Source organism: Homo sapiens, chromosome 2 (assembly GCF_000001405.40).
Source record: "Homo sapiens chromosome 2, GRCh38.p14 Primary Assembly".
Taxonomy (NCBI): Eukaryota; Metazoa; Chordata; class Mammalia; order Primates; family Hominidae; genus Homo; species Homo sapiens.
Window position 1 is genome coordinate 216377849 of NC_000002.12, and position 206994 is coordinate 216584842.

Consider the following 206994-nt stretch of genomic DNA (forward strand, 5'->3'; position numbering starts at 1 on the left):
GGATCCTTCCCCAGTTGAGCCTTGAGATGACTACAGTATTGGCTGACACCTTGATTGCAGCCTTATGAAAGCCCTGAGCCAGGGGTCCCAGAAAAGCTGTGCCTGAATTCCTAACTGTCAGAAACTATTAGATAGATGTGGTTGTCTTAAGCCCTCTATATGTGATCACAGCTGCCACCTCCAAAACACGTACACAGAGATAATTGCCTGTCAACAAGAGTCCGCTTCCCTGCATAAAAACATTTTGGACAGATATCAATCTGCAAGCCTTGGAAGAGATAAAGTTTTCAGAATCCCTCATTGAGCTTCGGAACACAGTGTAGATATCAAGTGACCATGGCATGTGGTGGGATGGGAACTAGAGACTTATTTACTTGGTGTAGACCAAGTCTCTAATGACTAAGAACTCAAGAATGAAATGTTCCAAACATGGAAGGGGAATCCCAGAACCATCTTCTGTTTCCTTTTCTGAAATTTAGACTCCATGGGGCAAGTATTCTAGAGGGGATCCATTTTGATCCCATGTGCCTAGATCAGTGACGGGACATAGCAGGCGCTCAGTAAAAATGTGTTGAATGGGTTGTGTCCATCATCACTGTAGTCAGCATAATTCTAAGCCTAGTTCTCTTTGACTTATAGATCATAAGAATCCAGAGCAATATTGCAGCCTCATCTTCACCAATATCCCCAGCCTCTTATCCAAGCCTTTCACTAAACCATTGACAAGGGGGTAATTTGAAATGGATTTTAATTTCCTCTCCTATTTCTGCTCCTGACCTATGTTACTCTGCTCCATACTTCTCAAGGAGTTTCTGGTGAGCTGAGAGGAGCACACTACGTTGTGGGGTAATTTGTTACACAGCAATTGATAACCCATAAATAAGGGCACTTAGAACACCAACCATTATGCCCATACTTCCTGTATCTCAAGGTATGCTACCCTAACCTCAGACAGAGTTTGATCATTCATAAGGCATTGAAAGTATAAATGTGAGAGCTCATGGGGGTGGGGAGGGGGAAGTATTTTGATATGCTTAATTGGTGAGCATGAATTCATGCCCTAAGATTATCTTAAGGATCACCTGTGGTGCTCATTAAAGGGGCAGATTCCTTGGTAGACTCTCGCCTCCAGAGATTCCAATTTAGTACAGTGTAGGATTTAGGTTATGCACTTTGGATTAGTTCCTTGGGCAATTCTGAGACAGGTGATCCTTGAGCTCCCTTGTGAAGAACACTGACTTAAAAGGTAAAGCCCAGAGCCAGGACCCCACCCTTCAAAGTTATCAGCTACTGTGAGAGCAGAGCTAGCCACTGCCTGCCATGAGTTAATATTACTCTGTAGACATGAGTGAGTAAAGAGCAATTTCTGGATCAATGTCAAAAAGAAGCAACATAGTGAAACAGAAAAGATGCTGAACAGAGATTTGATCATTTGGCACTGGAGCCCTAGACCCTCCCAGTGATAGGTGTACAGTAGGGAGCAAGACAGATCATGTCCACGCCCTCACAAAGTTAGCCTAGTGTGAAAGACAGAAAAGTAAGCAAATGAAATAAGTTAATTTCCTGTGTTGATAAGTGCTATAAGTAGACTAAACACAGTAATGTGATAGAGAATGACCCACTAGAATGTGTGTTGATGAGAGGAAAATAGATGGTAAGGGCTGCGATGGCTTTCCTGAATTTAGACCTCAAAGAGAAGGAACTAATGATGTGAAGATCTGAGGCTGTTTTCAATCAGAGAAGTCAGCAAGCACAGAGCCTGAGGTGAGACTGATGTGGCACATTAGGGGAACAGAAAAAAAGGCCAGTTGGAGGCAAGGCAACGAGAGGCGGGGTAATGGAAGATGAAATGAGAGAGGAGGGCAGGAATCATGTTATGTAGGCTCCTGTAACAATGGGAAAAGAGATTGCATTTAATTCTAACTGAGCTGGAAAGCCACTGAAAGATTTTAAGTAATGGATTTTTATTTTGTAAAACATCCCTTTGGTTGCTGAGTAGGGAGTGGACTGGAAGTAGGCAAGAGTGGAAACAGCTTGGCCACTAATCAGCTGTATGACTCCAGAGATTGAGTACACTTGGGGCCTCAGTTTCCCAATCAGTAAAATGTTTGCTTGGCACCAAGGGAGCAGTATGGTTCCTTCTAGCTTCACTATTCCATGAATACACCGTGGTAGCCTGAATTTGAGCCAAGCTCTTATATGTGAGTGGAAAATAAGTCTCTGGTTTCCATCTCACTGCATGGCATGGTCACTTGATATCAGCTCAGCACTTCCTCTTCTTCTCCAAGGCTCCTGACTAGTGCCTGAAACCACACAGATGGCCTCCTTGCCTGTCGCATCCCAGCCCAGAGCCATCTGCCGGGGTTTCCAGTCTGGGGATGCTCCTGGGGGGAAATAACTGGCCAGCCTGCTCTGTAGCATCACCGGCCCTGCTACCCACCCCCAGCACCACCCTGCTGCCTACCGCCAGCCTGTGCAGGCTTCTTGGAGCTCTTTTTCTGGGAAGGCAAATGGCATTATTAAATATTCAATATGCCTGCAAAGAGGCAGTGGACATGATAGACGGAACCTGCTTTTCAATTGTGCTGAGAGGGCAGCTGCCTACTCAGAGTGAGGCTGGGACAAAGGAGGTGTGGTCTCAGCCCATGCTTCCCGGGGCTTCTCTGATGTGTCCACCCTACATGTGGTCCCAGACATGAGGGCTTTTACCCTTCATGGGGACAAGTCCCTCCACAGACCATTCCTCATTGGTGACATATCATCTTGTTCAAGTGACATGTGACAATATATGGAATTATAGGTGTCTGAGATGTATGTGTGTACATATATAGTTCTAAACAGAAATGTAATCTGTATTTACCTCAAATTCCCCCAGCTCATATGTGTACAGTGATACCCACATTCTGCAAATGTTAGCCATGTACACGTAACCCATTTTAACACAGGGCCCACTTAAAACAATGTGGCTTTAAAAACAGCCTGTTTTAAATGGCTGCCCAATGGGCACATGTAGCTTGATAGTCAGACAAATAGAAATATTGATTTTTAGATACAGACATAACAACAATAAAACCTTTAATTTATACACGTCCTTCTCCTGGGGAATCTGCAGGATGTGTCACTTCTCCCCTATGTGGAGAGTCTAAAAGTTTATCTCTGCATGAGATGTGAAGCAGAATTAATATAAACACAGAGAAAGTCCTATGACATTCTAGTTAATGCTACCTATGCACCACATGCACCCTAAGTATCTGAATTCACACACCATCCAAAATATAAATTATAACAAGAATTTGTATGTAATACCATACACATGCATGCTATGTGACTATGTCCTAAGTAACATTACCTGGAGATTAAAAAAACCTTTGTAAGTGCATTTTCATTTCTGCCTTTTCAGATTAGGTATAGTTATTGATATAGAACACTATTACATGATTAGATAATTGGGTAAAAATCCATTAAGTGATTCACTTAAGATTCGTGCAATTTGCTATATATAGGTAAATACCTCAATATTAAAAAGTGAGAAAAAACAAAGTTGCCTCTTGAAATCCAGGATGCTGTCTCATAACCTGGGGCCAGGGTAATAAAGAGTATAGGCATACCTCGTTTTATTACATGTCACTGTATTGCACTTCACAGATCTTGCATTTCTTACAAATTGAAGGTCTGTGGCAACCCTACATGGAGCAAGTCTATCGGTGACATTTTCACAATAACCTGTGCTCATTTCATGTCTCTATGTCCCATTCTGGTAATTCTCACAATACTTCAAACTTTTTCATTATTATTATATCTGTTATGGGGATCTGTAATGAGTGGTCTTAGATGTTACTATAGTAATTGTTTTGAGGTGTCATAAGCCATGCCCATATAAAACAATACATTTAATTGATAAATATTGTGTATGTCTTGATTGCTCCACTGACCGGCCATTCCCACATCTCTTTCCTGCTTCTCAGGCCTTCCTATTCCCTGAGACCAAACCATACTGTAATTAGGTCAATTAATAACACTACAATGACCTCTAAGGGTGCAAGTGAAAAGCAGAGTTGCATGTCTCTTATGTTAAATTGGAAACTAGAAATGATTATGCTTAGTGAGGAAGCCATTTTGCAAGTAGAGATAGGCCAAAAGCTAGACCTCTTGAGCCAAACAGCAAAGTTATGAATACAGAGAAAAAGTTCTTGAAGGAATTTAAAAGTACTACAGTGAACACATGAATGATAAGAAAGCAAAACTGCCTCATTGCTGATATGGAGAAAGTTTTAGTGGTCTGAATGGAAGGTCAAACCAGACACAACAGTCTTTTAAGCCAAAGACTAATCCAGAGCAAGGACCTAACTCTCTTCAATTCTATGAAGGCTGAGAGAGGTGAGGAAGCTGCACAAGAAAAGCTGGAAGCTAGCAAAGGTTGGTTCATGATCCTGTCTTCATAACATGAAAATACAAGGCGAAGCAGCAAGTGCTCGTGGAGAAGGGGCAGCAAGTTACCCAGAAGATCTAGCTAAGACAATAAATGAAGGTGGCCACACTAAATAACACATTTTCAGTGTAGACAAAACAGACTTATATTGGAAGAAGATACTATCTAGGACTTTCACAGCTAGAGAAGTAATTGCCCAGCTTTGATGCTTTAAAGGACAGGCTGACTGTCTTGTCAGAAGCTAATGCAGCTGATGACTTTAAGTTGAGACTAATACTCATTGACCATTCCAAAAATCCTGGGGCCCGTAAGAATTATGCTAAATCTACTCTGCCTGTGCACTATAAATGTAACAACAAAGCCTGGATGACAAGACATTTGTTTATAGCAAGGTTTACTGAATATTTGATGTATATATATACACACACACAAATATACATATATATGTGTGTATATGTATACATATATGTGTGTATACATATATGTGTGTATATGTATACATATATGTGTATGTGTGTATACATTTGTGTACATATGTATACATATATGTGTACATATGTATGCATATATGTGTACATATGTATGCATATATGTGTACATATGTATGCATATATGTGTACATATGTATACATATGTGTATATGTATACATATGTGTATATGTATACATATGTGTGTACATATGTATACACAGGTGTGTATGTATACATATGTGTGTACATATGTATACATATGTGTGTATGTATACATATATGTATACATTATTTGTCATTGTCTTAGATACACACACATACATACATATATACATATGCATACATATATTTGTACATGTATATATACATATACATATATACATATACATATATGTACATATATATGTATATGTATATATACACATACACACACACACATATATATATATATTTTTTGAGAAAGAGTCTTACTCTGTTGCCCAGGCTGGAGTGCAGTGGTGTGATCTCAGCTCACTGCAACCTCCGCCTCCTGGGGTCAAGTGATTCTCCTGCCTCAGCCTCCTGAGTAGCTGGGACTACAGGAGCCTACCATCACACCTGGCTAATTTTTTTTTTAAGTAGAGATGGGGTTTCACCATGTTGCCAGCCTAGTCTTGAACTCCTGACCTCAGGTGATCTGCCCACCTTGGCCTCCCAAAGTGCTGGATTACAGGCATGAGTCACCATACCTGGCTGGTTTACTGAATATTTTAAGCTCACTGTTGAGAACTACTGCAAAGAAAAAAAAGATTCCTTTCAAAATATTACTGCTCATTAACAATGCACCTGGCCACCCAAGAGCTCTGATAGAGATGCACCAGAAGATTAATGCTGTTTTCCTGCCCTGTTAACCCAACGTCCACTCCATAGCCCATGGATCAAGGAGTCATTTTAACTTTCCTGTCTTGTTGTTTAAGAAATACATTTTGTAAGGCTATAGCAGCCATACATAGTGATTCTTCTGATGGATCTGGGTAAAGTACCTTGAAAACCTTCTGGAAAAGATTCATCATTCTAGATGTCATTCAGCACATTTGTGTTTCATGGGAGGAGGTCAAAATATCAACTTTAAACATGAGTTTGGAAGAAGTTGATTTCAACCCTCATGGATGACTTTAAGGGGTTCAAGACTTCAGGGGAGGAGGTCACTGCAGATGTGGTGGAAATAGCAAGATAATCATAATTAGAAATTACAGCCTAAAGATGCTGCTGAGTTGCTGTAATTTTATGATAAAACTTAAATGAATGAGGAGTTGCTTCTTATGGATGAGCAAAGAAAGTAATTTCTTGAGATGGAATCTACTCCTGGTGAAGATGCTGTGAACATTGTTGAAATGACAACAAAGGATTTAGAGCATTCCATACACTTAGTTGATCAAGCAGCTGCAGGGCTTAAGAGGAGTGACTCCGTTTTGAAAGAAGTTCTACTGTGGGTGATATGCTATCAAACAGCATCACATGCTACAGAGAAATCTTTCTTAAAAGAGCCAGTTGGGCCAGGAACGGTGGCTTGTGCCTGTAATCCCAGCACTTTGGGAGGCCAAGGCAGGCAAATCCCTTGAGGTCAGGAGTTTGAGACCAGCCTGGCCAACATGGTAAAACGCCGTCTCTACTAAAAATATAAAAATTAGCCAGGCATGGTGGTGGGCATCTGCAATCCCAGCTACTCTGGAGGCTGAGGCAGGAGAATCAACCTGGGAGGCAGAGGCTGCAGTGAACTGATATCATGCCACCACACTTCAGCCTGGCAACAGAGCAAAACTCTGTCTCAAAAAACAAACAAACACAAAAGAGTCAATCAATGCAGCCAACTTCTTTATTGTCTTATTTTAATAAATAACCACATGCCAGGTGCGTGACTCATGCCTGTAATCCCAGCACTTTGGGAGGCTGAGGATTGCTTGAGCCCAGGAGTTCAAGACCAGCCTGGGCAACATAGCAAGATCCTGTCTCTACAAATAATTTTTAAAAACTAGCCAGGTGTGGTGGCACGTGCCTGGTGTCCCAGCTACTTGAAAGGCTGCAGTGAGCTGTGATTGCACCTCTGCACTACAACCTAGGTGTGACAGAGTAAGACCCTGTCTCAAGGAAAAAAAAAACAAAAACAAAACCCACTGCCACTCCAACCTTCAACAACCACCAGCCTGATCCACCAGCCACTGTCAACATAGAGACAAGGCCCTCCACCGGCAATAAGATTATGACTAGCTGAAGGCTCAGATGATCACTTGCATTTCTGGCAATAAAGTATTTTTTAATTAAGATGTGTACATTGTTTTTTAGACACAATGTTATTGCACACTTAATAGACTACAAGATAATGTAAACATAACTTCTATTACATTGGGAAAACAAAAGTGTGTGTAACCTGCTTTGTTGCAATATTCATTTTACTATGGTGGCCTAAAACTGAATCCGCAACATCTCAGAGGGATGCTGGAACTTACTACATGGGGCACTTCTCAGAACTCTGTTAGTTCAGATAAGGTGGAGCATTGAGTCTGGATTCTGATAATTCATGGTCATGTCACCTTGGCCACTTTACTCCTTGTGCTTGCTTCCTCATCCACAAACAAAACAGATCAAACCTCATAGAGCTGCAGAAAAATCAAATGAAAAAAATTAACGTAAAGCACTTTGCATGGTGTCTGGCACATAGTAACTCTCAGCAACAGTGGGCTCTTTCCAAGATGATCATGACCACCCCTTACTCCTCACACTGACAGAGCCAGAAGACACTCAATGCATAGCACTATTTATGGGACACAACCTCTGCCCTGAAGAATCTGTGAAAGCAAAAAAGGATTACACATAATCAGAGACCTAATGATTCTTAATGTCCTGGTTGTCCAACTCCATCCACAACAGTTGATCTCCCAATTCCTTGATGAGTCATCATGTTTTCTAACTTCCTCAGCAAACAGCACAACCTTGTTCCATCACCAGCTTCCCCATCTTAACACGTTGCCACACCTCTGCTTGCCTTTCCTAACCTAGAGACTCTACCTCCCCGTCCTGTCCTTCCCAGCAATTCCCCTTCTTATACACCCCTGCAGTTATGTACCCCAGAAAAATTAGCCCAATCAGTGTTATCTTGTAATTCATTTACGTGGGGTACGAGAGCATGAGTGAGCAGAGTGTGTATGCATGTGCACGCGTGTGTGTGTGTGTGTGTAATAGATGCCAGATGCATCCCTCAGTGCAAGTCTCCTGACCTCTCAGAGCCTTGGTTTCCTCATCTAGAAAATGAGGCTATTCACTTCCACATTGAAGGGTTGTTGTGAGGATGGAATGAAAACACACATATCAAGTAAGTGCCTAGCACAATGCCTGGCATTAACACTACTGAAGATAAACATGTTCATGCTAAATAAGAAGGAGCTTGCTGCAAATTCCTTACTTAGGAGAAGATTTGCAGTTCTATTGGGCAGGATAACTCCTTATTAGCTAAAATTAAATCCCCATACCTCCTTGAGAATTACCTCTCTGAGCATTTTCACTCTGAGTTCGTCCCAGCTAGAGCTGGCAGGATTTGTGCAATGTACATATACTTGTGAAATTCAAGCACACTGTCTCTTGCTGACAGACTATAATGACTGTAATAAACAGGGAAACCTCTGTTCTAATAAACAAGTAATTACAGTTGACAATAAATGTGTAAACATGATGCTAATTAGCAAATTGTCTCATAGCTGCTTCCAGCTTGGGGACACGTGTACACATGCCCTGAAATATGGATAAGATGGGTCACCATTCTATGTTCTCATCCATAGGTATATAAAGATGTGGGCAATAAGTACCACCTTCTTTGTCAAATCTTTTTTTTTTCCTTTCTATAGAAAGTATTATCTTTTTCACTCCAGAAAAAGAGGTCATTTTAGCATCTTGGTTTCCTATGTAATCCCTTTAAACTCAGGTTTTCTAGTAACCTTGGGGGACTGTGATTTATTATACAAAGTGCCTTTAGATCCATGAACACTGGCCTCATTACCTGGGTTCTTTCCAAACTTAGATACGAAGACACGGCCTGTCGATCCTTGGGATTTGAGAGCAGTAGGTGATGAAGGGCTGAAAGGAGGAGGTGGTTAAGATTAATAAACAGTGTTAAACCAGCAAATTGTCTTTATTGAACCAAAAAAAGAGATAAACCACACAGGGAGACAATGACCCGAATGGAGTTTCCGTCCTGCTTTCCGGCAAAGGGGCTGTTGCTTGAAGCTTCTCTTCTAAAGCAGACAGAATTTCCACTTCTACTTCCCTAGAGATGGGCTGCAAGTTATTTTCAGTAAGAAGCAGCCACAATTAATTCCCTGGCCAAGAGCAAAAATCCTGGAGGCCTTATGTATAAACATTTTTCTAAAGATTCCTCTCTTTTATTTTCTTTAATTTTTTTATTGACATGGGGAGTAAAGGAAAGACAAGCATGATTTTTTGCTAATCCCTTTTCTAACATTTTTATTCCTTCAATAATAGTCCTCATGAGTATCACTTTCTTTTCTTTTGTCCCCTTTCACTCATCCTTCCAAAACCATAACCTTCAAGAAATTTCCATGGATTAAGAGGTAGGGAGAAGAAGTATTATCCAGTGGTTAAAGACACTGACTTTTGATTTGATCCTGGCTCCTTCACTGTTTCAGTCGGATAGGTTAGGTTACGCTGCAGTAACAAGCAGCACCAAATTTTCAGTTTCTGAACACAATAAAAGCTTATTTTACCTTTATACCAAGTCAGTGCAGGTCCAGGTGACTCTGTAGGGCAACCACCTTCATGCAGTGGGTCAGCAATCCACATCTCTTCAATCTTTTGGCACCTCCATTTCAACAAATGCCTCCATGACTGCTGGAGCAGAGGAATAAAGCATTAAAGCCCACATGAGAGCTCTTACATGTGTCAGCCTAGAAGCACCTTATCACTCAAAGTCACAACACATTGGCAAAACTAGTCACAAGACCCTACCCAATTGCCAAGAAAGATGGAAAACAAAGTTTTCCATGTATCTAGGAAGAGGAAGAGAATTGAAAATATTGGTGACCACTGGTATTAGCTACCACAGCCACTTACCAGCTGTTTGATCTTGGGCAAGACTTAATTCTCTGAGCCTCAGTTCCCTCAACTGTAAAATGTGAAAAACAAGAGTATCTAACATATAAGTTGTTGTGAAGATTAAATGAAGTAAAGCATCTTAAGTGTTTACCATAGAGTCTGGCACATAATGTGTTCAAGAAATGGGAGGCACCTTCATCAAATGTATCATGGTTAGTATACTTTTTACTTGCTTAGAAAATAGGGAGAAGAGGTTGGCAGAGATTGGAAGGAGAGAGAGAGAATAACCTGCAAATCCATCATTTTAACTACTAGGCTTCTCAAGAAGGCTAGGTCCTAAAAACAGGTATGAGTAGATGTTCTTTAGGCTCACAGAGCACTGGGTGTGATCAAAGCATGTGGTACCCGGGCACAACAGTCTCGCACGAGAGGCTCTTGTGCCTCCCACCTGCCTGTTAGTCAGGATCCTTATAGGAACCAGACAACACACTCAGACTTTCTAATGAAGGTACTATTTACAGATGTATAGGTAGAATTAAGAAAACCAACACTGACTCATCTAGGAAGGTACCATCAGTAATGTAATGTCACCTTTAGACCTAAAGGAGCAAAGGGAGGAAGTGGTGTTATGGGGAACCACCCAACAGAAGCACTAGTCAAAGCTGGATGTAGCGACTGCCAGAACTGTGACAAGTAGGGGAGGAAACAAGAGGAACAAATATCCCAATCTCTCATTCCTCCTCCCTTTCATCCCCTGATAATGCCACCCATTGACCAAACCCAACTGAAAGCCACAAGACAGGGAAGCCTGGGTTTCTGGGTCATAGAAATGGCCCCCAGCCCAGAGAAGTCACCTGGGGTTGGGGACAAACAGTATACCTGTGCTCCAACTCTCCCTCTCTCTGCACTCTTCTTAGCTGCTGCCTCCTCCTCTCCTTCTTCCTTCTCTGCTCCTCCCACTTTCACTTTGCTAGGTTGACTGAGCATCTCCTCAGGTGAAAAGTACTTCCTGGATGGTGATAATTAAAGTCAGTACTTCTATCTACCATGCGGAGTGAGAAATCCATGGAGTCAGCCCAGAGAGTTCCTGGACAGTCCCATTAGCATGCTGTTGCTGCTGATGCTGCTGCTATCCAAGTCAAAGCACATGCACAATTTTTGCCCACAGTTTCTCAGTAAGAGGACTGGGGTAGTGGACATCTGGGGTTTTGTTTGTTTGTTTGTGTTTGTTTGTTTGTTTGTTTATTGGTGCTCATCATATATTTATCTTATCTTGATGACATTCTTGCTTCTCTCTAGGGTATCATCCTTTCCTCCCCAAGTCTCAGCTCATGTGTTTCAGGTAGAGTTGACTTGAGCCTGGCTCAGAGGTGGAACATGTGACCTAGGCTTAATCCAATAATTGCGTCCCATTTTCCTATACACAGAAATTGTTTCAGGGGTGGATATGTGATGCAGTCAGAGCCAATAAAATGTAGTGAAATTTTGCTAGAAATTCTGGAACAAAGACTTTTCCTAGAGCAGACACTGCAGAAGACATTATGGCTGGTTGACTTTCCACCAGCCATTCCACCCTAGGTGATCGTCTAAGCCAGGATTCTCAACATTACACTATTGACACTTTGGACAAGAGAATTTTTTGTTGTAGAAGAATTGTCTTGTGCAATCTGGAATGTTTAGCAGCATTTCTGTCATCTACCTACTAGACTGCGGGAGCACCCCACCCCACCCCACTCAGTGACAACCCAAAATGACTCCAGACTTTGTCAAATGGCCCCAATGGGGCAACATCTCCCCTGATTGAGAACCACTAGTCTAAGCTAACTGTGAACATTTTATCCTACTTATCAGTGGCTGGGTGAGGAATGGGCATGTGATGCAATTCTGTCCCATAAGATGTAAAAAGCCTTCTACGAGATTCTGGGAAACATTTCCTTTTTCTGACAAAAGAGCAGAAGGGAGAGGTAGTTTCACTTCTTTTTCTGCACATTGCAGTGTCTGAATATGACACTTAAAAATTTAACAGCCATTGTGTAACCATGAGGGAAGCCATCCTGAGAGAATTGACACTGAAAATGAAGGGGTGGGAAAAACCTGGCATCTCAGCTACATTGTTGAGGTGCTTAATCAACCATTCTGGATCTCACCACATCTTTATATTTCTTGTGCACAGAGAAAAATTTCTTGGCCGGGCGCAGTGGCTCACGCCTGTAATCCCAGCACTTTGGGAGGCTGAGGCGGGTGGATCACGAGGTCAGGAGATCGAGACCATCCTGGCTAACACAGTGAAACCCCGTCTCTACTAAAAATACAAAAAAATTAGCCGGGAGTGGTGGCAGGCGCCTGGAGTCCCACCTACTCTGGAGGCTGAGGCAGGAGAATTGTGTGAACCCGGGAGGCGGAGCTTGCAGTGAGCCGAGATCGCGCCACTGGACTCCAGCCTGGGCAACAAAGCGAGACTCTGTCTCAAAAAAAAAAAAAAAAAAAAAAATTGCTTTATCATCTAAGCTACTTTGGGGTCAGATTTTCTCCTGTTTGCAGCTCAAATTATCCTAACTGACATAGACTTCAATAAGGACATATGTGGCCCTGGGAGTTACTGGAAGTTCTCTCTCTTTTTTTTTTTTTCTTTTTGAGAAGGAGTCTTGCTCTGCAGCCCAGGCTGGAGTGCAGTGGCACCATCTTGGCTCAATGCAACCTCCACCTCCTGTGTCTCGGTTCAAGCAATTCTCCTGCCTCAGCCTCCCGAGTAGCTGGGATTACAGGCTCGTGCCACCAGACCCAGCTAATTTTTGTATTTTTAGTAGAGATGGGTTTCACCACGTTGGCCAGGCTGGTCTTGAACTCCTGACCTGGTGATCTGCCCACCTCAGCCTCCCAAAGTGCTGGGATTACAGGCATGAGCCACCGTGCCCGGCCTGGAAGTTTTCTTCTAATCATGAAGAAAGGCCCTATCTAAGACTCGAGGATGCAGAGCTGAGGACAGGGAAGAAGTGGATCTTAGTGACAAATGGTTTAGATTTATGAGACAATACGTTTTCTTTGCTTGGCTTTAGTCCATTAGGGTTGGGGTTTCTGTTGCTTGCAACAGAGTGATTTGACTGATACAGATGGAATAGGAATAGAGTTTCCAGTACCCAAAAGTCACCCCAGTGAGACAACAGATATAAGTATTTTCAAATTAATCTGAACCCAACAAATAAATCTAATCTATACCAGCAAATAAAGTAGAATGAAGCACTACCCAGCCCCCTCCCACCCCATACCTTTCCCAAATATAACAAAATACTTCTCCTTAAAATATTAATAAAATTAAGGAAAGTATAGGCCTCAAGTTTGGACACTTGTCACAATTTCAAATGCCACCGAATCATTGCAGATACTGCCTGGATGCTTCATACAGATATTTGGTCATAAGAATCATATTAAATCCGTAAAAAGGAAGCGTTAAAAGGAAATAGATACAACCTATCTAGCCTTCTCATTTTACAGAGGAGGAAATGGAGGCCTAGAGAAGGAAATAATCACTAAGGTCACTCAGTTACTGAGAGGCAGAGTCAGGACCAGAAGCCACATCTCCTCACTATTCTACCCCAGCTCATTTTCCCTCACCAACTCTATCTGATAGTAGGTCCCATTTTCTGAAATGATCCATGTAGAGATTGAGGATTTGGCCTGAAGTGCTAGAAGTCACTATCCCTGCAACCCAATCTCAGTCGGTGGCACCTATGAGAAAACATGCTTTCAAATCTCTCTTGGCCGGATATGGTGACTCACACCCATAATCCCAGCACTTTGGAAGGCAGAGGAGGGCAGATCACCCGAGGCCAGGAGTTTAAGACCAGCCTGGCCAACATGGCAAAACCCCGTTCTACTAAAAATACAAAAATTAGGCTGGGCATGGTGGTACACGCCTGTAGTCCCAGCTACACAGGAGGCTGGGGCACAAAAATCGCTTGAGCCCAGGAGGCAGAGGCTGCAGTGAGCCAGGAGTGGAAATCGCGCCGCTGCACTCCAGCCTGGGCAACAGAGTGAGACACTGTCTCAAAATTAATTAATTAATTAATTAAAATAAAATAAAATCTTCTTCTTGGAGCAGTTGTATCAGCAGCCCTGGGAGGCCTTGGGATAGGTGGGACTGCCACCCTCCTCTGGGACAGATGGCCAGTCTAGCAAGGCTGGTCTGGCAGCCTGCTGTCCTTCAAGCTGAGTGGAGCCAGCTGGGTGCTGGGGTCAGCGGGGAGGAGAAGGATGGAACATCCAGAGAATGGCAGGGTGGGAGAATGGGCCCTCCCAGTGGCAGGAGGCATAGACTCTTCTGTGCCACCAAAAATACCATCCAAATTTAAAGCTGACAACACAGGTGGAGTGGGCGGGCCACTGTGATTTGACGGGTTCTCAGAGGCTCTGCCTGCCTAAAAATATCTCCTCTACCCACCTGCCTGGGACACCGTCCCTTCTTATCAAGCCTGAAATTCCTACCATTAGAGTTGCTAAGGGTTTAGATGACAAAGAACGGGGCATGTTTCCCAGCAGGTCACCATTAAAGCAGGCTTCCTGGGAGTGGAAGGGAGGCCCTTGAGTCTGCTCCTTTTAGCACAAAGAGCTAATACGGCCAGAAGCTCAGAGGAGGCAGGAGTGGCCTACTTTACAATTTTGCCTCCTACTGAGATGCCAGTCACTTAATTCATTCATGCCCATATGACCAGGGCCCTGAAGAAATTAGGAAGCAGGCTGTAAAGAAAATAAGACAATGGGCCCACAAGTAAAGCATCATATTCTGCTTCTCCTTTGCAGTTCCATTTAGGTTTTGCATTTTCTCCTCACGGGAATCTGGGTCCAAGTTGGAGAACTTTTTTATGTGCTCGGGGCAGCCAGGCATTAGGGTGCACCCAAAGCCCCACAGGACCCCCCAGAGTTTGTTGTTCTCCCTAAGTTCTTCCCCACTTCTTCTCATCACCACTTCCCCTTGGCTAATCCCAGGAAAAAATTAAAAATCCAAGTGTGGGCTGGGCGCAATGGCTAACTCCTTTAATCTCAGCACTTTGGGAGGCCAAGGTGGGCGGGTTGCTTGAGCCCAGGAGTTCCAGACAAGCCTGGACAGCATGGCGAAACCCTGTTCCTACAAAAAGTACAAAAATTAGCTGGCTGTGGTGGAGCACGCTTGTAGTCCCAGCTACTAAGGAGGCTAGGGTGGGAGGATCGCTTGAGCCAGGGAGGTCAAGGCTGCTGTGAGCTGAGATCGCACCGCCGCACTCCAGCCTAGGCAAAAGAGTGAGACCCCTTCTCAAAGGAAAAAAAAAATCTAAATGTGTCAGGTCATGGCGTGCTATTGAGAAGTAGAGGAATGAAAGGGTGGGAGGCAGGGTGGGCAGTAGGGGAGATTCACACCCCTGTTGATTGGTTTTGCCCATTCCATTCTGACATGTGTGAGCCTCAGCTCTGCTGTCAGAGGCTGAGGCAAGGGAGGGGGACTGACAGGACAGGTCAGAGGGGACCATGGCTGACAGAAAGGGCCTGGTGGTGGCAGAGTGATTAATGATCCTGGGCTTGGAGAACTGACGATGGCCAGAGGAGGGGAAGATAGTGTTGATCCGTGCTGGAGGTTGTGCTGGGAATTTATAAGCTCTGGTGTGAAGAGGAAGCTGTCTGAATACTTAAGAAGATGCTTGGTGTAGGCCTTGTTGGTTGGAATTAGGGTGGGTACCTTGACTTAGGTCACATCATTCATTGCTTCATCAATAAGGTGCACAGGAATAAGACTAGCAAACCCAAGTGAAAAAATTCATTAATGTCAGGCCATTCTGTGGTTGTCTTATCTAGGCCAGACACACCCTGGTGGAGGAACGGGGAGGGCTTGCCCTTGAAGCTAATGGATGCTCTCATTGTCCATCATCCTGGCAAGAATTTGATTTGACGCTGGCTATAAGGATATAAAGAGGAGAGACAGAGAGTGGAAAGAAAAAAAAGTGTTCGTTTTCCCCAGAGCAGGGTATGTCTTTATCTGGCGTCCCAAGAGAGGAGTGGGATATTCCCAGTGAGTGCATTTTGGGGCAGAAGGAAGGCTACCCTTTGCCAAATGTAGGCAGCCCAGGAGCCAAACAAGGAAACAGATCCTAGGGAAGAACCTGATATCGGGCAAGAGTTTTGGTAATTTTCAGTTTTTATATTTCCTTCCATTAATCTCCGACTTACAGAAAAGTCTCTTTAAGATTTGCAGCCTGGTCTCAGTGATGCTGTAGAGGCTGAGGGAAGAGTCTGGTACCCATTTGGGACCAAAGAGCAGAGCAGTGGGCAGTGTCCCCTCCCTTGAGACCAGGGAAGTCAAATCAGTGGTAGTAGCAGGGCAATCATATCCAGTCGAAACACGGTGAAGGTCAGTGAAGGAGGCAGTGGCTCAGAGATAAGGCAAGAGTAATCATCTCCTGGATTTCTTTCTGGACACATGCAAGGCAGCACTCTGGGAAACTCTCAGAAACAGTTTGGGGGTCTCTGAGGACTGGGGCTTCAGCTCAGCCACTGGCATTTGAGGGGTTTTATCTTAGACATCAAACATGTCCTGCAAGACCCAGCATTGTGTTGGGCTCTAAGGATACAGGGATGAATTCAATATGACCTTCCCACTTAAGTGACTTTACCCTGTCTCTCCAGGTGCCTGGAACCACAGGACCCTCTATAAGAAAAGGCACCCTGAGTCCTGGCTAAACAGGACCACTCATTTTCCTGTACATTGCCCATATTGCCAGGCCAATGGCTCAGGTTTAGGGACCACAGGTTTTTAAGATCTCAAAGAGAGGTTTGAGATTATCTGGCCCAAGTCTCCATTTTGGCAGATGTTGAGACATATATATAATACAATCTGTTGGGGAAAAGGGCATCTAGACCTGTCCTTTTTGCAAGTTGATATCAGAGCATCACCCTCACTCAGAAGCAGAGAAAAGGAGGTGAGTCCTGCAGCCATTGTAAGTTGGGGAGCGTTTGTGTTTCAGTGTGACCATCACGGGGTCTATGCTGAAGCCCTAACCCCCAATTCCAGAGAATGTGACTTCATTTGGAAATAAGGTCTTTGTGGATGATTAAGTTAAGAAGAGGTCATTAGGGTGCACCATAATCCAATATGACTAGTGTCCTTATAAAAAGGGGAAATTTTGAAACAAAGAGATAGACACAGGGGGAATGTCATGTGAAGATGAAGGCAGAGATCACATGATGCAGAGGAAGGCAGGAAGTGCTAATGATTTGCAGCAAACCACCAGAAGCTTGACAAGAGGCATGGAGCAGATGCTTCCTCACAGCCCTCAGAAGGAACCAACCCGCCAACCCCTTGATCTCAGATTTCTGGCCTCCAGAACCGCGAGACAGCAGATTTCCATGGCTTGAGCCGCCCGGTTTGTAGTACTTCATTATGGCAGCTCCAGCAAACAAATACAGATTTATGACCTCGTCTACCCGACGAGGATGCCTGGCCCAAGCTGGCATACTAAGAGTTTTCCTGGAACTTGGGAACTGGGACAAAGAGGGACTAAGCCAGCAAGACCGAAAAGCATGGCAGTCCCAGGACAGCCATGAAAACCATATGTGAATTAATGAGTGAGCAGATTGGAGCAGGTAAGGAGAGGAAGCAGAGATGCCATGGGAGGGAGGTCCTAAGGCCCCACAAGCCAGAGAGAGCAGCACGGTGGTTGGAGTTTTGGTTCTCTTAACCCCCAGAGGTGCCTTGTGCCTTGTCCATTTCCCTAGAGTCCTCTGCAGCCTTTAATTTGTCTGGGTTAGCCAGAGTGGATTTCCATTCCTTGCAAATCTAAGGGCATGAATGAGAGCAGCCAAGAAGAATATGTAGAAAAATGTTAGTATTGGATATTTCCAGATGGTGGTTCTTATTTCATTCCCAAGGGTTATCAAAGTTTCTAATTTTCCTACAGAGAACCCCTATAATGTGTTTAATATCTTAAGCTAACTAGATTAATTCATTTATTCATTCACTTGGCAAATAATTATTGGCGCTTCCTTCATGCAAAGCATTGTTTTGGACCCTAAGGACGTCACGTACAAAATGCACTTAAATCCTTGCCTCCTGGAGCTGATGATAAAGAAGATGGACAAGTAAAACATATGGAATGTGAAATGGTGATAAGAGTGATGGAGAAAATAAAACAGGAGAGGAGGTTGGAATTGCCAGGTAAGGAGAAAGATTTTCATTTTAAATATGTTGACCAGGGAAGGCATCACTGAGAAAGGGAGATTTAAACCAAGTGTTGAAGGAGGCGAGGGGAACGAGCCACTTAAGTATCTGGGAGAAGGGTGGTTTGGGCAGAGAGGCCCACAGATACAAAGTGTGTGAGGCAGATGTATGCCAGGCAAGTTCCAAGAAAAGCAGGTGACCAGGGTATCTGAAGCAGAATGAGAGAGAGGGAAAGGACCAGAAGATAAGGTCAAAGATGTAGTTGGGGGAGGAAAAACCAAAAGAAGTTGAAAAGAAAACAAAAGAAAAAAATAAAGATGTAGCTGGGAAAGGCCAGGTGTGGTGGCTCATGCCTGTAATCCCAGTACTTTGGGAGCCCAAGGTGGGTGGATCACCTGAGATCAGGAGTTCAAGACCAACCCAGGCAACATGGAGAAACCCCATCTCTACTAAAAATACAAAAATTAGCCAGGCATGATGGTGTGCATCTATAGTCCCATTTACTTGGGAGGCTGAGGCAGGAGAATCGCTTGAACCCAGGAGGCAGAGGTTGCAGTGAACGGAGATTACGTCACTACTCCAGCCAGGGCGGCAAAGTAAGACTTGGTCTTAAAAAAAAAAAAAAAAAATGTAGCTGGGAGAAGAAAGTGGGAAGGCCACCCACAGTTTGTGAGGAGTTTGATTTGATTTTTGGGCTAAGTATCTATTGGAATATAACAAAACTTAAAACACAGTGGCTTAAAACAACAGCAAACATTGATTCCCTCACAGTTTCAGTGGCTCAGGGACACTCATGAGATTGTAATCAAGATGGTCGCCACATACTGTATTCATCTAAAGCCTCTTAACCAGGGCTGGAGGACCCTCTTCCAAGGTGGCTCACATACTCACAAGGCTGGCAAGTGGGTGCTGGCTGCTGGCAGGACGCTGTGTTCCTCAACACATGGCTGTCTCCATGGGGTCTTCATGACATGGGGAATAGCTTCCTCCCTAGTGAGTGATCCAAGAGACAAAGCAGAAGCCTCCATTTTTTATGACTCCACACATAATATTTCATAGTATTTTATTGCTTGCACAGGTCAGCCTTATTCCGTGTGGGAGGGGACTAAACAAGAATCTGAATACCAAGCAGCAAACAATACTGGGGGCCCTTTTGGAAACTGGCTATCACAGCTATTCTATTTAAATGAGAATTTCCAATATATCAAAAGACAGACGATTTGCCAAGTTCAACTGCATCCCCCTTTGTAGTGTTTATCTAAAAAAACAAACAAATTCAGGAACATAACAATTCTCTAATTTTGACTTCCAAAGGACCTAGTCTTAAGTAATCCATCTTTTATCTGTAAATCATCTCCTGAAATATTATTTGCCTCCAGAATGAAATAATCTTGCTAAAATTATTTGGTAATAAACAGCAAGCACCAACTTTAGCTGTCTTGGACACAAATGAAGGGAATCTGGGGGAAAGATTCTGTGGTGTCTCACAGAAACCTTGGAAGGACCAGATTACTAAGCCTCAACAAGGACAGGGAACAGGGTGGTTTTGGAGACTTCGGTTCCTGCAGGACAAGGCTCTTCTCTAGGAGTTGCCACCACTGTGACTCAGCTCCCACACCCCAGGCCCTCTCTTTTCAGAATGGCCAGATTCCTGTGCAATCTGATGGGCTTCAATTAGGTCAGGGGTGCTCCAGCCCCACATAGACTCATCACCTACAGACAGGGGAGTAAGGGACACAAACTCCACTACTAAGGTCCCCTTGAGTATTGTATTAAAGAAGTTCCACAAGATGAGTGAGTCTTTGGGAGCTGAGTAGCCACCCCAAGATATACTTTCTATAAAATGCAAAGATATATTGTACTCACATGGTCACTACTGAAATTTTATTGTGAGCCTGATTTTTTGATATGAGTATATGCATGTTTGAATGTGTTTTTATGTAAAACCATTTCATTATTGCTATGATTTGAATGTGTCCCCCAAAGTTGGTGTTTTGGAAACTTACTCACCAAGGCAAAAGTGTTGGGAGGCACGGCCTAATAAGAGGTGATTAGATCAGGAGGCTCTGCCCTCAAGAATGGATTAAAATCATTATTGCAGAAGTGGTTAGTTGTCTCCAGGGTGGGATAGTTATAAAAGCAATCCAGCCCCCTCTTGCTGTCTTGCTCTGGAGAGGTTTCTCACCATGTGATGCCCTCTGCCAGGTTACGACACAGCAAGAAGGCCCTCGCCAGATGCATCTCCTCCATGTTGGACTTCCCAGCCTCCAGATCCCTGAGCCAGATAAATTTCTATGGTTTACAAATTACCTAGTCTGTGGTAGTCTGTTACAGCAATACAAATGGACTAAGACAATTATCATATCTAACAAAACAAAAATTCTTTCAAATCATCATGTATCCATTCAAATTCAAAATTTCTTGATTGTGTCGAAGTAAGGTTTTTTTAAACATTAATTTAGTTTGATTCACATTTCAATTTTTAGTCTAGCACAGGATCACCCACGAGGGAGCATTTTGAAAAAGTGTGGAGTGTTTTTGGTTGCCCCAATGATGGGTAAGGGGCTTACTTCTGGCAAGTAGAGGCTGGGACCCCAGGCAGCTCAATCTTTTACTATCTGTGAGACAATCTCACCATCTCATATATACTTACCCTATGCTCCACACAATTTTCAAATGTTCTACTAGATATTTACAGAGTTGTTTATAACTTGCTTATAACTATCTGAGCTTTAAAAAGTAACAATTTTATATGTAAACAGAGAGACTTTTTAAAAATGATTTTTAATATGCACTAACTGTATGCTAAGAATGAAACTACTCTGTAAATTAAGGGAAGATTAGAGTTTGTGTTGTTAATTTCTTTACCAGATTTGCTCACTCTTTTGGAAAATCACATCATTGACTGCCACACCACTCATGGTAATTGAGTCTCCAATATGCCTGTATTAGTTTTCATTCATAGCTGTCATAACTGTGGTGTTTTGCTTTTAGGAAATAGTGCCTGTCTTATCATGTATCCCGCATAGTCCTCTCTGAGTTGTTGGCTATTGAAATACACCCCTATGTGTGATTCCTTAGCTTCTTCCTACTCTAAGTGTTGCTCAGTCCTTCTCATCATGCCTGAACCAGATACTGTGGTCTCCAGCTGTCTTTCTCTTAGAATAATGTCCCAGCATTTAGGTTTGGTTGGGGACGGGAGCAAGGGGTGGGCATGAATTTCCTGAGCTTCCCTGGCATTTGCAGGGAGACAGCAAGGGAATACCTCTGTGGGTCACAACAGAGGGAGAGCCAGCTGAGCTTGCAGGATGGAAACATTTAGTAGGCTCCCTCCAGCCATCACTGTCTCCACTACTGCTGACGCCACCATCCATAACAAAGCTTCCAATTTGCAGGCTTCAGATTCAGCTTCTGTTTCCTGAGTGCCTCCACTATACCAGCCATTGGGCCAGGCATCCAGAAGCCCTAAGGTAGACCTCATCATCCCTGTTCTACAGGAGAGGAAAACCAAGACTTGGCTACTACAGTATACAAAGGGTGTGGAAAAGTCCTCCTAGAACCCTTACCCTGCTTCCAGGAGGAGCTGGACAGTTCTTTCCAAGTCCAGGCAGAAAGAAGTCTCCTCTTTTTCCATTCTCTTTGTTACTTTATATGTCTGTGCAGGCTTGGTTGAGGAAGAAGGGGGGCCAGAAGGAAGTCTGGCCAGATGGCAGGGTAATAAATGACTCTGACTTAATAATTTGTTGCTCTCCTCTTAATTAAAAGGCTTTTCCCTAAATGATTTGCTGATCACACAAACAGCACACACTAGTTGGGCGAGGACTGGGGGCCCAGGGAAATCTAGACTGAGAGGAGAAGGCATTGGAATAAAGAGGTGGCAGATGGCAGAAGAAGCCCACCCTCCATGTCCCAGGGTGGGCCCAGCTTCAGGAGCTCCCTCCTCCTCAGGTCTGAAACAATTCAATCCAATGATAGAGCTTTGGGGGACTGGTTCTTCTTTCAGGCCTCAGCTTTTCTGGAAGCTGACTTTGCCAGGGGGCTTTTTAATTTCTGGGATGAAGATATAAGCTTTATTTTATCTAACACGTGGCTTTGCATTCAGTTTCCTCAAAGCCCCATGTGGCCTTGGGGGGTGATCAGGTAGCCTTTGGACCATTTTGCATATAAACTGTCACTTATACACTTGATCAACTGGGGTGGTGGTCATAGAGGGGGACAGGGCACCCATTGTTCCAAGCAGCGTCCTGTCAATATCTGCAGTTGCAAGCAAATGACACTAGATAGTGTCAATGGATAAGCTCTCTATTGCATCTTTACAACTGCAATTTATAAGTTCCTGGGATTAAAATCTGCTTTCCAGCAATTATCACACAGAGGTATATTTTCAAAGCCTCACATGTAATTAGAACATGTTATTGATAAAGTGCTAGCTAAAGATTTAGACTTTGAGTCTGTTCATGAGGGATCAGTTTTGTTAATATTGATAATGTTTTCCCCCTTTAATGCAGTTAGGAGTTAGATTGAGATGCCAAATTCAATCAAAATGCACATCTTATCCCCCGCCAAGGGACTTCTGGCTCTCTTTTACTTGTTCAGACTTGTAGAAAGGACCCCAGAGATCGTGTCATATAGGAAAACATCCTGCCAATCTATAACTCTATGTTAAAGAATAAACTCTTTTACACATTATTTTGGTTAACTAGATTTTTCTCAGCATTTGTGCTTCCATCAGATTGGATCATCCTTGCCATAACCACCATCTTCCTATTATTGCTGGATTCCAAATTTCTACTTAGCCAGTTCAGACACCACTTCATCCGCTTAACCTTCCTGATTCTGTATTCCCTGTGTCTCCATCATCAGAGCTCCTCACTAAACCCCCAAGGCCATTTATCTGTGATTGATTGATTGATTTCTTTTTAGAGACGGAGTCTCACTATGTTTCCCAGGCTAGAGCACAGTGTCTATTCACAGGCATAATCATAGCCCACTAAGGCCTTGAATTCCTGGGCTCAAGCAACCCTCTTGACTCAGCCTCCTAAGCAGCTGGGACTACAGGCACACACCACTGCACTGATCTTATCCACAATTCTTTTTTTATTATATTTTCCACACAGGTATTCTCTCTTCTCCTAGTCTTTAAGTTCCTTGAGACAAACTTTCTTTTTAGTGTTTGTATTTCATCTGTTGGCAACAGTATCTTGCACACAAATCATAAAGACCAAGTTGAAGAGGCTTCTTACTTTGTTTCATCAGTCTGCTAATATGTTATCAATATCACACTAGTTTTATTATTGTAGCTTTGTAGTATATTTTAAACATTAATAGAATAATAACTTACATTTATTGATTACTTAATGTATTCCAGGCAATGAGCTAAGTGCTTTACATGATCTCAGGTAATCCTAACAGGAAGTCTATGGGATAGGTACAATTATTTCCATATTACAGATGGAAAAAACAAAATTTAAAGAGATGAATTTACTCCAAGACAAATGCAAAAAGTGCAGAACAGTGTATATAGCACACTGCCATCTGTATGAAAGGGAAGATAAATAAATGTTTTTACTTAAATGTGCATAGAATATATCCAGAAAAATATGCAAGAAATTGATTATGTAATTGAAATATAATAATTATATCCATGATTATTATAAGTCAATTAAAAATAAACAATTTTTTAAAAAAAGAAATGGATGACATTGGCTGCCTGCTGGGAAGGGAATGGGATGCGGGAGTTAAGAATGGAAGAAGAGCAGAATCAAGTTTTGGGTGTGCTGAAGCTCATACAATTTGGGGGGAGCACTTTTACCAAAAAAATACAAAATTAGATACAGAGCCTTAGAAGGGATATATGCCAATGAGGATCTCTGATGCCATAGGTTACTTTTTAAATCTGCCCTCAGCAGAAAGGAGACATTCCACTATATATACTTTTGTATATATTAAATATATGGAGCTTTAATCATGTAAATGCATTGTCTATTCAAAAAGATACAGTTTTTAAAAAATTTATATTTTTTGTTTTGCCAGGCACAGTGGCTCATGCCTATAATCCCAGCACTTTAGGAGGCTGAGGCCGGCAGATAACTTGAAGTCAGCAGTTCAAGACCAGCTTGGCCAACATGGTGAAAGCTTGTCTCTACTAAAAACACAAAAAATAGCTGGGCATGGTGGCACATGCCTTAAGCCCAGCTACTCAGGAAGCTGAGGCAGGAGAATCGCTTGAACCCGGGGGGCAGAGGTTGCAGTGAGCCAAGATCATGCCATTGCACTCCAGCCTGGGTGACACAGTAAGACTCTGTCTCAAAAATAATAATAATAATATTTTTAAAAGCCAGTTCTCCAACTGACTGCATAAAGCAGGACTTTTACATTTTTCAAAAAGTAAATAACTAAGTTTTCATTTTTTCCAGAAGCAGAGGTGTCTGTGCCTATAGCAAGCTGGAGGGGGTGCGGAGGAGGAATTCCAGAGTTGCCTGTTTTACGGAGGCAGGGTAGAGGGACGTGGGGATTTACCTTCGTAATTCAGAGTAGAGATTTGTGTCAAATGTAAAAGGCATATACTGTCGTAACATGGAAAAATGAAAAAAATTAAAAATAAAAGGCATATACTGCACATGTATACATGTAGGGATAAGAAAAAGAGACCCTGCTTTTTCAGAAACGTACAAGAGAAAATTAAGGTAAAAACTCAAATAATATTGCACTGATTGTTAAAAGGGAGCTAATTTCCTGGAAACCAGTGCTGAGGACCAAGGATGTGAGCAGACGGGATGCTAATGCTCTTTCCCAAATGGCTCTGATGGCCCGTGGTTTTCTATTATTGCATCTAGGAGTAGCAGGTCCCTTACTGTAAAGTATCTAGAAATCAGTCAGGCTCTTAACCACTCAATTAGGGTAATTTATCCTTGCGATGAATGGGACCGTTCCTTCTCCCTGATTTAGTCTGGGCTGTGCCTCCATCGAATGCAGATATAAATAGGTCTGTTTGGGGCAGAAAGCCAGCCTTGTATCCTCCCCACCCTGAGGTCTGAACCCGCAGCTTGTAGCCTGGCTCTGTGCAAGGGGCTGATTGTAAGTCCTCCAAGTCAACAGGAACACAAAATAGCTAGCAGCCCCTCCATTTATCTTTCCCCCATGGACAGAACAAATTTGCAGAGAATTTGGACAGAATTTGCAGATAATTTGGAGCAAACATTAAAAAGAATAATCTGACAATAAGAAATGTGAAATGCTGGAGAAAGGGAAGGAAGGAATTGCCTTTTGCCCAGATCCACAGGAATCCCACACTTTGGATGGTTATTTTGGTGCCATCTTAGTTACAGTAGAGACAGGATGCAGGCCTCAAAGCCTTCCTTTCCCCTACTCAGGAAATTCCTTAAGAACTGATTGGCCTTTTGTTTGTGTGTGTGCTATTTTATTTCAGTCAGGGGTAGACCCCTCTTTCTTTTTCTATTGAAGACCACTCAGCTAGAAAAGAGGAAGGCAATTGGTGGCCATATAAGAAAACATCAAATCAGCGTGAGGAAAGGCTAGAGGAGGGAAATATGAAATGTTTCACTTGTACCCTTTGAGAACTGAAAACCAGGAGCAATTTAACACATACGGCAAACTGGGCGAAATAAGCTTTAGCTCCATGCTATGGGCAGCTGGATGTGGGGTTAGAGGAGCACAGAAAAAAAAAAAAAGAGAGAGAGAGAGAGAAAGAGAAAGATAAAAAGTAAATAGATATAATTTACTATAATAAAATGAAAAAGAATGACACAAAGAGACAAAGCATACACATGTAGAATTAAGGAGTAGGCCAGGTGCGGTGGCTCATGCCTATAATCCTAGCACTTTCAGCGGCCGAGGCGGGTGGATCACCTGAGGTCAGGAGTTTGAGACCAGCCTGGCCAACATGGTGGAACCCTGTCTCTACTAAAAATACAAAAATTAGCCGGGCGTGGTGGCGAGTGCCTGTAATCCCAGCTACTTGGGAGGCTGAGGCAGGAGAATCGTTTGAACCCAGGAGGCAGAGGTTGCAGTGAGCCGAGATTGTACCACTGGACTCCAGCCTGGGCGACAGAGAGAGACTCCCTCTCAAAAAAATAAATAAATAAAAAAAATTAAGGAGTACAGAGGGGCAGGTGAGACAGAGGGACAGAGGGACACAGGCAGCCTATCTATTCGCCCCCTTGTGGTCCTCAGGGACATTGCAGACAGCCAATTCTAATCCAACCTTAACATTTAACATCTGTAGACAAAAATGCACTTTGAACACTTAGGCAATTTCCAGTGTGGTGGATACAATTATATATATTAAGAGTAGACTACTGATCAAAGGCTTATGGTGCTCCACTTGCTGGAGCTACAGAGTGGCCTGCTGGATGAGTAGAAGAAACTAGGATGCCTGAGATCAAGTTTGGGCTCCAGCGTTCTCTATATCCTTGCACAAGCTACTTGGCTTCCCTTTGCCTTCATTCTCCCTTAATAATCATGAAAGAACATAATTTTTCCAATCTATGTCTCTGTAAAGAAGCTACCTCATATGCAGGAAGAAATGGTCCATAAGAAAGCTCAGCCCAATGTGATGGCTCACACCTGAAATCTCAGCAATTTGAGAGGCCAAGGCAGGAGGATCACTTGAGCTCAGGAGTTCAAGACCAGCCTGGGCAACATAGTGAGACCCCATCTCTACAAAAAATAATTTTAAAAGTTAGTCGGGCTTGGTGGCGTGTGCCTGTAATTTCAGATACTCAACAGGCTGACGTGAGAGGATCCCTTGAGCTGAGAAGTTCAAGGTTGCAGTGAGCTACGATCATGTCACTGCATTCCAGCCTGGGGTGATAGAGCAAGACCGTGTCTCAAAAAAATAAAAAAGAAAAAGAAAGTTTAGTGTATGACCTTGAATTTCTTTTTCTTTTCTTTTCTTTCTTTTTTTTGGGGGGGTTGGGGGGAATCTCACTCTGTCACCCAGGCTGGAGTGCAGTGGCACGATCTCGGCTCACTGCAACCTCTACTTCCCAAGTTCAAGCGATCTTCCTGCCTCCGCCTCCTGAGTAGCTGGGATTACAGGCATGCGCCACCACACCCAGTTAATTTTATTTGTATTTTTAGTAGAGATAGGGTTTCACCATGTTGGCCAGGCTGGTCTCAAACTCCTGACCTCAAGTGATCTGCCCGCCTCACCTCCTAAAGTGCTGGGATTACAGGCGTGAGCCACCACGTCTAGCCGAACTTGAATTTCTAAGCCAACTTCATGTCTATTGTGGCCAACAGGGGGTGAGCAGTAGAGCCCTGCACGTGCATGTGCATCACTTTATGTGCCACATCACTTTATGTGCATGTGCTAGACTCAGACATTCAGGCTTTGTGAGATAGAGAGATGGTGCTGGAGCTACCTCCAAATAGCTTTCTGACCTGTCCATCCAGTTCCATCACCATCATCTCTTCCCTAGACTCCTGCAACGGCTTCCTAAGAGGTCCTCCTATCCCCACTCTGCCCTTCTGTGGGGCTTTCTGCACACAACAGCAAGTAGCTTCCTGAGACACACAAGTTACTCCACTCTGGTTTGCATCTCATTAGGGGCCTCCTGCTGCTCTCAGAACAAATTCCCAATGTCTTTGCGTGGTACTGAAGAACCTGGACGTTATCTGTCCTATTTCTCTCCCCAGCCCCATCTTGTGTCCTTTTCATCCTCTCGCACCTCCTCCAGCCAAGCCGGCCTCACTTCCACTTCTCAAACATGCCCAGCTCAGCTCTTCCTTGCCTGGGCTCGATGTTGCTTGCCCCTACAGCTCATTCAGAACCCGCTTCCCTCTGAGCTCCGCATGGCTGCCTCCTCTCCTCCTTCAGGTCTCCCCTGGGGACACCTTTCCTGACCACTCTGAAATAGTTCCCTCTTAAGTGTCCTCTTGGGCTCTCTGTTTAGGTCCCTCACAGCACTTATCATTTAGCTGATTTGTTTCTTTTTGTTTCTTTTGTGTGGGGGGGATCTGCCTCCCTAACTAAACTGTAAGCTTTATTTAAAAAGGGTGACATCAGTAATGCAGCCCTGGTGCTTCTGCACACCGTGCAGCCCATAGTAGGTCCTTGAATTTTTGTTAAGTGAATATAAGAATCAATGGATGAAGGCCGGGCGTGGTGGCTCACACGTGTAATCCCTTTGGGGGATCACTTTGGGAGGCTGAGCGGGTAGATTGCTTAAGGCCAGGAGTTCGAGACAAGCCTGGGCAATATGGCAAAAGCCTGTCTCTACTAAAAATACAAAAAGTAGCCGGGCATACTGGTGCACAACTGTAGTCCTAGCTACTTGGGAGGCTGAGGTGGGAGGATCATATGAGCCAGGGAGGTAGAGTTTGCAGTGAGACAAGGTTGCACCACTGCACTCCAAACTGAGTGACAGACTCAGACCCTGTCTAAAAAGAAAAGAAAAGAAAAGAAAAAGAATGAATGGTTGAAAAAAGAATGAATGGATGAATATGAACAAAGTGGAATTTGCAATATTGAAGAAACAGAAAAAAGTAAAATTTCCTAAGTCTAAAAACACTGGAGCAGGGTGTCTAGGTGGGTGCTTTTAGCAAAGGACAGACAAAGCCATCCCAGCAGAAAATGTGCCAGGTTTGAGAGAGAGGCTTGTGAACTAATCACAGCCACCAAGACCAGTTAGAGAAATTAAGACACTAGGAGAACCCTCATACCAAGCCATGGAATGCGTGGTGTAAAGAAATTACACGAAGATTCTGTCTTCATAAGACATTTAGAGTCGAGGGAGAAGGAGGGCTAGAGGAAGGCAGACAAGAGGAGGAAGAAAAACGGAACTGTCAGACTCCAAGCAATTAAGTCCATCAGAACGGAACAACCGTTAAGGAAGGTGAATTTCTTGGCTTATAAACCTTTACATTACTCCTCTGTGCTTTGGATATGCAAATGTCTTTGCCAACTGGCAGCATCTGAGAGGGAATAGCTTCCTTTTCCACCCAAAGCATTGCATCTGCTCCTGAATCTCATCACAGCACTCTAGGTGTAATTAACCTGAGCGATGACATGCCCTAGGGGTGGCTGTCAAAAAAGCTCTCCCCAAAGGGCTGTCAAGTGCTCTCTAGGGAATCCTTGCTGAGGGAAGAGGGAAGCCCTGTACTTACATCACTATCAGGTAAGCTCCACAGAGAGGGACTTGAAACTACTTTAGGTGCCCAGACATACACTGTCAGGCAAGGGCAAGCATGCAATCACTATCTGTATATTTAATTAGCATCTAGAAAGAGCCCTACTAGGGGACTGAGGTGCCTCATTCCAGCCTGGCCTGTGCCAGGTCTATGACATCAGGCATAGCTAACTTCTCTATGCTTCCATTTCTTTAGTTCTAAAGAGAGATTAATGCTCTCTAAGGTCCTTTCTAAATCTCACTTTATGGGTTAAGGAAAGAAAATGAGACAGATTCTCTTGAAATGTATTCGTAGCGCTGCTATTAAACTTTGAGGACCCTAGAGTACACAAGGTGGATAATTAAGAGTTATAGACTGGAAAGAATATGTCTTAGATGCAACTCTTGTCCTCAAGGGACCATAAATCCAAGATAACCTAGAGATGATGTTGTGGAATCCTAAGGGACTTTGGTTGAACCTGAGAATGACAAATTCACATAATTTGGATCCTTTTGTAAATGTTGCCTTTTGCACCTGTATTTTACAGTAAATTTTCAGCTTATTGAGAGTTCAGCATATTTCAGGGGAGGATGAAAAGAAGGAAGGAAAATGGAGGGAGGGATGATAAAACTCCTTTGACTTGAGAGTTAGAAGTCAGGGTTCTTGGCCAGGCACAGTGGCTCACTCCTGTAATCCTAGCAGTTTGGGAGGCTGAGGCAGGTGGATAACTTGAGCCCAGGAGTTCAAGACCAGCCTGTCCAACATGGTGACACCCCATCTCTACTAAAAATACAAAATTTAGCTGGGCATGGTGGTTTGCATCTAGAATCCCAGCTACTCAGGAGGCTGAGGCAGGAGAATTGCTTGAATCCAGGAGGCAGAGGTTGCAGTGAACCAAGATCGCGCCACTGCACTCCAGCCTGGGTGACAGAGCGAGACTCCGTCTCAAAAAAAAAAAAAAAAAAAAAAGAAGTCAGGGTTCTTTGGATGCAAGCAACAAAGACTGACTTTGGTTAATTAGAGTCTCCCCACTCCAAAAATAAAAATAAAGAGTTCACTGGAAGGCTAAGGGCAGTTCACAGAATAGCAAAATCAAAATCAAGGCTCAGGAATAACAGGGTCAGGGTGACTCTCGAAGCTGGGTGACAGGAACTAAGGAACAGGCTCCATTCAAAGCCACTGCTGGGCTATATCGGTTCAGTTGTCTTTTTCTCATTGTATCATATCCTTGCAGATTAAGTTCCCAGAAGGAGGGGGTCTGGTGTTTTCCCTCGTATCTTGCATCCACTGACTTCCCCGAGGATGAGGCCCCCTGATTAACACTCTTCCAAGTCTGCATGAATTGGGGAGGGATGATTACTCCAGAGAGATGGGAAATCAATTTCTTCCACCTGAGGAAGTAGCTTTGGCAAAATCGAAGTATTCTTCTGGGGAAGCAGCAAGACTGCCACTTGGCCGGGGCACCCCGCTGGGGGCTGGCAATGCTCTGCTTGCAGTGGGTCCTGGAGCCAGGCTCCTTTCCTGGGAGAAAGGGGTGTGTTTTTACAACACACAAAGGTGCTGCTATGGACTGAACTGTGTCCTCCCGAGATTCACATATTGAAGGCCTAACCCCTACTGTGACCATATTTGGAGACAAGACCTGCAAGGAGGGAATGACGGTTCAGTGAGGTCCTAAGGGCAAGACTCTGATATGACAGGATCAGCGTCCTAAGAAGGGACACAAGAGGGGGCTGTGCTCTCTCCCTCTCCACTGCATAAGGACATAGAGAGGAAGAGGGTCCTCACCAGAAATCAATGGCTGGCACCTCGATCTTGGACTTTGCAGCCTCCTGAATTGTGAGAAGATAAATTTCTGTTGTTTAAGCCACCCGGTCTATAGTGGTGTTTTTTTTTTTTTGTTTTTTTTTTTGTAGCCTGAGCAGACTAACACAGGTGCCATATGGACTGGCAGCCGATCTGGCCTCTATTCCCTCACCTATGAAACCAGATGGTCTCTAAAGCTCCTTCTAGCTTTAAAATGCAATGTGTCAATATATCCATGAATCATCTATCAATGCATATTTGCTTGCTGCTCAACTAAGTCCTGAGCTACAAATAATAGGAGGCTGTCGAGTAAAATACAGTATGCCCAGTTACATTTGAATTTCAGATATGTTTAAATCCATTTTTAGTGTAAGTATGTCCCACACAATATTTGGGACAAATATTTGAGACATTTGTTAAATCTGGCTGTTCTAGTTATTTGTCTTCTGTTCTCCAAATACTGTAACCTTTTGGAGGGAGAAAAACTGGACCTTACTCATCTTTGGATTCCCTTATGGTGGTGTCTGCCAGCTTTTTGGATTTCACTGACTAAACATTATTGGATTAAGTTTTGGAAGAAAAAACAAATTTTTATTTTGCCCAATAAAGGTATTTATAATAATCATCACTTTACTAAAGAAAAACCAGTTAAACTTTAAAACCTATTAAATAGACTCTCAGGATTTTATAATTAATTGTAAAAATTTAGTTTTACAACATATTCATTACATTATCCTTTTGTTTGCTTGTTTCTGAGGCAACCAGGTGATGCTCTGAACCATTTTGGCACTGCTCAGGTGACCAGTGTTTGGGAGCTTCAGCTGTGCTGTGTTTGGTTGAAGGTCTTATATGACTTCTGGACATTTTTGCTTATCTGCTAGGAAGCTCAAAGTCAAATTGCAGCTTGACCGCTACAGCTGTCTTCTCCTCTCCTTTCACTCCTTGTTTCCTGTGTTTTCTTCCAGGCCTTTAAACTTTTTTTACTAAATGAAGTTTCATTATAATCTACCTTAAGAACTGGTGAAATACAGTTTTTTAAAAAGCCTTGCATACAGTAAGACCTCAGTAAACGATGCTACTGACAAAGCAAAGATGCAACTATTGAGTGGGGTCTAATTAGTTTACTTTCTGAAGATGATTATTCCCCCCAAATGCATTTTTTTTTGTTGTTGAGATGGAGTTTCACTCTTGTTGCCCAGGCTGAAGTGCAATGGCATGATCTCAGCTCACTGCAACCTCCGCCTCCAGGGTTCAAGCGATTCTCCTGCCTCAGCTTCCTGAGTAGCTGGAATTACAGGCATGCACCACCACGCCCAGCTACTTTTTGTATTAGATGGGGTTTTGTAGAGATGAGGTTTCACCATATTGGCTAGGCTAGTCTCGAACTCCTGACCTCAGGTGATCTGCCTGCTTTGGCCTCCCAAAGTGCTGGGATTATAGACATGAGCCACCACACCCGGCCTCAAAGGCATATTTTAATTTCCTATTCTTAGAATTTTAGAATGTTAGAGCTAGAAAGGTAATCACATCTTCTAACTCAATTCCAGACTTACTGAATTGGAATTTCTGGGGTAAGATCTGTGAATCTATAAGAATTCTAGTATCTAACATGAGGATCCACTGGTCCACAGGCCCTCTTAGCATATGTCAAAGCAGGGTATCATTTTACAGGTGAGACGACTGAGGCCCAGGAAAGCGAAGTGATGGTCATATGAATCGGTGACAGACATGAGTCAAGTGCACGGCACCCAGCTTTCTTAGTAAATTAACTGACTGTTGGGAGACAGGAAGGGCAGGGACAGGTGTTCATTAACTAGTTTCTGTTCACACTATACAGTAGGAAATGAGCGCTAGGTATAGAGAAACGGACGATATAAGAGATTTACCTCAAATAATAACAACATCCCTCTCTTACCTGTTCTGGGATTTCACAGTTCACTAAGCACTTCCCCTCATAATACCTTGCTTTGATTCTAATAACAAGATTTACCAAGGTGGTATTGTTTTCTACATTTACTTTACAGATGAGAAAATGGAGGCACAATCACTGGGTATGTCAGGTCAATAAAAGGGGTAGAGCTGAGATTTGAATACTTTCTACTACTAAACCTCACACAGATCCCCTAAGACAGGCAATGTCTTTGTCATTTAAGACAAATGGGCTGGGCGCAGTGGCTCACACCTGTAATCCCAGCACTTTGGGAGGCTGAGGCAGGTGGATCACTTGAGGTCAGGAGTTTGAGACCAGCCTGGCCAACATGGTAAAACTCTGTCTCTACTAAAATTACTAAAATCAGCCAGGCATGGCGGCATGCACCCATAATCCCAGCTATTTGGGAGGCTGAGGCAGGAGAATCATTTGAACCCAGGAGTCAGAGGCTGAAGTGAGCCAAGATTACACCACCACACTCAGTCTAGGCAACAGAGTGAGACTCTGTCTCAAAAAAAAAAAAAAAAAAAAAAAAAAAAAAAAAAAGGAAGGAAGGAAGAAGGGAGATTATTTATTGTTTCAAAAGTCACACAAATTCTACATTATTATTTTAGAAAATTCAAATCATTCTGAAAAATAGAGATTAAAAAGCTGAAAAGTGTATTTCATGCCACTCTGCTCCTGAACAGTTTGGTGACTTTTTAAGTTTCCTTCCCAGACCTTTATGAGTTTACATACATGTACAGGTAAGGATGAAAAAAAAAAAAATCAAACTACACACATTGCTGTGCTTCCTTTTTCTTAGCATGTCTGGTCCATTTTTTCAAATCCTTTAGTAGACTTGTTTGTTTTTAAATGAGCCATGTTTGAAAATAGAACAATAGCAACATTCATATGCACACTGATAGAGAAATGTTATATTTATCACCAATGGTGCTCAGGATGGCTCAGGATGTTGGTGCTCAGGATGGGGTAAAGTGACTCTTTAAGTCTCATGACTAATCTTCTCTCAAGAGGAGGGGCTATGGAATCAGAATCACAAGCTAGCTTAATAAAGCCTTGAGAAATATTATCAAATAGCTGTCTTAGTTTCCCCCTCTGTAAAAGGGGGACAAGAATGTGTTCCATAGGTTGTAGTGCGGTTAAATGAGGTAACTCATATTTATGCTAAACACAATGACTGATGACTACAATGATGACGATGATGGCAGCCGGGCGCAGCGGGTGGGGCTTAAATGGCAAGTATAGCAATACCAGGAATGGATGCCCCGGGGAGATACTTTTTATTAAGAGCTGCCAAGTTAGTATGGCTGTCTGGGATGTCCTCTGGAGACAGCCGACTCCGGGTTTGGAAACCTCAACGTCCTAGGCTTTCAGGACCTAGTGTTTGGCTAAACCTCTGGAGAACTACAACTTCCAGGGTGCACCACTTTCGCCCCGCCCATGACGTTGCAGCTCCCGTTTCTCGCCAGGCTCCCGGCCCGAACTACAAATCCCAGAAGACACTGCAGCCCCGCTCGCGTTCTCGTCTCATCATTCTTACTTTTGGAAGCGAAACTGCGGCCGCGTTGCCTGCTGGGAAATGTAGTTCAGCGGTGGCCTAGCCCTTCAGGCCTGGCCGCTACAATAAGGCTGGCGAACTCGCAGCGCTTGAATACCCGTGGCCTAACCGTCCACTCGGAAGACCGGTCCCGCTCGGGAGGCTCTGCAGTCGCGCCTGGGGTCAGGGCCGGGGGCGAATGTGGCTCGCGTTCTAGGCCTCCCTGGGTGAGAAAGTGGTAGACTGGCAGGAAGGCGGCGGAGGCGGACGAGACCAATGCCAGCCTGGAGGAGGAAGTGGGCCAATGGGAAGGGTGAATCCAAGTGGAGATCGTAGGGGTGGGAGTGGGGCGTGGCGCCCGCTTACCTTGAGGCTGGGTGAGGCTCGCCCCGAAATGCGGGGCGTGGGGGGCGGGGGGCAGAGGTCCCTGCCTAGAGGGGAAGAGGGGCGTCCATGTGGCGGAATGGATTTATGGTTTGGGGCTGATCAGTGGGTCTTATGGCCGAGTCTCTCTGGTTAGTGGAGACAGCTTACCAGGCCTGGGATCTGGGGAGTTTGGAGGTGCAGGAGATCCCTGGTTGGAAACTTAGGCAGGAGTGTGTTACCCAGAGAGACTGAGGGCTTCTGCTGTGCACCTCCAAAACCTTTTCCTAACCTCTTCACCCCTTCCTAACTGCTAATGGTTGGAGAAGGTGGAAGTTCTCTGGGGATAGATACTTCGTGGTGGGGGAGGGGGGAGGGGGGTTGGGTTCTGGCCAAAGGGAGCCCCAGCAGGGAAGGAAGGCTTTGAACCCTATAGCTGCCCAGAGGCCTAAGCAATGCTACTGGAGTACCCCTACATCATCATTGTAACCGTTACACAGCATTACATTAGATGCAGCCTATTTAGTCTGAACCAAGCCAGACAAATTGGTGTGTCCTGCCCGCTGCTTCTAAAATATTGTAAACATGTCTCAGCTCATAGGAAAATAAATGTTCCGGGTAAATTCATGGAAAAAAATAATCAGGGTGCAATATGGAATGTTTACAATGATCCTACTTTATAATAAATTCTTATATCTCCTAAATATGTGCCATTTTGTTATGGATGAAAAAAAATCCGAACTATATACTCTAAATTATTAATTTCAACTGTGGTTATTGATGGCTGGTAAGATTACAGAGTAATTTTATTCTTTTTTGTTTACATCTTTATGTAGCATCTTAATTTGCACAGTGAACACATAATTTTTTTTTTTCTGCTCCTTATTTTCCCAGGAGAGTCAGTCAGTTGCTCCGTGTGTTGTGTTGGAAGTCAGGTCCTAAGGCCAGCTGCTCTGGCTTGCACTGAGCCACAGGCAGACTGATTTGCCAGGAATGATAAAAAGGGGTGAATGTGAGGGGAGAATTCAGTGTGCAGGCTATGGGAGGCTAATGCTTTTTTCCTTCTTCTAGGTTGGAAAAAGACTATGTTAGCAAGTGTCACGCCATGGTATGTGGTTGGTTGGTCTATTTCAGTCTAATCTATTATGCTTTCTGGTTAAAAATGTCACCTTTCTCATTATCTGATGGATTTACGTTGCAATGCATAACTTTCTTAGGTTCTGATAACTCACCTTGGCTGGGCCATGTGAGTTATCAGAAGAGTTACTCACCATTTTGGCAGTGCTTCGAACCATTGAGTTACCATGTGAGTTACCATGTGAGAAGGAGAGAAATATTGCCTCTGAAATGCCTTTTTAGCTTTGGATTTGCTTTTTGCTTTTTTTTTTTTCTTTGAGAGTTTTGTTCTTGTTGCCCAGGCTGGAGTGCGGTGGCACGATCTTGGCTTACTGCAACCTCTGCCTCCCAGGTTCAAGCAATTCTCCTGCCTCAGCCTCCCAAGTAGCTGGGATTACAGGCGTGCACCACCACGCCTGGCTAATTTTGTATTTTTAGTAGAGATGGGGTTTCACCATGTTGGCCAGGCTGGTCTCAAACTCCTGACCTCAAGTGATCCACCTGCCTCAGCTTCCCAAAGTGCTGGGATTACACCCGACCTGCTTTTTGCTTTTTGATCAGGGTCTTTATTTCAGCATATGCTGCCTACTATTTCAGTGTGTGTGCAATTATAAAAGAAACTTTAATACATCCTTTAGTTGTGCTCATTATGCATTTTCTGGGACAAAAGCTTGTTAAAATCATGGTTGGAGTATGACAATTAATACATGTAATGTTCATTTCATTCTTCTTACTTTCTTCCACAGCTTTTGCCAACTTTCCAATTAAAGGTTGACATTCCTGCATAAGCATTTCTCTGTGAAAATGTCCTTGCCTCTTACAGAGGAGCAGAGGAAAAAGATTGAAGAGAATCGACAAAAGGCTCTGGCCCGCAGAGCTGAGAAGTTATTGGCAGAACAGCATCAGAGGACTAGCTCGGGCACCTCCATTGCTGGCAACCCATTCCAGGCCAAGCAAGGCCCATCCCAAAATTTCCCAAGGGAGTCTTGTAAGCCAGTGAGCCATGGTGTCATTTTCAAGCAACAGAATCTCAGTAGCTCATCTAATGCTGACCAAAGACCTCATGATTCCCACAGTTTTCAGGCAAAGGGAATATGGAAAAAGCCAGAAGAAATGCCCACAGCCTGCCCAGGCCACAGTCCACGTAGTCAAATGGCTCTCACTGGAATCTCTCCTCCCTTGGCACAAAGTCCTCCAGAGGTCCCTAAACAACAGCTCTTGAGTTATGAGTTAGGTCAAGGTCATGCTCAGGCTTCACCTGAGATCAGGTTCACACCCTTTGCTAACCCAACTCATAAGCCTCTGGCCAAACCAAAGAGTTCCCAAGAGACACCAGCTCATTCCTCTGGACAGCCTCCCAGGGATGCTAAGTTAGAGGCCAAGACAGCAAAAGCCTCCCCTTCGGGGCAGAACATTTCTTACATCCATTCTAGCTCAGAGAGTGTAACGCCCAGGACAGAAGGAAGACTCCAGCAGAAGTCAGGGTCCTCAGTCCAAAAAGGAGTGAACTCTCAGAAGGGAAAGTGCGTAAGGAACGGCGATCGTTTCCAGGTGTTGATTGGGTACAATGCGGAACTCATTGCAGTGTTTAAGACCCTGCCCAGCAAGAATTATGGTAATGTCTTCATTTTTCAGCTGTTTTTTTTTTTTTTTCTTATTTTTGGAGTCTCTTTTAATCTAACAGTTTCTCATAAATATTAAGAGAGTGCATTGGCACATGCTGTCCATCCAGTTGTTAAAAATTTTTCAATTTTAGCTTGTTTCCCTTCATAATAGTCATTCCCTTAAACAGCTGCCAAACTTGATGGTTGTCACGTGGCCATCTGGAGAACAGTTGAATGTTACTGAGAAGACGCTTCCTCTGCCAGGTGCTTTATATGCATTGTAGCACTTAAGCTGAACAGCAGTTTTTTTGAAATAAGTAGATGTTATTTTAGTTTTTAAGGTGATGGAACTGGCCCAGCAAGATTAAGTGACAGGCCCAGTTTCATTGGTCTGGAAAGGCAGCGTCAGGATGTGACTAGCTCAATTACAGGCCAGAGCCATTACTCCTCATACTGCTTTGCCTGACCACACTACGACCTGGAGAACTTGGATTCTAGTCCTAACTCTGCCCTCAGTCCTCTTAGGTGAAGTTCATAACTTCCCAGGGCCTGAGTTGGATTCCACTACATGGAATAAAAGAATTATCTATATTTACTATTTGTCCTCTACAGAGATTTTTATAGATCAGTGGGGGCTTGCTGGTCAGCTGTTTTGAACTTGGCGTCCTTCATTCATTCATTTAGAAGACAAGCTTGTGTTGAGTGCCTAAGTACAAATTGTCAACAGTCATCAGTCCTCTGTTTTGTTTCAGATCCTGACACCAAGACGTGGAACTTCAGCATGAATGACTATAGTGCCCTGAGTAAGTAGACACATGGTTGTCTCATGGAGGGTGGCACTGGTGCTGAAAATCTTTAGAGTATCACATGTAGTCCAGCTTATGGAGTGCATGGCTTTACAGGTGGTGAAAGCTTTCAGGGCACCCCCCCCAACACTCCTTCCCACTCTGTCTAGCCTAATGAGGCAGCTCTGTGGGTGAAGGCCGTTAGTAGTATTAACAAAAGCTAGCATTAAATGATGCTTGCTTTGCATTAGGCTATTCTAAGCCCCTTATGCTAACTTTTATTCCTTATAATGACTTTTTTACAGATGGGGAAACTGAGGCCCAGGGACGATGAGTCAGTAACACAGGGTCACATAGCCAATAAGTTGTACAACTGGGATTCAAACCCTGACAGTCTGACTTCAGACTACACGTTCCCACCAGACTATGCTGGCCCCAGCAGTGACAGGCAGCTCAGGCAGCCTGCCAGCCCCTGCTCCCAGGAAGGTAACAGTTCAGCAAACAGCACAGATCCTCAGAGTACTCTCTGTGCAGCTAACTACTCAAAAATGCAAGGAGGGGGCATTGGCCAGGCAAGTTCCAGCTAATGCAGTGTCTGGTCATAGTCAGCACCTGGTTACGTCCCTCTGTCTTCTGAGAAAACTGTCATACACTAAAGTTTTTGTCACTTGATCCTGGTACATGGAGCTTGCACACCTGTGTCAAAGCGTCAGCCCTGTGTGTTTTCATCTTCCATTTATTTTACTCTTCTCCCCCAGCTGCCATTTCTACACCGTCTCTTCCTCCCCCTAGCTTAAGAAAGGAAAAGATAAGGATGTATGCTTAGGTCACTTTGCAGATTTGGGGTATGAGGTAGGATTATCTGGAGGCACCAGTACAGTTTCTGGGAAAGGTGGTTTGGGCCAGTGATGGGACAGCTCCCTGCAGAATTTCCTGGTTTTCTCCTTGGCCTCCAATTCTTGAAATGTGTACATTAGGCGATATCTTTCTTTGGTAGCTGCTAGTGTTGTTAGTTTGCGAGGGCTGCCGTGACAAAGTACCACTGACTGGGTGGCTTAAACAATACAAATTTATTTTTTACAGTCCTGGAGGCTGGAAGCCTGAGATTGGTAGGGTTGGTTTCTTCAGAGGCCTCTCTCCATGCCCTGCAGGTGGCTGTCTTCTCTCTGTGTCCTTGTTTGGATTTTCCTTTGTGTGTGCAAATCCCTAGGGTCTCTCCCTTTTCTTAGAAGAACACCAGTCATTGGATTATCGCCCACCTTGGTGACCTCATTTAACTTATTAACCTCTTTAAAGGCCCTATCTCCATATACAATCACATTCTGAGGTCCTGGGCTGTGTGTTTAACATGAATTTTGGAGGGACACAATTCAACCCATAACGCTGCTGCTGCTAGCTCCGTCTAGTGAGGGCTCATTTTTTAATCGATTTATTTGGTGTTGGAACGGGGAGACCCAAGGCTCTGGATAAAGATTGCAGATTTTGACACCTGGTATTCTCATTGCTGGTGATCTTAAACCAGTGGTTTCCCCTGTTGCGGTTGTTTTGTCTTTTTACTCTTGTTCTGACCACGGTGCATGGTGACTTAGATGACTTCTGCTTTTGCAGATTCATTTAGGTTTTTTGTGTGATATCGTTACTTTTTTTTTGAGACAGAGTCTCACTCTGTCGCCCAGGCTGGAGTGCAGTGGTGCGATCTTGGCTCCCTGCAACCTCTGGCTTCCGGGTTCAAGTGATTCTCCTGCCTCAGCCTCCTGAGTAGCTGGGATTTCAGGCGTGTACCATGCCTGGCTAATTTTTATATTTTTAGTAGAGATGGGGCTTCCTCCATGTTGGCCAGGCTGGTCTTGAACCCCTGACCTCAGGTGATCTACCTGCCTCAGCCTCTAAAACTGTTGGGATTATAGATGTGAGACACTGTGCCCGACTATCATTGCTTTGTGTAATGCTCCACATGTTTTGAAAACCATGTTTATTGGATACAAAATTCTCCATATATACTTCTCAATGAAGCTCATAGAAGAGAAAAAAAATTCTCCATATAGCTTTCAGATGAATTTTTCTAATTGTTTGGCTCCTCTGCATCTTTACCAATGTGTTACACACTTGAGCTTTTGCCTGCTGAGATAAACCTTGAAATTCCTTGCCATAATTATGGATTTGTGAATTTCTCCTTGTATTTCTAAGTTTCAGATAGGTTCATGATTGTGTCTCATGATTGGCTTTTTATTGGTATAACATATAAAATTGTCTCTGTGTCAGTCTTTCTGTCATTTTGCTTTAGGTATATCTCTGGATTTGGCTTCATTAACCCTACCACATACTCACTGTAGAACATATTTTGACGTGTGAAGAAGAAAAACCATCCCCCGTAATCTCCCCACTCAACTAACCATTATTAACATTTTGGTTTCATTCCCTCCAGCCTTTTTTCTATGCGTTAAAATATAAAGTTTTATATATGCATATAATTTGTATTTTGCCCTTTTAATTTAATACTCCAGCATAAAGCATATTTACTTTACTGAATGTTAACAGTTAATTCTAAGTGATGAAAATGTGTCCATTATCATAATGGGCCATTTTGACCTTCAAGAAATGGTTTCGTGTTGTTGAACTACTTTTGTCTTTTCCAGAATTTTTAATACAAAATAAATTTTGATAGCTGTATAACATTCTGTCTTATGAATGTGTCATACATTGCTTAAATTGTTGTTGTTTATTTTTTCCTGCTTGATTTTAATTGGCTGCCAGTTTTTCCAGTTTTAAAGCTGTAGAGGAACACCTTCGTACCTAAGTTTTTGTCTGTATTTTCAACTGGTAGTTGGGATAGATTCCCAGAAGTTGAATCATTATTCTTAGAGCTCTTGCTATAATTGCCAAATTGTTTTCCAGCAGGTTTTATTCCCAACTAGCAATATGGATATCTAATTGTTTCTCATCCTGCAAGTTTGAGAAGTAAAAAAGTATCTTATTTTTCTGATTATTTGTGAAGGTGAACATTTCTTCAAATGTTTCTTAGTCTTTTTCCTCCTGTTTTGAATTGGCTACACTACCCTCTTCTTTTGTGGTCTTAGTACTTTTTTAAAGCATGGGTTCTTTTTATATTTCTTTACTCAGGGTTTTTTTCCTTTCACTCCAGTGTGTGTCTGTTGACAGCTTAGTGTTACACAGCTGAATTTGTTCATTATAAAATGCATCTGTAGTAGATGAAATAATGTTCAGAACTGTGTGTTTGTGACCTGGTGATCCTGGTCCTCACTCCTTTGTTCTCTGAGCAGTAGACAGAGTAGCGACCTAGGAGTGGGCTTAACTGGGTGATTTGTGGTGTGCTGACTTCAGTGGCTTCTCCGACACCGTGCCAGAAATTATCTAATAAGTTTATTCATCCTGGCGAGCTTCCTCTTCCCCTTGTTAATTTCTGAATTTTAAATGTTTTGATGTGAAAAATGTAGGGAGGCCAGGTATGGTGCCTGATGCCTGTAATACCAGCACTTCGGGAGGCTAAGGTGCGTAGATGGTTTGAGCTTAGGGATTTGATACCAGCCTGGGCAACATAGCGAAACCCTGACTCTACAAAAAATACGAAAACTAACCGCATGTGGTGGTGCACGCCTGTAGTCCCAGCTACTGGGGAGTCTGAGGTGGAGGATAACTTGAGCCAGGGAGGTTGAGGCTGCAGTGAGCCATGATCACGGCACTGCACTCCAGCCTAGGTGACAGAGCAAGACCCCGTCTCAAAAAAAAAAAAAAAAAAAGAAAAAAAAAAAAGAAAAACTTACGGAGATGGAAAGTTACATTCAGCAAATATTGAAATTCCCAAAGCCCCAACTAAAAAACACTTTCAAGTCTTCCTAATCTAACAGTGCCTTTTCTTGCCTTCCTGCCAAACCTAGTGCCTCTTGACCATGTCCCTTCCCCACTTTCTCCCTCTTCCCTTGCCTGTATTTCAAAGCCACATCATAGTCCCCTGCTTTATCACTTCTGTTCGATTCTTCTTCTTTGGCAGTGAAAGCAGCCCAGAGCCTCCCCACGGTCAACCTGCAGCCTCTGGAATGGGCCTATGGCAGCAGCGAGTCACCCTCCACCAGCAGTGAGGGACAGGCCGGCCTTCCATCAGCTCCATCCCTTTCATTTGTCAAAGGGCGATGCATGCTCATCTCCAGGGCCTACTTCGAGGCAGACATCAGTTATTCACAGGACCTTATTGCGCTTTTTAAACAGATGGATTCCAGAAGATATGGCAAGTAATTGGTCTTTGTCTGATTCCCAGAATGTGTAGTGGTCTGTGATCTCAACATAGGGTGTTTTTCTCTACCTCGAATATTCAAAAATTACTTTCTTGGGAAAGACTTCCTGTTCTGCTCCTCTTCCTATAGAAAGATGACACGTTAATTGTTCCAGATAGTAAACATACAGTGGTGGCTGTTTTGTCATAAGGCCTCCCAAAGAGAAGACCTCATAATATCCCCCTGGTCAATATCTTCTTGGTAGAAGCAGGTAAATTCCTGCTTCAGCCATTTAAAACCCATCTGTTTTTATTTTGGCCTTTGCAGAGCAGAAAAACAGGTGGTTGCCATAAAAATAAATGCTTTTCCATATGCAAACTTAGTAGTTTTCAAACTTGAGCCTGCAGGGAACTGCCTGCAGGGGTTGTTAAAACGCAGCTAGCTGGGCCCCACTACTGGAGTTTCTGATTCTGGAACTTGAGCATGGAGCCAAACTTTTGCGTTTCTCACAAGTTCCCTGAGCTGGTGCTGCTGCTGGTGATGGTGCCACAGTTTGAAAATGCTGGTGGTTCTGCTCTCGGCCTGCCCATCAGCATCACAGGGCCACTTCAAAAGCACCGATGCCTGGTTCTTACCCAGAGATGTTTATTTTGTCGGAGGTGGGGCTTGGACATTGTCGGGGTGTTTTTTGTTTGTTTTGGTTTTTTTAATCTTCCGATAAGCCTAATTATAAGCCAGTCTTGAAATCTACTGGCCACAACAGAATAGTTTTGCTGTATTTTATTTTATTTATTTTTGAGATGAAGTTTCACTCTGTTGCCCAGGCTGGAGTGCAGTGGCGCAATCTTGGCTCACCGCAACCTCTGCCTCCCGGGTTCAAGTGATTTTCCTGCCTCAGCCTCCCGAGTAGCAGGGACTACAGGCACCTGCCACCACACTGGGCTAATTTTTGTATTTTTAGTAGAAGTAAGGTTTCATCATGTTGGCCAGGCTTGTCTCGAACTTCTTCGCCCACCTTGGCCTCCCAAAATGCTGGGATTAATTACAGGCATGAGCCACCGTGCCTGGCCGTTTTGCTTTAGTTTTTCATGAGGTTCTTCATAAGCTCCCCCTTCAGAATAGGGGAGAAGCAGCTATAGATTCTGGACTCCTGGGTGTCATTCTCAGCTTGGGCCACATTGTTTTTTAAAAACGATGTAGTTTTTATGGATCAGTGTTTCCCCATTCTTGAATTGGTTTAATCTTGTTCTTAATCAAGTAGAACTCAAATACTTAAAACCTCATGCCTTTGAGACCTCACATTCAAGCATTGTCCTGGAAGAAGCCTCTAGAATTGCTTGCTTAACAAGAGCTTTCATCAGGGTTTGGGTTCCGGAGGAGGCTGATGCTGGTTGCTACGTCATCATCCTTAGATGGATGCAGTTTGGACTGATGAGGGCAGACGGGTGAGCAGGGCACAGGGGAGTTGTGCGAGGCCCAGGCAGGTCGTGAGATGAGCTGCTCCACGACAGTCTAGATCCTTTGCCTTTCCTGCCCCCTCAGGTGTTTGGCTTCAGCTTGGGGTGGCCCTTAAAAGGCAACTACGGGCCGGGTGTTGTGGCCTGTAATCCCAGCAGTTTGGGAGGCCAAGGTGGGTGGATCACCTGAGGTCACAGGAGTTCGAGACCAGCCTGGCCAACATGGTGAAACCCTGTCTACTAAAAATACAAAAACTAGCCAGGCGTGGTGGTGCCATCCTGTAATCCCAACTACTCAGGAGGCTGAGGCAGGAGAATCCCTTGAGCCTGGGATGCAGAGGTTGCAGTGAGCCTAGATCGCACCACTGCACTCCAGCCTGGGTGACAATCTCAAAAATAAAAAAGGCAAATACAGTGATATGTGTCTATCACCAGCCTGTGAGATCACACTCCTGACATGGTCTGCATTCTGGGAGTGGGTACCATGAAGGTATGGATACTGATCCTGCTCACACCCAGGTGTCCAAAAACCGTGATTGGTTCCTTTGCCTTAGCTGTTGTTCACATCTTTTCCTGTTTGCTGCTGTGCCACTGTGAGAATCAAGTTGTCAGAAAGGGCCTTCCCCTTCTAGTTCTGCATTTACGATTAGTCTGTCTGCTTTGTTCCTTCCATCAGGTTGTACCTGGACGACCTCGCTTTTTCCTGAAACTGACTCTGTGTCCATGATGCCTTTTTCTGACCACCTTGCTTTTGAAGGAATCATACAGTGAAGAATGAACTTTTGCTGCCCAGATAGCATTTACTGAGACCAAGCTTTCTTGATTTTTCAAAAGATAGATTAGTAGAGAAATTCCTCTATTTAAAGAATCAGCCACCATTGGGTAGAAAGATGCTCACCTTTCTTAGTTGATATTGTGTGTAATTTATACTACACGATGCTGATTAGCAGATGATGTAATAATCCCACTAACAATAATTCATAATAACTGGCTTTGGGGTGCTCATTGTTTTCCAGTCATACTTTTATAAGCATTTTCCTTTAATTTCATGTAAACAGTAACCTGTGAGGTAGGGGTTGTAATATCTTTATTTTTCAGATGTGGAAACTGAGGGAGAGGTGTTACAGTGACTTGCCCAAGGTGACATAGCTAGCAAGAGGCAGAGCCAAAATTGAAACTTTGGCAGTTTGACCACTGACCACATGCAACTTGTTTCCCATGTGTAAAATGGAGTTAACAACAGCCCACCTTACAGACTTGGGAGGGGCAGATGAGAGGGTGCCACTGAGTGTTGGCACAGTGCCGGGCTGAATGCGAATGCTGCATAGGTGTGAGCTACAGTTACCATCCCTGTCACTCAGGGCATTTCTGACCTGCTAGACCCTCCCCAGCCATGTATCCTGTGGCACCTTTTATCACAACCCTTACAACCCAGTGTTGTCAGCATCTCTGCCTCTTTTTCCTCCCAGTATACTGGGGAAGCCTCCAGGGAAAGTACTCTCCTAATTTCTGTATCCGCAGTGCTAGGTACAGGACCAGCTGCCACATTGTCTAAGCTGAATGGAAGTTTATGAAACCAAGGAATAAATGAGTAAGTGTGATCACGTAGCAGAAGGGCAGGGTGTCCTATTTGCTTATTTATTTCTTGTCATTGCAGATGTCAAGACCAGGAAGTGGAGCTTTCTCTTGGAAGAGCACAGTAAACTAAGTGAGAAGCCTTCCTTACTTGTTTTATATCATGCTATTGTTAAGCTTTAATAATTCACCTTAAATTTGATGTATTTTTGAAGAATCTTCTCCTCCCTTTGCTGTGGTGGGATGCTTGAGTACAGGGTAAGTAAAGGTGAGGATGCAGCCTTGTCCACATCCACTGAGATGGTGGCTTTATGACAGCCCAGACAAATGCCGGGCCTCTTCTATCATAAGGGTGAGGTGGCAGTAGTGAAATTTCCCAGGCCTGTGAAATCTTCCTGCTGTCATAGAAGTGCTAGAAGCATGGGTACATAGACTTTAGGAATCAGAAGTGAGCTAGGATTGCTTAGCTTAGGTGGAAGTGACCATAGATTACTTCTAAGAATAGGCTCTCAGTGTACTTCTAGAACTGGATGGGATGATCAAGAAAGATAGGAGAGTATCACTGGGAATGGACTTCATAATAGAGTTCTGTTTGGGGCAGAAGTCAAGGCCAGGGACTTAGGCATTTTAACAAGCACTTTACAGACTGACCAAGGAAAAGGGATATGTGTACAGATAGCATAAGTGCAAGAAGAGGAAGCCATTTTGGGTTTATCATTTTTCTTCTCTGTGTTTTGCTTAGATGGGGCAATAAATTCTAATATGCCTGGAAAAAGGAAATATGGTCATATCTCAGACTGTACCAGAATACCAGTCCCTTATCTATCTGGCTGTAACAATTCTGCATTGGGTTTGCAGCTAGCATGGCTTATGTTCCTCTGCTTTTCTCCTAATCCTGATGGCCTGTTGGGCCTCCCAAACCAAGGAAGGAGTCATTTGTGGGTACCAATCAGGCCAGGACAGACACGAGCCAACCCTGGGAGCTCTGAGTCATTGGCCATCTTCCCTGGCAGGCTAGGGCTTCAATGTGAGGGAAAAACTGGGTTCCTTCCTTTTGTCTCCTTCTTATGTGACTTACTATGTGACATTGGGTAAATAATTAAACATTCTGGGTCCCATTGTCCCTTTAGTAAAAAAAGCGGTGGTCTTTAATCTCTATCTGCTCTCCTGACATAGGAATTAAATATAAAGGAAGAGCCTTTGGTTCCTTGAGCAAAACTTGCTGTGAACTACATGATTACGTTTGAATATGAGATGGTAACTTAATAAATGCTGGCTGAAGCAGAAAGAATGGCTCACGGTGATCTTGAGACTCTCTGGCTGCTACTATTTGGAACTTGTGATTTAGAGGGAATTATTTGGCAAAATCTGAATTTTTTTTTCTTTTTGAGGCAGGGTCTCGCTGTCACCCAGGCTGGAGTGCAGTGGCATGATCTCAGCTCACTGCAACCTCTGCCTCCCAGGCTCAAGCGATTGTCCTGTTTCAGCCTCCCAAGTAGCTGTACACAGAATCCTTTTGGTGCCACTTTGCCAGCTGGGCTTGCCACTGGGCTTGCTTTGCCCACTCGACCTGGCAGGCTGCGCTCGGCTCACGCTACCAGTCCAGATTCCACACCCACTGAGGGCGAGCTAGGCATGGAGCAGCAGAGGGTTTGTGAGCAAGTGAGTGTAGAGTCTGGCCACAGCACATAGCCAGGTGCGCCAGCTGCTGCAGCAGAGCGGGCAGCTCCAGACTGTGGCACAGGCACCAGCTCTGTATGAGGCTGCAGCTGGACTAGGCATACCACAAGCAGCTTCTGCCTTGGGCACCAGCGGCTGGATGATGGGAATGTGCTGGTGCCTGAAAACTTGAAGACACCAGCAACCATGGAGCCCTAAGGGGGTGTTACAGCATGTTACAGCTCTGGCCGAGGGAGTCCCAAGGTCTGGGCTCCCAGAAAGGTTGCCACTCTTCACTCCTGTGGTTCGGCAGACAGGAGCATGTCACTGCCTGCAGCTTGGCGAGCAGACCAAGAATGTGTTATAGCCCTTTTCTCACCTGCCATTCAGCGGGTCCCAGATTCTTGTCCTGCGTCCAAGAAGAATGAGGTTACATGAACAACTGGAGAGTGAGCAAGGCAGAGAAGGGTTTTATTGAGCAACAGAACAGCTCTTAGTGGAGAGGGGACCCAAAGTGGGTAGTCCCAACATGTGGCTGAGTCCAGGGTTTTTATGGGCTCAGAATGGGGGTGTGTGTGCTGATTGGTCCATAGGCAGGCCTGGAAAAAGCACCATTCGATTGGCTAAAAGGCATTGAGGAAGTTCTTATTCTGGGTTGTGGACTCCACCTGGAACTGACAGCCTGGTTTTCAGGTTTCAGTCTGTCTTTGGCTTAAAGGTTGGGTTTCACTGTGGACCCACCCCTGTCTGCCTAGGAAGTTGTCTGCCTCCTGCTGTTATCAGCTGGAATTATAGGCGCATATCCCCATGGCCGGCTAATTTTTGTATTTTTAGTAGAGATGGGGTTTTGCCATGTTGGCCAGGCTGGTCTTGAACTCCTGGCCTCAAGTGATCCTCCCACCTTGGCCTCCCAAAGTGCTGGGATTACAGGCGTGAGCCACCGTGCCCAGCCACAAAAGCTGAATTTTTTAAGAAAAATAGAAGTGAGTTCTTTCCTTCTCGCTTTTGTCTTTCAACCAGGAAACACACACATGTTAGCTATAAAGTCTTTGACTTTTATGGAATGACAAAAAGCAGGACATTTACAGCATTAGTAGATAAATGTAGTGTTGAAAAACCATGACTTGTGACTCACATAGCATTGTAGAGTGGTTCCTGATCTTTTGCAGACAACAGACTCCTTGAAATATCTGATGAAAAGAATGGATTCTTCACCCAGAAAAAAATGCACATAATGGCCACAAATAAGATTTTGCACTTGATAAAGATGATTCCATAGATCCTGAGTGAAGATTCTAGATTTAGAGTTTTTACCTGCTATCTCATCATGACAGTGTCTCACGGAAGATAAGACTGAGAAAAGGTTGGGCCCAGAGAAGGGAAACAGTGGCTTTCCTTACTGGGAGCATTGCAAGGTTACAGTAAAGTCAGTGACAGAAATAAGAGTAAAATTGCCATCTGCCTTTGTAAAATGACCCATTATGGAATTTAGAAGCCAGCTAAACTAAGAAGCTGGGAGTGGAAGCAGTGAGAATAGAGCCCAGTTCCAATTTAGTTCTGATTTCTCCGCCAGTACTGTGAACCTGGGGAATGCGCACCTCCTTCCTCACCCCATGCTGTCCTTCCTCATGAGTGAAATTAGATCGATGACCCTGAGTTAGTGAACGTGTGCATAGGAAACTGATGAAGAAATGACAATAAGACCTGAGTACGTGAATGCTCATTGGTGAAGCAGTGGGAGTTATTTTCTTTAGTAAGGAGAATCTAAGCTTTCCTCCTCTCTCTTTTCTAAGTGACTCAGGCCTTTTGCCCCCAGTGAAATTGGCATAAGTCCTTTTGTTTTCCCCTTGCTGTCAGTCCAGAAGGGTTCTCAACAATCTTGTCTTGTTAGCTGCTATTTGAAAACATTAGCATCTCTGCTATGTGGCTAGTAGCATTCTGGCAAAGAGCTATTTTACAGAAATGACTTCTAGATGACTCACGAAGCCGACAACACGTCTGTCATCTCCTAGTACCAGGGAAAGGACAGTAGAGACAGTCGTTGTCAGGGAATGGTGTCTTTCTCAGGAACACTGAGATGGCTGAACTAGCAGCATAGGATTTTGGAGACAGTAGTTGGTAGGAGACAGAGTAGATGTTGGTTTTATTCCTCTTAAATGGCCGAAGGAACATAACGCTTACAAAGCCCTGCCTTTTCTACCAGCCAGTTCATCAGCCCTTTCTTAGCTTTCATCAGGTATTTGAGTTCTGAAGATCACTAGAATTAAAATGAAAATGGTTTCTGAAAGCACAAGGAGTGCTCAGCCTCCTGAAGTGTGTAGAAATCAACATACTCAGATTTAATTTGGAGGTATAAAATGTATTTCTGCATCAATATGGACAGTCTGTTTTGTATTAATGCCATCAACCTTCCCTAATTTCTTCTCATGGTGATTATTTTTGTGGAAACTATTTCCAGAAATAACTGGTACTTATATTTAGTGGAGGAGAGAAATGGACTTAAATATATTGAAAATACAAAGCAATTGGAGGTAGCAGTAGATGGCTCAGCCCTGCACGTTCACATCAGTATTTACAGTGGTAACCAATTGATGGTTGTGGCAAAAGACTTTTGGAATCACTTGTGAGGGTATTCAGAAAACATATGATCACACATGTTTTATGTACGTGTATGAAATAGAGAACCAGCCTTAGGATTTCAAATAATATTGGATAGAAGTAAAATAATACCCAGTTTCTCTTTGTAGTTTCCTTTACTGGATACCGGAGGACGATTAGCCTTTTGGTGGGTTACTCTGACTCCCAGAGTGCCCTTGAAAAGGTAAAGGATAAAGAGCAATTGATGATCTGTAAATAATGGCTACTCTTCTAATTAGATTTTTCAAAGGAAAATTATAAAAGGGAAGAACATCCTGAAAGTGATAGCCTGCAGGACAGCAGGCTATGGTTAGTGATTTAACTGTAGTTCCACTGCCAGAGGTCTCTAGGTCTGTCATTTTTTCTCTGCATTTTTAATTTGTAATTCAGCCTCCTTCTCCCAAGAATTATGTGTTTTATTTATCTCTCCGGTTTATTCTTTTTCTGTTTCTCTATTGAATAAAGGGGTTTTTTCCCCTCTTTTTTGAAGTTTAAAATCAGGTGAGACTACATTCTTTCAAAAAGCAAGGTCAGTGCAATTCATTTGCTTTCATTTCCATGTAGATCCCAAGTAATTTATTTTTCCCATTTGGGTTAATGGTCCTGACTAGAAGAGATTTCTCCACCCATTATATAGGGACCTAGGACCAGCATCACTGGAAGGAAATATATATATCCCAAAGCTCCTCTTTCTCCAAATCTTTTGGGCATGAACACTCCAGCTCATATGCTTCTGTTCTTCTTTTCAGTTGCAAAGGTGCGCTGCCTCCCACAAGTTCAGCTGGACCCTCTGCCCACGACTCTCACCCTGGCGTTTGCTTCTCAGCTCAAGAAGACATCTCTCAGTCTCACGCCAGATGTCCCAGAGGCAGACCTTTCTGAAGTGGACCCCAAGCTCGTGTCTAATCTGATGCCCTTTCAGAGAGCTGGAGTCAAGTAGGTTCTTGATCTTCCTCTCTCTTCCTCTGTTGCTCAAATTTCATTACTCACCACAGACTGCATTCAGATGCTTCCTGTTTTATGAACTTTTATTTACCATGGATAGATGAAAATTTAGAAGAGTCTAGGCATTAAACAGCCAGGTGTGCTGTTACCAAAGCTTTATTGTAACCATTGATTTCAAATTCCATGGGTTAATCAAGACTCTGAATTGCAGCTATGCAGAAACCCAATTCAAATTAGCTTAAGGAAAGAGATTTCTCAGTGCCTGTAAGAGAAAATCCAGCATCTCTAAAGATCTCATCAGGCTGCTCTCCTCTCTCAGATCTGCTTTCTGTTTGTTTGCTCTGTTCCCAAGCAGGTGTTACTCAAGTGTGGCAGCTCGGGCCGCCAGGGGCTTCCAGCTTGCATTCTCAGCTTAGCAACACACAGAAGCACCATTTTTCTAATGGGGCTAACACTGCAATGGCTTAAGTCTGGTACCAATGTTGGAGCCAGTCTTTGTGGCCTTGGAGGCTTGAGGTCTTGTTGATTAGACTTGGTGATAGGCCTGTCCCTAGAACCAGAGGGTAAGGCCTGCCCACCTAAATTACTGGGATTGAAAGTGGGAGGTGGCAGTTCTCCAAAAGAAAGTCAAGGTGCTCTTATTAGAGGAAGAAAAAAGATAAACCTACATCCTGATCTTTCCTTTTTTTCCAGAGTTTCTTGGGAGAAGCAAAATGCCGTATTTGAACTAGCCTTCTCTTAAAAATATGGGAGTTCAAGGAGAAGAAAGAGGAAGTCTTGATAGTCTGTCTAGAAATAAGAAGCTGTTATTAGACAGTGTAGTTGAACATAGAGCCCTGTGCAAGGGAAGGAACCTAAATTAACAATGGCACTGACAAACCACAACAGCCTGCCTGCTCGAAGCCTGATTGTGGTATTTTGGTGAAAGCTTGGCTACCGTCTCTGGCAGGATTTGGGTCTCGGTGTGCCGTTTGGGCACAGTGCACTTTATTATGTTACCTGGCCCCAGCCCTTCCCCCTAATTCTTTTCTTCATTTCCTTCCATCTCTCTTACATAGCACACTCTGCAAAACCTCCTCTGGCATTGCCATTCCAATGCTCCAGCTGGTGAGATGTCCTTTGGGCCTTGTTTTAACCAGGCTCAGGGTGGTTTTTTCCTTTCATCTTTCTTTCTCTGGGCCTCTTTATTAAAGCTGCAGTAGAGGTTGCCCAGCCCCACCCCCTGGGCAGCCCCTGCCTTCAGCATCCAAGTTCTTCGTGGCACTGTTAGCCATCCTTGGGCCCACGTGTTGGGTGCTGGTTTTACCAGTTACCCCATTACCCCTGAGAGAGGCTCTGTGTGTGAGGCGCCCCAGGGCAGATCTGTTTCTCTCTCTGTGGCTCTAAAGTACTTGTAATCTTTCTTCAGAATTTTCTAAATAAACTCAGATTTTAACTTTCATAGTCTGAAGAGGTGGGGGTTTGGCATTGGGGGAGGAGGGCTGTCAATTCTATGTTTTGTTTTGTTTTCTTTAATGCAAGAACTACAATTGAACACACCCATTAATTTATAAAGCAAAATCTCTTAGAAATATCAGCATCTTCTAATATCCAAGTCACCCTCTTCAGCAGGTGAATGAATTGAGGCTTAGAAAGGCAGTCAGTTGCCTAAAGTTATTCAGCAGTCAGAAGTGGAGTTGGGGCTTAAATCTGTGTTTTCTGATTGATTAATTTCTGAGTATGACATTTTTTTCTATTGTATTCAACTGCCCTGTGGAGGATGACATTTACTTATGTTATTGTTCCTCTGTTATCCAGGCTTTTTCTGTCTTTGTTGTCATTTTTTGGCCACTTTGTTCCTTAGTTGGGCTCCCTCTAGGCAGGGGAAAAAGGAGAGAATGTGAAATTCAGGGGGTCCATTCTGCTCTAAGGATGCGGATAGACCAAACTTCTGGAAATTATAGATGGTAAAGCTGAGAAGGCTGAAACAAAAGACGCTCAAAGGGCGTGGGGCTCTCCATGGATTCCGTTGCTTAGGTACTGCCTGTCCTCGCTGGCCACCAATTTTGTAAATCAGAAAGTGAGGTAAAAAATACATCTTTTCACACCTGCCCTCCCCCCATCTGTCTGTGTTGTGGGTTGATCCCAGAAATGGTCCAGAAGATTTCATAGAGGTGGGTGTACAGGGAGGAGGCTGCGCCTGTTCTGGAGAGGTGAGGCAGCCCACTGCTCGGCTCCGTTCCTCCCCAGTGGAGGGTGAGGCCGCCAAAGCTGGGCTTTGGGAAGGGCTGCCCCCTCTCCTAGGCAGGCCCCCGCCCAGGCTGCAGGGAGAACAGAAGGGTGCCACGCCATGATGCCTGTTGTCCCCACACTCTACTGGCTTCGGGCTGCCTGGGGATTTGCTGCCCAGTTTTCCATCTTTGGAAACGGTGTTTCCAGGCAATTCAGAAAGGGCAAGTGCAGCCTAGACTTCTTGTCCGCCCTGCTAGCTGCTGATTAGAAGAGGTGACATTCTCTGTTTTCACTGTGTGAGAAGGAAAGAGAAAGAACTATCCCAGCGGCTTATTATCAGGATTCTGAGCAAATGATCTATTTTTCAGAGATTAGATGAAAGAAGACTAGTATTTGGCACAGAGGACCAGACATCTGGCACTTGGGATCCTTTTAGCTTTTCACTGTTTCATCATGCGACACGAGCAAGTCATTTTTACTGTTTGTGTTTTGATTCTTTTTCTTTTTGTGGAATAGTAGTTATGATAGAAGCACTTCCTTAGCACTTATGATGTTGCCAACCACTGTTTTCAGTATTAGCTTTATTAACCCTCCCACAGCTCCATGAGATAGGTACTGTTATTACTCCCTTCTTACTGCTGAGGGGGCTGAGGCATAGGGAGGTTAAATCATGTGCATGAAGGTGTACAGCTGCTGAGTGATGGAATTGGGACTCCAACCCCAGCCAATCTGGCTCTGAAATAGTGGAATACACCTTTATTCATGAACTATTAGCAAGGGATGCTGCACTTAAGGGCTTTAGGGTCCTGGAGGCTGCCATAGTGAAAAACTCAGTGCTGAGGTTGGTGCTTCCTGTTGGACAAGCACCCTTCCTCCCATCCTTTTCTCGCCTCTGTCCTCATTAGCAGCATCTTCTGTCTTTGCCAGCCCCTTTCTCTGCCTTTATGCATACTGAGTACTCTCTGATCTTCAGAAAGCCTTCTTTTCACCCTACCAGCTCTTCTTTCCTTCCTTCCTTTCTTTTTTTCTTTTTTTTCAGATGGAGTTTCGCTTTTGTTGCCCAGGCTGGAGTGCAATGGTGTGATCTCGGTTCATTGCAACCTCTGCCTCCCGGGTTCAAGCGATTCTCCTGCCTCAGCCTCCCAAGTAGCTGGGACTACGGGCATGTGCCTGTAGAGATGGGGTTTCACCATGTTGGTCAGGCTGGTGTCAAACTCCTGACCTCAGGTGATCCGCCCCACTCAGCCTCTCAAAGTGCTGGGATTACAGGCATGAGCCACCGCGCCCGACCCTTTCCTTCCTTTCAAGGCAGACTCTGGAGTGAGTAAGCATGCCCTCCTCAGTGCTAGTCCTGGACTCCCACCACCCTCCTCCATGTACGTCCCCTGTGCCCTGCCTACAGTGGGCCGAGGCAACTCCTCTCACTGGAAACTTCCTTCTTTGGCCTCCACGACCTAATCATCTTCCAGATCTTCTCCCTTTTGACCACATTCCACATTTTTCCTTTTTGGGCTTTCTCTCTCTCTCTCTCTCTTTTTTATTCTGCTCCCTATTTGGCCTATGTACCTTTCCTTCTGGGGAGCAAGTCTGGTGGTGGGCTGGGCCCGGGCTGGCCAGTGAAGTGGCCTTCACCCAGCAGTGCTGACCCACCGGACATGAGGGCAGATGAACTCATGCCCCGGGAAATGTGCCATCCTCACCTTGTCTGCCTTCAGTTTTGCCATAGCCAAAGGAGGCCGCCTGCTGCTCGCTGACGACATGGGCCTGGGGAAGACCATCCAAGCCATCTGCATCGCAGCCTTTTACCGGAAGGAGTGGCCGCTCCTGGTGGTGGTGCCATCCTCCGTGCGCTTCACCTGGGAGCAGGTTAATGGTCTTCAAATTGCAGTTTTCACAGAGAAGGTTTTCTTCAGTGTTAGAGTCATAAAATAATGGTTTGCAGACAGGGCCTAGGGATCTTTAAGGATCCTGTCTCAAGTAAAGGCAAAGGCAGGAAGAGAGATGAGATGCCACCTGAGGGCAGGCTGGGGGTTTTCTGGATTAGAATCAGGTTACACCTTGAGGGAAGAAAGCCAAGGAGAAACCGGCTTAGAGACTTGTGTTCATCTGTCAGCAGGCACTTCTGGGACCTCTGTGCCCTGCTAATAATACTTTTCATCTGTACCACACTTAATTTTTTTTTATTTTTCTTTTTTATTGTTTTTTAAAATTTTTATTTATTTTGAAACTGGATTATGAGACTGGCTAGTTTTTGTACTTTTTGTAAAGATGAGGTTTTGCCATGTTGCCCAGGCTGGTCCCAAACTCCTGGGTTCAAGTGATCCACCTGTCTTGGCCTCCCAAAGTGCTGGGATTACAGGAGCCACTGTGCCCGGCCCACACTTAATTTTTAAAATATTTTTACCTCCTGTATTTTCCTCAATCCCATGACAGTCCTGTGCAGTAGGTACAATAGATAGTAACCCCATTTATAGATGAGAAAATGGAATCTCAGAGGTTAAGCTCCATGCTTCCTCTTAATGAGGAGCCCTGGCGGATCTTGATGTGGCATCTTCTGACTTCCCAACTCAGGGGTTTTGCACTCTGTAGAGGGGGGAGTGAGTGGGATGTTCACTGTCTGCCAGGTAGCTTTATGGATCCAGAGCCTGACAAGAAAACTGTATCACTCACCCTTGAGCTTTTTTTGCTGTAAATCCAGGAATCAGAGTGCTTTTGTGAAATGAATAAAAAGCCCATGAACAAACTCAGTGAAGAAGGAAGACCTGGTCCATCGTCCACAGCTTTTTCTAGCTTTATGCCACTGACGTCAGCCTGGGACTTCTTCCTGAGGCCTCCATGAGCCATTCATGCAGAAGAGGCAGCTCCTCCTACTGCCGGTCAGTCCAAGGCCCAGATGTGCTATTCTGACCGAAGAGATGGCAAAAAAAAAAAACACTAAAAAATGTGCACCTTGTTTTTTTTCTGTCCTGGTGATCTGAGTTCTTTTTTTTTTTAATTTTAATTTTTTATTTTATTTTTTAATGAGACAGGGTCTCATTATGTTGCCCAGGCTGGTCTTGAACTCCTGAGGTCAAGTGATCCTTCTGCCTTGGCCTCCCAAGTCTTGTGAATTCTGCCAGTGCCTGTAGAAAGTAATCTTCAGAACATATTTTGTGTGCGTTAGGTTCCCACAGCACCCTCAGAAATTCTAGGAAGAGTCAGCCAGACGGTGACCAGCCTGAGGTTAGAGAAAAGGCCAGCCCTCCCTGTATTGAACAGTGTCACCCCATGTGAGGCAGGTGAGCACCCAGATGCCTGGGTGGGTTTGGCTAGAGATGCTCAGATTGCCAGAGAGAGAAGGTAGATTTGTAGAAATATCGACATAAGTAGTCTCGTCATCATCAATAAATGTTTATGATTTGCCTTCAGTGTACCAGGCTCTGCTACATCGTTCATAAAATTCCTCTTAAAAAGAGTCGCATTCTTTCCCTGCAGAAACTTACCATCTAGTTAGAGATCACAGAAATGAAACCCAGACACTGTGAAGTGACTGTTGACAAAGGCAGGGAGATAGCGAGGCATGGTGGTTCAGGCCTGTAGTCTCAGCAACTTGGGAAGCTGTGGCAGGAGGATTGCTTGAGGCCAGTACTTCAAGACCAGTCTGAACAACATACTGAGACCCATCTCTTTGAAAAAAAAAAAGAAAGAAAGAAATTAGCCAAGTATGGTGGTGTGCACCTGTAGTCCCAGCAACTTGGGAGGCTGAGGCGGGAGGATCACTTGAGCCTAGGAGTTTGAGGCTGCAGTAAGCTGTGATGGTGCCACTGTACTCCAGCCTGGGCAACAAAGTGAGACCAACACAACTCTCTATTTTTTTTTTTTTTTTTTTTCTGAGACCCGAGGTTTCTCTCTTGTTGCCCAGGCCGGAGTGCAATGGCGCGATCTCGTCTCACCACAACCTCCACTTCCCGGGTTCAAGCGATTCTCCTGCCTCAGCCTTCCGAGTAGCTGGGATTACAGGCATGCACCACCATGCCCAGCTAATTTTGTATTTTTAGTAGAGATGGGATTTCTCCGTGTTGGTCAGCCTGGTCTCAAACTCCCGATCTCAGGTGATCCGCCCTCCTCAGCCTCCCAAAGTGCTGGGATTACAGGTGTGAGCGACCGCACCCGTCTCCCCCAACTCTTAAAAAAACAAAAAAGGGAGTGTCCTGTTAGTGGCAAGTGAAGGGGCACAGGTAGGTGAGAGGAAGGTAGAGGTGATGGCTGTTGATGGGCATGAGACTGCTGCTGTCACAACCAACAGCTGCTGTGCTGGGTGGTCATTGTAGCTTTGTTCCCTCCTGTCATCCACAGGCCTTCCTTCGGTGGCTGCCATCTCTGAGCCCAGATTGCATCAACGTCGTGGTGACTGGGAAGGACCGCCTGACAGCTGGCCTGATCAACATTGTCAGCTTTGACCTTCTTAGCAAGTTGGAAAAACAGCTAAAAACCCCTTTTAAAGTTGTCATCATTGTAAGAAACTTGGCAAAGTCTTTAAGTACTTTATCTCTCTGGAAACTTTCTTTGTAAAAGCTCTGAGAACTTTCATGTCTGTAATCTCCTTGAGCCCCATTTAGTTTCTAGAAGAATAGAAATCACTGTCTTTATTTTGTGGGGAACTGGAAATTCATTCCCCTCAAATAGCCATTCTCAACTCTGGCTACGTACTAGAATCTCTTAGGGAGCTTTTTTTGAAATTGTGATTTAATTAGTCTTTGCTGGGGATTTCTAGCTCATCTCTTTCCCAGCGTGACTCATGGATGGAGGCCAGCATGTGGACCCCAGGCCACCTGGGGGCTCTGGGTACTACAACCTGGACGGCAAGGGGGTGTGCCTACATCTGGTGCCATCTTACTCAAACAATTGAGTTTTCTTCCAGCCAATGTGAAGATACACCCCCACCCCACAAAAGCACTTTTTACTCTAACTGTTTTTTGGAGGTTTTTCTGTGTTGTTTTTTTTGAGACAGAGTTTCACTCTTGTCACCCAGGCTGGAGTGCAGTGGCGTGATCTCGGCTCACTGCAACCTCTGCCTCCCGGGTTCAAGCAATTCTCTTGCCTCAGCTCCCCAAGTAGCTGGGATTACAGGCACTTGCCACCACGCCCAGCTAAGTTTTGTATTTTTAGTAGAGACGGGGTTTCACCATGTTGGCCAAGCTAGTCTCGAACTCCTGACCTCAGGTGATCCACCCACCTTGGCCTCCCAAAGTGCTGGGATTACAGGCATGAGCCACCTTGCCCGGCCTCTAATTGTTTTTTAAAGAAGGTCTGACTGGACCTGCTTCCAGATTTGACAACATATCTTTCAATTGCAGGCTTTCCTACTTTTAACTCCTCACATACTTCCTAAGGAAAGTCTAGACAGACTTGGTACCCAGCCATCTCTGTCAGTACTGAGTATATTTACATAACTCACACAAATATTGTGGGAGCTTAGAGAAAGGAAGGAGAAGATACCGTTACTGACCTCAGGGGATCTATTATTCTGTTTTGGACATGAGAACCACACTGTGTTCTTAGCATAAGCAAACTTGAGTGTTGATAGTTTTGCAAAGTGATATAGGTAATGAGTCTTTGGGGGAGTCATTTTTGGTTCGGCACAAATTCAAGTGTGGCTTTGAAAAGATGTCAGCATACATGTGAAATGAAAACATTCCAAGAAGTTTCCCAGGATGATGGGGATGGCTCTACAGTGTGTGGGAAGAATAATGCTTTCAATTCTTGAGTGTTGCCTTGTGTTAGGTACTGACATATAATCATCTATTTTCCCAGTGGCCCCTGAGTAGGCTTTATCTTTTATCCTTGTGAATTATCCATTTCACAGCTGATGAAACTGGCAGTGAGAGTGGGTACATAAATTTGCCCATAGGCACAAAGCTAGCAAGTTGGAGGTTATTGAATAAAGCTGGGTTGCGTCTGCCTTCAGAATTCATGTTCTTCTCTTTCTGGCCCATCACTTAACCTGCTGTATGATTTTTGGCAAGCCACTTACCACCATTGTTGGTTTGTTCTTCAGTTAAGTAAGAGCTCTGTCCTCTTTCTTTCAGAGAAATGTTGTAAGAAAGAATAGAGTGATGGCTCTGAAGTGTCACACTTTTCAGAAGAGGCTTCAGTTTAAACCATTCTTTGAGATTTGTTCCAGTATTGGCACATTTTTACCCATTGGTTGAAAGGGCCCATTCTCTTCCATATCCTCTGTACTTTCTGTGTTTTTTCTCCATAAATACATTTTACTTGACTGTAATGAGGTCTCATGATCAGAAAGGCATATGACCGTAACACTCCAGCTTTCTGGACAGGATACTTTCTTGATATTTTGAGGGTTATTTCACACTCCCCTCTGCTGTGCTTTTGTGGCCCTTTTTGCTCATGATAGCTGAAATGGAATAGGGGATTTCTTATAGATCATCTTTAAGGACAGCGTTGGGATCTCACTGGTATCCCAGCTATAGGAAGGCTGATACCATTGAGTGCTTACTGAGTAACAGGGCTGTGCTAAGGACTTCACATGTGTTAGCTCATTTCAGACTCACAGCAACCTAATACATAAGGAATTATGATACCCATTTTACAGACAGCAAAACTGGCATTACAGAGAGGTGGTTGCTCAGAGTCACACAGCAAGGAATTTGACTCTGTACCAAACTAGAAAATTTCCACTTAAATACTCATGTATTAGTTACTCATTTGGCTTTAGAAAATATGATCAACTCTATATTTGCTTATGCAACAAAAAGAAAAAAAGAATAAAGAAAAACAAACTATATATATATATATGTATGTATTTGCTTATGCACAGATACAGAGTGGTTAATCAGACTTCATGTTCTAAACATAGCAGTTCCTTGAGAATAGGAATCATATCGTCTTCTTTCCGTCTCTCAGTTTCCCCAGCACTTTGTTTACACTCGCCTCAGTGACAGTACTGATAATACAGCCTGATCGGTTGTCAGTGTGTCTGGCATCCTTCCTGCACCCTGAGCCCCTGAGGGCAGGGGCTGGACACCCCAGAGCTTTGCACCAGTGCAGGGCCCATTATGGGGCACTTGGTCTAGTGCTCCACAGGTGGGAGGTGCCTCTTACAAAGCAGCAAACCACCTTCTAGTGGTTTCTTTGAGCAGCCTCTGAGGTGGGCGGAGCAGGGATTCATGAATCCCACTTTATAGATGGAAAATTGTCCCCAGAGAGCTGAAGCAACTTGCTCAGAATGCAGTAGAGAAGCTGCCACCAGACCCCTGGGTCCTGACCTAGGCCCAGTGAGCCATCTCCTTGAATGAGAAAGTGCTAAGGGAGCATCCACCTTGCACTTGCCATGCCAGGGTCAAGCCTAAAGTGACCCATATTTCTGTCCACTCAGGATTGGATCTTGTACACTTATGTGGCTACTTCTTTTCAGGATGAATCTCACTTCCTCAAAAACAGTAGGACTGCCCGCTGTCGAGCAGCTATGCCGGTCCTAAAGGTGAGTACTTCTGAGAACTGAGCCCACTGAGCATTGGCATCCCATAATATTTTGCTCAGGCTTGCATGTCGTCCTAGTCCAGCAGGGGTTGCAAGTATAGACCTGTGGGCCATGGTCATGACTTGGCATTGACTTAGGGCATCTGTCTCTCTCCTTAGGGCTGTGGTACCAATTTCATCTTTCTTCCTAACATCCTGCTAAGGAACTAGTAGGCAGTACTAGTAGTCAGTAGTGCTGCCTTTGTCTCTCGAAGGTCAAGACTGTTGAGGCTGGGTGGGCATTGGACTCCAGAATCCTCCTCTGGCTTCCTACTTAGATAAGAGAGAGCCTCTAGCAGCTTGTCCACTAATTAGCTTAGAAAAAACTGCCTGTCTTCTAAGTCACTTGTAGTGGCAAAGCTGCCTAGATGCTGGAAATCAGGGAAGACGAGTTGTATTAATGAAAGTAATGGCAAAAAAACGCAATTACTTTTGCATCAACCTAATACAAACAGAACTGAGCAAGGGCTGGCGGGGTCAGCGAGATACACTGGCAAAGCTAAGATGGGCCTTAAAAGCTGATACTGTTTTCTGTGGCTACCCTGAGCCTCTTTGGTTGACAGAAGGGGCAGCCATCCCCCTTCCTCCCTGTGGTGGCCTAAACTCATTTCTGAGTGCTTTGGCGGGTGTGAGTTCTGGCTTCACAGCAAGCAGGCGTGGGTATGTGATGCAGATTCTAGTCTTTAAGCATGTTCTGATGTGCAATATAGGCTCTGTATTTCATCTGTCTCTCTCTTCTGTGTTTGGTTTCTTAGTCCCCCATCCCAACAGAGGGTAGTCCTCCAAATTTCCTTCCATTATGGGGGGGGGGGATGATTTTTTTCCTATTATTGTAAGAGGGAAGGAGAAGTACAATTAGAAAAGTAGCCTTTTCTCTTGTAACAAGTTAGAAGTTTCTCACAGATTACTTTGGAGGTATCCACTTTGGTTTGTGTAGACTGAGCAAACCAAAGTGTGTGTTTTTCTTGTGCTCAAAGCAACCTTTGTGTTGTACCAGCATTTTAAAACTATGGCTTTTATTGATTAAAAGAAGCTTTAACTTTTACCTAAACTAGGGAAAACAAATACGCTGAATGTTAATGAAGCTTAGCATTTGAACATTAATCTTAACATTTCCTCACAAAACACACGTAAGTGTCCACTCATTTCAAGTTTTCATGTGTTTAGGAATAACGGAATATGATACATCTTCCAAGGCAGGGTCATGTCATGTGCCAAACCAAAGAATAAAAGTCTTTTACTGCAAAAGCTTGGTTTTGCTGGGGTGGTGGCTCACGCCTGTAATCCCAGCACTTTGGGAGGCCGAGGCATGTGGGTCACTTGAGACCAGGAGTTTGAGACCAGTCTGAGCAACATGACGAAATCCCGTCTGTACTAAAAATACAAAAATGAGCCAGGCATGGTGGTGCACACCAAGCTGAGGCAGGAGAATCGCTTGAACCTGGGAGGCAGAGATTGCAGTGAGCCGAGATTGTGCCACTGCACTCCAGCCTGGGTGACAGAGTGAGACTCTGTCTCAAAAAAAGAAAAAAAAAAAAAAAGCTTGATTCTCTGCCAGTATTACCTATAAATATTTATATGTCAATAGCCATTGATGGACACATTTAAATAAAATGTTTTTCCTAGGTTGATGACCCTTCTTTTGGGAGGCCTTAATATGCTTTCCATAGGAAAACAATAGGGTTAGGTATTTTGGTTTCAGTATTTCAGCCATAACTAAATTAAATCTTTACTCCTGATTGTTTAGACAAAAGAAAATGCACAATAGATAGATTCTATCATTAAAGATACAATGTGAAAGCTTCTAGCAACCACTTGTTAATGTAGTCATTGCCTGGCTGGGCAAGCTGAGCCAGATAGTGGTTTCTGAAATGTGTGCCTCTCAGCCAGACCTTTGGAAGCAGCATATACCTCTTTAATATCTTGAGTGTGTTTCAAAGTGACATGTTTAAAAGAAATCTCTAAACTGCTAACTAATATGTACTACTCTGCATTTGCTGTAGAACTTGGATGAATTAATATTTTAAAATAAGCCTCATGAACATGGCCTGTGTTTATGAAGGTGTCTTGGGGCCACGCTCTTCCGCAACGTTGACTTCATATAATGCTGGACTGTGGCAGGATTGGGCTGAAGGAGTGGGATGGAGCATTCTGTGCTATTCTGTTAACCGAACCTTTCATCTCTGTCTTATTGTATTTTCGTCTAGATTGGAGTCTCTCAACCATGGTACTGTTGACATTTTGGGCTGGATGACTCTGTTGTTGGGGGGCTGTTGTGTGCATTTTAGGATGTTTAGCAGCATCCGTGGCCTCTACCCACTAGATGCCAGCAGTTCCTCCCCAGTCATGACAACCAAAATTGTCTCCAGATGCCACCGAATGTCCTCTGAGGGAGGACAAATCACTCTCTACTCACCTTGCCCTTCTCCAACCCCATGGAGAACCACCAATCTAAATAAGGAAATGAATCTAAATGTTTTTGGAATAATAAGATAGTTGGGAAAAAGTAAAGTATGTCTTTGAAAAGCCATATAAGGACCTAATTTAATACCACTTGATTGTTCCTCTAATATGAACATCTCTTAGAACTATATTCTGATAATTAATATTACAAGCATATTTTCAGCAAATAGGCATAATGAGGTATTTAGATTAAATCATACAGTTCGTTGGATAGCAGGGCCAGATCGTGTCCAGAAAAATGTGGATTTTGTAAATAGCAATAGCAGTCAGCAGAGAGAAGGTGTGTTAGATTGTAAGAAATTGGTGTCACTGTCCCCTGGGAAACGTGACATTTTTCTTCCCCCACAGCACTATTGGCTGGGGCTACTAATCCTAAATGAGGTAAATCTATTTTTATATATAAATATATGAAAGTAGACCAGATAGAAGCTAAAAAGAACAAAGTTAAAATTACCTTTAATCCCTCCAACAGAAAAAGCCACTGTTAACAGCTTATTTTTCCAGCATGTCAATTATTGAGCAAGATCATCATTTTTCAATAACTATGGAGCATTTACATAGTGGAGACACATCCCATAATTTAATCCTCAGTATCAGACATGCGGTTGTTTTCCATTTTTGCTATTATAAATAATTCTGCAAGTGAACATCATCTATATGTACCTTGCATATTTATCCTATTAGGACAAATTCCTACAATCAGAATTGCCAGGTCAGTTTTCATTTGACCTTTTTAGGGGAGGCCTCTGAAGTCCAGTCTGGCCAGGCATAACAATCTTCACTCCCATTCAGTCTTCAATCAGAGGCTTTTTTTTCCCACATGACTCCGCCCTCAGGATTACTGGCACTCTTTTAAACAGTGAGGTGTGTGTTTGGGGTTTTTTGGTTTAGTTTAGTTGTCTTTTGTCTACACTGGCTTTTATTGTTAAACTAGTGTAATAACAAAATTAAAAATTTTTCAAAGGGAAAGGCCCCTAGAGTCCTACCATTCTTTCCTAAGAAGCAGCTGTTTCTCTTTTTCTGTAAGTAGAGAGTACTTTTTATATCTCTGTTGATTGGCTGGATGAGATAGTGGCTAAAAGGTATAAGGTTTTTTTCTTTTTCCTTTGTTATTAAAGTAGTTTAAATAGATGATAAATTCAAATGGGGCCGGGCGCAGTGGCTCATGCCTGTAATCCTAACACTTTGGGAGGCCTGAAGCAGGAGGATCACCCGAGGTCAGGAGTTTGAGACCAGCCTGGCCAAAATGGCGAAACCCCATCTCTACTAAAAATACAAAAATTAGCCAGGCATGGTGGCACACACCTGTAATCCCAGCTACTTGGGAGGCTGAGGTGGGAGAATCACTTGAACCTGAGAGGCGGAGGTTGCCCTGAGCGGAGATCGCACCACTGCACTCCAGCCTGAGCAACACAGCTAGACTCTGTCTCAAAAAAAAAAAAAAAAAAAAATTCAAACAATACAAAAGGATGGACAGTGAAAAATAAGTCTTTCAACCCCTCTAGGTTCCCTAGTCCCCAGTCTCTTTCCTCAAAGGCAGCTATAGTTACCAGTTTTCAGGTTTACTTCCATAAAATAACCTGCACCTATGGAAGTACGAGTGTGTGTGTTTCCTTTCTGCCTCCTTAGAGTGTTTTACAACCATTGTTTTACACTTGCCTTTATCCCCTTAATAATGTATCTTGAAAATCATTCCATGTTGTTCCAAATGACTTCTACCGCATTCTTGCAAATAGCATTCTATTGGATAAATTTATCATAATATGTATTATCTGTTCTCTTTTGATGGATTTGTAACCAAATTGCAGCTATTACATGCAACACTGCAATGACCATTTTTTCATATGTTAGAGAAGTGGGGAGTAGAAAATGCAATCCCTGTGTGTCTGAGATGGCTTTTTGCCTATCAGGCCAGAGGGGAGAGCAGTGTCAGCTGGCAGATTCTGTTTTCTTCCCTAGTGTGATGAGGCTATAGAAGTCCCCTGAGGTCCGGCCATTCTCATTTATTTCCTCACTTTCATTACATAATCAGACTTAAAAAGGAAATTATTAGAGTTTGAAACCTATAGTAAAATGGATTGTCTTTTCCAGAGTAAAAAAATCTACCTTAGGCCGGGCGCAGTGGCTCATGTCTGTAATCCTACCACTTTGGGAAGCTGAGGTGGGCAGATCACTTGAGGTCAAGAGTTGCAGACTGGCTGGCCAACATGGTGAAACCCACCTCTACAAAATTAACTGGGATTGGTGGTCTGCGCCTATAATCCCAGCTATATGGGAGACTGAGGGAGGAGGGTCACTTAAACCTGGGAGGTGGAGGTTGCAGTGAGCCGAGATCATGTCACTGCACTCCAACCTGGGTGACAGAGTGACACTCTGTCTCAAAAAAAAAAAAAAAAAAAAGCTTGGAATGGCATAGCTTTAATCAGCTATAATTATACCATTTGATATATTCTCATTATAATATTTTGGTATTTTTGGTCCAATATACATGCAGTCACTGTCTTCATTCTGTCTGTTCTTACCCAAGAACTGCCTTATATGTGGCATGATAATTTCATTTATGTTACAGCAGCAATGCTCACTTAGCTTGAAGGCATTATGGTTATCATAGCAAATCAGTTTAGTTAAGGTTAGTACTATTCAGATTTGTGACTGGAACTTTGTTTTTTTTGGAACATAGGCTAGAACCTAGAGGGAACCATTTATGTGAAATAAGCTGACCTAACCAGAGATTCAGAGGCCATGTATAAAGTATCACTGAGTGGTAGGTGGCCTTCTGCCAATACTTAGGGCAGCCTCTGGTCAGCAGTGGCCATAATTATGCTGCTTTCTTGGTTTGTCCTGGTTTGTTTTGGGGGGCACCACTCAGGAGCAGAGTAAAGAATACACCCGTGGTCTCCCTCCCCGACTCCAAGCACTGGCTTTCTTCTGAATGTCAAGCTTTTCTTTTTGCCCTTAGGCTTTCGATTTAACTACAGGTGTCTCTTTTGTAGCTCCTTGTATAGTGACTGTGATCCCACATTTATTCTTGATCTGTGTACTTTTGGTCACTTGTCCTCAAGCTATGCTTGCCACTATCCTTATTTCTGAAGATTGTATCATGACCTCTGAACTAATTAAAACACAGCTTCAATGTCCCTGCCACATCAGGGTTACTGAGTATGGAGACTTTCCAGCGGTGTGGACTTGACCTTCTCTTTGATATTACCTGCCTTCTTCATGTCTTATTTCTAAATTGAATATATGGTATTGTATAAATTTATTTAGAGTACCATTAGGAATAATTCTGGGTATAAGACTGGACTGAGCTTTGGAGAACATGATTTTTTTCCTAGTCTAGGGTTTTGGCAAAATATGTTACAGCCCATCAGAATAATTCAGTAAAGCAAGTTACTGGCTCAATTGGAAAAAAAAAAGAGATCACATAAAGTGATGAAGAATTTCTGGACTGCTTCTTATATAAACTTAAGACTTCAGCTCTTTTTTCTACAGTAGAACATTCTCTTGGCTCTTAATTTTATTTTTTATTTAATTTTATTTTTTTGAGACAGAGTTTCACTCTTGTCACCCAGGCTGGAGTGCAATGGTATGATCATGATCTCAGCTCACTGCAACCTCTGCCTCCCCTGTTCAAGTGATTCCCTGCGTCAGCCTCCTGAGTAGTGGGATTACAGGTGTGCAGCACTGCACCTGGCTAATTTTGTATTTTTAGTAGAGGCAGGGTTTCACCATGTTGGCCAGGTTGGTCTCGAACTCCTGACCTCAGGTGATCCGCCTGCCTCAGCCTCCCAAAATGCTGAGATTGCAGGCGTGAGCCATCATGCCCGGTCAACTCTTAATTTTAAAACTATGTATAGATTATCCACTTTCAATTACGACATTGAATTCTCTGTGGCGAATTATGTATACACGAACTCAGCCTATTCTGCAGGGTTTTCCCACCCCCAACCCACGAAGAAACTAAGCCTATCTTTGAGGGTCATCTGATCCCAACAGTGTCTGCACATGTGAATCATGTTATCTTTCTAACACCACACAGAAAGTATTTTTTTACATTGTTCTATCTTCGATTTCTTGGGTGTTGCTTTTCTCCCTTAGGTGGGGGAGTTCACTGTAAACTGTTCAATTTGGTGTTGATTTATGTAGTTTTATAGATTTCTGTTTTCCTAGATTTGGAAGTTTTCAGAAGTGGAGGGTGACATATGACACCTTTGCAGCTGGGCATGTGTTAAAAGCCCTTGTGGGTGATCGTGATGACATACACACATGTTGGGGCTGAGCTGGGAGCAGGCCAAATCACCCCATTACAGACGAGATGCCATTCTGGTTTCTTTTTCAAAGCTGGACTTTTTCTTTTTTTGTAATGCTGCCTCTGCCTTTTTGATGCCCACAAACACCCATTGGCAACGCTCCCATCACTCTCTAGTCTAGGGAGTGTATGGGAGAAGCGATTTAATACTAACTACATCCTATAAGTATCTGACAGAAGACCCTGGAGTTAATTTCCATCATCTGATTCATGAACTGTTTTTGCCCTGGCTCCATCCCCAGGCCAGCACAGTGACATGAAGAATAGGTTTGGGGTGATGGGGAGATTTTCTCTTTTTGATAAAACTTTTCATTTTCCCCTTTTTCATTGAAATGATCTTAAAGCCAAGGCAAGCGATGCTACCAACGTCAGCTCATTGTTATTTTAATGAGTCTGCATTAAACCGTGCAGGAAGTTAGAAGGCCTAGGTAATTGAACTGTGGAAAATTATAGCTGGAGACATTCATAGCTCTCCCATCATAATGGAATTAGATATTGGCGATTGCTGTGAGGGCACAAATGCGTTTAGATAATTGTGTATATTGTATATTTATAAAGAATGATTTTTCTTTTCACTGTTGCACCTTTATTTATTTATTTTTATGAGGCAGTGTATCCATCTGTAAACCTAATTTATTCTCCTAGGTGATTTATTACATGCAATTGCCTTGTATTACTGTCATTAACTCAAGGTTACAGTGGTTAACAAGCTGTTTCTAGACAACTGAGCTCCATGGTAGGGTCCGTTCCCAGAGCTGAAGTGAATTTTACGTCCAGTAATTTGTAGTGATTCTGTGTTCTAATACAGTAGGAAGAGTCTCTTTTTTTTTTTCTCACCCTCTTTCCCATCTTAATAATAGGAGGTGGGATCTTTGGGTCTGATGCCCATGGGTCAGGTTGGTGTCTGGGTAGTGAGGAACTTGGAATCTGTCATTGCTGTTGACCAACTATTTTTTCCCATCTTGCCCATGCTAAGCAGGCTGCTGCACATCTGGGCTGAGTTTAGGGAAAATGGAACCAGGTATCACCTATTAAGGTTCTTATTGTTAATAACTGCAAAATGAGCCTGAGTCAGGATCTGTAGGCTTGAAGCATTGTGAAGCTGAGTTAGTAAAGGCCTTATTTTCCTTTAAAGAAAGTCACATGGAGACATATACATTGGCAACCCCTGACACTTCCTCTTGGGAATGGGAGAGGGCTGATTGTAATTGTCATTATCTGAGTTCAACTTGCATGTCACAGATCCACTCTGGAGGAAGTTCAGACCTGCCACTGTCTTCTCCCACTTCCTGTCCAATGCTGGATTCTTTGAGTTTACTCTGTGTTCTCCAGGATACTAATTAGCTTCCTTGTGAATTTTTTGCAGCATACGGTGAACATTTATTGGTTACTTGGCGTCAGGCATATGCTACAGAAAATAAAGGTGAATACAGCCCAGTCCTTGATCTCAAGAGGCTTGCAGTCTAACAAGGGAGACAGAAAAGTTATAATTCAATGTAATATGTTAAGTACTAGGATAGAGCTCAGCAGAGGGCAGGCAGGGAGGATTTAAAGAAAAGGAGATGCCATCTAACTGCTTGCATTGGCAATGCCATTAGGTTCTCGCGACACGCACGCGGTCTTTTTCTGGGGGCATCCAGCTCCTCCCTCACTGGGGCATTTTGAACATTTCCTGTGTGCTCCTCCCTGTGTTCAGAGCACCTTTGGCTGTTTGTCTTTTAGGTTGCCAAGAGGGTGATCCTGTTGTCGGGCACACCAGCCATGTCCCGGCCCGCAGAGCTCTACACGCAGATCATCGCAGTCAAGCCAACTTTCTTCCCCCAGTTTCATGCCTTTGGACTTCGCTACTGTGATGCCAAACGGGTATGTATTATCTCTTCCCTCCCAGCCCACCCATTTCTCACCCTGATTTTGACACTTATCTTTCTCTTCCTTCTCTCTGGCCATGATATGGTCAGAAGAGCACTGGCCAGGGGAATGGATTTTAGTCTTTCTGTTTCTTACTATGGCCTTGGAATGACCTCAGGGGTAAGATGAAAATGGTCATCTTACCCTTTAAATCTAGTTTTAATGGTTATGGTTATCCGAAGTCATCGTTTTCCAGTAAGGGGACTAGTGGCTGATGTGTAGGTATGTGGAGCTCTGAGAGCCGGCTTCCCTCTTGCCCAGGGTCACAGCTCTGCATGAGGCACAGTGCTGGAGCTATAAAAGGAAAGTCCTTGTCAAGTGCTGGCCCTAGAGAAGATGCTGGCACTGAGGTGAGCTAGGAGTGAGGCTGAGGCCCCAGGCAGAGGGAAGAAGTAGGTGAGGGGGTAAGGGCTTCCTCCTGGCATGGGAGGAATATGAAGTAAAGGTGGGAAATTCCTCCCTGTGCAAAAAAAAAAGAAAAAAAAAGATAAAGGTAGATTGAGGAGCCTGATCCCAAACTGCCTTGGGTGGGCTCTGTGAGTGCAGTGCCAATGGCGCAGGCACCTCAGGACCTACAGTCGGCACTCCAGAAATGCTCTCCCAAAATGGCAGGGAAGCCCTGTAAACACCAATGCATTGCCATGGAACCCTTGTTTTTAAAACCACATTAATTCAGACCTTAGGGATTCTTGTTTTGTGATCAAGTCACAAAGGTACTGGCACTTTGGAGAAATAGCTGCAACTTACCCTACAAGCCATCTATGAGGGAAAAGCCTTGCTGTGCAAGTACATGATATAAATAAGAGTGTCTGCCTTATTTTTTAAATTTTTAAAAGAAGAAAAAAAGTTTTCAAGTACTTTAAAAATATCCACTTACATTCAAACGAAGTACTTATAATGGAAATTGTAGTCCTTAGCATAGTTAATTGCAAACCATTTTTAGCTGGTTATTGAGGCAGGAAATTTCCCAATTATTAAATGTATTTAAAAGCCGTACACTTCTTTAATCATATATTTAGTTCATTTTCCCTGTAGATCAATCCAGATTAGACTGATGCTATATAGTTTTCATGGTCCCTCAAAACTCTTCATGTATGATTTGGATTTCTGTCCTATTCGCAAACAGTCCACTTTCTAAAAAGGATCTTCTCTTTCTTGACTATATGGGCCCATGGCATAATAATGTTCAGCTAGTGATGAAAGGGGCTAAAGATAAAATTGATTGCCTTTCTTCCCCAAACTGTCCCTTCCTATGTTCCCCATCTTAGGCCAGCATCTCAGTAGTTTCTCCTGCCAGAAACTAAGGCATTATCTTTGAATTCTCCTTTTCCTGCCTTCTTGATACACCTCCCCAATACAACAAAGAATGCCTTCCTCATCTTCACATCTTTCTTTCCACCTAACCCAGTGCCTGATATGTGGTAATTTTTCAATTAAAGCTTGTTGGATTGTGACTATCCCAAGGTCAAGTTTAAAATTTTTGCCGCATGCAGCGGTACACACATGTAGTCCCAGCTACTCTGCAGGCTGAGGCACGAGAATCGCTTCAACCCAGGAGGCAGAGGTTGTAGTGAGCCAAGGTCATGCCACTGCACTCCAGCCTGGGCGACAGAGTAAGACTCTGTCTCAAAAAAAAAAAAGAAAAAAGTAACAAATTACTTGGTATTTTGGTGTTACTAAGTTTTAACCTACAAGGTTAAGAGCTAACAATATTAGAACATAGGAGCATGCTATCTGTCTTAGTCTGTTTTCTGTTGCTGTAACTAAATACCACAGACTAAGTAACTTACAAAGAATAGAGGTTTATTTAGCTCATGGTTCTGGAGACTGGGAAGTTCAAGAGCATGGCACTGGCATCTAGTGAGGGCCTTCTTGCTCTTCATAACATGGCAGAAGGCATCATATGGAGAAGAGGGCAAGAGCATATGTGTCAGCTCAGGTCTCTGGTCCTTTTCTTATAAAGCTACCAGTCCCAACATGGGGGACCCACCATGATGACCTTATCTACCTCCCAAAGGCCCCACCTTCAATCAACATAATGAATTTGGGGATTACTTTTCTAATGTGTGAAATTTGGGGGACACATTTAAGCCATAGCAATATCCAAATTAATTATGATATCCACTTGTTCTCAGCATGGTTTTTATTTAATACAATCCATAAGCCAGGGCTGCCTTTTTTTTTTCTTTTTCTTTTTCTTTTTCTTTTTGCCAGCTTCATGCATTAAGAAACCACTGAAAAGAGAACCTCATGCTGAGCTCATTTGCAAACCACTAACTATCTGAAGGCATTTGCTGAGAACTTCCAGTTGATTTCAGAGTATTTTTTAAAAAGAAGAAACAGCTTTACAACATTTTATTCCTCCACCTTTGACCATCTCTTCCTTCTCTCAATTTAGCAAAGGTTTATGAGACACCTATTCTGTCTCCACTATTATGCTAGGCTCTCTAGCCCTCTATAATGGGAAAACCTAGCCCCTACCCTCAGGTAGCTAGCTCATCAGCCAGGAGGGGAGATGAGCTCCTTAAAAGACAAAGTAGCAGGCACACTGGCTCCCTGATTTTCTACTAGACTGTAGAAATCAGTTCCATTTCCAGTAAGATTGTTGGTGAGGGATAGGGTTTTTAATGGTAATGGCTTCTTTTTTTTTTTGAGACAGAGTCTTGCTCTGTTGCCCAGGTTGGAGTGCAGTGACACCATCTCGGCTCACTGCAACCTCTGCCTCCCAGGTTCAAGCAATTGTCCTGCCTCAGCCTCCCTAGTAGCTGGGATTACAGGTGCATGCTACCACGCCGGCTAATTTTTGTATGTTTAGTAGAGATAGGGTTTTGTCATGCTGGCAAAACTCCTGACCTCAACTGGTCTCTAACTCCTGACCTCAAGTGATCCTCCTGCCTCCGCCTCCCAAAGTGCTGGGATTACAGGCGTGAGCCACTGCGTCTGGCCAGTAATGGCTTCTCTAGCTGTGTGATGGGGAATGAACATTTGAGATCACTGCCTCCCGTGAGCTCCTCAACGAGGGAGCCATGTTTATGAAGGACTGCCTAGGCCCTTAGCCAGACTGCCAGAAGCCTATGTGGTGGGCTCCTCCTGCCAACCCCAGCTGCCATCTACAACAACACTGCAGTTACTTTTATTATATTGTACTTGTTTGTGCTGGTGTAATCCATACTGCAGAACAACAGTTTTTAAAATCCCTGTAAGTCTCATCAAATAAAGATGTTACTGACATTATTTTATTACATTGTGCAACAGACTCTGTAGGATAAGCCATAGGGAAGATTTAGTATTTAGTGTACAGGAATAGTCTGACAAGCCAAGTTTTTTGTTTGTTTTTTAATAAAATGGACACCCAATTGCTTGACTTCTGGCATTTGCTGCTGGAAAAGAAAGCTCACTGCCAAATTGTAGAATGCCATGATAGGTGTTTTTTATTCATCTCATTCCTGACTTTTTTCTCTCTTTTCCTTTCCATTTCTCATTTGTTTTATTGGGGGTTTATTTGTCCCTGTAAGTCACTTGAAGTTTTCTGAGCTAAGCCAGGGGTGGTTGTGAGAAGAGGGACCTCCCGGGATCCCAAGTCCCTGTTGGACTGGGCCTGAAAGGAGCCTCATGGGGCTGTCGCTGTCTTGTTCTCTGCAGATGCCTTGGGGGTGGGACTACTCAGGTTCCTCCAACCTGGGAGAGCTGAAGCTCCTGCTGGAGGAAGCAGTCATGCTGCGGCGCCTCAAGTCCGACGTCCTTTCCCAGCTGCCTGCCAAGCAGCGCAAGATAGTGGTGATTGCCCCAGGACGGATCAATGCCAGGACCAGAGCTGCCCTGGATGCTGCAGCCAAGGAAATGACCACCAAGGACAAAACTGTGAGTCCAGGGCTGGAGACAGATTTGGAAGCAGACATGTCTAGGTGTTCCTTTCCATGAGAGGCCCTTGAAAATGACCTGGCATTCTCTCAGCTTTCCTTTCTGTAACCTTTTCCCTCTTCCCTAGGCAAGAACAGCAAGTCCATTTCATTCCTCAGCCTACCTAGTCAGTTTTGAAAAATCTCATATTAAGTTGTGGTTTTATACTTGTATAGATCGCTGTTGATGGATGGCCATAAAGATAAGCACAGGCAACAGCAGGGTGGTGATCAATATTCCGAATCCCTCAAAGAATGTGGAAATTATGTCTACTATATTTTGAGAATGCATCAGTCTAGTAACAGTTGTTAGAAAATTAGTCCTAACATGTTTGATACATATGTTAATCCTTTAACCATACTGTGTCATTTGTGTTAGTCAAAATAACAAGCCGACATTCTTATAACAAAATAGAGTTTTCAAATCCTCCTAACCTTTTAAATCCCTATTACAGGCATTTATGGTTGGCAGGAAGTTGGCATCCCCCTTTTTACAGAGAGGGAAACTGAGGCTCACAGAGATTGCAGTTTGCCCAGGGTCTCTTAGCTGCTCCACCACAGAGCTGAGGCTAGAACCAAGCCTCTTGCCCCTATATTTTAGGACTGTTTTCACTATGATGGTTTTATCTTTTCAAACACTTTTATTTCTGTCTTTAGTGTCATACTGTGCTAAGTGCTATAATCTACACCAGCTCTGTTTCTGTCCTCTTAGATAAAACCTTGTAATTCCCATTACTAAGAAAATAACAGTCATTGATATTTTTCAACATCATGAAGCATTATCTGGGCTTGATATTACCCTGTATAAAGATATTTAGATGTAGATCTCAGCCTTCTGGGAGGTTACAAAATAAATAAGAATGACAAGAGACAGAATGCATGTTTTTCATGTTATTTTACCATGTGATGAGCAAGATTCATTGATAACTTTTAAGAAATGACAGGATAGAGGATGCACTGGCAAATTTTCAAGCTGTATTGAATTTATGCTGTATTACATATAATAATCTGGATGGTCTGGAGTAAGTGAGCAGGCATCATCTCTTTATTGTGGAGTTTTCAAACTTAAACAACATCGATGTAGACATATAGACCAGTGTTCTCAGATTATATTTCAGTGGAATCATGAGTAAAACCAGGAAGCTTTGTCACTAAAATCAATCTTGGTGGTCTTTTGTTTATTTTTAGAGATAAAAATGCAATGAGTAGATTATTTTTTCTCAATTTGAAGTTTTTTCTTATAACTTTTTCTTAATAACTTTCGTCTACTGGTGAACTCTACCAGACAAGAAAACCAGTGAACTGGTATAGCAAATATAATATTAATGGAAAAATTCAGACATGCAATATTTTTAGATGCAAAGAGCTGAATATTTATAAAATGTTATTTTTTTTGCCAGCAAAGTTGTTCCTTGTGTGTGTGAGATGGAAGTAAGTCTGTTAGTGTTTCGTGAGATTCCCCAGAGAACACCCTCACCAATACCTGGTTCACCTCCTGAACCAGTTTGAGAACAGCCAAGGTAGACACCTGAAAAAGCAATTAGTGGGCATTTGAATTAAGGAGGAAAAGCACATTAACTTGTTGAAACACAACTGTGAATTGTGTAGTATGGCCAAAAAGAAAAAAAGAAAAGCAGTAGAAATTTTGTGCTTAGTGCAACAAGATCTGAAAGCATTTTGTAAACTTCTGCCAACTTGTATAGTTCTTCAAGTAAAGGGAGTGGCTCTTTTCAAAGATGATTTCAGATGTCACCTGAGAGTTTGATTTCTGAGCTTGTTGGTGATGCTATGAAATTAACTAGGAGGTACTATGGAATTTAGGAATGTTGGGTGTTTTATAACTTTAGGTAGCTATACAAATCCAGTATTTTTGAGGATATTTTTATATTTTCTTGCTTAGAAACGGAGCCACAACTCCCTTTTGGTTGTGGAAAAGTACATAAGGATAGTGCCAGTTGCCCAGAATCCTGCCTACTGGGTGATTATCCTCTTTGCTTTGTAAACACCACAGTGTTAACTCCATTTTGCAGATGATGAAAATGAAGCCTAAATTGCAGTGTCATTCTTCAAGAATCCAGCTGAGAAAGAGCCCGGAGCTCTTCTCAGTCCAGCACCTGAGAGTTGCTGTCTGCTTCCTTGGAGTCTTAGGAAAGTTAAACGTTTATCCCTGAAAGATAGAGATTGAGTTGGTACAGATTACCATCAGTGTGATGGCTGAAGCCAGACACTAAATTCTTTCAGATAATAATTCCTTAAGAACTTGATGCCTTTTTGTGTCTTAATAGAAATCAATTTTTATAATGGAAAATCCAAGTAGAAAACAGATTTGTGTGTTTGTGCTTTGGGCCATCAGAACCTTTGGATTTCTAAAGCCATTGATTTAGTGCATTTCTAAACCATGGATCTGATCAGGATCATTGCTCTAACTTAATTCAGGAAGGGAGCCAGCATCAGCTGGAGGCTGGACTAGATGACCATAGGCATGTCTTCCAGACCCTGGCCAGCTATGAAATCCTGAGTTGGAAGGGTTAAAATGGGGACTTATTTTTTTTATGGTTTTAGTTGAATAAGGAGGCCCTGTGGATCTATAGAAAGTCCCCTCTCTCCACTGCCACCAGTTTTTTAAGTTACTTTTTAGTCCCAAGTTTCCTTGCAATTTTGCAAATCATGGTGACTCCAGCCAAGCACTGCTGACCTGCCTGTCAAGAATTGATTCTTTGTTCCTTCACACCTTTCCATCTGGAAGAATACATTTCTTAAAAAGCTTTATATCACAGGAGCCAAGGTGAAGGAGCCAATTTATAGAATGTAATGTATAATCAAAGACTTTTCTCATTTTTTCAGCTGAAATAATGGATATCGCTTCACAGGCAAAGGAAAGCTGACTGTAATCATCTTTTGTCTAAAGCCATTTTTTCATCCTCAAGACCAGTAACAGAGAAATGGAACAAGTCCATACAGATTTCCTGGTAACAATATCAGTTCACCCTTGCCATTTGACAATCCACTCAAATTTCCAATGTAGAAAAATTTAAAAACTCCATTGGATCTAATTTAATTAAGGTCTAGTCAGGAACAAAGAATGCAGGTTATTTAAAATTTCCTGGCCAGTAGCTGGCAAAAGAAGTAAGATCATTAATAGAGAGTATTAGGTCTGCACAGTTTGGGGGAGTTTTTTTAAAGCTGAAACTATTGATTTCTCCCACATTAAAATAGATATCTATTGTATAAAATCTGAAAAATAAAGAAAAATACTTACAATCAGTAACATTTATTGAATACTTGCTCTGTGCTGGGCATGGTGCTTTACGTGTATTGCGTCATTAAATTCTCACCATCAGCCCAGATATTTGAGCCTCAGAGCCTGCACTTTTAAGTGCTACAAATTCTGGTTCTACCGTTTAGTAGCAGTGTGACAAGTATACTCATTTGACTTTTTTTGCCTCAGTTTCCTAATCTGCACAGTGGTAAAGTAGTGCCTCCCTCATAGCAATGCTGATTATTAAATGAGTTAATGCATATTTAGTTCTTAGAACACTGCTTGGCCCGTAATAAGTGGTATATGAGAGTTAGTTGTTATTTTTATTACTATACTATAAAAAAGAATCATCTTGGGGCGGTTCCAAGATGGCCGAATAGGAACAGCTCCAGTCTACAGCTCCCAGCGTGAGCGACACAGAAGATGGGTGATTTCTGCACTTCCAACTGAGGTACTGGGTTCATCTCACTGGGGCTTGTTGGACAGTGTTTGCAGGACAGTGGGTGCAGCACACCGAGCGTGAGCGGAAGCAGGGCGAGGCATCGCCTCACCCAGGAAGCGCAAGGGGTCAGGGAATTCCTTTTGCTAGCCAAGCAAAGCTGTGACAGATGGCACCTGGAAAATCGGGTCACTCCCACCCTAATACTGCGCTTTTCCAATGGTCTTAGCAAACTGCACACCAGGAGATTGTATCCCGTGCCTGGCTCGCATGGTCCCACGCCCACGGAGGCTCGCTCATTGCTAGCACAGCAGTCTGAGATCGAACTGCAAGGCAGCAGCGAGGCTGGGGGAGGGGTGCCCGCCATTGCTGAGGCTTGAGTAGGTAAACAAAGCAGCTGGGAAGCTCGAACTGGGTGGAGCCCACCGCAGCTCAAGGAGGCCTGCCTGCCTCTGTAGACTCCACCTCTGGAGGCAGGGCATAGCCAAACAAAAGGCAGCAGAAACCTCTGCAGACTTAAATGTCCCTGTCTGACAGCTTTGAAGAGAGTAGTGGTTCTTCCAGCATGGAGTTTGAGATCTGAGAACGGATAGACTGCCTCCTCAAGTGGGTCCCTGACCCCTGAGTTGCCTAACTGGGACACACCCCTGAGTAGGGGCAGACTGACACCTCACACGGCCAGGTACCCCTCTGAAATGAAACTTCCAGAAGAACGATCAGGCAGCAACATCTGCTCTTCAGCAATATTCGTTGTTCTGCAGCCTCCGCTGCTGATACCGAGCCAAACAGGGTCTGGAGTGGTCCTCCAGCAAACTCCAACAGACCTGCAGCTGAGAGTCCTGACTGTTAGAAGGAAAACTAACAAACAGAAAGGACGTGCACACCAAAACCCCATCTGTACGTCACCATCATCAAAGAGCAAAGGTAGATAAAACCACAAAGATGGGGAAAAAACAGAGCAGAAAAACTGAAAATTCTAAAAATCAGAGTGCCTCTCCTCCTCCAAAGGAATGCAGCTCCTCACCAGCAATGGAACAAAGCTGGACGGAGAATGACTTTGACGAGTTGAGAGAAGAAGGCTTCAGATGATCAGATTTCTCTGAGCTAAAGGAGGAAGTTTGAACCCATCGCAAAGAAGTTAAAAACCTTGAAAAAAGATTAGACGAATGGCTAACTAGAATAACCAATGCAGAGAAGTCCTTAAAGGACCTGATGGAGCTTAAAACCATGGCACGAGAACTACGTGACGAATGCATAAGCTTCAGTAGCCGATTTGATCAACTGGAAGAAAGGGTATCAGTGATTGAAGATCAAATGAATGAAATGAAGCAAGAAGAGAAGTTTAGAGAAAAAAGAATAAAAAGAACAAAGCCTCCAAGAAATATGGGACTATGTGAAAAGACCAAATCTACATCTGATTGGTGTACCTGAAAGTGACGGGGAGAATGGAACCAAGTTGGAAAACACTCTGCAGGATATTATCCAGGAGAACTTCCCCAACCTAGCAAGGCAGGCCAACATTCAAATTCAGTAAATACAGAGAACGCCACAAAGATACTCCTTGAGAAGAGCAACTCCAAGACACATAATTGTCAGATTCACCAAAGTTGAAATGAAGGAAAAAATGTTAAAGGCAGCCAGAGAGAAAGGTTGGGTTACCCACAAAGGGAAGCCCATCAGACTAACAGTTGATCTCTCGGCAGAAACTCTACAAGCCAGAAGAGAGTGGGGGCCAATATTCAACATTCTTAAGAAAAGAATTTTCAACCCAGAATTTCATATCCAGCCAAACTAAGCTTCATAAGTGAAGGAGAAATAAAATCCTTTACAGACAAGCAAATGCTGAGAGATTTTGTCACCACCAGGCCTGCCCTACAAGGGCTCCTGAAGGAAGCACTAAACATGGAAAGGAACAACCAGTATCAGCCACTGCAAAAACATGCCAAATTGTAAAGACCATCAATGCTAGGAAGAAACTGCATCAACTAACGAGCAAAATAACCAGCTAACATCATAATGACAGGATCAAATTCACACATAACAATATTAACCTTAAATGTAGATGGGCTAAATGCTCCAATTGAAAGACACAGACTGGCAAATTGGATAGAGAGTCAAGACCCATCAGTGTGCTATATTCAGGAAACCCATCTCATGTGCAGAGACACATAGGCTCAAAATAAAGGGATGGAGGAAGATCTACCAAGCAAATAGAAAACAAAAAAAGGCAGGGGTTGCAATCCTAGTCTCTAATAAAACAGACTTTAAACCAACAAAGATCAAAAGAGACAAGGCCGTTACATAATGGTAAAGGGATCAATTCAACAAGAAGAGCTAACTATCCTAAATATATATGCACCCAATACAGGAGCACCCAGAGTCATAAAGCAAGTCCTTAGAGACCTACAAAGAGACTTAGACTCCCACACAATAATAATGGGAGACTTTAACACCCCACTGTCAACATTAGACAGATCAACGAGACAGAAAGTTAACAAGGATATCCTGGAATTGAGCTCAGCTCTGCACCAAGCGGACCTAATAGACATCTACAGAACTCTCCACCCCAAATCAACAGAATATACATTCTTCTCAGCACCACACCGTACTTATTCCAAAATTGACCACATAGTTGGAAGTAAAGCACTCCTCAGCAAATGTAGAAGAACAAATTATAACAAACTGTCTCTCAGACCACAGTGCAATCAAACTAGAACTCAGGATTAAGAAACTCACTCAAAACTGCTCAACTACATGGAAACTGAACAACCTGCTCCTGAATGACTACTGGGTACATAACGAAATGAAGGCAGAAATAAAGGTGTTCCTTGAAACCAATGAGAACAAAGACAGAACATACCAGAATCTCTGGGACACATTTAAAGCAGTGTGTAGAGGGAAATTTATAGCACTAAATGCCCACAAGAGAAAGCAGGAAAGATCTAAAATTGACACCCTAACATCACAATTAAAAGAACTAGAGAAGCAAGAGCAAACATTCAAAAGACAGCAGAAGGCAAGAAATAACTAAGATCAAAGAAGAACTGAAGGAGATAGAGACACAAAAAACCCTTCAAAAAATCAATGAATCCAGGAGCTGGTTTTTTGAAAAGATCAACAAAATTGATAGACCACTAGCAAGATTAATAAAGGAGAAAAGAGAGAAGAATCAAATAGATGCAACAAAAAATGATAAAGGGGTATCACCACTGATCCCACAGAAATACAAACTACCATCAGAGATATTATAAACACCTCTACGCAAGTAAACTAGAAAATCTAGAAGAAATGGATAAATTCCTTGACACATACACTCTCCCAAGACTAAACCAGGAAGAAGTTGAATCTCTGAATAGACCAATAACAGGCTCTGAAATTGAGGCAATAATTAATAGCTTACCAACCAAAAAAAATCCAGGACCAGACGGATTCACAGCCTAATTCTACCAGAGGTACAAGGAGGAACTGGTACCATTCCTTCTGAAACTATTCCAATCAATAGAAAAAGAGGGAATCCTCCCTAACTCATTTTGTGAGGCCAGCATCATACTGATACCAAAGCCTGGCAGAGACACAACAAAAAAAGAATTTTAGACCAATATCCCTGATGAACATCAATGCAAAAATCCTCAATAAAATACTGGCAAACCGAATCCAGCAACACATCAAAAAGCTTATCCACCATAATCAAGTGGGCTTCATCCCTGGGATGCAAGGCTGGTTCAACATACGCAAATCAATAAACATAATCCAGCATATAAACAGAACCAAAGACAAAAACCACATGATTATCTCAATAGATGCAGAAAAGGCCTTTAACAAAATTTAACAGCCCTTCATGCTAAAAACTCTCAATAAATTAGGTATTGATAGGACATATCTCAAAATAATAAGAGCTATTTATGACAAACCCACAGCCAATATCATACTGAATTGGCAAAAACTGGAAGCATTCCCTTTGAAAACTGGCACAAGACAGGGATGCCCTCTCTCACCACTCCTATTCAGCATAGTGTTGGAAGTTCTGGCCAGGGCAATCAGGCAGGAGAAAGAAATAAAGGGTATTCAATTAGGAAAAGAGGAAGTCAAATTGTCCCTGTTTGCAGATGACATGATTGTATATCTAGAAAGCCCCATCGTCTCAGCCCCAAATCTCCTTAAGCTGATAAGCAACTTCAGCAAAGTCTCAGGATACAAAATCAATGTGCAAAAATCACAAGCATTCTTATACACCAATAACAGACAAACAGAGAGCCAAATCTTGAGTGAACTCCCATTCACAATTGCTTCAAAGAGAATAAAATACCTAGGAATCCAACTTACAAGGGATGTGAAGGACCTCTTCAAGGAGAACTAAAAACCACTGGCTCAACGAAATAAAAGAGGATACAGACAAATGGAAGAACATTCCATACTCCTGAATAGGAGGAATCGATATCATGAAAATGGCCATACTGCCCAGGGTAATTTATAGATTCAATGCCGTCCCCATCAAGCTACCAATGACTTTCTTCACAGAATTGGAAAAAATTACTTTAAAGTTCATATGGAACCAAAAAAGAGCCCACATTGCCAAGTCAATCCTAAGCCAAAAGAACAAAGCTGGAGTCATCACACTACCTGACTTCAAACTATACTACAAGGCTACAGTAACCAAAACAGCATGGTACTGGTACCAAAACAGAGATCTAGACCAATGGAACAGAACAGAGCCCTCAGAAACAATACCACACATCTACAACTATCTGATCCTTGACAAACCTGACAAAAACAAGAAATGGGGAAAGGATTCCCTATTTAACAAATGGTGCTGGGAAAACTGGCTAGCCATATGTAGAAAGCTGAAACTGGATCCCTTCCTTACACCTTATACAAAAATTAATTCAAGATGGATTAAAGACTTAAATGTTAGACCTAAAACCATAAAAACCCTAGAAGAAAACCTAGGCAATACCATTCAGGACATAGGCATGGGCAAGGACTTCATGTCTAAAACACCAAAAGCAATGGCAACAAAAGCCAAAATTGACAAATGGGATCTAATTAAACTAAAGAGCTTCTGCACAGCAAAAGAAACTACCATCAGAGTGAACAGGAAACCTACAGAATGGGAGAAAAGTTTTGCAATCTACTCATCTGACAAAGGGCTAATATCCAGAATCTACAAAGAACTCAAACAAATTTGCAAGAAAAAAACGAACAACCCCATCAACAAGCGGGCAAAGGATATGAACAGACACTTCTCAAAAGAAGACATTTATTCAGCCAACAGACACATGAAAAAATGCTCATCATCACTGGCCATCAGAGAAATGCAAATCAAAACCACAATGAGATACCATCTCACACCAGTTAGAATGGCGATCATTAAAAAGTCAGGAAACAACAGGTGCTAGAGAGGATGTGGAGAAATAGGAGCACTTTTACACTGTTGATGGGACTGTAAACTAGTTCAACCACTGTGGAAGTCAGTGTGGCGATTCCTCAGGGATGTAGAACTAGAAATACCATTTGACCCAGCCATCCCATTACTGGGTATATACCCAAAGGATTATAAATCATGCTGCTGTAAAGACACATGCATATGTATGTTTATTGCAGCACTATTCACAATAGCAAACACTTGGAACCAACCCAAATGTCCAACAATGATAGACTGGATTAAGAAAATGTGGCACATATACACCATGGAATACTATGCAGCTATGAGAAATGATGAGTTCATGTCCTTTGTAGGGACATGGATGAAGCTGGAAACCACCATTCTCAGCAAACTATCGCAAGGACAAAAAACCAAACACTGCATGTTCTCACTCATAGGTGGGAATTGAACAATGAGAACACTTGGACACAGGAAGGGGAACATCACACACCAGGGCCTGTTGTGGGGTGGGGGGAGGGGGGAGGGATAGCATTAGGAGATATACCTAATGTAAATGATGAGTTAATGGGTGCAGCACACCAACATGGCACATGTATACATATGTAACAAACCTGCACGTTGTGCACATGTACCCTAGAACTTAAAGTGTAATAAAAAAATATATTTAAAAAAAGAATCATCCTTACATTTGATATTTGAATGGACAAATGAACTGTATGTAATATTTTTGGGTCAACTGGGGGAATTTTGAACATAGTCTCAGTAGTAGATGAGATAAAATGTACTGAAAGAGAAAGTTACTAAAAAAACAAAACCAGATTAAGGAATGGTATGTACAATAAAATTTTATATTGATGTAAAACTAGAAAGAGGTGTGTGTGTGTGTGTGTGTGTGTGTGTGTGTGTGTATGTGTGTGTGTATGTGTATAAAGACCTGGAAAGGTAAACATTAAGGTAATGAGCATTGGTGGACACTGATGGTAATTAAATTGATTTAATTAAATTCAAAAATTTCCTATAGTGCACATGTGCTGCTTCTGTAACTATACTTTTTAAAAGTACAAACAAGATAATAAAAAGTTAACCAATTTAAAAAAAAAGAATCATCTTTTATACAACCATAATTTTGGCATATATAATTTGAGTATTTTTCTATAATTATGTGTGTATATGTTGCTTTAAGATATATTTTTATGTATCTGCATATAAATATATATAAAATATTATATATGCAATAAGCAATATGTGTATTTTAAAAGCAGAACTGGGATCATACAAACACGTCAAGTGGGAAGGAAAACAGGTTACTGTCTTATGAAGACTTTTCCATGTTGTTAAATATTCTCTTAAAACATAATATTTAGCCAGGTGTGCTGGCTCACTCCTGTAATCCCAACATTTTGGGAGGCCAAGGCAGGAGGATCACTTGAGCCCAGGAGATTGATACCAGCCTGGACAACATGGCAAAACCCTGTCTCTACAAAAAATCCAAAAAAATTAGCTGGGCGTGGTAGTGTGTACCTGTAGTCCCAGCTACTTGGGTAGGAGGCTGAGGTGGGAAGATCACCTGAGTCTGGGAGTTTGGGGCTGAGGTGAGCTGTGATTGTGCCACTGCATTCCAGTGTGACAGACAGAGACCTTGTCTCAAAAAAAAAAAAAACAAACCATAATATTTAAAGACTGCATAGTGTTTTCTCACACGGCTATAATTTTGCTAATCGTTTTGTTGGGCCTTTAAGTTACTTTCAATTGCTCACTATTCTGAGTAATACTGTACTGAAAAAGTAGCTTACATAGAAATTTGTGCACATGCAATTTTATAATGAGAATTAGTTTTAAGGAGTAAGTTGCTGGATGGTAGGGTTTTGGCATATTTAAAGGGGGTTGGTACGTTTTGCTGCATCATCCCCAAAAGGGCTAGCCCAGTGTACCATCCCACCAGTCAAGTATAATAAAAGTGTTTGTTTCTTCATACTCTCATCAACTCTAGGTGCTAAATGTTAGAGCAAGATTCCTGAAAGTGCTTCTCAGCAGTTTTCCATCTGTTTGTTTTGCCCTCTTTCTTTCTTATTAGGGAGTATGGCATGAGTGAGTGTAGGTGGGAGGGGTAGGCTCTCTCTGAAGGACACGAGTAAAACTGAAGATGGGGGCCAACTGGGGTGCAGTCTGATGGAGGCACACATGCTGCGAGTGAGGTCATCACATGTAAGCCTGCCCTGCCCCTTTGGCTACTAGAAACTGCATTGGGTTGGAGGGCCTAGCCTGCTCCTGGGGACCGTTAGACGTCCATGAATGGATTTCATGAAGTCTGAGCTCACTAGCCACAGGTGAAAAGTTGTGTATGTTTCCAGAGCGTGATACAAAATAGGAGGGTAGGTGGCTGCCACTGCCAAGACACATGTAGGATATGAAAGGGATTTACAGTCTAATCAGTGACCCCACAGCTTCCTGGGTTCCTCAGCATCTTTCTTTTTTCCCGTAAAGTCCTGGAGGAAAGATACCATTCAAAGCTAAGAAGCTGGCCAGATGCAGTGGCTCATGCCTGTAATCCCAGCACTGTAGGAGGCCAAGATGGGAGGATTACTTGAGCCTAAGAGTTTGAGACGGACCTGGACAACATAGTGAGATCCTGTCTCTACAAAAAATAAAAAAAAAAAAAAAGCTGGTGTGGTGGTGCATACCTTTAGTCCCAGTTACTTGGGAGGCTGAGGTGGGAGGATTGCTTGAGCCCAAGACGCTGAGGCTGCAGTGAGCCATGATCGAGTCCAGCCTGGGTGACAGAGCATGACCCTGTCTCAAAAACAAAAACAACCCCAAAGCCAAGAAGCTGTTTTAACCAGACAGCTTTTTCCTCCATCCATGGTTATTAGTTTTAGGTACAGTCTGGCTGTGGTTGCTTTCCTGAGTTATCAAGATCTCAAGAATGACAGGTTCAAGGCTATAGATGTTATTGCTGTTGAATCACGTCTTTGTTCCCTGGGGAAGCTGTCCTGTCAGTCACAGATCTTACAGAGGCCAGGCACAAGAAGGGGGGTGCACCTGTACTATGCTTGCTGGTGAAAGGAGATGGCCACCTGTCTTGGTCCTTTTGTGCTGTAACAAAATACTTTAGACTGAGCCATCTATAAACAGAAATGTATTGCTCATGGTTTTAGGGGCTGGGAAGTTCAAGATCAAGTGGCCAGCAGATTCAGTGTCTAGTGAGGGCCCAGTTTCTGTTTCAAAGAGGGCGGAAGGAACAAAGAGGCTCTCTGTCCTTATGATCTAAGCATCTCCCAGATGCCCCACTTCCCACCACCACTGCACTGGAAATTAAGTTTCAGATTATGAATTTTGGGGGGACACTCTTACCAATGATGGTAAGAGTATGATCTCTGGGAGGCCAGAGCGATAGTAAATGTTATCTCACATTATTATGAAATGATTTGAGCATCTCCTGTGTTAGCATTCTTTATTAGGAGTCACTTAAATGTAAACCATAAAGAAAACACCGTTTCTTCTTCTGGGAAGTTAATTACCTTATGTGGGAGGTATACCAAGAACACCTGAATAATGGTTTTAAAATGATACTAAAATGGGCCAGGTGCGGTGACTCATGCCTGTAATCCCAGCACTTTGGGAGGCTGAGGTGGGTGGAACACCGGAGGTCAGAAGTTCGAGACCAGCCTGGCCAACATGGTGAAACCCTGTCTCTACTAAAAATACAAAATTAGCTGGACGTGGTGGCACATGCCTGTAAGTCCCAGCTACTCGGAGGCTGAGACGGGAGAATCGCTTGAACCTGGGAGGCAGAGGCTGCAGTGAGCCGAGATCGCGCCACTGCACTCCAGCCTGGGCGAGACAGAGCGAGACTTTGTCTCAAAAAAATAAAAAATAAGATAAAATAAAATGATAGTAAAATAGACTAGTCAGGGTCCATTGGAATTGATTCAGTAAATCTTGGACAGAGGTAAGCTCTGTAAGTCAGGTATAGTCACAGCTTGGCAGAAGAAAAGAGGGAAGCAAAAAGCAAGTTGGGGAAATGTCACATGTAAGTTGTCACCAGGCTGTAGTAAATAGGTATGCTTAGCCAAGGCCACATTTCAGTGGTTCACATGGGTCTGGTGTGTATGGTGAAGCCCTACCTGAAATGCGTCTCCAAAGAGCTTTTGTGTTCCTTGCCTCTTGGATTCTTGCAATGGTTCTTGGACAATGGCAGAGTAGCTCTAATGCCGTCTCTGAGGACAAAACCCGACCCAGGCAGTTCTTCTGACTTGGCCAAAGTGAAAGGGGAATCATTGTCAGCACCAGGGTCTCCTGACTCTGGTGACGGGTGGTTGAGATTTGTAAAGCGCATAGGAGCAATAATTAGATCCACTCATCCCAGAGTTCTCAGACTGGGGCACTTAACATTCTTAACTTATCTTTCAACAGAAACAGCAGCAGAAAGATGCCCTCATTCTCTTCTTCAACAGAACAGCTGAAGCTAAAATCCCATCTGTCATGTAAGTGGTCACTAAGTGTCGACCTCTCTCTCTCTCATCTTCAAAAAAAAAAAAAACAACTTATTACTTTATTCTGCCTGAATGATTTTACTGCGTCTAAGAAATGACCAGAGATTATTAAATGTGCCTTTTGTTGAGGAAGGAAAAAATAAAACAGATGATCAGAGAGTAGAATTATAGCTGCCTTGAAAATAAAGTTTAGGGGCCAGGCTCAATGCCTGTAATCCCAGCACTTTGGGAGGCCAAGGTGGGAGGATTGCTTGAGTCCAGGAGTTTGAGACCAGCCTGGACAACATAGTGAGACCCCATTTATACAAAAAATGAACAGAATTAGCTGGGCATGGTGGCATGCACCTGTGGTCCCAACTACTCAGGAGGCTGAGGAGGGAGGATTGCTTGGGAGGGAGGACGGTCGAGGCTGCAGTGAGCTAAGGTGGTGCCACTGCACTCCAGCCTAAGCAAGAGACTAAAACCCTGTCTCAAGGGAAAAATGAAAAAAGTAAAAGTTTAGGGCACCCTGCTGTTAATTACACACAAGGCATAAGTTGGCCGGTAACTGGAGCGACTACTAGGATGTACCTGGGTCTCTAAGAGATCCTGTCTTGAGCCAAGTAGGCTGGAGCTGCTGCTCGTTAAAAGGAGGGTGGGGTTGTCCCCAGCACCAAAGGGGAGAGTTTTTCTAGGAGGACTGTGATCATTTGCCTTTAGGGAAAAAAAAATTAGAAGGAAAAGCTGCCTTATGGGGATACTTGGGTCTTCCCCAAGGTCAGGAATTGTCATCCATTACTTACCTAAATAAAAAGACAAATGTCAAAGTTTGTTCAAAAGATATGGGCATATGGCCGTTGTCACGCCTAGTTCTATTTCCACCTTATAAATTAAAGCTAAAGTAATAATTTCTATTCTTACAATTATTCATGACAAAATCTCAATTGTATGCCTTTCTTAAAGAAAAACCCACTCCTATTTAAATATCACTGGGGTAGAAACCTGGCAATTCTAATGATGTGCAGTTTGCCTGATTTTTTTTTTTGTTTAACATTCATGTGATGCTCTGGCAGGATAATGGTCCAACTGATGAAATTACAATGAGAATGGATTCCGTAGGGCTGAGTGGTGCCAGACTGGCTGTGGGGACTGAGATCTGGGGATAAATTAAGAAATATATCTGCCCCATCCTCGTACTTGGCCCACCTACCTCTCCACACCCTCCACTGTGGCAAGAGAGCTCCCCACACCACTCGATCTGCAATGCCCCCTGGAAAGACTGCCCAGTGCTGGCCTCCTCCCCTTCACCTCCTGGGCACTGCCCTTTTCATTTATGACCCTGCTAATGAACTCCAGATGTGGTTTTTATGGCCTGGAAACTTTTCTCCCAGAAACACATCTGAGTTGCCCCCGCTGACCCATTTCTCATGTGCTGTGGAATAACAGATGGCAAGGGTGTGCGTTTCTCCCTTGCTCCCTCAGCTCAGGACCTGCAAAATTCAGAGTCCACCAGGTGCCTCTCTCTTCAGATACTGTGCCCAGAGCCACCCATTTCCCTTAGAAATTTTAAGTCTTTCTACCACCTCATAAATAAACTTTGGTCATACCTTATACATACTTTCTCAAATTTCTATTATACAATAAATTGTATAGTGCTTTGTAGTTTCCAAACATTTTTTACACCTGTGAACTCATTTCACATTTACAGCATCTTTGTGAGATCATGTAAGTCACACTGGCTCCATTTTTAAAAATGCAAACACTGAGTAAATCTATGACTCTCTGGACCTCAGAGTCACACAGCTAGTAAGTGGAAATTAGATTGTATGTCTTCAAAACCCCAATTTCCTCAGCTAGTTGTTTTTCTTTTCTTTTTTTGCTGTTGTTTGTTTTTTCATTTTAATGGGCATCTTTTAATATAAAAGCCAAGGTTATTGTGGTAGGCAGATATTTCCAGCCTAGGAACTTGTAGAAGGTTATAGAACAACAAAGCTGTGTATGAGATATAGAGGGGAAAGACGCATTAGGAAAATTGGGGCCTGTGGTTTTTATGAGCTCACCAAGTGGATTTTGTGGCCTTGTGACTTTTTGATGCTGTAGCCGTAAACTTTTTTGCTTATATCATGGCAAATTTTATGTCTCTCAAAATAATTAAAGTAAATTCTATTAGTATCAACAATTCACAAATTGAACTCAAATCTGGTGCCCTGGTCAGTCATAGTGTTGTTTGAAATGACTCTTGGATGTTTACAGGGCAGTCCACGTACCTTTCCCTCACCTGAGACATATCCTTCTTTAAGGAAGGCAGAGTCTGTTCCCTGTCCAGACGCACCCATGGCTGGCAATGGCCTCAGCAAAGGAGCTCACTTGCCTGTACTGGGCTTACCTCTTCTTTGGGATTGTGATCCCTCTTCAGGGAGCTACCAGGGGAGGGGGCACCTAGCCAGGGTCTGTTAACCTGGTGACTTCCCACCCCACTGCTCCCTGAGGGTAGCCACCTTAAGGCCAAGCGAAAGATAAGAGGTGGGAAGCTTGCCGGGTGCGGTGGCTCACGCCTGTAATCTCAGCACTTTGGGAGGCCAAGGTGGGCAAATCACTTGAGGTCAGGAGTTTGAGACCAGCCTGGCCAACATGGTGAAACCCCATCCCTACTAAAAATACAAAAATTAGCTGGGCGTTGTGGTACACACCTGTAATCCCAGCTACTCAGGAGGCTGAGGCAAGAGAATTGCTTGAACCCAGGAGGTGGAGGTTGCAGTGAGCTGAGATTTCAGCACTGCACTCCAGCCTGGGCGACAGAGCGAAACTCAGTCTCAAAAAAAAAAAAAAAAAAAAAAGGGTGGGAAGCTAAGAAAAAACACAGTGGCTGGAAGAGAGATGTAAATTAAGGGAGGCCAAACAAATGAGAACCTTCTCTCCATAGTCCTCTGCCTTGGAAGAGAATTAACTGACTTAACTACTGGCCCTGTCATTTGAGGTCTAAAGTGGGAGGAGCTGGAGATCCTTCTTGGAATGTCTCTTTAGTATTATGTATGTCTCAATATTTAGCTTCTAGAAATTTGTGTACTGTCATTAATTCCTTAGTCCCCTCCCTAAATGCTTTCAGATCTACAGAGGACACTCTAATTTGTATTTAAAACACATTATAATGATAGTCGGAGGTAAAGTGAAAACTGTTGATCATCTTCTATGATCCCAGATAATAAGAATGTTTCAGTAACATACCAGAGACACATAAAACATAAGGAGTATATGTTTAATCTGTTTTGTTGTCATTGTCAAATGCAGTGAATATATCTTGGACCTACTGGAAAGTGGAAGAGAGAAGTTTTTAGTATTTGCACACCATAAGGTGGTCCTGGACGCAATTACGCAAGAGCTTGAGAGAAAGGTGAGCTCCCTTTGAAATTCACCATGGGCTACTTTTGCCATGTCCCAAGTTGTTCTAAGCAGGCTTAGGTCAGATCCAAGCAAAGTGAGACCGATGGCTTCCGGAAGCATTGCTGAAGACTTTCTGAAGAAGAGTTCTTGCTTGTAGAACCACAGTGGGGTCAAAATGTTTCCCCAGCCATGTCATTTTAACTTCCTCCATGCTCCAAATAGATATCCCAGGAGTCTTGCTTTAGGAACATCTCCCAGGGGCTGTTCCATTATTCTGCATAAATAATTACAAAGTTGGCAAGAGAGGAGATAGCAAAATTGTCCTTTTGTATGGAGACAAGTATTTATGTGAATGTTTTCCTCTTTTCCTTCCTTTCATTCCTCCTCAGCACTGTCAAAGCACTTTTATTAATTCCACATGGCAGTGTGCAGACATTAGTAGAGAGTTTTATGGCTCTCCTGAAATTGAACGAAAGGGATCTAGAAGGATTTCCAAGGATGTTTATGAAAACTGAACACATTTCATCCCCTTTTCATTTTTGGTTAAATTTAAGGCTGTAAATTGCTCTTTGTCTTCCCTCATCGTTTATATTTATATAACATTTGAATGTACTTTAAGAGTACAGAGAAATATACAGCAAATACCCATGTATCTCCCACCCAGATTTAATAAATGAATTTATTTCAAGGTTTTTTTATTTTGAGGCAGAGTCTTGCTGTGTTGCCCATGCTGGAGTGCAGTGGCAGGATCTCAGCTCACTGTAGCCTCCGCTTCTCAGGTTCAAGTGATTCTCGTGCCTCAGCCTTCCAAGTAGCTGGGACTACACCACCTCACCTGGCTAATTTTTGTATTTTTAGTAGAGACGGGGTTTCACCATGTTGCCCAGGCTGGTCTTGAACTCCTGGCCTCAAGTGATCCACCTACCTCGGCCTCCCAGAGTGCTTGGATTACAGGCATGAGCCACCACACCCAGCCTGAAGGTTTATTTTTTTAATAATAAAATACTTAGGTCCCCTCAGTATTCTAACTTTATTCCCCTTCCATCTCTCCAGCAATAACATCACTATTACGAAGGCAATGGGTATCCTTGCCCTCCATGTTGTCATACTATATTCTAGGAGTACGTATCCATAAGCAATTTATCGTCTCCTTTTTGCTTATTTTTAAAAATTTAAAATAAATGACAGCACGGTGTAATTATCCTGCAACTTACTTTTTTCTCAGCATTGTTTTAGAGATTTCTTTTTTTTTTTTTTTTTTTTTTGAAACAGTCTTGCTCTGTCCCCCAGGCTGGAGTGCAGTAGCACGACCTTGGCTCACTGCAAGCTCCACCTCCCGGGTTCAAGCTATTCTCCTGTCTCAGCCTCCCGAGAAGCTGGGACTACAGGTGCCCGCCACCATGCCTGGCTAATTTTTTTGTATTTTTAGTAGAGACAGGGTTTCACCGTGTGTTAGCCAGGATGGTCTCGATCTCCTGACCTCATGATCCGCCCGCCTCGGCCTCCCAATGGAGATTTCTTTATACTGCATTACACGTATAGTTCATTCACTGTAACTGTGGAATTGTATCTCATTGGATAGCTATACTGCAGTTTATCCATTCTCCTGCTGATGGTTGCTATCGTGTGAATATTATAGTAGGTGTATGTTTGTATCTATGCATTTCTTTATGGCTTGTGTATGTGCTTTGTGTAGGGGAGGCATATTCAGGCATGCTCTTGCATGGTTATTAAATAGGTTCATCTTCATACTAAATGTTGTCAAATTGCTCTCCAAGGTGGTCATTCACATTTATAATCTCACTAACAACATATAAGGGTTCCTGCTGTTCTGTGTGCCCATTAACACTGGTATTATCCAACTTTTTAATTTTACCAATCCAGAGAAATGAAATATCATCTCATTCTTGCTCTAATTTGCATTTCCCTGACTACCAGTAAAATGTGTATCATTTTATTTATTTATTTATTTATGGCCATTTTAGCTGTCTCCTGTGAATATTCTGTTTGTATCCTTTGCCTGTTTTTCTGTTGGATTGTTTTTTTCTTACTGATTTAGGAAAATTCTTTATAAATTCTGGATATTAATGTTTTATCAGTTATCTTTTTATCTTTTAAATTTATTTTGTTGGGGAGGGGGGTCTCGCTCCGTTGCCCGGGCTGGAGTGCAGTGGCTTCATCTTAGCTCACTATAGCCTCCGCCTCCTGGGTTCAAGAGATTCTCATGCCTCAGCCTCCTGAATAGCTGGGATTACTGGTGCACACCACCACGCCCAGCTAATTTTTTTGCATTTTTTTAGTAGAGACGGGGTTCCACCATGTTGGCCAGGTTAGTCTCAAACTCTAGGCCTCAAGTGATCCACCTGCTTCAGCCTCTCAAAATGCTGGGATTACAGATGTGAGCCACCAGGCCCAGCTGGTTTAATTGAATTCTAATAAAAACTCCAACTAGATCTTTTTTTTTTTTTTGAAGCAGAGTCTCACTGTATCTCCCACACTGGAGTTCAGTGGCACGAATGCTGCTCACTGAAGCCTAAACCTCCTAGGCTCAAGTGATCCTCCTGCCTGAGCCTTCCCAGTAGCTGGGACCTCAGGAATGTACCACCACGCCTTGCAAATTTTTAAATTTTTCTGTAGAGACAGGGTCTTGCCATGTTGCCCAGGCTTGTCTAGAACTGGGCTCAAGCAATTCTTTTGCCTCAGCCTACCAAAGTGCTGGGATTACAGGCATTAGCCACCGCACCCAGCCTCCAGTTGGATTTTTTAAAGGGAACTTTATACTGTTACTCCCAAGAACATCTCAAAAAAAAAAAAAAAAAAAAAAAAAAAAGCAGGAGCGATATCTAAACAACTATGAAAAAGAAGAGCAATGTTGGAAGACTTGTCCCTTCAGACATTAAATATTAAAATCTGTTATAAAATACCAATAATTAAAATTCAGCCATGCTGGCCCCAGAGAGATGGCCAGATGGTGGAATAGAATACATGGCCCTTTACCATAAATGGAAAGCAAATACATGATCAAGGAATTGTCACAAATCCGTTTTCAATTTCTTCAACAAAGTTTGGGTAATTGCCTAAATAATTGGGGGGTGGGAGGGTAGATGAAACTTTAACTCACTGTTTACTATATTAAATTGCAGGTGAATCAAAGATCCTTGAAACCATAAAGTATTAGAAGAAAATACCAATGAACAATAGCTGATCACTGGGTGGAGAATGACTTTCTAAGCATAAAAACCAAGAAATTACAAAGGAAAAATTGATTTGAATTACCTAAACACATGTATTTTTTCTGTGACACATACACAGTGATTAAATTTTTTTTTTTTTTTTTGAGGTGGAGTTTTTGCTCTGTCGCTCAGGCTGGAGTGCAATGGTGCAATCTCAGCTGACTGCAACCTTCGCCTCCTGGCTTCAAGCATTTCTGCCTCAGCCTCCCAAGTAGCTGGGAATACAGGTGCCTGCTACCATGCCCAGCTAATGTTTGTATTTTTATTAGAGACAAGCTTTCACTGTGTTGGCCAGGCTGGTCTCAAACTCTTGGCCTCTGGTGATCCACCCACCTTGGCCTCCCAAAGTGCTAAGATTACAGGCGTGAGCCACCATGCCCAGCCCACAGTGGCTATGATTCTCTTGTACATTTGTACATTTTTGGAGGGCAGTTTGACAGTAAATTAAGGCGTGCACTCAATTTTTCAAATTTTACTTCTAGGAATTTATCCTAAGGAAATCATCAGACTAGTCAGATTTATAAATGAGAATATTAGTCATGCTGTTTATAATATTCAATAATTAAAAATCTAAGTTTTTATCAACAGATATACTATTAAATAAATTATAGTCCATTCAGCCATAAAATATAATGTTGATCAGTGGTTCCTAACTTTGGAGATCATTGAACCCTATAAGAACCTGAAGAAACTCCAAAATTGAAGGTCTTGGTATCTGGTTAGTATATATTGCTATCGGAAGATGTCCATACTATGGACAAAAAGCTGTTGTATGTATAATAATTTTTAAAAATTGTCATGTTGTCCAGGCGCAGTGGCTCACGCCTGTAATCCCAGCACTTTGGGAGACTGAGGCAGGCAGATCACCCGAGGTTAGGAATTCTAGATCAGCCTGGACAACATGGCGGAACCCCATCTCTACTAAGAATACAAAAATTAGCTGGGCATAGTGGTGCATGCCTGTAATCCCAGCTAGTCAGGAGGCTGAGACACGAGAATTGCTTGAACCTGGGAAGCAGCGGCTGCAGTGAGCCGAGATCCTGCCACTGTACTGCAGCCTGGGTGAGAGACAAGACTCTATCTCAAAAATAAGATAAATAAAATAAAATAAATAAAATAGTCATCCATAGAAAAAAGCCTGATTAATATATACCAGTACATTAATGATGATTATCTCTAAGTAGTCATCATTATCTTTTTAGTTTTTCTGTATTTTTGCAATGAGTGTGTATTATTTTTATAATAAGAAAAATTACATTTTTAAAAATAAAGGAGAATTTAGAAAACAACAGAAAAGTAATAGAAGGAAATAAGCTAGGGAAACTATTAGCCACCTCTGTGACATACAAATAATGGTTTTTACATGTAAAGGTATTTCCTAACTCCCAGTAGGAAAAAAAAAAAGGGGGCAACCTGTATAAATAGATAGTTCATCAAAGAAATGACACCAGTAGCCAATTAAAAGATAACGAAAACACCCAATTTCACTAGTAATCAAGTTAGTGAAAAATAAAATTTTTTTTTTTACCCCATCAAGTCAGTAGAGGTTTTAAAAATGTGCGGTGCTCACTGTTGATGAAAGTGTACGAAGATGGACATGCTAATACATTAGTTATTGGAAAGCAATTTGGCAATAATATCAGGAGCCTTAAATTAAGTTTTTTCTTTTTGCTATCGTACTTTGGTTTGTAGTCCAATCTAAGAAAATCACCAAAAATTGGCATCCTCTTAAAAACTTTCCATTTTAATAGCATTCTTGAGGTATAATTGACATGCAGTAAACTGCACATAATGTGTACAATTAATGAGAATCAAGATAGGAAACATATCTGCCACCCGCTGCCCCCACCCCCAGAGTTTTCCTTTGTAATCACGCCCTCCTGCCCCTTCCCTCACCCTCCCATCCTCAAGCAACCTCTGGTCTACGGTCTGTCACTAAGGATTAGTTTGCGGATTTTTAGAATTTTATATAAATATGGAATATAATGGAATATAAATGTGGAGAAAAGGACATTCAGGATGTACTTTTTTTTTTTGAGATTTATCCATGTTGTTGTGTGTCTCGTTCCTTTTTAGTGTTCACTCCTTGGTTTTCCTTTTTTTTTTTTTTCTTTTTTGGTTATCTAGACCTGCAGATGTTCACTCCCTTTTAGTGCTAAATAACATCCCATTGTACATCATCTGTTCACTTGTTGATGGACATTTACCAACATATCCTTTTAGGAAAAATTTGAGACCCCTAAATCTGCAGAAATAGAAGGGTTAAATTATGCTGTTGCTGCATAATGACAAAGGGCCATTAAAAATGATATTTTAGAACACTTAACAATACAGTTTTACTTATAATGTGTTTTATTGGGGGAAAACAGGATATAAAACTTTTTATTTAAAAGATATATATACCATACACATCAAAAAAAGAGACAGGAAAAAGTAGATTGGTTAGATTACTAAATGTTTTTATTTTCCTTATCATGTTTATCACTAGCAAGAATAAATAAATGCCATTTAAAAGAAAATAACTAAACTAAACATGCAGTTACCATACAACACAACAATTGACTTTTGAGCATTTTTCTTTGGGAAATGAAAACTTAGGTTAACAGAAAAACTTGTACACACATGTTCATAGCAGCTTTATTTGTAGTAGCCCCAAACTGGAATCAACTCAGATGTCCTTCAACAGATGGATGGTGAAACTATGGTATATCCATACTGTGGGCTATTTCTCAACAATAAAAAGAAGAAAATTATTGATACAGGTAACAACTTGGATGAATCTCCAGAGAGTGCTGAATGCAAAGGCCCATTCCAAAAGGTTATATGCTGTGCAATTTATATAACATTTGTATAGCATTCTTTTTTTTTTTTTTTTTTTTTTTTTTTTTGAGACAGAGTCTCGCTCTGTCACCCAGGCAGGAGTGCAGTGGTGCCATCTTGGCTCACTGCAACCTCTGCCTCCCGGATTCAAGTGATTCTCCTGCCTTGGCCTCCTGAGTAGCTGGGATTACAGGCGCACACCAGCACATCTGGCTAATTTTTGTATTTTTAGTAGAGGCGGGGTTCCGCCATGTTGGCCAGGCTGGTCTCAAACTCCTGACCTCAGGTGATCTACCTGCCTTGGCCTCCCAGAGTGTTGGGATTACAGGCATGAGCCACTGTGCCTGGCCTATAGTGCATTCTTGAAAAAAAAAAAAAAAATTGGCCAGGTGCAGTGGCTCACGCCTGTAATCCCAGCACTTTGGGAGGCCGAGGCAGGCGGATCACCTGAGATCAGGAGTTTGAGACCAGCCTGGCCAACATAGTGGAACCACGCCTCTACTAAAAATACAGAAATTAGCCAGATGTGGTGGTGTGCGCCTGTAATCCCACCTAGTTGGGAGGCTGAGGCAGGAGAATCACTTGAACCCCAGGGGGCGGAGGTTGCCGTGAGCCAAGATCGTGCCACTGCACTCCAGCCTGAGTGACAAGAGTGAAACTTCATCTTAAAAAAGAAAAAGAAAAAAAATGTTTTTAGAAATTCAGGTCAGATTAGTGGCTATCAGGAGCTAAGGACCGTGGAAAGAGGAGGGAGGTAAAAGGATCCTTGCAATGTTGGAGTTGTTGAGTATCTTAACATTGGAGGTGAATATATGAAAACCTACACAGGTGATAAAATTGTGTAGAACACACACATACAGTAAAACAAGAAATCTGAAGATCAGTGGATTGTATAGAAGTCAGCATCCTGGCTGTGGTATTATACTATAGTTTTTATAGAATGTTACCACTGCAGGAAACTGGGCAAAGGCCTAAGAGGGATCTCTATTATTTCTTACAATGGCACCTGAGTATAAGCAGTCATCTCAATACCAATGTCAATTTGAAAAGAAAAGCTCTGAAGGCAGGGGCCTCTGCTGAGCTGGAACCTGGTTCTGTGCTGGAGCTGTGGCTGGGTGTGGTTTGCTGAGAAGCCCCCGGGGCTGTTGCCCACCTTGCTTCTGCCCCTTGTTCCTGCAGCACGTGCAGCACATCCGCATCGATGGCTCCACCTCATCAGCTGAGCGGGAGGACCTGTGCCAGCAGTTCCAACTGTCGGAGAGGCATGCTGTGGCCGTGCTGTCCATCACCGCTGCCAATATGGGCCTCACCTTCTCCTCGGCTGACCTGGTGGTGTTTGCTGAGCTGTTTTGGAACCCAGGGGTAAGAGACGCAGAAGACTCAGATACTCCCCAGGCATGCTCATGGCTGTGGGCAGGAAGCAGTGAGTGTCGGTCGGGGAAAGTGTGGTTTCCCTTTTATCCATTCATTATACTTCCCACAAGTCAGTTTTCACTTCCTTTAAGCACTTCTATGTTGATTGACTAGTCTCTTTTTTTCTTTTTTTGAGACAGAGTCTCTTATCACCCAGGCTGGAGTGCAGTGGCATGATCTTGGCTCACTGCAACCTCCGCCTCCTGGGTTCAAGCGATTCCCCTGCCTCAGCCTCCCGAGTAGCTAGGATTACAGGTGTGAGCCACCACGCCAGGCGATTGGCTGTTTTCTAGATTTTCACAGCAACCTGTAGGATTATCGACTCCATTTTATCAACGGGAAGGTTGAAGTCTTCCAGGGCTAGAAGGAATCTTGACTTCATGTCTCATAGGAGGAAGTTAGGGCACCGAGAGCTCAAGGGGTGAGGCAGGACTGCACTGCCATAACTGAAGAGGGCACTTGGTGGCACCAGGTTGCAGCCCAGGCCTCACGTTCCAGCCTGTGCCCCCTTTAGTAGCCATCATTGTGAGCTGCTTTAACAATGGACCTCACACAGAGTGACAGCAGTGAGGGTTTCCTGGACACCACCACTGGCCTCACCTGACCAACTGAGGACAGAGATAAGACATTTGTTTGAACTCTTAAATTTTTCTGGTAATCTCCAGAAAAGTTATATCCCCTTTAATATTTATATAATATTTAATAATATTGTGGTTTTTATTGGCTACACATAAGAGACTACATTAATAATGGGTAGACCTTGAGGGTGTAGCCATTTTATACAAGAAATAATGCTCATGATGTTAGGTGGTTTTTTTTTTCTTTTGCTTTTTTGAGACAGGGTCTTGCTCTGTCACCCAGGCTGGACTGCAGGGACTTACTGGCTCACTGCAGCCTTGATTTCCCGAGCTCAGGTGATCCTCCCACCTCAGCCTCCTGAGTAGCAGGGGACTACAGGTGCACGCCTCCATGCCTAATTTTTGTATTTTTTGTAGAGATGGGGTTTCACCATGTTGCTCAAGCTGTTCTGGAACTCCTGGGCTCAAGCAATCTGCCTGCCTCAGCCTCCCAAAGTGCTGGGATTACAGGCGTGAGCCACCACATCCAGCCCTTAAGTATTTATTATAAGGCTTACCACTATATTAAACCACCACCCTATGCCCAAATCATGGATAGCCTCTCCCTTGTGTGTGATGTTTTTATTTATTTAGAAGATAACTTTTTATTTCATACAGTGAAGAAATGGAAGTGTGCAGGCCTCCATCACCAGCCCCTCCCCATGCAGCCTGATGGCAGAGCCTGTGCCTCTTCATTTGCAGCACCTAGCTCAGTGCCCAGCACTGAACAGCCACCTGCAGATCTTCTGCTTCAGATTCCAGTTCCCCAGCCAGGGCTGTTTTGGGTTCTCTCTTTTGTTAAAGTGGCAGGTCATTTGTAGGTCTGAGATGGTAAAGTGCAGGTTATTTCTAGGTCTGAGACAGTGAAGTGCTTTGAGGAGGGAGGGTTGTGGTGGGACTGGAAATGGGGTGGAGAGGAACCATACCTGCTATGGTGGATGGAACTGCTTCAGGCCTTTACCTGCCTGTCTCAATTCCTGGACACACAGGTGCTGATCCAGGCTGAGGACCGCGTGCACCGCATTGGACAGACCAGCTCCGTGGGCATTCACTACCTCGTGGCAAAGGGCACAGCTGATGACTACCTTTGGTATGGCTTGGTTGGGTGGCCTGGCAGTTGGAGTCGAGCAAGGGTGGAAACTGATGATATGTTTACTTTGCTCCCAAAGTGCTTCTGCTTTTGCTAAGTAAGGTCTTTAAGGATCTATAGAAAATTGACTAGTGATGCCCTCCTGCTTTCATCATGACCATATTTGGCCTCCCTCACTAGCGTTCACTGGTGGCTTGCAGGGTGCATGCTGAATCTTATAGCAATAAGGGGTTGTGGCTCCTTTTGCTGCTGGTCTGAGGCAGGGAGAAGTGCTGATTATGACAAAATATAGATGGAATTTAGTTTGTAAAACACCCTGTTCCCAGCTGTGAAGGCATTTGTTAGGACAGGGTGACAGTCTTTTACCTTTTATGATGTGCATTTATCTGGTGGGCACATCTTACATTGCTGCTGCTGGACCACAGGGAGAAAGTGGCTTACCCTGGACTGTGTAGTGTACTTCGTTAGCAGAGCTGGAGTAAGATTTTCAACCCTAGGGTTTTCTGTCTGTTACCTAAGTGAAAAATCTCAAAAAGCTTCTTCCCCTTATCTCCCCCTTCCTGATACAAAATTTCTTGATTATCTCATTTGTTTCCACTGCTTGTCTCTGTTTCCAGCCTTATGACTAAGGAGTCTTCCCTTTGCAATGTGTGTGGGTCACTCCTACTTCCCCCTTTTTAGTGGATTTGTTAATTGGGCAGCTCATAATACCACCAGATTCAAAATTGTGTTGAAATGAGGCAGCATTTATTTCCTACACATCTTCCATTAGAAAGAATATTGAACCTGATGATATTCTTAGCCCTAAATTGGAGTTTTTACAAATGAGAGGGGGCAAATTTTTCAAGATGGGTGTTTGCACCTTGAGAGATGCAGAGATGTGAAACCGTAAACAAGCCGTTGTCCCATAAGAACAAGGAGGGTGGCCTCATTTTCATTAGTCTGGTGGTTCTGTGCAGGTTGTATTCACTGCAGCTCATTTCTCCCCAACAGGCCCCTGATTCAAGAGAAGATTAAAGTTCTGGCAGAAGCCGGGCTTTCTGAGACCAATTTTTCAGAAATGACAGAATCCACTGATTACCTCTACAAGGTAATGCCAGCACATGGCTCTTCACCCCTGGAGCAGAGGGAGGCATTAAGCTGTCTGCCAAGTCTTTGGGTCCTGAGTAGGAGGATGTGAATCACTCCTAGGGACCTCCCCCAGCCTAGAGCTGAAAACAATGGCCTGCAGTCATTCTCAGTTGAACCATGCATGCATCGCTTTATGGGGAAATGATGGCATTAGCTCCTACAGCTGCTGACATTCCCGCACAGGCTCTGAATGCTGCCTCTTCCAGCAGGCCATTAGAAACTGACAAAACTCCCCATGGCAAATGTTGAATTGTTTCAAAAAGTACACAGCAACACCACACATAGGGCTGCCACAGGAATGCATCCCCAGCACAGAATGGGGAGTGTTTAAAATAGGGTACTGGCTTCATAGAATATATTTTCCCTTCTGTCATTTTATTTATTCTCAGTGTCTCCCCACTTGATAGAGGGGTAAACTGAGACATGGCAGTATAGTAGGTTTGCACAAAGTCACAGGGCATGTGAAGCCAGCCCAAGGAAGAAGGCTTCCTGACTTGGCCCAGCATTCCTCCTTTGAGCTCAGCCCTTGTTGTAAAGGAGTATAAGAGGCATCCCTCCATGACCAGGCAGGCCTTGTCAAAGGTGCTGAGGGGGAAGGCTGTTGCCTCTGAACAGGACAGCCCTGGGCCCATCATGCCTGCCTGGTTTCAGTGCTGCAGCCCAGTGGCTGCCACAGACTCTTCCTCCCCCATTTCAGTGAAACACAGTGGAGTGAGCAAGAGACCCAGAGCCTTCCAAAAGCTTGTTTTCCTTCCCCAGCTTGGATTGTTGGCCAGAAGGTGAAAACCAGGAGTATGCCCTCCTCGAGCACAGCTCATGGTTGAATTGTTTCTGCCAGGAGAGTTTGAACCAGGTCTGAGCCTCATGCAGAAAGGGGCCTTACGGTAGCTTATCAGGAAAGTGAAGCACCTCCTCCTTCCTGTGAAATCACCATCAGAATATTGAGTTAGGCCACACATGGTGGTGCACACCTGTAGTCCCAGCTACTCCAGAGGAAAAGGTGAGGATCACTTGAGCCTAGGAGGTCAAGGCTGTAGTTAGCCATGATGGTCACTGTACTCTAAACTGGGCAACAGAGCAAGAGCCTGCCTCAAAAAAAAAAAAAGAGAAAGAAAAAAGTTTAAATAAATAAGAAGTTGAGTTAAATCTTATCGTTGACACCAAGACTTAAGACTCTGTGGATCTGCTCATTCACTTACATTTATTTAGCAAATAAATTCTTTCTTTGCAAGGATTTATTTGCTAAATATTGGGATAAATAAGACTCAGATCATATTTTTAAATGCAGACTGCAAATTATCCTTTCAGACATATATAGTTAATAAGCCAATTTTAAAACAACCTTATTTTTAAGCTTTTTAAAGAACTCTCCAGTTCAGCTGAATGGTAAATGGTAACAGAGCCTAGGTTATTACAAGCCTTTTGAAAAGAAATAGTCTGAGCAGGCATAGTGGCTCAAGCCTCTAATCCCACACTGAGGCGGACAGATGACTTGAGCCCAGGAGTTTGAGACCAGCCTGGGCAACATGGTGAAACCCCCATCTCTACAAAAAATACAAAAATTAGCCAGGCATGATGGCACATGCCTGTATTCCCAGCTACTCAGGAGACTGAGGCAGGAGGATTCCCTGAACCTGGGAGGCAGAGGTTGCAGTGGGCCAAGATCACACCACTGCATTTCAGCCTAGGCAACAGAGACAGACCTTGTCTCAAAAAAGAAAAAAAAGAAAGCCTATTTTTAAAGGATTCTCACTTGAACTCATTTATTCCTCCTTGCCTTTCTCTTACTCTAAATTGGTTAAGCATTTCTACCTAAAATATAAGTACAAGGTAATATAAATGAGTTTTATCAATATTTTGATCAATAACTATATCAATTTATTTTTTAATTAAGATGGGGCTGAAAATTTTATCAACTACTAGAAAAAGAAAATGTTGCTTCCAATATAGGAGACAAAAGCAGAAGAGGTTATATCTCACTGAGATAGCCTTCCTTCTGAGAGGGGAAATGAAATATTAATCTGATCTTGGAACTCGCTTCCAATTAATTATGCATGCCCCGAGTCAGCATACAGTGTTGCCATCATCATAATCAAATGCACATTAGCAGCTTTTTCTACTTGGAATAGGCTGCCTTGCAGGGTGGCGTTTCCTTGACATTGCAGTCATTCAGAAAGAGGCTGATGAGGGCATCCTGGAGGAGGACATGTGGGTTATTTGGGGGTCAGCCTTGATGATCTTTCATATCATTTCCCTCTCTGCAAGGCTGGGATCCTGAAAGGCTAGGAGATTTCGGGTGCAGGTTAATTGAATAATCTGGAGTTCTTACATGACAGGCTGTCATGATCAATTTTCAAGGAACTCTACTTCACCAATGTGGAGGGATTTGGTTAAGGAATAGTGAGGAACAGTGGCCAGGTACGTTGAGACCTAATTCTATAAAGGCCTGAAAAGCCAGGGGAGCAACTGTAGACTTGATGAGGTAGGGACAGCGGAGCCCAAAGACATGACCAAAAAAATCTTTAAAGGAGAGCCTGGGGGTAAAAATCAGCTGGCAAAGATCTGTAGGCTGTTTGAAATGGGAAGAAGCCTGAGGCAGGAAGCGCAGTTGAGCTGTTGCAAATCCATGCAGTACCAAGTGATGTGGCCCAAGTAAAGATGGTGCCTGAAGGAGAGAGGAGGGAACTAATGGGGGGAACAAACTTGCATAAGCCGAGGACTCTGTTTGCCTGGATGATTTCCACCTGGGAGACTACGAGAATGCAGGTAGACTATAAAAACTAGACTTATGGGAAGAGAAGCTGCTTTGAGAATATAGGAGATGAGAGATCATTTGATTTTTTATATTTATTTATTTATTTATTTATTTAGAGACAGGGTCTCACTCTGTCACCCAGGCTGGAGTACAGTGGCACTATGCTGGCTCACTGCAACCTCCGCCTCCCAGGCTCAAGTGATTCCCCCCATCTCAGCCTCCCGAGTAGCTGGAACTACAGGCGCATGCTGCCAACACCCGGCCAATTTTCTGTATTTTTGATAGAGATGGGGTTTTGCCATGTTGCCCAGGCTGGTCTCTAATTCCTGAGCTTAGATGATCCCCCCGCCTCGGCCTCCCAAAGTGCTGGGATTACAGGCGTGAGCCCTTGCAGCAGCCTTATTTTTATGTATTTATTTTTTTTTTGAGACAGAGTCTCACTCTGTCACCCAGGCTGGAGTGCAGTGGCGTGATGATGGCTCACTGCAACCTCTGCCTTGTGGGTTCAAGCGATTCTTGTGCCTCAGCCTCCCAAATAGCTGGGACTACAGGCACGCACCACCATGTCTGGCTAATTTTTTGTATTTTTAGTAGAGATGGGGTTTCACCACGTTGGCCAGGCTGGTCTCGAACTCCTGACCTCAGGCGATCCATCCGCCTCGGCCTCCTAAAGTGCTGGGATTACAGGTGAGAGCCACTGAGCCCAGCCAAAAGATCATTTGATTTTAAACCAGTTTAGTTTTATGAAACTGTGGGATGTCAGTGGAGATATGGAAAATATACCTCTAAATTGAAAAATGGTCAAAGTTGGAAATTTAGATGTAGGAAAAATCGGCAGAGGGGTGATAGTGATCGTGTGTTGTGGTTGTATCCACTGGGCATGGTTTTAACACTACACCATTGTCATCAATGTATAGATGCAGTTGGTGGGTATTTTGATTATTTGTAATTTAAGGTAATCAGAATAGGTACACATATCTACTTATGAATATGTTAAATGTGTGTATGTTTTTTCAACTACTTTGAAAATTAGGTATAAGCCATGGCTGAACACAGAGATTTGGAAGTTGGGGGGCTGGGCACATGGTGGCTCACACCTGTAATCCCAACATTTTGGGTAGCTGAGGTGGGCAGATCATTTGAGCTCAGGAGTTCGAGACCAGCCTGGGCAACATTTAGTGAGATCCCATCTCTTAAAAAATTATAAAAATAAAAATAAATTTAAAAATAGAGATTTAGAAGTTGAATTATACCTTAACTGACCCTTAGTAGAGAAAGGCTTTGGAGGAAGTGAGATCTTGGGTGCTATTTCAGTATTGAAATAATGATTTGGAAAGTTCAAAGGGAGAAAACATTTCCAATGTAAATTATAGCGTGAGAGCAGCTTCTTTGTTGCACTCACAACCATTTCTTTTTCCTAACTCAATGAGCACAGAGAGGGTAAGATGTCAGACACTAAAACAGTGAGGCTGCTTTAGTGATGGTTTGCTGAGATGATGCACACTTGCCATCGTGTAGCTCCCTGACACCATGAAATGTGTGGTCTCTCATCTTTATATTCTCTCATCAGCCCTAGTGGAGGAGAGTCAGTGTTGGAGCCTGGGCTCTTCCTTTTATCTTTTGTTTTCTTTCTCTGATGAAGGACCCAAAGCAGCAGAAGATCTACGACCTATTCCAGAAGTCCTTTGAGAAAGAAGGAAGTGATATGGAGCTCCTGGAAGCAGCAGAGTCCTTTGACCCAGGAAGTGCTTCAGGAACATCTGGAAGTAGTTCCCAGAACATGGGAGACACCCTGGATGAAAGCTCATTGACAGCCAGTCCACAGAAGAAAAGGAGATTTGAATTTTTTGATAACTGGGACAGCTTTACGTCTCCCCTGTAAAAGGGGCAAAAAGAAAAAAATAAAAAGCATTTTAAAATCATGGAATTGAAATAAAATAATGTATTTTGTTTTAAAACTTTTTGAGCTTCTCTTGCCATTGCAGCAGTGCCTATGCCTGTGTCCAGGCTCAGCAGGAGACCAGGCCGAGCATCAGCTTTCCATTCCTGTGTCATTACGTGTGGGCTTGCTTGGGGTCTTAACCTCCGCTCTTCTGGCTTAGGGATGGACACAGCGAGTTGTAGTAGTGGGTAATTCATGTTCTCTAAAGAATGAGGTCCTTCCTACACAGTCCCCATAATCTAGAATTTTAAAATTTAGTGACTCAACAAATATTTATAGGGCACCTAATTTGTGCAGGCACTGTCCTAGGTGTTGGTAGTCATTCATCCAACAAAAGACAAAAGCGTGAGCCTTTGCCGAACTTACGCAGCGGGAGAGGCAATGGTTGTAGGTTCTCTTTTCCAATATAACTCTTCATGGACACTGAAATTTGAATTTTATTAATGTTCACGTATCACAAATTATTTTTTTTCTGCCATTTAAAAATGTGAAAACCATTCCTTGTTTACCAGCTGTACAGAAACAGACAGTGGGCTGGAAGTTGTCCACTGCCCATAGTTTGCCAATCCCTGGTTTAGAGCAGCGTGTTCCATTAGCAATGTAATGCAAGCTGCATATGTGATTGTAACTTTTCTAATAGAACATTTAGACTTAAGATTAATAATATAGGGAGGCTGAGGTGGGAGGATCACCCGAGGTCGGGAGTTCAGGACCAGCCTGACCAACATGGAAAAACCCCGTTTCTACTAAAATTACAAAATTAGTCTGGTATGGTGGTGCATGCCTGTAATCCCAGCTACTTGGGAGGCTGAGGCAGGAGAATCACTTGAACCCGGGAGGTGGAGGTTGTGGTGAGCCCAGATTGCGACATTGCACTCCAGCCAAGAGCGAAACTCCGTCTCAAAAAAAAAAAAGAAAAGATTAATAATGCATTTAACCCAATATATTAAATATATTATTTCAATTTACAAACAATATTTAAAAATTATTAATGGGAAATTTTAGATTCTTGGACTGGGCACAGTGGCTCATGCCTGTAATCCCAGCACTTTGAGAGGCCAAGGTGAGTGGATCACTTGAGGTAAGGAGTTCGAGAGCAGCCTGACCAACATGGAGAAACCCCATTTCTACTAAAAATACAAAAATTAGCCAGGTGTGGTGGCACATGCCTATAATCCCAGTTACTCAGGAGGCTGAGGCATAAGAATCACTTGAACCTAGGAGGCGGAGGTTGCAGTGAGCCAAGATCGTGCCACTGCAATCCAGCCTGGGCAACAGAGGAAGATTGTCTCAAAAAAACAGAAAAGAAATTTTACATTCTCTTTTCTGAACTAAGTCTGAAACAATGTATTTGATACAGGCAGCATCTCAATTTGGACTAGCCACAGGTTTCACCTGCTCAGTAGCCATATGAGACTGGTGGCTCCTGTATTGGGCAGCTCTGGTTTAGAGAGTGATGAGGGAGTAGGATGTCATGTGGGGAAGAGCAATAGTTGATCATGTTGAGGAGAGGGACAGAATGATGCAGGGCTGATAGGCCACAGTAAGGAATCTGGGTTTAATTCTGAGTATGAATGGGAGCCACCAAATGGCTTTGAGCAGACATATGAGGCGATCTGATTGTATATAAATGAAAATATTTTTTAAACTTATATGTATCTTTTAAACAGAGACACAGCATCTCATTATGTTGCCCAGACTGGTCTCAAATTCCTGGCCTCAAGTGATCCTACTGCCTTGGCCTCCCAAAGTGCTGGGACTACAGGTGTGAGCCACTGCACCTGGCCCTTTTTTATTTTTTAAAAATATAATCAGGCCCAACATAGCAACACCCTGTCTCTATTTAATAAAATAAAATAAAAAATATTTCACGCCAATGCATGTGCAGAAAATAGAGCAAGAAAAGTGGGCAGGGGTAACGCTTAGGTAGGAAGCTATGGAGCTACTGCGATTATCCGTGGGGTTGGTGCTGGGGTGTGGCTGAGTATGGGTCGAACCATGGAGGAGATGAGAAGTGGTTGGGTTCTGGACGTATTCTGAAGGGAGCGATGGAAGGATATGTGTAGATAGATTGACCAAGGGGCATTTGTGGAAGAGAGGCTGGGACTTTGGTTTTGGCCTGAGCAAAGTGGTAAGAGAAGAAAGAGTGGGAAGGGGACACTGGGGAGCCAGGTAAAATCAAGGGTTTGGTTATGGACTTGTTGAATTTGAAATGGCTGGGAGATAATCTAGCAAACTTGGAGACACCCCACCCAGATCCCCTTCAAGGAGGGACTTGCTCAGCTGTGGGGAGTGAAGTTGGTAGATGGCTTCCACCTGGCCACAACTGGCCTGCAGAAAGCCACTTTGTCTGAGGTCACACCCTTCTTAAGGCAGCTTGCATCCATGACTGAGCAAGTCGGGGCACAAAGGCTGGGCCACTTTGGCCTGATGCGGGGCACCTCTGATGAAATACTTAACATTGTGTTACAAGTGCCTGCATATTCAGTACAGTAACATGCTATACAGGTTTGTAGCCTAGGAGCAATAGGCTAGGCCATATAGCCCAGGAACTATGTCCTGGGCAGTATTCGCTGCAGAGCTCCCTGCTCCCTTCCCCCTGCTCCCTGCTGGATTGTCTAAGGTTCCCACAGGCCTATATCACAGTTCACCTCTTCCCCCTGCCAAATAGGCCTCCAGCCCCTTCCTTTCACAGGTGTTAATCCCTAATAGATTATCTTGTGCCCCAAACTCTGTCTTGGTGTCTGTTTCTGGGAAACCCACACAATCTAACAAGATCCAAGTGGAGATGTTCTGCAGGCAGTTAGATGTGTGAGTCTTCACACTGTGGAAACGTCAGAGAAAGAGCTGTGGATTCTGCCCTAGCATGAGCTGAATGAGGTCACTGAACGGGTAAGAGTGGCTTCTGAAGAAAAGCAGTTCTGACTGACCCCCACAAATTGCAACATAGAGACAACGATTGGGCAGGGAAGTAAATGAGGAAGAAAATCAGAATGGGTGCCCAGGAATGGGAGTTTTTGGGGTTTCTTGTTTGTTTGCTTTTTGAGACAGAGTCTCACTCTGTTGCACAGGCTGGAGTGCAGTGGCACGATCTCGGCTCATGGCATCCTCCGCCTCCAGGCGATTCTTCTGCCTCAGCCTCCAGAGTAGCTGGGATTACAGGTGTCTGCCACCACCCTCAGCTAATTTTGTATTTTTAGTAGAGATGGGGTTTCACCATGTTGGCCAGGCTAGTCTCGAACTCCTGACCTCAAGTGATTCACCCGCCTCAGCCTCCCAATCTACTGGGATTACAGGCGTGAGCCCCGGTGCCCAGCCAGGAATGGGAGTTTTTTAAAGTATTTTACCAAGGAAGGAGCTGCTGCTCTGACTGGTCTTACAGAAAGACAGTGAGCCAGATGTACGTTAGAGTTTAGAGTTAGCGCAATTTTCACAACAGCAATGAAAGATGCCTAATTTGTCTGACGTCATGGTGTGTGGATTTGTTAGACTTAAATTGTTTTCACTATTCAGTACTTACTAGGTGCCAGGCACTGGACTAAGTGCTTTACATAAATTGTCACACTTAATGCAATCTTGGAGGAAGGTAGTGATATTTTGATTGTGCAGGTGGAGAAACTGAGCCAAGAAATGTTACAAATTGCTCAAGTCCAGCTAAGAAGTGGCAGAGCAGAACCAGCAACCAGGCCACCCCACCCCTAGAGCCCACCCATAGGTGTGCTGTTCCCCAGCAGGAGACCCAGTGGTGCCCTGGTGGTCTGTTAGCTGAGTTTGGTGCATGACTCCCTTCCTGAAGGGCTTGGCCCTGGCTGGAAGTCTGTCTCTGCGGTCCACCAGCTGGCTCTCTGCAACAGAGAACAGGAAGACACTGGAATGCACCACTTTCTTATCCTTTTTAGTTCCCTTTCCTGAGTTTCTCAACAACTCCAGTTGACAGAGTAGATCTTTTGAGGACACCTAACCCCCCTCACTGTTGTTCAGGGTGGGGTCGGGGGAGGCTTCCTGACGCTTCAGCACAGCTGGGACTGGGGTATCCATGTCCTGCGTAAGGAAGGCTCTGGCCTCAGGAAATGAGTGAAGATGATCACCTTGTTTCATGGCGTGTGGCTGCTGTGCTTCCAATTGGTCACTGTGTCAAGCTGCCGGCTGCTCCTTGGGCCAGATCTCTCCCAGAAGGCCCGGTCTAAGCATCTAAGTGGCATCAGTTGCTTCTCCCAGCTTGCTGAGGAGGACTGTGGGTTAACCGTTGAGTCTGCTTTCCACTGCCTTATCCTGCCATGAGGAGCTCTGCTGTGGCCCCAGATCTCCATAAATAACTAGGCCTTTGGTCTCCTCGTTACCTGCTGAAATGAAAATCCAGGCCCAAAGGCCGGGAGAGAATGTCTTGTCTTGGCTTTCCTTTGGGCCACCTGAATTTTCTTAAATCTTCTCACTCCTAGCTGTCTGTTTTAATTTTGTTAGATATACCACTTTGACATTTGACTATTATAACGGTGACTTGTATCTTGTCAGAAACTTCCAGAGGACAAATGTTGGCTCTATCTAAATTTTATTATGATTTTGTCCAAATCAGGTACTCAGTTTTCTAAGAGCAAAAAACAGAGCAGCGGCTGCAGTTTTGTCTAGTAAGCTATACTACACCCCCTTGTGAGTGGTTGCTCTGAAAAGCCAATTATAGTCATTCACCACATAACAACTTTTGGTCAACAATGGGCTGCATGTGCCATGGTGGTCCCTTAAGATTATAATGGAGCTGGAAAATTCCTATTGCCTAGTGTCTGTCATAGCCATTGTAATGCTGTAGCACAATGCATTACCTCTCCTATGTTTAGATATGTTTAGATACAAAAACACTTACCATTGTGTTACAAGTGCCTACATATTCAGTACAGTAACATGCTATACAGGTTTGTAGCCTAGGAGCAATAGGCTAGACCATATAGCCCAGGTGTTTACTGGATGCTACTATCTAGGTTAGTGTAAGTACACTCTGTGAGGTTCGTGCAATGAAAAAATTGCCTAACGACAAATTTCTCAGAATGTATCCTGGTTATTAAGTGATGCTTGACTGTACATCACCTCATGGCTATTGCCCTTGGAGGTTTATAACTGGCAATGGACCCAGAGATCAATGCAGGTATGGAGAAGCACGAAGTCATTCACGTCGTGTGTGGCGTGATGGGAGGTGATCCAATGGGGACAGACCCTGTATGAAAAGAAATGCTAAAATTGTACATAAATTTTGCCCACATGTTGTTTGCATGGATTTTTGCAGTCTTAGGGGTCTTGTCAATCGAAACAACACAGTCACTTCATTAGGGAAAAATCTTTGGAATAAGTCAAGGCCCAGGAAGCAGAAAGGATTTTGGATCACAGGCAGATCTTGAGAGAACTTCAGGAAGGAATATTTCTTCCTCACCTGCCCCAGTGCCCATCCAAAGCCTCTGCTCTGTGTATCTGAATCACATGACTTGAGAAACATGAAGGAGCCCTCACCCGGGCCCTGTGGACATCTCCCAAGATGCTTCCACCTGTCTGCTATTCACTCAGCCCCCACCAGAGTTTTGGTGCAGCTTTTCTGTGGGCTCTATGGACTTGGATCTCTTAGGATCTCATTCTCTATTTCCATTAACAGTTTCTCCTCTAGGAAGGTGGTTAGGATACAATGGGTATATGGGGTGTAATACAATGGTTATGCTTTGAAAATAAAAGTGAATGTACAGGTGATTTTAGAGACATTCATACCCAGTGTTGCTATGGAGAATCACTGATCATCATTAAATTACTAAATTCCTGTCGTATTCACCCCAGGACCTGCAGCACAGAATGGCCCTCATGATACTGCAAGAAGTCAGGTTAGTGGCTGCCAATGGGAGGCCTTGCTCTCGTTCCTTGCAATTTGGTGCTCTTATTTATTTATTTATTTGAGGCAGAATCTCACTCTGTCACCCAGGCTGGAGTGCAGTGGGGCAATCTTGGCTCAGTGCAATCTCCACCCCCTGGGTTCAAGGAATTCTCCTGCCTCAGCCTCCCGAGTAGCTGGGATTACAGGCACCCGCCACCACGTCTGGCTAATTTTTGTATTTTTGGTAGAGATGGGGTTTCACCATGTTGGCCAGGGTGGTTTTGAAGTCCTAACCCTAGGTGATCCACCCACCTCGGCCTCCCAAAGTGCTGGGATTACAGGCGTGAGCCACCACACCCCGCCTGGTGCTCATATTTAAAACCATTATTTGTCTGTAGTCTTAGTAAATATGGCCTCCATCTGAGGCCTCTAGTTGAACCTCAGTTTTAGCTGTTCTGGAGAAAAACGAACTCTCTCTTTGAGATGTCCCTGAGGTCCTCCAAAGCAAATTTTATTTATACCATGTAGCCTATTTTAAGTTAGACCATCCCATATGTACTCTGAAATTTGTTAAGAGTCACCTAACCAGTTCTGTATAATTCAGCAAAAGACACTTGGACTTATTTATATAGAGAGTGAATACCACTGGGTTTAAAGTGGTATTAATATTTCCACACTAACTCCTTTTCCTCCTTCATTTCACAGCACAGTCCAGACCCCCAGAACTGTGTTTTCTGGAAGCGTCAACTGAAATGAAGAAAATCTAGGCCCATCTCCTCCCACTCTTGTCCCTGCCATCAATTGTACCCTTACAGGATTTTACTAGAAGTCCCCTCTGGCCCATGGAGCTGGTCTCTGCCTTCCCTCACCAGGGTCACTAAGTGGTATCTTGTTTCCTGAGTGATCCTGGTTGATTTCTGCCTCTAGGGCTGGCATCAAGGAAACCTCTAAGAGGCAGCAAAGAATCCTGTTAGTCTTGATCCACTTGTGCTTGAATTAATCATGTCTTTTTCCTTCTTGGCTTCAGAGGAGCCTTTTTCTAGATCAGTGGGAGAGCTGAGAAATTGAGCAGGAGGTGTCATCCCCACACCACTGGCTCTGAGGTGTTGTCTTGTCTGTTCGTTCTCGTCTGTTAGAACCTCAACGCTTTTTGAAGTTCTATCCTCTTTTTTGCAAAGGGGAGAGAATGAAGTCCAACCTTATATTTACTCCATCCTCCCACTTCTCACCAAGTTCAGAATTATCAACATAAAAAGTGGCTCGGAAGTTTAAAGAGGGTTAATTGGAGAAGTCTCTTCTACCTGTGTTTTGTTTTGGTTTTGTGTTTTCCTGTGCAGTCTCAGTGAAGGAAATGAATTCCTGACCATAGCAGAAAGCATTAAGAAGCCTGTGAGTCACAGTCTTTTGGGCATTATGACAATCAACAGTTATCTGATTTTGCAAGATCCTCTGCACACATTTCTCTCCCACCCCCTATTCAACAGATTTTGAGGCTCTTTTTCTCTTTTTTAACTCCTTTTTTTGGGGGCAAAATATAATATACAGAACAGTTCATAAAACAATTTAGTTTAACAAAATATTTTAAAATACACATCCATGTAACCATGACCCCAAGGTTATGAAAATAGTATGTTGTGAGGCCGGGTGTGGTGGCTCACGCCTGTAATCCCAGCACTTTGGGAGGCCGAGGCAAGTGGATCACCTGAGGTCGGGAGTTCGAGACCAACCTGACCAACACGGTGAAACCCCATCTCCACTAAAAAAAAAAAAAAATACAAAAATTAGCTGGGTGTGGTGGTGCATGCCTATAGTCCCAGCTACTTGGGAGGCTGAGGCAGAAGAATCACTTGAACCCGGGAGGCAGAGGTTGCAGTGAGCCGAGATCGTGCCACTGCACTCTAGCCTGGGCGACAGGGCGAGACTGCCTGGGCAACAGAGCAAGACTCCGTCTCAAAAAAAAAAAAAAGAAAGAAAGAAAGAAAAAAAGAAAAAGAAAATAGTATGTTGCAGAAGCTTTTGTGTTTTGCCGTTAATGTTTAGATCTACAATCCACCTGCAGTTTATTTTTGTATATGGGGTGAGGTAAGGCCAAGGTTAATTTTTTCCATATGAATATGCAGTTAGCTCGGCACCACTTATGGAAAAGACGGTCCTTCCACCTACTGCTCTGCAGTGCCTTCTTTCCAATATTATGAACTGGATGTAAAAATACATCTAAGGCTGGGCGCAGTGGCTCACGCCTGTAATCCCAGCACTTTGGGAGGCCAAGGCGGCAGATGAACTGAGGTCAGGAGTTTGAGACCAGCCTGGCCAACATGGTGAAAACCCATCTCTACTAAACATGCAAAAAAATTAGCTGGGCATGGTGACGGGCGCCTGTAATCCCAGCTACTCAGGAGGCTGAGGCAGGAGAATTGCTTGAACCCGGGAGGCGGAGGTTGCAGTGAGCCGAGATCGTGACACTGTACTCCAACCTGGGCAACAGACAGAGACTCTGTCTAAAAAAAAAAATTCATCTAGAAAAGTATAAGCTCAAAAATAAGAGTCCTGCATTCTCCTCCCTCCCTCCCTCAGCCCTACCTCCTAGAAGTAATAACTAAATAATTTGAGATAAAGCCATTTGTAATTTATCTCTATGCATACAAATATATGTAAAATACACATAGAATCTGTTTTTACAAAAACTGTATCAAATTCTTCATACTGAAAATGACTCACTTCACATGATGTACTTGGCCATTGTTTCATATTGATCTACCCATTAAATTATGATTTATTTATTTATTTATTTATTTATTGAGACAGAGTCTGTCTCTGTCGCCCAGGCTTGAGTGCAATGGTGCGATCTCAGCTCATTGCAACCTCCGCCTCCTGCTACTCGTTAAATTAAGCTTAACCCAGTGCTGCCTTGTTACATATTTTAAAGTCCGCCTAAAGGTTTCTCTGTGCAGAGTGAACTATAACCTAACTAGATTGGTAAACAGACTGGGACCCACTCTTGTAACAAGTAGCCAAGTCTCAGGCAATTACCGCAGCCATATGTCAGCCAATCACAGGTGGCCAACCGTTCACACTGTGTTCAAATAAGGCAAATATGCAACCAATCCAGCTCTTTCTGTCCTCACTTCCCTTTTCTGTATGTTACTTTCTTTGTTCTGTCCATAAATGTGAACCAACCATGTGGCAACCCTGGAGCTGCTCCGGACCTCTTCTGGTTGTGGGGGCTGTCCAATTCACAAATCATTCTTTGCTTAATTAAACTCTGTTAAATTTAATTTGTTGAAAGTTTTCCTTTTAACATACCTTATCCCACTTAAGAGTTGCCAAGTAACTACTCCAGTCTTTATGTGTGCACTTCCTGTGTAAATGCTCTGTGACGGGTCCATTAATAACTAGAACGAGTTTAAATGGAATTTGAGGGGAGAAGGAGGAAAGGAAAGAGGGGTTGCCTGAGTCAATTTCCCACACTCTTATTCTTTCGGGGCATCCAGGACTGCCTTGGAGGGCCTCACCTTTCCTGCTGGGTCAGCTCTTGCCTGTGGCTCTGGCCTCACGGGACTCTCAACAATGCTGTGCAGGCCCCACTCTTGTCTGTGGCCCCCAGGGGCTTTGTGGAGAGCAGGCTCTCTTGAGGCATGAAGTGAAGGAACCACGCCCCAATAAACCCTTTCTGTCTCCAGCACAAGATGAATTTGGAATGATGCTTGCACCTCAGATTTCTTTCAAGAATAAAATGTTCCATATGCCCCAAGAGAACTGGTTAACAGCTACAAGAACTCCTCTCTGGAGGTGACTTTTAACTTATTTATTTTTCTAAAGGCAAAGAGTGAATGTTGAGGGCTCCTTAAGAGCAGAGGTGAGCCAGCAGTGATTTTTACTGAGTCTTTTATGGGGACACATTATAGTTAACATTCTCCACACCGGATGGTACTCTAATAGGGATGGAAATTTATGAGCCCACAGAAAAGACAAATTGAGACTTTAGGAGAGGGCCGATTCTCTGAAGTCACTCAGAGCTGATTTCATGAGTGCTATTTGTACATCCTCAAGCTTGCTATTTAAAGATAATTGTTCAGTTTTGACAAAATTGCTCTGAACATGAACAATTTCCTCCTATTATGGAGTGTCTCATTTTCAGCCGCTTACTGCATTCCTACTCATGCATTCCCTCTTCTCTTGCTCTCTCTCTCAGACCCCCCTGAAGGCCAGAGACGTAGGAGGCTCTGCAGCGGAGGGCGTGGGGGAGGCAGCACATTTGCTAAATGATGATCTGAATTAGGCTCTAGTGCCAGCCCAGGATGGCTCACCTCAGCTCTGCCTGGACTGCCCCAGCATGAAGCTGACTCACCCACTCCCCAGCTCAATTGAGCACCATCCTGTGTGGCCAAGAGGCACAGTCTGAAAAGGGAGGATCATGGTGAGCATTTGTTTAAGACTCCTTCCACTAGTCTCCTTTGTTTGTATCAACATGGATATATTTTTGTTTTAATTTATAGTTTTCTGGAGGCAGGCATTGCTTGGGTGGAGAGCTTTCCAGATAACATCCCTGAAATGCAGTGCATTTCCCTTCTGAGGGAAGAGGGACTTGTTCCCTTGGCCCCTTGCCATCTTCCACCCTAACCTATGGGGGCAGAGGGTGCATGAGGCCTGTGGTGGAAGAGAAACATCTTGGGCACATCTCACTCCCTTTGTGGGCCTCAAGCGGCATCAGTTACCATGACTGTAGTGGTTTCATTGTGTCCAAGCTAAAGAAATTAAGGAGAAAAGAGATGGGCATATTTTTAAGGGAAAGAAGAAGGCAGATCTTCTGTACTTCCTTGAGTATGGCAGAAGAGGAGAGAGGATTGAAAAGGCAGAAAGAGATGTTGAAATCAGGTAGCAGCAGCAGCAGCAGCAGCATCTCAACAAACATACTGGCCACTATTTTAAAATGTTCACTAGACACTTCATGGAAGTTATTTTATCTTCCTGAGACCCTTTATTGTACAGTATACTCATTTTGCAGCTGCGGAAAGAGACTTAGAGACTTGAATCATGTGATACAGTGGAGCGAACACACGTTTATGTGTCACTTAATGGCTATGTGACCTTGGGCAAGTCATTTGACCCCCCGGGCCTCAGTTTCCAGTTTGGGCTACATTATCTCTAAAGCCTTTTTCAGTTCTGACATAACTGGACTGACTTTACAAAGCAGAGAAACCCAAACACATGAAACGCTTCATATACCCATCACCATTATACCATGCAAGGTAACAATCCCCCATTCAACAGACATTACTGCTGACACGTCAGGCTCTTGTATAGGTCCTGGGATGCAGAGGTGAACAACACAAGCCCTGTCCTCATGGAATTGACTTGTGGTGACCTCCTTGGGTGGTGGTGGTGGTTGTTTTAAAATAGACTTTATTTTGTAGAACAGTTTTATAGTTATATAAAAAAATTGAGGAGAGAGTATTTTTGTATACCCTTACCCAATTTTCTCTATTGTTAACTTTTTTTTTTTTTTTTTTTTTTTTGAGATGAAGTCTTGCTCTGTCGCCCAGGCTGGAGTGCAGTGGCACGATCTCAACTCACTCCACCTCCACCTCCCAGGTTCAAGCAATTCTCCTGCCTCAGCCTCCCGAGTAGCTGGGATTATAGGCATGTGCCACCATGCCTGGCTAATTTTTTGTATTTTTAGTAGAGATAGGGTTTCACTGTGTTAGCCAGGATGGTCTCAATCTCCTGACCTCGAGATCTGCCTGCCTCAGCTTCTCAAAGTGCTGGGATTACAGGCGTGACCCACCGCGCCCGGCAACATCTTAACATTAGTATGGTAAATTGGTTACAATTCATAAAGCAAGATTAATACATTATTATGACCTAAAGTCTGTAGTTTATTCGGATCTTCCTAGTTTTTAACGTATTGTCTTTTTTTTGTTCTAAGATTTCATGTTACATTTAGTCATCATGTCACCTTACGCTCCTCTTGGCTGTGACAGTTACTCAGGCTTTCCTGGTTTGACAGTTTTAAGGAGCCCTGGTCAGGTATATTGAAGGATGTCCCTCTTTTGGAATTTGTCTATTGTTCTCATGATTAGACTGAGGTTATGGGTTTTGGGAGAAAGATCACAGAGGCAAAGTGCCATTTTCATTCCACATCAAGGGGACATAGTAACAAGATTATCACTGTTGATGTTGACCTTCATCACCTTGGCTGAGGTCGTGTTGGCTATAAAGTTACTCTTTTTTCCCCTTTCTATACTGTGCTCTTTGGAAGGAAGTCATTCTGTGCAGCCCACACTTAGGGAGTGGGGAGTTATGCTCACCCTCCTTGAGAGCAGAATATCCACATAAATTATTTGAAATTCTTCTTGGCCGGGTGCAGTGGCTCACACCTGTAATCCCAGCACTTTGGGAGGTCGAGGAGGGTGGATCACGAGGTCAGGAGTTCAAGACCAGCCTGGCCGTTATGGTGAAGCCCCGTCTCTACTAAAAATACAAAAATTAGCTGGGTGTGGTGGTGCATGCCTGTAGTCCCAGCTGCTCAGCAGGCTGAGGCAGGAGACTTGCTTGAACCCAGGAGGCAGAGGTTGCAGTGCGCCCAGATCATACCACTGCACTCCAGCCTGGGCGACAGAGCAAGACTCGGTCTCAAAAAAAGAAAAAATAAATTCTTCTGCAAAAGAGAGTTGCCTCTTGTCTTTCATTTATTTAGTCTATCATTTATTTATATCCACATGGACCCATGGATATTTATTTTACACTTGGGTTAAATCAATACTACCTTATTTATTGCTCAAAATTTTCTAGCTTTGGCCATTCGGAGTTCTTTCAGTTGACTCCTGTGTCTCTCTGACATATCCCCATCAGTGTAGGGTTTTCTGAACATTTCCTTACTTTCTGGCACAAGATACTGCAGGCTCGCCTTGTATATTTCCTGCTGCAGTCCTAGAATGAGTCACTTCTCTAAGGGGCCCTGGTTCCTTTTATTAAAGAATGATATTATAAACCAAGATCTGGGGTCTGGGCATGGTGGCTCATGCCTGAAATGCCAGCACTCTGGAAGACTGAGGCTGGAGGATTGCTTGAACCCAGGAGTTCCAGACCAGCCTGGGCAACATGGCAAGACTGTCTCTACAAAAATAAAAAAATTATTTGGGCACTACTCAGGAGACTGTGGTGAAAGGACTGCTTGAGCCTGGGGAGGTCAAGGCTATAGTGAGCTGTGATCACACCACTGCACACCAGCCTGGGGAACAGAGCAAGACCCTGTCTCAAAACAAAACAAAACAAATAAAAACAAACCCTGAGATCTGGGGCAGTAGGTATACTCGTCGTTACTGGAGATGTTTGGGGTTTTTTTTTTAATGGTAGTTTTTTTAGATTATAAAAGAAACACATGCTCATTATAAAAGATAATTAGAAAATGCAAAAAATGTATGCAAAAATCAATTTGACTATTCCCACTATCCACTACTTTTTGCTTTTTCTCCTCCTTGAATTTACACAGCCAGAGCTGGAATAACAGATTGGGGAGGATAAAGAGACAACTACCTTTATTCCACAAAATTGTGCAAGATGTGCTGACATAAAGCACATGGTGGGTCACTGCCCCAGTGGCACTCAAAGTCTGGAAGCTCTTCCTGGAATCATAGGAGGGAAGAACTGGACAGGACCTTGAAGACCACCTGGTCCAGCTCCTTGTAAATAAAGATGGTGGCTGCTGGGAGGTGGGGAGGTGGTTCTCCATGTGGGGACTGTGGCTTACCTAAAGTCAAACCACAAGGTAGTTACAGATCCTGGCCCAGACTGAGTGCCAGGGACCTGATTTTAATTCAACTATGTTTTCTGATGTGCTTTTTCAGTGCACTAAATATTATGATTTGGCGTAGTACAAGCTAGCAATTAGGAGAACTAACTTTGGGATCAGACAGACCAGATTTGAGTTCTAATTGCTGTGTGACATTGAGCAAGTTTCTTAACTTCCCTGAGATGAGTTTCTTTTTTCTTTCTTTTTTTGTTTTTGTTTTGAGAAAGGATCTCACTCTGTTGTCCAGGTTGGAGTGAAATGGTGTGATCATAGCTCACTGTAACCTCTGAACTCCTGGGCTCAAGCAATCCTCACGTTTCAGCCTTTTGAGCAGCTAGAACCACAGATGTGTGTCACCATACCTGGCCTATTATTTTTTTGTGTGTGTGGAGATGGGGTCTCGCTATATTGTCCAGGCTGCCTAGAACTCCTGGTCTCAAAGAATCTTTTCCAAGAGAGACTCTGTCTCAAAAAAAAAAAAAAAAAAAAAAAAAAAAGAAAAAGAAAAAAGAAAGAAAAGTATATAATAACTTGTCAGAGGTCCCACAGCTGGTAAATAGCAGAGTTCTGTTTTGAACCCATACTGAATCCAGAGCCTCTAAGTTCCTAATCATTACATGAGACTTCCTCTCTTTTTCTTAGTAATGAAGATAATAATCATTCCTATCATAAAGGATAATGGAAAATTAAATGAGAACATCCACATAAAATACTCAGTGCCTACCATGTGTTACCCTCCAACAATTGTAACCATATGAAGTACATAGCTGTTTGCAAGTTGCTTTGATTTGATTTGATTCATATATATTTTTTGAGACAGAGTCTCACTCTGTTGTCCAGGCTGGACTGCAGTGGCGTGATGACAGCTTACTGCAGCCTCAACCTCCCAGGCTCAAATGATCTTCCCACCTCAGCCCAGGTATGCAAGTTGACTTTAATACAATTGTGAGGAAAAGTGAACAGGTGCAAAATTATTTGAGACAGTTAATATTAAGCTTTGGGAACGGAAGCTACTTGTTACCGGACTTCTGATTGGAATCAGGGCCACACAATGCCTTTCAGCTCCCATGGTCTTTCTTGGCCCTCTAATCATGGATTCTCTCTTACACTCTTATTCCAGTAGTTTTCTGAGCTTCTTATTCTCTGGATTAGCCATCCCCTGAAAAAAGGCAACCAAACTTCCTAGTGTGTGTGTTCTACGTGAAGAAAGAAGATCATGTGTCTAGTTCCAGAACACACCCTCCCCACCCCCGGCCTCAACCAGAAATCCAATTCTTCCCTGCTGACCCCTTTGAGAGACCTGGAGGGACAGAGAATTGACGGTGGGTAAAGGGTAAGATGTTGGAGTTTAAGGGTTCAGGCCTGGACCAGGAAGCTGTCTTAACAGCCTAGTGTGGGGCCATGGAAGTGAGTTCTGAAATGAAGTGGAAGGCAGGCCATCCGCACTGAGATGCAGCAGCTGGAACACAAAACTCCAAGGTGACTGTTAACTTTTCCCCAGCCTTCCAATCTCAGACTTTCCTCAGGAAACACCAGGCTCTTCTGAATTAGTCGCGAGCAGAACCATCGTCCTTTCCTTCAGAACTCTGACCAGTTTGAAACTGTCTAACTTCTTAATGTGGCTATATGATCGTTTGCAGCTGGCCTGCAACTTGTTCTGGGAATGGAACCTTGGATTTTAGTCACCACTGTCGCTAGCATCCTGCACAGTCAGCCACTTTTAGAGAGCATAATGCAGAGGGGGAAATAAATGAGATTTGGAATAGAGACGGGGTTTCACCCTGCTGGCCAGGCTGGTCTCGAACTCCTGACCCACCCCGCCTCCCAAAGTGTTAGAATCACAAGCGTGAGCCACCGCGCCCGGCCCCACAAATGTAAGATTTATGCACTTCTCCAAGCCAAGTGCTGTGCATCGAATGGAGGAACTCGTACCTTTGCAGGATTTTGTGATATATGTGAAATAATCCGGACATGCTTCTGCTATGGTTGTTTGTCGCCATAGTTTGCGAATCTGGGTAAACCTGGATGAGAGAGACGCCTTACAATTGCAAACATTTCTCAGGAGGCCGCCTGAAAACGCCCAAACCATAGAGCTCAGTTCCTAGCTAGGCCTCTACCAGCCACTTCCGCTCGTCCGCCTAATACCGCGCCTGCGCACCGCGTCTCTTCCTTTCTGGGCTCGGACCTAGGTCGCGGCGACATGGTGAGTGTGGGTCTCTGTGCGGCCTAGAACTCTATCTGCCTGCATCTGTCCTTGTTTTCTTCTCCCGCACCCATCTCCTCTCCTGCCTTACCCCGTGTTCTCTCCTGTCTCCATGCCTTTGCAGGAGACACCATTGTCGGAAGCTCCCCAAGGCGGAGGGGCGGGGGCGCCTTGGCTGGGCCTGGCGCGCTCCAGCCGGGTTAACGCCGGGCCTTCGGAGCGCGCGGCCAGCCCTGGGCACTGGTTTCGTTGGGTTGAATTTAGGGAAAACTAGGTCATATGTAATTCACATGTCGGTCACACGTCAGTGAGGTGGAGGAACGGTGTGTGGAGGCTCCAGGGCCTGCCTGGGTTCCAGGTCTATCACTGGTTTCTCCCTTCACTCTAAACAGGCCAAACGTACCAAGAAAGTCGGGATCGTCGGTAAATACGGGACCCGCTATGGGGCCTCCCTCCGGAAAATGGTGAAGAAAATTGAAATCAGCCAGCACGCCAAGTACACTTGCTCTTTCTGTGGCAAAGTAAGTAAGGCAAAGTCTCTGGTGAGAGGAGAGGGAGGGCAGGTTTCTTACCCAAGTGAGGCCTGACTTCAAGGTATTTTATAAGCCGTGTGCTGGTGGGCAGTTGGAATTACTCATACCGTTGATTATGAGTTTTAAGATAAAAGTGTTGATGGTAACTTCAGATTTTGTGAGACGTTTTTCATTTAAAGAAAACCGCTTAAACGTTAATGGGTAAAATAATCATTTGACAGAGTGCCCCCAGCCTAAGCCAAACCTGCTTTGTGGGAAATGATTCCATCAGTTTTGTCTACTGATGTTTCTGCACCAACTCCCAAGATGTCTGTGCATCTAATACCATTCTACTTGTTCTGCGAGGGATTTTTGTTTGATAAAGGTTTGAACGTTTATGTGCAAAATACTGCATTACAGCAATCCCTGTTTTGTTTTTGAGGGAGAAAGGGAGGCTTTCACATCCCTGACAATAAGGTGAATCCAAATTTAGACTTCTGGATGCTTGTAAGAGAAAATACTTACTTGGTTCATAGTGAAAATTGGTTCTCTTTTATAGACCAAGATGAAGAGACGAGCTGTGGGGATCTGGCACTGTGGTTCCTGCATGAAGACAGTGGCTGGCGGTGCCTGGACGTACAAGTGAGTCTAGTTCCTTGTGGTATTTGGAAGTGTGTGGACCACATAGGCCCAAATTCCAGGTTGCTGCTGGATGGGCTAGTTTTAACACTTTCTCAGGACTGAGAGAATAAGGATGCCTTTGTATTTTCAGGATTCTTCCGTGGTGGTTTATTTTCAGTTATTGAAAGAGTAAACACAAAACTACCAAAATAGAAGTCGGAAATCTAATTCACAGACTACTTTAGAATTTGATGGTCACTGGGCACATTGTTGTGAACATTGTCATGATACTGTGCAGGTCCATTAGTGGGGCTGAATCTACTGAACGTTGATTTGCACTGCAAGTTTTGATAAAAATAGGTGAAGGGGTCAGTTAGTTCAAAACTGTATTTGGAACTTGAGGCCATCAGGACCACCACAGTTTCGTCTTTCTGAACAGTATTAGACTGCTGCAGGTTTGTGAATCTGCAACTCAGTATCACCTGACAGGGCGATACTACAAACACTATACTACAAACTAGCATCTAGACCTGTGTTGTCCAATACACTAAGCACATATATGGCTAGTGTAATTAAAGAATTGGATTTTAAAGTTTCAGTCAATTTAAACTTAAACCGAAGCAGTGGAAAATGTTGAAATATATATATATTCCTTGTGGGGGTTTTTATTAGGGCAGAATGGAAAATGGGAACTAGAGTGCTTTCTTGGTTCTGATAGGAAAGTGAATTATTTATATACTTACAATACAGGATGGTGATTTTCAGGTATAGTTCCTGAATTTTATGGTAAAACTTTTGTAGTCATTTCAATAGCTGTCTTTCCCAAAGGCACTTTAGTGTCCGCTCTTATTTCCTTAATCATTGTTCTCACTGTATCATCTTGTAATTTATTCATTTCTTGTAATCTGTCCATTCCCTTTTAATAAGTTTAGGTCAGCCTCTTAGAACCATTTCTTTTTCATGGGATGGGGTAGGGGGAGTTAAAGCTTGCTTGTCCACAACTGAGTTACTTATAAAAAAAAAAGCAACTCTGGTTGAGAAATCAGATGCATGAGATTGTATGTCTAATTCTGCAAGATCCTGAAGGCATGGCTCTTAAAGGATGCCATCATGTAGTTTAGAAGCCACTAATTTCCGAGGAGTAATCTAATGTTGGTTAGATCTTTGGATTGACTGCAGCAAAGTATTGGTAGAGCAGTCTATCTCAGTATAATTCTTTCTAGGAAAATTTGGGAAGCGACTTTAACACAAAAACGAGGCAGATTTACTTATTTGCCATTTTCTATGTTAACATGCTTAATTATGTTGGAAACTGAATCTTTCTTTCCAGTACCACTTCCGCTGTCACGGTAAAGTCCGCCATCAGAAGACTGAAGGAGTTGAAAGACCAGTAGACGCTCCTCTACTCTTTGAGACATCACTGGCCTATAATAAATGGGTTAATTTATGTAACAAAATTGCCTTGGCTTGTTAACTTTATTAGACATTCTGATGTTTGCATTGTGTAAATACTGTTGTATTGGAAAAGCATGCCAAGATGGATTATTGTAATTCAGTGTCTTTTTTAGTAGTCAAATGGTAAAATGCAGCATAAGAATATAAGTCTTCCAAGTTAGATATGAGTGTTAGCTTTTTATAAGTCTGCTCCTGCCAGTTTGACTTTGAGATACATTGGAGCCAACTGTAAACTTTAGTTTTTAAATTACAGTTAGTTTTTTTGTTTGTTTTTGAGGCGGAGTCTCTGTTACCCAGGCTGGAGTGCAGTATACCAGTCTTGGCCCACTTCAACCTCCACTTCTTAGGTTCAAGCGATTCTCCTGCCTCAGCCTCCTGAGTAGCTGGGATTACAGGCACGCACCACCATACCTGGCTAATTTTTGTATTTTGAGTAGAGATGGAGTTTTCACCACATTGGCCAGGCTGTTCTTGAACTGACCTCAAGCGATCCACCTGCCTTGGCCTTCCAGAGTGCTGGGATTACAGGTGTGAGCCACCACGCCCAGCCTTGCATTTAATATTTTTATAATGTGTCTAGGCTGGGTGCGGTGACTCACGCCTGAAATCCCAGCACTTTGGGTGGCTGAGGCAGGTGGATTACTTGAGGCCAGGAGATTGAGACCAGTGTGGCCAACATAGCAAAAACCCGTCTCGACGAAAAATACAAAAAATAGCTTGGTATGGTGGCACATGCCTGTAATCCCAGCTACTTTGGAGGCTCAGGCACAAGAATCACTTGAACCTACGAGGCGGAGGTTGCAGTGGGCCAGGATCGTGCCACTGCACTTTATTTAGCCAGGACAACACTCTGTCTCCAAAAAAAAGTTTCTGAAGGTAAAAGATATACTAAAGGATATACATATACTGCCTCTTCTATGATGTTTCATTTGACCTACACCATCAGCATCTTCAGGAAACAGTATGAAACTAATTTCACATTAAATGTTGCAAACGTCTGCAATTCTCCAGTTTTTAGTTTGCACGTAAGGATTCGTAGGATTGATTTCAGATTGACAGATGGTTGTAGTAACAAAAAAATGAATTGCCTTGGAGAATTCGAGTTATTTTAGGCCTGCCTTTGACACTTTTATGCACTTAATTCACTGCCAATTTAGTCTAACTCCTCAACCATCTGTGGTATGGACTTCTCAGTCCTCCTAATTGGTATGTCTTTTATCTATCCCAGAGTCAGTAGTCCTTTAAGGATGCAAATTTAATTCGATAAGAATGTGGATTTACTTCATCTTTAGGACAGAGTAAAAACCTTTATTTCACTTGGTCTGACCCCTATCTTCTATAACTTGTTTTTTTGCTCATTACTGGCCTTTGCACGGATGTCTCCCTTCACCTGTACCTCCTGCATTGCCTCTGGCAGAAACATCGCTACCCCAGGAGAATACTTCACTGGGTCAGGCATTTGCTAGATCCATAGCAGTAACTCATCTGTGGATCTCATTTGTGTCACAAAATGGTACTCCTACTGATTTTGTAATGTGAAGCAAGTACTGTGGGTCAGTAGGGGTAGGACCAGGAGTGACAAGTCAGGATTTTCAGGCTTCATAGGAATGACACAGCTCTCCAGGTGAATCTCCTGGAGAATTCTCCATAGGATCTCCAGGTGAGTGACCAGGATTTCATGTAAGCATAGGGAATTGAATGAGCATTAGATGGTCTAATGCTGCGGTTAAGAACACCAACTTAGCCAAACTGCCTAGATAGTTGGGTGACTTGGGTTAAGTGACTTAACCTCTCTGCTTCAGTTTCCTGTATAATTCTTGGTAGTAGAATGGAGTATATGCTGGGTGTTTGGATTATTAATTTGGAGTCTTACAAAGCTGCTATGTTACATGATTAGGCATGGAAAACTTCGGTTTTTATAATCAGTGAAGTACTGCTTTTTGTTTGTTTTCTGAGAGAGTGTCTGTCACCCAGGCTGAAGTGCAGTGGCATGATCTCAGTTCACTGCAGCCTCTACCTCCCGGGTTCAAGCAGTTCTCGTGCCTCAGCCTCCGAAGTAGCTGGGATTACAGGCTTATGCCACAAAGCTCAGCTAGTTTTTGTATTTTTTATTTTTAGTAGAGATGGGCTTTCGCCATGTTGACCAGGCTGGTCTCAAACTCCCAGGCTCAACTGATAACGTCTGCCTTGGCCTCCCAAAGTGCTGGGATTCTGTAAGCCACCTCACCCAGCCATGTATTGCTTTTTTATGACAGTTAAAAGAGGAAAGGGCGGGGGACAGTTTACAGACCAGTGAAAGTGCTGAGATAAATATTTTTATACCTAAGGAAATAGTGATTTTCCCAAGATGATAGGGAGGCAGGTGATGTAGATAGGGCTGAAGATTAGATTTCTGGCTCCTATCTGTGATTTTCTGCTGTACCAGTCTGCCTTCTATTTTATGGGCTCAGTATTCCTTACCTGCCTCTTCCCATGCTAAAGATGGCCCACCTTCGTTTTGTTATTTAAGCAACTTCATCCCCTGGCTTGTTTTCACAGTGGTTTTCTGAGCCTTTGACTCTAAGTCATCTAATTGAACATTGTGTTGTGATATAAAAAGTAAGTTAGGCTTGTGTTTTTCACCAGGCCATTTCATTGTATCCTAACTAGGCGGGTGGCTGTGATAAATGTACAGATTAGCCAATACAGAATCACGTCTAATTCCAAGTTTTCTTTTGGGTATGAAGTTGAGACATGGGGAAGCTTGAGCTTTGTTTTGTCAGCAACAGGTGAGGTGGAGAACTGGGACTGAAGGGGTTTGGGGAGGATCTGTTTAAGATTGGAAAAAATACATCAACTTGGGAATGTAAGCAACTAGAACCAAGCAATCTGTACAACGTTTTTACTGTTGGCTGTCTTCCTCTGGGAAACTAAAAGCCATTTTGTTGATAGCACTTCAGGTCAGAATTCATCAACAGGGAATGGAAACATTGTTTATATGCTTTGGGGTACATCAAGATAAGTTGAGGGTCAAGTTAATGTCATGCCACAATCAACCCTGTATGTCAGGGCCCTTGAGAGCAGAGTAGTGTCGGGAGAGTGGGTGGTATGGTTGACACAAAGACCCACAGGTATTTTTATGGGTTCACTTAATGAAGCAGGGGCTTAGTTGAGGGTAGAGACTGTTCATTAAACCAGCCTTTGTTGACCACTCCCTGCAGTATGGACAGGACATGATCACCATCCTTAAGTCCCACTATAGCAGGGGGGAAACAGTATGCTTAATTAAGCTTAATTATAAACTCTTTGAGTTAGAAAACTGGTGAAAGTGTTATTTCCTCCTGAAGTAATTATGTATATATACATGCCAATTCCAATCAGAATGCTAATTTTTCTTTTTAACCCCAGAGCTGTGCAAAATGTTTCTCAAATTTATTCAGGAACATAAACAACAGTTGGAAAGGACAAGAACTGTCTCCAGCATAATGGTTAAGAATGTGGAGGCTGAGGCAGGACAATGGTATGAGCTGAGACTGCACTGCAGCCTGGGCGACAGAGCAAGACTCCGTCTTAACCAAAAAAAAAAAAAATAATAATAATGTGGATTCTAGAGTCAAGCAGGAGTTATTTGGTTGTTCTGCTATACTAGTTGTGTGACCTTGGAGGAATTATTTAATCCTCTCCTGAACTTCAATCTTTTTTTTTTTTCCCCCGAGATAGAGTCTTGCTCTGTCGCCAGGCTGGAGTGCAGTGTCATGATCTTGGGCTCACTGCAACTTCTGCCTCCTGAATTCAAGCGATTCTCCTTCCTCAGCCTCCCAAGTAGCTGGGATTACAGGTGTATGCCACCACGCCCGGCTAATTTTTAGTAGAGATGGGGTTTCTCTGGCCATGTTGGCCAGTCTGGTCTTGAACCCCTGGCTTCAGGTGATCCACCCGCTTCGGCCTCCCAAAGTGTGGGGATTACAGGCATGAGCCACCGTGCCGCCTAATCTTTTCATCTGTAAGATGGATATAGTAGTTTTCCTCTCAAACAGAACAAATTAGTTAAATTTGGATCTAGAACACTTATAGGTTCAGGAACTGTAGATCTTGGAAAGACGAATAACACTTTGGACATAATGCTGTTTTTCAAAGATGGGGTGGTGGGTGGGTGTTGGTGGGTGTTAGAGGGTGCTATCAGGCCAAAGGAGAAGGAATCAGGAGGGAAACTGCCTATGGCAAAAGCATGAGTTACGATGTCAGGGGAAGGGAGACAACAGGGTTCAGGCCAAGGAAGCCTTTCTGTTTTTGGCCCAAGGAGCGTCAATAAGATCTTTGAAAATACTTTGAAGTCATTTTGTGTGTGTGTATGTGCATACACACCTGATTTGTTTTATTTTTTATTTTTATTTTTTGAGTTAGGGTCTGGCTCTGTCGTCCAGGCTAGAGTGCAGTGGTGTGGTCTCAGCTCACTGCAACCTCTGCCTCCCAGGCTCAAGCCGTCCTCCCACCTCATCCTCCCCAGTAGCTGGGACTACAGGTGTGCACCACCTCGCTTGGCTACCTTTTGTATTTTTCATAGAGACATGGTTTCACCATGTTACCCATGCTGGTCTCAGACTCCTGAGCTCAAGCAATCCACCTGCCACAGCCTCCCATAGTACTGAGATTACTGGCATGAGCCACCGTGCCCAGAATATGAAACACTTTTGAGGTTCAAATCTCTTTGGAATCTTAGGATATTCCTTGTAAGAGGAAGGCTTATTTTCCTCTTTTCCATAGGATCTGCCTTTCCTGTTTATATTGTCTATGGGAAATTGTTGTATGGGCCTGTTTGTCATGGGTTAAATTGTAGCACATTTGTGCTAAGGATCAAATAATACCCTATTTTCTCAGGGGCTTCTCTTAAGTATTTTAGTGTAATTTTTGATTACTTAGTCTCTGGCTTACTTCAGGCTGTAGAGAAAATGAGATGTATTGGCTGCATTTGCACAGGAACCATAAAAGGATTGTTCCAAGCACTATGGGAAAAGGATGGTGTCATTTGCTTAGAGGGCATTGACTGGAGATAGAAAAAGCCATTCTGAAAAAACGGAAACCACAAGAACTGAGGACAGGTTTAATTCCTGGTGGCTGAGAGCTGGTTCCTGTAGCTTCTCTGTTCTGCTTTCCCATTGAGTTGGCTGCACCCAGTCTTTCCAGATACAGAAGGTTGGGACCTGCAGTGACTGGGAGAATGCTGTAAGCAGCAAGATGCCAACATCACTTCCATCTTAGGCCCATTTACAAGAGCATTAGAAGAGCGAGTTTCTACCTCTGTGCCTCATGGTTCCTTCCAGGCAATAATCAGTGAAAAAAGTAGGAGACTGACCACATGGATCTACAGCTACATGGTTTATTGTCTACACCCACTAGACCAGAGTAAGCTGAAGTTTGGGGCATGCAAGTAAAAGGGAAACACTTTTTTTTTTTTTTTTTTTTTTTTTGAGATGGAGTCTCACTCTTGCCCAGGCTGGAGTGCAGTGGTGTGATCTTAGCTCGTTATAACCTCTGCCTCCTGGGTTCAAGTGATCCTCCTCAGCCTCCTGAGTAGCTGGGATTACAAGCATGTGGCACCACGCCCAGCTAAGTTTTGTGCAGAGACTGGGTTTCACCATCTTGGCCAGGCTGGTCTCGAACGCCTGACATAAAGCGAGTGGCCTCACAGGGTGTTAAGATTACAGGCATGAGCCACCACAGCCAGCCAATACTTTTATACACAACCGTATTGGTCCATTCTTGAATTGCTATAAAGAAATACCTGAGACTGGATAATTTATAAAGAGATTTAATTGCTTACAGTTCCACAGACTACACAGGATCATGGCTGGGGAGGCCTCAGGGAGCTTTTACTGTGGTAGGCAAAGCCAGAGCAGGAATTCACATGGCTGGAGCCTAGAGCAGGGGGAAGAGTAGGGACGGGGGAGTGGGTAGGAGGGGGTACCACACACTAAAAACAACCAGATCTTGTGAGAACTGCCACAAGAACAGCACTAGTGGGGTGGTGCTAAACCATGAGAAACTGTCCCCATGATCCATTTACCTTCCACCAGGCCCAACCTCCAACATTGGAGATTTCAATTGAACATCAGATTTGAGTGGGGACACAGATCCAAACCATATCAACAACTAAAGTTTCTTTTTATGATATTATTTTTGGCATACCCGAACTCCCAGACTCCCCAGCTATTTTCCTGGTTGGGTAATATATCAGTCAGTGTCGTAGCAGGGAACAGATGACACATTCAAATTACAAAAATACAAGGTATTTATAAAGACATTTACAAAAGTGTGTGCAGGATGTTGGAAAAACCATAGGAGATAGTAGAGTGGCCTGAAAGGGAGGAGAGTGAGTAGTTACTGGAAATTGTTAAGGAAAGTCCGGTGGAAAGGGTGACCTTAGAGTGATTCAACCAATGAAATACGGCCATGCAGAGAGTGACCCAAGGGGATGAATATCCCAGCCTCATTCTCCTTATCTGCTACTGTTCTCCAGTGACCAAGCCCAACCAGTAGGCAAAAGAACCCATTCACATAGTACATAGAGGTCAGCCTCCTGGAGCAGAGATCAAGATAGAGAAGAGAGGAGGATGGCACCAGAGAGACATGTGAAAAATGTCAAGCCTGCCCTCTGTTAGGACTCTACATTCTATTAAGATCAGAGGTTGATCTGTTGAAGATTTTAAACTTCAATAGGTTGTCATTGTGCAGTCCTTGTGGGTAGGGACTAGGTTTAGTTCTTTATGTCCTCTTGTATTAGCTACTGCTAAATCCAAACCACCTCAGAACTCAAGAACTGAAAATAATAAGCATTAATATTACTCAAAAGTCATTCTGATAATCTGGGTCATTCTGGGCTTGGCTTGCTCTTGCATCTGTGGTCAGCTGTTAGGTCAGTGGGGAACTGATTGGTCTAGCATGGCCTCACTCATATTTGGCTGATGGGTGGCATTTGGAGCAGTAAGTGTGCCTGGGTCATGTGTCTGTCAGCAGCTATCCTGGGTTGGCTCACAGGGCAGTGGCAGGGTAATTGAAGCTCACACATCATTACTTGTGCAGTATAGTACAAAGAAGTCAGTCTCAAGGCGAATCCAGATTTAAGGAGTAAGAAGATATACTCTATTTCTTGATGCAACAAGCTACAAATTACAAAGCATGTAGATACAGAATTATGGCCATTTTTGCAATCTACTCCCCATAATAGAGTCTGGGATAAAATGGGTCCTCTGTTATTTTATGATTTAATAAATGACAGTACTAGAAAGGAGATTTTAAATGTCCTGAAAAGGTCTGACCATTTTGTGGTCCCCATATCCTATTACAATTTACTTTTTTGGTGATTAATTTAGATGGGCTCTCACTCACCCAGGTTGGAGTGCAGCGGCATGATCTGGGCTCACAGCAACCTCTGCCTCCTAGGCTCGAGCGATCCTCCCACCTCAGCCTCCTGAGTAACTGAGACTATAGGCAGGTGCCACCATGCCCAGCTAATTTTTTTGTATTTTTTGTAGGGATGGGGTCTTGCCAGGTTGCCCAGGCTGATCTTGAACTCCTGGGCTCAAGTGATACACCTACCTTGGCCTCCTAAAGTACTGAGATTACAGGCATGAGCCACTGCCCCCAGCCTACTTATTTTTAAGTATTTGTAAAACTTTTATTATAATGTCTTAGGCATTCAGAGGAAGCACAATTGCTGGTACTACTGAAAGGGGTATGTTGAGCCATCTGTGTCATATTCCAACTTTTGTCTTGGCTCATTTCAATTTTATGGTCACAAGAATGTAAACTACTGTCTCTCCTCATTTTGCCTGTTACCTGGTAAATGTTTAGTGACTTGTTCATGTTCTCCGTTTAGTAACATCATACATCCTATTTCTGTTAGCTAGTCTTGATACTTTTCTGATGATCAGATTACCTACTCCTTTTGATACATGAAGTTTTGCGTATCCTTGGGCCAATCAACTCTCCATATTTTGCAGAATTGTGAGGATAGTCATTACCAGTCTCTGATTGAGAAGCAGCTTACAAAGGTATCGCATCTTGGTATGGTAGCTAATTGGGAATTTGGGTTGATTAGTGAAGGGATGAATGCTTTTTTGGTTCCACATGTGATACTTAGGGGCATCTTTGGAATTGCATGTAAGGAAAGAGGGGCATGTAGAATGCATTAGAGATTCCATCATAATCATGTCTGGGCGTGGTGGCTCACACCTGTAATCCCAGCACTTTGGGAGGCCAAGGCGGGTGGATCACCTGAGGTCAGGAGTTTGTGACCAGCCTGACCAACATGGTGAAATCCTGTCTCTACTAAAAAATTACAATATTTACCCGGGCGTGGTGGCACGTGCCTGTAATCCCAGCTGCTCAGGAGGCTGAGGCAGGAGGTGGAGGTTTCAGTGAGCTGAGATCGCTTCATTGCACTGCAGCCTGGGCGACGGAGTGAGACTCTGTCTTAAAAAAAAATAAAAACTACTGTCATCTACAGCCTTTGGTACTCTTGTTTCTCATAACTGAACACTCTCAATATGCTCAGTTGATTGGACCCGGGATGGACAACTGATAGAGTAAATGGAACCAATCAATTATCTTTAGAGAATTTGGATCAAATGACACAGCAGCTGAGTTAAACTAAGGCAGAGCATTAAGCTTTGGGAAAAGCTCATGACTCCTGCTGCCAGGATCACAACACTGCCCCAATTCCCAGCCAGAGTGTTTGGTTGCATGCAATAAAGACTGACTGCAGGTAACTAAAGCAGAAAAAGTATTTATTGGAGGGTAATAGAGTGCTTCACAGGATTGAAAAAAACCTAAAGAATCAGGTTTATAAGGGGAATAAAATAGGACGTTCTCACAGATATCAAAGGGAGGAGTGAAAGAAGAATCCCCAGTAGGGAGCTGAGCTTCTGGTCTGTTTTATGTCTTGACACTATTCAGAAGTCAAAAACCTGAACAGAAGAGTCCAGTGGCCTAGTTGGGGGCCATACTTCTGGCCCTTGGCACCTTAGTTGGCGGTCCCACCAAGACTACAGATAACATAGGAGAGATAAATCTCTAATAGGAAATTAGAGATTATCCATAATTTTAGGAGGGCAAATGTTCTTCACATCAAGCTTGAATTACCATTTAGGTTGTATTTGTACTACTTACTCTTTTATAAACCATCTAATTATAAGGTAATGCCCCTTGGATTTTGTCCCTCAACTGATGGAAGAACACTACAACAGAGCCACAAGTATACAAGTTGGGGGGCAAAGTCCCCCCAACTCTTCCCCATGGGGACCTGAGACCACTCACTGTGGTCAGAGTAGGAGCTTTTGGAGGTCAGATGGCAGATGATGTCTTGGATTGAATATCTCACAGTGGATAATGTGGAATGGTGGCTCCATCCTTTGTTTTTTACCCTATTTCCAGAATGGTGAAACTCCTTTATTTGACCCATGGCCCATGGAGGGAGGGCTGTTAGGGTTGGAAAATCAAGTGCAAACCTCTAGGGTTGCCTCTCCTACACACAGTAAAACAAAAGGAATCCCTGGGTGAATCACAGATAAATGGCTTATCCAAACATCTGAAATTTTCATGAATAATGATCTTATGATCATAACTAACCTCAGCTATGATTCTGGGTATAAATCTATATTGGAGGAAATCAACATATCTTCTGGCCATGACATACTGCTCCTATTAACCTAACAAATGTATTTTTTCCTTTCATCCCTATCTGCAAAGTAGTCAAAACTAGTTTATCTTCACTTGCAGGGACAGCAGTATACTTTCACTGTTTTACTTCAGGGCTATCAACTCATATACTCATATACAACTCATATGTTATTGATGTTAACGTAATGGTGTTACTGTTATTTTTAAATGAATTGGTAAACAAATGTTTTTTTTTAAAATTCCCAGTATTAATTCCTTTTTGTGTTTTTGAGACAGAGTTTCACTCTGTGCCCAGGCTGGAGTGCAATGGTGCGATCTCGGCTCTGCAACCTCTGCCTCCTGGGTTCAAGCAATTCTATTGCCTCGGCTTCCTGAGTAGCTGGGATTACAGGCATGCACCACCATGCCCGACTAATTTTTTTGTATTTTTAGTAGAGACAGGGTTTCACCATGTGGACCAGGCTGGTCTCAAACTCCTGACCTCAGGTGATCTGCCTGCCTCAGCCTCCCAAAGTGCTGGGATTACAGGCATGAGCCACTGTGCCCGGCATCATATACTATTATAATATAATCCAGAAAGATCTTGATCATTTTGGTGTCTTAGGGAAGATACTGATCCATTACACTGATGACGTAACAAGTGGACCTAAAGAGATCAGGAAGTGTTGAGAATGATATACCCAGTACGATATGAATATGGTGTTTAGGTTATCTTGGGGATTTCCTACCTGAAGTGATAGACAAGTTGCTGCACTGTAGACTATTCCCAACTAAGAGACATAATCTTTACTGGGTCCGTTTGGATTGAGGGGGATGGTTGCAAAGTAAGTCACATTGAGTGTGCTTCTCTGTCCCATTTACTGAGTAACCTGTAAGACTTGAGTGGAGTCTGTCAGAGTTTTCAGTAGAGCCTGGAGAAAAAACAGACTTGGCAGCAGATCCAAGTTGTAGTCCCAAGTTGTTCTGGCACTTGGTCTGTATGACCTAGCAAATCTAAGTAGATTCGAGGTGTTAGTGGCAGATAGAGATGTCCTATGATGCTGCAAAAGAAAAATTGTAGTGCACTAGGGATTTGAAATTAATGACCTCTTCTGCTGACATCTGTTATCTATTTAAAAATTAGGTCTGGTTTGCTACTAGACCCTGGTAGAATACCTGAGCATGGAACATCACGTTTCTTTGCAACTGAATCTGTTTATTATAAACTTGATGTTATCTGATCTATAAAATTATAAAATTAGATGTGTGCAACAGCATTCCATTCCAAAATGGAAATGGTTTATACAAAATTGTACCAGAGAATATCCAGAAAATACAAGTATGCTGTTTTAAGCATGAAGCTTAGATTCCCATGGACTCTTAGATTCCCATGGAATATATTTAGGTGTATTCTCCTACTGCCTCACTGTTTCTCCTGGAATCAGTTGTCTTCTTGGGGAGTTTGTTATGTCAGCTAATGGAAGAGGGAAAAGTGCATCATGGATAGAACTACATCCTGTACTGGCATCAGCTGAAAGCGGACAGAGGTAGAGGGAGGACAGTGGTAAAGGGAAGTCCTCCCAGTGGGCAGAACTTAAGATAGTATCCCCTTTGCATGCAAGAAGAGATGGTCTGAAGTAGAGACTTATATTGATTGATGAGCAGGCAGAAAAGGGTGGTGTCTCCAGATACTCACATTACCTTGAAATGGCTAATGGGTTCGTACAAGCTGGCCAGAGATTTGGAAGGAACAAGAATGGAAGGCTGGATACTTCTTCAAGGTTGAACACAAGGATGTTTCAAGCATAGATATGTGGATAGAACTGCAACAAAAGAGGCCTATGCTGAGCAGCTAATGTGACACTATTCCCTAAGTGTACATTAGATGTCTCCCATCATGCAAAGGGCAGCAGTTTGTCATCCCAGGGATAGACATGTATTATGGGTATGGAGTTGTCTCTTGCCTACAGTGTATCTGCCAGCATTACCATTCATGGGCTTGCAGAATGCCTTATCCATCAGTGTGATATCCCATACCATATAGAGTTTAAGGTACTGTCCTACAAGATGTAGTTTATACCTTAAATCTATCAGTATATAGTGCTACCTCTTCCATAGCCAGAATGGATAGGTCAAGAAATCAAGTGATGGAGGTGGAACTTACTACATTGAAAATTCTGCCAGTTAACCCACTGAAAGCATTTTTATTTCCCCCGCTTTTGACCTGCTTTTGAGTTTGGTGACTTTGGAGGTCCTAGTTCCTAAGGAAGTAATGTTTCTCTCAGGGAATTCAACCTTGGTTCCATTTAAATTGAAATCTTGAGTCAGTTCTCTGATCACTTTGAGCTCATTCTACTGCTGAACCAGCAGGCAGAAAAGGTGGTCTCTCCAGATTATCACCTTTACCATCCAATAATTTCAGCTCTGTGCTTCAGATACCTTGCCATATCAAAAGAAAATATCCAGAAAGAAGCACCAAAAAAGGAAAAGAACAAATACGTGTACAAGACATAGGAGCTAGTTAAGAGTTCTTTTCTTTTTAGAGACAGTCTCCTCTGTTGCCCAGGCAAGAGTACAGTGACACAATCATAGCTCAATGCAGCCTGGGACTCCTGGGCTCAAGTGGTCTTCTGGCCTCAGCCCCCCGAGTAGCTAGGCCAGAAGCTACTGTGTGTTATGCCCGGCTTATTGTTATTATTATTAGTAGTAATAGTAGTAGAGATTGGATCTTGCCATGTTGCCCGGGCTGGTTTCTTGCTATATTGCCCAGGCTGGTTTCAAATTCCTGGCCTAAAGCGATCCTCCTCAGCCTCCCAAAGTGCCGGGATTACAGGTGTGAGCCACCATGCCTGGCCTCAGTTATAGTATATAATTGGAGTCCCACAGGAGAAAGGAGAGATGATAATGGCTTTTTTTCCCCCAAAACCAATGAAAGATACCAAGCCACAGTTTAAAGTATCCCTGTAAACTTACACAAAATAAAAATTTAAAAGTTACACCTAAGAATGTCATAGTATTACTGAATCCCAGAGAAAAAGAGCATAATAAAAGCAGCTAGTAGCAAAAAAGGTGTAACACTAACAGTTAACTTCTTAACAACCATAGAATCTAGAAGAAAATAGAGTTATACTTTGAAAGTGCTTCAAGTTCTGTACTCAGCAATTATAACATCAGAATATGAAGGTGAAACAAAGACAGTTACCTCTGCCACCACCACCAATAAAATACTGACGGAATTGATCACTAGCACACCCACACATCACACAGAAGGCAAATAATCCATGGATGAGACTTGAAGGAAGGAGTGGCAGTCAACAAACGGGAACTATGTCAGTAAATACAAGTGAATTTAGACCACATGAATAGTAGCAGCAACAACTTTGGGGAGTGAAACGAAAATGTATTACAGCAGCATATAAATTGGGAAAGGGTAAATAGTGTTAAAATATTCGAAGGTTCTTGCATTGTTCTGGAAGAAGTCAAACTACAAAGTTAGTATATGTTGCAATCTCTGATAATCATGAAAAGAATAGAAAGTAATATATAACAATACAATGGAAATAGAATTGAAAAACAGAGGAGAGAGAAAAAGAATTTGTAAGACAAGTAGTACCTAGTAAGGTAGATTTAAACGTACCTGTGCACACATGTATATACATACACACACACACATATATATATAGGCACATTTATATATATTTATATCTAAATTTATACATTTGTAATATATATAATATAGTACATATTACATGTGTATTACAATATTACATATTGTATGTAACATATGCCTGTGTACACATGTATATATACACACGTATATAATATACATATTATATATATAAATGTGCCAGTAATAACTTTGCATACAAATAGACTAAGTGTGTCAATTAAAGATATAGTCAAATTGGATTACATACCCAAAGTATAAGGATTAAAGAAAAACCTAAAGCACAAGGAATCAGATATAAAAATAAAATATAAGGAAACAGACTCACCAAAGTTATAAAGATACCGAAAGAGTGAAAGTAAAAGGATGGAAAAAGATATAACAGGCATTTAAGAAATAATGATCCATGAAATGAAAGCTGTGTTAATATCTGACAATGTGGACTTAAAGGCAAAAAAGCATTACTAGAGACAAAGAAGGACATATATATTGTTAAACATATGGAAAACGTGCATGATTTTTCAGCAATTCTGGGGCATTGATATGAAACACTAGATAAGTAGGTGGCAATGGCTCTGAAAATATTCTTGAGGTGCAAATTGAACAATTAATTGAAGAACTTAGAGAAACACTGACTAGAGAAAATCAAGGGGCTGGCTATGGTGGCTCACACCTGTAATCCCAGCACTTTGAGAGGCGGAGGTGGGCAGATTGCTTGAGCCCAGGAGTTCAAAACCAGCTTGGGCAACATGGCGAAACCCTGTCTGTACAAAAAATAGAAAAATTAACCAGGTGTGCTGGCATGCGCCTGTGGTCCCAGCTACTTGGGAGGCTGAGGTGGGAGAATGGCTTGAGCCCATGAGGCAAAGGTTGGAGTGAGCTGAGCCGAGATTGCACCACTGCACTCCAGCCTGGGCGACAGAGCCAGATCCTATCTGAAAAAAAAAAAAAAAAAAAAAAAAAAAAAAAAAAAAGCAATGGCAATGAACAAGACGACCCAGCAAGTTGGAATCATCATAAGCTGGAAAACGTGAATTTGTTAATTTCTAAATAATAGAAATCTCTATCAAGCAAAACTTAAAATGTTAAGAAATGTTTCAGCACTCAAGAGGTAGCAGTAATAGATGCTAACCATCTTTTTTTTTTTTTTTTGAGATGGAGTCTTGCTCTGTCGCCCAGGCTGGAGTGCAGTGGCATGATCTCGGCTCACTATAATGTTTGCCTCCCGGGTTCAAGTGATTCTCCTGTCTCAGCCTCTCAGTTACAGGAGATTACAGGCGTGCACCACTATACCCAGCTAATTTTTTTTTGTTGTTGTATTTTTAGTAGAGATGAGGTTTCATCATGTTGGTCAGGCTGGTCTTGAACTCCTGACCTCAAGTGATCCATCTGCCTTGGCCTCCCAAAGTGCTGGTATTACAGGCATGAGCCACCACGCCTGTCCAATGCTCATCTTTTTTTAAAAAAATAGACTTTTCACACTGTACAAGAACCAACACCTTTGTGATTTGTTTTCTGTTCCTGAAGCCTGCCTGTTCCATTTTGTTTCCTGAGCTGGCATTAAACATTGATGTATTCCTTAAAATGTCTCTTCTGTTTTTGAAACAGGGCTTTGCTCTGTTGCCCAGGCTGGAGTGCAGTGGCATGATCACGGCTTATTGCAGTCTCAAACTCCTGGTCTCAAGTGATCCTCCTGCCTTGGCTTTCTGAGTAACTGGGACTACAGGCATGCACCAACATACCTGGCTAATTTTTTTATTTTTAGTAGAGACAAAGTCTCACTATGATTCCCAAGCTGGTCTCAAACTCCTGAGCTTAAGCGATCCTCCTGCCTCAGCCTTCCAAAGTGCTGGGATTACAGACATGAGCTACCGTGCCTGGCTATTCATAACAATGTCAAGAGGGAAATACAATCGTTACTGTTGCATGTATATCACCATATTCACTATTTGTTTTGTGTACTGACGTAGGTGTCACAGTATAGTCAATAGGTCCTCTAGTTTTTGAAGATTTACATAGTGCACTTTAGCCTTGGAACTTAGTTCATTTTCATACATTTTTGGGGAACCTAATCTGTAAACCAAGAAAGTACTTATCTGCAGATACTCATTCCTTCAACAAAGTGGAGAAATTTGTCAACATGTATTGGCTGTAAGCATCATATATAACACTAGGGGGTGATAGAACATAGCCAGAGGAAGGAAAATAGCCTGGCAAGAATTAAATGTAAGGTTTGGAAGATCCATCTTGAGGGCATATATAAAATGGATACGAGCCTGTGTAAAATTACAGTTTAGTAAATACCAAGTTCTTTTTAAATTAACATAATATGACCAAGCTTTTAAAAAAAGACCAAAAGGAGTTAATAAGTATAGGTCTTCTGGGACAAACCACCCACAAATACATAATGAAGATGAACTTGGGTATATTTTCTATGATCTGCTCATTAGAAAAGTTGAATTTAGTGTTTTTATTTTGTTGATTATATTAAAAATTATCAGATACAAAAGCAAAACTTCAGTGATAATATATCATTAAAGTATATTTCATTGACTAAGACTTTATCAGGTGTTTCTTAAATTACAGTGTTTAGGTCTCTGGCCTCATTTTCAGGGTCTTCAAGAATTTTTTTCCTTTAAAAAGGAAAACTGGCATAGGAGGACAGTATTAAATACACCATCGTAAACACTGGACTTTGTAGTTGAGTAGACCAATGAAGACATGAACTGACGAGGGAAGCTAAGTGAGAGCCCAGACCCTGGCAAGTGGGTCAAAAGGTTACACTGATGGAGGGAGACACCCTGACAGCACTGCCACAGGGCAGAGCCAATGGGATGCTCAGTGGAAGCATAACTTGGAAACTTGGAGGGGAGCCAGGAGGAGAGGCATTCCTTTCTGTCAAGTGGGCACTCTTAAGGTGCATGCCTCACCTTCACACCTTCACACATGAAATGATGTAATTTGTTAAGGGTGAAGACCAATATTATAGGGGTGATTGGCTCTTCTCTTTCCTGATGTTCTTCTGAAAGTCTTTTGCACACTTCTCCCCAAAATAACTATTCTTTCAACTCAAGGCTGTTCTGCTTATATGCTTCTCTTCTTTGGTCTCTAAGTCATGATTAGCATTGGGAGGGCTTTATCAGGAATACCTAACACATGCACCTTGCTGTGAGCCAGGCTGCATTCCAAGGACTTGAACTATATAAACTCATTTAATCCTCATGACAGCTCTGCCCTGGGTATTGTGGGACCGTATTTTACAAAGCTCTTAATGACTTGACCCCTGCTTGCCTTGCCAGCTGCATCTATTGTCAGGTCCTGTTTCCACTCTAAGCACCAGCAGTACTGAACTTCTTTGAGTTACTTGAACAAACCATGCCTGAATACTGTAGCTAGTATTTATCGTACTCTTTCTGTTGGCAAGTGTGTCTCCCCCTGCACTGTCTCCCCTTCTCTTTTCCTCAAACTCATGGATTAATATTATTGTTTCCCCCATTTTACAGATGAGGAAAAGAAGCTTAGATAAGTTAAATGTCATGTCTAGATTATACACTTCAGAGAGGGATAATAATGTGGGGAAAGGATGAGCTTTGGACCTAGAAGTTATGTTATCCAACTTCAGCTCTGCCATTTACTCGCTTAAACCTCAGAGAGGACAGGTGTGGTGGCTCACGCCTGTAATCCCAGCAATTTGGGAGGCTGAGGCAGGGGGATCACAAGGTCAGGAGTTCGAGACCAGCCTGATCAACATGGTGAAACCCCGTCTCTACTAAAAATACAAAAATTAGCTGGGCGTGGTGGTGCGTGCCTGTAATCCCAGCTACTCAGGAAGCTGAGGCAGGAGAATCGCTTGAACCCGGGAGGCAGAGTTTGCAGTGAGCCGATACCACGCCATTGCACTCCAGCCTGGACAACAGAGCAAGACTCTGTCTCAAAAACAAACAAAAAACCTCAGAGAGTATAAGAAACAGATGCAGAGTGGCATATTGCGACAGATTTTGGTGATTGGGAGGGCCAACCCAGGCATGAGACAAAGGGATAAAATTAAGGGAAGAACAACAGAATGGAAAGGAAAGAATGTTTTCTCTTTTGTCTTTTACTTTATTTATTTATTTATTTATTTATTTATTTATTTATTTATTTATTTATTTTTTGAGACAGAGCCTTGCTCTGTTTCCCAGGCTGGAGTGAAGCGGTGTGATCATGGCTCACCACAGCCTCAACTTCCTGGGCTCAAACGATCCTCCTGCCTCAGCCCTCCTGAGTAGCTGAGACAATAGGCATATACCACCACACTCGGCTGTTTTATAATTTTTTATTTTTTAGTAGAGACAAGGTCTTACTCTTTCCCAGTCTGGTCTCGAATTCCTGATCTCAGGTGATCCTCCACCTTGGTCCCTGAAAGTGTTGGGATTATGGGCATGAGCCACTTTGCCCAGCCTGGAAAGAATGTTTTTGAAAGATGATGTTAATAAAGAACAAACAGGATTCCACTGATTAAATTAGGACATGTGCACATTCTGTGCCCCAAACAGGAGTATGAGTGTGTCACTTTCTATATAGGAAAATGAGTGCAGAGAATGGACAGCAGAGGGAGCCCTTGATGAGTTTTGACCATCAAGGTAAGAAGACGGAGGGAGTGACATTTTCCCTGGTGCTCTCAGACCATGAGCTTATTTCTCCCCACTCTATCTTTACTTCTTTACAATAATGGTTGTATATTATTTCCTAACAGAAGTGGCCATGATGTGCTAGCAATTATGCCTGTCCTCACAATTCTCTGTGAGCGTGCTGCTCTATTCCTTCCTCTTCACAATATGAAGAAAGTAAGGCTCAGAGAACTGCCCCAAGTTGAGTTACACAACTGGTACATAATTGAGTCAGGATTCCAATTCTTAGGGCTCTGGGATTCTAAGTGAATCCTCATGCCAAAGTCACTGTTCTGTGCCCTCACATCTATGGTCGTTTTCCCCCCTCTGCAAATGCAAAGGGGGTTAGAAAGACACTCTCAGAGTAACATAGTAGGTTCATTTTAGCAGGGACATTTCAGAAACACAATGTATTAACTCAAGGGAGGTACCCCACACCCAGCAGGCTTGTGGGAAAAGAAATGTGGAGGCTGGTGGCAATGGCAGTATCCAGGATGTGGATATGGGGGCTTTAAAATACCCCCATAATTTCCATTTACCACCACCCCTACCTGGTCTCTTATAAAAAACTGACATTATCTGAATTTTATGTCAAAAGCTTTGCAAATACAGCTTCAAAACCCTTCCTGGCTGCCACCTCCCAACCTTCCCTAAGCTCCACTGTGGCTGGCCTTTCCTGGCAGCACTCAGCCTCCCTCTGGTGAGTGATGGTGGGTTGGGCCAGGCTGTATGTGCTTAGAGACCCTCAAATTGAAGGAGCTCCAATTCCACATCCATAGTTGCCACAAAATAAAGACTCCTGTCTTCTCTCCTTTTTCTGGGACCCCCACTGCGTAGCTCGGCATGGGTCCAAGTCTTCAGGGGGGGCTCAGCAAAGACTTGGTGACAGGCTGATTGATGGATTCTCGCCTTGCCTGCCCTCTCGCCCACTCCTGCAGGCTCTGGCCCTGGTCCACTGTCCAGCTGCCTAAGGGGTCTGCTTTTCTTTGTTGAGTCAGCACCAATGAGTCAGGGCCAAAATCAGCTGCAGGGAGTGGGGAGTACTGCAGGAAATTGTGGGGTTGGAGTAAGAATTTAGTGGCCCTAAAGGAAGGTATAGCCAGGAGCATCTGAAGGGATGGCACTGGGGGAGGTGGTCAGAGGAGGACCCTCTCTGACCTGCTGATGTTGTTGACCATTGGCTCTTGATGGAGCACTTTCCTGTAGTAAAACACAAGAGCTTACTCAAGTCATTGCCTAGGGCCCTAAAAAAAACCCCAGTCTTGTGTCTTTTGTGCTTCAACTCTACTCTTCTAGAGATGCCAAAATGGAACCAAATCTCCATGAACTCTGCTAATGGAAGACGAGGAAAAGGCAGGTAAGTGAAATTCTCAGATACATCCCAACAGCAGTTCAACACTGTCCTTTTGCTGGAGCTGCTGAGTTTTCATCCTCAGTGGCTGATGGCATCGGCTGCCCTCCTTCTGTATTTGCTCATCCACAGGTTGTACACACTAGTAGTGTGGACAGGAGGAGAGTTGGATATTGCTGGAAGGTAGGTAAAGCTGGGCTCATGATGTGGCTCTATACTCAGATTTGCAGGCCATGGTCCCAGGGAATTTTGTTCATTTTATCCTACTAAGCCTCACAACAGGAGCCCGTCAGCCCCCTAAGACAGGAGCAAGGAACAATAATGGTCCCAGGAATGGAAGTCCTACGCCTTTTATAGAACAGCATTGGTGGAACACACCCAGGCTTCCCATATCCTGTGCCCAGGTAGACCACGCAACAAAGACCATGCAGCCAACAGACCCTCATGCGTCCTTCCATATTATTGCCCTTCTTTTGGTAGACAGAGGCCCAAAATATTTTCAAGGGGACATTCTCATTCTCCTTGGCCCTCTCTTGATGATCTATCTCTTGGGAATGAAGCTCAAGAGTCCAACTTAGCCAGGCACAGTAGCTCATACCTGTAGTCCCAGCTACTTGAGAGGCTGAGGAAGGAGTTGTCTTCACCCCTCAAGAATAGGGCAGTGGTGAAAACAGGTCTTGGTTTAAAAATTGAAGACTAGAGCAATCGTTACCACATGGTGATATCACAGATTCTTGGTGTATCCCAGACAGATGAGGTCTTAGAGATGACCTGGTGCAACACGGAGATTAAGAGGCTGGGCTCTGGTGTCAGGCCATTTGTATTCTATCAGTAATTATTCTTAGTATCTAAGTACTCTTAGTACCCACTGGGTAAGTTTCCTAACCTCTCGAGGCCTCTGTTTCCTGGTCTATAAAATGAGGATAATAATAATACCAACCTCATAGGTTGTTATAAGGATAAAATGAGATAATTTTTCTAAAATGCTTAGCCAGACACATGATAAGCAATCAATTTATGTTTGATATTTTTTATCACTATGTTATCGTCTTCACTTCATAGACATTGAAACTAAGGCCCTAAGAGGTAATGTTTCTTAAAGTCACAAAGGCAAACTAATTGTATATGAACATTTCCACTGATTGGAAATAAGGGGACATAAGCCAGGAAAGGCCAGGTTATGTTTCAGTAATAACTCCCAAATGTCCACTTCCTGCCTACATTCCATGTCCACTGTGGGTCAGCTGTAGGCTCTACTAGGTCCTATTACTGTCCTTGTTTCAGGACCAAGGTAGATGAAGTACACGGCCAGCCCTTTGGAAGTGACTCAGATCACTTCTGCCTACATTTCATGAACAAAGCAAGCCACATAGCTTATGGGAGTTCAACAGTATGGGTAAGCATAATCTTCTTACAGGGAGGTAAACAGATATTGGTGAAGAATAATATAATTTATGACCATCTGCTATCTAAGCAAAGATGATCTTAGTATGAGCTATCCCCTGGCATTAACCAATTGAAACACCTGCCCCAAGATGTCAAAATTGGTATGCGAAACTAGAAGACCCTTCTGCAGCATTAACAGGAACATCTATTGATGCCCACTCCTTGAAAAAATTTCTCAAAATCCCCAAACCATGGACAAAATAAAAACTTCCACTTACTGAATATTAATCACACTGTCATGTGGCTCACCCTAGGATGTCCTTATACCAGAACATCACAGAGGGTTCACCTCCCCTCTCACCTCTTAAAGTGTTTCCAACCTATCTCATCCTATTTCATTCCCTTTTGCATTTCATTCCATTAACATCTGATGGTTTGGTGCTAATTACTGGTCTAGATGGTAGAAACACAAGAGAAGGGGGCACTTATCTTTAAGGAAGGAGGAAAACTTCCCTCCAGTGGGGGGAGACTAATAGTAAAGTCAATACATAGAATATATTGTAAGTGCTGGTATGGGCTGAAGGCTGTGGAACCACAAAGGAGAGTCACTTAATCTAGCCTGGGAATGTCAGAAAAGTTTGGCAGGGGAAAGCTGAGGTTGCTGGAATTTCATTCTTAAGAAGGTGTGAGAATTATGCAACTGGTCATCATCATGATGATGTTGGAGACGAACATTTACATCTTTGTAGAAGCAAGTATTTAGGGTTCCTAGTATTTCTTATTTATTATCGAGCATCTTTTCTGAGTGTTGGGCATTGGCAATGTGCTAGGCAGTTAAATGACACAGTCCATGCCTTTTGGGACTTAAGTAAGCAGAGGGTCTCAAAGAATAGGTCTTTCTTGAAGACCAGAATAAGTCTTAAAGAAAAGGTGAATCTCCCAGGGAGCTTGTTCATAATGCAGACTTGTGGGTTCTACCCTAGATTTTCTGGATGTGGAACCCAGAAATTGACATTTCAAACAAGTGCCTGTGATACTTTGATCATACTTGAAGTTTGAAGGTTACTGCTCAAAAGACAGCCATAATATTGATGCATGTAGAGAGGGCCCAGGGAAAAATGGGTTGAGCTTATTGAACAAAGAAATACATTGGAGTAAAAAATATTTGTGTTACCTGTGAATCAGAGGCCAATGCCCTTTGAAGTGTGGTGTAAAGGTTAGAGAACTTGGCATTTCTTTTGCAAGGCTGCTGTTGACTTCAGTTCAGGACCATCTCTTCAAAACTGCTTTCTTGTGCTAACATGTTTCTTTTTTTTTTTTTTTAATTATGTTGCCTTTTATCTCTTCCAATAAAACAATTTTATGGCAGAATCTGGTACCCACTTTGTGTACAACAGCCAATTAGAGGTAAAGGTGATTAATGAATAAATAAAGGACTAATGACATCTCTCTGTTGGCTTACAGTTTACACATAACTTAGATTGGTCTCCATCTTTTTTTTTTTTAAGAGGGTCTCCCTCTGTTGCTCAGGCTGGAGGGCAGTGGCACAATCATAGCTCACTGCATCCTCAAACTCCTGAGCTTAAGCAATCCTTCTACTCAGCCTCATGAGTAGCTAGGACTACTGATGCATAACATCATGCCTGGCTAGTATTTTAAATTTTTGTAGAGATGGGATCTTGCTATGTTGCCCAGGCTGGTCTTGAACTCTTGGCCTCAAGGAATCCTTCTGCCTTGGTCTCCCAAAATGCTGGGACTATAGTTGTGAGGCACAGCACCCAGCCTGTCTCATTTGATTTACCAATACCATGGGGATAGATGTTCTTATTAGCTTCATTTTTCAGTTGAGGAAACTGGATTTGGAGAGGATAGGCAACCTACCCAAGGTCACGTAAGGTGACTGATAGACTAGCCATGCTGAGATGGGCTTTGTTGAGAACTGTCTTTGGGACTATTCCATCATCTCTAATAACTCTGAATGAGCAATTGGCCTCATTTATACCCAGACTGCCTCTGGCAGAGAATTCACTCCTACGAAAAAGCTCCATGAATCCCACACCTATCACTTCATCCCCCGCCCTTGGATTCTGGCATCCCTTAACACTGTGGTGGTCCAGATGAGTGTGAGGGAGAGAATGCAGAAAAGACCAAACGAAGGGTCAGAAGATGGAGGCCTCCTCTCACTCCCTAAACCCAGCAGGCTGTCTATAGCCCATGAGATGAACTTTAGGAAAACCAAAAAGAAGTTTCTTGTGGTTTGCAGTCCTCTTCATCTCCTCTCAACTGTCCTTCACCTCTGGCCCCTTGCCTAACTTTTAGCTTGGTGTTCTTTCTGTCCCAATGGGACTGTGAACTCTCTCAAAGTGAAAAAATTAGGGAGCTTATGTGTTACACGGGCATATTTTTGCTTTGAACACAAGGCCAATTTTGGGAGCTGTATAACCCTAAGGAACAGATGATTAGGAGGAGAGTCTTGGCTGGGAAGGAATCTCTCTGTTGTCTGTCATTAGGGAGTGTCTTAGTCCATTCAGGCTGCCATAACAAAATATCATAAACTAGGTGCTCATAAACAACAGAAATGTATTTCTTACAGCTCTGGAGGCTGGGAAGTTCAAGAACAAGGCAGATTTGATGCCTAGTGAGGGCCTGTTTTCTGGCTCATAGATGGTGCCTTCTAGCTATGTTCTCACATGATGGAAATGGTCAGCTAGCTCTCTAGGGCCTCTTTTTCTCTTTTTTTTTTTTTTTGGTTTTTTGAGATGGAGTCTCACTCTGTTGCCAGGCTGGAGTGCAATGGCACGATCTTGGCTCACTGCAACCTTCATCTCTTGGATTCAAGCGATTCTCTTGCCTCAGCCTCCTGAGTAGCCGGGACTACAGGCATGCGCCACTCACGCCCAGCTAATTTTTGTATTTTTAGTAGAGACGGGGGTTTCACTATGTTGGCCAGGATGGTCTCGATCTCTTGACCTCGTGATCCGCCCACCTCGGCCTCCCAAAGTGTTGGGATTACAGGCATGAGCCACTGTGCCTGGCTCTAGGGCCTCTTATAAGGGCACTAACTCCATTAATGATGGCTCCATTCTCATGACCTAATTCCCCTCCCGAAGTCCCTACCTCCAAATACCATCACCTTGCAGTTTAGGATTTCAACACAGAAATTTTGCAGGGCCACAAACATTCTGACCATAGCAGGGAGAATTCCAGAGAACTATTTTCAGACCTCTGGTGAAAGGAGGAAAAAAACCAAAGACCCTAGAGAGTCTCCTTCCTTTTCTTTGTTACGTACTTTCTGTGTTAGTTCTTTGTTGTGGTACCAGCAATAGAAGATGGCTTTGGCTTTAGAAAGCTGGGCTAGCATCCCAGCTCCACCAAACACGTGCAGTGACCTTGACAAGTCTCTTTACCCCTGTTAGGCCCATTTGTTCCCCCATTTGTTGAGTGGCTATAGAAAGGCCCACCCTGTCCACCTCTGAGGGTGTCTATGATACTCAAAGGAGAAGCTGTGCAGGGGTGAATTAGTGCAAGCTGCACAGCATGGAAGATTCCTGGGGGACTTGTGCAGAGTCAGAATGGAGGTGTGCAGCCCCTGAGGACAGGTCTTTATGAGTGACAGCCCTGAGTCCAATGGAGGATTTTCACTGGATCATCCTGCCATGAACATGAGCAAGGGTCACCAGCTAAGCTGTCATAGCCGTCAGAAGCTAATAAGGCAGTAGAGGGGACCAGTTCAGAGGGTGGGCTTGAGCCAGACTACCTCGGTCTTCTTGACTCTGGCTCTCCCTAGCTATGTGACTCTGGGAAGACATTTAACTTCTCCAAACCTCAGTTTCCCCGTTTGTAAAATGGAGATAATAACTATCTATCTCAAGAAATTTCTCTGAAAATTAAATAAGACAAGAGTGGAGTGCTTAGCAAAATACGTGACACAAGAAAGAAGTCCATGAGTGTTAGCTGCTGTTTTTGTTACTATATTTGACTGCATGGACTAAGCTGAGGTCAGTGCTTTTCTGGGTGGTCACAGGGCCTGTGCTGGCGGGGCCTGAAAGGCACAGGCTAGGCACTGAGCAAGTGGAAGAATTAATTAAGTTGATAAACCGATGGAATCAATGAATAATGCATTGACACTTGTACATACCATAGACAGGCAAATGCATGTCTGATTGGATTGTTCTGTTTCTGTGTGCTCTCTGTGATGTAGGGGTAGGGCCAGTCACACAAGAGTCCATGTGCTGCCATGTCCTGTAAAACAGACAGAATTAGACCCTGTTTTGCCTCACAGTCCTCTCTCGGGTCCCTCAAGGGAAAGAGGAGTGACTCTGACTGTAAAGCTTTTCATACTGGCCATGTGGCCACTTCCAGTCCTGGAAGTGTATGTATATTCTCAGCACCAAACCCCTACTCCAATGTGCTCCTCCTCCCCCACCTTAATCTTAAATGAAAATGAGGCTGCAGGAAAGCTGCTGTGCTGTTTTATTGAAAACAGGTCCAGTTGGCAACAGCTTGCAGTTCCTGGGCTCAAGTGATGCTCCCCGCTCAGCCTCCAGAGTAGCTGGGACTACAGGTGTGCACCACCATACCTGGCTACTTTTAAAATTTTTTTGTAGAGAAGTGGTCTCACTATGTTACCATGCTGATCTTAAACTCCTAGACTCAAGCAATCCTTCTGCCTTGGCCTCCCAAAGGGCCACTACTCCTGGTCCATGCAAATATTCTTATCTCCAGCTCCCACCTTTCTTTACACAAAAGTTTTGCAGGTTAAATAGATATGGACCTACTTGTTTTACTTAACCATATACCTTGGAGATATTTCCATAGTATTCCATACAGAGCATGTTCATTCTTGGTTTTTACTAGCTACATAGAATTTTTTTCCTTTTGTTTCTTTGTTTTGTCCTCCCTCCCTCCCTCCATCCCTTGCTCCCTCCCTCTCTCTCTTTCTTTCCTCTTGCCCCTTTCCTTTCCTTTCTTTTCTTTTCCTTTCCTTTCCTTTCCTTTCCTTTCCTTTCCTTTCCTCTCCTCTCCTTTCCTTTCCTTTCCTCTCTCTCTCTCTCTCTCTCTCTTTTTCTCTCTTTCTTTCCTCCTCACTTGGTCACCCAGGGTACAGTGCCATGGTGTGATCACAGCTCACTGCACTGCAGCCTCTACCTCCTACACTCAAGCCATCCTCCCACCTCAGCCCGGCCCCCGAGGAGCTGGGACTATAGGATAGGTATGCGCCACCACACCTGGCTAATTTTTTCTCTTTTTTTTAGAGACAGGGTTTCACCACATTGCCCAGGCTGGTCTTGAACTCCTGGGTTCAAGCAAACCAATCCGCCTGCCTCAGCCTCCCAAAGTGCTGGTATTACAGGTGTAGCCACTGTACTCGGCCACAGTTTTCATTGTATGCATCTACCAGAATTTATTTAAACCAGACATTCTATTAATGAATATTTAGGTTTGTTCCTATTATTTTGTTGCACAGTGGGCAGATCTTATGTAAATGTATTCCTAAAGGCTGAGGAAGCTGACAGACCAAAGAGGCTGATAAATCCAGTGTCTCACATTTAATAGGGATTTATGAACAGAAACCATCATCTCAGCAGGAGATAGTAGATCCTGGGCCATTACCCCCCAGACCCAGGGCTTCTATACCCTAGAGAAGGAATGTGTAGGATAATTGAAGTTGGCCCCTTAGGGAAAGGCAAGAATGCTATGTGAATCTGCCTAAGGGCAGGATTTATGGTCAAGGTTGTTTTGATCTAAGTGCAGAATTTATGGTAAGTACATGCTCTTACACAAGGAACAGTAGATAAAATAGAAATCTTAGAGGTATTCCCGGAACTGGGATTAATCAGAAGTCAACATGGTGGATTAGCATGTAAGATGGAGTTGCTTTAACCTGCACATCTTTGCTATTACAAATAGTGCTATTATATATATATAAAATATGATTTATATATGATATATATATAAAAGTGTGAATAATCTTGCTGTTTTCTTTTATGATTTAATTTTTCAGTCTATAAGATTGAACATATGTCATTTTGTTTATACATGTGTTATAGATTGAGTATTTGTGTTCCCCCATCAAATACGCTGAAGCCTTAACTCCCAGTATGACTCTATTGGGAGATAGGGCCCGTGAGGAGGTAATAAAGGTTAAATGAGGGCATAATGGTGAGGCCCTGACCCATTAGGCCTGGTACCCTTATAAGAAAAGCAAGAGACATCAGAGATCTTTCTCTGCCATGTGAGGACACAGTGAGAAAGTGGCTGTCTGTAAGCCAGGAAGACATCCTTTACCAGGAACCAAATCAGCCAGCACCTTCATCTTGAACTTCCTGGCATCCAGAACTATAAGGAATAAATTTATGTTGTTTAAGTCACCCAGTCTTTGGTATTTTGTTATGGCAGCCTGAGCTTACTAGTACAGTAAGCATATCTGAAGGCTAAAATTGCCAGAAATAGAAACATGTAATCACTAGGTCAAGAGGTGAGTGCATTTACAAATTTGATAGGTGTTGCCGAATTACTGAATGAAAGGGATACCCACTTTAATTCCCTTCAGCAGTATACAGTAGTGCATGTTTACCCACAGCTTCACCATCAAGTTGTTTTCAAACTTAGTTTTTTCCCCTAAACTGAAAGGTGAAAGTGATTATTTTATATTCTTAACCTAGTTTATTTACCAAGGAAATAACTCTATTACTATTGTAAATTGAATGCTAGCATATTTTCACATATAGAATGTAACTGTCAGAATAAAAACAAAAAATACTATTAAATTTGTGCTGAATGTTGTTGCCTATAGAAAGGTCTGAGTCTGAGATGTGTTCTTTCTTGTTAAAAAGAGAAATCAGGAAGTTTAAAGGGATGTTAATGACAGGTTGAAACTGAGGCTTCTTGTTGATGTAATCCAACAGTGGAAATCAGTCTGACTGTGGTCCCACACTCTCTTACCTTCTGCCATCCCGCCCAATCTGCTGTTGTGTAGCTGAGGCTATGTTGTGTTAGATAAGCCAAGGGAGCCATCAGCTAGGTGGTTCTACATGCATAACTGCAAAACCAGCCCAATCTGGTTCAACTTTGTGTTATAAAATGGTTACATTTCAGTTACCTCCATGTTGCAGGTAACCTAAGCAAACCCAAATGGACCAAATGCAACGCTGATGGAATCTAAGTGCTCAGACCAAGGAACGGGGACTGAAATAACAGTGGACACCACATGGCATGATCCAATCAGATTGAGCCCTGGAAAGATCATCCCATGGCAAGATCCAGTTAGATTACACTTCCTGGCATCACCTCATTGCAAGATCCAAGATCATGCCTCATTACCTTCTGCCTGTAAAACCTGCCCCAGCCCCCAGCTCCAGGAGACAGATTTGAGCCAGGCTCCTGTCTTTCTCTGCAGCCTTGCAATAAACTTTTCTTTCTACAAAAACCCAGTGCTTTGGTGTTTGGATTTTTTTTTTTTTTTTTAAATACAGGGTCTTGCTCTGTAACCTAGGCAGTGGCACGATCACGGCTCACTGTAGTCTTGAACTCTGGGGCTCAAGCAATCCTCCTGCCTCAGCCTCCCAAGTAGCTGGGACTACAGGTGCATGCCACTGGGCCTGGCTAATTTTAAAAAATTCTTTTGGGAAGACAGAGTCTCACTATGTTGCCCAGGCTGGTCTTGAACTCCACCTTGGTCAGTTCTCTCACCTTGGCCTGCCAAAGTGCTGGGATTACAGGCGTGAGCTACCACGCCCAGCCATGTTTGGCTTTTCATTGCATGCAGTCAAACAGACCCAGTTCAGTTTGGTAACACACATAGCTGTCTGGATGGGCACAAGGAAGGCTTGATCCTGCTTACAGGCTCACTGGGTAAAAGTGAGCAGGTCCCTGAGGCTCACCACATGTTGGCCTTGTCCCAGTAAGGAGAAAAGTGCCTGCCTCTTGCACTTTCCCAGGGAGGAAGGTTCTGGAGCAGGAGTTTTACCCTAGTTTCTGACCAAGTGCCTGCTAATGGTAGTTTCCTAAGTCACATTTTTTAGACTTTTTAAAATTTAGTAGACTTTATTTTTTAGAATAGTTTTAGATTTAAGGAAAATTTGAGCAGATAGCACAGAGAGTTCCCATGTGCCCTCCATATATACATAATGTTCTGTATTATTAACATTTTACATTTGTGTGCTCTATTTGTTATAATCAATGAACCAATATTGATACATTATTATGTACTAAAGTCGATAGTTTCTACCTGATGTCTATTTCTATTTGAGGATCTCATCCAGGGTACCACAGTACATTGACTTGTGGTGCCTCCTCAGATTCCTCTTGGCTGTGACAGTTTCTCAGACTTTTCTTGGTTTTAATGATCTTGACAGTTTTGAGTAGCACTGGCTGGGTATTTTGTAGGAAGCCCCTTTATGGGAATTAGTCTGATGTTTTGTTTCATGATTAGCCTGGGGTTTTGGGTTTTTGGGAAGAGGACCTCAGGTAAAGTGCCATTCTAATGACATCATATCAAAGGCACATGTTACCAACATGATTTATCACTTTTACGTTGACCTTGATCACCTGGTTCAGCAGTGTTTATCTGGTTTCTCCACTGTTAAGGTACTCTTTCCCCACTTTCCTACTCTTTAGAAGGAAGTCACTCTGCCCAGCCCACATGTAAGGAATGGAGAGTTATGTTCCCTCTTCTGGAGGGTACAATATCTACATCAATTATTTAGGATTCTCCTATAGGATTTTTTTTTCTCTTTCCATTTATTCAGTTACTTATATCAGTATGGATATTTATTTTACATTATTTTTGGGTTACAAATCAACACTACTTCATTTTATTGCTTAATTTTTTCCAGCTTTGTTCATTGGTAGCTCTTTCAGTTGGCTCCTGCATCCCTTTGACATATCCCCATTATGGTACGATTTTTTTTTTTTTGAGGCAGAGTCTCGCTCTGTCGCCCAGGCTGGAGTGCAGTGGCTCGATCTTGGCTCACTGCAAGCTCCGCCTCCTGGGTTCATGCCATTCTCCTGCCTCAGCCTCCGGAATAGCTGGGACTACAGGCGCCTGCCACCACGCCTGGCTAATTTTTTGTGTTTTTAGTAGAGAAGGGGTTTCACCGTGTTAGCCAGGATGGTCTCGATCTCCTGACATCATGATCCGCCCGCCTCGGTCTCCCAAAGTGTTGGGATTATAGGCGTGAGCCACAGCGCCCGGCCCATTTTGTTTTGTTTTTTAAGACAGCATACATCTGTTGCCCAGGCTGAAATGCAGTGGCACAATCATAGCTCACTGCAACCTCAAACTCCTGTGCTCAAGTGAACCCTCCTTCCTCAGCCTCCTGAGTAGCTGGGACTACAGGCATGCACCACCGCACCTGGCTAATTAAAAAAAAATTGGGGGCCGGGCATGGTGGCTTATGCCTGTAATCCCAGCACTTTGGGAGGCCAAAGAAGATGGATCGCTTGAGACCAGGAATTTGAGACCAGCCTGGGCAACATGACAAAACCTTGTCTCTACCCAAAATACAAAAAAATTAGCCGGGCGTGGTGGCACATCCCTATAGTACCAGCTACTTGGGAGGCTGAGGTGGGAAGATTGCTTGAGCTTAGGAGGCAGATGTTGCAGTGAGCTGAGATTGAGTCACTGCCCTCCAGCCTGGGTAACAGAGTGAGACCCTGTCTCAAAAACAAAAACAAAGAAAAGAAAAAGAAAAAAGAAAATTGCAGGGGGAGAATTATACATAATTTAGTGTGGTCTTGCTATGTTGCCCAGCAGATCTTGAACTCCTGGGCTCAAGTGGTCTTCCCACCTTGGCCTCCCAAAGTGCTGGGATTACAGGCATGTGCCACCGTGCCCAGCTGTATTGTAGGTTTTTTAAAAAATTCGTTGTTGATCACTTCTTTATTTTCTGGTATTTCAAGATATTCCAAACTCATTTTGTATATTTCTTGCTACAGTCCTACTAGAATCAGACATTTCTTCAAAGAACGCTAGTTCTTTTTATATTGGACAGTGTTACTAGAAACCAAGATCTGGATGCTAAGTGTACTTATAGCTACTGGGATGTTAAGTCACATTTTTAATTTGCTGAAAGCATTTAAGATTGCCTATATTTCTAGTCTCTCCTTAATTCCCTGATAATTCCTATTAAAACTAACTGGTCGCCTCACAGTTTCCCCAAAAGCCTTTGGGGTTTTACTCTTTTTGTTTGTTTGTTTTTTAAGATTTGTCCTCACTTTGTTTAAATCCTTCCTGTCCTTCAAGCTTTAGGCCTCCTTCTGCCACCACCTCCCACCCTACCACCCAGTTTCCTTTTTGACATTGCTGCCTCTTATCTCCTGCTTCAGGAGGCTCCAGCAATGCAAATGCAACAGAAGCCTGATTTATTCTTGGAAACAGTTCCATGAAAACCAAGCAGGAAGGAATTTAGAAAGGAATATAGCAGCTATATAATATCTTTTGCCTCTATTTTTTTAAAATTTAGTTTTGTGGTTTGAACCCAGATAGCCAGACTATCAGTTTTATTAGGGCTTTTTTTTTTTTTTTTTTTTTTGTCTTTCCAAGATTCAGATGGAAGCACCTGGATTGAGTTTTGTGACTCACGGCCAGAGCTGAACTTTGAATCCTGTGCCCAAGCACTGTATTTGTGAAGCAGCAGGAACAGAGAGAAGCAGTGAAGGTGGGCGATGCTTTGAGATCACTTTGTCCAGACTATCTAGTTTTACAGATGTGGAAACTAAGACCCAGGGAAGGGAAGAAATCATACCCAGAGACATATAACTCATATAACTCATTAAAGGAAGAGTTGGGTCTAGAAGAATTTTTTTTTTTTAACTATAGGATCGGCCAGGCTGTGTCTAGAATCTCTTTATTGGTGTTCCAGTGTGCTTTCTGCTGCGGTGTAAGGACTTAAGATTGTTTTCCCTAAGAAATTTGTCTTAAAATCCCCATCCTGTAACCCCGAGGCACCCAATGACATCCTGGTAGAGGGAGCAGCCCAGTTTTTCAAAGATGCATGCATTTTGGACCAGTGAGACCTGAATTGAAAGCCTAGCTCCATCCCTTAACAGCCATCTGATCTCCAGGCAATCTCTCAGATTCTCAGTTTTCTTATCTGTAAAATGGGCATAAGGATGCCTGGGCCACAGGTGTGTTTTATGGCTTAAGCAAAAGCATGGTTATGAAGGCACCTGGAGCATACCAAGCACATAACTGGTGCTCAGCATTTCTTCAAGGATCATTCTGTGGCTTCCCATGTGTATACCTGGTATCCTGAAACAAATAGAAACCTCCTGGGTTACTTTTACTTCCTTTGTGTCTCTACAAAACTGGACACACAACAGGTGTTCAAAAGCCCTTGCTGGATGAAGGAATGCCACAAAGCTCACCCCATAGGGAGACAATGGAGGGGCAAAAGGTGTTTGTGCAGTGTGAAGGAGAAGGAAAACAGGTGAGTGAGGCAGATGGGCGATGGAACAGCTGGGCCAAGCGCTCATTCTACATTCAGACTGAGTACTCTTCAGGGAGAGGGATTGCCTGAGGCTTCCCAGGGAGAGATATGCTGAGCCAGGCCTCTGCCCAGTGGTCAGGGTGGAGACTGGATAAAGAATCAGGGAGCCTGAAGCCCCTGTGCTTTCATCATTTCCAGCCTCCTGCCCCTGCTTGGGGCCTGGGCACGTTCACAGCTGAACAAGATGCGGCAGGAAACCCTGAATCAAGGGGGTGAAGGCATTAATGAAGCTGAGCTGACTTCTGGCTCTAAATTCCTTTCCCTTTGCTTCCAGGCTTGCTGTGGCCTGTTGTCTCTGCCCGGCAGAGTCTGGTGGCTGCTCTCATTTCACATCATATTGCGAGCTGGATGAAAGCAAGAACCAAGGCGGCTCAGCACGCATAAAGGCAAGTCAGAATCTGGAGACCAAGATTTATTGCTGCAGAGATGGGTGCCCTTTTTGTAGCATGACTTTTATGGAAAGGGCAGTTTTCTTTGCATTAAGTTTGTCTGTAAGAGTCAGTATGACCTAGAGCAGGGGCTAGCAAACTTTTTCTGAAAAAATTAGATAGGGAATATAGGCTTTAAGGGGCATGCAGTGTCTCCTGCAAATATTTCAACACTTCTGTTATAGCAGCCAATGTATAGTTGGCAGGACTATACATTATATAATGTATAGATGAACAGATGTGGCTGTGTTCCAGTAGAACTTTATTTATGGACACTAAAATTTAAATTCCATATAACTTTCATGTGTCACAAAATATTAATCTTTTCATTTTTTTCAACTATTTAGAAGTGTAAAAACCCACCTTGGCTTGATGGCCATACCAAAACAAGCCCTAGGTCAGATGGCAGAAGGCGGTCTGCAGACCTGTTCAGGGTACAGCATGGCCTTGGGAGTCAGACAGGCTTGGATTCAAACCCGGCCTCAGCTCTATGCTTGCTCTCCAACCTTGTTGGGTGACTTAATCTCTCTGAATCTATCCATATATAGGGACAATTTCCTATCCATATATAGGGATAATAACGTCTACCTTAGAGGTTGTTAGTGGGCAATAAGTGAAGTTACAAAGAACCTAACATGGACCATTTGAAGTCCTTGATAGGAGGATGTTATTATTATTGCTTCTCTCAACCTCATCCTTAAGAACACTAGTAATGAGAGCTGAAAGCAATATTCTACTCTGCACATCTACCCAGAACCTCTGAAGTCTATTTATAAAGGCAGTCATCATAGGCTTTTTACAAAAACTATAACGCCCTGCTTTTTGCCACAATTAACTCATCTTTTTTGTTCCAATTCACTTCAACTTAACACATGCTCACAAAGCACAACTTTGCACAAGGCTCAGAGTGCAGCAGGATTGGAAAGTTGAACTTGACACAGTTCCTGCCAAAAGATAGGTATCTCTCTAGAAGGGGACATAAGATACAAATCCAAACAACCATAAATCAAAAAAGCATGTGGAATAAGACCTCCAAGAGTGGCAATCATGTCTCCCATTTACTAAGTACCAGGCACTGTACTAAATGCTTTCTTTATATATGTTGATCTTATTATATAACCTCATGAGGAGGGGACTGTTATTATTCCCATTTGATAAGTGGGAGAATGGAGACAGGGAGATCATGAAGGTCCTTGCCAAAGGTCACACTTAAGTGAGCAGAGAACAGAGAATCAGAACAGAGATCCAGACCTGGCTGATGCAGGAGCCAGAACTTTCCCCACTGGCTTCAAGTGCCCCTGGAGCTCAGGAAGTCCATCCTGGCTCTGACGGCTGGGAAAGAGTCACAGAGGGGGCTTTCGAGCTGTCCCTGAAGCCTGGGGAGGTTTACTCCAGGCATGGATGGGAGTAGGGATGGGAGGATTCAGTCCCAGAACAGCGTGAGCAAATATGCTGCAGTGGGAATGTGGAATGCTCTCAGGCGTGTTGGGGGAACAGCAAGCAGCGTGGGAGTGTAGGGTGCATTCCGTACCAGTGTCCTTTCCCTCCGTGGACCTCCGGATGCCTCAGGGAGGGGCGGGGGAGAGGCAAAAGGTCTGATGACTTCACCAGACTTACATAAACAGGAACTTCCTTGCAACAAAGTATGACCTTCTCATTTTAAAACAATTTGCCAGGCAGTGTATTCCACTCTTCAATCTTGCTTTTCTGTCCATAACTCCTCCCCCAACTTCCGGATTCTGCTTTCCTAGTGTGAAGGAGATGCCAAATTATGTCATAAAAACAGTGCTGGGCATAGAAGTGGCACGCGTCTGAACAGGCACTGTGTGACCCTAGGCTGGTCACTTTCCCTCTCTTGCCTCAGTTCCTGCAAACATAAAATTAGGAGTTAGGTGATAACCTGAGTGCTTTCCAGTGATAACCTTCCAAATTATGGCATACTAAGCCTGTCTCAGTAAGGGAAGCAGCCTTCACCTCTAGCTTGGAGTAGGTGATGCCACTTTGTAGCAACATTAAACAACTGCAGTTCCTGGACTTGATGGGGGCTGGGATTAGAATTTCGAGCCTTTAACTTGTCAATGTGCTGCTTAGATAACTTGCTCCTTACTGGAGTTCATGGGAATCCATGTTCTTTGCCCATCCATCCACCAACACATCAACTTTTAATTAATTCATTTATTTATCTACACCTAGTCCCTGGAGCCAGACTGCCTGAGTTTGAATCCTGGCTCTACTAGCTCTGTGACCATGGTTAAGTTACAGAACCTCTCTGTGCCTTAGTTTCTTCTTCTGTAAGACAGGGATAACAGTAGAATCTGCCTTACAGGGTTGTGAGGATTAAATTGGTTCATGTGTGCACACACACACACATAAATAAAATATCAAGTGCTTAAAACCACTCATGGCATGTAGTAAGCATGATATAAGTGTGTACTATTATTGTTATGTTTGAAGCATGTTTTAAGTAATAGTGTGTGCTGGATGCTCTGTTAGCATCTTTTTCTATGAAACATAGCACTCTTCCCTACTGCCTTACAAGGTAGGTGTTATGAGCCTGCTTTTCGTATGAAGAAATGAAGGATTGAAGAGTTGACATGCCTTTTCTGAGATGTGCCATGGACTAGGCTGCAGAGGACAACCAGACACATCAGCAGGGCCCAGGAGGGAGAGGCTGGAAAGAGCGGGCAGATCACTGCCTGCCCCTGTCACCTAATAGCCAGCTCACATGGCTTCCCTGCTCTGCTATCTGGTTCTTGCTGCAACCCAGACTCCTGCTGATGTCTTGTCTTGAACTGTGTAACCTGTCAACACATGAGAATCATTTGCAGCGACTGGGGAGTGACGTGATTCAGGAGCAGGGGAGGGGAGCTCGTGGAGAACAGAAAACTGCTGCTCCATTTTGGAGCTGCCTTTCAGCCTGGCCAAATGGGAAACTTCCTGCTTAGAAACAGTCAGGACATTAATACTCAGATGAGTGAAGACACACATGTCTCCACTAACATCCCAGGCGGATCAGACTGATTATGCCGCACTGTAGTGCAATTTCCTCTTGGTTTTTATTTCTTTGGCTCAACATTGTGCAGATGGTAAGCTCTGCTCACTGAAAATATGGAAATGATAAAATAGAAATATGAGACATTTGGATATCACTTGAGCTGAAACTTGACACTGCAGGTCTGATTGAAAATCCAGCAGGCCTCTTTCAAGACCCTTTACTGTGGCTCCTCGTTTGCTTCAGGAGGCCCCTGACAAACTTGCCCAGTTCTCCCTAAATCCTGCTATTGTTAGCTCTGGCCTGGGCCACCTGCTTTCTCCTCACCAGAGATATTCGGCCAGATGATCCTTACCATTAAAGTCCCAGGATGTGTGTGCATGAGCACACACACACACACACACACACCACATATGCACCACACACATGCGTGCACATAAGTGCACACACCACACATCACATATGTGCACACATACCACACACATGCACCACACGTGTGCACATATGCACATGCCACACCTGTACATGCACACACTGCACGCACACACATGCATACACATAAGCATATACCACATGCATACCATACATCACACACCACACACCATATACATGCATGCACATACAAAATTACATGCATCACACACCACACACATGCATGCACACATACCACACATACATACATCATACCTGCATGTATGCACACACACACACACCACACATACATCCCCACACACAAACACACATGCCTTTTAGGTGCTACCCAGGACTCCCCTTCTAGCTTTAAACTCTTCATGGAGAACTTTCTGCTGTCCACTGAACCTTTAGAGTTTCTCTTTCTTTTCTTTCTTTTTTTTTTTTGAGACTGAGTCTTGCTCTGCCACCCAGGCTGGAGCACAGTGGTGTTATCTTGGCTCACTGCAACCTCCGCCTCCCAGGTTCAAGCGATTCTTCTGCCTTAGCCTCCTGAGTAGCTGGGATTACAGGTGAGTGCCACCACGCCTGGCTAATTTTTGTGTATTTAGTAGAGATGGGTTTTCACCATGTTGGCCAGGCTGGTCTCGAACTCCTGACCTCAGGTGATCCACCCACCTCTGCCCCCCAAAGTGCTGGGATTACAAGCATGAGCCACCGCACCCAGCCACTGGAGTTTCTCTTTCATACTTTCCATGGGACAAAGCACCTTCCTCTGTCCTTTGAGCTCTATCTCCTTCCTCCTCCAGAGCCCAGTTTCCAGAGCACCTCCTCCAGAAAGTCCTCCTTATTTTCCCCATCTTTGGTCAGGCTTCTATTTGCCCTAGTGGCCTGTACCTGTTTTAAAGTCTGCTGTCAACACAGAGATGCAACTTTTTTAAAGTTTCAGGATGCCTTTCTCGTTCTCTAGGCCCTGCTGCACTGGAGCCCGGAGCCGTCACTCCTCTATACTTCTGGTGATTTCCGCATTGATTGCAGATTCCAAGGCAACTTGGGTCTCTGCAGTATCATTGGGGGCCGATTGGAATTCTTGAAACCCTCTTCCCCACCCCACTCTCTGACTAGACCAATTTTAGTTTAATCAAACCTCAAGACTATATTTTCACCTGTTCCCTTTAATAATTAACTTGCTTCGAGGAATCCAAGAGAACCCAGACACAGTGACTGCTGACCTAGTTACTGACCCATCCTAATGACGCCTCTCCCAGAGGTTCATCCTCCGGGCTCTGGCCCATTTCGTGTGAGAAAGTGAACTCCTATTGGGCACTGGTTTTGCTTCTGAAGCCAGGTGGAAATATTGGCCTACCCCCTTGACCCTACTTCTCATAGTGGTTTGGTGGTTAAAGGTCTATAGAGTAGAAAGATTATGCTGGCTTTGCTTTGTTTTAGGTTTTGTGTTTTAATCTCTTTAAACCCCAGTTTTTAATCCTATTGCTTTCAAGTCCTGATCTTGTCAAGGAAGACACCATCAATTGCACTGTTGTTGTACAACTCCAAACCTTCTGGGGCTTATCACTCTCAGAGCTGAGCTGAGGATGCTAAGGGGTCCTCAGGTGTCCTACAGCTGAGGGCAAGGCAAAGGCGTGCAGGCAGTCAGCTCCCCTGCATGGGTGCCATGCGGTCCCTGCAGCCTTGTTTCTCCTAGTTTCTCTAAGGTACTCCTGGGTCATTGCTCTCTCGATTTATTTGGGAGGGCTGCCATAATAAAGCACCATGGACTGGGGGCTGAACAACAGAAATTTATTTTCTCACAGTTCTGGAGGCTGGAAGTCCGAGATCAAGGTGTCAGCAGGGTTGGTTTCTTCTGAGGCCTCCCTCCCTGCCTTATAGATGGCTGTCTTCTCCCTGTGTCTTCACATGGTCTTTTCCTCTATACATGTCTGTGTCCAAATTCCCTCTTCTTTCAAGGACACCAGTCATAGTGGGTTAAAAGCCACCCTGATGATGTCATTTTAACTTAATCACCTCTTTAAAGACCCTATCTCTAAATACATTCACATTCTGAAGTGTTGGAGGTTAGAACTTCAACATAAGAATTTTTGGGGGAAAACACAGTTCAGCCCATAACATTTTCTGCTTTTTAAATACACACTGCCTGGTTTTAGGGCACCCTGAACCTTAATATAGCCTTCCTAGGGGATATTTCCTCTTCAGTAACATGTGAGCAAGAATACTGATCTCTTCCGATTGTTATGAAGGTTAAGTGCATGTGAAGTTTAATATAGCCTGGCTCATAAGTGCTTAGTAAATGTTAGAACCACTTAAGTAAATAAAAATGGTGATGATAATGATGGTGATGATGATGAAAATGAGCACCATTATTATTTGCAGATGTCTTAGTCATAACGAATTTCTTTTAATAGCACCTGATGATCATTTTGCTTGTGTCACTTTCATTTTACTTCTTTCTTTCCAAAAGAGGCTTGAGTGCGGCTGCCCAGCTCCCCAAGACTCAAGCCAAAGCTACTCTCTGTGCCTGCTGTGAGGATTTGAAAGCACTGTGGCAGGAGAGGCCCTGGGCCTGCCCACCACTCCCATCTCCTCTTGGTAACCAGGAAGCCCTGGGGCTCGCTTAGTCACAACTCACTCAGGCATCGTTTTTGACCTTGACACCTTCCCCTGCATTGTGCCAGGTGTCTGGGGCACTGCCAGCTCTCCCAGCCTGCCAAGCTGATTCTCTTCCTTCACTCAAATGACTGGGGAAACCTCATCTCCCCTCCAGCAGGGAGTCTCCCGGGACTGATCACAGGAAAGGTGCTGTGGGCACATAGCTATGTCACCCTCTCGCTATACACATCCGTGCTCGGCATGCACTCCAGGCACCTTCTGATAAAGGCATTCTGCCCAGTAATTTCCTTGCACACACAAGCATCCATGTGTCCATCTAGTTTAACATTTTTAAAAAATCTTCAATTATAAGGCTGAGTCTAATTTCATTCTCCATACATTACATGTACATAAACATGCCCAATGGAGAGGCTGGATCATTACCAAGTTTACCAAGCAGTCACACTTGTGCACTTTCTCTCCCTCCTTCATCCTGTTTCATGCTTCTGTGCCTTTGCATCTGCATTTCTCTGGAAGCACCTCTTCTGCCTTGTCCCTGTGTGAATGCCTGTCCTAAGGCCTAGATCAAGGCTCTAGGAGATGCGTCATGGACCCCAGGCACAGCCAGGACCCTCTGCTTTGATGGCTCCCTTGTGCCTTCGGTGGCATCTTGTCTGTGCTTACCATACTGTACTGTGATTGTCCATTTGTATAGCTTTCTCAGCTGGCCTGGGAGCTCCTCAAGGGCAGGGATGATTCATTCAACTTTGCATCCCCAGTGCCTAGCACAGTGCCTGGCTATAGGTGAGTGAAGCCAGAGAGGAGGGCTCTGGGATCCAGCCATGCTGGGCAGTGCCTTTCATGGCATTTTCTGTTTGGCCTCACCTCTTCCTTTGTCCTGTTTTTAGCCTAATTCCTTTCAAGGCTCTGGCATGGGACTCTGAGCTCATTTTCATGATTGCTTTAAATATTGGGGCTGTTGGCATGCCAACACGGGGACCCACGCTAAGGAGGGAGAGGAATTCTCCAGCTCTCTGGGTCCTGCCGAGACACAAGGAATGTGCCAGAGGCAGGGGAGGTTTTGAGAAAGTGCCAGTGTAGGTCGAACTAAACTGCTTTTTTACCTGGCTTAGGGAGCTAGGAATTTGGGTAGAAGACAAGAAAGTGAGAGGACACAGACGCCTTGGGGGAATACGATGGGGGCAGGGAGGGATGGCATTCCCAGAAGTCCAGGAGGACCCCCAGATGAAAGAGAAAGGGCAGCAGCAGGACAGACGTGGAGATGCAGTGTCTATGCCTGAAAATGACCAGGAGTCCCCTGGAGTAAATGCCTGGACATGAACAGTTCCAGGAGCCACTTCTGCAAAGCAGATAGACAGGAGGAGACTCTGGAAGTCTTGTCATGGAAGAACTAGGACACCACAAACATGAGCTTGTTAGTATAGGGAGGGGCCTCAGAAACCACCTTATGCAGCCTTACCACTTTATAGACAAGAAAGCGGAATCTTAGAGGTGACCAAGACCACACAGCTCATGGTGATAGCACCAGGACTGGAACCCAGGTCTCCTGTTCTCTTTCCAAGGCTCTCAGCCCCTCAAGGGCTGGAGAGGAGCTAGAATTAGGCCAATTTCATAACACCCAACAGGTGTTATAAATGTAATAGATTGCCTAACTTCTGCTTGGTGTTCTTGCTCTATGTCAGGCATAACGTTAAGTAGTTTACATGGTTTATCTTATCTCAGAGTAGCCTTATGAAGTAGACATCCTTATCTCCACCTTAATGATGGGGAAACCGAGGTTCAGAGGCTAAATGATTTGCCTTGGATCAACCAGCCACTGAGCAATGAGGCCCAGATTCTAATTCAGAGACTCATTCTGGAGCTCAAGCTTTTAACAATGATTTTCTGAAACCTGTCTTACCTGGCCTTTACAGATCTCAAGAGTCTAGGTCAAAAGATAGATGGCCTTGGCCAGGCACGGTGGCTCACGCCTGTTACCCAGCACTTTGGGAGGCCAAGGCAGGTGGATCACCTGAGGTCAGGAGTTCAAGATCAGCCTGGCAAACATGGTGAAACCCTGTCTCTACCAAAAATACAAAAATGAGCCAGGTGTGGTGTCATACGCCTGTAATCCCAGCTGCTCAGGAGGCTGAGGCAGGAAAATCGCTTGAACCTGGGAGGCGGAGGTTGCAGTGAGCTGATATCATGCCACTGCACTCCAGCCTGGGCAAGAGAGTGAGACTCTATCTTAAAAAAAAAAAAAGATAGATAGATAAATGGCCTTGAATTTCTAGATAAAAATGCAACATCCCAGCTCTCCTGACAGTGAGACTTGAGGCAGGTAGGTGTGGGCATCTCAAGGAAGTGAGGCATTTTTCTTCCCTGAAAATTCTTCAGTCCAAAAGAGGCCTGTGGTTACGGGGTGTGGTTACGGGGTGGACAGAGGACCTGTGGTGGGGCTGCTAACCCAAGAGTAGGCTTTGAGATGCGGCAGCCCAAAAGAGCAGTCCAGAGGAAGGAGATGAAGATTCTTGACTCACTTTGCTGGTTGGCTGCTGGCTTTAGAGTTCACTTGCCTAAAAGTGGATTCCTAAAGGAGGAAAGCAGCCCTTAAAATCCATAGCATCTTCCATTTGACAGCAACTTCCAGCTTGCAAGGTGCTACCTCGTCTTCTCATTGGATTCTTACAATATGAAGGCAAAGTTATCATTCTCACTTTAGATGAAAACACTGACTCAGAGAAGTTAAGTGACTTGCTCAAAGTCACCCAGCTGGCTAGCAGCAGGGCCAAGGCCGGAACCTAGGTCTCTTGAGTCCTACATGGAAATCCTTTATCTTGACACAACTGTCCATGGACAAAGGAACCAGTAGAGGTGCTGCTAGAAGTTGCCTTGTTGTCTCCGGGGATGTGACCCCATCACAACTCTAGGCTTGCCCTGACTGGACTATACAAAACTCTATTTACTTCGGCACTCATTTTAAGAAAGGCCACATGACACAGTTCTATCTGATAAGGTAGGAATGGGGTCTGCTGAAGAGCCTATGGGAAAGCCTCTCTCGCTCCTAAAGAGAGCCACAGGAAAAGGCAGTCTCTACTTCTCTGATTGTTGTGCCTAGAACATGAGGACTGGGACTGCTGTCGCCAACTTGCCACTTGGAAGAAGCCAGCACACGGAAGAGGGATGCACAAGGAGATGAGCGTCCAGGTCTCTGACGGCATCACCCAGCCAACACTGAGGCCCCAGCTGCCCAGGCTGCACGGGCCAGGCAGCATGCTCAGACTTCCGACATGGCGCGGTATGGAAAATAAAAGGGTCAGACAATCTCAAGTCTCCTCCTTAAGAGTTAAGACAATATCCTCAGAGGGTCCTCAGTGGACTCCCCTCATGGCTTTCTGGCCAGCTCTGGATCCCATGGCTACTCCAAACCAGGCAATAGCGAAGAGCATGGGAGTGCCATTATTGTTTTACCCCAGTCAGGGTGAAAACAGCAAGTGCTCTGTAAACACAACTGTTATTATGTGACAGGCACTGTTCTAAGTGCTTTACATGTATTATCTCGCTTAACAACCTTAACGCTCTAAGAGTACTGCTAATATCCTCATTTTATACATGAGAAAATTGAAGCACAGTTTTTGTTTGTTTGAGATGGAGCCTCACTCTGTCACCCAGGCTGGAGTGCAGTGGCGTGATCTCGGCTCACTGCGACCACTTCCTCCTGGGTTCAAGTGATTCTTTTTTTTTTTTTTTTTTTTTGGAGACGGAGTCTCACTCTGTGTCTCGGGCTGGAGCGCAGGGGCGCAATCTCGGCTCACTGCATGCTCCGCCTCCCAGGTTCACGCCATTCTCCTGCCTTAGCCTCCTGAGTAGTTGGGACCACAGGCACCCGCCACCACGCCCGGCTAATTTTTCTTTCTTTTTTTTTTGTATTTTTAGTAGAGACGGGATTTCACCACGCTAGCCAGGATGGTCTCCATCTCCTGACCTCGTGATCCGCCCATCTCGGCCTCCCAAAGTGCTGGAATTACAGGCGTGAGCCACCGCGCCTGGCCTCAAGTGATTCTTGTGCCTCAGCTTCCTGAGTAGTTGCAATTACAGGAGTGCACCACCACACCTGGCTAATTTTTCTATTTTTAGTAGGGACGGAGTTTTACCACATTGCCCAGGCTGGTCTTGAACTGCAGAGCTTAAGTGATCCACCTACCTTGGCCTCCCAAAGTGCTGGGATTACAGGTGTGAGCCATTGTGCCCAGCCGTTTGCTTGCTTTTTTAGAGAGACAAGGTCTCACTCTGTCACCCAGGCTGGAGTGCAGTGGTGCGATCATAGCTCACTGCAGCCTTGATCTCTCCAGCTCAAGCAATCCTCTCACCTCAGCCTCCAGAGTAGCTGGGACTACAGGTGTGCACCGCTACACCTGACTAATTAAAAAAATTTTTTTAGCACAGATGAGGTTTCACTATGTTGCCCAGGCTGGTCTTGAACTCCTGAGCTCAAGTGACCTTCCTGCCTTGGCCTCCCAAAGTGCTGGGATGCACAGAGTTTAAATAATTTGCTCAGGGACCACACAGCTAGGAAGCGGCAGAACTAAGTTTTGAACTCAGGCTCCAGCACCCAAGCCCTTAAGTACTCACTAGAGCTAAGAATGAGGTCAGTCTCCCAGAAGCACGAGACTATGTAGACTTGAACAAAAAGAGGAGTGGGAGATTTGAGCAAAACTGAACTTCCGTTAGGAAAGAGGAAGGGGAAAATAAATGCTGTTGAGCAGCAGTGTTTGCTGTAGCCTCGCCCTTCAGCTCTTCTGTGTGTAGATTTTCTGTGATGCGAGCTAACAAATATCCCTATGGTTGAGGCCAATTTGAGTGTTTCTCAAACTATTATTTGTAGCCCAACTGTCCTAAGTACAACTGGTTATTGTAAGTGGGAGTGGCCAGAAAAACCTTCTGGGAGGAGAATTATTTGGAGAATAGATAGGATTTAGAGCGAATGGACATTACAGGCTAAGAGAAATACAGGTCAGGTCCAGAAGATAGGGCTGGAAATATAGAATGGGGTCAGGTCTTTGAAGTTCTTGATGCCAGAGGGAGGAGTATGGGCTTTGTTCAGGTGATGAGGTCTGCAGAGGAGCCTTGAGTAGGGAAGTGGTGGGGCATTTATAGAGATCCATCTTCAAGCCCATCAAAGGAAGGAGTGTGCCAGGGAGAGCTGGTTGGCAAGAGGACTTACCTTATGATAAAAGTGTGAATAAGGGCGACAGTATTAGAAATGGAAAGGAAGAGACAGTCCAGGAGATACTGAGAAAAAATAACATGTTGGATCTGATGACTGCTTAGATGTCAGAGAGTGGCATCCAAGGTGACTTTGAAGTTTCAAGCTTTGGTAATAGAAATACGGAAACTGGGAGCTTGCCTGTGAAGGTGGAGGGGAGGGAACCAGATGTGGTAGATTTGGTGTTGGATTTGGAGATTTGAAACCATGGGACAGTCACATGGAATTAATTAGTAATTGGAGACTAGGGTTGCAACACTTGTGACGAATGAGAACTGGAGGTGTCAGGAAGCTGAGGGGATGGCTGGAGTAGATAAGACCTCTGAGAAATGGGATGTAGACAAAGGAGAGAAGACCGCTGCGGTCTGGACCTCAGGAAACATCCAGCATCTTGAGGTCTCAGGAAAGGGGAGGCAATGAAGTGGAGGGAAGATCAGAGATGTAAAAGGGGAACTCAGAAGGCAGGGGAAGAAAACTAGGGAGTCGAGAATTTCAAGAAAAAGGGATCAATAGTGCTAAATCCTACCACTACAGAGAAGTCCAGGTTGCTTACGGTAAATGTTTTGGGTATTTTAAAAGAAGAGGTTTAGAAGACTGTGAACAACCCGATGTGTTTATAGATTGCTTACGGGAATGTAAATTGGCCTAATCCAGTTGGGCAATATGTTTCAAAGGCCTTAAAATATGCAAATTTGCTGACCCAGAAATTATTCAAGGAATATAATCCAAAGATATCATAATTAAAGTTTACTGAGTACTTTCTCAACCATACACAGCGTTAAAAGTGGCATTGTTTTAAGCACTTATATTTATTAACATATTTAATCCCTAAGACAACCCTATAAAGTAAGTATTAATAGATACTTTTTACTATGAAGAAAATGAGGCATGTGGAGACCAAGTCATGTGAGCAAGGTCTAACAAGGAACAAGTTATGACACTGGGATTGAGATTGGGAAGAACAGCTGCAAGACCCTTGTTCTTAACCCCCAGCTAGCCTGCTTCTTGAAATGATTAGAAATTAACACAACGGTCACCCTGAGCGTGTTCATCATAGTGTGATAATAACAGGAAACAATCTAAATGCTTAACAGCTGGAGATGGGCTAAATAAAATGACTTCCAAATGAGGGCATGCTATATAGATGTTAACAATCACATTGTAAAAGAACATGCAATGACATGGGAAAAAGTTGATGATACATTTTTAAGTGGGAAAAGCTGTTTTCCATATTTGGAAAAGCCCACATATGAAAAAAAAGAGAGATTTGTTATTATTCATACGTGCATTCTGCACCGGACTGTCTGCACCCCCGCCAGGTACCCCCTCCCACTCTCACCCTGCCCAGCACTGGAGCCCATCCTCATACCCCAGTCAATTCAGGGCAGTTGTCCCTATGTCTCTGGATTGAAGTGCTGCATATTTTAACAAAGAAAAGATAACTAGGCTGCAGGGTGGAATTCTATGCCCAAAGCGTCATTGTGTTTCTCCTCAAGTCATTCCAGGAGTACTTTCTGGATAAGACCGATTCTTAGGGAGTGTTGACTATTGGAAACAGTTGGGTAAAGCTCATAGGAAGAATATTCCGGATACTTGCTGCCACTTAAGAGTAGGTATGGCGGAGAGGATGGGTCCCCCAAATGTGTGGGATTCTGGAAAGTGCCTGCAGGGAGGTTGTCCTGCTCCTTGGACATGGAAGGTAGGCCAGCACCCCTGCCCCCTGGGGTCACCAGTTTTACATTGCTAGCAGTTAAGCCCCAGGATGATTCAGAAGCCCCACTGAGATCTTCTTGGCTTTCTGTCCTGTGCTTCACCCCAGCTCTCTATCCATGTTCAGGCAAAGCCCAGAGCTGACTGCTTAGAAAAATATTTAATTGAGATTCCTCCTACAGTGCCTATTTCTGTCTCGATAAGGCCTTGGCATGCCATGGGTGGCTAAATATATTGGCTGTTTCCTCTCCAATGCCAACCTAGTTTTTTAAATGTTCCCAAGTGTGTCTGCCCAGCTTTCCCCTGAGAGAGAATTTACAGCATTAGCCCTCTGTGACCTAGAAGAAAAAACAAAACAAAACATAGAAGATGTTAACTTACTTACAGAAGAGAAACCAGGAAATTATACATTTGTGCAGAAGTGTCTTCATTCATGCATTCATTCATTCATTCATTCAGGTCTCTCAAACTCCTCCTGAGTTACTGGCACTGTGCTTAAACATGGGCCACATAGATTGATGGAATTAGACATGATCCCTGTCCTCAAGGTGTTCATAGTCTAGATCTACCTGCAGTACTAAGTGTTAAGTATGGAAGATGCACAAAACAGAGCTGCGAGAAGGGTCTGCAGTGGCCTAGAGGAGGATACTCAGGGAATATTTTCCTAAATAGCAGCATCTCTACCTGTTCTAGTACTTAGGAATTGAGAGAATGGGGAAAGCTAAATAAAGAAATAGCAAGAATATAAAGGCAGATGCCATTTATGAGCATGTTACGTTAGTTTGGGGGCAACAGCTTGGGCATTTTTCCTAGTAGAATTCTTCTGTTGGATGTGATATATGATTCTAAAGTCTTAAGTGCAATTAGTTTTTCTTCTGTATGCTTTTTTTTAAAAATAAAATTTACTAGTGCAGACAAGTGTTTCATAAACATTTTTAGAGTCATAGAACTCTTTTTGCAAACAAAACATCCCAATATTTAAGACCAATAACATCAGAGATGCTGTGGTTGAGGCAGGGGTGGGAGATGCGGAACCAGTTCTGGCCTCCTCCAATCTCTGACCAAGACACCCCAGTGGGATTCCAGGGCTCACTGAGACTGCAGTTGAAACCTACATGTTGAGATGGTGCTTCACACTTCCCAGGCTTTAAGCTAGCACCTCAGTGATCTCTCTTCACCTCCCTTTGGGCCTGTGACTGTTTCCTGCCTCCAGGAGGAGTCTGCAGTTGCTGCTTGATAGCTCTGATGGAGGCTTGTAGCAGGTGGTCTTGGAATGCTTGGGATCACCAAGCCTTGGGAGTAGTCAAGTCGTGGTTCCTTTGATGGAAAAAAGTGGGCTATCATCTGAAAGCAGGAGTGTTGGCAGCCAAGAGGATGAGCACAGTCCGGTGGCACATTACAAATGACTCTGGCCCCATTACTCATTAGGTCCCCCTGGAAGATGTTCTAGGGTGAACAGTCCTCATTTTCCCATCTCCATGGCTGGATAACCTCTCAGTTCATAGATCCCTGCAGACACTTCCTTTCAACATGCCAAGGCCTTTAACATCTCAAATGGGCTTTACTCTTTTCAATGTCAAGTAAGGCAAAGCAGCGAATGGTCTTTCCATTTTATAGGTGGGGAAACTGAGGCCTAGTGTAGTTGGCTCTTTCACAAAAGAATACCGAGACTCACTGTTCAGACTGTGATTGTTCTCTCACACTTTCTCATACTCCTGAGAAGTTCTTTCTGTTCTCCAGCTTTTATCCATTTCATTGATGTAAACCATTTCCTCTGTGTTTGTTTCTTCAAATTGTCCAGAAAAATGTGAAGTTGGACTTCTTTCCCTTCTTAACATTGCATAGAAGGCAGTGGAAGGCAGGGGGTCTGAATGAATGACCCACAGGAGTTGTGGTGGATTACCATCTCTGTTAAAAACAATTCTGCTTTGGTAATCTTGGCAGACGGCTGAACAGTGGACATGATGTTCTTAGAGGGAGGGTGATTTCAGTCCTGGGGGTTCTGTAATTCCCCATATCTTAACATAGGGGTTGGACACAAGGCTTTCCTTTGGGTCTGGGCTCAGCCTTTTCTAGCAGCTTTGCCACTGGTCTGGAACCTTTTAGGGCATTCCAAACCCCCACACCTCTCCCCCCGCCATGGGGCTGGCCTGCAGTCAAGCATCTTCACACTCTGCCGCTTCCATCTGGAACTCCCTTTCTCGATTCCTGATGTTGGCTGCCTCGGGGCCTGCTTGCTATTCTGGTGCCCAGAAGCCAACACAACTTTGCCAGCCAAAGCCATGCTGAACTGCATCAGCAGAGAAGGGTGGGCTTCCTTGGAGTCAGAATGCATGCGCAGGAGGACCCATCCATGGTACCTATGACGATTTATCAAAGAGTTCCTTAAAGAAAGTGAAGAGACGAATCACAGAAGATATTTGGAATATACATAATCCAAGAACAGTATTCTTAAGAGCATCTAAAGAATATCTCCAAGTTACCTTTGGGCCCAATAATTTTAATATTCTCTAAGGTATTGACTCCATCTAAGACATGAGACTTTGCCTGGTTTGGAGTCAGATCCTTTCTAGAAACTCTTATTCTCCTTCAAAAAAGGTGGGAGAACCTGAACACAACATTCGGGAACCACTAACTGATGGCTTCAGGAATCCAACTAACACTCAGGAAACACAGGGGTCGAACACACCTCTGGCTTCCTCGGGACAGCTTGCATAATCTCCTCCTTCCAGGCACACCTAGCTATGAATTCAGCTGAGTTTTTAAGAAACATGAATCTGGAATACAGTGAGAGGAGTGGGTATAATGGAATAGAAGGGGAAGCAGGCCCTCCCGCTAAGGGGTACACACTCTCCAGAGGACACACACACGCAGCGCTCTTGTTCAGGCATCTCACATAAACTTGTCCAAAATGGACCAAATGGCTCTTTCTTCTTCAGGCAACTCCCTTTTCTAACTTCTGGGCCTCCAGTGTTGTTGGCATATTTTGCTTGCTTTCCTGACGCAAACCAAGAGGCATCTGTGATTCCTCTCCCCTTTTATCCGCTGCATCTGAGCAGTGGGTGGACTCCACCACCCTCCCTCTTTTGTGGATGCCCCTCCCACTGGCTCCTCCTTCTCCCACTGGTTGCCTCTTGTCTGGGGAGCGGGGAGGCCTTTAGCATTCCATTCCATAAAGCTCTGATCTTACGGTGTCAAAGCTGACAATGAATACCATTTCAAATGAAATCATGGCCACCTGCCTCTGCCTGGCTTTCCAGTGTCCCCACGCCATGACGCTGGCCCTTCCCTGTCACATCATCCCCACCTTTTAGGGTCAGTCTTTTCTGATCTTCCTATGCTCCCACAAGCATGGGAATCTATTTCTCCCTCCACACCTGAGCCTGAAGTGCCAGCCTCCCCACCCTTCACGGCCATCTCTGTGCAGCCTTCCTGATAGGCTTCCCAGAAGCCCTGCTGATAGGGGCTATCTCCTTTATGCCCTGACTGTTTCCGTGTTGACTATTTCCAACCTAGCACCAATTCTGCAGTTTATTATATACTGCTAAATGTTATCTTTCCACAGGTTGTGATCTTTTTGATGGTAAGGGTCTGGTAATGCCTGTTTGCAGCCTCTCTTAACTGCACACAATGCAAGGATGTGCGTATGGGAGAAATTAACATTTGTTGAGAGCTTTAAGACTTTATCTCATTGAATTCTTTCAACCCTAAGAGTTGGATATTTTTTGTCTCTATTTTATAGATGAGGAAACTGAAGCTTGGAGAAATAGTTTTGCATACACAGCCACTAAGTCGCTGAGTTAGGATTTGAAAGTAGGGCTGCTTATGGTGAAGCATCTTTCACTATTCCATGCCTCTATTCCAAAGTGGGGTGTAGGCTGCTCATAAATTGCATTGAATCAGAAAAAAAATTAGACACACAAAGCTGATATATGTTTAATATCATTGCTAGCACTGAACTCATACATGTTTTTTTATATCACAACCTGAAAGCTTAAATCTCAGACCGATCTACTCTAACACTCTTTTTTCTTTTTTAAAGAAGCTAAGAGCAAGTTTTAAGATTGATGTCTCTTTGAAAATGTCTTATTTATTTTTCTGCAAGCGTGGTTCATCTAAAAATTTTGCTTGGTAGGAAGAGGCCTAGGGGTGTGTGTGTTGTCTTTGAACTGGGTGACCAGGGAGGAGGTTGTGATAGCTGGTAATATGTCTCTTTCAAGGCTGGTGCTGCAGCAGAAAATGTTCCTGCCCATACATAGGATTAGATTGTAATCAAAGGAACAGGGTCATGAAACAAACTTTTGAAATGGAACTCAGATGTTGTAAATACATATACCTTGGCCAGGCTCCCAGACGTGAGAACCTCCCCCATGATCCCAAAGAAAAATATTCCATTGTATTAGATTACATTAGACGAGAGAGAAATAGAACACTCAAGCATGGATGAGGAGAATATATAAAGGAAAAAGGAAATAAAGAGGAATAGGCCAGGCACCGTGGCTCACACCTATAATCCCAGCACTTTGGGAGGCCGAGGTGGGAGAATCACATGAGCCCAGAAGTTCAAGACCAGCCTGGGCAACATGGTAAACCCCATCTCTACCAAAAATACAAAAAATTAGCCAGGCGTGGTGTGCAAAAACATAGCACTTAAGTTTCACAGGGGCAGGGCTTTTGTTTGTTTTTCTCTTTATTGCAAGTGTCTATAACAGTCCTAGATACATAGTTGGTATTCTATAAATATTTGTTAAAAGATTGTAAACCAGGAACATTGGGAGGGTGAATTCTGCTTGCTGGTGGAGAAGGGTGAGGGACACAGGTCCTTGCTGCCTGCAGGGGCATGTTCGGGCCAGTCTGAGTAGTCTGTGGTTCCAGCAACTCGGGAAGCTGAGATGGAAGGATCACTTAAGCTTGGGAGGCGGAGGTTGCAGTGAGTTGAGATTGTGCCACTGCACTCCAGCCTGTGGGACACAATGAGACCCCACCTCAAAAAATAAAATAAAATAAAGAAAAATAGAGGAAGACTGGTAAAAGGTTTCCTCTAGTAAGTGGTTGGAAAATAATGGTTGGATACATCTTGAATCATCAGAACTGGAAGGGAAAGTGACTTTTGTCTTAAGCACTAACTCTCGCCCGAATCTTTTTTCATACCCTAGTGAGGTGAATACACAGCCTGGTGGTTTGGGATTTCAGCTGAATTAAAGCCGCTTGGCCTGTGCTTTCTGCTTACCATGGTGGAACTTGCTGACTAATAGTCCAAGTCCTGGACTCCTCCTGGCTGGTGCCTATGTACTCTGGCTGATTCCTTGGTCCTTCCACTGCAGGAGGAAGAGAGACGATGTCGTTGACTAATCTCATCTCAGTCACTTCTGGTTCCCTGACTGTGATTCCCAAGAGTCCTTAGTCTAGAAAACAAAGGTTTCTAGGCCACTAACCATGGAATTGACACAGAGCTCTCTGCAGTTCTAAAGATGGCACCATACGGCCAGATGCGGTGGCTGACACCTGTAATCCCAGCACTTTGGGAGGCCGAGGTGGGTGGATCACCTGAGGTCAGGAGTTCGAGACCAGCCTGGCCAACATAATGAAACCCCATCTCTACTAAAAATACAAACAATTAGCCGGGTGTGGTGGTGCACGCCTGTAATCCCAGCTACTCGGGAGGCCGAGGCAGGAGAATTGCTTGAACCTGGTAGGTGGAGGTTGCAGTGAGCTGAGATCACACCATTGCACTCTAGCCTGGGTGACAAGAGCAAAACTCCATCCAAAAAAAAAAAAAAAAAAAAGGGGGCACCATGCTTGCTGTGCTTTGGCTCAGCCCATCTGTGTCTCTTCATGTGACTTCGCAGTTGATCTTCCTTTGGTTCCAAGAAAGAGGGAACTCGAAGCCTGGGAATCTAGGTCTGTCTAGCAGTCCTGTTTCTCTCTGTTCTGGCCTCAGGATATCTCATGGGTACACAAACCATAGCCCTTTTGGGGCTTGGGAAGAGGGGCAGGTGGGGGATCGGGACATGGGTAAGAGTGAGTCTTTGTGATCTGCCTTTGTTAAGGCTGATGGCCAAAAGGGCAGACACTTGTCGCAGTTTTCTCCTGGGCTCAGACAGTGGGTCAATGTGCCCCATACAGTGACTGCTTAGATAAAAGTGCCTCAGGACCCTGAAAGAAAGCCTGTCTCCAGGAGGCTACAGTGAAAACAGAACAGGCTGTGTAGTCACACATTCCTGGGTTCAAATTCCAAGTTAGTCACTCAGTATTGTGATCTGGTAGTTCCTCTGAGCCTATATATTCCTTCCTAGGGTGGTTTTAGCAATTGAATAAGAGAGGTGCCTGATGTATACTCAGCACTTAAACAAATGCTAGTTCTATCTTCCTGGTTTTAGGTTCCATGCAGTGCAGAGAGCAGGAGCCCCTGGTTCATTTCCTACTTCTCTTCCCTTGCTCACTTGTTCCAGTCTCAAATACAAATGCGCTCCCACTAGGGCGCTGAGTCTTGATGTGCCCTTGGCTGGGATCTTACTGCCACGGTGTCTCCTCGGGTTCCTTTACCCCACTCAGGCCTCTGCGTAGACATCACCGCCTCAGAGACTCTCCCAGACCAGTGTGTCCAGGGCGGCCTCCCTGTCTTCCATCCTCTCCCCACTCTGTTTTTCTTGAGAGAATTTATTACCCCTGACATCATATTGCCTCTTCCATTAGCACATCAGTTTCACAGAGGCAGGGATTTTGTTTGTTTGTTTTTCTCTTTTTTCCAAGTGTCTATAACAGTCTTAGGTACGTAGTTGGTATTCAATAAACATTTGTTAAAAGATCATACACCAGGAACACTGGGAGGGTGAATTCTGTTTGCTGGTGGAAAAGGATGAGGGGCACAGGTCCCTGCTGCCTGCAGGGACATGTTTTGGCCATTCGGCCCCAAGCAGAATTTCAGCCTTCACTTGTGCCTTTGCCTGGGCACCCTGATGCTTGTCCATCTGTTTGGGGTGACCCTGGAAAGGCGTGCTCTATGGCTGTAGGAGAACCCTAATGCTCCAGGCTCTCCTGCCCAGATCCCTGGATTCAGGGGCCATCTGGTCTCAAAACTCAAATGCTATAGCAAAACCCCCACACTGGGCTGTGCTTTTTATCCTGGGCTTGGGGCATAGTGGGTGGTATGGGGCACAGGACACCGTGACTTCCCGGATCATCCTTTTTACTTAATGGTAATTCACTTGAAGCATCATTGTTACAGAAAATCAACCTCGAATATATCACACCATAGAAAGCATGGTTCCCATCCTTTACAGAAGGTGACACTGAGGACTTTGGAGAAGTTTCACCTTTGGTGGGGTGGGTGAGAGGTGTTGAGCTCTGGAACAGGACCCAGTGTACCTTGGCTTCACAGATCTGCCCTGCTGAGCTGTGGCTTCTTTGCAGGAAATGTTTAGATGCCCTATTAGGGTTTTGTGGGTGGAGGTGTTGGACTGGAAACATTTTCTCATCAAATATGAGCTCCCCTGTGTGTAAGAGCCTCGCTCACAGTAGAAGCTCCATGGCTAGTAGGGAAAGAATGCACCCTAGGAGATGGGCTGGTGGAGGGAACACCTGACTTCGAGTTGGGAGAACTGGGTTCTAGTCCCATCTTTTCTGAGACAGCCACTTCCCTGCGCTGAGCCTCCTACCCCTCCATGGCTGGACTCCATCTGTGAGGTCCCCTCTCAGGAGTTTATGGGCCTTAAAGTCCCAGGAGAAGACCAGTCCTGGCAGAGCTGCACACTGGCCAGACAAAGCATGACTAGCTCCCACCTCTGCTTCATCAGTCCCATGGAGAGAAAGTGGCAAATTCTCTTGCCAGAAACACCTGAGTGCTCCCTGACATCATTTGGCGTTTATAGCTGGCTCTGAGGAGTGGCAGGATGTTCCATTTGCTCACAAAGGCCCTGGGGACCTGTGGGAACTGGAGGTTGTTCAGGGTTGTTAAGGACAGAACAGGTGGAAGGAGAAGAGCCCAGAGGCTGAAGGGAGCCATGCTGTGGGGGCTGGCCAGGTGGGCCAGAGAGGAACTGGGCTTCTCCTCCCAGTCCCTGCCATAGCAGGCAGTTTTATATGGATGTGGTGCGATGTTGCTCACGCCTCAAACTTCTCATCCCATCTGTCCTTCCTGAGCACCACAATGTTGTAAACGGTTTGGGCTGGAGCAGCCCCCCAAGAATTGATCTTGTGTGTCCCCCTCTGTGGCAGTTTTAAAATGTGGCCCCCAAATTCTTTGACCCTCCTTCCATCAAGAATTGGGATCTGTCTTCCCTTGCCCAGAATCTGGCCTTGTGACTACTTGACAAATGAATGCAGTGCTGTGCCAACTTCTGGGCCCAGGCCTTCAGACGCTGGCAGCTCTCACTTCCTGTCTCTTGGGACACTTACTCTTGGAACCCAGCCACTGTGCCCACAAGAAGCCAAAGCAGCCCTTGGGGAGGAGAGGCCCACGTGGAAAGGAGCCCACGGCCCTGGCTGTGCTCCCAGCTGATTAGCACCAGTGTGCCAGGCCTGGGGGCCGCTGTCCTGGGCACCCCCAGTCACGTCGTCCCATCTGACAGCACATGGAGCAGAGGTGAGCTGCCCCACCAAGCCCTCCCCAGGCTGCAGATGCAAGAATGACCACTGCCCCATAAGCCACCATGTCTCAGGGTGGTTTGTTATTTGCAATAGAAAACGGGCCCACCTGGCTCTGGCGAGCAAGCCCTTCAGCCTCCAGATGGTTGCATATATTTTTCTTAAAATAGCACCTATCCCAGCCATCCTGTAGACTCTTCTTTCTTTGGCAAAAGACTCTCAGCCCATCTCTCTAAATGAAGATGGTGATTAGCAGGAATTTTATTCCTAGAAGCCCACTCGCCACTTTTCTCATTTCATTTCTCCTCACAATCCTCTCCTCCTATTTTCGTGTATTTTCTCTTCCAATGGACACCTTCATCTCAGCCTCAGCTCCTGCAACCCCACCAAGGGACTTCACTGCGTGTCTTAGTGGAATCTCAGAGTGCGCATGTGCATGTGTGTGCGTGTGCATAGGTGTGTACAGGGCATAGTGTTGCAAACATTGCAGCTGGTAGTCAAGCAGCTGAAGGTTTCAATTGCTGACATTTTTTTTGTGGGTCAGTTGGAGACTAATCATTCCTCTTTTAAGATATTTTAAAACTAAAATCCACTTTTTCGTGTTATATAATTTTGTGTTTTTCAAATTTTCTACAATGGACATGAATTGCTTTTGTAATGAGGAAAATAAAACTCACTTCCAATGCCAACAGTGACAGTTGACCAGAACTCACATCCTGGCAAATTTCTTTCCAGGCTTTTGTCTATACTCAGACATCTGTTGGGTGTTTGAGATCATCCCATAAATACAGTTCTGGGTCTTGACTTTTCACTGTGCTATGTATTTCAAGAATCTCTCTCAACAAATACTTTCTCAAACCTGATTTTTAATGGCTTTACAGTGCCCTGTCATACGTAGTGTTCTTTATAATGTTCTACCATAAATAAATAATTCTTTTAATTCATTTAGCAAAATGTATGTGACATTTAGATTGTGATATATGTGTGTGTGTATATATATATTCACACACGTGTTAGTGTGCATATATATGTATGTGTGTCACAGCTTTGTATATAAACTTCTAAATCTTTGAACCTTGAAATTCTTGAATGTTTTCACCTTGATTCCTAGAAGTCAAAGTTCCAGGTTAAACCCTACGAACTTCTGGGAGGTTCTTGATATACAGTACAAGATGGTAGAAGCCATCCCTTCTGAAATATCTACCTGGCTGCAGGAACCATCTCCTTATTGCCTGGGTATCTCTCGCCCTTTTATTCCTAGGAAAGGGCCAAGGGTTGGGAAGTTCAAGGGAAGATAAAACCAGGTGAAGATACGGGAGAAAGTATGTAGATGGAAGAAAAAAACTCCTAAACTTAGTTTATAACCTTTGAATGGCTCAGGAGACAGTTTTTGTTTCCTAACCTAATAAGATGAAGGAAGAGAACCAGCAATAGTCACATGGGTAGATGCCTTCCATATATGACTTCACTCAACAGGGCCCCTGAGTTATTATTATCCCTGTTCTATTGACAAGGAAACTTTGGGCTCTGAGAGGTTAAATAACCTGCCCAGGGTCTGATAGCTGGGAAGGATGGAGCCTGGGTGTGGACCCAGGACTGTCTGGCTTCAGAGCCAGCAAAACACACTCCGGCCTGGCCCTGCATTTCCACTGCAGTGTAGGGGAAAGTGAGTGGGCCCTGTCTCGCCCTTATTCTTTCTGCCTCCCTGTTTGCTCTTTCTCCATTTGAATAGGAGGGATGACATGAAGACAAGGAGCCCTTTCCCAGCTGTCACACAATGTGGGACATCATACCCCAGAAGTTATTGAACCTTTCTTTCTCTGCAAATGTCTGAATCTGAGTGAAGCCTCCTACATCCCTCAACCCTGCTTGGATGACCTTTGGCAACCCTGCTGGGCAGAGGATTCGAGGGTTGCCGGGGAGTCCTCTGTGCTGCTCTGACCTGCATTCTTCCAGCACGTGTTGTCTAGGGCCATAAGCTCCCAGCCTGTGTGACGAGGGGAGGGAGTGCGGCAGATCAAGCAGTATTAATAATGTGGCCACTGGATGCTAGGCCTGTCCTCAGAGTCTATGACAGGAGTAGTGCGCAGAGGGCAGCCGAGGGCAGAGGGATGTGCATGCCACTCTGAACCCTGTGTTTAAACCCTAGCATGCCACAGGAGGATTGCTCCTTAATCAGAGCTTTGTCCAAACCCTCACTCTCCTAGCCACTAAATTGCATCTCTTACCCCATCAGATTTCCTTTGCAAAATTTGTCCTCTGGGGAGCCACCCCAGATGGACCCCATGTGGCTCTATTTAGATGTCTCATTCCGTTTGGGGAGCTTCATCTGGAGGTGACATTCAAGCTATTTAAAAACAGTAAGAATGAATCTAGTCCTAGACCAGTCTTAACAGACAGCTCTGAAGGCAGGAGCTGGCTCCCAGAGGCCCTCTGCTGGGGCAAGTGTTAACCCTTTCATTGCTGGACTCAGGGAGGTCTGAACATGCCAGGAGAGAAGGGCAGTAGTGGGGCTCATGGTAGTGGCTGTTTCCCAAGGGACACAGAAGTTTTTCAATATTTTAATAATTGGTATGGCTGTACCAGTGCATACAGATTTGGCTGAGGGAAAAAAATGGAGACTTGCCCATGGTTTCTTAGGGTCATTCCAAGTGTGTCTTTCCTGACCCCTCTGTAGACGTGGCAACAGGTCCTTCTTCCTCTGCATGTCCATTACAGAGCCTAATATCGGTTTCTGGATTCAGGTAACTTCCACGTTCTAGCTCATCAGGGATGAGCCTCATGTGACCCAAAGCCCGTTCCCAATTCCACAAATGAGGGGTCCTCCATCTTCAGTTCCCCCCATGGCAATACGTACCTCCTGATGTTTCTCTTGTAGCAGGCAGCCAATCAAAGGTGGCTGAAAAAAAATGATTGGCTTTTTGTATGGGTTAAATTTGCATAAAATTCCATTAGAGAATTGCCATTCTCATAGACAGTGTGGTCAACAACACAGTTTCTTTCTCCAGTGGTTTGACCATTCTTCTCCTTGACAGTGGCAAGACACTGGCCTGATAGACCAGGAGCTACTCCACCACCAGCAGCTACAAGGCCTTGGGTGAGAATTTCCCTCTCTGAGCTTTGCTTTCCTTCTCTGTAAAACAAGGTCTTGAAAGAGCCAATCCCTCAACCCCTGTTCAGTTTCTGAAATGATTTAATCCAGTGGTTCCCTTCCATTGCTGCAGTGATGTTAAGAAAGTTGGCTGGAGAGCCAGGTAGGCTGGCTTCCAATGCTAGTTCAGCCACTCTCTAGCTTTGGGCATAATAATAGGATTCTAGTGAAGGTTAAATAAGTTCACACAGGTAAAGTGTTTAGAACACTTGGCCCTTAGTAAACCCTCAATGAATATTACCTATTGTTGCTGCCTCTGGTTATCCGTAGGTTTTGTGAAGGCTGGAATCTTACCTGTATTAAGTGATACCATATTCTAATCCTTAGTTGAGTAGCCCATGAGCAGGCTCCCATCAGGGTCTCTATCCTGTATTAGAAGGAACAGAACTGACGTGCACTGAGGTTTCGCTCTGGGTCAGACCTTGTACCAGACACTGAACATGTACCATCTCACCGAATCCTCCTAACAATGGCAAAAGCCAACACCTATTCTTCTCTTGTTCTACTCCTACGGAAAGGGATGGAGGCTCACTAAGATGAAAGCCACATGGCTAATAATTAGTGGATTACGGATTCAGACTAAGGTCTTTGGGGCCCCAAAGCCTATGCCAGGGTGAACAAAATGAATTCCTCTGGAATGACAATTCATTATCAGCCCAGGCTCTTCCCAGGATAGAAAGCTGATACCTGCATTTGTTGAAGGAAGCCATCCTGTGGGTCAGCGCGGGGAGCATTTCCCCTGAAGCCTTCTCCCTCTTCTTTCAAGGCAGGCTTAAGGATCCAAACAACTAAGGAAGATGAAAGAACCTTGTTGATGAAGTCCTCTATCCTGGGAAGAAGAAGTTTCAAAAATAAAATAAAAAATGAAGAATGGGGTGGCGGGGGGCCATTGCTGGGGGAGAGAACAATCCTTGACAAATATCTTCTGTTAATAAATTCCATTTTGCCTTTAAAATATTTGCCAACTATCTAAGCAGGAAAAAATTTTCACATACCAGGTCAAACCATTGCTGAAATGCCTCTGTAGTCTGCCTGCCCACAGCCCCTGTTTCCATAATCTCCCAGGAGGCAGCCTCTTGTGGACTCCCGTGGTCTTCCCCCAGGAAGACTGACCTTTTGCATGAAGGGGATTCAGGGGGATTTAGGCAAGCTCTCCTCCTAGGCCCAGGAGAAGGTGTTCTAGTGGCCCTGCAGGTCTTTCTGTGTACCCATCTTCCTCTTCCTTTCCCCTTCCCCTCCCCTCTCTTCCCCATCCCCTTCCCCTCCCCTCTCTTCCCCATCCCCTTCCCCTCCCCTCTCTTCCCCATCACCTTCCCCTCCCCTCTCTTCCCCATCCCTTTCGCCTCCCTTCCCATTCCCCTTCCCCTTCCTTCTCCCTTCCCCCTCCCCTCCCCCTCCCCTCTCCTCCCTCTGTCCTCCCCCTCCCCTCCCCTCCCCTCCCCCTCCCTCCCCCTCCCCTCTCCTCCCTTCTCTCCATCTCACTGAACCAGGGGGTAGGAAACTTTTCTCATCTCTCTTCTGCTTCCCTCCCACGTTCATCCACCTCTTCTCAGTCAAGAATAACTCTTTCCTTCTCTCAAACTTGCTTGGTTTTGTTGGCTTGGGAGAAAAGAGTTTCTCCAACCCTTAGTTTTCCTGCACTTCCAGCCCTCTGCCTTCATGGATGAATAAATTCAACACATTTTCTGCAGCGGCTACTGGGGCAGCTTCCATTTTGAAAAAGTGTATCAGGCCTCAATATTAGATTTGGAGACAATTCCAGTTTGTCCCAAGGACTTGTTCATTTTGTTTTATTGAATTTGCTTAGGGATATGACCTTTTAAAGGTCCTGTGGGTAGATTTATGCCAAAACATACACCATTCAGGGACTCATGAAACCATCTGGGGAATATCTGGATGAAAAAGAAAGGCATTTGTTAACATTGTTCTGCCAAGGTGGAGAGCAAATGGAGATCTAGTTAAAACTAAAATACGGCCAGAGAGTTGATTATCTTTTCCCCTAGATGGACCATCGTTCTATCTCCAGCTCAACTTTTCCCTTCCTGGAATAGAGAGAGGCTGACTTCCACTACATGGTCATCCAGCCCACCCAGGAGAGTGCATCCAGTAAGGCTGCTTGTTTCAGAAAGAAGCACACTTGCTCTCCTATGCCTGGACCCTGGGCCAGAGTTACTCTTATTTTTCCCCCGGTGTACTTTGGAGACATTTTGAGAGCCTGATTATTTTTTAATTTCTTTTAACTTTTCTTTTTTTCTTTTTTCTAATAGAAACAGGATTTTGCTATGTTGCCTGGGCTGGTCTCCAACTCCTAGGCTCAAGCGAAACTCCCTCCTCTGTCTCACAAAGTGCTGGAATTCTAGGCATGAGCCACCGGGCCTGGACTAAGCCTGATGATTTCTTATTCTATGAGGTCATATAATGGGAGCCTTTGGGTGAGCAAGACTTCTCTGGGGTCAGAATACCCAGAGCCCAGCCCCTATTCAAGTTAACCCTTCTTTCCTTTTTCTCTTCCTTCAACAACTGTTTTGTTGTTGTTGTTGTTGTTGTTGTTTTTGAGACGGAGTCTCACTCTGTCGCCCAGGCTGGAGTGCAGTGGTGTGATCTCGGCTCACTGCAACCTCTGCCTCCTGGTTAAAGCGATTCTCCTGCCTCAGCCTCCCGAGTAGCTGGGACTACAGGAGCATGCCACCATGCCTGGCTAATTTTTTGTGTTTTTAGTAGAGATGGGGTTTCACCGTGTTAGCCAGGATGGTCTCAATCTCCTGACCTTGTGATCTGCCCACCTCGGCCTCCTAAAGTGCTGGGATTACAGGCGTGAGCCACTGCACCTGGCCTCAGCAACTGTTTTTGATGCTATGTTCCCTGCATGGTGCTAGATGCCAAGGATGCAATGATAAATAAGAAAGTTAGATTCTTGCCTCAATGGAACATGCTGTCTGGTGAAAGAGGTAGAAGCAAAGCACCAAGTTGGTGTAGTGTGGCAAGTGCAGCAAGAGCCATCTGAAAACTTTCTGATATCACGTTTTGTCCTTTGCCATTAAAAGCTTCATTTTGCCCGGTGTGGTGGCTCACGCCTGTAATCCCAGCACTTTGGGAGGCCGAGGCGGGCGGATCACAAGGTTAGGAGATGGAGACCATCCTGGATAACATGGTGAAACCCCATCTCTACTAAAAATACAAAAAATTAGCTGGGCATGGTGGCAGGCGCCTGTAGTCCCAGCGACTCGGGAGGCTGAGGCAGGAGAACGGCATGAACCCGGGAGGTAGAGCTTGCAGTAAGCCGAGATGGCGCCACTGCACTCCAGCCTGGGCGACAGAGTAAGACTCCGTCTCAAAAAAAAAAAAAAAAAAAAAAAGCTTCATTTTAGACTGGGCGCGTGGTGGCTTACGCCTGTAGTCCCAGCATTTTGGGAGGCTGAGGAGGGCGGATCGCCTGAGATCAGGAGTTCGAGACCAGCATGGAGAAACCCTGTCTCTACCAAAAATACAAAATTAGCCAGGCATGGTGGCACATGCCTGTAATCCCACCTACTTGGGAGGCTGAGGCAGGAGACTCCCTTGAACCCTGGAGGTGGAGGTTGCAGTGAGCCGAGATGGTGCCATTGCACTCCAGCCTGGGCAACAATAGTGAAACTCTGTCTCAAAAGAAAAAGAAGAAGAAGAAAAAAAAGACTTCAATTCTGACACTTTCATTGGAATTGGAATGGGGCTGGGAGTGGGAACCGGGGCCATCTTGCTGCCCCCAGGGAGAACAGGTCTGAGGTGGAGCCAAGCAGAGTGAGCAGAACTGAGATGAGCAGAGAAAAGCAGGGCCTGGTGAAAGAATGTCGCCGCATCATGCCTCCACTCCATTCCTAAAGTTTTCTGTTTACACGCAAGCCAGTATGTTCCCTCTTGTCTTGGATAAATGCATGTAAACAAACAAATGGGTGAACACAAGTATTCATGGACACAACCCAGGCACCTGCTAAGCAGGCCACCTCGTGTCTGGTGTCCTGGTGTCCTAAGAAGCACCAGCTTCCTTAATCCCCTTGGAGACCCTGTGAGGGCGGGAGGTAACGTGATGGTTAACTGCTGAGAATTCTTAGCCTGCCTACAACGGCCCTGAATCAACAACACAAGAGGCTTCCAGACTAGTGAAAACTTAGACATATAGTGGAGTGTGAGCCAAAGGTAAAAGAAAAGGAGACAAAGAGGCTGCAGAGAGAGACAGGCAGGAATGAGACGGTGTGAGGGAGGTGGGAGGTGGGTGCTGTTTCTAGATTCCTGTGCAGGAAAACTCTGCTGGAAGGCCTGCGATTACATGGCACTCAAGCATGTGGGTTGCTGCTGGAACTGGGTGCCCCACATCACGTAGGCCCTGTGAGCATTAAAATAACAATCTCCATCGTGTGGCACCTGCAGAGAAACATCAAAGGGGTTGAAGCTGTTCAGGCACGAGAAGGTGAGGCCTCACTGCGAGCCTGAAGCTGTTCCCTGAATGATGACCTGGCAAGTGAGTGTGAATGCCTGTCTTCCAGCCTAAACCGTCAGGACGGGGCCCAAGTCCTACTCATCTCAGTAACCTTCAGAGGATCTGGCACATAGAAAGAGCTGGAATCAAACGTGTTTCATAAATAACAAACTGGAAGAGTGGGTAAACTTGGGACCCAGGAGCTGGTTCAAACCCTGGTTTGAAGAAGCGAGGTGGATCCTTGGAGAGATATCGGCCTGCTGGACTGTCCCTTCCACTGAGTAGTGTTGGCAGGGAATAGGGGTTGGCTTCCCTGTCATAGGGTCCTCTTGCCATGCTTCACTGTGCTGCAGGGATGGAGACACACCTGCAAGTTAAAGGGCCATGTTTGGAAAGGAAAGATTGTTAGGAGCCTAGTAGCATCAGAGGCCCAGCTTCCCTGACTTCAAGGACCAACAACGATGAACTCTGTCTTGGAGCTGCTGGGCCCTTTTCATCGCTGTCCAGACTACAACACTTCCAGATGATTCTCACATTACAGCTTCTCAATGTCTGCCCTCGCCCTAACCTCGCTCCCCCGCCTACCCACCCCCCACCCAGTTAGCTACTGGATAGCAATTCCAGTGTCTCAGTGGGATTCAGCGGGGTAAGAAGGAATGCATTGCTATCCCATAACTCGAACCTTCTCTTGGCAAAAAGGAAATTCCATCTGCTCCCAAAAGAGTGGGAGAAAAATGACTGCTGGAATAGCAGAGTTGGAAGATTTAAAGGCTTCTTGGGATAAAGACTGAGGTTCTAGCCCTCACCACATCATTGATTAGTAGGGGGCTCTTGAGCAGTTCAAATCAATTTATTCATTCACATCATTGGTTAGTTGGGGGCTCTTAAGCAGTTCAAATAATTTATTCATTCATTCAACAAGCATTGAGTGATTACTGCATGTCAGGCCCCATGCTATGTATCAAGGATGTAAAGCTAGCCAAAGAGCATTTTCTACCTTCACAGACTATATGGGGAGATAGACAGCAGTCAAGACCATTACTTACAGCATAGTGCAGTTAATGGCAGTATGGTAATGTAATTAGTAGTAGTGGTATGATGGGAGGAACCCAGGATCCATGGAACCCCAGCAGAAGGCCACATTCATGGGCTTGCTCCCTCATCTGTGCATAAGAGCGTGTGGTGCCACATCATGAAAGGAAGGTAGGGAGGCTTTGGTGTGCCTGTTGTGGTCCCAGGTTGGGCTCCAAAGCAAACACTGAGCGGTGAGTGGTTCTCCAACCCCACTGCACATTCTAATTAGAGCCTGGTGGAGAGCTTATTTTAAAAGGTAGATTCCTGGACCTGACTTCAGGAATTTAGATTTATTAGGTTCGGGGTAATCTGCATTTTAAAGAAGTGCCTTGGGCTGATTCTGATGCAGATGGTCCATAGACCACACTTTGATAAGCACTGTCTGTAAAGTCCCTGACAACTCGAGGGTACTCCAATTTCTTCAGCTGTAAAGTCATTTTCTTTGAGTTAGCAGAAGGAGCATTCATGATGGAGCCTGGATTTTGGCTTCTTCCCCAAATTGCAGGCTTCAACTTTTTCTCTGTGTTACCAGCCAAAATAATTGTCAGGCTGTCAGTTTGACAGAAAGCCCACCTATTCATGCAGTTATTCTTGATTCAGATGTTTGGGGAGAAATAGAGTGAAACTACAATATGGAGTCTAAATTGTTTCCTGTTAGAAAAACACCTAAATATCCTAATAGTTAGGAGCAAATGCTTGTTCCTCGGTGCTGCAAAGAAATAGCACTTGAACATAAATTTAATTTTCTCAGTAAGGCAATTCTTTACTTCTATAGAAGGGTGCAACTCACAGATGGAGTAATGGTGAGAGCACACCTGCATGGGGAGGGGAAGGGGTTCTTATTCCTGATGCAGGTAGCCTGTACTGCTGCGTCGTTCCCCTATCGGCTAGGGTTGGACCATACAGTCTAAACTAATTCCTGTTGGCTGGTTTTTTTTTTGTGGTTTTGTTTGTTTGTTTGTTTGTTTGTTTGTTTGTTTTTGAGACGGAGTCTCGCTCTGTCGCCCAGGCTGGAGTGCAGTGGCGCGATCTCAGCTCACTGCAACCTCTGCCTCCTGGGTTCACGCCATTCTCCTGTCTCAGCCTCCCTAGTAGCTGGGACTACAGGCCACCATGCCCAGCTAATTTTTTGTTATTTTTTAGTAGAGAGAGTAGGAGTACGAGCCGGAGTGGCAGGGTAAGTAGTATGGCGGGAAGAGTGTTTAAAGAACAGGTGACTCAGGATGGCTCAGGTCAAAGCAGGTGACTGCGGGAACAGATGTGAACTACTAATTAGAACTGGTGAGAAAGTTGTTTACTGAAACTAGAGGCAAGGGGGCGAAGAGAACCAGAAAGTTAAACTTAAAAATGGAGAATCAAAGAATAAGAGAGCTGAACATACTGACATATTAATTCTTTGAAGAAAAACTTGGAGTTCACTATATCTAACATAATTAAGGCAGTAAAAAGTATGAGTTAAGAGCATGGGCTCTGAGGTCATTTGGCCTAAGCTTCCAATCTGAGCTTATTCCCTTAACAGCCTTAAGACCTTGGGCAGTTACTTTACCTATCTATGCCTCAATTTCCTTATATGAAAACAGGACTGATAGTAATGGCACTTACCTCAAGGGGTGCAACACGAGTTAAATGGCTTAAGGCATACAATAAGAACTTAGCATGGCGCCTGGTGCTTATAAACAAGAAATACTACCCGTTATTAACAAAGCTGAGTGCACAAAAATTCCCAGGAGCTAGAAATAAAGAGAGAACTGAAAACTAGAAAAGCGAGCACATTGGCTGTCTCTTACAGTTACCACAGATGAGAGTGGTATTGGTATTCGAGCTGGTCTTATTTGCACAGAGGCTTAGGCTTTAATACTGTTCAGGGACAGGAAACAAATTCTTGAGCCTGTGGGAGGTGGCGTGTTGGCACTGAGATGTCAACCTAAAGCCAGGACCCTGGAAGGACAACGTCCTTTTAAAAATTGCATAAAAAAGTCAATCTCTAGCAGAAAGAAATGAGACGAAAGTATGTTTATCTTGAACTGAGCTTTAGCTCAGGAGGGGGAAATGTCTCCCTTAAGAATTCAGAACCACTGGCATGAGCCTTTCATGGGTTTGGGGTTTAAATAAATAGTTCCTGCACAACCTAGAAACCCCTGGGCTAAGAAATAACATAAAATTTGGTATGGGCCAATTATACTCTGTTAGAAGCAAGCAGTTTGATTACACTGGTTTCTCCAGATTAAAGTCCTGCTGAAGATGAGCTCACAATCTGAAATCATACAACACTGAAGGAAAAAACATAAGCAAAAGTCTGCAGACCCGGCTGGGCGCGGTGGCTCACGCCTGTAATCCCAGCACTTTGGGAGGCCGAGGCGGGCGGATCACGAGGCCAGGAGATCGAGACCATACTGGCTAACATGGTGAAACTCCGTCTCTACCAAAAATACAAAAGAAGAAATTAGCCAGGCGTGGTGGTGGGCGCCTGTAGTCCCAGCTACTCGGGAGGCTGAGGCAGGAGGATGGCGTGAATCCGGGAGGCGGAGTTTGCAGTGAGCTGAGATCGCGCCACTGCACTCCAGCCTGGGCGACAGAGCGAGACTCCGTCTCAAAAACAAAACAAAACAAAACAAAACAGAAAACAAAAAAGTCTGCAGACGCAACAAACAACAGGATTAGACTTTCAAGAGCCGTAGATTACACAACCATCAGAGGAGATAATTAAGTATGTTAAAATGATGAATAATATAAAATAAAGCTTGAAAAACGTAAATGAATAAAATCAGGCAGGCTTTAAAAGTAAAACAAATACTACCATTTCTTGGAAATAAGAAAAATATTCATTAAACTTTAAAACTCAATGAACAGATTAAATAGTAGATTAGGCATAGTTGAGAAACAATTAGAAAACTTGGAGCTAAATGTGGGAAAGTATCTGGATGGAGACCGGAGATGAAAACTCTGAAAGAGATATTAGGAGACATGGAGAATAAAATGAGAAAGTCTAACAGATATTCAAGAGGACTTCCAGGAGAGAAAACTGAGAGAATGGGGTGAGGCAATGTTTGAAGTGAAGGTGGCTGAGAACCGATGAAAGATAAGAACATTTAGATTCAGGCTGGGTGTGGTGGCTCATGTCTGTAATCGCAGCACTATGGGTGGCTATGGTGGGAGGATCGCTTGAGTCTAGGAGCTCCAGACTGCCTGGGCAACAAAAAGAGACCCCATCTTTAAAAAAATTTTAAAAATTAGCTAGGCATGGTGGAGTGTGCCTGTAGTCCTAGCTACTTGGGATGCTGAGGTAGGAGGATCGCTTGAGCTCAGGAGCTGAGGTTGCAGTGAGCTATGATCATGCCACTGCACTCCAGCCTGTGTGATACAGCAAGACTCTGTCTCAAAAAAAAAAAAAAAATTTAGATTCAGGAGTCACAATGATGAACCCCAAAATAGATAAATAAAACCAAATGCTCTTTTAGATATACACTTTATAAAGATACACACTCTATATATTTTATAAAAGAAGCCAGAGAGAAAAGACTGAGCTCTACTACAGTGGAGCATGCCAAGGGAGAAGCCATGGAGATCACATGAATGGGAGTGTTCCCAGGATCTGTGACCTAGGTGTGGGGCCTGCATAATGAGAAACCTGTGGCCGATTGAATGCGACACAGGTAGGGGCTCAGGCAGAGGCTGAGATCAAGGATGACTTTAAAAGCAGATGGAGGATTTGGACTTGGTACAGAAAACTTCAAGGACCTCTTGCATTGTTACAAGGATCCAATGAGACAAGATAAATAGGCTTGTTAACTAAAAAGCAATTTTCAAAGGATGATTTCGCAGTGACTATGGTGTGGAAATGAAGCTATTCTGAGACTCTTTGTTTTCAACTTCAAACTGCTATTTTTTGTGTGTTTTGTTTGTTCTTTCCTTTCTTAACCTCTCTTTAATAGCACAGAGAGGTTTTGCAACAATCTGAGGTGTTTGAGAAAAGTGTTAAATTAGTTTGTGCAAATGCTTGCTATTTCACTGCAGATTAACCAGGCTGTGTGCAATGTGGACATATATTCTGGAAATGGCATAAATTATCCCACTTCGTTTGCCTTCTCTGTTGCTTGGTGAGACTGACCCTACTTGGAAAAACTTCAGATTGGGCCAAACAAGGGTATTCTTTGGGCTGAAAGAATGTCCCTGAAAACTCTGATTTTATATACAGGTTGGTATTTTTATGTATTCTCCATTTTCCTGAGCTGTTGTTGACAAATGGAAAGTTGAAAAACATTTGCCCAAGAAGTCCCAATAAAGCGTCATACACAGCCTGCCAAGAAATGTGAGTGAATTAGCAAAGGCTGGCCCAGGGAAATGAGGAGATGGGCTGGGTACCACCCAATTCACCCCACCGCCCACCAAGAAGCTATGATCTCACTGGCCTGTGACATGAGGACACATCTGGCTCAGGGAGATTCAGAGAGAGCTTGTTCTTGCAATACATTTTTTATTGAGTGATGACGATGTGGCAGTCACTGTACTCAGTGCACTGGGGACACTACAGTAATCCTACTCTCTGGAGCTTAGAATCTAGTGCAAGATGCAGATAAGTAATTATGATACAGCTCTGAAAGTATTATGTAATGGCACTTATAAACATAGCAATGGGGAGAAGTAATATCTGAGGCTTGTGAAGAATAAAGTAAGAGTTGCTGAGAAAAGGATATTCAAAGAAGTGTACATTGTTCAATTTTTATGGAGCACGAAAATGAGAGTGAACCATGAGAAATGTTGCTGGAAAGTCAGGCAGGAGCCAGACCAGAAGGAATCCTGTAAGCCATGCAGAATAAGCCTTGATCTCGAGGACTTTGGGGGCATTGAAAAGTTTTACACAGGAAAGTAACCTGATTAGATTTTCTTTTTAGAAAACTCACTCTGGCTGTTGTCTGGGGATTCCATTAGAGGAGAGAAACAGGAGGCAGGGAAATCCATCATATGGCTTTTGCAGCAGTTGCAGGCAGAACAAGGTGACAGGGGTGAAGTGGAAAGTGGGAAAATTAAAGAGGTGCTTCCGCAGGGGAATTGGTAGGAGTTGGTGATTGAATGTGGACTTTGAGAGAGAGTGAGGACTCAGGATCATGTTCAGGGTCCTGGTTTGACCATTAGGCAGATGATAGGAAGAAGTTCTCTCCTATGTCAAGAGAGAGTTGTAACCTGCAGTGGAGCAGAACAGATAAAGTTTAAGGAAACTTAGGGCCAGCTTCACAGCTTTTCAACCTGTGCTGTCTAATGGGGACTGCATTCAGAAGGGCCCAGTGCATGCTTTGCTGGCCATCTTGAAATCTGTAATACATTTATCTTTGAATGTGTGTTTTGTAAGTGAAGAGTGGTAGAACAATGGGGCATGGTCATGAGCAGAGGAGGCGTTTGCGATGTGTGTGTCCTCCATTCCTTGCTGCCCCATTCAGATAGAGCATTTGGGATGCCTCGTGAACACCCAATTCCAGTGGACATACCACGCATGGTGGCTCAGAGAGACTCAAGCAGGTATAAGATAAGCATGGTCTAGAAGCTGATGGCTTTGAGTCTCACTGAACAGAGAGATTTCCTACTCCTGTTCCCTATTAGCGTGACTATGACTGAGTAAGTGGGTGCTGACTGTGCCGCAAGGCTGTGCTTTCCATTCAAATAAGAGCTTGTTTCAAATGCAGAAAGAAGGCAATGGTGATCTTCTTAAGAACAGAACGACCAAGGAAGCTTCCTTACTCCTGTTACTTCCCTGTGTCAGCCAACCACTTTTGCTGAAACTGATGATATAGAAGGAAAGAAAAACACAGGGCAATGTGTAGTTTCTTGTCCTCTGAGTCCTTCCTTACTTCTCATTAAATTGAAGGTAGAATTTGAAATAAAATATGGAATTTTAAGAAACAGAAAAAATAAATGGAAAGTAGAGAACATTGGTAGAATGCACACTTAAGTCTGTGCAGTGTTTCTACTTTTCTGGCAAGAATGAAATACCTATGCATGTATAAGCTACAAAATACAAATTGTGTAATTTCAGTGATTCTTTTTTTTTTTTTTTTTTTTTTTTTTTCAGAGACAGAGTCTTGCTTTGTTGTCCAGGCTGGAGTGCAGTGGTGCAGTCATAGTTCACTGAAACCTTGAACTCCTGGGCTCAAGTGAACCTTCTGTCTTAGCCTCCCAAGTAGCTAGGACTATATCTGCATGCCACCATCACCTCCAGCTATTTTTTTTTGAGGTGGGTAGAGATGGGGTCTTGCTATGTTGCCCAGGCTGGTCTCGAATTCCTGTACTCAAGCAATTCTCCTGCCTTGGCCCCCAAAGTGCTAGGATCATAGCACAGTACCCAGCCTTGAGTTAATGTTCTTATGTTTGTATTTCACAATATAAACAGCAAAATTCATGCTAATAATTTAGTTTTAATTTTTCTTTACTTAGAAGGCCACTTAATGACATTTTTAGCAAATAAAAACACTATGACAGGCCTGGTGTGGTGGCTCATGCCAGTAATCCCAGCACTTTGGGAGGCCGAGGCAGGTGGATCACTTGAGGCCAGGATTTCAAAACAAACCTAGGAAACATGGTGAAATGCTATCTCTACTGAAAATACGAAAATTAGCCAGGTGTGGTGATGCACATCTATAATCCCAGCTACTCAAGAGGCTGAGGCACAAGAATCGCTGAGCCCAGGAGGCAGAGGTTGCAGTGAGCCGAGATCACGGCACTGCACTGTCGCCTGGGCAACAGAGCAAGACTCTGTTTTAAGACAGACAGATAGACAAACAAACAAACAAACCCACTATGACAGTGAGAATGCAAAATGGTACAACTACTTTGGAAGACAGTTTGGCAGTTTCTTACAAAGCTAAACATAGTCTTAACACATGATCCAGCAATCACACTCCTAAGTATTTACCTAAATTAGTAGAAAACTTATGTCCACACAAACATGTGCTATAAACATGAATGTTTATAGCAGGTTTATTCATCATTGCCAGAATTTAGAAGTAACCAAGATGACCTTCAGCATCTATTTGTGAATGAATAAACAAACTGTGGTATATCCATACAATGGAATATTATTCAGCGATAAAAAGTGAGCTATCAAAACAGTGAAAATATAGGGAGGAAACTTACATGCATATTGCTTAGTGAAAGAAGCCAATCTGAAATCTGTATGATTCCAATTTGATGACATTCTGCAAAAGGCAAAACCATAGAGTAAGTTATAAGATCAGTGGTTTCCAGGAGCCTGGGAGTAGAGGAAGGAGAGAGAAATGGATAGGTGGAGCATGGGAGGTTTGTAGGGCAGTGAAATCATTCTGTAAAATGATGGGCACATGACATTATGTGTTTGTCAAAACCTGTACAATGTACACCACAAAGAGTGAACCCTGACTCAGCGGACAAGGAACTCTGTATTTTCTGCTCAATGCCAAATGGTACAGCCACTTTGGAAGACAGTGCAAACAATGTAAATTGTGAACTTTGTTAAAAATAGTGTGTCAATATTGGCTCACTCATGGTAACGAATGTACCACACCAGTGCAAAAAAGGAGGGAGGTATATGGGAGCTCTCTGTATTATCTGCTCAATTTTTCTGTAAAAAATAGTCTATTAATTTTTTTAAAAAAGGGAAAAGGAATCTTTGTCCCATAGTGTATTGACTTTTGGGAGTGACTAAGAGGCTGATGGTGGTGAAAGTGACAGCCATTCTAGAAAGTCCTCAGAATGACTCATGGGGCTTTTTCCTGGGCTTTAGCCCCCTTCTTTGTCAACAGGGAGTGGAGTTTCAAGGCCTCAGTTGCACGCTGGCTTCTCCTTTGGGCACTGCCTAAACTTCAGGTGGTCTTTGTCAGAACTGGTGCTCAGGTGTGCTTTGTAACAAGCAAGGGCTCAGCCCCTCCTCTCTCCCCTACCTTGCCCCATTTCAGAATTTAGGAATCATGATTTCCTTCCATATCTATAAGAGATGGGGACTGACGTTTTTCCCTGGACAATAAATAATTGTCAGCATTTTCACAAAGGAGACTTTAGTACCGTCTCTGCCACTCACTGGGTGACTTTGACCAAGTTGCTTCGGCTCTCTGGGACTCATTTGACCTATGTGTAAGTGTAAGTGATGTGGAGGGAGATAAATTGGGTGATTTTCCAAGAAAAGAACCTTAATATGTAAAAAGATATAGGTGGGACTGCTCTGGTTGAAGGCAGAGAAAGTAGAGAGAGAGGCAGCCTGGAGTTCCGACCCACCACTCACCTGTCCTCTTGACCCACTGATGCCCTTGAGCTCCAGAATTTCTAGAACCCCAGGGTAGCATGGAGCACAGTTTGAGAACTCCTGATCCACCCACCTCATTTTATAAACAGAAGGGCAAAGGACTTGCTCAAGGTTGTACGAGGAGATAGTGCTCAGGATGGAATTAAGACCCAGGTTTCTGGACATCTAGTTCCGTGCTCTTTCCCCTCACTGTTTTGCCCCAGTCCTGTTGCGGCCACTTTTTGTTTATTGAGTAGGAAACACCCTCCCAAGCCCAAACATGAGCTCTGCCCTCTGGGAATGGAAACAGCAGCCCACACACAAATCGTTGCCACTGCCCATGTACCCACCCAGGGTGCCAGCAATACAATCCTGACTCTTACAGATAATGTGCGTTTATAACCCGCTATGAGATTCCTCAGGTTCCTAGGCCTCTGAGATCATTCTGTCAGGGATTTGGATGAACCATTGGCTTAGAGTTTTAAGCAGCTTTAGCAATTGTCCTCTGTGCCCACATAGCACTTAGTTATGCACAGTCCTGTATTCTTATAGCCTCATCCTTTTGGAGTATTGGTCTTAACTCTTCAACTGGATGCTCTACTCTGTAAGAACACAGTTCCCCTACGCCTAATTTTGTGTTCTGTACACAGTGGGTGCTTAGTTAAAAGTGCTCAATCATGCTTCTTTTCAAGGTCATTCCACCCATTCCTGCTCATAAAATGGGTAGGGGAGCCACATCAAAGCGAGTTCCAGAGGCAGGCCAGCTTTTGACCTATCAGAAAGGGCAGTGCACCACCTCGCCCAGCATGGAAAAAGTGAGAAGGAACTAGGCTGGCGGCCAATGAGGGTGTACTACAAATAGCCGCTACAAGTTTGGAACATTTCCTGTGCTGAACCCTGCAGATGTGTGATCTCCGGGAATGCTAAAAACAAACTTGGATGGACTTATTCCTACTCATGGTACAGATGAGGGAACTGAGATGTAGAGAAGGGAAGTAACTTGGAAAAGGCTTTAGAACTATGATTAGAACCCAGGTCTAGCTGATGCCAAAGCGCAAGTTAATAATCTCCATATCAGGATGACCAAGGGCACTATAATTGGGTTTTTAAAAGTCCTAGGGTCACATAAAGAGCTTGCATATCACATTTTTTGATAGCCCTCTGCCCAGTCTTTAACCTTCAGCCCACCTTGCTTTCTCTCCCCCTCCTGCAGCCTCCTAAAGAGTTTAGGACACTGGGCTGGGTGCGGTGGCTCACGCCTACAATCCCAGCACTTTGGGAGGCCGAGGCGGGCGGATCATCTGAGGTCGGGAGTTCGAGACCTGACCAACATGGAGAAACCTCATCTCTACTAAAAATACAAAATTAGCTGGGCGTGGTGATGCATCCCTGTAATCCCAGCTACTCAGGAGGTTGAGGCAGGAGAATCACTTGAACCCGGAGGCAGGGGTTGCAGTGAGCCAAGATCATGCCTTTGCACTCCAGCCTGGGCAACAAGAGCAAAACTCTGTCTCAAAAAAAAAAAAAAAATTTAGGACAACGAATGAAAGGGCTAGAGAATGTAGAGCCAGTGAGTTTATAAACCAGGCATGTCAACATGGCTCAGAGACCTCCAGGGGTGGGGAAAGAGGGTGCTGGATGAGACATGAACACAGGCAGAGATAGGGTAATGAATACAGAAAATCTGTAGAGTTTATCCCTGGGGGCCTGTAAATCTGGAACACTGTGGTCTAACTGAGCAATCCTGCTAATGCAGGCATGATGAGTAAAAGCTTCTCTCAAAGCTGGGGACTCTGAGAGTGTAGCAGGATGGTTACTCAGGCATCTCGGAGTAGGACAGACCTGGATTTCATTCTCAGATCCAGATCTGTCACTTATTAGCTGAGGGGCTTGGGGCAAATTACTTAAGCCTTTAAACTTTACTTTGCCATCTGTATTAGGAAATAATACCAACCTCAGAAGGTTGCAAATATTAAGTGAGATTCTTATTGGGTGCTTAGCATTATATCTGGTGTATTGTAAGCATTCAAGAAATAGTTGCTATTATTGTGATTATTATTAATGTTATTCAGGTTCAGTTTCTTATCAAGTAGGTATATATTTTTTTGATGGCCAAAGGGTTTGATAGCTCCTGTTAGGGACCCAAGTCAGCCCTTACACTCAGACTCCAGTGCAACAATTAACTCTTGCTCTCTGACCCACAGCCTCTGCAGTGTTTGTGTATCTGGAAGTTTACCTGGTGGAAAGAAAACTGTGTAGCTTCCGTCCAAAGATAGATAGGGTGGTAGCTCGGAAGAAAAATTACGCAGATCCCAGAACCTCTAACTTTCTTGAAAACTATTGAAACTTCCAGAATACCCAAAATCATGAAACCAGTTTTAAAGTTCTTGCTAGTCTGCAGGCAACCACAGACTCAAAATATTTGGGCTAGACTCTTCTATGGAAACAGAAATCATCTGGCCTAATCTCTTCTTTTGACAGATCAAAGCACCAAGTCCTGGAGAAAGGGTGAAATTTTGACTAGACCTACAGATTATTAGAATTGCAAGGCAGCGAACAGCACCACAAAGGACTGAGAATGAGACTCAGCCAAAAGTTTCTGTGGATCTGGTGGCCTCCAATCCACACGATTTCCTGACAACTCCAGTGCACGATGGTTGTTCCCACTGCTGGGTGACTAGTGTGGCAGGCTTCTGCTGTGTTGCCCCATTGCTCTTATGACTGATTGGCTTGTAGCCTGCTGAACCCAGGGGATAGTGAGTTCTTTGAGGGTAGGGGACACTTTAGCAATTAGAATCCTAAAATCACAAACATGTTTTAGCTGGAAGGAACCTTAGAAACGCCATTCTCCCATCCCTTTATTCTACAAATGGGAAGACATAGGCTCACATAGGGAAGGATCACATTTATGGTCACCAGTTTCATGGTGGCAGAGCCAACTCCAGAGCCTCGAATCCTCTGACCACTTCACCAAGCTGTGTAGTTGCACTGCACACTCAGTAGAGCCTCAATATGCTGATGACTCATCCATTTTTACCCCTAGATCTGTCCTCTACTCCTCTACCCAGAATTTCTGACTTGCAAATCCTACTTCCTATTCAACATCTCAACTTGGATGAGTAACAAACATCCCCACATGTCCAAAATGGGGCTCAGAGAAGATTGGGCATGTGTGAGTGTGCATGTGTGGTGTCAGGAGGTGGGAATAAGCACTCATCACACATTAGGTTCTTGTTGGCTAGAAACACTGTCTAGCTAATACCAGTGGTGCTAATAGATTACATAGGGCAAAAGAAGGGTTGTGTGCTCTCTGTAGCAAATGCCAAAGAGTAGCGTTATCATACTGGGGAAGTTTCAGAGCCAGCCCTTCCTCTTGCCCACACATATAGCTGGCATACACTGGCATAAGGAGGAACACACTGGGATGTCAACAGAGTCACACACACACACACACACACACACACACACACACACACACACTCAATGTTGAAAACTGTTGTAACTCTTGTATTATTGGTAGATTGAAACTACCGTGTTCAATTCCACATAATATTAAAAAACTACTTTAATCTGAAACTTTATTAGACCAGCTGTTATCTGTTATCACCTGTTCACTCCTGAAAACTTTTTTTTTTTTTTTGAGACAGAGTCTCACTCTGTCGCCCAGGCTGGAGTGCAGTGGTGCAATCTTGGCTCACTGCAACCTCCACCGCCTGGGTTCAAGCGATTCTCCTGCCTCAGCCTCCCGAGTAGCTGGGACTACAGGTGCATGCCACCACGCCCGGCTAATTTTTGTATTTTTAGTAGAGACGGGGTTTCACCGTGTTAGCCAGGATGGTCTGGAACTCCTGACCTCGTGATCCGCCCGCCTCAGCCTCCCAGAGTGCTGGGATTAAAGGCATGAGCTACCGCGCCCAGCCGAGAAAAAATTTTATTATAGCTTCTATAGTGCTATTTCTTACAATTCTGATTTTCTTTTTTCAGGATCTACCCTGTTTGAATTGCCTTTATGACAAAAACTGCAAAATGCAGCCCCAAGGGAGAGAATAATATAACTCATTATATAAGATCGATCAGAGATTAAATGAATACCTACCAAATACCAATGTCTTCATTGATGCTAAGCTTCTCCCTCTTGCAAAGATAATCAACAAATTCAATTGCTTCCTAAGTTGATGGCGGTGGAACAGTGCGAGCCCTCCAATTTGCTGTGGCAGGAAATAATACATCTGGTGTCCTCAACCACCACTCTGATTTGTTCAGATGACAACTCAACAGGAAGGGCCTCTCAAGGTGCAGTCCTTTCATCTTTAAGACGAGAGATTGTGTTTCTCCTAAGATAATCTTGCTTTTTCTGATTTCCACAGTAGAATGTTTTATGTGCTGTGGAAAAAGAATAATACAATCAGGAACATATCAAGGTCATATCAAGACATACCAAGGTCATCCACACAGGCCTTCTTACTTTCAGTGGACTGGAGATAGACTGTCAGTAGATGAACTCCTCAGACAGTCTTCATGGACTCTATTCTGTTTCCTTTTGTGGGTCCTTAGGAAATAGAGAGTGCTAGAATAACTACATTCTAAACGTCATAGAATAGAGATTAGGGATAAAACAGAGAAGGAAAAGAAGGGAAGCAGAAAAAGACCAAGATACAGTTGATATCTTAGCAACAGGCAGATCACACATGTCACTATTCAGTATCTACAATTTTCTTTCCTTCCTTTCTTTTTCTTTCTTTCTCTTTCTTTCTTTCCTTCCTTCCTTTTTTTCTTTTTCTTTCTTTCTTTCTTTCTTTCTCTTTCTTTCTTTCTTTCTCTCTCTTTCTCTCTTTCTCTCTCTCTTTCTTTCCTTCTTTCTTTCTTTCTTTCTTTTTTCTTTCTTTCCTTCCTTCCTTCTTTCTCTCTCTCTCTCTCTCTCTCTCTCTTTCTTTCTTTCTTTCTTTCTTTCTTTCTTTCTTTCTTTCTTTCTGACACAGTCTTACTTTATTGCTCGGGCTGGAGTGAAGTGGCACGACTATGGCTTACTGCAGCCTCAACCTCTGGGCTCAAGTGCACTCAAATGATATTTCCACTTCACCCTCCCAAATAGCTGGACTGCAGGAGTGACTCACCATGCCTGGTCATTTTCTTTTGTTGACCATGCGGTCAAGACAGGCATCCTCCTTCTTGAAGACGTCTTCCTTAGCAGCCTGGACAAACTGAAATTTTTCCTGAGATGAAAGTTCTGTTTTTCTCAGGAGACACACCCCAACACACACACACTAGAGGCTGAAGGTGACTTTGCTCATGCCTTTATTGCATCCCCACAGGTCCCAGCCCCAAGGATGGAAGAGAGCAAATGAATGTAGACATTTTCCCTTGGATAGAAAAAAAAGAGAGAAAAAAGGCTGAAAGTTTGTTCTAGTTTGAGAGAAAAAGAGTTAACAGTAGGGAAAAGGAGGGGGTTTTGCTGGGGTGTGGTGAACATGCAGAAGGTTGTTTATAAGGTGTTTCTTAAAAGCGATCTTTCAACAAGCTGCTCATCTATCTATTGCTGCGTAACAAGCCACTGCAAAACTTAGTGGCATCAAACAAGCACGATTTATTAGTTTTTCCAGTTCTGTGGGTTTACCGAGCAGGTCTTCTGTTGGCCTCATGGGGCTCCCTGTCCAGCTGCATGCAGCAGGCAGGTTTGTGCAGCCGGCTGGGCCTCTGTCTCCTTTATCCTGAAAGAGGCTAGACCTTGCCTCTAAACATGGCAATGACAGTGTCCCAAGAGAGTGAAAGTAACATCTACAATGCAAGATCCCTTAAAGATCAGCTCAGAGATTCACACTGGGACATTTCCGCCATATTCTATTGATCAAAGCCAGTCACAAGGGCAACCCATGTCCAAGGGATGGAAAAATGGATTCCATCTCTCAGTACATCTATAAACTGACAGAGTGAAGAGAGGAGGGCACAGGGGAAGCATGACTCATCAGTGGTCATTATCATAACAACATATCACATGAAGCAGTTGTCAGATATTAGAATGTTGGAACCAAAAGGGACCAACCAGGACAGGAACCCAGGACTCTTGACTTCCAGTCCAAGCCTCTTCCCACTAAGCCAGTTATTCCAAGCAATACTTAGCTCTCTCTCAACTGCCAGGAGATTCAAGCACATCATGCTGCTAGATGTGGCTTCCAGCACCAGCTCAGTCAAATGTGGAGAACCACCTTCTGCCCTAAGCAAGCCTGGCTTCTTCCCACCCTTCCCCTTGCTTCCCACACCATTTTTATACATTCCATAGACTCAAAACATTCTCCGTAAATTTTAACAAGTTGATGAGGAATTTCTACAGTGAAACTCTTTTTCCTTTTGCAGCAGAATGGAATAACAGCAAACAACATTGGAGGAGGACTTGTCTGGGAGAGCAGCCATTTTAAAGAAGAGCACATTAAGTCACAAACAGTCGCAGCTGATCTACTTTGCAGCATCGCCATACATGCCTAACTAAATATTGAAATCCCGGGAAAAACTCACTGTGCATCATGTTCCAGAAACTAGCTTTGCAAACAGTCTTTTCAGATGTGTACATTTTGTGTATTTGAGGCATATAATATATATATTTTCCTCCATGTTCACCCAACCTTTACTCCTATACTTAATTCAGCTGCACTGCCATAAAAGCATTTCTATAAAGTACTTAATTTCAGGTGAGGCAGGGCAAAGAGAAGCCCCCAGGCCCAGGCTCTCCCTCTAGGAGAGTAGTTTTCTACTGGGGATGGTTTTGTCTCCCCACCCCCACCCCACATCTTTGGGGACATTTGTCAATGTCTGCAGCACCTTTTATTGTCATGGAGGAGAGGTACTACAGGCATCCAGTGGGTAGAGGTCAGTGATGCTGCCAAACATCCTACAATGCATGGGACAGCCCCCAAAATGAAGAATGATCTAGCCCAAAATGTCACTAGTGCCACTGTTGAGAAACTTGCTCTAGGAGCTTGTAATTATGACATCGGGGCTGGAATATTTTATGTTCAATGAAAATGTTGCAGATTTCTATTTAAATCGTCATTTGGGCTGGGTGCAGGGGCTCACGCCTGGAATCCCAACATTTTGGGAGGCTGGGGCGGGTGGATTCCCTGAGCTTAGGGGTCTGAGATCAGCCTTGGCAATATGGCGAAACCTCATTTCTACAAAAAATACAAAAATTATCCAGGCGTGGTGGTACATGCCTGTGGTCCCAGCTACTCAGGAGGCTGAGGTTGGAGGACAGCTTGAGTCCAGGAGGTTGATGTTGCAGTGAGCTGAGATTGTGCCACTGCACTCCAGCCTGAGCAACAGAGCGAGATCCTGTCTAAAAACACATTCCATTCAAGTGTGTTTTAAACTATAGAGAAGAAAAGGGACATGGGAGCACATTTTTGGCAGGGGTTAAGTCGTGAAATACACAGTTTAGAGAAGAGATTATTTTCCATAGCGATGAGGCATTCATCACAAAGGAGGGACAGCTGACTATGTTAAAATATAATTGCCAGGTAAATATTTTCTTGACTACAAAGTGATGTTATAGGGTATTACTCAGAGAAGGAGGCGTTCCAATTAGTCGCTAATTTTTCTTCATTTTTCCAGTTCTGATCTGGAGACAGATGCAGCTGTCACTGATGTAGAGCCAAGGTTTTCAGGACCTTTCCTCGTCACTAATAGGAAACTACCCTCTTCCCCCAAAGGGCCGAGACTGGCAGGTACAGTGAGCCCAGACAAGATTGGAACTTGTCAATTTCTCATGTATGTAGTTCTGAAATCAAAACCTCTCTCCCAGAAGTCTCTCAGTGATGGAAAGCCTGGCCAGGTGGTGGGTAGATAGTCTTCTTGTGTTGCATGAGCAAAGGGACTCAGGCTCAGGGAATTTACATAACTTGCCTAAAAACACACAACTGGTAAGAATTGGAACCAGGCTCTGAAGTCCCATCTTCTCTCTTCTAGATTGGATTGCTTTCTTATTGACTTGGTACGTTGAAAAGGGCACTTGATTGGGAAACAAAAATAGCATCAAGTTTTCTTTTCTTTTCTCCCTTCCCTTCCCTTTCCTTTCCTTCCCTTCCCTTCTCCTTCCCTTTTCTTTCCTTCCCTCCTTCCTTCCTTCCTTCCTTCCTTCCTCCCTTCCTTCCTCCTGCCCTTCCTTCCTCCCACATTGACTATATCAGCCCTTAGTTTATTCTGGAGAAGTAAAAAATAGTTTGTTACATTTTTTTCCCAGATTCTAGTTATTATACTAACTTTACATTCTTTTAAAAATGTTTTTAACATCAAGTTCTCTGTGGCTTTAACATCTCTAGACCTAAGTCTAGAGATGTTAAAGGAGGACCTAAGTCCTCTTCTGTAAATTGGGATAGCAATAATGTCTGGCGTGTCCACAGCCCCTCACAATTTCCATAATCTCACTGGATCTAGACTTCTCTCACTAGGCTCCTAAGAATTCTAGTCTCTTCCATTCACAAGGAGCTATGAGGCCATTGGTGAGTGGATGGAGGGTGAGGGTGTGCAGGTGCTGCTGCTCAACTCAGACTCTCCCTGCCCCAGAGTAGAAGAGGCAGAGAACAAAGAGGGTGTGGTGTGGGTATGGGCCATGCATGACGGTGGATAGATCGGGACTGTCATGGTAGCAATAGCAGCAGAGTCAAGCTAAAGAGAAGCTGGACAGAGCAAAGCGCTGAAGAACATTTTCTTGACTTTCCTTTGGTCTATGCAAAGTGCCATTTACTCATTCATCCATCCGTCCATCCATTAAGCCTTCACTGAGTCCAAACTGTGCTCCAAGCACACAGTGAAGAGTTAAAGTTAACTAAGATAAGGTGGATCCCTCCCCTCCTAAGGTGTCAGAGTGGGTAAGGGTGTAGGTTTGGGTATCAAAAACCTGAGTTTGTCTTCCAGGTCTGTCACTTCTTTGGGTAAACTCTTTAACCTCTGTGTGACTCAATTTCCCTATGTGTAAAATTGGAATAATAGCAGTCCATATTAAAGGGATGCTCAGAGGAAGGTAAAGCACTTAGCATAAGGCATGGCACAGAATCAGTATTCCATAAGTGTCAGCTATTGTGTTACTATTAAGTGATGAGGCAGATATGTCAATAATTCACTGTTAGCTGACCTGGAGCCCTGGTAGATGGAGCCCATTGAAGGAAGCTGGAACATTCAGGCAGGAAACAGGCACGAAAAAAGAAAGGAGAGAAGATGACCCAAAATGCCACCATGGCATGTGTGTCTTGCTTTTATTTTTTATTTTTATTTTTTGGCTTCTACTTGGGCAGAAAAATAAACATATAGAAAAATCCCCATGAGAGGAGAATTCAGATGCCACGAAAATGTAGAGGGTACTCACACAAAGCCAAGCAGGTCTACCTGTGACCTCCCTCTATCTTTCAAAGAAGCCTGTGAGGTAGGTACTATCTACCACCTGTACTAGCTTCCTGGGGCTGCTGCAACAAATACCACAAACTGGGGGGCTTCAAACAACAGAGATATATTTTCTTGCAGTTCTAAAGCCCAGAGGTCTGAAATCAGTATTGCTGGGCTGAAATCAAGGTGTTGGCAGGTGTATCTGTTTGTTAAGGTTGCTATAACAAAGAAACACAGACTGGGCAGCTTAAAAGACAGAAATTTACTTTCTCACAGTTCCTGAGGCTGGAAGTCCAAGATCAAGGTGTTGGCAGGACTTTTCTCCTGAGGCTTGTCTCCTGGACTTGCAGGGGGCTCTTGCTCACTTCTTTGTCCTCACATGGTCTTTCCTCTGTGTATACACATCCCTGCTGTCTCTTCCTTTTCTTTCTTTCTTTTTTTTTTTTTTTTTTTTTTCTTGAGATGGAATCTTGCTCTGTCACCCAGGCTGGAGTGCAGTGGTGCTATCTCGGCTCACTGCAACCTCAGCCTCCTGGGTTCAAGCGATTCTCCTGCCTCAGCCTCCAGTCTCTTCCTCTTTTTATAAGGACATCAGTCCTATTGTATCAGGACCCCACCCTAGCAGCCTCATTTTAACTCACACACCTCTTTAAAGACCTTATCTCCAAATATACCTACATTCTGAGGCACTGGGGGTTGGGACTTCAACATATTACTTTCGGGGTGGTGACACAATTCAGCACATAACAGCAGGACCATGTTCCCTTGGGAGGCCCTGAGGGAAAATCAGTCCTGCTTCTTCCATACTCTGGTGACTGCTGGCATTCTTTGACTTGTGGCCACATCACTCCAATCTCTGTCTCAAGGGCCACTTTGACTCCCTCTTCTGTCTGTGTAATCTCATTCTACCTCCCTCTTACAAGGACATTTGTGATGGCATTTGGGGTTCACCAGGATAATCTTTTTATCTCAAGATCCTTAACTTAGTTATATCCGTAGAGACCTTTTTTCCAAATAAGGTAACATTTGCATGCTCCAGAAATTTGGATTTGGATATCCTTTGGGGGGGCCATTTTTCAGCCCCCCAAAACTGAGGCTCTGCAGGATGAAACAACCCACCCAATGTTATGGAGAGAACAGAGGCAGAGGCAGGTTTCCGAACACAGGGGACAGAGCTCAGTCCACGGTTCCTTCCAGTCCATGTATTAATAGCTGCACACCTTTGAAAGCAGGATGAGAGACATACTCTGCTAAGAAGGACGCCCTCACCCAGAGTTTTTCCTGCAGAGAGGAGGAGCACAGAAGCTCAGCAGAGACCGTGGGACCAGAGAATCATATTTGTGGTCAAGCAAGTTCCTAGAAGCAAGGAATGTGACGTGAGCTTCAGATCCAGAGAAACGTAATTTATCTTGGAGAATGACTCAGGTGCAAAGGGCCAAAGCTGCTGGAAGAGCACTGGGATGGTGACTCTGGGCAGGCCGCAGCTGAGTCGATGTTTACTCTCTTCAGAAATGAAGCAGTGGGCAGGGAAAAACTCACTGTGTCTCAAGCACAGAGACACTGGGAGGTAACCAGGCTCGATGAAGGTGGCCGCCTGCACAGTGGTTTGGACCCTGGTGTATATGTGTGTGTGTGTGTGTTTGTGTGTCGGGGAGGGAGGGGACAGGGCCAGGGCCAGGGATGCCGACAGGTGCTTTTCTGTTTGAGAAACATGCTTGCTACAAGCACAAGGAGCAGGTAGGATCACCAACCCACTGTAGTTTGCCGGGGACTTTCCCTGTGTAAGCACTGAAAATTCTATGTCCCAGGAAACCCCTTTTTCCTTGACAAACAGACACAGCTGGTCACTGTAGCTCCAGTACTCATTTGAATATAATGAATGCCTCAAGTCTATTTCACATGGCAAGGCCATGGCCATGGCTCTGTCGCCAAGCTGAATGGGAAGGAAAGGCAATTTGTCTTTGCAAATTGCCCCAAAACAAGCAATATAAAAAATGATGCAGCTGGGCGTGGTGGCTCACGTCTGTAATCCCAGCACTTTTGGGAGGCTGAGGCTGGCAGATCACTTTAGCTCAAGAGTTTGAGACCAGCTAGGCCAACATGGTGAAATCCCACATCTATTAAAAACACAAAAAATTAGCCCGGCATGTGCTTGTAATCCCAGCTAGCTGGGGGACTGAGGCAGGAGAATTGCTTGAATCCGGGGGGTGAAGTTTGCAGTGAGCTGAGATTGTGCCACTGCACTCCAGCCTGGCCAACAGTGAGATTCTGTCTCAAAAAAAAAAAAGACGCATTCATTATGTATGAGCTTGGCTGCCCTAACAGAGACTGCAAGTAACAGTGGCTTAGATGTAGTAGAAGGTCATTGTTCTTCCACTTAACAGCCGGGGCTTACACAAGTCAGAGTCAGCGTGGCAGCTCCATGAACAGGGTTCCCTCTGTCTGGTTGCTGAACCTTCTCTAGGGTGCTGCCCTGGTGCGCATGACCTACCACCTTCATGCTCCTCACCGTCCTCCGCCCTCTCAGCTCTCCCTCTCCACGTAAAGAGTTCCCTGTGTTACAGTTCCCCTGTGTAAGTGTCTAGAGAGCTTTCTGCTTTCCTAATTGGATGCTGACTGATACAACCTGTGACTTCAAAATGATAAGAGGTACAGAGAGAACATGGGCAGAGGAATGCCACAGACATACCCGTGGCAGACATATCTCAAGAAGTGAGACCAGAGAGAGGAGAAAGGGCATTGATGGCTTGATCTGAGACGGGAGGAACATCTTCTGGTTGTTGTTCATGAGCAGGTAGTTTGAGCTGCATGGAGCTGTAGAGTGGAGCTTGGGTGGAAGCTGATTCATGGGCTCCTGAGTGGAGGCTCCACAGATGGGAGTGGACTCGGGCAGCAGTCAGGGCT

General features: G+C 43.9%; 2 protein-coding genes and 7 long non-coding RNA genes across 14 annotated transcripts, besides 16 other annotated features; 6 read left to right on the forward strand and 3 right to left on the reverse strand.

The window, feature by feature from the left end:
• Nucleotides 1–7273: 7273 nt before the first annotated feature.
• Nucleotides 7274–34652, reverse strand: SMARCAL1-AS1 (SMARCAL1 antisense RNA 1). Its single transcript, XR_001739881.1, has 5 exons — nt 34577–34652; nt 19056–19154; nt 9655–9775; nt 8931–9007; nt 7274–7536 (listed from the first exon to the last, which is right to left on the reverse strand). It is a non-coding gene; the product is annotated as an SMARCAL1 antisense RNA 1 (long non-coding RNA).
• Nucleotides 14084–14613: an enhancer, noted in NCBI's record as "H3K27ac-H3K4me1 hESC enhancer chr2:217256655-217257184 (GRCh37/hg19 assembly coordinates)". NCBI's record gives its function as "activates a minimal SCP1, AML or CMV promoter by ChIP-STARR-seq in primed H9 embryonic stem cells {active_cell/tissue: H9 hESC(primed)}" and the evidence as "EXISTENCE:reporter gene assay evidence [ECO:0000049][PMID:30033119]".
• LOC107985984 (uncharacterized) lies at nt 17237–21900 on the forward strand. Of its 2 annotated transcripts, none has more exons than XR_001739879.2 (3): nt 17237–17590; nt 18002–18161; nt 20370–21900. It is a non-coding gene; the product is annotated as an uncharacterized LOC107985984 (long non-coding RNA). The 2 variants fall into 2 exon arrangements; XR_001739880.2 differs by having other exon boundaries at nt 21560–21900.
• Nucleotides 34398–34692: an enhancer, noted in NCBI's record as "tiled region #13820; HepG2 Activating DNase unmatched - State 1:Tss, and K562 Activating DNase unmatched - State 1:Tss". NCBI's record gives its function as "activates a minimal TATA promoter and a strong SV40 promoter by Sharpr-MPRA in HepG2 and K562 cells {active_cell/tissue: HepG2 | K562}" and the evidence as "EXISTENCE:reporter gene assay evidence [ECO:0000049][PMID:27701403]".
• Nucleotides 34398–34745: a biological region, named in NCBI's record as "Sharpr-MPRA regulatory region 13820".
• Nucleotides 34436–34525: an enhancer, noted in NCBI's record as "active region_17094". NCBI's record gives its function as "activates an Ori minimal core promoter by ATAC-STARR-seq in GM12878 lymphoblastoid cells {active_cell/tissue: GM12878}" and the evidence as "EXISTENCE:reporter gene assay evidence [ECO:0000049][PMID:35858748]".
• Nucleotides 34636–105205, forward strand: SMARCAL1 (SNF2 related chromatin remodeling annealing helicase 1). 2 transcript variants are annotated; one of them, NM_014140.4, is made up of 18 exons: nt 34636–34800; nt 36008–36044; nt 36799–37667; nt 38409–38459; nt 42451–42684; nt 45785–45835; nt 50748–50934; nt 54870–55020; nt 57490–57648; nt 60572–60637; nt 69170–69310; nt 72998–73216; nt 86749–86819; nt 90096–90198; nt 97421–97603; nt 99261–99361; nt 100355–100451; nt 104890–105205. In NM_014140.4, the coding sequence occupies exons 3-18, from the start codon at nt 36857–36859 to the stop codon at nt 105127–105129; spliced, it is 2865 nt and encodes a 954-aa protein (NP_054859.2). In that variant the 5' UTR covers nt 34636–34800; nt 36008–36044; nt 36799–36856; the 3' UTR covers nt 105130–105205. The 2 variants fall into 2 exon arrangements, with proteins under 2 accessions (NP_054859.2, NP_001120679.1); NM_001127207.2 differs by lacking the exon at nt 34636–34800 and adding an exon at nt 34917–34950.
• Nucleotides 34656–34745: an enhancer, noted in NCBI's record as "active region_17095". NCBI's record gives its function as "activates an Ori minimal core promoter by ATAC-STARR-seq in GM12878 lymphoblastoid cells {active_cell/tissue: GM12878}" and the evidence as "EXISTENCE:reporter gene assay evidence [ECO:0000049][PMID:35858748]".
• Nucleotides 39906–39965: an enhancer, noted in NCBI's record as "active region_17096". NCBI's record gives its function as "activates an Ori minimal core promoter by ATAC-STARR-seq in GM12878 lymphoblastoid cells {active_cell/tissue: GM12878}" and the evidence as "EXISTENCE:reporter gene assay evidence [ECO:0000049][PMID:35858748]".
• Nucleotides 96985–97485: an enhancer, noted in NCBI's record as "H3K4me1 hESC enhancer chr2:217339556-217340056 (GRCh37/hg19 assembly coordinates)". NCBI's record gives its function as "activates a minimal SCP1, AML or CMV promoter by ChIP-STARR-seq in primed H9 embryonic stem cells {active_cell/tissue: H9 hESC(primed)}" and the evidence as "EXISTENCE:reporter gene assay evidence [ECO:0000049][PMID:30033119]".
• Nucleotides 96985–97572: a biological region, named in NCBI's record as "H3K4me1 hESC enhancer GRCh37_chr2:217339556-217340056".
• Nucleotides 97403–97572: an enhancer, noted in NCBI's record as "active region_17097". NCBI's record gives its function as "activates an Ori minimal core promoter by ATAC-STARR-seq in GM12878 lymphoblastoid cells {active_cell/tissue: GM12878}" and the evidence as "EXISTENCE:reporter gene assay evidence [ECO:0000049][PMID:35858748]".
• Nucleotides 105609–120904, reverse strand: RPL37A-DT (RPL37A divergent transcript). 2 transcript variants are annotated; one of them, NR_183316.1, is made up of 4 exons: nt 120759–120904; nt 110269–110395; nt 109278–109529; nt 105609–106088 (listed from the first exon to the last, which is right to left on the reverse strand). It is a non-coding gene; the product is annotated as an RPL37A divergent transcript (long non-coding RNA). The 2 variants fall into 2 exon arrangements; NR_183317.1 differs by having other exon boundaries at nt 109278–109532.
• Nucleotides 114719–114778: an enhancer, noted in NCBI's record as "active region_17098". NCBI's record gives its function as "activates an Ori minimal core promoter by ATAC-STARR-seq in GM12878 lymphoblastoid cells {active_cell/tissue: GM12878}" and the evidence as "EXISTENCE:reporter gene assay evidence [ECO:0000049][PMID:35858748]".
• Nucleotides 118241–118310: a silencer, noted in NCBI's record as "silent region_12305". NCBI's record gives its function as "represses an Ori minimal core promoter by ATAC-STARR-seq in GM12878 lymphoblastoid cells {active_cell/tissue: GM12878}" and the evidence as "EXISTENCE:reporter gene assay evidence [ECO:0000049][PMID:35858748]".
• Nucleotides 120413–120502: an enhancer, noted in NCBI's record as "active region_17099". NCBI's record gives its function as "activates an Ori minimal core promoter by ATAC-STARR-seq in GM12878 lymphoblastoid cells {active_cell/tissue: GM12878}" and the evidence as "EXISTENCE:reporter gene assay evidence [ECO:0000049][PMID:35858748]".
• Nucleotides 120683–121072: an enhancer, noted in NCBI's record as "active region_17100". NCBI's record gives its function as "activates an Ori minimal core promoter by ATAC-STARR-seq in GM12878 lymphoblastoid cells {active_cell/tissue: GM12878}" and the evidence as "EXISTENCE:reporter gene assay evidence [ECO:0000049][PMID:35858748]".
• On the forward strand, nt 120996–126238 carry RPL37A (ribosomal protein L37a). The gene is made up of 4 exons (NM_000998.5): nt 120996–121029; nt 121422–121550; nt 122101–122183; nt 123493–126238. The coding sequence occupies exons 1-4, from the start codon at nt 121027–121029 to the stop codon at nt 123554–123556; spliced, it is 279 nt and encodes a 92-aa protein (NP_000989.1). The 5' UTR covers nt 120996–121026; the 3' UTR covers nt 123557–126238.
• Nucleotides 126239–141285: 15047 nt separating this feature from the next.
• On the forward strand, nt 141286–151735 carry LOC101928156 (uncharacterized). Its single transcript, XR_923872.3, has 3 exons — nt 141286–141542; nt 142866–142926; nt 151422–151735. It is a non-coding gene; the product is annotated as an uncharacterized LOC101928156 (long non-coding RNA).
• Nucleotides 148033–148925: an enhancer, noted in NCBI's record as "H3K27ac-H3K4me1 hESC enhancer chr2:217390604-217391496 (GRCh37/hg19 assembly coordinates)". NCBI's record gives its function as "activates a minimal SCP1, AML or CMV promoter by ChIP-STARR-seq in naive H9 embryonic stem cells {active_cell/tissue: H9 hESC(naive)}" and the evidence as "EXISTENCE:reporter gene assay evidence [ECO:0000049][PMID:30033119]".
• Nucleotides 161962–162051: an enhancer, noted in NCBI's record as "active region_17101". NCBI's record gives its function as "activates an Ori minimal core promoter by ATAC-STARR-seq in GM12878 lymphoblastoid cells {active_cell/tissue: GM12878}" and the evidence as "EXISTENCE:reporter gene assay evidence [ECO:0000049][PMID:35858748]".
• Nucleotides 175084–175595: an enhancer, noted in NCBI's record as "H3K27ac hESC enhancer chr2:217417655-217418166 (GRCh37/hg19 assembly coordinates)". NCBI's record gives its function as "activates a minimal SCP1, AML or CMV promoter by ChIP-STARR-seq in primed H9 embryonic stem cells {active_cell/tissue: H9 hESC(primed)}" and the evidence as "EXISTENCE:reporter gene assay evidence [ECO:0000049][PMID:30033119]".
• LOC101928180 (uncharacterized) lies at nt 176204–201337 on the forward strand. Of its 2 annotated transcripts, none has more exons than XR_427226.4 (2): nt 176204–177796; nt 201073–201337. It is a non-coding gene; the product is annotated as an uncharacterized LOC101928180 (long non-coding RNA). The 2 variants fall into 2 exon arrangements; XR_001739882.1 differs by lacking the exon at nt 176204–177796 and adding an exon at nt 190406–190671.
• On the reverse strand, nt 180346–199093 carry LOC105373871 (uncharacterized). Of its 2 annotated transcripts, none has more exons than XR_007088077.1 (4): nt 198818–199093; nt 193602–193663; nt 181637–181778; nt 180346–180697 (listed from the first exon to the last, which is right to left on the reverse strand). It is a non-coding gene; the product is annotated as an uncharacterized LOC105373871 (long non-coding RNA). The 2 variants fall into 2 exon arrangements; XR_923873.3 differs by lacking the exon at nt 198818–199093 and adding an exon at nt 194722–194789.
• LOC124907976 (uncharacterized) lies at nt 180732–181904 on the forward strand. Its single transcript, XR_007088078.1, has 2 exons — nt 180732–180895; nt 181720–181904. It is a non-coding gene; the product is annotated as an uncharacterized LOC124907976 (long non-coding RNA).
• Nucleotides 201338–206994: the final 5657 nt, after the last annotated feature.

Excerpts from the sequence above, each read along its gene's own strand:
- SMARCAL1 (NM_014140.4), top strand. The coding sequence starts at position 36,857 with ATGTCCTTGCCTCTTACAGAGGAGCAGAGGAAAAAGATTGAAGAGAAT. Across the intron at positions 42,685-45,784 it reads GATGGATTCCAGAAGATATG|ATGTCAAGACCAGGAAGTGG; the intron begins GCAAGTAATTGG and ends TTGTCATTGCAG. Across the intron at positions 69,311-72,997 it reads GCTACTGTGATGCCAAACGG|ATGCCTTGGGGGTGGGACTA; the intron begins GTATGTATTATC and ends TGTTCTCTGCAG.
- RPL37A (NM_000998.5), top strand. Across the intron at positions 121,551-122,100 it reads CTTGCTCTTTCTGTGGCAAA|ACCAAGATGAAGAGACGAGC; the intron begins GTAAGTAAGGCA and ends TCTCTTTTATAG. Across the intron at positions 122,184-123,492 it reads GGCGGTGCCTGGACGTACAA|TACCACTTCCGCTGTCACGG; the intron begins GTGAGTCTAGTT and ends CTTTCTTTCCAG.